Consider the following 288358-nt stretch of genomic DNA (forward strand, 5'->3'; position numbering starts at 1 on the left):
TTTAACTTGTCTTGCCTGCTCCTGCCTAATGCCAGTTTAACCTAAGGAATCTGACACTGAAGGCACTTGCAAGAACAGCTTTGTGGTCTGAACCTGTACTTCTGTTATTCTGTAAGATACTGGAGGATACCTTGTAAATCAAACCAGGAACTTATAGAGGGATATATATATATTCTTTGCTGTGTCCCTACCAAATGCAGACCAGCCAAAAGCTTCCCTCCATAAACCTACATCCAGAACCTATATCCTGAAGATTATTTCCAATATATCCAACACAAACACACCCCCATTGCATAATCCACAGACATTAATGAATATTAATGTAGGTCATATCTTCTGACAGTGGGCTCCAGGCTTCGATCTTAGACATTGGATTCATCCCCAGGCCAAAAGCAATTCCTCCCTGAGTATTTATTTCCTCTCCATCCCCACAACCGACCAACAATGCATGTTTCCTTTCAATTTCTAGGCATCTATCTTTTAATTCCACATTTTTTTAATTGATGGATTTTAAATTCCCCATTTGTGATTTGAACTCATGCCAGCAATCAGTTACCTAAGCTTCTGCAATACATTTTTACTAACCTAATCATGATGACACTATCCAGAACCCCAGGGTCGACTACTGAATCAGAGAACTGTTACACAGCAGCAGATCATGACCATAGAGTTCTATAGCTCACTCACAAAGGCAGATATAGTCTGCTGGTTAATGAGATTAAGGTATTAGAACCTCAAACCCAATTCCAATATGAATTAAGAATGTAAACCATATTTTTGAATGTGTGGATTATTAAACTGTGGATGAGAATCTTAACAGGCAAGTACATCTTTCAATAAATGCTGCAGTTCATACTGATGAGCCTGATGCAGTTAAATGCAACACTTCCATTCTATCTGCAAGCAAGCGCCAAAGCTTCCAACTCTCTCATTCTCCAAAAACCAAACAATATAGATCTCTCTTCAGATAGGACAATACTATCATTCCATGGATTACCTTCATGAAATCTCCTACACATCCTATCTTAACTAAGTGGATGAAACTTGTGCTCAATAACCTAGGTATATCCAGTTCAAACAATGCTGCCCTATTTCAAAATTATGACCCTCTGGTATTAAAGGGTAATATGTACTTGCCTTCCTGACCAGTACCTGCTGAACCTGTGATCTGCTAGGTTCTTCTCCTATATATTTGGTTTAGGGAAACAATTACATTACCTTAAAGAGAATGAGTCTGTTTCCATAAGGTTGTGTAGAAGAAAGGTGTCATAATGATGTGGACAATTTGACTTTGGGTGCTTAGTAGTAACATCTTCTAAGAGTATCCAGGAGGCCACATTTTATTAGTGTCAAAACAGGAGATTTTCATAGTTTCCATAGAAGATCATAACTAGATGAAAGCTGTTGCAAGAAGGTGTACAATTTAATTATGGTCTTTGGTAGTAATATCTTATAAGAATCTTTATATAGCTGTCATACATCAAATATCCATAGGGACCAAATTTTATTTGCATTAGAACTGAAGATTTTCCTGTTTTCTATCGAAGGTCACAATCAGGCAGATTTGCTGATCTTCAGCAGGGTTAAAAATTTGATGTTTATTCTGGCCACTTTGGTTTTATCCAATGCTATTTTCCGGGCTACTTCACTGACACACACAGCCTAAAATATATTTGAGATTGAAGAGGGAATGTTGCACATCATAAACAAATGAGGTTCTGAAAATGCTGGAAATCCAATAACAAACACAAAACACTTTAGGAACTCAGCAGGTCAGATAGCATCTATGGAGAGGAATAAACAGTCAACATCTCAGTCTAGGATGGTCCTGATGAAGGGTCTTAACCCAAAGCATCAATTTCTTATTTCTCTCTTATTTCTGACCTGCTGAGTTCCTCCAGCATTTTATATGTGCTACTGTGGAATATTTCCCAACATCTCTATGGAAACAGATGGAGATGCAAACAGAAAAGTTTTGATGAAGGTCATTGCCTTGAAATGTTAACTTTGGTTCTCTCTCTCTATAAATACTGCTCAACCTTGCAATGATGTAATGGAGCTTTAGATAGGTGAACTCTATCCAATTTAGACAACCTGATAAATGTTATAAATTGACCTGAAATAGTGGGAACTTCTTCAGATCTGTCTGTTCCTCCTCTTAAATGAAGTGTTGAATTCAGATGTCACATTTCCTGCATTACAACAGAGGCCATGATTTAAAGTGCAGCTGTAAGCAGGGCACGTAGTGGTTGTTTATGCAGCCCCATTAGTGACTGATCCAATGCTTCTGAAAGGGAAGTGTTTGCTCAGTTGGTTGCTTTCTTTATCCAAGGTCTATCAATATGACAAGGATTACCAATCCCTGGCTAACTCCCTGGTTTGTGTCTAGTCCAGGGAGTGTTCCCACAGTTTACATTAGCCACCTGAAGTGATTCATCAATTGAACACAGTCTCCTAGGCACAACTGTTCCATTCAACTGCAGAGGTTTTGCGATCAGTTGTAGGAACTTTGAATTGCCGGTGCAATAGCCTCACGCGGTCTCTATGGGTTAAATAGCACATCAGACATAGAAAAGTGTAGCACAGGAATGGGCATCTTAGCCTATGATTTGTGTACAAGAAAGCAGCGTCTATCATCAAGGACGCCCATCATCCAGGACCTGCTCTCTGTATGGATAGAGGTACAGGAACCTCAGACCCCATACAACAAGGTTCAAGAACGGTTATTACCCTTCAACCACCAAACCTCTGAACCAGTGTGGATAGCTTCACTCACCTCAACTCTGAATGGACTCCACAACCCATGGACTCACTTTCAAGTACTCTGCAACTCGTGTTTTCAGTATTATTTATCTATTTGCAGTTTGTCTTCTATTGCACGTTGGTTGTTTGTCAGGCTTTGCGTGTAGTTTTTCATTGATTCTATTATGTTTTACTGCTATCGCAGTGTGGATATACAAAGCTATGCCGTGAGTTAAACACCTTCTCAAAAATCACCTGCGGTGGAAGCATTCTTCAGAATTTTTAATGAGATCTTACTTGTGAAAAGATAACGTTGCTTCAAGGCCAAACAAAATAGGGATGAAGATAGATGTCTTTCCACCGTGTGCTTCGAAATAATATCCAAATTAACCCATGGAGGAAATGATGTTGATACAAAATGTACAATGCCAAAACATTATTTCTCTGTTCTGCTGTGAATATCTGTAAGAAAATGAATCTAGAGGTAATATGTGGTAACATATACATACTTGAATATAAATTTACTTTGAACTTTGCTGTTTGATACCTTTCTAAATAAATCTTATCCTACTGCATAAAGTCCTTATTTCTCTACTCCAGGGCTTCCCAACCTGGGGTCCATGCACCCCCTCAGTTAATGGTAAGAGTCCATGGTATAAAAAAGGTTGGAAACCCTTGCTCTATTCTTTACATATTCATGTGTCTGTCGAACTACTTCTTAACTGTCACCATTATATATGCTTGATCACAGGAAGGGATTATGTAACAACCAACAATCTCCTGGAAGGACTCAGTGGATCAAGCAGTATCTGTGGAAGGAAAGGTTGAAGTTACAGGTTTAGCTTGCACCAAAGGGTTCCAGCATCTGCAAAGTCAGAGAGATCATACAAACTTGAATTGCCCTCTCTTAAACCTAAACAGTCGAGGAAAGATCTGATTGAAGATTTCAATGGAGACCTTCTGAGAGACATTATTCCTGCTGGTAAGCGAGCCTGGAACTGAGAGGCATAGTCACAGATTAGAGCCAGCCTTTGGAGCAGACGGGTTTGGAAACAAGAAAAAGTTTATGGAAGAAATTCTCTTTGAGAAATTGACACTCCCAATTCTTAATTTTAAGTATGAGATTGATAGATTTTCAATAACCTTAAATACTTTGGGACAAGAAGGTAATGTCTCATTGAATAGCAGCAAGGGGAAAGCTTGCTTCTTACTCTTCAATTGCTCTCATGGTCCACTCAGCCTTGTGAGTTCATCCTTCCGATATAAAGGACATGTTCTCAATATTAGGTATGTATTAATTAATTAATTAATACTTTCTTTTCTGTGGTTCCGTAAGGGTGTTATAGCCAGGGTGGTAATGGGGACAAGGTCCCATTACCTATTAAAAGCTCTCAATGACGTGCACCTCAAATAGCCAAGTCCAGCTCCTGGCCTTCACGTGAGGCTTAGCTACTGAGCCCGGTGGAATCATTCCTATTGATAGAAGAAGGGTCAAAGGCAGGTTACTGGCACCTTAAGCCCAGCAGCTTTGGGAAGATGGGGCTCGTCTGTCGTAGTTGGCAGCTCATCTAAAAGAAGGAAAACTCTGATCTCAAACCTCTGCTGCCTTGAGGCTAAACCCATTCATAGGAAAGGTTTCAGGAGTAAAACCAGAGGGAAAAATCCAGAGCTGGAGTCCCTAAGGCAGTCCTAGACTGAGCTCCATGCTGACTGGCAATTCTTGTGACTCTGCTGGTACCGAACAGTATCAATCTCTGCCGTTCCTTTGGGTTCATCAATTACGTGGAGGGGGGAGCTTGTGACAAAGGCAACAGCTTGCTCTCTATATTTCACTGCCCAGACTTGCATATCTAGAGAGCTAGGATGCAATATCCATGGTTAGCTTTGACCAACAGAGGCCTCAGACTCAGAGAGCTTTTTCTGTATTTGCACAGTTTGCACATTGGTTGCTTGGCCATCTTTCATTGATTTTATTGTGCTCCTTTGTATCTATTGTGGATGCCTGCAAGAAAATGAATCTCAGGGTAACATATGGTGCACATACTTTGATAACAAATCTACTTTGAACTTTAAATGAAGTTACCTACAGCAGGGTCAGTGCTGAAGCTTGAAAACAAACTCTTCATCCTCACGGACTTGTTTGAATACCTTCTGTGTCTTTGATTATATTTTAGCTCTGCCTGCTGATGCTAAACTCTTCCATGGAAAGATAAGGTAATGCATCCCAAAAGTGCCAGAAACCCTTTCAAACATTTCTGTCATGGCTACAAACTTTTTGGAGCTGTTTGTATTTTTTGGAAAAGTGGTTTTCAGTAATGGTTTCTATACATCACTACCAAAAATCCTTTAGATTATTTTTCTTGGGAGAACACACAAATTTGATTTCATTTTCTTTTAGTACCTGAGGTATCTCAGTGTTCAGAGAAAGCCAGGGCAATTTCTACACACTGCTGTCAGCACTTGTGGACAAAATGTCAAAACAGTGTGATTACATGTGTAACAATTTGACATTACATATTAATCAGGCTTGCCTGTGGAAACGTCAGGTCCTTGATTAATGGGCTAGCTGCTGAGTACAATTTTGCAGTTGGAGGTTTGTTATTTGAGATAATGACAGAAGCCCTCTCGCCCCTAAATGCAACAAAACGGGCAACTATTCTGACGGTAATTATTACAGGATATTCCTGGCTAGGTGCTTCTCAGAGTGCGGAATCAGAATCAAGCTGACGCCTTGAGAATTATAATCTCAGAGAATCAGGATTGGTGTCAGGTTCAATATCGCTGGCACATGTTGAGAAATTTGTTGTTATGCCGCAGCATAACAACAAATGTATTATTACATTGCAAATAATAATACTAAAACACCTCTTTTTCCCTTATTAGGGAGAGAGAGAGCCTGTGGTATGTCGAATTCCCAGGTGAGCGAGTAGTCTTTGGGTACTGCACGTCTGTGTCTTTATTGATGCTTTGCTGTATGCTTGAGTGAATGGGTGGGGGGGTTCTAACATATAACAGTCATTCATTCTTTAGGGCACTCCTCTGTTTTGTGGATGTTTGCAAGAAAAAGAATTTCAGGATGTATATTGTATATATTTCTCTGTCATTAAATGTACCTTTGAAACCTTTAAAAACTGCAATCTACAGTAAGAAGTATATATATATTAAAAAGTTAAAATAAGCAAGTTTTTTTAAATATATCCTTACCGGACAGATTCACGGCATAGCTAATTTTTATAGGTCCCTTAAGGTCACTTAAATATAAACTATCTTCCACTGTAACAAAGTTCTGGCTGTAACATAGTATCCAGAGAATCTGCATCTACGCCTTATGCAAAATGAATCTCGAGAATACGAAATTGTGATTCAGTGTTTCTGAACCATGTTTTAATCTACTATGGGAGCAGTTTGCTATAATTTCCTTGGTTCTGAGGAACTGGCAATAGGTTGTAAGCAACAGGCAAGGTGGTAACACAGACAAAATGCTGGAGGAACTCAGCAGGCCAGGCAGCATCTATGGAAAATAGTATAGTCGACGTTTCGGACCGAGACCATTTGGCAGGACTGGAGAAAAAAAGCTGATCAGTAGATTAAAAAGGTGGGGGGGGGGGGGGAAGAGAAACACAAGGTGATAGGTGAAACCTGAAGGAGGAGGGATGAAGTAGAGTTGGAAAGTTGATTGCTGAAAAAGATACAGGGCTGGAGAAGAGGGAGTCTGCTAGAAGAGGACAGAAGGCCATGGAAGAAAGAAAAGGGGGAAGGAGCACTAGACAGAAGCAATGGGTGGGCAAGGAGATAAAATGAGAGAGGGAAAAGGGGATGGGGAATGGTGAAGGGGGCCACTACTGAAAATTCGAGAAATCGATGTTCATGCCATCAGGTTGGAAGCTATCCAGACAGAAGATATGGTGTTGTTACTCCAACCTAAGTGTGGCCTCATCACGACAGTGGATGAGGCTATGGATAGACATTTTGGAATGGGAATGGGAAGTGGAATTGAAATGGGTGGCCACTGGGAGATACCTCTTTTTCTGGCGGACAGAGCGTAAGTGATCGGCGAAACGGTCTCCCAATCTACGTCGGGTCTCACTGATATATAGGAGGCCATACCAGGAGTATCAGACACTGCATATGACCCCAACAGACTCATGTGTGAAATGTCGCCTCACCTGGAAGGACTATTTGGGGCCCTGAATGGTAGTGAGGGAGGAGATGTAGGAGCAGGTGCAGCATTTGCTCCGCTAACAAGGATAAGTGCTGAGAGAGATCAGTGGGGAGGGACAAATGGACAAGGTAGTCACATATGGAGCGATCCCTACGGAAAGCAGGAAGTAGTGGGGAGGGAAAGATGAGCTTGGGGGTAGGAACCTGTTGGAGATTCTGAACGAACTCAGCTACTGGTTTCTTGCAGAATCCTGTTCATTGCTCTAGATTCCAGCATCTGCAGACTCTGCTCTCTCTGCATCAATAGGTTATGTCTGACTCCTCTTGCTGGTGGTCTGAGGCCTATTTATGGAGCTGGGGTCCATCAGTGCAAAATATTCTTTGATTGCCTATACAACAGACTCTGGGGTGTGGACAGCAGATTTACCTTTGTGTGAGTGTGGAAGATTGCAGAGTGATCTAATTAAGGTTTTTAAGCTAATTAAAGGAGACGACAATTCTCTTTCCTCCAATTGGGATGACAAGATTAAGGAGGAAATAGTCCTTTAGTCAGAGCATAAATCAGGAAATAGTTGGGGCTTGTAATAAGGGAACAGCTATAATTATGGGGGATTTTAGCTTTCATATTGACTGGACTAATCAAGTCGGACACGGCAGCCTTGAAGAAGAGTTTATTGAGTGTATTCGGGATGGGTTCCTTGAACAATACGTTACTGAGCCGACAAGGGGGCAAGCAGTCTTAGATCTGGTCCTGTGTAATGAGACAGGACTAATAAAAAATGTCCTAGTAAAGGATCCCCTTGGAATGAGTGACCATAACATGGTCGAATTCCATATTCAATTAGAGGATGAGAGGGTTGGATCTCAAACAAGTGTACTGAGCTTAAATAAAGGAGACTATGATGGTATGAGAGCGTAATTGCTTAAGACGGATTGGGAAAATAGATTAAAGGGTAGATCGGTACTTGATCAGTGGTGTATATTTAAGGAGTTATTTTACAACTATCAAGAAAAATATATTCCACTGAAGAAAAAAGGGTGTAAAAGAAAAAATAGTTATCCGTGGCTAAGTAAAGAAATAAAGCAAAGTATACGACTAAAAAGAAAGTTATATAAGGTAGCTAAATCTAGTGGGAAGATTGAAGATCGAGAAGCTTTTAAAGATCAGCAGCAAATAACAAAAAGATTGATTAAGAAGGGGAAGATAGATTATGAAAGTAAATTGGCGAAAAACATAAAAGCAGATAGTAAGAGTTTTTATAGTTACATAAAGAGAAAAAGGGTGGCTAAAGTAAATGTTGGTCCCCTAGAAGATGAGAGCGGGAAATTAATGGTAGGGGACATGGAGATGGCGGAAACGCTGAACAAATATTTTGTATCAGTTTTTACAGTAGAGGACACTCAAAATATCCCAACACTGGATAAACACTGGATAGGCGGAGAGAAGCTAACTACAATTCAAATCACCAAGGAAATGGTACTTGATAAATTAATGGGACTGAAGGTGGATAAATCCCCTGGACCGGATGGCTTGCATCCTAGGGTCTTAAGAGAAGTGGCGGTCGGGATTGTGGATGCATTAGTGATAATTTTTCAAAACTTGCTGGACTCGGCAATGGTCCCGGCAGATTGGAAAAATGCTAATGTAACTCCTTTATTTAAAAAGGGCAATAGACAGAAGGCTGGGAATTATAGGCCAGTTAGCCTAACATCTGTGGTTGGCAAAATGTTGGAATCGATAATTAAGGAAACAGTAACAGGGCATTTGGATAAACATAGCTTAATAGGACAAAGTCAGCAAGGCTTTACAAAAGGGAAGTCATGTTTGACAAATTTGTTGGAGTTCTTTGAGGACATAACATATAGGGTAGATAAAGGGGAACCAGTGGATGTGGTGTATTTGGACTTCCAAAAGGCATTTGACAAGGTGCCACACCAAAGATTATTACTTAAAGTAAAAAATCATGGGATTGGGGATAATATTCTGGCATGGGTGGAGGATTGGCTTTCTAACAGAAAACAGAGAGTTGGGATAAATGGTTTATTCTCAGACTGGCAGTTGGTGACTAGTGGTGTTCCGCAGGGGTCGGTGTTGGGACTCCAACTCTTTACAATCTATATTAATGATTTGGAGAAAGGGACTAAGTGCAACGTATCGAAGTTTGCTGATGACACAAAGATGGGAGAGAGTGTAATGAGTGCGGAGGACATTGAAACCCTGCAGGGGGACATAGATAGGCTGAGTGATTGGGCAGACATTTGGCAGATGAAATATAATACTGACAAGTGTGAGGTCTTGCACTTTGGCAGGAAAGATAATAGAGCAAGTTATTATCTAAATGGAGAGAAACTGGAAAGTGCTTCTGTGCAAAGGGATCTGGGGGTCCTGGTGCAGGAAACACAAAAAGTTAGAATGCAAGTGCAGCAGGTGGTCAAGAAGGCCAATGGAATGCTGGCTTTTATTGCTAGGGGGATGGAGTATAAGAACAGTGAGGTCTTACTGCAGTTGTACCGGGTATTGGTGAGACCACACCTGGAGTACTGCATGCAGTTCTGGTGTCCATATTTAAGAAAGGACATACTGGCTCTCGAGGCAGTGCAGAGAAGGTTCACTAGGTTAATTCCGGGGATGGGTGGGTTGATGTATGATGAGAGGTTGAGTAGATTGGGACTCTACTCATTGGAGTTCCGAAGAATGAGAGGTGATCTTATTGAAACATATAAGATTGTGAAGGGGCTTGATCGGGTGGATGCGGGGAGAATGTTCCCAATGATGGGTGAAACTAGGACTAGGGGGCATAATCTTAAAATAAGGGGATGCCATTCCAGGACTGAGATGCGGAGAAATTTCTTCACTCAGAGGGTAGTGGGGCTGTGGAATTTACTGCCCCAGAGAGCTGTGGAAGCTACTACACTCAATAAATTCAAAACGGAGATAGACATTTTCCTGGATAAAAATGGCATTAGGGGATACGGTGAGCGAGCAGGTAAGTGGACATGAGGCTAGATTTAGATCAGCCATGTGATCTCCTGGACCAGTTTTCGATAGCCTGGATGGGTCAGAGAGGAATTTTCCAGATTTTTTCTCCTCAATTGGCAACTCGGTTTTTTTCCCCCGGGTGATCACATGGGTTTGGGCGGGATGAATAATAAAATAAAATGGGAGGCATGGTGCCCTGTTGGTTGGCACTGTTGCCTTGTGGGATTCGGTGAAAACTAGAGTTAAGATTGGATCAGCCATGATCTTGTTGAATGGCGGAGCAGGCTTGAGGGGCCGATTGGCCTACTCCTGCTCCTATCTCTTATGTTCTTATGTTATGTTCTATGAATGACTTTAAGTTAGGCCATACAGGCACAGTGGTTAAGTTACTGAATCAATATAGACAAGATATTCTGCAGATACCAAAAATCCAGAGTCTGTTTCTCTCTCTCTCTCTCTCTCTCTTTCTCTCTCTCTCTCACACACACACACACACACACACACACACACACACACACACACACACACACACACACACACACACACACACACACACACACACACACACACACACACACACACACACACACACACACGCACACAGTAGAGGGAAACAGAAGTTCACATTTGAGGTAGAGATTCTTCATCAAGTCTCATATCCTGATGAAGGGTCTCGGTCCAAAACGCTGACTGTTTATTGCCCTCTATAAATGCTGCCTGGTCTGCTGAGTTCGTCCAGCACTTTGTGTGCATTACTCTGAACCAATATACATTAACTTGGTCTGTTGATCCAGAGACATACGTAAGTTTGAATTTTACATTAGCAGCTGGGGAATTAAAATTTAAATAAATAAATGTTGAATGAAAAGCTAACATCAGTATCGGTGACCATGAACTGACTGGACTGTTGTTAAAACAATCAGTCTGGTTCATTAATACCCTTCAGGAAAGGGAACTTGCCATGCTTCCCTGCCCAGATTTGTGTGTCCAAGCCATTCAGTTCAGATGATAGGCTAATGTCACAGTGATTAAGTTACCAGATCAGTAATTCAAACATCCGAGTTTAAATTTTTATTTCGTTAATAATCGGTATCTTGTTAAAAACGTCTTTTAATGGCATTACCCTGGTAGTTTCTGAAGGCATAAGACCATAAAACACAGGAGCAGAGTTAAGCCATTCAGCCCATTGAGTCTGGTCCACCAATCCAACATGGCTGATTTATTATCCCTCTCAACGCCATTCTCCTGGCTTGTTCCCGTAATCTTGATGTGCTGACTAATCAAGAACCTATCAAACTCTGCTTTAAATTTACCCAATGATTTGGCCTCCACAGCCACTTGTGGCAAAGAATTCCACAGATTCTCTACCATCTGGCTAAAAAATAATTCTCCTCTTTTCTGTTCTAACAGGGCGTCCTCATATTCTGAGGCTGTGCCCTCTGGTTCTAGACTCCTGAACTATAGGAAACATCTTCTCCACATCCACTGTATCTAGACCTTTCAGTATTTAGTAGGTTACAGTGAGATCCCCCTCTGCCATTCTTTTAAACAGGTCCAGAGCCAACACTCCAAATTCCAGTTTACTAGCAGAATTCAAGTTCCACGACTAACACGGTTTGATATAAATTGGGATTTTACTCCAGACCTCCGGATTACTAATCAGTTAATGTAATCACTGCATCGCCACCATACCTGAGAGGGGTTAAGGAAGGACATTGCAGCTATGGGCATCAATGATCTCTCTCCAGCTGCTCCTGGGAAAACAAGTGGAAGCACTGAGGAGGAAATAGAGACAGATATTTTGTTTCACCTCCTTGAGAACCATGTGTGTGAGGAATGGAAGAAGCTCAAGAGCTCAGCACTGTGTGACTGGTTATTCCAAGGACCTCTTCAAACTGGTTCAGAAAACATCTGCAGGCAACCGGTACAACATGGGAAAAGTTGATCATCTAACAGAGTATTTAACAAGAGAGCAGTCTTAGAATCACAGTCATCCTTTTACACTCTAACACAGGAAGTTCAAAGATCAGTAGAAAGTTGGGAATAAGAAGTACAGGGAAGTTCACAGGCTAACAAATACAGTGGAAAACAGGGACATCTGAGCAAACATCTATGATCATAATGGAAATTGTGGAAATTAACTTCATCAAAAAAGAAAGGGGTGCAAACGTGCGCATGCGCGCACGCACACATGCACACACACACAGATATTAGAATAGAAGGATTTTATCATTACTGACAATTTTCACAACTTTTAGAGACCATAAAGTGTTTTCTGTTAGCTTAGGCAAAGAAACAATGGACAGAAGGAAGTCTAAAATGACAGAGGGCAAGAGAGATTGATAAAGAAATTATATGTGATATGAAATGAAAGTCATCAAGATAAAGATATCAGATAGAGATGAAAGAATTACAATATACACTCAATGGCCACATTATTAGGTACAGGAGTAGAACACGGTGTGGTCCTCCACTGCTGTAGCCCATCCACTTTAAGGTTCGACATGTTGTGCATTCAGAGATACTCACCACCGCTGTAACGTGGTTATCTGAATCACTGCCACCTTCCTGTCAGCTTGAACCAGTTTGATCATTTTCCTCCGAACTCTTTCATTAACAAAGCAGTTTTGCCCACAGAACTGCCAAGCACTAAATGTTGTTTTGTTTTTCGCACCATTCTTGGTAAACTCTAGGGACTGCTGTGCGTAAAAATCTCATGAGTTCAGCAGCTTCTAAGATATCCAAGCCACCCCGTATGCCACCAACCACCATTCACAGCCAAAGTCACTTAGATCACATTTTTTTCCCCATTCTGATGTTTGGTCTGAACAACAACTGACCATGTCTGCATTATTTTTATGCATTGAGTTTCTGCCATGTGATTGGCTGAATAGGTAATTGCATTAATGAGCTGGTGTACAGGTATACCTAATAAAGAGGTCACTGAGTGAACAAATGAACTAAGAATAGGAGAAGTCTTCTATTCAACCTCTCAAATCTGCTCTGCCATTCAATAACATTCTGGCTGATCTGACTACAACCTCTGCATTTCTGCCTGCTAGAAATGGCTGTTCATCCGCTTACTTTCAGAGAACCTAGACATCATTGTTATGAAGACATTCAAATACTCTGATTCCACCGCTCTTTGGTGAATGGTTACAAAGATCCACGACAGTCTAAAAAAAAGGTCTCATTCCATCAGAAATGGATGATTCCTCATTGTTTATGAGCAGTGACCACAAGTTCTAGGTTCTTCCACAACGGGGAACATCTCCTCAACACCTACTCTGCCAAACCCCTCGTTTGAATTGAATTTGAATTTGAATTGACTTTAGTTCTTACATCCTTCGCATACATGAGGAGTAAAATTCTTTACATTAGGTCGCCGTCTGAATGTGCAATTAATAATAATTTGTAATAAATAGTATGTACAACAGAAGAGACAATATAGCATAGAAATATAATAGAATTAATCAGTCTTAATCAACTTAAAGGTGTTCACCCTCTCTACCCCAGATCCATTGATGTCAATAGGGGTTAGCCTCTCTCCATTCCTTCTGTAGTCCACAACCAGCTCCTTTGTTTTTGTGACATTGAAGGAGAGGTTGTTTTTTTGACACCACTGTGTCAGGGTGATGACTTCTTCTCTGTAGACTGCCTCATTATTATTTGAGATAAGGCCAATCAATGTAGTATTGTCAGCAAATTTAATTAGCAGATTGGAGCTGTGGGTGGCGACTTAGTCATGGGTATACAGAGAGTAAAGGAGGGGGCTTAGGACACAGCCTGATGGGCTTCTGTGTCGAGGGTCAGAGGAGCAGATGTGAGGGAGCCCACTCTTACCACCTGCCGGCGATCTGACAGGAAGTCCAGGATCCAGCTGCAGAAGCCAGGGTGAAGGCCGAGGTCTCTGAGCTTCTTGTTAAGACTGGAGGGAATTAAGGTGTTGAATGCTAAACTGTAGTCCAAGAACAGCATTCTCACATAAGCATCCCTCTTATCCAGGTGTGTAAGGACGATGTGTAGATCTGTGGCTTTTGCGTCATCTGTCGATCAGTTGTGTCGGTCGGCGAATTGCAGGGGGTCCAGTATGGATGGTAGATGTAGTCCTTGACCAGTCTCTCAAAGCATTTGCTTATTATTGAGGTGAGTGTGACAGGACACCAGTTGTTCAGACATGTTCCCTTGGTCTATTTAGGTACAGGGACAATGGTGGATGCTTTGAAGCAGGAGGGCACTCTACACTGGGAGAGGGAGAGATTAAAAATGTCTGTAAACGCATCTGCCAGTTGGGCCGTGCGCATCCTGAATACTCGCCGTGGGATGCCATCTGGTCCTGCAGCCTTGCTACTGTCCACTCCTTGGAAACGCCTACGTACTTCAGCCTGAGAGATGACCAAGGTGCAGGTCATTTTGGCAGCTCTCCTCAAGGGCTCAGAGTTGGCGACATTGATCTTATATGTTTCAATGAACTTTCTCTCTTTGTGTATTGTACGTTTTCCAATTTTACATACACAGGCAAACGGGAGATTGAGCAGTGGCTTAGACCAATTTCAGTGAGCCCATTGTTCTTTGGCAGTTTGATATGACCCAGAATTCTTGGCAGGGAATAAATGTACTGGGAACTCAGGAGGCTTAAGTCGGTCAGTCACTCAGCCTTGGGAATGGCAGGGAATAAAAATTTACGAGACGAGAAGAAGTGGTGGGTTTCCTTCCTTATATCTGGTGTCATTTTATAAATTCAGCTTCTAACCCAACATTCAAGTAAAAACAAATATGACAAAGTCTACTTTGGCGGAAAACAGTTAGATTATTCATTAAAATGGACAAAAAGGAATTGTGGTAGGTTTTAGACATTATAGTTTTAGAATGTGTCATCACGTAGGAAGAATGCAGAAAGGAAAATCTGATGGTGAGGACCACTTGCCCTTCAAAAAGCCATTGGATTCTTCTCTTTGTGATTTGTCATTGTACTGATTGATACAGCAATCCACAGAAATTTATCTCTGTCTGACACCTGCTCTCAGAAGTGTGGAAACAGTGAGATTAAGCAACAGGTCTACAACAGAAGAGACTGCATCAGTGCCTCTGTCTTTTTGACTGCAATGTTGCATCTCCCCTCTCACAAACTTCCCGCAGAAATGGGGATAACCTTCAGAACTAATGGAAAGCTGTTCATCCTCCTGCGACTACACTCCAGAAACCAGATTACACAAATCTGAGCAGTAGAGTTGCAGTACAGATAAAATACTAGCATTTGTGTAGTCTCAGAGCTTGATTTCCAAGCCATTTCACAAAAGCACACAAAGCATGGGCCCTATGTCCACTATATGGAAGACAATGGCCCCTGACCAACATGTCTTCAATAATAAAGATTCAAATGATGAAAGCCGAGGCTACTTCCCATGTGTTGAGAGACAGCTCACTGTGAAGACAGACATCAATTAAAAAGACAAGAAATTCTGCAAATGCTGGAAATTTTGAGCAACATAGATAAAATAAAATAAAAAGAAGGGCCTCGGCCAGAAACGTTGACTGTTAATTTGTTTCCGTAGATGCTAACTGACCCGTTGATATTTTCCAGCATTTTGTGTCTGTTACTCAGCAGATCAGAAAGCATCTATGAAGAGAAATGAGTTGTCGGTATTTCAGGACAAGGCCTGGATCTTGGCCCAAAATATCAACTGTTCAATTTTCTTTGTAGCTGCTGTCTGACCTGTCAACTTCCTCCAGCATTTTGTGTGTGCTTATGAATAATGAAGTTCGTTAACTGTTTACACAGCCTTTGATCAGTTGAGAAGTGTATTGAAGATCAAGATAATAGACTTGACCCAAACCTCAGCCTACTAGACAGTAGTGTTCCCTGTTCCACATCCCCACCCTCCTTCAATATGTCTCTGAAAACTGGACTACATACAACATGCTTCCCATGGTACTGAAGACCATCATCACTGCTTCTCTAGAAAATCCTCCAAATTCACTAGAAGAACAAATGAACCAAAGCCACAGTCTTCTCTTGGACCAACATTTCCAGCATTGAAGTGCTAGATGCCTAGATGACTCCATTGGGCATGCCAATCAATGCCCAACACCTGATTCAATTCTGAATCATGAGAAAGATTACCAGGGTACAAAGAAATGGGTTCAAAAATGTAATCGAGGCATTTTTGAAGAAATGCAATGACCCCACTGATTCCTTAGAATATCTCGCCTGTGACCACTGAAAGTAGGGAAAGAGTATTCAGGAGTGCTGAGAAACTGAAGTTCAAGGTACAATAATATTATATGGTTATAATGCAAAGAGAGTCTATGTAAGCAGTAGAAGGAATGGACTACCTTAAAAACGAACTACTCAGTCAATAATGAACCTCAAACTCTCCGATATTGGAAGTTTCAGTGCTTCTTACATTGGCTCCATAAGCTGCCTCAGAACCTAGGGTTTTTCTCTTTGGGGTGAAGGAGAATGAAGATTGATGAGAGGCATAGATAAAGTGGACAGCCAGAGACTTATTCCCAGGCTGGAAAATTATAGGGATCATAAGGATCGGAGGAAAGTATAAGGGGGATGTCAAAGGTAAGTTTTTTTTACAAAAATGGTGATAGGTACATGGAATATTTTTCCAGGGGTGGTGGTAGAGGCAAATATATTAAGGACATTTAAGAATCTCTTAGATAGGAACATGTATAATAGGAAAATGCAAGAGTATCGAAAAGGGAAGAGTTAGACTGATCTTAGATTAAGTTAAAACTATCATGGGACAAAGTAATGTAATATTCTATGTTCTGTGTTCTAGGATCAATAAAACTGAGCGAAGGTAAGTAATCCTTAATCAGAGAAGCTGAATAAGAAAAAGAATAGTGTTTAGAATATCACAGCATAGATGCAGCCCTTGACCTAACACGTCCTTAGTACTATTTATGCCCCAGCCAAGCTTCCTCTCGCTGTATTTTACCACTCCCATCCACCACATCACTTACAGATGCTGTCATTGGCAGTGATACCAACATCCTATAAACAAATAAAACAGAATTTCTTTCTTACTCCTTTGAGCTCTGTAGCTGGCCCTCAAACATATTTATGTTATTCGAGGTCATCACTGCGGGTGGTACAATGTTCCTGCCGCTGGTGAAATATACATCGATCTATGCAGAAGGTCGCTCTTCAGCAGGCGTCATTTGAATCTAAGCAACTGTCATATTGTTTTGGAAGTCAGGGTGCCATGGTAACATAGCGTTAGAGCAATCACTTTATAGTGTCAGTGATCACCGACTGAGGTTTGATTCCCACCACCTGAAAGAAATTATGTTATCCCTGTGATTGTATGGGTTTCATTCCAGTTCTTTGCTTTCCTTCCACATTCCAGAGATGTACGGGATAGGGCTATTGAATTGTGAGCAAGCTATATTGGTGCTGAAAGCTTAGCAATACTTGCTGGCTGCCCCCAGCACAATTATTGGACTATGCTGGTTGTTGATGCCAAACATAGCATTTCACCGTATGTTTTGATGTTCTAATGCACGTGTGACAATTAAATTTCATCTTTCCCTCTACTTCTGTTATGCTAATATTGATCAGTTTGACACTAATGCTAAATTCGCATGTGACATCAAGCATCTGTAGTAAAAGTAACAGCTGTGGGAGCCAGAGGATAGACATTCAAAGGAAAGTGGCTGCATTTGAAAAAGATCTACAATCTCTGCCCTAGGTTATTGCTTCAAGAGTTTTTCATGGTGATGTCCAATGATTGTCAGGTGCATGGTCACCTGCTCACCCTCAAGAGATCAAAAATACAGAAGCACCCTTGTATTTTCATCTTGTATTCAAGATGCCCTCTTTTCATTGCAGCTCCTTATATTATCTTCCAAGAGGACCACAACCTTGTTTTGACTTGGAGGTTTGTGTGCTCAATAACCCAGAGAGCTATGCTGGCAGGAGTCAGTGCCTTATGCTTTGGCTCTTGGTAGGGCCACCATGCTGAAGAGGTCAAAGGGTAGAAACCAGACTGAGTGGTCTGCCAGTCAACTGGTTTTGGGGGTTCAACTCAGGGCTAATGACCCTGACTGGTCAAACAAAACTGTAACAAAAACAGCAAAGATCCTTCCACATCTGAGTGCAATGGCATCCCTGAGTCTCCACATGGGACTTGCATGGCTAACAGGAGTGAAATCCAAGAGGAAGCTACTGTCACGTTGAAGGAAGACCTGAAATCTGATGTGATGAGAAGAAGGGCCAACTCCATCATCAAGACAGTATATTACTGGACCCCTGAAGGCAGAGCAAACGTGGGAGATCAAATACAACTTGGCACCATAGTGTAGCAACATAATGGGCAGCAAGAAAGTAAGGTAATCCTTAGATAGTGAAGCCAAGTGATGGATGCATAGAAATTGACCCAAAAAATTTAGATAAATTCTGATATATGCCAAATAATATTCATGTCACGTAAGTACCAGGCAAAAGCCTTTTCCATTATCAGATAATCTACCCATGGATGTTCAAGGGTATTACCACAGCTCGAATGCTAACCTTAAATATCCAGCAGATTACCAAAGGATCAATTGGACCAGCTACTGAACTCCTGTAGCACAAGAGCAAGTCATAGTTTGGGTACGTTCCTGTAGTCTCAATGCCTAATATGCCAAAGCTTTTCACTCTCTCCAAGGCAAAAGTCAGCTGTGTGAATGAACATTCTCCACTGACATGGAGGAATGCATCTTTAAAGGTAGTCATGAAGTTCAACCATCAGCTTGATTGGCATTCCAGCTAAACTGTCTTCTCCTTGCTCCAGCAGTGTGTTGCACTTGCTAAACACACTGTACCAACTAACCAGCGCCTCTTTGATAACACTGCTTAGAAGCACAAGATCGAGAACCCTGATGACCCAAGCCACCCCTCGACCAAGACTGCAACCACTCGTAAGCCCTTCACCCTCGTGGAGAAGCAGAGCATTTTGTCAGAGTTGCCCTCACTTAGTGTCACATATGAGAATTCAAAATTCAGGTGCAAGATTGAGGAGATGGTAGGAATTCACCAGATGCACCCCCAAGATATACACGTGTTGGTAAAAGCAAAGTGAATGTATAGAACAGGAAGCCCAGGGAGTATAGGGTGGTATGTGGGCTTCTACCGGGAATGCCAGCAATGAAGAGAGAGATGGCTTTTTTAAAGGAGAAGTGAGGCAGTGACAGGAGGAGGGAGGTGAGAGTAACTGGGGAACAATAATGGCAGTGATTCCAAGAGCTGATGGGCCAGTAATGGATTATGCAGAATATATGAGGAGTATTCAAGGATGGATAATCCAGGGAGGAATAACCCAGTCTTACTGAAAATGCTGAAGGAAGTTTTAGATGTGGGGATAAGGTTGGAATAAATCTACTGCTCAATGAGATAGACCACAGGAGGAGGAAGAAAAGTTGTTAAGTAGCCGTCGTGATCATAGGCCATGATGTCACAGACAATTTGCATTCTTTGCCTGCAGCTGGGGTAGCAAGGCCCTGCTGGAATAGATGAGGGATGCTAAAGGAGATGAGTTGTTACAGCTGTGGTTTCTCTGGCCATGGGTGCAGGCAGTGTCCTAAGATCAGAGGGAAGTGTGAAAATCACTCACCAAAGCAGGCAGAATCCACAGTGGCACCCTTTCTTTCGGATTTGGCTGCTGACCAGATTATAGAGCTGGTGAGGGCAGATTAACGGCTGAAGGCTGCCTCTGTTGCCAGTGGGGGGGTCATCCACAGATGTACACAAGAGGTTTATTAGAGGGACAGTGAAATGTGAGTGCACACGGGATCATCAGGATCATAAACTGATTTACCCTTGCCCATGACTGGAAAGATGATTTACATTACCCTTGCAAGAGGTGAGACAATGAGACCGGAGAGAAGTCGGGCCCAGGTACTTGAGATGGAGGGAGCGCTGCTTCCTGTAGATTTTTGGGTGTGCCCAAACAATGAAGGTGCTATCCTGGGAACAGATGTACTCAGTAAGGCAGGTATGACCATAAATTCAGGAAAAGGAGAAATAAGGACAAGACAGGAACAGCAAAGGTGTGTCACTCACGGAGCAGCTAACATGGTCACAGAAAGACAGCATCCCCAAGCAGGGAGGAGAAAAGAGGCGATGTATGGGAATCATGCCAGGAGGTCCCAAAGAAAGGAGCCAAATGCAGTCAGGAGCTGTTAGAAGTTTTGCAGTTGCTCATGGATGTAACAGTGACTAAAGTAAAGGCTCACCAGAAAGGGGATAGTAAGTGGCAGATGTCCATGCAAGGAGGGCAGTGGAAGAACAAGCAGCAACAGGAATTACAAGTGTATAGGAAGAAATTACGAGATTACATGGAGATGTGTAGGACCACTGTAACCAGGGTAACACATTGAGCGATTGAGCAAAGCAGCAACGACACATTGCTGATCAGAGAGAGCCGAAGGGAAAAGAGATAATCCTCCCACAGCTGGGTGACCAAGTCAAGGTCATGGGTGTTGTCTGGAAAGGCGGCGTTTGCTCCCAGATGGATGGGAGCACAGATGGACCACAGACCACACATGGTAATTTTTGACTCATGACACATAGTGTCTGTGTGCAGACACAGCGAGACTGCCAGTGGAAACACTGGACTCAGGTTAAACCGTGTGAATCATTTCTTGTTGTCCTCACAGACAGAGCGGAACATCAAGTGTGCCCAGTAAGAGTGTCATTGCAGAGAACCCAAGTGATGAACACCAGTTGGCTGACTACACCTGACGGAAGCAGACGCACAGCAAACGTGAAGGCAGAGAACACGGTAGCAAGCCGTGACAAGCACGTTAAAGAATAAATAATAACAGTACTCCATAACAAAAGGCTGGTTGTTGTGGCAGATGATCAGTTCAGCAGTGTAGAACAGAAAAAAAGTGTTGGGGGAAATAGATGGGAAGGGATCTGTGTTACAGCAGAGACATCCGGTTCCACAACTTCAATTGCATGACAGACTGAGAAAGAGAAGAAATTGCACACGGCATCTGAAAGTAGTCATGGCAGCCTGAATAGAGAATGAATACAAATGAGCTATGCCCTTTCAGTGGTTGGGCCAGCAATCGAACGGACAGTCCAGAATGGGTACCACTTGGGTGAGGTCTTTGCAGTCATTCAAATAGAGACCACTCAAACCTCTCCTGTATATCATTGAGAGGGCCTGTGAGCCTAATACATTCACCTTGCTGGTGTCCCTGGAGAGAGAGTGATTAAACTACAACTGGGCAGCAGAAAAGGAGGCAACCAGCATACGAATGTCAAAACTGCATTTTAAAAACTTTTGGTCAAATTGCTGGAACAACTCTCTGCTTAGCATCTTGAAGGTAGCCATTAGGGACAATAGTGTAGATGTACTGTAGATGTACATCGAGTAATTAGGAAGGTTCCAAAGCAGGCCATTCCTGCTCCCCTATTTGAGTAGATCCTCGTTAAGGGTGGCCTTTCCTGGAGCAAATTTATTTTTGACCAGGATGTCCAAGAAGAAGGACTGTTAGAGAACATTCTGGAGTTAGGTTATAAAGGAAAATATTAACTTAGCAACTAATTTCAGTACCCAACCTCAAGACGTGAAAATGGACTGTAGATTAAATTTAAAATGCAACTCTGAACAGTGAACTGTAGTTAACTGAAAAGCAAGGCAATGTTGATTAACATTCACTTTGGGTGTCTGGAGTGTGGGTGCAAAGAAGGAGGTGTGAAAGTTATATGTAACTCAAAGGAAGCATTGTAGATATGTTGTAAATATAGAATTGTCCTATGATCTTTTGCATATAAAGCGTCATTTTGAGTCAAACAGGCGTCTTCCTCCAAAAGGGTCTCAGTAAGATGCCTGCTGTGTCTCATTTTGTCAAATAAAAGACCGGTTCATATCTACCAGCCGCATCTCTCTAGTGACTTTGTTCACATTACAACAGGGGAATGACAATGCACACTCAATTTTTTGTATGATTTCTTCCCCTCTGCCATCAGATTTCTGAACAGACAATGAACCCATGAGCACAATCTCACCATTTTTGCTCTGTCCCTTTTATACACAGTTTAATATTACATTTCTAATGCGATTGATTGCCTACTTCATGCATTGCTGCCACAAAACTACACATTTCATAACATATGGCAGTGATAATAAATTTAATTCTGATTCTGAAGTTGCACGTAATCTTTGAAGTATCTTCAGGGCTAGTATCTTGTCACTCCTTCATCACCATTGGATCGAAATCCTGAACTCTCTTCTCCAACAGCTCTATCCCTTCACCATAAGCCCACAGCAGCTTCAGAAAAGGGATCAGCTTTCAGCTTCTGGAGAGTAAGCAGGGGTGGACAATCAATGCTGACCCGCATGCCAAGGGTTAATTAGAAGTAACTATCCTTCCAGTTAACCACAGCCACGGCTCTGGTTTTTATTACTTCAAGCTACTTTTAGAAATAGATTTATTCCAGTGAAAGAGTTAATGGAGAAAGTGGCTGTGAACTGCGGAGAGTTAAAATGGCTCAGATGAAACTGAGGGAATTAGGTAAACTTAGTAAGACGATGACAAGTAGGCAGTGAAAACCTGCACTGTTCTTAGCAACAGAACCCCCTCTTTCCCTCCCTTGTGTAGGAGGAAAGCTGGACTCCTGTTATCTCAAGACGCCACATATCACCTAGCCTGCTCCAAATCCGACACATCCAAGCTCACTTTGATTATGTGCCAACGAAAACAGAGACAAGGCGTCAACAGTTTGGTCACCATAGAGATCAAGTAGCCAATGATGCTGTGCTCACAGATTGGGATCAGCAGAGCCAACAAAGCCTGATTCACTGGAGCTCTTCTGGATATAAAATTGACTCTGACAGGATGAGGAGAGAAAATACACAAACCAAATTATGGCAGCTATAATCTCCCACAATCATTGAGTGATATTAACATGCTCCCTCAATGCAAATGGGAACAAAGGACGTTTCAACAGGAGACTTGCATTTACATCATTTCTTATTCAAAGTTCTCGAGTTTGCTTTCCAGCTGGATTGATTCCTTCAATCCAAAATTAAAAGTGACATCACGATGAAATTATTAAATAGATTTCCTAAATTGAAACAAAACTTTAGGTTATTGACAGAGGAGAGAGAATCAGGCATTGGGTCTTGAAGTCTGGGCAGTAGAGTGTTAGTCTCAGTGCTGTTTTTAACCTGAATGGCTCCTTAAGTATTAAAACTGAAGAGAAAAAATATTAGAATCCTCATTGTTTATGGAAAGGGTAGAATGGGGTGAATGAGGAGGGTGATAGGGAGTTACAAAACTAAACTGTTAACAACTCCCAAAACTGTTTAGTTACTTGTAATCAATTTGAATGCAATCAGTGACTTATATTCAATCAATCTGAATGCATTCAATGTTCTTGATAAAAATTGAACACAGAGGGTGAACATTATCATAGAAATACTGATAATCTTGTCATTATTAGACTCCTACCTGTGTCACCTTGCTGAATATTAATTAGCTGTATAGTTAGGCTGCTGAATAAATCTCCAGTAGCATTTCATTAGTTGCAGAATGCATTCGGACGACCTGAAGTTTTGAAAGCTGCTTTCCAAACACGCATTCTTTCTTTAGTTCTCTTTTTATTAACGTAACTTGATTGGCATTTGAAGAATGATAACTTAGCACAGATTTTCTCTTTAAGTCACATTAAGTTGTTTCCCAAATCCGTACCCCTTGTCTCTGGAACTCTGTGCTTCAATCATTCAGTACATCCCATGCATTTTACTGGATAAGCAGAAACTTTCTCCGATGAAATATTGGGAAGTTTGAAGGTAATTGCTTTGAGTCCTTGTCACTTACTTCCCAGTCATTGGTTAACCTCCTTTCTCTGCTGACTGTAGAAAAAGAAGAAGATTAGCTTACTTTGTCACATGTACATTGAAGCATTGAATCACACAGTGGAATATGTTATTTGCATCAACGAATAACACAGTCCGAGTGTGCTATGGGCAGTCCACAAGAGTTGTTATGTCTCTGACACCAACATAGCATGTTCACAACTTACTACCCCTAGTAGTAGTAGTACTTGCCTCCGTTAGTCTCGATAGACCATGGATTTACGCCTTGGAAAGTTTCCAGGGCGCAACCCTGGGCAAGGTTCTTTTTTTATATGGAAGACCAGCAGTTGCCCAAGCTGCAAGTCCCACCTCTCCACGCCACCAATGTTGTCCAAGGGAAGGGCATTAGGACCCATACAGCCTGGCACCAGTGTCGTCGACTACCCCTAACCTGTACACCTTTAGAATGTGAAGGAAACAGGAGCACTTGGAGGAAACCCATGCGGTCATGGGGAGGATGCACAACCTTCACACAGACAGCAGAAAGAATTTGTTCTCTTTTGTAACTTCAAAACTTTAAATTAATTCAAGGAAAGATGTGGGGAGTTTGAAGAATGCAGGTGTAATTACGAGTTTACTTTAAATGAGACGCTCATGTATCACATGGTAGCGTGATGACATATGGAATTAATGTATTTTTGCATATAACCTGTAATTAACGATTTACATGAACAAGAATACTTGACCCTGGGGGGATGTCCAACCACCTGACTGTGTCCTGTGCCATTTCATACCTTGCTATTTGCACATCTATAACATTGCTGGTTCTGCCGGAGCCTCAGCAGACACACTAAGGAGCAAATCAACTATTCCCTGGTTACCAGATGGCTTGAATGTTACATTGTACTGTCAGTCAGTCTCTCTTGTTTCACTATCTGTAGGCATAAGATCATCTAAATCTCTGTCTTCAATATCCTCGCTCACCAAGCACTATCATGTTTCCTGCCTCCCAGCTTCAGGGACCAAGTGAGCGTGACCTCAGAGAGAGTCTCTGTAGAGTTTGTGACAGCTCGGCTTTCCTCAGAGTGCTCTGATTCCTTCTCACATCCCAATTCCTCATGGTTGACCATGGACATGGTGTCCTAGCTGTCTAGGAATGTAAGCCTGTGCAGTACAATATGGAGTGCAAGCTGTTGCCCCCCACCCCCCCCCCCAATGCATTTGATGAACCCAAAGAAACAACACAGACAGATACAGTTTGGTAGGAGTTGCCAGTCAGCGTTGAAATCGATGTAGGACTGCCTTAGAGTTTCCAGCTCCAGACTTTTCCCTTCGGGTTTACTCCTGAAGCCTTCCCCATGAGTGGTTATAGTCATGAGGCAGTAGAGGTTTGAGATCAGAGTTTTCTTTCTCCTAGATGAGCTGCCGACCATGGCTGATGAGCCCCATCTGTCCAAAGCAACATTACAATTATGTTCTTATATATCTGCTGTAGATTGTCCTACTGCATGAACTAATGGAAAGAAGAATCAAAGAAGATCCAATGAGCATGTTACAGGGGATGAGGAGGCTTTGAAGAAGATTCAGAAGAGAAGTATCAGGATGCTGCCTGGTTTAGAGGGTATTACCTATAATGGAGACATTGATTGTGCAAACTTGGATTGTTCCCTCTGGAGCATCGGAGGCTGAGGGGAGATCTGATAGTTTATAAAATTATAAGAGGCTTAGATATAGTAGGCAATCAAAACCTTTCCCAGGATAGAACTGTTGAATACTAGAAAGCTTTGAGGAATTACATTTGAAGGTGAAAGTTTAAAGGGAATGTGCCATGCAAGATTTTTTACACAGTGTGTGGAAAGGGTCTAGAATGCCCTGTGGTGAGTGATAGTGGAAGTAGATGTGATAGTGGTATTGAAGGAGCTTTTAGATAGGCAATGACTATGTGAGGAATGGAGGGGTGTGTATCATGCGGAAGCAGAAGAGAAATATTTCAAATTGGCATCATGCTTGGGTCAGACATTCTGAGCAGGAGGGCCTGTTTCTGCACAGTACTGTCTATGTTCTATGCTCTGTGTGAGCGAGAATAAGATAGAAGGGTATCACCGAGTAAAGAAAGCGGGAGAGAAATGAATGGTATAGCTCCCCTGGAAGCTGGCAGGGATGGGAATGGCCAAGTACCCTTTCATATGTCATTATAAATTGTTTGGTTAAGATGGGGCAAAACATTTCTTTTGCAAAAAATGTAACAGCTTGCAATCATATTATGTTCAGATGTTCAATCTAAATCAATAGGAAATGTGTGGCTAAAGAAAATACAAAAACAATAATCATCTTTTCATGTTAATGTGCAGAAGGCACAAAAACGTGAGAGCCTTTCCATGAACAAGTGATAATATTCAAGTGAATGAAGTGAATAAAATTTTCTCTAAAGAACCCAAGAACATTACCTTGATAATCAACATTTTCACAATTTATTTATTTAGTAAAACTTTGATTTTTTTTGTATTTCACTGTACTGCTGCCTCAAAAGCAACACATTTCATGACTTATGTCAGAAATAAGAGCAATCAAATTTCAACGTTGCTTAATTTATACATTCTTTGATAATAAATTTACTTGACTTGATAATACAGCTAATTCTGAGATGTGTAACTGTTTGGCAGTGGAATTATACAAACTTGTAGGGAGGATGTTTCTATTATTTTTTTAATAATCCAGCGATGACACAATGGCAGAGAAGAAGGCTGAAGGGAGTGGGTTCTGAGGTAAATGTTTACCCTCAGTTCCATGCCTTCATTATGCGTATATAGCTGCAAATTTATACCATACTCTGGTTTGAAGATTCAGTTTCACTAATTCAATATTATGTCTTCAGAAAGGATTTGTAAGGCAAAGCATGAAGAGTGTTTGTGGTTAAGATATACACAGACAATGGAAATAACAAATAGTGAGCAGTGTTGGCTGATATACCTACAAGTTCCATATTATCTCTTAAAATTAAAATAGTCCTCCCTTCCCCAACCCCTGGCCCCATCCAAAGAGTTTAATTTAGCTTCATGACTGCAAGATGTCTGTTTTTATTAACGTCTCCCTGGTAGTTAGAGCTTTTTATTATCAAGTCATTGGCACCTAGACCAGTAGTATGCGGCTGGAGACAGGCAACGTCAGGACCCCTTCCTGCAGGCAAAACACTCAGATACACAGCAGCCCAGCTGAGAACTGACAAAACACATCACCCGTTCAGCTGTGATGCAGCATTGGGACTCGAGCCTGTGATTACAGGAGTGTTAAGTGAGTGTCTTAAATGCTACATGGCCAGACTGCACTCTGTTCCACACTCAATTATTCCTTGAAATGAAACTTGACCCTATGCAGTTATGTACATCAACTTCTATCTGCAACAGTACTTGTCTGTCACTACTTGTCAGCTGTACATTTCATTTACAATTTGTTGATCTTTCTCTTATTGACCCAGAAGTCACATTAGAAATCCCCCTCTTAGGGATTTCTGTTGGCATGGACCTTGTCTGGCCTAAGGGTAGCGTAACCAGTGGCTGTAAAACTCACTATACTGCTTGAATTTATTTGACTTCCTTCATCACGTAAACTGCATTTTGTTAAGTTGTGTCCTAATTGTTCCTGAGATTAGGCTGAGGTTTCAGGCTGAGATCCTTTATCAGAAACCTTCTTTTTGATGGTAAGTTTGAGAAGGATTTTTACATCTGATGTTTAGACTGTAATTCTTCCTTGGAATATCAGAATATAGATGTCACCCTCTCATCTCTCTATTAAAATGTTGCCGTACTTAATTTCACACTGAAGTCTTGATCATGTAATTCTGGTTTGGACTCCAGTACTTTCAGAATGCTCTACTGTCAGACAACATAATAAACCCAAGCCCAATTTCTCCCTTGGGTGGAAGCAGAAGATCAAGTTGCATTATTTTAACTGAAGAAGGCATATTATTCCTACTGCTGGACTTAGGCTCAGGGAAGAGCGTGTTTTATAAGCAATTGCTTCAAATCTCTAAATCAGCATATGGCCTTATCTTAATTGTAAACATGAGAGATTCTGCAGATGCTGTAAATCCAGTGCAACACACGCATAGAAAATGTTGGAGGAACAGCAGGACAGGTAGCATCTATGGAGAGGAATAAACAGTCAATATTTCAAGCTGAGAGCCTTCGACAGGACAGGAAGGGGAAGAAGGCAGGAATGAAGGTGGGAGGAGCTTGTATTCTTTCCCCTTCCTCCCACCTTTTTTCCTCACTTCTTCTTCCTGCCCTTCTAATCTCAGTCCAAACCAGCGGCTATTTGTTCCACTCCATAGATGTTGCCTGACCTGCTGAGTTCCTGCAGCATTTTGTGTGTGTTTCTCTGGTCTTAAATTCCACCACCATAGGAAACATCCTTTCCACTGTTTGTTATTATTCTATAGATCTACTGAGCATGGCTGAAGATAAATGAATTTCAGGGTGGTATATGGTGACATATATATACTTTGATAATAACCTTACCTTCAACTCTCTCGCTTTCTCTCCCACTCTCTCTCTTTCTGTCTCTCTCTTTCCCTCCCTCAATCAATATTTATTTCAGATTTACAGCTTTGCTATTTTTCATTTCCTGAGGTGTCAAAGAATATTGTGGAGCCTCAATATCAGTTAATGCCTTAATACTTGTAAATGGGAGGTGTGTGATGTACAGGATGATGAATGGTTGAATGTCACGCCGCAGTTGGACTGAGGTTAGAGGTATGTCTGAATGAATAAGGTTGAGGTAAAGTATATACATTCAACGGCCATTTTATTAGGTTCACCTGTACACCTGCTTGTTAATGCAAATATCTTATCAGCCAATCATGTGGCAGCAGACCAATGCACAAAAGCAAACTCATGGTCAGGAGGTTCAGTTGTTGTTCAGACCAAACATCAGAATGGGGAAAAAATGTGATCTAAATGACTTTGACCATGGAATGATTGTTGGTACAGATGGGGTGGTTTGACTATATCAGAAACTACTGATCTCCTGGCATCTTCACACACTACAGTCTCTGAAGTTTACAGAGACTGGTGAAAAAAAGAAACAAACATCTAGTCAGCACTTTGTGAGGTCAGAAGAGAATGACCAGAATGGTTCAAGCTGATGGGAGGGGAATAGTTACACAAATAACCCTACATTACAACAGTGGTTTGCAGAAGAGCATCTCTGAATGTACAGCACATTGAACCTTGAACTGGATGGGCTACAGCAGCAGAAGATCACCTACGTCCCTCTCCTGCACCTAATAAGGGTATGTCCTTAATAACAGATGTTAGAGAGAGATGAATGATAAGGGGTAGACTGCAAAGACCACGGTGCAAGTGAGTATTGAAGGAGGACAAATACCATTTGATGGTGGATTGGTTGAACTCTTAGTGTTTATTTGAAGTGCAACTTCTCTCAGCTATTCATGACATTAAAAGGCAATGGAAGTGATTTTCCAGAAGTGAGAACAACCTGCATGGCTGCATGAGACCAAGGCCAATTTTTATGCTAGTTTTTCCAGTACTTTGGCTCATCAGAATACATTCACACAGGCTTATTCACAAACATATATATTCATGCACACGTGCATGCTCTAATAAATAGATATAAATGCCAATGAGCAGACTAAATTATGCTTGCTGACATCGTGATAATTTTTCTCTGTGTTGCTGGTGGTCTTGTTAAAATACTTCTAGATTTGTTTGTTCTATTTTCAATAAATCAGAATGCCAGTCCATCTGGTTTCCAATTGCCATCCCGTGAAAGTGGACTGTTCCTATAATTTTAGGTGATTCCTCTGTGCAATCATAAACACAAGGGATTCTTCAGATGCTGGAAATCCAGAGTAACACACACAAAATGCTGGAGGAACTCAGCAGGTCAGGCAGCATCCATGGAAAGGAATAAAGAGTCAACGTTTCTGGCTGAGACTCTTCATCAGGAATGGAAAGGAAGTGGGAAGAAGCCAGAATAAGAAGATAAGGGAGTGGAAGGAGTACAGTCTGGCAGGTGTGGGGGAAGGTGGGTGGGGGAAGAGGGGAAGAATTAAGAAGCGGGGAGGAGGTAGGTGGAAAAGGTAAAGGGCTGAAGAAGAAGGAATTTGATGGGAGAGGACAGAGGATTGTGGGAGAAAGGGAAGGAGGAGGGGCACCAGAGGGAAGTCATAGGCAGGTAAGAAGAAAAGAAGAGATACGAGGGAGTCAGAATTGTGAAGAGAAATGAGAGAAGGGGGAGAGGGGGAGAAATTGCTGGCAGTTAGAGAAATCAATGTTCTTGCCATCAGTTTGGAGATTACCCTGATGGAATATGAGGTGTTGCTCCTCCAACCTGAGAGTGGCTTCATCGTGGCATTAGAAGAGGCCATGGACTGACGTGTCGGAATGGGAATGGGAAGTTGAATTGAAATAGGTGGCCAACGGGAAATCCAGCGAGGTGCTCGATGAAATGCCCCCCTGCCCCCAATCCACCCTAGAGTCCCTTACAACAGCACTGCTGACTAAATCACAACACATAAAGTGGGTGAGTGTCAGCTGACCAGATCCAATAGAACGTCCAGCTCTGTACTTGGCTAACTAGAATGCTATTGTTTGGCTGGGAAAAATCAAATCAAATTATGAAAAACATCTTAACAAATGTGTTTTTCTCAGTTATGTTTATGGTTTCACTCACTGGCGGATGACTTTTCAACATTTGATTCTAATGTTCAGACTCATAGTAAGCAGAGAAAATGATCCCCACAGATTTCTTGGCAGTGCTGTGTGGCTTCTCCACCCATCAGCAGTGCCATTAATTGTTTAAGCTTTCAAACCAGGTTGTCTGGAGTTGAGATGGGCCAGAACCAATCTAATCCAAATTTTCTTTTCTGCACCAGGCTGAAATCTTAATTATAATGAACTCAAATTACTACAAGCTCCATGCTGACACTAAATTCTGGTGTTTAGATTAAGCATTATCAATCAATTTCCTGTTCTGCATCAGGGTTTGATACTGATAGATCAGTGACATCAGCCTTACTGTGTTATCTGCACTCCCACGTGCACTGTTGCCGATATGACTCAGTGACATCACTGTTTGCCAACAAGTGACATCATTGCATGGCAGAACTTTCAGTTGCGAATCGCAGTGGTTCAGTGACATCACCTTCCTGCCACTACAATGTCTATCTAACAGATGTTTTCTTTATTTAGGGCAAATTAGCAGCCATTATTCATGTCCTTGTTGTCAGTGCCATCATTCTGTTTCGAACCAGGCCAGCAGACTTGGAGCTTACTCAAAGAGACTTTCTTGGCCAGCAAATGCCTTTTTTTTTCCTTTAAAAAAACATTAATCTTTCTTTTTCACTTAAAGCTTTGACAAAATACACATTTCATGTTGAAAAATGTATATGCCATGATCAAAATACATTTTTTTGGAGCCAGATGGAGAGATCCAAGGTGCTGTCATAATTATTCACAAAATCCCTGGATTCAGAGCGATCTGTTAGTTCGAAATGGGAGGGAATGTGATTTTTAAAATCCATTAAAGTGATAATTCACACCAGCGAGAAGATAAATTGACAGGACACACACATGAGTTATTACTGAATGATTGGAGGCTACCAGCAGTGATCTGGAGTTAATTTTAAAGCCATTCATAAGATGAGTGATTGCTAAAGGCTGACTAAACAGATGACAAAGCTGTAAACCTGATATGAGATTATTGGATTTATCTTGTCTTTTTTTTCATGCCCATCAGATGCACTTTATTTTACAAAATTTATTTTATTTAGATATGCAGAGTGGAATAGCCCCTTCTGGTCTTTCAAGCTGCACTTGTCCAGCAACCACTGACAACCCCAATTTAACCCTAACCTAATCACAGGACAATTTACAATGACTAATTAACCTACCCGGTATGTTTTTGGATTGCTGGTGGAAACCAGAGCACCTGCAGAAAAGCCATGCATGCCACAGAGGATGCTGGGAATAAGCTCCAAATCCCGATATCCTGAGCTGTAATAGAACCGCGCTAACTGCTATGCTACCATGGTGTCCCAATTTGGTTGCTGTGTTTCTGCAAATAACATTTACAGAAAGCAACGTTATATATTCGCACTATATTTTTGCGTGCTATGTCCATTTCTCCAGTCTGTCTGCTGGGGAGTCCAAGTCCAATCTCAGTATTTGCCCGTATCCATACTTGACCATCTATGTCCAGTCCCCCTTCCCCTCACCTGGTCTCACCAGTCCGTATTCCTTCCCCTCCCACCACCTTCTTCTGGCTTCTTTCCCCTTCCCTTCCAGTCTTGATGAAGGGTCTCGACCCGAAATGTTGACTGCTTATTCCCCTCCATAGGTGCTGCCAGACCTACTGAGTTCCTCCAACATTATGTGTGTGTTGCTTTGGATTTCCAGCTTCTGCAGAATCTCTTCTGCTTATAAGACTGTGAGAAATAGGAACAGAATTAGTCCATTCAGCCATCGAGTCTACACCACCATTCAATCATGGATGAGTTATTATCCCTCTCAACCCTTTTCTACTGTCTTCTTCCCATAACCATTATAACTATCTATGTGTTGCTTCATGTTAGTGCTAACTTTAAGGAACAGTCCTATTTAGATAGTATAAAGTAAAATAAAATATAGACACTGGAAATCTGAAATAAAAAATATTATATACTAGACATGTACTACAGGTTAGGCACCATTATTAGAAAGAGAAACAATTAGCTATTCATCAGAACTGTTTTTATTTCACTGAGGTAGCACCTTTTGGAATACTTTAACCTCTTTTGTTGCCAATGAGATGTTTTTGAATTGTAGTCACTCTTCATCGCAGCTTAAAATTGATCCTTTGTGTCAGCCCCTGTTCACACTGTGGTTTAATCCAGCAATTTTCCTTTCTCCTTTATAGGGAAGGATAGGTTGACATTTAAGAGGTCTTTGACTGCTTTGGATAGGAAATCTGGCTGTGGGTACAAATGGTGGCCAACACGTATTTAGAGTTGGCAGCCAAAGATTAATTTCTCCCATTTCTGCCCACTGATCCATTTACCATTCAATAAATCTGCACTGCCTTTACACCGAGTATTAAGTGTTAACGCGGTTGCCTTCCAAACTCTGGAAAGTTGACCTAAACACAGGTGATTGGACTTGTTACAGCTGGTCAAATTACTTGGCAGGTATTGAATTAAAGTGGAAGCATTCTCTATAAGAATTGCAGGAAACATTGAAATTAGGAAGAGCTAAAGCCTAAAAAATGTAACAGGAGTTGAAAATGTGTTGCAACTTCTTCAAAATATTTATCACTTTTGGATTATTATTCATTTATTCCTTTTCTTAAAATTGAAAACAAAACAAGCTTCAGATGCAGTAAATCTGAAATAAACATTCAAAATGCTGGAGACATCCAACAGATTAGGCAATATCTGTGGCAAGGGACAATTAATGATTCAGGGCTTCTATTTATATATTTTATATTCATTTTGTTCCATGTTGGTCAATGTTGGCTTCGCCAACAGTTATTGCTCACACCCCCAATACCTTTGGGAAGCTATGGAGAATGGCTTTCTTGGACTGTCATGGTCTTTCTGGTGTGTAATGCCCCCACAGTGCTGGTTGTGAGGGAATTCCAACATTTCAACCCAGTGATGGTAAAAGAACAGAAATTCATACAACTCCATGATGATGTATCAATTTTAAAGGTGGTTGCTCCCCCCACCCCTCCAGTCCCGTGTAATTAAAAGCCTAGTGAAATGTATAGATATAGCTGTACAAACACTTTTAGGATGGTCCTCAGCTTTTAGATTTTTTCCTGGATAGTGGATACTGAGAAAAAAAGGAAAAGAAGACATGAAGTTTGTTCAGTAACTTAATGAAACTGCTGAAAGCAACAAAGGAAGTGGGAGGCTGTGGGTTCCAAGTAAGAAACTAACAGACAGCAACATAACAGGTCTGAAAGGGTCACTGCTATTGAAGCAGAGGAGGGCAGGAATGTGCAGGTAACTGGTGTGGGAGCTACTCCATTCACACAAGCAGGGTATGTACAGCTGCTTGACTGAGGTGAGAAACTATGCTGAACATGGTATCCTTCCAGGTTGCTTATTTGAGACAATGTAGAACAGTTCTATATTGGTTGAGGTTGGTTAATCAAATCAAAGATTAATGGAACAACAAAAAATGTTGGAAATACTCAACAACTCAGGCAGCATTTATGGAAAGCAGAAAAGAGTAAACATTTCATGTTGAATATCCTTTGTCAGAACTGGGAAAATATGTCTGAGTTGCAGAGAAGGTGGGGAAAGGGGTCGATACTGTAAAGAAGAATACTGTATCGCTGATAGGGTGTGGCCACCAAGGTTGCCATGATGATAAATTGTAGGGATCATCTGATTGAAGAATTAATGGGAGAAGTTAACGGTTGGAGTTACGGATCCCACAGGTCTCCTGGGTCACGGAACACTGTACAGATGAATGCTGCCCCCACTGTCTCATCTCTCATGGTTGTGGGAGAATGCTTGGGTGGCAACAAAGCTCTCTCCAGTCCACTCTGCGATGTTGTCTGCACATATCTTCCTCTGTCTGCCCCTTTTTCTTTTCCCCTGCACCGTTCCCTGAAGAGTGGTCTTTGAGAGTCCACTCGATCCTGTCCTGAGGAGAAGATACCACCTCAGTTTCCTCTTCTTTACTGCAGACAGTAGATCTTTGTAGTATCTCATGAGAAGTTGGCTAGAGAGAGTAATAAATATTAAAATTATGTAGATAGGGCAGTTAGAAAATGAGAAGAAAAACAAAGGGCTGTTAAAAATTGTTCGACAGCTCTGCATTTTATATTCCTAGCAGGTCAGGTTGGCTGAAGAAGAGAGAAAAATTAGTTAATATCGTAGGTGGATAACTAAAAGGAAAATTGGCCCAGTTCTGAAACAGACAGTGGAAGAGAGTTACATGAAACTGTAGAATTGAATATGAGTTGATAGTGTTAGAGCGCATCTGATGTAAATATATGCTAATATTTCTGCTGAAGCTTTTAATGAGCCTCATTATCAATCTGCAGACCAATAGATTAGAGTAGCATAGTTATGGAAAATTAAAAAGACAGGAATCCAGGGTTACCCTCTGGATAAAACATGGAGGGCAGCACAGTGAATGCATTATGCTAGATTGGAGGAAGTACAGGTAAATTGTTGCTTGATTTGAAAAGTCTGTTTACATGATGGTAAAGGAAACACATGTTATATAGGGAAGTGTTATAAAATGGGGGAATGGCTGGTGGGACCACTCCCTTCACGATTCTGTGGAACAGTGGACCACAGATACACAAGAGGTATCATCTTTGAAATGATGAAAGGGGAGGGGATGACATGTCCAGTGGCAGAAGCTGTCTGAAATTGAAAAGAATGATCCAATGAATGTGGTGGTTGGTGAAGACCATAAGACACAGGAACAGAATTAAGCCATTCGGCCCATCAAGTCTGTTTTCCCATTCAATCATGGCTGATTCATTATCCCTCTCAACTCCATTCTCCTGCCTTTACTCTGTAGCCTTTGACACCCTGACTAATCAAGAACCGATCAACCTCCACATTAAATATTCTCAATTACATGGCCTCCACATCAGTCTGTGGCACTGAGTTCCATGGATTCACTGCGCTCTAGCTAAAGAAATTCCTCTGCATCTCGTTTCTAACTGGACGTACTTCTATTTTGAGGCTGTGCACTCTGGTCTTGACTCACCCACTATAGGAAACATCCTCTCCACATCCACTCTATCTAGGTCTTTCGATATTTGATAGGTTTCAATGAGATCTTCCCTCGCTCATCTAAACTCTAGCGAGTACAGGTCCAAACCTATCAAATGCGCTTCATACTTTAACTCTTTCATTCCCAAAATCATTCTTGTGAATCCCCTCTGGACCCTCTCTATTGCCAGGACATATTTTCTTAGATAAGGGCCCAAAACTGCTCACAATATTCAAGTGTGGTCTGACCAATACCTTACAAAGCCTCAGCATTGCATCCTTGCTGTTATAATACAGTCCTTTGAAAATGAACGTTAACGTTGAGTTGACTTCCTTGCCACCAACTCAACCTGAAAGTTAACCTGTAGGGAATCCTGCACAAAAACTCCCACGTCCCTTTTACCTATGATTTTTGAATTTTCTTCACACACTTGGAAACTAGTCTATGCCTTTATTCCTTTTACCAAAATACATGAACTATATTCCATCTGCCATATCATTGCCCATACTCCCTGTCTATCTAAGTCCTTCTGCAGATTCCCACTTTTCTCAACTCTACCTACCATCTACCTATCTTCGTATCATCCACAAACTGTTCCATAAAGTTTCTGTCATCCAAATCATAGACACATAATGAGAAAAGAAGTGGTCCCAATATCAACCCCTGTGGAATACTACTAGTCATGGGCAGCCAGTCAGAAAAGGCTCCCTATATTCCCACTCTTTACCTCCTGGCAGTCACCAATCTCCTATATCCATGCTAGTATCTTTCCTGTGTTAACATGCTCTCTTATCTTGTTTAGCAGCCTCAAGTATAGCACCTTGTCAAAGGCATTCTGAAAATCAAAGTAAACAACATCCATGAACTCTTCTTTGTCTATCCTGCTTGTTGCTTCTCAAAGAATTCCAACAGATTTATCAGGCAAAATTTTCCCTTTGGAAAACCATGCTGGCATTGGCCTATTTTATCATGTGCCTCCAAGAACCCTGAAACCTCATCCTTAATTAAGGAATCCAACAAATTTCCAACCACTGAAATCAGGCCTATAATTTCCTTTCTTATGCCTCCCTCACTTCTTAAAGAGTGGAGTCAGGTATTTACCATTCCTCTGGAACCATTCCAGAGGCTGGTGATTCTTGAAAGATCATTACAACTGCCTCCATAATCTCTTCAGCTACCTCTTTCAGAACCACAGGGTTTAAACTATCTGGTCCAGGTGACTTATTTATCTTCCATCCTTTCAGCTTCCGAAGTACCTTTCCCTTAGTAAAAGCAATTACACTTTTGCCTCCTGACACTCTTGAATTTGTGCCTTACTGCTGATGTCTTCCACAGTGAAGAACGACACGATATAATTATTAAGTTGGTTTGCAGTTTCTTTATCCCCTATTACACCCACTCCAGCATCATTATGTAATGTCCAGGGTAAGATTTCTACTGATAACCTGTATGGTATTTTTATTTTAGCATGTTGCCCAACTTAGGAATGTTGTATCAGCCAATCAGGACTGTCCATGTACGTGTTGTAACTTTCTGCCCAGTAGACTGCCAGACACAGTTCTAGAGAGCTGGGTGGGAAGAGATTTCTGAAGGATAGTAGCCTGGTTTGGAGTCTTTTGGAGAGAGGTGCAGAGACAAGAACATCAGGGAAGACACCTGGAGGATCCCATCTGGAGGGGAGGCCCTAATGCAAGGAGTGCTTTGTGAGATGAAGGATTCCAAATAAGGGAAGTTTTACCTGTGGCTTACAGCACCGTGAGTAAAGCGATACACCAGGCTGTTACAGAAACGAGCTCCAATGTTTATGTGCACATTTAGACTGGTTAACTGTAATGGGCATTTTAATTTTTTTGTTTCTTTTCCTATTAATTGTTTGATAAAGTTGAAAATTGGCAAATATACTCTCTTAGTAATCTTATACTGGTGTATGATCTGTCATTTCTTGGCAACCAATAACTTTGTATGGGCTGTATTTACACAGCAGTTGTTACAATCAACTTTCCTTAATTGGAACATCCCAAACTTTGGGTTTTGTTGAACCCCGAATCATACCAACACTAGACATATTTTGCTCATTTAAGGTGGCCTTCTTAAAGCTGGGTCATGTGGCTGTCAGTGGAGTTAGATAATGAGCCTAATTTGTATACGAGCCCTGGTGAGAGGGCTTCAATTATCTAGCAGTCTGATGTCCACACTCACCTTTCATTTACTCTTTATATATCTGAAAAAAAACTTTTACTATCCTCTTTTATATTATTGGCTAGCTTACCTTCATATTTCAATGTCTGAATGGACATTGTAGCCATGAACAGTATCTCACTATTTTTTTCTCTTTTAGCACTACTTAGTTAATTCAAATTTTAAATATCTATATAAACTTCTAACGTAATTTACCACTTTTATTATTATGTATTGCAATGTACTCCTGCCAATTAGCAACAAATTTCAGGATATATGCCAATGATATTAAACCTGATTTTGATTCTGATTCACCTCCTAATGGCTTTTTTTTTGCCTTCTTTGGTTTTTGAAAGCTTCCCTGTCCTCTAACTTCCCACTAATTTTTGATATATTTTCTGGCCTTTCTTTTCCTTTTTTTGCTGTCGTTGTCTTCCCTTGCCAGTCACAGTTGCCTCATCCTCCCTTTAGAATACTTCATCTTTGAGAACCATCTATCCTGTAGCTTCTGAATTTCCCCCAGATACTCCAGCCATTTGTGTTCTGCCATCATCCCTGCTCGTGTCCCCTTCCCATCAACTTTGGAAGCTCCTCTCTCTTGTCTGTGTAATTCCCTTTATTTCACCGTAATACTGATACATCTGACATTTTCTTCTCTCTCTAAAACTGCAAGGTGAATTCTATCATATTATGATCACTGTCTCCTCAGGGTTCTTTTATTTGAAGCTCCCTAATAAACCTGGGTCATTACACAACACCCAGTCCAGAATTGCCTTTTCCCTAGTGGGCTCAACCACAATCTGCTATATAAAGCCATCACGTAGGTATTCTATGAATTCCTTCTCTTGGAATCCAGTATTAACCTAATTTTCTGAATATTGAAATCCCCCATGACTATTGTAACACTACCCTTGTTACATGCTCTTTCTATCCTCCATTGTAATTCATATCCCACACACTGACTACTATTCTGAAGCCTGTATATAATTCCCATCAGGGTCTTTCTACCTTTGCAGTTTCTTAACTCTAACCACAAGGACCCCAACGTAGACTGAGAGACCCCTTTGCCGAGCACCTACGCTCCATCTGCCAGAAGATGCGGGATCTCCCAGTGACCACCCATTTTAATTCCACTTCCCATTCTCATTCTAATATGTTCATTATTCTGGTCACCTCCACAGGAAGGATATGGATACTATAGAGAGATTTACAAGAATGTTGCCCGGATTGGGGAGCGTGCCTTATGAGGATAGGTTGAGTGAACTTGGCCTTTTCTCCTTGGAGTGACAGAGGATGAGAGGTGACTTGATAGAGGTATATAAGATAATGAGAGGCATTGATCATGTGGATGGTCAGAGGCTTTTTCCTCCAGCAATTTTTGTGTGTTACTTGGATTTCCAGCATCTGCAGATTCTCTCTTGTTTGTGATAGGATTCTACATCTTCTTTCCTCTATGTAACCTCTTTCTAAAGATATTATTTCATGTTTTTACAACAGAACCACCCCCTCTGCCTACCAGCATGTCCTTTCGGTACAATGTGTATCCTTGGATGTTAATCTTCCAGCTAAGACCTTCTTTCAGCCAGGACTCAGTGATGCCCACATCGTATCTGCCAATCTCTAACTCCACTGCAAGATGACCTACCTTATTTCATATATTGTGTACATTCAAATATAACACCTTCAGTCTTATCTTCGTCACCCTTTTCAATTCTGCCTCCATATTACACTGACTTGCAAATCTGCCTGATAATCTGCCTGCCCTTCCTCACAGTCTCATTACACACTGCATTTACTTGTATACTGACTGCCCCACATTCAGCCCTATTATTCTCACATCCATCCCCCTGCCAAATGTATTTAAACCTTCTCCACAAGCTCTAGCAAACTTGCTGACAAAGGTTTTGTTCACCCTCAGGTTCAGATATAACCTGTCTTTTTTTGTCCAGGTCATCCCATTGATCCAGTGGGATTCTGAAACCCTGCCCCATTGCACCAATTCTTCAGCCACTCATGTATCTGTACTATCATCCTGTTCCTGCCCTGACTACCATGTGGCCCTAGAAGTAATCCAAGGATTATGACCATGGTGGTCCTGCTCTTCAGCCTCTTCCCTAAATCCCTATACTGACTGCACAAGGCCCCTTCCCCTTTTCTATCTATATCTTTGGTAGCAATGTGCAAAATGACTTCTGGCTGCTCACCTTCCCTTTCAAAAATATTCTGCAGCCTCTCTGAGACACCCTTGATGCAGGGAGGCAACTCACCATTCTGGTGACATTTTTGCGGCCACAGAATCCCCTGTCTGTTCCCTTAAATATTGAGTCGCCTACCACTGCTGCTCTGCCGGACTTTACCCTTTTCAGAATTGAACTCTGAACTCCAGTGCCAAGCTGTAGTAGTGCCATGCTAACTGCTATGCTACAGTAGCTCCAAAGCACAATTCACATTGCATTTTCAGCAGTTGCCTTGCTGTTTGAAAGATCTACAAGTTATGCTGTACGAGCAGGAGGCATACTTCATCTGCGGAAAATAACCGCAGGAGCATGTGGAAACGTTCGTCAAACGTGAGATCTGAGCATCTTAATTCTGAACCGATGACAGAGCTAATTGATCATGTGATGAGCTAATGCCTGTCACCACTGCATCTTAAAGGATCAGAGAACGTCTGGTGAGTTTTCACAGGCTAAAGATTATCTCGAGTGTTTATGCAGGACCTTGGGGCCCAAGTTCTTCTGTCCATCTGAGAAAAGAAAGTGCAGTTATGGAATTTTGGGAGGTGTCCTTCATTGAGACTATCAAACTCCCTTTCTGTTATAACATGCCATTGCCTTAGCCTCCCTGATAAACTTGCAATCCTCACCTTCTTTCATCATAGGTTTATAATGCAGCAGTCTGACCTTCAATAGCAACTCAAGCAATGGAAGTGAAATAAATAAAGGAAAATAAATTTTGGGAGGAAGGACAGTGGTGGGGGGGGCGGAAGAAAGAAACAAAGAAAGATAGGGAGACAGATAGATATACAGAGAGAGAGAGAGCGAAGAAGGAAAAGGGGCAGAGAAAGAAAGCGGGAGTAGAAAAAGATAGCGAGCTAGGGAGAGAAAGGAAGAAAGGCATTCAGAAAGAGAGAGGGAGACAGAAAGAGAGAGAGGAGGAGAGTGAGAAAGGAAGAACAACAAACTTAAAGAGAGGGGAGACAGAGAAAGAGAGATAGTGAGAGTAGACAGGTAGATAGATAAATAGATGGATACAGAGTGGGAGAGTACTTTAAATTATGCATCTTCTTATATATCCAACAAAAAGTAAATTACTATCTGAATAAGTGATGCAAAAGGCATCAATGGCAATAATTAATAATCAAAGTATTTACAGCATCTGCAGAATCCCAGGTTTCTATGACCTCTGTGCCCATTCTGAGGAGAAGTTTCAATGCATCTAGTGTAATTTTAGAGATGTCCCTGATCCCTGATCTGGAAATTGGATGCTGGTGTTGAACGAGGTGCTTCATGTTGTGCTTCAGTTTTGCATGACCTTCAGCTTTCTTCCTGGTGCATCTCGTACAGTTCCATTTGTTTGAATGTGGTTGCTGACCCAAATGGCAAATGCAATTGAAGGTGAGTGAACACTGATACTTATTTATTTTCCATCAGGGCCTGTTTTAAAATAAATTTACGATTATTTATCATGTTTAGATAACCTGTAATTTTAAAAAAAGTATATTTATAATATTTATCAGTGATGCACCATCAATAACTCTCAGAGACGAGAGGCGAACGATAGGCTTTTATTAGCAGCAAACGAGACCACTACATCCTGGAGACTGAAGGAGGATCAGTGCCTCCAATCGCCTTTATACAGGGGTCTGTGGGAGGAGCCACAGGAGCAGTCAGCAGAGGAGCATGTCCAGACAGGTACACATAGTTTGCCACAATCAGAGATCCTTGGAATTAATTAATAAGACAGCACAAGCTGTCTAAAAGCCATCAGGACAACTGGGGGCAAGGCCTCAGGTTGTATCATCTGAGGCCTAGTTGTCCCTCGCTGACAGCTCCCTCTCATGGACAGCGTTGGCACTGACAGCCTGAGTTCAAGCTACCAGCCAACGAAAAATGCAGCTGCAGGGATGACATGCGGAGACTACCACAAGGCACGGGGCAGGTCAAGCACTGCTTGGCCCTCCATATTGCTCCTCACTGCAGACTTTGGTTACATGGTTAGATGAACTCAGTTTCTTTAGACAAGGAAAACGAGTTTAGAACATAGAACAGTAAAACACTGGAACAGGTCATTTGGTCCATGATGTTGTGAGGAACTAATTAAGCTAATAACATGTAATAAAATTCATCCTTTCTGCCTGCACATGGTTGATATCCCTTCATTCTCTGCTTATTCATGAGCCCACCTAAGTGCCTCTTAAATGTCTTTCTTGTACCTGCTTCTCCCACCACCCCTGGCAGTGAATTCCAGTCTGTGGGGGACTAAAAAGAGGGATGAAGTGTTTCTCACTCTAGTCTCATTCCCAAAGTATTAGGAAGGTGACTGATAACATATAATTCATTAAGACAGAGGCCTTTGGAGAAAATAAACAGATTTAATTAGCTTCCTTTGTGGAAATATTTCACCCAATTGCTTTAGTATATAGAAGCAAGATATTCTGCAGATGTTGGAAATTTCGAGCAACGTACACAAAATGCTGAAGAATTTCAGCAGGTAAATTAGCATCTGTGGAGAGAAGTGAACAGTTCACAGTTTGGTCAGGACCATTCATTCTGACTGGAAAGGAAGGGGTAAGGGGAGGGGGGAGGAGCACAAGTTGTCGGGTAATAAGGTCAATACACGTAAAGGGGAAGGGAGCTCGCTTAAATATCTATCCTTACTCTATTCCATTAACATTCTGTCTGGTTAAGAATTAGCAAAACAATTTTAGTCAGATTGCCTCTCTTCCAAAATTTTTCAAACATGGGAAAATCTCCTCAGTTTAGCCAGGGACTATGAAATTCTGGAGTATTGTTCCACCCCTATGCCGCTTGAGCTCCAAGAATCAGGTTAGAACAATTCATTCATATTTTAAAGTCACTAAAATATATGATGGATACAAAAATAGCAACCTACACTATTTTTCCCTTCTTTACAACCTGCCCTCAGTACAATCAGGGAGGATATGTCCCCATAATATTAAAATTTCAAGGACCCGACAACTCATGCTCTCAGTATTATTTATTTACTTGGGTTTTTATTATTATTTGTACTATTTATCTTCTTTTGCTCATTGGTTGTTCATCAGTTTCTGCTTATGTATAGCTTTTCATAAATTCTATTGCATTTCTTTTCCTGAAAACACCTGCAAGAAAATTAATCTCGAGGTGGTATATGATGACATACACATACTTTGATAATAAATTTGCTTTGACTTTGATTAGTTTTGATGAACGATCCTGGATCTGAAATACTAAACGTTTCTCTTTCAACAGATGACGCCTGATGTGCTGGGTGCTTCCAGCACTTTTTGCATTGTGCCTCTCATCAGATTGCAGCTAAACTTTTCTTAAAGACTTGCAATTTTTATTTTTCATTAACAATTCATAAGGAGTTCAAGAACTCCATCCAAAGGAGACAGGAAGAAGAGCCTAGTCTTCCCAGTCATTGCTCGGTTTATATGGTTTCAGACATATAGTATACAGGATGCAGCACATTTTGTTTGATTCGGAGTTGTGAGAATTCATGTTCCTCCATTCAGCACAAAGACACTCACTTATTCAATCACATTTCAAGCATTTTTTCAGATACCGGACCAGCTACTAAGAGTCTATCACCTTCCACATCACCCTGCCCCCACCTCTCACCATCTCATCCATTCCACCACAGACACATCCCACTGAAAATTTCGGAGATCTACTCTCTGAGTGCTGAATAAATACTGATGTCACAGCGCCATCTACATGGACATGTTAATTGTTCCTTTTTTTTGCCAATTTTCTTTGCTTTTCTTCCACATCACCTACCCATTCCTAACCCTCTAAAATCACTTCCGTACCCGTTCAATAGCATCTGTTAGGAAGCGTAAGATCCCCACCATTGGGGAAAGCTAGCTGCAGGCCACTGAAGAGTGAGCTGATATTATATTCAAACATGATTCTTATTGATTGGTTAATAAAACGGATTACTAAAATATTTGACTTATTCTCTTTAACTACATTTATTGAACAGATTTTGCTCATGGCTGATTAATACTACTTTTAGTTAATTATTTTATTTAGAGATACAGCACAGTAATGGGCCCTTCTCAGTCAATGAGCCCGTGCCACCCAATTACACCCATGTGACCACTTACCCTATGTCTTTGGATTGCAAGAGGAAACTGGCGCACTCAGATGAAATCCACGTGGTCCTGGGAGAACGTACAAAGTACGTACAGATAGTGGCGGGATTCTAGGTTACTGTTGTTATAAAACGTTCTGCTACTGTACTGCTCCCGTCAGATTACCCTATTTTCAATCTCACTTTTATTTGCCCCTTATTCTAAAGCATTATTCTTTAATAACCCTTAACTACACATGGCTTGTTGAATTGAAATTGTGGCAATGGCACCAAAGGACATTGAAACATCTTTCACATCTGTTCAAGTCATCAACTTTCAGCTCTTTGACATTTGCCATGGTCTGAAATCAGTTGTGTATAGTATAGTTGATGCCAGCCATACTATACACAACTCAGACAGAACCATCCTGGTGGTCCTGCTGATTCTCGTTTCCCAATCAGTGCCAATCAGGCTTAAATTAAGCAGAGTGCTCTCAGTTCCTGCTGACTTGGTAGCTCTAATTCCAAAAACGATTCACACTGATTGTGCAAAACTCCACCCTTCTGAAATTTGACAAGAGCAACAAGGCTGATCTGTTTTGTCAAGAGGCTTGAGTTATGAGGAATGACGGAAAGAAATGCTGAGCTTTTCAGGCAATTAGGAACTGAAGCTCGCAGCTTCCAGGAGTAAAAGATACGGAAAAGTTGGGTTAACAACGATGATTCCAGTTAAAATGTGATACATCTGCAGCTAAGGAGAAATGCAGTGGATGAATGCAAGGATGAATGTTATCCACAAGACCAAAAGAATCAAAAATCATGAAGTTACTGACTAAATGTAGTTGTATATTATAAAAAAGCAGTACATAATTGTAATGGCTGTAATGTTAAACAGTGTGATTCTTTAACAGAGCAAATTTTCCTTCCATCCTTAGGATCTTCAAATACTTTACACTTTCTCTGTAGCTGTTGGACTTCATTATGCATTTTCTCATTGATTTATATTTTACCACTTCGATATACTACATAATGAATTGGTTGATAGGTAGAGTATATATGACATACATTTCACTGTACATGTGACAATAATAAACCAACTCCAATTTCAAATCCCCCCAAAAAAGCATGGTATGTTATCCTAACAACAACACACACAAAATGCTGGTAGAACACAACAGGCCAGGCAGCATCTATAGGGAGAAGCGCTGTCGACGTTTCGGGCCGAGACCCTTCGTCAGGACTAACTGAAAGGAAAGATAGTAAGAGATTTGAAAGTAGTGGGGGGAGGGGGAAATGCGAAATGATAGGAGAAGACCGGAGGGGGTGGGATGAAGCTAAGAGCTGGAAAGGTGATTGGCGAAAGTGATACAGAGCTGGAGAAGGGAAAGGATCATGGGGCGGGAGGCCTCAGGAGAAAGAAAAGGGGGGGGGAGCACCAGAGGGAGATGGAGAACAGGCAAACAACTAAATATGTCAGGGATGGGGTAAGAAGGGGAGGAGGGGCATTAACGGAAGTTAGAGAAGTCAATGTTCATGTCATCAGGTTGGAGGCTACCCAGCCGGTATATAAGGTGTTGTTCCTCCAACCTGAGTTTGGATTCATTTTGACAATAGAGGAGGCCATGGATAGACATATCAGAATGGGAATGGGATGTGGAATTAAAATGTGTGGCCACTGGGAGATCTTGCTTTTTCTGGCGGACCGAGCGCAGGTGTTCCGCGAAACGGTCTCCCAGTCTGTGTCGGGTCTCACCATCAGCATATTATCCTATACTGATTCATTTTAATTCCTTCAGAAACAGCTGTGGATTGTAGTTAATTTAAATTTGACCAACCACACCCCCCCATAATAGCCATTATATTTCACATCTTAAGGCTTGAGTCAGTCTTCTTGGAGGCAATTGTTGATATTGACAGCAATAATCTGCAATTATCATAGAGTCATAAAGCAGGCCCTTTGTTCCATCTAGTCTGTTCCTAGTCCCATTGACCTGCACCTGAACTATAGCCTTCCATACACCTTCTGTCCATATACCTATCCAAATTTCTCTTAAAATTTGCAATCAACTCTGCATCCACCAGTTCAACAAACAGCTCATTCCACACTTTCACCATCCTCTGAGAGAAGTTCCCCCTCACGTTTCCCTTAAACATTTTACCTTTCACCTTTTCATCTTTAATCCATGACCTCTAGTTGTACTCTCACCCAATCTAGGTGGAAAAAAGACTGCTTGCTATTACCCTATCTATTACTCTTATAATTTTGTATACCTCTATCAAATTTCCTCAATCTTCTATATTCTAGGGAATGAAGTCCTAACCTATTCAACCCTTCCTTATTACTCGAATGCTCAAGTCCCAGCAACATGCTTTAGAATTTTTTCCCTGCATGTTACTTACATCTTTCATTTAAGTAGGTGACCAAAACTGCACACAATACACCAGATTAGGCCTCACCAACACCTCATACAACTTCAACATAACCTCACAACTCAATAGATTGACTTATGAAAGCCAATGTGTAAAAAGCTTTCTTTGCAACCCTATATACCTGTGATGCTACTTTCAAGAAATTATGAATCTGTATTCCCAGATCCCTCTGCTCTACAAAACTCCTCAGTGCCCTGCTGCTCAAAGTCTAAGACCCAACTTGGGTGGTCCTCTCAAAGTGCAACAGCTCACACTTGTCTGCATTAAATTCCATCAGCTATTTTACAACCCATTTTTCCAGCTTGCCAGATCCCACTGCAAGCTTTGATGGTATTCCTTGTTGTCCACTACACTCCCAATCTTGCTGTCATCCACAGTTCACTGATAGTGTTCACTACATTATCATTCAGATCATTGTACTAGATGATAAACAGCAGCAGGCCCAGCACTGCTCCCAGTGATACTTCACTAGTCTCCGACCTCCAGTCAGAGGGGTAACAATCTACAACCACTCTGGCTTCTTCCACAAGGTCAATATGCAATCCAATTTACTATCTCATCTTGAATGCCAAGCAACTGAACTTTCTTAACTCACCTTCCATAGGGGACTTTGCCATAGGCTTTGCTGAAGTCCATGTACCCAACATTCACCGCCTTGCCTTCATGTTCTTTCCTGGTAACTTACTCGAAAAACTCTGGTTATACCATACACCAAGTCAGGTTGACTAGCCGTAATCAGTCCCTGTCTATCCAAATACTTACATAGCTGTTCCCTTAGAATACCTTCCCATAACTTACGTACAATTGATGTCAGGCTCACTGGCCTGCAACTTTTTCTTAGAGCGTTTCTTAAACTACAGAGCAACATTAGCTAATCTCCAACCCCCCAGCAACTCACCCGTAGCTAAGGATGTTTTAAATATCTCTGCTAGGGCCCCTGCAATTTCTGCACTAGAGTCCCACAAGGTCTGAGGGAAGACATTGTCAGGCCCTGAAGATTTATCTACCCTAATTTGCCTCTAGGGAGCAAACACTTCCTCCTCTGTAATCTGTATAGAGTCACTGTTGTTTTGCCTCACATCCATAGCCTCAATATCTCTGAAAACCAAGGTTCTCTAAACCTGTTATCCTTGCCTTTTATTCTGACAGGAACATACAAACTCTACTCTCAAAATTTCACTTTTGTAGGCCTCACATTTATCAAGTACACCTTTGCCAGAAAACAAACTGTTCTTATCCACATTTGCCATATCCTTTCTGATACCATTAAAATTGGCCTTTCTCTAATTTAAAATCTCAGCCTGAGGGCGAGACCTATCCTTTTCCGTAATTACCTTGAAATTCATGACATTATGATCACTAGATGTAAAGAGTCCCCCTACACAAACTTCTGTCCCCTGCCCTATCTCATTCCCCACTGGGAGATCTAGTACCTCTAGTTGGGAATTCCGTGTACTGATGAAGGAAACTTTCCTGAATGCATTTGACCAACTCCTTCCCATCCAGCCCTTTTACAGTATGGGAGTCCCAGTCAATATGTGAACAGTTAAAATTACCTACTATCACAACCTTATGCATCTTGCAACAGTCTGTGATCTCTCAAAAAATTTGCTCCTCTAAATCTCACAGTCTGTTGGGTGGTCTATAATATAAACCCATTAACATGGTCATACCTTATCTCGGGTATCAGCCGGCCTGAATATAATCTATAGCAGAGTCATTCACTTTGATTTCCTTACATTAATGCTATGGTGGCTTATACAGTTTCCAAAGGCATGGAGGCACCTTGACTATTTCAGATATTTTAGATTTTAATTTGGTCCATTAAAGGAACTGTGGCCATTTGTAAAACCGATATTCACTCTCTTTGGCCTTATTTTTTTGCAGTTTGGAGACTGAGTCACTGATCTAGGAGATTCTGCAGATACTGGACATCTTGAGCAACACCCAGAGGAATTCGACAGCTCAGGCAACGTGTATGTTGATGTTTTGAGCCGAGACCCTTCAGCAGGAGAGGAAAGTAAGGGAACAGAAGCCAGAATTTTTTTTTAAAAAAAGGTGGTTCGAGGAGGTACACAGGCTGACAAGTGACGGGTGAGTCCAGATGAGGGTGGCTGACTGATGCCACCAGTAAAGTACTCTCCTGGGTTCAAAGCTAACCTCTGGCGCTGCATGTGTGGCGTTTGCGTGTCCTCCCTCTGACCATGCCCATGTACATAAATGGTGAACTGTAGGTTGCCCCAGATATATAAAGGAGGGGAGAATCACGGGGAATTGAAAATAATGTGCAAAGAATAGGTCAGCGGGAAACTAACACAAGTGTGGGACTGCTCTGTGAGCTGGCAAGGACTGGATGGGCCAAAAATTGAAAAGAAATGTGAAATCAATGGCCATTTCAGATACTCCTTGTGACACAATCAAAATATATCATGTCAGTCATTATTTTCCATTCATGTTGGAAGAAGTCAACTACGACCCAGAAAAGTCTGTGCATTTAGAGTTGAACATACATCTATTTTAAAGCTAAGTGCTCCCTTACGTTTTCTTATTTATGCCTTTCTGTTCAGCACCAATTAAATCATTGGAATTTGAAGAGAGGGTTAAGGAACATAGAAACGGGTAGGAAAACAGAAAGTCCAATGCAACTGTAGTGATAGAGTAGGGCAAAACGATTTAGTTCAAGAGAGATAAAAAGAGAAGATTGGTAAACTTGATTTATAAAACTGGGGATTGTAAAGCATTGAAGAATAACGTACCAAAGAAGCAACTTCAGGCACTGGTGTTGAAGGTTTATTCTTGCTGACTATTGGAGCCGTGATTTTTGAATCCGACCCTTGAGTTGGATACAGTGTTCTATTACTGTACAAAGGCAGCTGGGTGATTGTGATTTATGATGATTAGGAAGTGTGGCCTTTAAAGTACTCCAGCCCAAGTAAACAACTCACACTTTGGCAACCACATCGGGCAAAGGATGTGTTCACTGGGCGGTTTCAAGACCAGAACATTAAATAACTACTGATTAGAGTGGCTATTGGGACGTAATTTAAATTATTTTGCTGACTAGAGTTTCAAATTAAATATTGGTCAAGAGAACGCTTCAATAAATACCATGGGGTTAAACTGAAATCTTGAGCTGAACTCACTCACCTTGACTCATTGTGCTACAGACAGTGATGCATAATTATCTCACACTTCTTCTCTGTGCTTGTTGGCATCATATTAAAATTAAGCTCTTTATATGAACTTCTGAGTGGTGACAATGCTACCCATCCTGTTTATTGACAACACACATTGGCGAGGTTCACTGAACCATTAATGCCTCAGGCTCTTAAAGGCAGCCTGCTCCAATTAAAGGGAAGGTGCATTGTGAGTGCAGGAAATAGGAAGGATGTTTTTGAAAATCTGTCTGATTCGTGATGCATCAAGGAATAACAAAAAATGCATGGTGCATTTGAGAGTTAAATATAAGAAGTTGAAAGAAGGGATATTCGTTATCCACAGAGGGTCACAATTCATGATATAAGTGTTGCAATTAAAGCAACTAATAGTGGGTAGAGTGAATCCTGAGTGTTTTGTTACAAAAACATGGACTTAGTGCAAGGTGCACGCACAAAATGCTGGTGGAACGCAGCAGGCCAGGCAACATCCATAGGAAGAAGTACAGTCAACATTTCCGGCCGAGACCCTTCGTCAGGACTAACTGAAAGAAGAGATAGTAAGAGATTTGAAAGTGGGAGGGGGAGGGGGAGATCTGAAATGATAGGAGAAGACAGGAGGAGGAGAGATGAGGCTAAGAGCTGGAAAGGCGATTGGCAAAAGGGATACACAGCTGGAGAAGGGAAAGGATCATGGGACGGGAGGTCTAGGGAGAAAGGAAGGGGGAGGGGAGCACCAGAGGGAGATGGAGAGCAGGCAAGGAGTGATTGTGAGAGGGATAGTGAGAGAAAAAAGAGAGAGAAAAGAGAAAAAAAGGGAAATAAATAAATACATGCATACATACGTAAATAAATAAATAAGGGATGGGGTAAGAAGGGGAGGGAGGGCATTAACGGAAGTTAGAGAAATCAATGTTCATGCTATCAGGTTGGAGGCTATCTAGATGGAATATAAGGTGTTGTTCCTCCAACCTGAGTGTGGCTTCATCTTGGCAGTAGAGGAGGCCATGGATAGACATATCAGAATGGGAATGGGACGTGGAATTAAAATGTGTGACCACTGGGAGATCTTGCTTTCTCTGGCGGACAGAGCGTAGGTGTGCAAGGTGAATGAGTTTGGCTTGAGGTATCACATCTGGATGAGTAGGCCTTATCCTTTGACTCGGGTTCAACCTACTCATAACCTTCATCAATCAATGTTCATTTCTGCTTTCTGCATGCTTTATTCTACCCAATACTCTGACAAATCCTGCACCCTTCGGGGCAGCGCAGTAGCATGGTGAATAGTGCAATCGCTTTACACAACAGCTGTAAGATCGGGGTTTGTACGTTCTCCCTGTGATTGCATGGTTTTCCTCTGGGGGCTCCAGCTTCCTGCCACATTCCAAAGGTGTACGGTTAGGGTTAGTGAGTTGTGAGCACTGGAATCTGCCCAGCACAATCCTCACTGATTTGATTTTACTCAAAAGACACATTTCACTGTGTACTTTGATGTTTCAATGTACAGTTGACAAATAAAACTAATATTTATTCTTTTCACACACAGGTACTCAATTGTGACAACTACATACAAGTCAATCCTGGGAGACCTGTTCTTTTGTGGAAAAAGCTGGCCCATAGCTGGAGGCAAAAAAGATAAAACTGAACTCTCGCCACAGAGTCAAATATTTGGGAAGTCACTGACACAGTCACTGTATTACCGTACTATGTTTTCAGATGCCCTGCTGCTACTTGCCAAAAGTCACTTTGTCACTTTATCATTTTGAGTCAGTCACCTATCTTCAGATCCTTTATGTACGTACAATCTGCCTAGTAGAGCCACACTCAACAGCTACTTGTACATTGTATGTTATAGCATTGGTTTTATATTTGTATTTATTGTGTTTTCTAATGCTGCATCAGATCTATTTTGCTCTCTTTTATGCCTGTGTACTGAAGAACGGCAATAAGCAGTTGTGAACCTTAAACCTTGAATTTGTGACCACAAGAGGTGCTGGAAGGTACCTGGAACCCCAGTACTTCTGCCGTCCACCTTTCATTCACCCTGCAATCTCTTCTTTTTCATGAGTTGGTGTTAGCCAGCACTGCCTGTTATGCAGAGTGTGCAGAATCCCAGAGGAAGGCCTACTAGGCTACACATGTCTGAAAGCAACTTAATTCAGCTTGAGCTTTGAAACGAACAGGAAAATACTTCAGCGCCAGTCTGACCAATCCCCGTAGATGAGTCAAACTTCAGCCAAGCGTTGCTAAGGTCCAAAAACACACACAGTTGCATCAGCAGCCAGAAGAAATATTCCAGCAACAAACCTATGCACAACAAGATCACATTAAATGGAGTTGGCAGGGAGTTCTTCAGTTTGAACACCCTAGCATTCAGTTGTCCAGTGTTAAACAAGGCCATTGGCTGGTCTGCAGGGTCTGCATGCTATGATGAATGCCATTGGTCGCTTGTACTACATGCTGCAGCCAGCTGTTCACTGACCCCACACAGGTCCCTTTACTAAGATGGTATCTCACACACTTCCCACTAGACTTGTCTGCACCCAGTGCAGATCCAGTTTGGATAGACAGCTACATGAGGCCCAACAGTATTTAAATCCTGCTGACTGTAAATCACACAAGCCTGATTTTTGTTCCAGAGCACCTGCGATAGTCTGATTTGCAAAGTACATTTTGAAAGTAGTTTGCGCAAAGGAATAACAATAAAAATTACAGCGCTATAAATTAATGATGGATGAGAATTCAGATGTTATCAGCAATCTCTGATTAGCAGATTTGCTATTCCTTCAGATTTTTGCAATTGCCTGGATCATTAGCGAATTCTTATCAATGCAAACCAAAAATCTGTTTGTAACTTGTAATCTGGGTAGCATAGCAATGTTCTGCATGTTAGCAGAACTGACAAGCTATTACATTGTTCACTGGTAATGCATAATGACGGCTATTAAAACTGTCAGAGTCCATTTCAGAGATTATTAAACAACATAGGGATTAATTTCCCTCTGGTAACATATCTTTGTGAAAAATTCTTTTGTGTGCTATGTTAGCCTTGGATACATGAACCACAGCCAGCATCCTCTTCCAAGCCAACACCCCCAGCACTGGCTGTGAGCTCAGTCAACATCCCAGGTGGGTGAACCACAATCGCCTGTGTGCCTGACACCGCACTCCCAAAACAAGCTCCGTCAGCACAAGAGAAGTTTCACAAGAGAAATTTCTTGGGCTGTGAAAACTTTTCAGGGACATTGTCAGAACCCCTGTGAAAAGAAAACTTCCTCGCAATTTATTAGGACCCCTGATCCAACATGTACTTACAATATTCAGGTTGGTGAAGGATTAAACCAGTACACAAACTGTGGTCAGGAAGTAGTGTCAGACAGCTGAGTTTTGGGGAGGGTCGCGTACCCTTATGAAAGTGTGGACTTTAGAAATCAGACTGCAGGCTACAATAGCACATTCAGTGCAAAGTTGATTATTGTTTGTCAGATAGGGAACATTTTTAGGAGAAAAAGTGCAAAAAATATTTACAGTGCAAAACAAAATGGTAAAATAGCAAAAATGACAAAAACAGGAAATGCAGGTGTATGCCATCAGACCTTTAGGACTACAGCTCCAAAACATCAGTCTGAAGTAATACACTTCACTTTACCACATTCCCTCTCCCTTCCCCGCTTACATCAAAATAAACCTTTAAGTAAGGATCTCCTTACTCGAGGAAAAAAGGGAGAAAAGTCGAGGATGGGGGGTGGGATTGTTACCATGAACCTGAACAATTACGTAAAGCCAAAACACATTCTTTACAATCGCAAATGTCCACAAATAGATTCAGCACAGTAAGGTCACAATGATATTATGCAACAAGCTCAGTCAACAACTAACCATTTTCCAGGGGCCGTCACTTTGTCCCATCCCCCAAAATGATCTCTTCTCGTGAGCCCACACCTAGTATGTGCCACCACAAATAGACGCCTTTGTTAAGACACCCCACCCATCGGTCAGGTCTCCTCCCTGAAACTGGGTGATACACCATCAATAACTCTCCGAGACGTGAGGCGAGATATTGGCTTTTATTGACTGGAAGAAAGAACAAGCAGCAATTGACCACCATGCTACATCCTGGAGACTGAGAGGCAGAGCTCAGGCCCCAATCGCCTTTATACCGGGGTCTGTGGGAGGAGCCACCGTCAGTGGGAGGAGCCACAGGAGCAGTCAGCAGGGGGGGGGGGGGGGGGGCGTGTCCAGACAGGTATATGTAGATCTCCACACTAGGAGCAAAGACAAACAGGACATGTCAAAGAATTCCACTGTCCCGGAGTGTCCAGCTACAAACAAGAGTGGCCGTGCTGTGTGTTAGCCTCGCGTGTGCACTCTGTAGGCATAACGTCAGCACTGCCAGGCAGGGATAATGAAAATTACGGGACTACTGGGGCGGGAAGAAATTAACTGTAGCAGAACTGCATGGTCATGAGTAGATTAAGACTAGAAACAGTGAAACATCAGGATACTGCAATGTTTCAACATATCAGTTGAAAGATGACACCTTTTGAAAACCTCACTGATACGTAACGTCGGTTCAAAACCCAATAGAATCATGCCCTTTAGACTTCAGATTCTTGATCAAATACATAAGGTGTGGAGAGTTAATCACTAGCCCAAAGTCTTTTCACCTCAGGTATAAAAACATGATAATGTCCTAATCTCACTGATATGCCCTTCTCTCTGTGCCCCAAAGCAGTTCCAGCTATTCTCAATATCAGTACATGTTCTACTCACTACAATATTTGTGAACTGATTCAAATGCACTTCATGCATATTTATGTGTGGTGAATCAGAACTCTGGAGCCTGGTCGGGAAATGGTCTTTAGTAACTCAGATTTGATGATGTATCTATTTCCTCCTTGGGATAGAAGCAATGTTTCTCAGTAATTAAATTCAAATGTTGCTCCCAGCTGAGCTTATCCAATCAGTGGCTGGGCCACTGCATGGAGTCATGGAGCAGAAACAGGCCCTTCAGTCAATAGACAATAGACAATAGACAGTAGGTGCAGGAGTAGGCCATTTGGCCCTTCTAGCCAGCACCGCCATTCACTGTGATCATGGCTGATCATACACAATCAGTACCCCGTTCCTGCCCTCTCCCCATATCCCTTGACTCAGCTATCTATAAGAGCTTTATCTAACTCTCTCTTGAATGCATCCAGAGACTTGGCCTCCACTGCCTTCTGGGGCAGAGCACTCCACATATCCACCACACTCTGGGTGAAAAAGTTTTTCCGCATCTCTGTTCTAAATGGCCTACCCCTTATTCTTAAACTGTGGCCTCTAGTTCTGGACTCACCCCTCAGCGGGAACATGCTTCCTGCCTCCAGCGTGTCCAATCCCTTAATAATCTTATATGTTTCAATCAGATCCCCTCTCATCCTTCTAAATTCCAGTGTATACAAGCCCAGGTGCTCCAATCTTTCAACATATGACAGTCCCACCATTCCGGGAATTAACCTTGTTAACCTACGCTGCACTCCCTCAATAGCAAGAATGTCCTTCCTCAAATTTGGAGACCAAAACTGCACACAATACTCCAGTTGGGGTCTCACCAGGGCCCTGTACAGCTGCAAAAGGACCTCTTTACTCCTATACTCAATTCCTCTTGTTATAAAAGCCAGCATGCCATTAGCTTTCTTCACTGCCTGCTGTACCTGCATGCTTGCTTTCATTGAATGATGTACAAGAACACCTAGATCTCGTTGTACTTCCCCTTTTCCTAACTTGACTCCATTTAGATAGTAATCTGCCTTCCTGTTCTTGCCACCAAAGTGGATAACCTCACATTTATCCACATTTAACTGCATCTGCCATACATTTGCCCACTCACCCAACCTGTCCACATCACCCTGCATTCTCATAACATCCTCCTGACATTTCACACTGCCACCCAGCTTTGTGTCATCAGCAAATTTTCTAATGTTACTTTTAATCCCTTCATCTAAATCATTAATGTATATTGTAAACAGCTGCAGTCCCAGCACCGAACCTTGGTCACAGCCTGCCATTCCGAAAGGGACCCGTTAATCGCTACTCTTTGTTTCCTGTCAGCCAGCCAATTTTCAATCCATATCAGTACTCTGCCCCCAATACCATGTGCCCTAATTTTGCCCACTAATCTCCTATGTGGGACTTTATCAAAAGCTTTCTGGAAGTCCAGGTACACTACATCCACTGGCTCTCCCTTGTCCATTTTCATAGTTACATACTCAAAAAACTCCAGAAGATTAGTCAAGCATGATTGTCCCTTCATAAATCCATGCTGACTCGTTCTGATCCTTCTACTGCTATCCAAATGTGTCGTAATTTCCTCTTTTATAATTGACTCCAGCATCTTTCCCACCACTGACGTCAGACTAACCGGTCTATAATTCCCTGTTTTCTCTCTCCCGCCTTTCTTGAAAATTGAGACAACATTAGCCACCCTCCAATCAGCAGGAACTGTTCCTGAATCTATAGAACATTGGAAAATGATTACCAATGCTTCCACAATTTCTAGAGCCATCTCTTTAAGTACCCTGGGATGCAGACCATCAGGTCCCGGGGACTTATCAGCCTTCAGACTCAACAGTCTATCCAACACCGTTTCTTGCCTAATATAAATTTCCTTCAGTTCATCCTTTACCCTAGTTCCTTTGGCCACTATTACATCTGGGAGATTGTTTGTGTCTTCCCTAGTGAAGACAGATCCAAAGTACCTGTTCAACTCATCCGCCATTTCCTTGCTCCCCATAATAAATTCACCCGTTTCTGTCTTCAATGGCCCAATTTTGGTCTTAACTATTTTTTTTCTATTCACATACCTAAAGAAGCTTTTACTATCCTCCTTTATATTCTTGGCTAGTTTACCTTCGTACCTCATTTTTTCTTGGCGTATTGCCTTTTTTGTTATCTTCTGTTGTTCTTTAAAAGCTTCCCAGTCCTCCGGTTTCTGGCTCATCTTTGCTATGTTATACTTCTTCTCTTTTATTTTTATACTGCCCCTTACTCCCCTTAGGATCTTTCTTCCTCTTTGGAATGAACCGATCCTGCACATTCTGCATTATTCCCAGAAATACCTGCCATTTTTGTTCCACTGTCTTCCCTGCTAGGGTATTGTTCCATTCAACTTTGGCCAGCTCCTCCCTCATAGCTCCATAGTTCCCTTTGTTCAACTGTAATACTGACACATCTGAATTTCCCTTCTCCTTCTCAAATTGTAGGTTAAAACATATCTTATTATGGTCACTACCTCTTAATGGTTCCTTTACCTCGAGGTCCCTGATCAAATCCGGTTCATTGCACAACACTAAATCTAGAATTGTCTTCTCCCTGGTAGGCTCCAGTACAAGCTGTTCTAAGTCTCCCTGGTAGGGTCCAGTACAAGCTGTTCTAAGTCTCCCTGGTAGAGTCCAGTACAAGCTGTTCTAAGTCTCCCTGGTAGGGTCCAGTACAAGCTGTTCTAAGTCTCCCTGGTAGGCTCCAGTACAAGCTGTTCTAAGTCTCCCTGGTAGGCTCCAGTATAAGCTGTTCTAAGTCTCCCTGGTAGGGTCCAGTACAAGCTGTTCTAAGTCTCCCTGGTAGGGCCCAGTACAAGCTGTTCTAAGCTGTTCCAACTAGTCTGAGCTGAATTGTTATTCTGCACTGTTCTGTTGGCTTGCACCTGGAACATGGCTCTCCATACCCTTCTCATCAGGAAATTCTTATATTCAGTCTCAGGTCTGCTGCAATCCCTTGGCACTGCCTTGGAAAAACACTCCGGGAGAGCTGATCCATTCTCACTGATTCCTTCAGACCAACATTATACCAGCACTGAGGCTCTCATTACACTGACCTATCTCGATCTGCTCATCATCCCCCTTCCTACTCGGTTTCGCCTATCACTTTGTCACACCACTCCCTTTCACCTCTTATATTGACTATCTCGCAGATTAAGAAGTGAGAGATCACTCCGCCATCCAGAAATGCAGACAAAACGGAACAACCTTAGATGAGCACCTTGGGTGGCGTGGACAGTTGGGCTGAAGAGCTGTTTCCATGCTGTACCACTCTGTTATTGACTATGCTCAAGCAATGGATACTTTGGCAAGAGTGGTAAGGGTGAGAAAGAAGGTGGCTGCCATCTATCTCCTGGAACAAAGCCGTATTCGTAATCCTTCACTCTGTGGGACTCAGATAGATAGATAGATAGATAGATAGATAGATAGATAGATACTTTATTCATCCCCATGGGGAAATTCAACTTTTTTCCAATGTCCCATACACTTGTTGTAGCAAAACTAATTACATACAATACTTAACTCAGTAAAAAATATGATATGCATCTAAATCACTATCTCAAAAAGCATTAATAATAGCTTTTAAAAAGTTCTTAAGTCCTGGCGGTAGAATTGTAAAGCCTAATGGCATTGGGGAGTATTGACCTCTTCATCCTGTCTTAGGAGCATTGCATCGATAGTAACCTGTCGCTGAAACTGCTTCTCTGTCTCTGGATGGTGCTATGTAGAGGATGTTCAGAGTTATCCATAATTGACCGTAGCCTACTCAGCACCCTTCGCTCAGCTACCGATGTTAAACTCTCCAGTACTTTGCCCACGACAGAGCCCGCCTTCCTTACCAGCTTATTAAGACGTGAGGCGTCCCTCTTCTTAATGCTTCCTCCCCAACATGCCACCACAAAGAAGAGGGCGCTCTCCACAACTGACCTATAGAACATCTTCAGCATCTCACTACAGACATTGAATGACGCCAACCTTCTTAGGAAGTACAGTCAACTCTGTGCCTTCCTGCACAAGGCATCTGTGTTGGCAGTCCAGTCTAGCTTCTCATCTAACTGTACTCCCAGATACTTGTAGGTCTTAACCTGCTCCACACATTCTCCATTAATGATCACTGGCTCCATATGAGGCCTAGATCTCCTAAAGTCCACCACCATCTCCTTGGTCTTGGTGATATTGAGACGCAGGTAGTTTGAGTTGCACCATATCACAAAGTCCTGTATCAGTTTCCTATACTCCTCCTCCTGTCCATTCCTGACACACCCCACTATGGCCGTGTCATCAGCGAACTTCTGCACATGGCAGGACTCCGAGTTATATTGGAAGTCTGATGTGTACAGGGTGAACAGGACCGGAGAGAGTACGGTTCCCTGTGGCGCCCCTGTGCTGCTGACCACCGTGTCAGACCTACAGTCTCCCAACCGCACATACTGAGGTCTATCTGTCAAGTAGTCCACTATCCAATCCACCATGTGAGAGTCTACTCCCATCTCCGTTAGTTTGTGCCTTAAGATCTTGGGCTGGATGGTGTTAAAGGCACTAGAGAAGTCAAGGAATGTAATCCTCACAGCACAACTGACCCCCTCTAGGTGAGAGAGTGATTTGTGCACCAAATACGTGATAGCATCCTCCACTCCCACCTTCTCCTTATACGCAAACTGAAGAGGATCCTGGGCGTGCCTGGTTTGTGGCCTCAGATTCTGTATTATCAGCCGCTCCATGGTCTTCATCACGTGCAACGTCAAGGCAACAGGTCTGAAGTAATTCAACTCCTTTGGTTGTGGTTTCTTCGGTACCGGGACAATACAGGATGTCTTCCACTGTCTGGGTACTCTTCTCTGCTCCAGGCTCATGTTGAAGATGCGCTGTAGTGGTTCTCCCAGCTCAGTCGCACAGGCCCTCAGTAATCGTGGGGAAACTCCATCCGGTCCAGCCGCCTTGCTGGTACAGATCTTCCTCAGTTGACCTTCCACCTGTGCAGCCGTAATCCTGGGCGTGGGCAAGGTCTCCTGTGAGTGGCTATTTTCCTGTGAGGGAAGTAAGCCTGGTGTGGATTTCTGCGGTGAGGATGAGATTGAGCTGTCGAACCTGTTGAAGAAGTTGTTCAGCTGGTTCGCTTTCTCCACATCTCCACTTATGTGGAGTACCTTTACTTCTTCTGGTCCCAATAAAAAAGAAAACCAGAGTGACAGTCAGAAAATAAGGAGCAGCTGTTAGCTCTGAGATAAGGAGAAATATATTCACTCCAAGGATAATGACTCTTCCAAAGAGGACCTTGTAGATTCAGTCATGTGCTTTCAAAACAAAGGCCAATAGTTTTCTGTACATTAAGGAACAGAGGGCTTATGCAAAAATGTTAAGGGCAACCATTATTTTAACAAGTGATGGAGCAGGCTCAAAGGGTTGGATGGACATCCTTTGATTCCAGTTCTTACATTCTTTCATGAACCACTTAAGTCCCTGGTACAATCCGACAAAGTAAGCAGGAAACAAATGCTAGCAGAGATGGACAGTGTTTGCCTAATTTAGGACTCAAGTATGAAGTAAGATCACCGGGCAATATTCAGAAATACAATGAGTACGTTCATTCTGAGGTCTGATCGATTTTGGGTCAAGATGTTGCTCCCACATATGGTCAAGCTTGAGTTACATAGAGCAAAAAACATAGAACATTACCTTCAGCTCATGATGATGTGCCATCCTTTTAACCTATTCTCAGATCAATCTAGGCCTTCATTGTACATAACCCTCCTTTTTAACTGAAGCAGGAATTAATAACCAACATTGAAAGTAGCAGTTCATTCGGGGTTGTATTTATACAGGCATACTAGGACATAAAGCAGCCACTTTTCACAGTAACATACTTCCCTGGAATAATACAAGTAATGATCCCGTCATGACTCAGTTGTTATACTGATACACTGAACCAATAAACTGACCTTAAAACTGGAATCGCATATCAGCTGAGAAATTTAACTATGCTGTACCTAGGACTTCGTTTGGCATATAGTGTGCATGCCTAGAGAAATACTGTAGGACCGAACATCACTAACAGGCAGCATATTATTGAGGAGGAAGAGGAGACATAGTTGGATCCTCGATGGATTCTGCTAGTAGTGGTGCAGGACAGGAAGAAATGTCACACAAGAAATCCTACTGATTAGTACGACAGAGGAGAAACTTTGTAGAAGATAGGTGCAGTTAAGAATGTCAGAAGTGTTGGTATGGATGACAGATGCATTCAACATCAGAATCAGAAATGGAATCAGAAGTTCTTTATTGCCAGTATGTGAAACATACCAGAAATGATTGTTGTTCAGTGCCAAGCATAAAGCACAGGACAATTCCATAACAAACAACACTATAGCAACCAACAAGTTACAAGACAATAATGCACAACATGCTGGAGGAACTCAGCAGGTCGGGCAGCATCCGTGGAAACGAACAGTCAATGTTTCGGGCCGAGACCCTTCATCAGGTCTTGACCTGAAACGTTAACTGTTCATTTCCACAGATGCTGCCTGACCTGCTGAGTTTCTCCAGCGTGTTGTACGTGTCGCTTTCACCCCAGCATCTGCAGAGTATTTTGTGTTTACAAGACAATAATGTTAGGAGCCACTTCATTGAGAGGTAGTGTCACAACCATGGATTCTGCTGTGGAGTCTGGGTTCCCAAGCAGACAGGCAGCCGATGGAGGTTGGCAATTGTGCTCACGAATATGTACGTTACAGACAATTAATGATTAATTGTGGTTGAAATGAATTACCTTTCTTTTATTTCAGTTTTGTTGAGTCTTAACTAAAGCAACGGTAATGCTCCCTGCTTACCTTAGCCTTACTGTGGGAAAGAAGACTACGGTTTAGATTGACGCTGTAAAAGGAGTGGTATTTATTTAGTATTGTTAGTTCTTCTGAGCCGCAGTGTCAGCGTTAGCTTTCAGTTTGAGAGCTTTAGTTAGTGGCCCTGTTGGGATAGCATTTATTATTTTTGTTTTGTTCTGCACAGTTCTTAATATTCTGTGAACTGTTCAATCACTTCAGTCTCTCTCTCCCCCCACCTCCCCCCCCCCCGCCACTTGGAACATAACTGCACATGCTTGTCAGCAAGATTCAACTGACCAAAATGGACCCAGTGGAGAGAGTACAGCTGGCCATGGCCCTAACATTCATTGGTCAGGTAGGAGAAAAGTTAAAGTCACTGGAGGCTGCATTGGCAGAGGTGGCTCACACAGTGCGGCAGCCACTCTCAGAATGACAAGCCCAGCCCAAACCAAAATTCGTGGAGAGGTTAAAGTCAGTAGAGACTGGGTTGGCAGAAGTATCCTACACTGTGTGGCAAGCCCAGTCTAAGCAGGGAGAACAAGTCTCAACTCTTGCAGCAACAGTTCAGCAAAGCTCCACAGACAGCCAGAATCAAGCCGTAGCTATTACTGCTCCCACTGCCATAGTTCAGCATCTCACTACCAACAGCCAGAATTAGGTGGCAGCTATTCCTGCCCTCACCTCTGCAATTCAGTCGTCTTCAGGCAGGGCAGTCCCATTCCCAGCATCTCCCACGCTCTCCTCTTTAACAGTCATATCAGCTTCTGCCACTAATGCCTCAATTCCCATGTCAGCGTCCAGACCAGAGCCGAGTATTCCTCCACCAGCCAGGTAGTCCAGTGATGGTGACGGCTGCAGAAACCTATTACCCTGTGTGAACTGGTTTTCTAAGCCGTGCCAGATCAGTTTGGTGATGATCCGTGTAAACTGGTCTACATGGTGACTATCTTAGATGGACCCCCATTCAGCCTGTTTAATGCACTATGAGAAGAAGCCCAGTCTTTCCAGCGACTTGCAGTTGACTTCAAGGGAGTATTTGATTTTCCAGTATGGGGTCAGGAGGCTGCCCATCAACTTCTGGACCTGCGCCAAGGGAAGGAGATGGAGAAAGACTATGCAGTAAAGTTCATGGCATTTGCAAACTCTTTTTGCTGTTTCATTAGGGTTTTTCGTAAATTTTATTGTGTCTGTTTTGGGGTTGCCTGCAAGAAGATGAATCTCAAGGTTGTATATCGTATACGTATTTTGATAATAAATGTGCTTTCAGTTTTGAATTCCAACCTGGAGCCCATCCTTCCTCACTCGTGCATTGCTCTCCGGTGATTTGGGGTATTGAGTCAGAGGTGAAGGCCGCCCAGTGGTCTGATCCAGCCCCAGGTGGGGTACCTCCCAACTAACTGTTTGTCCCCAGCGCTGTATGCCCCAAAATGTTGGAGTAGGGTCACTCTTCCCATCTGATTGGACCTCCAGGACCACAATGGACCATGCAACTTATAAAGCGATAATTTTTGTGACTATCTATGTCCCAGGATGCTCACGACTTCATCTCTGCTTGTCCTCCTTGTGCCAAGAACAAGATTTGTGTCAGAGCCCTGCTGCCTGTGCCTCATCGCATCTGGTCCCACCTCTCGGTGGATTTCTTCACTGCTCTGCTTCATTCCCTCAGCGTTGGCTCCTGAGACTACCACCTTCATGGTTCAGTATGTGTTCCGGCTGAACGGCTTCCTTCAGGATATAATCAAGATCAAGATCCACAGTTCATGTCCCATTTTCGGAAGGCTTTCTGTTCTCTTTTGAGAACCATCGCCAGCATCTCATCAGGTTTCCACCCCCAATCTAATGGCCAGACTGAGAGTGAATCACGAGCTGGAGAAAATCCTGCTCTACTTTGTATCTTCCAACCCCACAACCTGGAGCTTCCCAACTAATTTGGGCAGAGATGCCCACAATAACTTCCAATCATTCTGCACTGGCATGACCCCCTTTGAATGCCAAAAGGGTTTGCAGACAACAGACTTCCCTGTCCAAAAGTTTAACATGGGAGTTCTTGGTCCAAAACTACAAGCACACATGGAGATGGCCAGGGCTTCTCTGTTGCTCACTCAGAAACGTTATGCTCCACTGACAGGTGAGGCCACTCGGGCCAGGGGAAATAATCTGATTGGCATCTTGAGAACTTCCTTTGAAAGTGGAGAGCACTGACATGATGTCTTGTTCTGGGATAGAAGATACAATGCACTACAGAGTTGTCACCAGCTCCTGAGTTACTCTTTCATCTATGGGGGGACATTTGTAGCGGAGACAGCTATTAAAAAGGTCCCATGTAAATTATGCCTAACATTATCAATGAAGATTCACCCAGTGTTCTATGTTTCCCAACTCAAGCCAGTGACTTCCTCTACCCTTGCTCCAGTCCCCAGTCCCCCTCCTCCTCGCTTGACATTTGGGTCCTGGTCTATTTTATGTGGTGCCTCCTGGCATCTCACCAGATGTAGGGCAGGGTCCAATATATCCTGGATTGGGCAGGGTTTTATCCTGAAGAATAATCTTGTGTTCCGGCTTATAAAAAACTGGACAAGTTTCTCATCTGGGACTCCCAAGCAGACACAGGTCTCCGGCTCTTCAGGGGCTGCACTAGGGAGGGGAGGGGGAGGGGTCATATCACAATCACAGACTCGGCCACGGATTCTGGGCACTCTTGCAGGCAGACATCTGAACAGGGTCATAATCACGCTCTTGAGTATGTACGTTCCAGCCAACTAGTGTTTCCTCGTGGTTGTATTTAATTAATTTCCTTCCTTTTATTTCAATCTTATTGAGTCTTGACCAAGCACAGCAATGGCAGTGTTCCCTGCTTATACTTGTCCTCATTCCGGGAAAGAAGATTGTAAAGAAGTGGAATTTATTTAGTATTAAATTACTGCTTTCAGTTTGAGAATTTTAATTAACCGCCCTTTAGAGTAGCACTTATTATTTTCCATTTGTACTGCACTGATCTTAAGAACCAGGACTTGACAGGGTGGATGTGGAGAGGATGTTTCCTGTGGTGGGGAGATCCAGAACTAGAGGGAGCAGTCTAAAAATTGAGGGGTGACCCTTTGGAACAGAGGCAAGGTGGATTTTTTTTAGCCAGAGAGTAATATATCTGTGGAATGCTCTGCCTCAAAATGCAGTAAAGGCCAAGTCTGTGCATATATTTAAGGTGAAAGTTGATCTTTTCCTGATCTGTCAGACCGTCAAAGGACATGGCGAGAAGACAGGTGTATAGGGTTGAGTGGAATCCGGGATCAATCATGATGAGATGGTAGAGCAGACTCAATAGGCTGAATGGTCTAATTCTGCTCCTATGTCTTATGATCTTATAAAATTCAGTAAACTGTTCAATCTGCTTCAGTGTCTCTCTCTCTGCACTTGGGCCATAACCGCACATCCTTGTCAGGTAGCATCTTTTAAAATAATGCAGGAGGCAGAACTCAGGCATCTGAATTAAGTTCTTTCCCCCAACCTCATGCCTTTGTGCAGTGCAGAAATACATCCAGAACGATTGTTATCGACGGGATAATACATCAAAATGAATCTTCTGTGATAAGATGCAGTCTCCGGCCCCAAATCATTCCCAGGACTTACAGTAACAGTAAAAAGGAGTGAAGAGGAATTTCAAGTATTCTCAACTAAATTCACAATATAATTTCCACACGCGTGGGAAGATGATTGCTTTCGAATTACAGAGCTGTACAGCCAGAACTGTCATTCCACAACTGGTTATCTGACCACTTTTATCAGCTTAGAGTTTAGGCAGCAAATGATGTAGAATAAAACAGACAACAAAGATTAGAAAACTAGAGGAGTGCCAGATAAGAATTGTCCTCCAGTTAATTTTTAGACTATGTGTCTACTTCTAAATCTGTTTTTTTTTAATCTTATATGATTTGATAAGTGTACCAGTGGATGTCCAAGAATGTATATCCCTCAGTATTTCACAGACATTTCCTTCGTTCATTCGAAATGGTTGGGTCCAAAACAATATCTCATAGCTTGATTCTCACATAATAATGCTGAATGGGTGTTGGAAGTCTTATATGGAACAAGCCAAGCATATTCACAAGTAAGACCAAGTTACCTATGCCCTGATATGAACTCAATCTTACCTGCAGGGATAAATGCAGGCATAAGTGTTACACCTGTCCCTACACCGCCTCTCTTACTACCACTTGGGGCTCCAAACAGTCCTTCCAGGTGAGGCAGCACTTCACTTGTGAGTCTGTTGGGGTCATCTATTGCATCCGGTGCTCCCAGTGCCGCCTCCTCTACATCAGCGAGACCCGACGCAGATTGGGGGACCGCTTCGTCGAGCACCTCCGCTCCGTCTGCCACAACAGACAGGATCTCCCGATTGCAACTCACTTTAACTCTGCTTCACATTCCCATTCGGATATGTCCATACATGGCCTCCTCTGCTATGATGAGGCCAAACTCAGGTTGGAGGAACAACACCTCATATACCGTTTGGGTAATCTCCAGCCCTTTGGTATGAACATCGAATTCTCTAACTTCCGGTAATTCCCTCCCTCTCCCTTCCCCCATCCCACTTTCACTCTGTCTCCTCTTCTAGCTGCCTATAACCCCTCTCATGATTCTGCCTTCCTCTACTACCCATAGTGCTTTCCCCTTAGATTCCTTCTTCACCTCTCCTGCCTATCCCCTCCCTGCTTCCCCTCCCCCACCCCTTGATCTTTCCTCTTATTGGTTTTCCACCCTCCCCCCACCATCTTTATGGGGTCCCTGCCCCCTCTTTCTTCAGTCCTGACGAAGGGTCTCAGCCCGAAACGTTGACTGCTCGTTTCTACGGATGCTGCCCGACCTGCTGAGTTCATCCAGCTTGTTTGTATGTGTTGAAGATCCTAACTATAATCTTCTTTCAGCCATGATTCAGTGATGCCTGCAACTTTGTACCCGCCAATCTGAAACTGTGCTGCAAACTCATCTAGCTTATTTCATATACTGTGCACATTCAAATATAACACCTTCAGTCCTGTATTCACCCTTTTCGATGGAACTCATCCTGTTGACTGTAATTTTGCCCTATCAACAGCCTTTCCTCACTACACATTGCCTCTGTTTGTAAACCAGCTACCTCATTTTCAGCACTATCATCCGTCTTTCCCATGATTCTTCTTGCATTGAAATAGATGCGACTCAGGATACTAGTCACACCTGCTCAACCTTTTATTTCTAACTTTGTCCGAGGTCTTACCAATATCTGCCTCCACAACCTCTCCCCTAATTGTTCTGTCACTCTGGTTCCCATTCCCCTGCAACTCTAGTTTAAACCCTGCCATGCAACGTTAACAAACATTAGTCCCCTTCCAATTCAGGTGTAAACCGTCCTTTCTCTACAGGTCCCATCTTCCCTGGAAGAAAGCCCAATGACCCAATCATCTTATGCCTTCCCTCCTACACCAACTTCTTAGCCATGTATTAAACTGCATAATCCTCCTGGTTCTGGCCTCATTAACATGAGGCACAGGTAGCAATCCTGAGATCACAACCCTGGAGGTTCTGCCCTTTAACTTCGCACCTATCTCCCTGAACTCCCTATACAGAACCTCATCACTCACTCTACCCATGTCATTAGGTACATATATGGACCACGACTTCTGGCTGTTCACCCTCCCACTGAAGAATGCTGAGGACTGGATCCAAGATATCCCAGATCGGGGCACCTGGGAGGCAACATTCTATCTGGGAATCTCGTTTTTGCCTATGGAACCTCCTGTCCATTCCCCTAACTAACAAATCCCCTAGTGCCACAACATGCCTCTTCTCCTCCCTTCCTTTCTGAGTCACAGAGGCTGACTCGGTGCCAGAGATCTGACCACTGTGACTTTTCTTGATTAGGTCATCCCGTTGACCACATCCAAAGTGGTATACCTGTTGTTGAGTGGGACGGCCACAGCTTTCCCCTTACCGACTGATAGCTAGTCTCCTGCGTCCTGCGCCTTGGGTGTAACTACCTCTCTGTATGTTATATCTATCGCCCCATTAGCACCCCAAATGATCCAGAATTTATCCAGTTCTGGCTCTAACTCCTTAACACAGATTGTTAGAAGCTGCAGTTCTCACATTTGTAGTCATCAGGGGCACTGGAGGTCTCCCTGCCTTCCCACATCCCGCAAGAGGAGCTCTCAGCTATCCTACCTGGCATCTCTACTGTCCTAGCTGAGCAGATATAAAGAAAGGAAGAAAGAGAAAACTTAACCTAGAGGTTGTCTTTCCTTTGCTTTCTCTGACTGAAGCCTCTCTTCACAGAAGCCTCGAACAGATAAAGCCTCAAGATCACCACTCTGAATCCATCTGCTGTGATAGTCCCTGTCTTCTTTCAATTTCCTCTTGCTAATCATTCCCAAACACCACCTGGTTGCTGGTCATCGCTCTTTGTCACAATAGCGTCCTGCCTTTTGTACTCAGGCAGTGGACCTGATTGAAGTCCTCCCCTCTCAAAATTTCCGATGTCTGGATTGGCCTCTGGTGAAAGGGACAAAATGGTATAAAGTATGCAACTATATCAGTAACCAGGCTAATAACAATCACCATAAAGACTGAATAACAAAATGTGAAGTTCCAGTCAAGACACTCAGCAGGTTACTGAAGCTCAACGTCTGGTGAACAAAAATTCATACACTTTCGATGACTATAGAGAATTCAGAATTGGTAACAGAGGCAAGACACATGTCCAAGAAGGCTTTTTGTCTGTGTTGGGTATAGAAAAGCTGACTAAAGTAAATGAAATTTCTCCATTCAGAATTAGAATCAGGTTTAATATCATCACCACATGTGGTGAAATTTGTTGTTATACAGCAGTATACGTAATAATAAAAACCCTAATTTACAATAAGTATATATAAATATGTTTTTAAAAGTTAAATTAAATATGTAGTGCAAAAAGAGAAAAAGAAGTCGTGAGGTGGTGTTCATGGGCTCAATGTCCATTCATTGATCTGATGCAGAAAGGAAGAAGCTATTCCTGAATTGTTAAGTGTGTGCCTCCAGGCCCCTGTAACTCCTCTCTGATGGTAGCAATGAGAAGAGAGCACGTCCTCGATGATGTGGTCCTTAATGTTAGAAGCCACCTTTTCGAGGCATTGCTCCTCGAAGATGTCCTGTATGCTGGGGAGGCTCATCCTCGAGATTCCTTAGTATTACTTGAAGCTTGTGCTGAGTTTGGACATACTGCATCTCCTTCTTTCATTATTGCACAATTGGAAGCCCAGGGACTGAGGTGAGGGGAGGCAGTGTGGCGTGGTGGGCCAAATTACCTATGTAGAGCAAACCTTAATTGTAAATCTTCCCTTTATCTTTTAAGTTTTGGAAGCCATTATAGCTGTTGTGTGATGCCACAGTATGGGGAGAGTAAATTATAACCCATACAATGGAATCAGAATATGATCTTCCATTTGCATACAATCAAATTGATGACTGTACACACCCAACAGGAATCAGAAATACACATCAGAAATACAGACACACATAGATTGAGTGGACAGCCAGCATTCTTAGATAGCATATCAATGAAAGAAACATGGAGGGCTATATGGGAGGGAGGAGTTAGATATTGGAGTATGTTAAAGGGTGGGCACAACACCATGGGCAGAAGGGCCAGTTCTGTGTTGTGTTGTTCTACAGTCTGTTCTATCAATTACTATTGTATTCTTTAATATAATATTGAATTGAACTGAATAGACTTTATTTCTTACATCCTTCATATACACGAGGAGTAAAAATCTTTATGCTGCATCTCCATCTAAACGTGCTATGTGCAATCATAGTAATTTATAATAATTTATAATAAATAGAGCAGTCAAGGTAATATAGAGTGCACTCAAATCAGCATGAGTTCATCAGTCTGATGGCCTGGTGGAAGAAGCTGTCCAGGAGTCTGTTGGTCCTGGCTTTTATGCTCCGGTACCACTTCCTGGATGGTAGCAGCTGGAATAAATTGTGGTTGGGATGACTTGGATCCTCAATGAACCTACAGGCCCTTTTTACACACCTGTCCTTGTAAATGTCCTGAATCATGGGAAGTTCACAACTACAGATGCACCGGGCTGTCAGCACCACTCTCTGCAGAGTCCTGCGATTAAGGGAGGTACAGTTCCCATACCAGGCAGTGATGCAGCCAGTCAGGATGCTCTCAACTGTGCATAAATGAATAGATATGCTTTGTATGATAATGTATATACGGTAATATTATCTTTAAGAACTGAGTTACCACATAGTACAATGTTGACACATTGCACCACTATACACTGCTGTTAGATAAAGAGTTCACCATGTTCAATAAAATTCTACTTATGTTTTTATGCTTTGCAAACAGTAACACAGAAGAGCCTCTGGGCAATGCAGGGACTTAAAACTGAAAACCACATCTTCCAAGAATGACTTTAGGAAACACTTCTATATAGGGAGCATGGAGGAAATTTGGAGTGAACTTCCACAAGTCACAGGATTGGGCTAGTTGTTAATCATGAACGAGTCATCGGAAGATTTTTGCTGAAACATCATTGGACATCATGGCGTAAGGATTGGTGTATAAAGAGGACGCATGATCTCACAGAATGGCAGAATAGTCATAAAGGTTGCTCGTACATCCACAGTCTTTTGTCACTTGCCTTCAATCCTCTCTAAACTTATTCTCATGAAGCTCAATCTGTTATTTCTATTGGTTATGTCCTGCCCTGCATCACCTTAGCTCAGTCTGCTGTATTTGCTGTTCTCTTCTGTTAATGTTAACCCATGCCCTGCATCAGCCCAGGATGCCAATGGACGCATTCCTTTATTAAATGCAATCCTGACGTAGTACCTGGCTTTGGTGTCATAAGAAAACAGTAAAGCTGAGTTTATATAACTAGTAAGAAAATACTACAAAAACAGCCAGCTAGACGCCTTCAAATAAAGAGCTAACCAGTGTTTTTAAAGTAGTATTTGTTTTTGTTTTGTAATTAAATTTAATTATTGCCATGTGTGCACCTGGTCTTTCCTCAAACTCCATTCAAGGTATTTTACGTAATACTGATTCATTAGAAATGTAGAGTCATTTTGCAGATTTCTTGACAGAATACCTCTGATTAAACAATTATCTTAATTTGCTGTTATAACAGGTTCCTATTTTTGTTCATTAAGCCCACTGCAGTGTTCATTGGGCATGTTTGGAAAGTTTCTTGGAGTGATCGGGAAGAATATACTTAAATTTGAAATTGTAATTAGTTTATTATTGTCACAAGTGCCGAGTTACAGTGCAAAACTTTATTTTGCCTGCTATTTAGATTATCTACAGTATTAGGTTGTGAATAAATCACACTTGGCTGCAGAGGGTGCCTCTATCTTCAACAGCGCTGAGTTGCAGTGATATAGCAGGAGGAAACAATGCAACAGTGTGTTACAGTGGGGAATAAGAGTGAATGAGAGGAAATAGGAAATGAGGGTGGGGTGAAAGCATAGTCAAGAAGAAAAGTATAGAGTCATTTAAAAGCAGGAAAATAAGTGGTAAGATGAAGAGACTTTGAAAGGAAACAAAGTTTTCTTGGACACATTTTATAAATCAGATTTGTATAAAATAGTACTGAGATAATATCTATCTTCTTACACACAGAGGTCATAAAAGAACATGCATTGACTAATAATCTCAACATCTTTTAGAATTGAAATGCTAAAATAATGACTTACAACCAACTGGAAATCTACGTCTAGCATCTACATATATAATAGCTTGGGAAGTTTAAATGTAACTTGAGTGAATGAAATGAATTAATGTTTTCATAGTAAAGACTCCAGGCAAGTCCATCTCTATAGCTCAGAAGTTGTCAGAAAAAGCACAGAAAATAGCACAGAGTAAGCTGTTGTACTTTTTCTTTCCATTGCAATGCAAACAAGTCTGTGTAGTTATTGTGCATAACTATCAACAGTAATTGAGTTCAAAGTTCAAAGTAAATTTATTAACGAAGTACATTAATGGCACCATATACAACCCTGAGATACATTTTCTTTCAGGCATTAACAGTAAATCCAAGAAGCACAACAGAATTAAAGAATGACTGCACTCAACAGTACGGACAAACAACCTGTGACATAGAGGCATAGAAAAATGGAGCACAGAAACAGGCTGTTCAGCCCATTTTAGTCCATGCCAAAACCATTTAAACTGCCTAGTCCCATCAACCTCCACCCCTGCCATCAAGGTACCTATCCAAACATCTCTCCATACTCCTGCCATCAATGTACCTATCCAAATTTCTTTTACACACTGAAACTGAGCTTGCATGCGCCACTTGCACTGACAGCTCTTTCCACACTCTCACAACCCTCTGATGAAGTTTCCCCTCCTTTTGCCCTTAAACTTTTCACCTTTCACCCTTAACCCATGACCTCTAGTTGCTATCCCACCCAACTTCAGTAGAGAAGCCTACTTGCATTTATCCTATATATACCACTCATAATTCTGTATACCTCTATCAAAAATCTCCACTCAATCTTCTATGTTACAAGGAATAAAATCCTAACCTATTCAATCTTTCCTTATAATCAGGTCCTCCATTCCCGGCAATATCCTTGTAGAATTTCTTGGTACACTTTTAAACATATTTATATCTTTTCTGTAGGTAGTTGACCAAAATTGCAAACAATACTCCAATCAGGCCTCACCAACATCTTATACATAATTCAACATAACATGAACTCCAATGTGCCAAAAGCTTTCTTTACAAAGCTATCTGTGTATGCCACAACTTTCAATGAATTATAGACCTGTATTCTCAGATCCCTTTCTTCTCCCACACTCCTCGCTACCCTACCGTTCACTGGGTACTACCTAAGCTGATTGTTCCTACAAGTGCAACACTTTGCATTTGTCTGCATTAAATTCCATCTGACATTTTTCAATCCATTTTTCCAGCGAGTCCAGATCCTAGCTGGAAATTATAGTCTTCTTCAATGTCCTTTACACCCCCAATCTTAGTGTTATCCACAAATTTGCTGATCAAGTCAACCACATTATCATCCAGATCTTTGATATAGATGACAAACAACAACAGACCCAGCATTGATCCCCGTGGCACCCTACTAGTCACAGGCCTCCAGTCAGAGAGGGAAACATCGGCTACAACCCTCTGGTTTCTCCCACAAAGCCAATGTCTGATGCAATTTACTACTTCATCTTGAATGTCAAGCAAAAGAAATTTCTTGACCAATTTCCCATGTGGAAGTTTGTCAAATGCTTTGCTAAAGTCCATGCAGACAGCACCCACTGCGTTGCCTTCAACCCTCCTGGTAAATTCCTCGAAAAACTTTGGTTAGACATGACCTACCATGCACAAAGCCATGCTGACTATCCCTAATCAGACCCTGTCTTTTGAAATATTCATATATCGGTCTCTTAGAATATCTTCTATTAAGTTTCCTACTACTGATGTCAGGCTCACCGGCCTATAATTTCTTGTGTTCTTTTTTAGAGCCTTTCTTAAACGGAAGAACACCATTGGGAATCCTCCAACTTTCCTGCACCTCACCTTTTGATAACGATGATTTAAAAATCTCTGCTAGGGTCCCTGCAATTTCTGCATTTGCCTCCCATAGGGTCCAAGGCAACTCCTTGTCAGGCTCTAGGGATGTATCCATGCTACGTTGCCCCAAGACAGCATTGTCCTCTGTAATCTGTATAGGGACCATGACCTTACTGCCACTTTGCCTCACTTCTATAGATTGTGTCCATCTCCTGAGTAAATACAGATGCAAAAAATCAGCTTAAGATCTTCCCCATCTCCTTTGGCTCCATGCATAGATTACCATACTGATTTCCAGAAGACCTATTTTGTACCTTGTAATCCCCTTGATCTTAAAATATCAGCAGAAATCCTTAGGATTCTCCTTCACCTTGTCTGCTGGGGAGCTTCATGCCTTCTTTCAGCCCTCCTGATTTCTTTCTTAAGCATTCTCTTGCATTTCTTATACTCCATAAGCACCTCATTTGTTCCTACCTGCCTATACCTGCAATGCAGCTCCTTTTATTTCTTATTCGGGGCCTCAAGATCTCTTGAAAGTCAAGATTCCCTAAACTTGTTATCTTTACTTTTTATTCTGACAGGCACTTACAAGCTTCATGCTCTCAAAATTTCACTTTTGAAGGCCTCCCACTTACCAAGTACACCTTTGCCAGATCCTGTCACAATCCACAATCGCTAGATCCTTTCTGATACCATCAAAATTGGCATTTCTCCAGTTTAGAATCTCTACCCACCAAAGAGACCTATATTTTTCCATGTTTACTTTGAAACTAATGCTTCAGATTGCTGACCACCTCCCCCCTCCCATGCACAATCAGCAGCAAGGCAACAAACCATCCCCCCCCAACGCCCGCCCCAGCAAAAGCATCAGCGCTCCCCACCAAGTACTCACATGCGCAGCACAGCATTAGTAAAGACACTGACTTGCAATACCCCGAAGACTACTCATTCTCCCAGTAATTCAACATACCACAGACTCTCCCTCTCCCTATTAAGGGAAAAGAGAGGTGTCCCCCTTTCACAGTGACTGGGGAATCATAACAAATAACTCGCTGATTTATGATGTTAAGATGTTTATGATGCATCACTTCTTCTGAGCCCTGCACCCAGAGAATCCGCCCCCAAGGCTCAGGTCTCTGGACACACTGCCGGCTGCTACCCCATAGCTCCCCGATGTTCCGTGTTCTCCTGCGACGCTTCAGTCAGGGGCACCGGCCTTGAATCAACCTGTCTCCAGAGCCACAAAGATCTGTCACTCTGGAGGCATGGTCACCTTCCAGGCCACGTCCTTGGGGTATCAAACAGCGGCCGGTTGTGAGGCCCTGAGAGCAGGTCCCATTCCTGCAGAGAACCAAAGTCGGAGAGTAACTCCAGGTCAGGGTCTTTCAAAGAACCCAGAAAAGGAAAAAAAAAAGAGATATCAAAGATAGAAAAAGAGCTGTTTCCAAAGATGCAAACAAAGGAGTCACCGTTTAGCGGCATCTCGACTTTGCCCTGCCCTCCAACCAGTCTACTATCTCTCTCTATGAATTTGATCCTCTAAATCATTCGGACTGTTGGGTGGTCTATCAAGTTGCCCCATTAACATGGTCATACCTTTCCATTCCAAACAACCTCTTTAGACGAGTTCCCCAGTTTGTCCTCACTGAGCACAAACTGAGCAGGGGTACAGTTCCCCTGAATAGTACCTCTACCTCTCCCCCTTTAATCCGTCCCATCGTATCATATCTAAAACAATGGAACCGCAGAATATTGAGCTCCCAGTCCTTCCCCTCCTGCAACTATATGTTCTGAGCTCATCTGCCTTTCCAAAGTTACTTCTTGCATTGAAATACACACAGTTCAGGACATTAGTTGCATTATGCTCGACCTTTTGACTCCTGACTTTGTCTGAGGTCTTAACATGTTTCCATAACCTCTCCAATATCTGCTCTGGCACTCTGGTTCCCATCCCCTCCACCACGACAGCACTAGTAAACTTTTGTGCAGGGATATTATTCCCTCTCCTGTTTAAGTTCAAACCATCTCTTCTGTACAGGTCCCATCTTCATGGATGAGAGCCCAATGATCTGAAATTCTGATGCCCTCTCTCCTTCTCCAACTCCTTAGCCACGTGATAAACTGTATGATCTTCTTCTTTCTGACATCACTACCAGCACATAGCATGGATAACAATTCTGTGATCACAACCCTGGAGGTCTCGTCCTTTAACTTAGCATCTAACTCCCTGAACTCAGTTTGTAGAACCTCATCACCCTTCCTACCTATGTCATTGGTGACTTCATGGACCACGACATCTGTCTGCTCACCCTCCCACTTAAGAATGCTGAGGACTTGATCTGAGATGTCCCAGACTCTTGCACCTGGGAGACAATGTACCATCCAGGAATCTCACTCTTATCCACAGAATCTCCTTTCTGTTCCCCTAACTAATGAATCTCTTATAACCATAGCTTGCCTCTTCTCCCCCCTTCCATTCTGAGCCACAGAGCAGGACTCAGTCACCTGATCACTCTGACTTTCCTCTGCTATGTCATCCCCTCAACGGTATCCAAAGTGGTATACCTGTTGTTGAGGGTGATAACCACAGGGTACTCTGCACTGGCTGTTTAACTCCTTTCCTCTTCCTGACCGTCACCCTGTGTCCTGCACATTGGGTATGACTATCTTTTTATTTGTCCTATATACCACGCCCTCAGCCTCCCAAAATGATCTGGAGTTCATCCAATTCCAGCTCCAACTCTTTAACACGGAGTGTTAGAAGTTGCAACCGGATGCACTTCTTGCAGGTGAAGTCGTCAGGGACACTGGAGGTCTCCCCTGCTTTCCCAAATAATGCAGGAGGAGCATTCAACTATCCTGCCTGACATCCCTACTGTTCTAACTGTGCAATTATAAAGAAGGAAACAATAACCAAACTTGAAAAATAATCTACCTACAGCTCTTTCATTGTATCTTACTCAATCATCTCCTTGCTGAGCCCTTGAAGAGCTAAAGCCTTAAATAACCACTCTTACTCTATCCACTCCAACAAAGGCCTCTCCAGCAGTACCACTCAAATTACCCCTGCCTTATTTCTATCTGTTCTTGCCAATTGCTTCCAGTCACTGATTAAAATGCCGTGAATCGATGTGTTGATAGGGAATTCATTAGTTAGGGGAATGGACCAGAGGTTCTGTAGGTGAGAAAGAGATTCCCAGATGGTACGTTGTCTCTTGGGTGCCAGAGTCTGGGATATCTCGGATCGAATTCTCAGCATTCCTGAGCGGGAGGGTGAACAGCCAGAGGTTGTGTTCCATGTAGGTACCAAAGACATGGTTAGGATGAGTGACAAGGTTTTGCATAAGGAGTTCAGGGAGTTAGCTGCTAAGTTAAAGGGCAGGACCTCCAGGGTTGTGACTTCAGAATTGCTACCCATGCCACATGCTAGTAATGCCAGAACTAGGAAGACTAAACTGTTGAATATGTGGCTAAGGAGTTGTTGTAAGAGGGAGGACTTAAGATTTGTGAATCATTGGGTTCTCTTCCAGGGAAGATGGACCCTGTACAGAAGGGAGGAGAACTATTATTCCAGCGGGAATGTTTGTTAATTCTACACGGAGGGGTTTAAGGTGGAGTTGCAGGGGCTAGGGAATCAGAGTGCAGAACAGTTAGTAGAGAGGTTGTGGAGGCAGATCTTGGTAAGATGTTAGACAAAGTTAGGAATTAAAAGGTTAAGTGTGGTGCAACTAAGATCCCGAGCTGCGTAATTTCAATGCAAGAGGTATCATAGGAAAAGCTGATAATAGTGTTGAAGATGAAGTAGCAAAAAGCACCAATGTGTCATGAGGAGAGGCCATTTAAAGGGCAAAATTGCAGTCAACAGGATGAGTTACAACATAAAAGGTGGAAAAAATTGAAAAGGGTGAATACAGGACTGAAGGTGTATTTGAATGCGCGTAGTATATGGAATAAGGTAGATGAACTTGCAGCACAGATGCAGATTGGTAAGTGTGATGTTGTGGGCATCACTGAATCATGGCTGATAGCTGGGAGCTCCATGTCCAAGGATACACATTGTACCAAAAGGACAAACCATTAGTTGGAGGGGGTGGTGTGGTTCTGTTGATAAAAAAATTAAATCAAACCATGAGAAAAAGGTAACATAGGGTTGGAAGATGTTGAATCATTGTGGTAGAGCTAAGGAGCAAAGGTAAAAAGACCCTGATGGGAATTGTATAGAGATCCCCAAAGGATCCCAAAGGTAGCAAGGATGTGGTATATAAATTACAATGGGAGATGGAAAATGCATGCCAAAAGGGCAATATTACAATAGTCATGGGGATTTCAATATGCAGGTAGATTGGGAAAATCAGGATGGTGCTGGATTCCAGAAGAGGGAGTTTCCAGAGTGCCTATGAGATGACTTTTTAAGAGCAGCTCATGGTTGGGCCCACTGGAGGAGGAGCTATTCTGGATTGGGTGTTGTACAATGAACCACAATTGATTGGAAAGCTTAAGGTAAAAGAACCCTTAGGGGAATTGATCATAATAAAATCAAATTCATCCTGAAATTTGAGAAGTTAAAGTCAGATGTATCAGTATTACAATGGAGAAAAGGGAATAACAGAGACATGAGAAAAGAGTTGGCCAGAACTAATTGGAAAAGAATACTGGCAGGGATGATGGCAGAGCAGCAACAGCTGGAATTCCTGGAAGCCATTTGGATGGCACAGGATATATGTCTCGAATAGGAAGAAGTTTTCTAAAGGAAAGATGACACAATCATGGCTAACAAGAGAAGTCAAAGCCAACATAAATGCCAAAAAAAGACCAAAAATTAGTGGGAAGGCTTTTGACAAAGTGCCACACATTAGGCTGCTTAATAAGCTATGAGCCCATGGCATTAAAGGAAAGATTCTAGCATGGTAAAGCAGTGGCTGAATGGTAGGAGGCAAAGAGTGGGAATAAAGGGAGCCTTTTCTGGTTGGCTGTCAGTGACTAGTGGTGTTCCACAGGGGTCTGTGCTGGGACTGATTCTTTTGAAGTTATATGTCAATGATTTGGATGATGGCTTTGAAGCAGGTGAATACCTCAGACTGCTGAAGTGAAATATTAAAGATATCGGAAATTACTTGATTTCACACCATTTTGTTGACCAGAATTTGCATTCAGCAGCAAAGGAACAAAGCTGGTGATCTGATAAGATGCAGTCAAATAATTATTGATTAATCTGTGGCATTCTTCTTCCTTATATGTGGGACCCTTGGCATTCTATATCTGTGCAATTTAACTTATTAACAAATGATCTGAGACAGTTGGTAAGGAGCAAGTAAACAATTCATTTTTGACCCAGCTCCAAATATTTTGCACAGAATGATGAAGATAAATGGAAAGTTAAATATCTAAATAGAATAAATACATGAACGAAGATAAATAGAAATTAGATCAGTAAGTAAAAGAATTTTCATTATTTCAAAAAGGCATAGATTTTGAATTATTTGTTGGCAATGGCACTTTGCACATAGATACTCTCAGTCACCACTTTATTAGGTATCTCCTGTACCTAATAAAGTGGCCATTGAGTTTATGTCTATAGTCTCCTTGTCTGCTTCCATAGCCTATACACTGCAAGGTTCAATGTGTTGTGCATTCAGGGATGCTCTTCCACCCATCACTGGAACAACACACACAAGATGCTGCACAAACTCAGAAGGTCAGGCAGCATCTATAGTGGGGAATAAGCAGTCAATATTTCAGGCCTAGACCATTCAATCAGGGCTGTAAACAAATGGAGAAAAATTCAGAATAAGTTGGTGCGGGGAGAGGAATCGGTATAACTAGCAGTTCAGAGGTGGAAACAGTCTTATTCCAGTTTGAAACAATGGCCTGGAACTTGCAGTGCATTTTTAGAGAAACAATAGCCACTCAGCCATTGGCACCATCTGCCAGGTGTCTGTGTTAGGCTAAATGACCCCAAAGTAGAAGTGATAGAGATTTCTAAAAGCAAAGAATATTGAATCATCTGCTGAAACAGAAATACAATTAAAAACAGCAGTTAGTTGGGAGAATGGCTGCCTCACAGCACCTGAGAACTGAGTTCAATCCTGAACTTGTGTTTTGGCTACTTGGAGTTTCTTCAGGGTGTTTCCTCCCACAGCCCAAAGGCTTATGGGTTGGTAGGTTAATTGGCAGCTGCAAATTGCCACTCGTGTGCAGATGAGAGGTAAATTCTCAGCAGAGTTGATGGCAATGTAGGATTAATTAAGGATTTGTTTTTGAAGGCTGGCACTGGCTCGGGAGTCTGAAAGGCCAGATCCTGTGCTGTAACACCATGCACTTAAGCTGTGTGTTTGGTGTGGTATGTTAGCAGACCTTAACACTATCAGTAATGTGTCTGTCAATACATTACAGGAACAATGTCAATGCAAGTGGAAAACGTGAAGAGCAGGTTTGTGAGGAAGTTGTCAGGACAGGAAAATTGTAGCTTTGAGGAAAGATTGGATAAGCTATGGTTGTTTTCTTTAGAACAGAGGAAATTGACGGGAGACATATTTGAAATGTATAAAATGATGAGGAGCCTCAATGGAATAAAATGAAAGAAACTGTTTCCCTTAGTGGAGGGGTCAAAAACCAAGGGGCACAAAATTAGTATAATTGGCAAAAGGGTTAGAGGGGAGCTGAGGAAAACACTTCTACTCACAGGGTGGTTGGGGTCTGGGAGCTCACAGCTTGAAAGGGTGGTGAAGACAGGACCCTCAGCGTGTTTAAACAGTCTTCAGATGTATACTTGAAGGATGCAGAGGGGAATTTGTTAATATTTGTGACATCATTGTCACTTATAGACTTGGTGTCATTAGCCCTACCACCCTCTGTGGCTTGGCATTGGGCTTCTGGGTTCTCAAACACCTGTATTTATTCATTGTTAGAGCTGCTAAACCCAGGTGCTTTCGGTTTATCTTGTCAAGTTCATTGTCACTGGCATGCGTTTCCTGCTCTCCATGATTATTTAAAGGGGACTCTCATTGTGCTCTGTTAGCAGAGTTCTGCTACCTGTTGGAGAATGATTTGTGTCATGGTGTCACTCGATCCTGCCTCCAATGCTCTGTTGGTATTTCTATGTCGAGCCTCTTGTTTCCGTCTCTTCAAGGGGAGCCTTCATTCCTCTACCCCTTGGTAGAGTCAGTACCTGTGACCACTGTGGCATTGAGAGTCTGCCATTCTTCCAAACTTGGGTCCAGTCCTGCGAGCGTGCATCATGATATTTGGTGTTGGAAGATGACATTAAACTGGGTGACGGATACTTCAGGACAAATTGCCTCCTCCACATTATAAATTTTCTATGATTCAATATTTATAATGTTATTGATTTTTTTTTAAAATGTCATCAGTTATCTAGCACTTGTGTGCCATTAAAGGAGCTACTACCTTTGGTACTAAACTTGTCCAATGAATAGTAGCTGACCCAGAGCAGTTGTCACATCCCCCCACCTGACCACTTCTTTCTTGTCTCTTTTCCCTTAGTGAAGAAGTTCAGATAATTGTTCAGGTCAAATATTGAAGAGAAGTAAAAGCTAAAATTAAATACTGTAGTGTCAAGAAACAGCAGCAGTCTCCATAGTGCATCCAGCACACATTCAAAGCAATAACTGGTACCTCTTCCCTTTACTGCATGAAATTATAGTCATGGAGCCACTGAAATGTACAACAGTAAAACAGGTTCATTGGTTAACAGAGTACAACCAGCTATTAAACACTGATTTACACTCATCCTTCCCTCATCCCAATTTCCCCACACTAATACCCATGAATGGATAAATCTATGAAAGGTATTGTATACAGTCCAGTCCATCACAGGAAAAGCCCTTCCCATCATTGGGCACAACTACAAGGGACGCTGTTGCAGGAAAACAGCATCAAAGACCACACCATCCACGCTATGCTGTCTTCTCAATGCTGCATTCAGGAAGGAGGTATAGGAGCCTTAGGTCCCACGCCACCAACTTCAGGAATAGTTATTGCCCTTCAACTATCAGGCTCCTGAACCAGCATGAATAACTTCAACACTGAATTATTCCACAAACTATGGACTCAATTTCAAGGTCTCTGCAACTTAAGCTACATTTCACATGCTTAATATTTATTTATTTTGTCATTGCACAGATTGTCTTATGCACCTTAGGTGCTTGTCTGCCTTTGTTTGCTTGTAGTTTTTTATTGACTTCATTGTGTTTCTTTGCTTCTGCTGTGAATGTCTGCAAGGAAGTGAATCGCAGGCTAATATTGTATATAGTGACATATAATATAGGGCATCGATAATAAATTTACTTTGAAGTTTGAACTTTTATTCTGTACACATTTCTGTTAACTCTCTTTGGTTCTGTCTTTGATACACTAGAGCAGGGGTTCCCAGCCTGGGGTCCAAAGGACCCCTCAGTTAATGGTAGGGGTTCATGGCATTAAAAAGTTTGGGAATCCTTGCATTCCACAATGGTCAATTAACCTACCTACCAAAATGTCTTTGGGATCCAGAGAACCTGGAGGAAACACACTGGGGCCACAGGAAGCCATGCAAACTCCATATAGAGTCATTCAGAATGGCAAGTGAACAGGCAGGGAATAGAATGATATCCCATGCACAGGCCAATGGGATGTTAGATTGGCATCATGATTGGCACAGACTTGGTGGACTTATTGCCATACTGTTCAATGTTCTGTATTCAGATAGCATTAGAGTTCAGGGCTGAATCCTGGTCACTGGAGCTGTGAGTAACAACAATTTTCTACTATCTCCTCTTTGGAAGACAACAGGTCATATCACTAACATCCTCCACACTCCACCTGAGTGGACATACTGTACATAAAGCTTGGACTCTGAACAGTTGCAGGTTATTGAAACCCAGAGTGACAACAACCAACACTGAGTGGATAGATTTCCTATTACTTCAACATGGAACCTAGAAAGTGAGTCCTTTCCCCAGATAAATGCTGCTCGACCCGTTGGAATTCCTCAGGGAGATGGTTGCTTCCTATATTTGTTTATTTATCAAATTAATAAATTAAGAATAGAAGTGTTTTAAAGAAGTACAGGGGCAGGATTAGGACAGACACTCTCTCCAGCTTATAAGATCTTGGCTATTCTGATCTTGGCCACATTCCTACATGTTTCCAACCACTGCTGACTCCCATATAGTCCAAAAATCTGTCTACCTTAGCCCTGAATGAATACCATGACTCAGTCTCCACTGGTTTCTAAGGCAGGATTCAGAAATTCACGGCCCATTTGAGTGAAGAAAAGCCCTCTTACCTCTATCGTAAATGAACGGTTCCTTATGTTGAAATCATGCCTCTCTGTTCTAGATTCTCTCAAAAGAGGAACATCTTCAAAGCATTTATCTGCTCAAGCTCCCTCAGAAACTTCTGTTTTTCAATCAGCATCCCTTTCGTTCTTTCCATTTCCAATAGCTATTGGCACAATAGGCTCATGTTCTCCGAAACTGTACATTATCAAAGCGGGATTTCCGAATGGTCCATGAACCCATAAACACTACCTCAATATTTCACTCTCTTTTTGAACTACTTGTTATTTATGTATATATTTCTTATTATTTATTGTGTGTTTTATGCATTGCACTGTGCTGCTTCCACGAATCAATATGTTTCATGACATGTGTCTGTGATAATAAAATCGATTCTCGTTTTGATGAGGTATGTTCCTGGAGTTTTCTTTTGGTGCCATAGGCAGAATCCTTACAGGAAATTTTTCCCCAATGTTTGGCTTCATATTGCTCTGTGTTGCCTATCATAATAACCAGCCGATTCCTGTTCCTGTTCCTATGTCTGGACGCAATGAGTCATCTGAGGATAGCGTATACAGGAAATGTGGGTGGGAATGAGAGTGCAGCCTCAGGGGAGTCTCCTCATCTGCAGTCAAACACAAAGAAGGGAACGTCGACCTCTTAATCTAATACAAGTCCAATCCTGTATAAGAAATTAGCACTCGTGATCGGTATACCAAAAAGTTTCAAAACCAACTGTGTGTGAAATATGTGGGCTTCTGTTAGTTCTAGTGGCGGTGCTCTGTAGAATAACGAAACTGTGGTGGACAGGGAAGGGTGGGCTTGCTTCATGACATGCCCACCAGATGGCTGTGGTGTTTTTCATGGCAGTGCTCTCCACACATATGGTGAGAGAGACTCAACAACTGCCAGGTGGGAAGTGAGGTATGTGTGCTCAGCTGGGCAGCGCCAGCCCTGAGGTTTTATCTGTTTACTGTTGGCTCACCGGTGCTCTGCAGAAACGATTACTACCCGAGAGAGCAGATGCTGTGAGCGAGTGTGCCTGTCGATGGGCGTGGACGTGCATGCTGTGTGCGTGCGGGTGCGTATGCGCTTGTGTGTGTGTGTACTTCTCGGAGAGGCTCAAGATTGCTATTCGAGATCAGATATCCAGGTCTTTGATACCATTTCAACCTTCACTCATTCGTAACAGTTGTACAAAATATTAAGTATGAAGAGGGAATGCATCTTAAATGGCCACATTCTGCATCCATTTCTGTGCCTGCATGCATCGTTCGTCTACTCACGAGCTCATGCAGAATATTGTAAGTTTTTAATGTAACCCACTGTGCCAGTTACAGATCATTTAATGTGAAGGATCATTTTTTTCAAACAATCTTCTTGGTATTTTTATGGGATCTGTATGCAGGCAAAATCAAACAATCCATGTAGTGTCCATGATTGGACCAAAATATGAACAACAGTAATCCATTTTAAACAAAAGCATACAGAACTCTGGTAGACTTGGGGCATAATTTCATCCCCAAACAAAGGTATTAAACACACTATACAGTAGTTTCAGGGTATTGCTATCCAGATCTGATATGCAGTTCGAGAGCAAACTGGAATTGCAGCGGCAGGGGCAAATGTGGTACTGCTGCCATTTAATACCTCTGACAACAAATGATTTTCCAAATAAGTATATCTTTATTTGCTTGCTACTTTGTTGTTTTATAATTCAAACACAGGAACAAAGTCTCTGCCCTTCAGTAGGATAACGTATTGCTAAAGTTCTTAATGACCATACAACACAGTGAGACCATCAGATCATTAAATCTGGATTGATATTTTCTGAAAACATAAGATATAGCAACAGGAGTCGGCCATCCGGCCCATCGAGCCTGCTCTGCCATTTAATAAGATCATGGTTGATCTGGAAATGGACTCAGCTCCAACAACCTGCCTTTTCCCCATTAACACTTAATTCTCCTACTATGCTACAGTCTGTCTAATTGTGTCTCAAATATATTTAATAAGGTACACTCCACTGCTGTTCTGAGCGGTGAATTCCATAAATTCATTACTTTTTGGGAAAAACATCTCCTCCTCATCTCCATCCTAAACCTAGCCCCCCAAAACCTATGTCCCTAGTTCCAGTCTCGCCTACCAGTGGAAACTACTTCCTCTCTTATCTACACCGTTCATAATTTTATATGTTTCCATAAGATCCTGTCTCATTCTTCTGAATTCCAATGAGTACAGACCCACGCATCACAGTCCCTTCTCATAGGCTAACCCCCTCTTCTCTGAATTAGTCTGGTAAATCTCTTCACCGCTTCCAAAACCAGTATATCTTTTCTCAGATAAAGGAACTACAACTGCACCCAGTACTTCAGGTGCAGTCTTACCAGTACTCTGTACAGTTGAAGCATAACCTCCCTGCTCTTAAATTAATCCCTCTGGCAGCAAAGGCCAACATTCCATTTACTTCCTTGATAGCCTGTTACACCTGCAAATCAAGCTTCTACAATTCATTCTCAGGCACTCTCAAGTCCCTCTGCACAACAGCACGTTGTAATATTTAACTATTTACATAGCAACCTGACCTTCTGTTTTTCCTTCCAGATTAGATGACCTTGCATTTAGCAATATTGTACTCCATCTGCCAGACTCTTCCCCATTCAGTTACCCTATTAATATCTCGCTCCAGACTCTCCTCTGCATAATTGCTTTCCTACTTCATTTAGCATCATCAGTAAACTTAGGTACACTATAATTTGTCCCTTCTGAATCACTAACATACCTTGTGAAAAGTGTGGGCCCAGCGCTAACACCAGCAGCACTCTGCTCTAAATTGATTGCCAACCAGAGAAGATGGAACCGAGGTGCTCGACAGAGTAGTACCCCAATGCAGGTTGGGTCTCACCAATAGAGAGGATACAGTAGATGACCCTAACAGATTCACAGGTGAAGTGTTGCCTCACCTAGAAGGACAGTTTGGGGCTCTGAATGGAGGTGAAGAAGAAACGGAATGGGAAAGTGTAGCGCTGCTTGTAGGAATAAGTGTCAGGAGGGAGATTAGTGGGAATGGACTCTGCAGACAAATCTTATTCTCGTTACAGCTCTACCTGAGTGAGAATTAAGTACAAAATAAAATTTCCAGAGTGATTTTAATTCAGCTTTGGAAACGAAGGTATAGAAAACGTGGAAGCGTGGAAGTGAAGACTTGGGTTTCTCGAAATTTGCAAATAGACTTCCATTATACTTCTGGTAAAGGAATTCTAGAAAAACCCAGTAGTGCAGCTGATGACCTCAGTTCTATTCAGTACTATCCATGTGGAGTTTGCAAATTCTCCCTTTGACTGTGTGGATTTCCTCCTGGTGCTCTGGTTTCCTCCCACATCCCAAAACCATGAGGATGGAGGGTTAGTTGGCCACTGCAGATTCCTTCTAGTCTGTAAATATGTTTTAAAATCTGGGGAAGGGAACCTAATGTGCATGCAGGGAGAATAAAATGAGTTTAATTTGTGAATTATTGCCAGTGGGTTCTTGACGGACATAATGGACTCAGTGGCCAAAAGTCCTATTTGAATGTTGCATCATGACTCCATGTCTCCAAGGAAATTTCTGGAATTTTGTCAGCTGAAGTCATGAGTTCTTGAAACATTAATGACCCGTGCTGCTTTAAAGGATTTCAGCTATTTGACCTATGGAAATCCAAACATTCACCTAATTTCACATATTAAAACAGGCACCACAGATAAAATAATAGGCTTCATTATGTCTGTACTTTCCTGAGGCTGTGAATTGTGCTGTATCAATATTAGTCATTTTTTTCATCTTTCTAAGCCCAAAAATGTGCAAGATTGGAAAGTCTAAGCGAATACTATGTAGCATGTACCTTTTATTTTCAAGAGATCTGTAAAAAAAAATGACAATATTAAGTTGAAGCTTGTTGAAATATGAACTGGACAGAGAAAAGAAATATGGAAGTGTAGGTATGTGATTCTGCACAATTTCTTCAACTGCATTCTGCTTCTGGATAGCTAAATCTAAATACCACGTGTGCCATGGTAGTGTAGCAGTTAATACAGCGCAATTACAGCTCAGGCCGTTGGAGTTTGGAGTTCAATCCCGGTGTTCCCTGTGCATTCTCCCTTTGGAATGCGTGGGTTTTCGACAGGTGGTCCGGTTTCCTTCCCATACCAGTTAGTAGGTTAGTTGGTCACTGAAAATTATTCCATGATTAGACTAGGGTTAAATCAGGGGTTGTCGGGGATGGCTGACCAGTGTGGCTCAAAGGGCCAGAATGGCCTATTCTGCACTGTATCACTAAATAAATAAGTAAATAAATACCATATCAATTCTCTCTTTCTTTGCCTTTTCCAAACCACAGGTTAACAATCAGCACATTCTTTCATAAGTGTTTTGATTAACAAGAAGAATTACATCATAAGTTCCTTTTAAAGTCATCCACAAGCAACTTCAAGCCAAAGCCAAGGAGTCTGTACATTTTTTGCACATTTTCTGCTCTGGACTAATTGGAAAACTTCATTTCTTTAATCCCACTAATGATGCTGGCAGTTCATCTGTTGTCCGATGCAAATACTTACAATGTATCCTGGATAAAGAACTGGTGGGAGAGTTCAAGAACATCTTCAATCTCTCACTGCTGGAATCAGAGCTTCCCAGCTGCTTCAAAGGGGTGACAATCATATTAGCGCCCATGAAGAGCAGGGTGAGCTGCCTCAATGATTTTTGTCCAGTTGTACTCACATCAACTGTGATGAAGTGCTTTGAGAGGTTGGTCATGGCCAGAATCAACTGCTGTCTCAGCAAAATTTATGATGTGGAGGAGGCAATTTGTCCCGGAGTATCTGTCACCCAGTTTAATGTCATCTTCCAACACCAAATATCGGCCCAAAACGTTGACAGTGCTTCTTCTTACAGATGCTGCCTGGCCTGCTGCGTTCCACCAGCATTTTGTGTGTGTTATCAGAAGCAGAATCAGGTTTATTATCATTGGTGTCTGTTATGGAATTTGTTGTATTGCGGCAGCAGTACATTGCGATTACAGTGAGAAATATAAAAAGATTAAATAAGTAGTGCAGAAAAACAGTAAGAAGAGGGGAAAAAATGTGAAATCGTGTACACAGGTTCACTGTCCATGCAGAAATGTGATAGCAGAGGGGAAGAAGTTATTTATAGAACGTTGAGTCTGTGTCTTCAGGCTCCTGTACATCTTCCTTGATAGGAGCAATGAGTAGAGAACACGCTGCCTGGCTTGCTGCGTTCCACCAGCATTTTGTGTGTGTTGCTTGAATTTCCAGCATCTGCAGATTTCCTCGTGTTTCTGATTCTGATATTGTGGAGATCAAAGTACCAAAATATTTTCAAAAACACTAAGCTAAGCTTTGCACTGATATATTAAACATTGTAGTTGCAATGTGAAAAAGATAATCTTATAAACAGTGATTTAATGAATCGAGACAAGATACTTATGCTAAAAATACTTCACATTTCCCAGATGGCCACATGGACTGCAAATATAACTGTAGGAAGAGTTGTTTAAACCATGTGTTTGAATCAGACAGATTGTTAAAAATGAGAATATGATGGTATTAGTATTTAGGAAGGTTAGAAGCAAATGGGATAAAAGGCCTTCCTGAGTCAAAAACGTCTTTTTATTCTGTGTTTATTTCAATGTCTTCCCTTTTCTCTCTTTGAAGCTCCCCCACAAACTCCATTTGCAATCTGCAGATGGCATTTCTCTGCCCTGTGCTATTAACATATTGTGCCTTAAATTAATCTCTTAAATGTGGCAAATTAATCTATTGCAATCACTTGAAGTAATTTGTAAATGTACTTTGAGTACAGTATCTCAACAAATTTATGACAGATCGCTGGTTTAGTTCTTCTATGTTTCTGAGTACATTATGCTTCCATTTTTGTAGTCACTTCACTGAAGCTTAAATTAAAATTAATGCCTTGAATAGGGAGCAAATTAAAACTAATGTGGTTCAAGTGCACTGCCTAACATGGCATTAGTGTTTTTCATGAGGAAACAACAGCATGAAATCAGGCAACAAATCAAATAATGTAATTTCTCCCACAGAGCAGCAAGAATGCGTGGAATTTATCCCCAAGACCACAGTGACGAATGATTCAAAGAACATACAGACTACTAGGTCAAAGGCCTGTAAGGAAGAACTTTTCCTTTTGGGTTACACTGCAGGCTATAGCACTGCGAAGGGATTTCAAACTTAGGGTGAGTCCTTGAGGACTGAGTAGAAATGAATTATGAAACCTCGCTGGATTGTATGTTAGCTCGTGTGAGCAGCATTAATACACCCACCTGTTAAATTCAACATATGCAATACTAATATGCACCCTGCTCAGAGGAATAGTATCCGAACTTGTCTCTACAGGACTAATACCAGGTAATACATGATCGCAGTGATTGATTGGAATCCTACTGTTTTAAATGGAATGTGCTGGGGACAGGTGCCTCCTAATACATCTTCCTTATATCCTCTGGTGGTGGAAGAGCCACCAGGGTACTCCTCGTGTAGACAGCTCTGACAAGATAGATTAGTAGTAGGATTGTTTGCTGATACAAAATCTAACTAGCAGGACACTTCCATCAAAAATATTAGATTATGAGAAAACGAAAAATGGAAGTTATCAGCCTGGTAAAGCCATGAAGCTGAGAGGATTGTCTCTCCAAACAAAAGTTATAATTGACCGCAATACATAGTTCAATGTTCAAAATACATTTTAATCAAAGTGTGTATACATTACACAACCTTCAGATTCGTCTCCTTACAGACAGCCACACAAAGCAAGAAACTCTAAAAAACCCATTAGGGAAAAATCCAACAAACTCCAATGTGCAAGAGAGAGAGAAAAATCATGCAAACTACATTCAGAGTGAAAGTGAGTCCTCAGACACGAAGTCTGGTTCAGCCAGAGCAGGCCCACCGTCTCAGCCTCAGTTCATCACACTGTGGAGCAAAGCATCACAGAGCCCTCAGACATGAAGCCTGGAGCAGCCAGAGTAGGCCCAAAGCCTCAGCCTCAGAGCAATGGAGTTCGGAGCCAACATCACAGAGCACTAAGCAGAACTGGCCCAACCCTTGCTTTCGGTCCTGACACCCTGCCTTTTCAATCCATCCGACCTGTCGTTTAAATTATCCAAACTCTGGGTCACACCTCACTCTAGGGCCTGGGCCCTGTCGCATTGACATGCTCTGGGCTTGGATCCTGCCAGCACATTCTGGCTCGTACCTGACTTTTCCAAATCGGCTCGATGCTGAGATCGATCAATCTTCGCTCTCGGTTTAGGTGGTCAGCTCCAAAACTCCGCTCTAACTTTCCTCCGCTCTACTTGCTCCGACTCTGACTTCTCATTGAACATGCCTTGACCTCGCATCGAACCCACACGCCTCAACCCTCAAGTCAGCCGTGTCTTCGCTCATCTCTTCATTATTCATTGTGTGTTTGCCTGCCTTCAGCGGTGCCATCTTAAACTGGAACGAACTGGGTGAAGCATTCCCATTGTGAGCTGAGACTGGGAAGCTGGAGTTACTCTCCAAAGGACAAAGAAGGCTGAGAGCTGATTGGACAGCTCTTTTTGTACAGGATCATGAAAATCAGTAAAAGGTGCAGATGATGATAATCTGAAATAAAAACAGAAATTGTTAGAGATACATAGTAGATTTGGGAGCATTGCATTGAATATTGAACACGACACCACAATTCAGGATATTGCCCCAAGGTGTTGTGCCAACTTTATAAATTACTCCAAGATCAAACTGACCCTTTCCTCCTACATAGCCCTCCATTGTTGTATCATCCATGTGCCTATCTTGTTGGCTGTCCGTTGTTTCCAACGATGACGTTTGACGTTTTTCTGTGCAGCTTATCAATCGTGCATTCTGCGGTGGCTCTGCCATCCAATTCTAGAAAGACGTGGAACATTGAAAAAGCAGGTAAACCAACTGGCCCCTGTGGGAGCAACTGAAGTGGCCATTTTTCTCCTCTCTCAGGCATCGACCAGATCTGCACGGTGACTATTCTCGAAGTTGTCGGAGGCCCGCCTCTCTAGGGCACACCATCCAGTCCGGTCCTGAGCACTCCGCCTGAGCTGCTTAGGTGCAGTGTCAGCATGTGCAAGGTTGGCTTTCACACCTTCCTTAATCCTCTTACGAGGATGCCCCCTCCCTGTATAGCAATTGTTTGGGTATTCGGGAATCCTCTACGCGTATAACAGCAAAGATGAGCTTGCAGGATCATTGCTTCAAAGCTTGTGCTCTCTGCTCTTTCGAGGACTTCTAGGTTTCAGGGATTCACCGTCAGCTGATAAGATGGGTGCGTGATTCAGTGCACGGTTCATAGACTGCTTCGGTGGCCCTGAAGAACATCTTCCAGCTTTTTTATCAGCCTAGCACTGAACTTCTGCTTTTCGCTCCCACCATGCATCCTGCATTCTGCACAGTACTCTCTATGCTTGCCTCCGAGGTGCTTAAACTGATCAAGCTTCGAAACACAGGACAAGTCATTCTGCCATACAATTAATACTTCCTGCTTTTGTTGCAAGATCTTGGTGATGCTTTCATCATTTTCATCAAACCAGTCTTGGTGGTTCAGCTTTCTAGACCGCAGAACAGATGTAGCTGACTCTGTTGCCAGGGCTTTGTAGTCCTCCCATTTCTCTGTGCGATTTTCAGTGAGGGAGCTGTGTAATATCAACTTGTCATCCAGATTGTCTGCGAATTGCTCCCGATGCCAGGGGTGGTTCAGCTTCCTGATATTGAATGACTGCCAAATGGCCTTTGGTTTCTTGAGATGTTTAGGAGCAAGGCGTATCATAAGAAATGATCTAAGCAGCCGATGATGAGCCCAATACAGTGCTGATCCTGAGTCAACTGGGACATGGCGATCTACCCCATTGCCCCAGGGTCAGAGAGGGACGATCCAAGTACCCAGACAGCATGAAGCCACGAGTGCCAGCAGTTACCTCCACCTCTCATTCCGCCTCTCCCCCATCGCTGCAGGACTTGTACTGGGTAAAGAGCTGCCCAGAGAAAAACCTGTGTGGGAGGAGTTTTATAGTGAAAAAGCCAATGCACTGGGGCAGTTTCATTCAACTGGCCTCAAAAACCTTGGTCCAATGATAGGAAAAATTGTCACGACTGAAGACTGTGGTGGATAGCCATGAAGTCTTCCTTCCCTTGTCATGTCCTTCACTCTCCCCAAAGCCTTGCAGTACTGACGTCCGGCTGTTGGATCTTGTATTTGATCTCATTCTCCCGGTCAGCTGTAGCTGGCTCCACATGCTGTGGTAGGCATATCCCTATCTCACTGGGGTTGGAGGTTCCTGGCTATCCTCACCTGACTTAGCCCACCTGTCAAAGCAGTGTACTGGGGTACGGCCTCTGTCCCCTGAAGGCAGTTGCCTATCTAAGAGTTTCTTAAATGCCTCTAATATATCTCACTCTACCACCACCCCTGGCAGGCACTCATCACTCTCTGTGTAAAGAAACTTGTCCCCAACATTTCCTCTACTTTCTTCTATTCTCCTTAAAATTATACCCCCCCATGAAAAGAGAAATAGAGTTAACGCTTCTGGTCAAAAATCTGTCATTAGAAATAGAATGGGGAAATGAATTGGTTTTGAGTGTTTCCAGAGTTGTCCCTCTCTTTTTCAGGTTTTCAGCATGAGTGCATTTGGTCTGGCTGTGCAAAATAGAAAAAAAAGATAAATCAGGTTCAGTATGGGAAGAAGAGAAAAAAAAAGAGGAAAAAGAAATAAGGGGAAAACATACAGAAGTGATAGAATTCAAATTGCATCAACTCACTTATGTTGCTTGATCTTCTACTGGTGTGTGCAGAAGCAAAGTATAAATAAATGGCTTGCGGTCTATGGGAAATGCGTTTCCTTTAGGGGAGGCAGGCTCGTTCCCATGCTGTTATTGTAAGCTGGTACCATACGCCACTGAAAGGTCAGCGACTGTGAAATGGTTCATTGAGTGAGAGGGAAAAAATACCAGTCACAGATGTGGAGAAGATTTCAGACCTTTGCTATGACCTCCAATTAGTCAACAGATTTTTTTACACTCTGCAATCATTACAAAAATGTATCATTTATTTATTTATATTGTGTGCGGTGTGACATGGGAACAAAAAGCGAATAAAGAGTCAAGTGGATTGCCTGCAATTTTTAGTTAAAACTGAAATCTATTAGATACCATTTATTAAGGTAGTTAATGTTGTTTGGAAGCAGAGCTTTACAAGGGGGATTATGCACTTTGAGAAATGGAAAACTCATTGAAGCTCTGAACGAATGGCATTTGATTCACTGCACGCTTCAATCTGATACACACCAGTGGATCTCCGAGTACTCGGGCATATGTTGCATCACTGACAATCTGATATTATTTAGTGTAGTCCCTTAGGTTAACAGTGTGAATGGATAAGCAGATGGCCTCTGCCCATATAAACTACTTCTTGTTGTCTCATAAACTCATGCATTATATACTTCGCTATTATTACATTCTGCATGTTGTCGTGTTTAGTTAATTTGATGTCAGGGAGTATTAAAGTCTTGTAAATGAGTACATGGATTGCACAAGCAACAAAAAAAAAGCTGCTTGTGAAGAAATAAAATGAGGGCAGAGGCATAAATCTGTTCTGCTGTTTTCACTTGGGTATAACGGACTTGATTGCCTAAATACTCTACCTTGTTTCAAGGAAAAATACCATCTTGTTAAATGAATGAGTGAATTATGCAATGAATAAATTATACTCTGTCAGCCTTTGTGATTTACAGAGCCGTGCAGAATGTAGGTTTCAGTGCAGACTATGAGCAGGGATCAGTGACAGTGGGGATGTTTTCTTTCTCCACGTATTGGGGAGGTTAACAGATCGAGAGCACAAGCTGCAATTTTGTTTGTCCAATTTGTGCATAGAACCTCAGAATCTGAGCTCCCCTTGGGTCACTGACACTCCTAAATGAAGCTCCAGGCATTCCACAGCTTTACTTTCTACTGGCTAACCCTAACCCATCATCAGATATATTCAGATACATGTTCTTTTTATATATATATATATGTATCTGAACCAAACCATTCCTCTCAGATTTTTTGCTCTCTTTTTGCACTACTTAATTTATATATGTAATATACCATTACATAAATGAAGAATATAAATTATATTATTTATTTATTTTAATTAAGATGCAGTGCAAAATAGGCCCTTTGAGTTGCTCCACCTAGCAATCACCCGATTTAATTCTAGCCTAATCACAGGATAATTTACAATGACCAATTAACCTACCAACCGATATGTCTTTAGACTGTGGTAGGAAACTGAAGCACCCAGAGGAAACCCATGTGGTCACGGAGAAAACGTGCAAACTCCTGGCAGACATCAGTGAGAGTTGAACCCAGGTCACTGGTTCTGTAAAGCGTTGTGCTCACCACTATCCGATGGTACTGGATGGAAGCATTGTGGGGCGGCAAGGTAGCATAGCGGTTAGTGTAATGCTATTACAACCCCTGAGTTCAATTTCTGTTGCTGCCTGCGTGGAATTTGCATGTTCTCCCCATGACCGTGTGTGGTTGCCTCCGTCTGCTCTTGTTTCCTCCCACATTCCAAAGTTGAACAGATTATCAGGTTAATTGTTCACATAGGTGCAATTGAATAGCATTGGCTCGTTAGTCGGGAAGATTCTGTTACCATTCTGTACATCGAAATAAATAAAATTGTTGGAAAGACCAACATTTACTGCCCATGCCAAATTGCCCTTGGTAAGCCTTGTTAAATTGCTGCAGCTTTTTTGCTGGATTGTCTCCCAAAGGGTGTTGAGGAGAATGTTACAAGATTCAGACCCAGTGATGATGAAAGAATACCAATGTAATTCAATACTGGAATGAGGTACCATTTAGGGGAAAATGTACAGGTGATGTACTCTCGTTCTTCCTTATTGTTAAGATCATAAGCTGATAGAGAGATCATTGGTCCTCACCTATTCCAAATGTAGTGGATGTGAGATTTTCAACACAAATTTTTTCTATCATCCAATGATAGGTAATAGTATAAAAAGAATAAGTTGGATTTGAGGTACGTCTCAATTCTATGTTGGGGCAACTTAAGAGGCTGAATAAGCTGCTTCTTATCCTGACATGTTCCTGATTAATACTGGTCTCTGAACTTGCATAAAGCTGTAGCACACACAAAATGCTGGAAGAACTCAGCAAGCCAGACTGCACCTATGAAAAAAGTACAGTCGACGTTTTGGGCCTAAACCCTTCAGCAAGACTGGAGCAAAAAAGGTGAGGAATAGATTTAAAAGGTGAGAGAAACACCAGGAGATAGGTGAAAACTGGGCAGGAGGGGATAAAGTAAAGAGCTGGGAAGTTGATTCGTGAAAGAGACAGAAGGCCGTGAAGAAAGAAGAAGGGGGAAGGAGCACTAGAGAGGCAATGGGCAGGCAGGGAGACAAGGTGGGAGAGGGAAAGGGGGATGGGGAATGATGAAGGAGGGCTGGGCATTTTTGGAAGTTCGAGAACTCGATGTTCATGCCATCAGGCTGGAGACTGCCCAGAAGGAACATAAGGTGTTGTTCCTCCAACATGAATGTGTCCTCATCGTGACAGCAGAGGAGGAGACCATGGATAGACATATCAGAATGGGAGTGGGAAGTGGAATTAAAATGAGTGGAATCATTTTCATGAACCTCCTTTGAACCTTCTCCAATGTCAGCACATCCTTTCTAGGACAGTGAAACAAAATTGCTCACAGTCCTCCAAGTAAAGTCTCACCAGTGCTTAAAGTTTCAACATTACATCCTTCCTTTTATATTCTAGCCCTAACATCACATTTGCCTCCCTCACCACAGACTCAACCAGCAAATCAATGTTCCCTCTAAGGTATGTGCATACACTCATCTATTGCTACTAGCACGCAAAGGAATTTAAATCTGTGCACAAAAGGTCATCACATTTCCTTTTCTGGTTTCTGATGTGGATGGTGTTGACAACATGGACTTTGCAATGACTTGCCTGCAGATTTTAGAACTGGCTTATTTCTACTGTTTTTATTGAAAAAAATTATTCACTGTGCACTGTTGTTGTCGCTGGATAAAATAATTGCACAACACAAGATTATTGTGCACACTGGCCATTAGAAATTAGATGGAACATTACTGGAAATTATTTTTTAGTGAATCCCCGCAACAAGGATTCTGAAGTCCCTTTGCACCTGTATTTTGTATTTTCTCTCCATTTAGAAAATAGTCAAACTTTTCATTTCTTCCACTAAAATGCATAACCATTCACTTCCCAACAATGTATTCCATCTGCCATTTCTTTGCCCATTCCTCTAATCTGTCCAAGTCCCTCTGTAGCCTCTCAACTTCCTCAAAACTACTTGCCCCTCCACCTATCTTCATATTGTCTGCAAACTTTGCAACAAATCCATCAATTCCAACATCCAAGCCATGGACATATAACGTAAAAAGAATCGGCCCCAACACAGACCCCTGTGAAAGTTTACTAGTCATTGGTAGCCAACCAGAAAAGGCTCCTTTTATTCTCACTCTTTGCCTCCTGCCTATCAGCCACTGCTTTATCTATGCTAGAATCTTTCTGTAATATCTTGGGTTCGTAGCTTGTTAAGCAGCCTCATGTGTGGCACCTTATCAAGGGTCTTCTGAAAACCCAAGTACACAGCATCAACTGATTCTCCTTTGTCTATCCTGTTTGTTATGTCTTCAAAAAAAATTGAACAGATTTGTCAGGCAAGATTTTCCCTTGAGGAAACCTTGCTGACTACAGTCTATTTTATCAGGTGCCTCCAACTACCCTGAGACCTTATCTTTTGTAATCAAATCCTACACCTTCCTAACCACTGATGTCAGACTAATTGGCCTATTGATTCCTTTATTCTGCCTCTCTCCCTTCTTGAAGAGTAGAGTGGCCTTTGCAATTTTGCAGTCTTCCAAAACTATTGCAGAATCTAGTGATTCTTGAAATATCATTACTAATGCCTCCACAATCTCTTCAGCCACTTATTTTAGAACCCAGGGTTGTGCACTGTGTGGTCCAGATGACTTATCTACCTTCAGACCTTTCATTTTCCCAAGAACCTTCTCTCTAATAATGGTAACTTCACACACTTCATGACTCTGGCATCTGGAACTTTCACCATCTGCTAGTGTCTTCCACAGTGAAGACTAATGGAAAATACTTATTCACCTTGTCTGCCATTTCCTTGCCACCCCACCCCCCTCCCATTACTACCTCTCCTGCACCATTTTCTAGTGGTCTGATATTGACTCACTTCTCTTTTACACTTTATGTATCTGAAGAAACTTCTGGTATCCTCTTTTAATATTATTCGCTAGCTTACTTTCGTATTCCATCTTTATGTTCTTGCTGACTTTTTAGTTGCCTTTTGTTGGTATTTAAAAGCTTCTCAATCCCTTAACTTCTCAGTAATTTTTGCTCTATTGTATGCCTTCTTTTTAGCCTTTATGTTGGCTTTGATTTCTCTTGTTATCTACAAAGAGTCATCTTGCCTTTAGAATGTTTATTCCTCTTTGGGATGTATCTATTCTCTGATTTCCAAATTGCTTCCAGAAATTCCAGCCCTTGCTCTTCTGGTGTCATCCCTGCCTGTGTCCCTTACCAACCTTAGCTTCTCCTTCTCAAATTTCAGGGGTGAATTTGATCATATTATAATCTCTTTCCCCTAAAGTGTTCTTTTACCTTCAGCTCTCTAATCAATTCTGGTTCATTGAACTACACACAATTTAGAATAGCTGATTCCCTACTGGGTCATCCACAAACTGTTCTAAAAAGTCATCTCATAGGCACTCTAGAAATTCCCCCTCCTGGAATTCAGCACCAGACTGATATTCCCAATTTACCAGCATATTAAAATCCCCCATGTAATTTGTAGACCAATCCTCACTACTGTTTGGGGGCCTGTATATAATATCCATCAGAGTCTTATACTCTTGCAGTTCCTTGGCTTTATACACTATGATTCAACACCATCCAACACTGTGTCACTTCTTTCTAATGGTCTGATTTCAATTTTTATCAATGGAGCAATGCAGCCCCCTCTACCTTCCTGTCTGTCTTTTCAATACAATATGTATCCTTGGATATTAAGTTGACAGCTATAATCTTCTTTCAGCTGTGATTCAGTGATGCCTACACCAATATACATGGCAATCTGTAACTGTGCTACAAGTTCATCTATCTTATTCCATATACTGCGTGCATTTAAATATAACACCTTCACTCCTGTATTCATGCTTTTTCAGTTTGTCTGGTTTTTATGCTGGAACTCGTCCTGTTGACTACAATTTTGCCCTATCAACAGCCTCTCCTCGCTGCACATTGGCTCTGTTTGTAAACCAGCTTCCTCATCTTCAGCACTATCTTTGGCCTTTCCTATGAAAGTTCTTGCTTTGAAATATACGCAGCTTAGGATACTAGTCACACCATGCTTAACCTTTTGATTCCTAACTTTGTCTGAGGTCTTACCAACATCTGCCTCCACAACTTCACCACTAATTGTTCTGGCACTCTTGTTCTCGTCCCCCTGCAACTCTAGCTTAAACCCCACTGTGAAGCATTAAAAAACCTTCCCACTCAGATTTCTGTTGTGGACTGAGTGAGGATAGGGGCCAGGAAGAGGGGAATCATGGTTAGGAAAATGGGAAAGCACAAGAGACACATTCTGTAATGATCATTAAACCAATTGTTTGGAATCAAATGCCCTTGCCTGGTGTCTCAGGGGGCTAGTTGTGTCTACACCCAAGTCACCCCCACTCCCGCACCTTGTACTCCTTCCTGCTACCTTTCCCACACCCCTCCCATGGCCCTCCACTCTCAGCATTCCCAACATCTTTTGCTCCCACTAGACTTACAAACTCTCTCTCCACTCCATGTTGACACATACAATACTGTGCACAAGTCTTAGGCACCTAGCAATGTACATATGTGTTTAAGACTTCTGCACAGTTGTTCTTGTTCAGCAATCTGTTTCTGTGAAATATGATTCCTACAGGGGTACAATGCAATCCAGTAGTTTCGATGCAATGCTAGGTTTTTCAAATAATCCTAATCGATTTCTTACCTGAACATTATGCTCTGGAATTTCTTAATAAACGGATTTGGATGAACAGTTATTTATTCCAATACTTAGTGAATCTGGAGTCAGAGTTAAATAGCAGGAAAGTAGACTAAACAATGGTTGTGAAGCACTGCCGTGCTTTGTCCAATGATAGAAACAGATGATTTGGATCACCTTTTGCTGGAAGCTTCCAAAAAATCATGACCATTTCATCCACTGCCTCGATTAAAAAGGAGATTGCACTGACTGTATAATCACATCTACTGTAATGAAGAGCTTTGAGAGGTTGGTCGTGGTCAGAATCAGCTCCTGCCTAAGCAAGGACCTGAACCTGCTGCAATTTGCTGATCGTCACAATAGGTCTAGTGTGAATGCAATCTCATTGGCTTTCCACTTGGTCTTGGACCGCCTGGACAAAGTAGCAATGCCTAAGTCCAGCTGCTTTTTATTGATTTCAGCTCAGTGTTCAGCACCATCATACCCTCAGTATTTATCAACAAACTCCAAAACTTGGGCCTCTGTACCTCCCTCTGCAACTGGATCCTTGACTTGCTCACTGGGAGACCAGAATCAGTGTGGATTGGAAATAACATCTCCTCCATGGTGAAAATCAACACAGGGACAGCTCAAAGATGCATGTTTAGCCCACTCTGTACTATTTCTACACCCACAATTGTGTACCTAGGCACAACTCAAATGTTATATATAAATTTGCCGCCTACACAACTATTGTTGGTGATGAGGAGGCATACAGCAATAAAATCGATCAGCTGGTTGAGTGGTGTGGCAAGAACAACCTTGCACTCAATGTTATTATGACTAAAGAACTGTTTGTAGACTTCAGGAAGGGAAACTCAAGGGAACACACACCAATCCTTATTAAGGGATCAGCAGTGGAAAGAGTGAGCAGTTCCAAGTTCCTGTGTGTCAAAAATGACATGACTGTTGTTGGTAAAATCTCAGGGGAAGTCAAGAGAAAACACACCCACCCTCAAGTCCTCATTGAGGAGGCAGTGGTGGAAAAGGGGAAGCGGCTTCAACAGTTCAAAGGATCGATCCTGGGCCCAACATGTTGATGGAATCATGATGAGAGCGCACAAGCAGCTCCACTCCATTAGGAGCTTGAAGAGATTTGGTATGTCAACAAATACTCTTGCAAATTTCTATAGATACGGTATATGGTGGAGAGCATTTTGACTGGTTGCATCACAGGCTGGTGTGGAGGGTCCAATGCACATGACCACAAGAAGCTGCAGAGAGTGGTAGACTCAGCCATTTCCATCATGGGTACAACCCTTATTACCATTGAGGACATCATCAGGAGGTGATACTTCAAGAAGACAACATCTATTACTAAGGCATCTCACTATCCAGGGTACACCCTCTTCTTGTTACCACCTTTGGGGAGAAGGTACAGGAGTGTGAAGGCACACACTTGATGATTTACGAACAGCTTCTTTTCTGCCATCAGATTTCTGAATGGTCCATGAGCCAATGAAGATGATCTTACTAGTCCTTTTCTCATATTATTTCATTGTGTCATTTATAGCAATTTTTTCTGATTTTACACCCCATTGCTGCCACATAGCAACAAATTTCACCTCATATAAAGCAGTGAAAAAATACTAATTTTGAAAGAACTGAAGATTTGACTGCAAATTTTCTTCATATAAGCTGAAGTCAAGAGAACTTATGAAAAGGCAAAACCTCTGCCCTTTCGACTGCATTTTGCAGCAATGCATGAACATCTGATATAACTCGTGATGCACAAAATCAGAAATAAACACAAAAACTGCTGGAAACATTCTGCAGGTCACTCAGCATCTGTTAATGTTTCAGGTCTGGGGCTCTTCATAGGAAGTGAGGAACCAGAACAAATTATGTGCATGAGTATCCCAGGAAGAAAATGCAAGAAATATGAACTCAGAATGATAAATTAACACAAATATATCCATCAGTGTGTTAAAAAAATAGGTAAAAATTGGCTGTAGCAATTCATGGGGAAATTCTATTGATAAGTAGGTCCTGTTCTGTTGAAATCTTACATCAAGAGCAATGTGTCACCCTTCCCTACCACATGCTAATAATCCGATATTATTTCCAACACTTATTGTTTTAAGGTCAAATTGAATATTAGTTGCCTTAATTGCCACCTTTAAGTAACAGAAGTCCTTGATCCAGTCCTGACAAATTAGCTGAAGTGTAAGGAAAACATTTGGTGGTTGAAATCTGTCTCTAATATTAGTAGCAAATATATTGTGACATTCCATGAAGTTCATTTAATGTAAATTATTAACACTCATTAAATAGGTTAACATTTTCTTGACAAAATGGGACATTATAGTGGCATTTGAACATGTTAACACATTTGATGCTAATACTCAGTATAAACCCCCATCTGAATGCATTATGCCTCTAATCTTTTTCATTTGAATCAAAGTGGATAATGAATGGTGATCAGGGGTTGTACTCACTAAGGGATTATAATGTTTCCTATTTGTAATACCTAATTGGGTTACAAAAAAGACCAGCTATTTCAACCACCTTAAATATGATGGTGTCTATTTTCCACTCTTTCCACTTATCTCAATAATTATCCATGCTCTTTTCATGCAACAGATAATTCCCTAATTGGCTAATGGACAATAAGGTAATGTTTGTCCAACAAAGGTAAAAGAGCTATAATTCAGCCTATTATGCAGGGAATAATAATGTTGGGGGCAATGAATTATTATGATTCCTAACTCCATCATTATGTCCCAGATAAAATATCGTGAGAACGTCAATGAGACTACAGGTAGAATATTGATAATAGTATATCATGGGGAAAATATTTTTTATTTTGTTAGCATGTGCAATCCAGCCAACAATATTCTGTAAAGGACCCATCCCTGGAAGAGAGGAAATAAAGTTTAGGTCAGCTCATTTGGTATGAAGCACCTCTGGTGACGCTGCTGAAAAAATATTACAACACAAAATATCTTAAGAAATTGCTCTAGTACTGGAAGAGCAAGAAAAGGGTTCACAAGATTGTCACGGGTTAATACTTGGCATATTCGGTGATCTCTATTCCAGCCTGTAATAATGTATAATTATTAGATAGATTAGGTACATAGGATTTTAAAGAAAGCTTTTTACACATTGGCCTTCATAAATCAATGTACTGAGTACAGGCGGTGGGGTGTTATTTTGAAATTGCAGAAGACATTGATGAGGCCTAATGTGGAGTTTGTGTGTAGTTCTAGTCATGTCATTTACCTACGAGAAAGATATGAATAATATTGAAAGAGTACAGAGAAAATGTACAAGGATATTGTTGGGACCTGAGAACCTGAGATATAGGAAAAGGATCTATCGGTTAGAACTTCATTCCCTGAAGTGTAGGAGGATATATGGAGATTTGATAGAGGTATACAAAATTATGAGAGATACAGATAGGGTAAATGCAAGCAGGCTTTTTCCACGAAGGTTGATTGAGACTAGAACTAGAGGTTAAGGGTGAAAGATGAAATATTTTGGGGTATCATGAGGGGGGCTTCTTCTCTCAGATTTTGGTGAGAGTGTGGAGTGAGCTTCCAGCGGAAGTGGTGGATATGGGTTCAATATCAACAACTAAGAGAAGTTTGGATTAGTACATGGATGGAGGGGGTTTAGAACGCTATGGTCCAGCTGTAAGTCGATGGGACGAGGCAGAATAATAGTTAGGCATGGACTGGATGGGCTGAAGAGCCTCTTTCTATGCTTTCGTGCTCTATCACTCTACAATCATCTTGCTTGCCATTTAGCTGCAATGGGCAGCAGTCAATATCCAGCTGGATCAAATCAGCCGCTGACAGCATCCTGGCCTACCATAGGTCTTGGCTTTTTACAATCAATGTCAATAACTTATATAACTAGAAGTTTCCTGATAACTGATGGTTATATAGAAAATTAATATTATGGAGGATATAAACAGCTTGTTAAACATCATAGGTAAGTCATTGGGCAAGAAGTAGCAGTTGAAATATAATGTGGAGGAATATGAATCCATACTGTTTAATATAAAGAAAGAGAAAACAGAATAGTCTTAAAGGCAAATAACCAGCATATGTTGATATGCAAAGGGATTTGAGTGCCCATGTGCAGATATCACCAAAAATAAATATGCAAATACAGAAAGCAACTTTGGAAGTAAAACTCATGTTACCTTTAGTGCTTGCAATACATGGTTCAGGAAAAGTAATTACAATTATTATTGAGAAACATTTTGGACAGTAAGTACAGAGGAGATGTCAGGGGTAAGCTTTTTATGCAGAGAGTGGTGAATGTGTGGAATGGGCTGCCGGTGATGGCGGATACGATAGGGTCTTTTAAGAGACTCCTGGATTGATGCATGGAGCTTTAGAAAAATAGAGGGCAATGGGTAAGCCTAGGTAGTTCTAAGGTAAGGTCATGTTCGGCACAGCTTTGTGGGCCGAAGGGCCTGTATTGTGCTGTAGGTTTTCTATGTTTCTATGTTTCTACACCATCTGCAGAGTTATCTAAAAAATCATATTGAGGCTTGCTATGAAAATTGGCTACATTTATTCCTGAGAAGAGAGGGTTTCTCTTAGAGACAGAATGAATGGAATGTGGCAATTTTGGCTGGAGTTTCAGAGGCTGAAAGGAGAACTCACTGAAAGATATGAAGTCCTTTGAGTTCATGATAGGGTAGGTATTAAGACACTGTTGCAGTTGTACTGAAAGTGTAGAAACAGGGTCTATATTTTTCAGATGATAGGAGGGTTTAGGTCTAAAATAGAGACATTTCAAGGATCATAGAATCTTTGGAATTCTTTATCTCAGCTCAATCACAGAGTAGGCTCAAGATTGAGATCAATGGTTTTCTGAACACCCAAGGAAAACCTTCCTCACAGGAACGCATTGGCCCTGGATTCTCCCCAGCTGGCCTTTAAGCAATTACTGCACTAAAGCCATGTACTAACGCCCCATGCAACAGTGACCTAATGCATTTGTTGTTACTGGACTTACATTCAAGCATCCATGTGTATATTGGATTAGTTTCTAGTTAAATGTTTTATGCTTTTGTTAAAACGAGTGCTAGGTTCTTTTCAAATAAACCGGCAAGGAAACTGTTTTACATGAACAGGTGATTAGGAACAATTATTTGCTGCATGCCAAAAACTATTGGGCAACCTAGGTATTTTCATAGGAGTTTTAAAAAATATATTGGAAACAAGATCTAAAAGACATACTGCACATAACATAATAAGACAGTGAATCTATCCATAGTGCATGATCTTAACATTGCAGTAGGGTTTAGATCTTGCATTGGTGATGAGATACACATATTGTTGCTTCTTTATTCCCATGCAGTCAACTGCAAGAGCTTATAGCTATACGCTGCATTATTAAAAGGAAAAGTGTCCTTAAGTACAATAACATAACGGCTCTGCAAATTTCATTCCTTATTTCCTGTACTGTTGAGTTCTTAATTAGGTTTTGATTGAAATAGTGATGAGAATCTCAATTTCATCTTCATTCAGTGTAGATAGTATTTTGCAACTCCATCAGTTATCATAACATTAAGAGACGATGATGCACCGAGACCAGCCAAAACGCCAGAGAATCATTGAGGATAAATTGTAGTTGAGCCAACACCAGTTTTAAAAAGTTTATATGTAAAACTTGTCATAATTCAGAAGCACAGTATTCATTCACATTGCTCTATGCAAAGCATGGCAGTGTGGTTACTATAGTTCAGTTTCAATGAGTTTTAAAAAGAAAATGGTACAGTATAGGATTGCATTAGTACCTCTTGACCTTTGAGAGAACACAGAACATGATAGCTTTGCACGTGAGCAGCTGTTCATTGGGTTGGTGACACATTGAATAACAAGTAGGTAATGAGAGGTGTTAGAGGTTCATTTGGATTGAACTGGCCACTGCTTTTTTGGCCAAACTGATTAGGAAACGGAAACTTTCATAAGAAAAACGGAAGCCTGCTAGACAAAGGCAAGCAAGAGCCACATGGTGCATGAGCTTCAGAAAACACTGTTCTTCCTCTGTTGTTTCCTAAGCTATACTAGATCTCCAGCCTTGTTTTCCTAAGGAAATAATTAAAGATGTGGACAAAAATGTTCCAACAAAAGCTTATTACACTCAGGAAATCATTGAGATATTTCCCCACAGACAAAAAACCTGGGTTACTGCTTTTGGTTTGTTTTATGTTCTTTAGCAAGCAATCAAGGAAGCATTTGGCAGCAATATATATATCATTGAAGGGTGTTTTATGATGAAGCCTACTTTAGGCCACAATTGTTCAAACAAACATGTCTCTGGCTGGTTTAATAAATGGCTTGTGCTTGAAGTGAGAAGTGCCCTCCACACCATTCCCTCCAGTTTAAATTATTTTTAGCTTCACAAAGATTTTCATTGACAGCCTTCACTTTTACGTACAGTAGGTCAGATGATCAGAATTAAAAATAATACTCTATGTATGGAATTAAATGCTGTAATCCAAAATGACAGACTAATTTGCTTTTTCTTTAAAATGTTTGCTGAGTAGCTTTCCTCGTGCTGTTCTAACTGACCTATCATTAGACTTTGCCCTGGGTGAAATGTATCTGAACCAACATTCGTATAAAATGGATGACTTGAAGATTAATCAGATGAGTTTAAGATCAAGAAGTTACAGCATTCCATTTATCAATGACATCACTACATCTGCCACGCTAGAAATTCCATTCTTTGTGTAGCAAATGAACAAAACTACAACAAAAAAACACAAAAAAATCAAATAGAATTGATTTATTTTGACACTATGGTGTCTGGCACAAAATGTACAGTTTTTTTCCAGGAAACATTATGGGAAATAGATGTTACTTCAATTATTTTAAGACCGTAAGACCATAAGGTATAGGAGCAGAACTAGGCCATTTTGCACATTGAGCCTGCTTCGTCATTTCATCATGACTGATCCATTTTCCCTCCCAGCCCCAATTTCCTGCCTCCTCCCCGTATCCCTTCATGCCCTGACCAATCAAGAATCTATCAACCTCTGCCTTAAATATAACCAATTTAAGGCTCAGAAAGCTACAGTCTTAATGCAGGCAAATACAATTAGTGTAGATAGGTATGTATATGGTAAGCTGACGGTCTGGTTTCTGTGCTGTACAGGTCTATGACTCATATATAATCATTCTAATATTCTTATTTGTAAGCTGTCAGGGATGACTTGCTTCCACTCCAAACCAGCCAAAGACACGGCTTGCTGGTTCGGAGTGGGATCAAAGATTCTACACAAGCTCTGTAGACACCACCACAGCAGGCAGAGCCTCCACATGCTCCTGTCATGGAGACTTCTCGGATGCTCCTTTTTTTCCATTCTGAGTGGTCACTGTACTGACCTGTAAAGGGAGGAGCACTTATCCTAAATATTTCCATGCGCAGTGTCAATTGATGCTCTCCACTGATACACCAATATACACTTTGATCTTGTATGGATCAAGCATCTCGATTTGATGAAAGGTTGCTGGCCAAAAATTTCACTTTTATTCCCCCCCCCACCTCACCCCCCCATGAATATGGGTGATGCCTGACCTACTGAAAATCTCCTGCATGTTATGCCTTTAATATCTTGATGAAAGGATATGACTCATTTCTATCATCCCTTGCTTGACCAAATGAGAGAGTGTTTAATTGCTGACAGGCAGCAGTCTAAACTGGGAATGTGCAGTCTATTTTCTGTTATGCCATTCAGTTTGTAGAGAGGGGCAAGTAGTTTCTTCTATCCTAGTCAACCAATGGCAATATTATCTTCCAGAAAGTTAGTGGTTGGAAATTATCTCACATGAATTCCTCAAGAACAGTATATCTCTGATTTGAAATGAACATGGGCAGCCCCCAATCTTGGGTCATCAGGACTTTCAAACCATTTGGATTTCATAAGTGCAATATGGTCCATTTTTAATTAAAGGGCCTAATTCTTATTTGAATTTCTGTGCCAGACTGGTTTACCCTATAAGTTTATTAATAATTTCAAGTACATATCTTAAAGTACTTTGGTGGCCTATATTGGCTAAACCTCAGGAATTTGTCTCCTTCCTGCCATAAGTTCTCCTGGCTAAAATATGGTAAAAGTGCTAAGGGCAGCATGGTGGTGTAGTGGCTTGAGAAATGCTTTACAGTGCCAACTGGAAGATTGGGGTTCAATTCCCAGTTGTCTGTAAGGAATTTGTACGTACTCCCCATGACTGCATAGGTTTCCTCCCACATTCCAAAGACATGCGTGTTATGTTTAGTAAATTGTGGGCATATTATCTTGGCTGAAAGTGAGAACTTTGTTACTCAGAGCGTGTTATGAGTGTGGAACAAGCTGCCAGCGGAAGTGATATAGGCTTGATTTCAACATTGAAGAGATACTTGGATCAATACATGGATGGGAGGGCTATGGAAGTCTATGGTCCCTGGCGCAGGTCAATGAGACTAGGGAGAATAATAGTTTGGCACAAGCTAGATGGGCTGAAGGGCCTGTTTCTATGCTGTCGTGTTGCAAGCATACACTTGTCAAGTCAAATCAAGTCACTTTTTATTGTCATTTCGACCATAACTGCTGGTACAGTACACAGTAAAAATGAAACAACTTGTCTTATCAATGCTTATAGTCATAGCGTTGTAGGGCACCACAGCACATCCTTGACACAAATGACCCATTTCACTATACCTTTCGATATTTTGATGCACAAATGACAAACAAAGCATCTTGTGCTTCTTCCTCACCTCCCCTCACCTTCTTAATCTGACTTTTCATCTTTCTTTCCAGGCCTGATGAAGGGTCTCGACCCGAAACGTCAGCTGTTTGCCCTTTTCCATAGATGCTGCCTGGCCTGCTGAGTTCGTCCAGCACATTTTGTGTGTGTGTCCCTGGATTTCTCATGTTTGTAATATTTATCTTTATTCTATCAACGGTGATGAGACACAGCCGTAAAAAAAATTGGTGCCACAGTAGTGCAATGGTTGGGACAATGCTATTACAGCTCTGGGAATTGGAGTTCAATCCTAGCGTGCTCTGTACTCCCTGGGGAATGCGTGGGTTTTCCCTGGAACCTCCAGCTTCTGGAGCATAGCGGGTTGGTTAATTGGTCATTGTAAATTTTCCCATGATTAGGTTAGGGTTAAATCAGCATTGTTGTGGATTGCTGTGGTGGAGCCAGAGGGGCCCACTCCATGCCATTTCACCAAATAAAAACAAAATTCTTGTTGTAGAAAGCATACAATTTGGAGTGCTTTACCATGAGGAAATGATAGGACTGTCCCTACACCTTTTAAAGGAAATGGTAGGTTGCTATTAAAAAATTAGGGAGCTATAGAATCATGAGGAGACAGAAGTGAGTGACATTGGTTTTGGATATGCCCAGCAAAGACTTGATTTGTTAGTACTGTAAATCATGGCTCCACATTTTCATGGGAGACAGAGAACAAAGCACAAGGAATTGCATAAACATTTGGAAGAAACAAGATACGTACAGTATGAATGGGGGGGAGGAGGATTTAACTCGGTGATGCAATGTGCAGCTCATTCCAACATAGACAGAATGGGCCACCTTCCTTGCTGAGATCTCTGTAATCACAGGGATCTAGGTTAAGTAAGTGCAGGAGCTGCTATGTAATATAATAACAATTCTTTCAATAAGAAGACTTACGGAGAAATTCCATCAGGCTGATATCTTGAGCTGGAGACAGTTTTATTAAACTTTATAATAGGAAATGAAGATGTTTGAATTTTGCTTTGCAAATTAATTATGTCATCCTCTCTATATGATGCCTTTGCTCTGAAGTTACATTTATATCCAAGTAACCACTTTAGCTGCTCGTAAGCACGGTTGGAGATTGATCCCAGATGGATGCCACAATTTCAGATATCATCACCTTTCAATTTCTGAATGGAGTTTTAGAATGTACTGGCTGTTATACCATTACAGAGACAGTCTAAATACCAGCAAATAATTGTATGATTAATTTGATAATCATTAATCATCACTATCATTTGTTTATGATAGTTTGATATAATTCACCATCCAGACCATGCTCTCTTCTCATTTCTGCCATCGAGAAGGAGATACAGGAACCTTAGGTCCCACACCATTAGGTTCAGGAACAGATATTACCCTAGAGCCATTAGGATTCTGAACCAACATGGAGGACTTCACTCACCTCAACACTGAACTGATTCCACAACCTATGGACTCACTTTCAAGGATTCTACAACTCATGCTCTCGGTATTATTTTTTTATATTTATTATTATTTGTTTTGTTTTGCATTTGCACAGTTTGAATTCCTTTCTTCACAATGATTGTTCAGCACTCTTTGAATTCATTGATTCCGTTGTATTTCTTTGTTCTACTGTGAATGCCTGCAAGAAAATGAAACTCAGGGTAGTGTATGGCGTCATATACGAACTTTGATAAACTTAACTTGAACTTTGATCCTGAATAGTGTATTCTTAGTGGCTGGTAAAGAGCTTCTTGCTAACTCAGCCAGGTATCATTTAGACTCATAAAATTTATTTTTTACGCTGTTAAACAGCCCCTGAATGTTCTACGTTTCAGATGATAGTGCAGCTCTGTGCATTACAGATAATCTTATCCAAGATTTCCTGACATTTATATATTTGTTATCTTCAGGGAAACGCACATAAATGCACTGTGGAGTTCCAGAGGAAATATTTGAGGAAATCAGGAGACACTTACCATGTATCAAGGATGATTAAGACTCTGCTGCAGCTGGACAACATTTACAGATGTGAGAAGCAGCGCAGTCAAGGCTGATAAATGTTGAACACCTGGCGGAGTCAGAAATGATGTTCTCTGGGAAGGAGTTGGAGGTTACAGTAACTCTTCATTATGATGAGACTCATGGGATAGCTGAGCTCACAGAACTGGCTAGATACCCACAGTTGTTCAGCATTATAAAAACTTAATAATCTGTGGTGGAACCCAGCAAAGATCTTGGACTGTACTTTAGTAATATCTTGCCGCCAAGAATGGTTTAATTGAAGCTGAACCAATAGACGGTGGGGATTACTACAGTGGTCGCACTGTACCATCGAATAATTACTGTAAAAACAGCTCGGCATCATTTCCAGTTGGTGAAGTCTACCCATATTTCTGGAATCCTTTGCTTTTTATTGGCAAAATGGAACAAGCATCGCTGGAATCTGCAACCACAAATCGCCATAAATCACTTGGCATTCCGGTAAAACCAGCAAAGAATAATAAGGCTTCTTATGAATTGAAATTGGAAAGCCTTTTCTGTCTGTGGAGTGGCTGGTACAAATAACCTCTCTTTATGCAATGAGGTCAAATAACACAAGGTCTTCTCTTGAATAATATATTGGCGCATCCAAAGGGACCATGTATGATATTTTTGGATCTCTGGTGTGTAAATTAATTCCTTTCCCCTACAGCATTGTCAATAAGCACAAGAGTACATGTGATTAAGAGTAATTGCCATATATTCCTGTGCTTCCTTGTATTATCTTTTTGAGCCTTTCCTCTTATACTGCTTGCCTTAGAATGAACTACATGAACTGTCTTCAGAATGGCATTGGGATCCTAATTATCTCATCAAACCTAGATCTGTGTTGATAAGCAAGGCTCGTGTATTAAACTTCAAAGTTCAATGTATTATCAAAGTGTGCATATGTCACCATATACTATCCTGAGATTAATTTTCTTGCGGGCACTCACAGTAGAACAAAGAAATACAGTAAAATCAATGAAAACCTACACACAAACAAAGACTGATAAACAACCAATGTGCAAAAAAATTGAAAAGACTAAATAAATAACTAGCTGAATAAATAAATAATACTGAGACCGTGACTTGTAGCATACTTGAAAGTGAGTCTGTAGGTTGTTGAATCACTTCAGTGTGAGATGAGTGAAGTTATCCATGCTAGTTCAGGAGCCTGAAGGTTGAAGTGTATTAGCTGTTCCTGAACATAGAAACATAGAAAACCTACAGCACAATACAGGCCCTTTGGCCCACAAAGTTGTGTGGAACATGTCCCTACCTTAGAAATTTCTAGGCTTACCTTTAACCCTCTATTTTACTAACCTCCTGTACCTATCTAAATGCCTCTTAAAAGAACCTATCGTATCCGCCTCCACCAACATTGCTGGCAGCCCATTCCACGTGCTCACCACTCTCTGAGTAAAAAACTTACCCCTGACATCTCCTGTGTGCCTACTCCCCAGCACCTTAAACCCATGTCCTCTTGTGGCAACCATTTCAGCCCTGGGAAAAAGCCTCTGACTATCCACATGATCACTGCCTCTCATTTTCTTATGCATCTCTATCAGGTCACCTCTCATCCTCCTTCACTCCAAGGAGGAAAGGTCGAGTTCACTCAACCTATTCGCATAGGGTATACTCCCCAATCCAGGAAACATCCTTGTAAATCTCCTCTGCACCTTTTCTATGGCTTCCACATCCTTAGTGGGTGTGGAATCTAAGGCTCCTGTACCTCCTTCCCAATGGCAACAGGAGATACCAGCTGGGGATCCTTGTTGATGGATGCTGCTTTCTTGTGGCAGCGTTCCATCTAGATGTGCTCAGTGTTGGGGAGAGCTTTTCCTCTATTGGACTGGGCTGTATCCATCACTTACTGTAGTTTTTTCTCTTCCTGGGAATTGGTGTTTCCATACCAGGCTGTGAAGCATCCAGTGAGGATATTCTTCATTGTGCATCAATAGAAGTTTTTCATTACACATACAAATGGCATTTCAGCTCATGGGAAGCTGTGTTAAAATGGGGATTGAGTCTCTACCTGAACTAAATGGCTGGAAGCACAGTTAAACTAGGGATATTCACATTCCTGATCCACTGGGCCTTTTCCTTGGCAGTCTGAGGATGCATAATAGGTAAGGCAGTCTTAATGAAGAATGGAATGAAAGGAACATATATTAAAAATGCAGGACGTAACAAGCTGTGACTTAAGTGGCCTGTTAAATCAGAGCTTAATTGCTGCCTATACTTCATCATTCGGATACAGTAATGCTGGTGTCACATGGAGACAATTAGCCCCCGTGCTGTTCCCTGAACTGTTCACACCCATCAACATCCCGAACCCAAACCAGCTTCCCTTTAAGGAGCCAGCAGCGTAAATTTTGACAGGATTGAAGGAGATGAGGTATGAGAAAGCTGGTGAGCTGTTTGGTGAATAACTATGCCATACAGCAAAGCATTCTGCCTGCCTTGGGAACAATCCTTCAACGAATAAACTGAAAAGTTGGCCGGACACCCAAAAATACTGTTCCTAAAAATAAAACATGTCCCCAAACTCCGCGGAAAATGAGGCAATGTTCACTTATTACGGGAATGTTAACCGGTCCCTCACCACGGGGCAAACCTCGCTCTCTCGGTTAATTGCGGCAAGAGAGAAATACACTCACTTGTAAATAAAATATTTACATTAATCTTGATTGCTGGGGTTCTGACTACCACACTTTAAAAAATAGACGATTGAAATGATTTCTGCTGACTGCACGTTATTGCGCATCGCACTTTCTGTTCTGCAGTGCGTGCGGCAGGGAAGGACGCTGCGTGATGTGAATGGTCAGGCAGACAGATTGGAGAGGTGGAAGCATTGTTGAGTGCACCACTGCTTTTTCCTGCTGAGTCAATGTCTGGGGTACTTTAAATGCAGAACAATAAAGGCCTATGAGGCTGCTGCAAACCCTACAAGTCTCGTGGGTTTTCATAGCAAGTCACAGGTAATTAGAATCCATCTTTATTCTTACAGATCATTGGAGTTACTTCATAATTATGTTTCAAGGTAGCAAATAAAATTAGGAACTTGAAGGATTAGCTGCTTCAACCAGTCAGTCCGCTCTGCTGTTTTTTTTTAACAATCGACCAATTTATCATTTGTCCGGAATGAAATTAGAATGATATATGCGAGTCACTCAGGGCTTACATAAATTTAAACAGCTGTAGAAGTATAGTTCCTCATTGACGTAGTTACTTGGACCTCCTGTTGCTAAATCTAAGTGACTGAGCATGAGGGTCCTTAAATTTAAAGAGGAAGGTTTCAAACATATTTCTCTGTAATAACAACTGAACAGACTTTAGTAATTTATACCCTTTATATTTTCATTACTGTTGGATGTCTAAATCACCTGTGGCCTGTTTTTAAATTATAATGTGCCACTTTCTGTTTTTGCTGTGGTATTTATTCTTACGGTTATTGGCTGCTTAGGCTCATATTTTCATTATTTGAATGTTTTCTGAGTTTAGACTTTAAACTTTTCTAATTTTAGTTTATGTCCTTTACCTCCCACTTGAAAATCCCTTTTGATATATAGCTAAAAGATGTTCTGGCAAAGCTGAGAGTTGTTAAGTTGTACGAGATGTCAAGAGTTTGTTAAACCATTAGATGGGTTAGAACAACTTCTTCCTTAAGTTCAGCTATTTCCAACTATTCTCAGTTCTGGTAAAAGCTTAGAAATCTGGAATATTAACACAAGAGATTCTGCAGATGCTGGAAATCCAGAGTAATACACACATAAAATGCTGGAGGGAACTCAGTAGGTCAGACAATATCTATGCAGAGGTATAAAGAGTCAACATTTCTGGTTGAGACCCTTTATCAAGTCCTGATGAAGGGTCTCAGCTTGAAAAGTTTACTATTCCTTTTCATAGATGCTGCCTGACCTTTTGAGTTCCTCCAGCATTTTGTGTGTGTCTATCTGAAACATTAACTCTGCTTCTCTCTCCATTGATACTGTCTGGTCTGCTGAGTATCTCCAGCATTCTCTATTTTAATTCCTTAGATTTATTCTTATACGGTACTTTCAAATGGGTGTATACGATAAGGCACAAAGAGGATACAATAAGGGGATGCACAAGAAAATGGAGGTGGTGAAGGCAGGAGGAGGTTACTGATATGGGAACAGGTGAGTTCATGGACAGTTGTGACAGCTTGGATGAGAATTCTGAATCTGAGGTGTTGACAGAACAGGATTCAGAGTACAGTGATGTTAGGAGTTTGAGGCATTGCAGGTCAGGAATCAGGCAAAATTTTAAAGGAGAAATAAGACCTAAATCCAGAAAGAGATTGTGTGTGCTGCAGTAAACTTGGAGTAAGTAACAGTAGCTGATGCTATGTTCACAGCAAGCTCATTCGTTACATGATAGGGTCTAACAGGACGTTGGTTTGTAGACAATCTCTCATAACAATGAGAATGATGTTTTGAGAAGATGGCCCTAAAATCTCCTCTAAAGGTCAGCCTTGCGCTCTGTAATAACACTGATCATGGGAGCCATGTACTTCTGCATGGTTGATTATGTGGGATTTGCTGGAGTGCAGCAGCGAAGTACAGAGCTGATAGAGATCCCGGTCCTCATGTCAGTAATTGGCCCGTTGAACTTGCCCCAGGTTAGACCTGGCTCAGAAACAGCAGGCCTATTCATTGGGATGGAGACAAGAAGCTGCAAGTAGGAAGGGAAAGAATAAGGCAATTTACTAATATTAATTTAATAGAGTTAACTTAAATGCATTTTATTGATTCTAAGTGCTTTAATTTTCTTTTAATGTTTTTATATTGTTCCAAATATTCCTTAATTTCTTATTTGCCCTTGAATGGTTTTGAGCATTTGTGAATGGTAAGGAGGTTCAGGCTCTTTGAAGGTGTTGGCAATCAGTACTGCCTAAGGGCGTGGCTTAACCACTTCTCACAAGAGTCTCAGCTGGCGAGGCACCGTGCTGCTCACAATCTTGCTAATCAGCTCTGACAGGTCCCACCTTAGGACCTGCTTTAGGTCAGTGCTGGTTTAACAGAGGAGCAACCACAGAAGACGAAAAGCTCAGAGGACATTTTGGACCTGTGGCTTCGAGTCAATTTTGGGTCAAGATGGAGCCTGCATATAACACTCCCACTGTCGACATCTTCAGGATAGACCATGAAACCATCTATTTTACTTCTTTTGTGTCTTTTATGTCTGTTTTTCTTGCAGAATGTGACTCTGGACAGTTGGAGCCTGTGATTTTCAGTTTGGAGATTGTTCGGGTGTTCGGGTAGCCTCCGAGAGGATTTCGGGAGGTTGAAGTAGTGAGTGCAAACTTTGTGGCGAGAAGGCTGTGGGATGGGGCGTGAGCCAATGTTCGACTCCCCTTCGCCAATCAAAGCTTCCATTGTTCACTGATTAAAGCCACGAGCGAGTTTGAAACATGGAAGCGAATGTGAAGGATCAGTGCTGGCTGCCTGCCTTTTGATCACTGGTGGGATCACTCTGCTACCAGAGAGGGGAAACTGCCTTTAATTGCTGGTGGGATTGCTCTGCTGCTGGACAGCAAAGCCCTTGTGGCCTTCCACTGTGCCTGGAGAATGTTACCCAGGTTTTCTGCATTTTGGGTATGGACTTGGACTATGGACTTTTTTCAGTCTTATAGTTTTTTATATTCTATGTTTTTGCACCTCATATTTCTCTTTTTTTGTTGGTGGAGGTAGGTGTTTTGATTTGGGGATCTATGTCCCTGTTCCATTTTTGATTATTTTTTGTGCAGGGAGTGGGGATTTGGGGCTTGATGATCATGCTACTGTTCTTTTCTTTCTTTGTTTTGTGGCTATCTGGAGAAGAAGAATTTCAGAGTTATATAATTCGATAATAAATGAACCTTTAAACTTTTAAACCTTTGAGAATCGGAGGGATCTGATGTAGTATTTCACATGGATATGCTCCTGACCTCAACAGATTGCTCCCTCCATAATTAGGGTAATAGATAATTTCAAAGGGCTAGATTTTCCAATGAAATTAGCCCTGAATAATGGAGGGAATTGCAAAGATTGAACATCTTTTCCTGCTTGTTATGAGATCTTCAGTTAATGACTGCACAGTTCCTACAGTTTAGCTCAGACCAATATTGCCAGCTGGTAGTTATAGCCTGACTATATGACCTGTTGAAAGATTAAAGGTAAGCTTTATTTGTCACATGTGTCATGTATGTCAGCAACCAATGGAGTCCAAGGATGTGCTGGTGGCAGCCCACAAGTGTCACCACACTTCCAGTTCCAAATTAGAATGTCCACAACTTATTAACCCTAACTTGTACATCTTTGGCATGTGAAAGGGAACTGGAGCACCCAGAGAAATCCCACATGGTTATGGCAAAAACATGCAAACTCCTTACAGACAATAGCAGAATTGAACTTGGGTGACAGATACATGGCACTATAAAGTGTTGTGCTAACTGCTGATAATTGAGAAATACTGTCTGCTATATAAACTTAAGCATGTTTTATAAAATAGACAATTTTGTTAATGTGTAATAGAATTCCTTGAAAGTTCAAGGAACATTCTCAAACTTTTGTGTTATCTAAATACTACATTACAGTTGAAGCCGGTTGATGGGAAAAATAAAGAATGACGTTCTAAAGTACGCAGTCCACTTGCTCTGCTGCATGCAAGATCTTCCAACTATGATAATGCACATGATACTGTAAACCTACACGATACCCTTATTTGCTGAAATAGAAATTTTATCTCTATTTTTGTTTTCAGAATTCTGTGTGACAACAAAATTAACTTAAAATACTCAGTATTGCCTCTTGAAGTCCACCCCAATGACCCCGTTGTGAGATGTAGAAATGAGTAAGGCCAGCCAACAGGGCTCTGATGAAACTTTATAGGCCAATCCCCTGTACAGTGGATACAATGGATTACTGAAACATCGGTGAACTCCAACCATCCCATTGACTTTGGACAATGGAGATGGGAGGTCATCAACCACCCCATCGACTTTGGACAATGGAGATGGGAGGTCATCAACCATCCCATCGACTTTGGACAATGGAGATGGGAGGTCATCAACCACCCCATCGACTTTGGACAATGGAGATGGGAAGTTATCAATAGCTGATGCTCAGTGGGAGCTAAGGGCCCAAGAAGACTCAGTATTACAGTGGGTTAGTAACTAAAGCAGTGAATGATTAACAAAACTTCAACAATGATGCACATGACCGTGGTGTACCCGGTGCTCAGGGCATAGATTATTGAATATATAAGAAGATTCTGGAACTGGTTAAAGAGTACCTTAAGTCTGCAGGGAGAGGTCAAGGAGTGTAGAGAAATAACTGAACAGTATGAGGTCTGAAGACTGAAAGAATGGCTGGCAATAGTGAAGCAAGAGCTGGAAGGATGTAATTCTAGAGTGTTGCAGGGCCAGAGGAGGTTGCATTGACAACTTGGAGGTGAGGTGAAGGAGCTTCCAAGGAAACAAAAGATATATAATCAAGAATAAAATGTTAGAACTTTAACAGAAAGCATGATAAAATAATCCAATGTGTACAGCAGCAAAGAGGTTAGGATATTGAACTGCCATCTCGAGGTCTCTACCACTGCTTCAAAGACATTCAGCCATGATTGAATGGCGGAGCAGACTCGATGGGCTAAATGGCCTAATTCTGCTCCTCTGTCTCCTATGTTCAATCTCCACCATGGTGGCCAGTGAATTTAAGAATGACTAAATAGTTGTGGAAATAAGTAAACATGGAATAAATCACAAATATCAATAAAGGTGACTATGAAATTACTGAGTAGTCATAAAATAAAAAAACATCTGGTGCTTTTATGTCCTGGAGACCCATAGGTGTCTCCAGTCTCATCAATGCCCGTACCATGCTGCTTGTTACATCGCTGGTGTTTAGGGCAGCAATGAAGGTCCTCCATCTCTGGTGGTGTTCATGGCTTCCTTCATCTTAGCGATAGGTTCCACTTGGTGTTCACTACTATTAGTCATGCAAAGCCCAGGAACACTGTTGCAGTCAGATGTAGAATGATTCGTTATTGCTGGTTCCATAACAATTTTGTTTGATTAATCAGGGTTGTTAGCCTTGAGCTGAACTGCTGAGCCTGGAGGACTGGTGGACCACTCTTAGTCTATCCTATACTCTTTGACCTGTTTGGCATGGATGACCCCACCAAGAGCCAAAGCATTATGTCCCGACTCCAGCCAACATATCTCTGTGGGTCATTCAGGCATGAAAGCTTCCAAATTACAAGGTTGTGGTCTTCTTGGAAGAATTATCAATAATGGTGACTATGAAATTACTGAATAGTCATAAAATAAAAACAGCTGGTGCATTCATGCCCTGAAGGCCCATAGGTGACCCAAGACTCAATAATGTGATTGTCTTCTAAAAGCCTCCTCAGTTAGGAGAAAAATTAAAGATAGACAACATATGTTGACACAGCTCACATCTCATGACTGGATTAATTTCAGCATTTTTCACTCTCAAAATGAAAACTTCTGATGGGCCCTCAAATTATATCATATTGTCACACATTTTTCCACTGTTGAACTAACCAAGCCATTTATAATAAATTGCTGAAAACAGTTGCAAGGAAGTTAGCCCCAGGGACATGTGACTTCACCCCACTTAAAAGTTATTTGACTCTTTGGGAACAGATTTTTCTATTAGCAAGGGAGATATTTTCATCAACAGTCCTCTGGCGAGATTGTTGAGAAAATTAATAGTTTCTTTACACGTCGGTTGTAGGTCAGGGGAGAACAATTAAAAACTAAATATCACCATCAGGGCTCACAAATGGAACAGTGTGATTTTTCCAGAAAGTGCAGAGGCTCTCTATGTTTCACTCTGCGTAAGGTAATTACGTATATTCCGATTCCATTGTGCACCTCTGAGGGTTGTCCCCTTTCTCGTGGGCTCCTAGTGGTAAGAATTATAGAAACTGGTAACTCTTTAGTGTGCTTGTGTGGAGCTGTGCAGCAAAGATTTATGAGTGTTCCATATACAGGTATGAATTAGGTGCTGAAGTAGGTCGCTTGGTCCCTCAAGACTCTTCTACCATTTCAGGAGATTATGGTTGCTATGGTAAACTGAGCACTGCTTTCACATTTATAGGGTTTGGCATTTCAACGCCTTGCTTTTCTATCTCTGCCTTAAGAATACTGGAAAGTTCTACTTCCACTACTCCTTAAGTTAAAGAGTTCCGCAGATTCACGATCTTCTTCGAGAGAAAGAAAAATCACCTCCTCACTGTCTTAAAAGGGCAACCTTTTATCTTTAAATAGTGACTTCAGTTTTAGTTTCTACCTCAGCAGAGACATCCTTGCCACATCCATCCAGTCAAAAATCCTCAGGATCTTGGATGTTATAGTCAAATTTCCTCTCATGATTTTGTACTTCTTTGTAAGGAAGCCTCGCCATCCCAGTTATTGGTCCAGTAACTCTGAATTATTGCAAGCAAACTGAAAGGAACGAGAGAAGCCAACTGCCTGTGTGTGTGGTTTCTTTTTCTCTCAGTCCTTTGCCTGTTCCTGAATAATTTGGGTTTAACATGTCTTTTATATATGCTTTTGAATGTTTGTGGAAATCAATAATTCAATTGCAGCTTTGCATCTAGGACTTCGCGAGCCATGGAAGCACTTCTGTCAAAGCAGCAGATTAATTAGTCAGGTACGGGCTCTGCCAATGAGTGAAAGTCTTCCAGCAGAAGAATGAGCTGGGATTGTGCTGGAAGGAATGGCATGTTCCAGGGACCAGGCCACCAATAAAGCTGGTCTCACTTTCAGCCAAACCCAAATGCAACTAACTTCTAAAGCTGTGAAATTTCTGGTTGATCAGCAGAGCTATTATTAACTAGGCTGCTCGCAGAAATATCCTGCACTGAAGCACATGAGACGATATTAAAAAGTAAAACTTGGTCAAAGGAATAGGTATTTTAGAACAGCCTAAAGAATCAGATAGGGTGGAATTGCAAATCTTAAAGCCTTAGGTGGAGAAATTGCATTCTAAAATGACCAAGATGCTAGAGGTTGGATATCTTTCAGACAGATGTGCGGCTGGAGGAGATGCAGGGGCAGAGAAATAGGAGTCCATAGATGGTTTTGTAAACAATGGTAAGAAATCTAAAATAAAAATTTGAAGTATTTTAGAAACAAGAACCTTGGTGTTTTTATTGTATCTGATAAAGTTCATAGCATCTGAATATTCTGTAGAGAAACCAAACTTTATATAGCCAAGATGAAATGCTTTCATTTTTATGGCACTACAGCACCAGGCAAGGGTCCCAAAAGAGAAATGTATACAATACATTTGGGAACAATGCCACAAATTCTAGAATTCCTTTTGACATTAGATATAAAATAGTCTGTGTGTGGTATGGAAAGTCTGATCTTGACGTTTCCACCTAGTTTATTTTGAAGGTTGTGGTTATCCTGTCTGGGCTGTGTCGACATATTTTTGACAAACTCCACAAAATTCTTTTCCATCAATGTTATCTCTTTAATCCACAGGCACTCCTTGGCATGCCTTACAACCAAAGTGGTATTCCCATTGTATCTTGGGGCTCATTTGCAGTAGTGAAAGCTCCATTTCTAATACACTAGCTAAAAAATTGTCAATGAAGAAAACGTGACAATGTAACACAGTGAACCTTCTCCCAAAGTGATGAAACTACATTTTTGATATGATTAGTGAATGCAAATGCCTGAAATTGTTTCATCTTTTTATCCAAAATCAAGTTTCAACAGGAATCATGCAGAACAATAATAAGGACCATCAAATATATATTAGCAAGATATAAAGTACCTAAAACCAAAATGTTCATTATTGTTCTGAGGTAGAATTGGATGATTTTTGTGCTGTAAGTACCTTAACATTTCCTTAACTAACCACTGTACCTACCTCTAATGAGCTGAGAATGAATTTGGAAGCTCTCAAATAAAATATGAAATCCTCACTGGGATTGTGATCCAGTAGAAAGAGTTGTGATCTTATTTACTGTGTCTATTTATTGGGTGTCTAGAGGCCCACAACCTTATTGTTGTATTTGGAGGCTTGCGTGCCTCAATGACCTGGAGAGCTATGTTGGCTGGAGTCAAGGCTTTATGCTTTGGCTCTTGGTAGGGTCACCCATGCTAAACAGGTCAAAGGGTAGAGGCCAGACTAAGAGTGGTCCACTGGTCCTCCAGGTTCAGGAGTTCAGCTCAGGGATAACAACCCTGACTGTTAAAACAAAATTGGTATGGAAACAGCAATGAAGCATCCTTCTATTTCTGAGTGTGACGGTATTCCTGAGTCTCCACCTGGGACATGCATGACTGACAGTAGTGAAAACTGAGAGGAAGCTACTGACACGACAAAGGAAGCCCTGAAAACCACCAGAGATGGAGAACCTTCATTGCTGCCCTGAACACCAGTGGTGTAATGAGCAGTAAGTATGTTAGTGCACCACTACAATACCAAGTATAACCTGTTATTTAAAAAAAAACTGAAAAATGAGTAATGATCATCACCCTTGTTGTCAAAAAAAAATCATCTGCTTTATTATGGGCTTCAGGGACCCTGTCCACTTTGTCTGTGTTCGCTCAAGACCAACCGGTATGGTTGACTATTAAAAGCTCTCTGAAATAGCCTAGTGAACCTTCTCAAGGGCAATAAGGTGTGGGCTATAAATGCTGACAAACTCCTAAAAATTGATTCAATCAATAAAAACGTTATTACTGTTTATCAGCATGGATTGATAGCACTACTTGAGAAAAGTGAAATGGTCCAAAGTGGCCGTGATGGCATTGCATCTAATGATGTTTTCCAGTCAATCTTCAGGACAAGTTTAATGATCTCTCCTTCTCTCTAGGAAATCACAGTAACCCTAAGTCTCCAGTGCATATCAAGTAGGTATTATGTAAGAACAGTGAATTTCAGTCAGAGGCAGTTAGCTCCAAATTAAATACCTAAATCCTCTTCAGAAGATTTGACTACAGATTGCATGTGCATGCCCAATGCCCAGCACATCTTATGGTAGGACAATGCCATGGTAGTGCAGTTGTTAGCACGATACTATTACAGCTCGGGGCATCAAAGTTCAGAGTTCAATTCCAACACCCAATGTAAAAAGTCTCTAGATATCCTCCTCGTTGAATGCATAGGATTACTCTGAGTGCTCTGGTTTCCTCCTACAGTCCAAAGACATACAGTACCAGGTAGGTTGATCAATCATTATAAATTGTCTCAAGATTAGATTAGGGTTAAATCTGGGTTGCTAGGGGTTACTGGGGTGGTATGGATCAAAGAGCCAGAAGAACATACCCTGCACTGTATCTCTAATTAAAATAAAATAAAGTTCACCAATGAACTTCCAGACCATTTTCAGAGGGATACAGAGGGTGTCTCTTCCCCCAAAGCAGACACTGCAATAACTTTCCACCAATCCCTGTCCAAACCTGGAGAAGATGTAAAAGGTCCAATTTTGCATCAATGTTGGCACCATAAGGTACAAGTAGTGATTTGCAGAATAAAGGCATTTCCCTCTTAAGCTGTCAAATGTCTGCACTAATAATTGTATACAATTTAATAGCCCAGTCAAAAAACAATCAGCTGATGTTTCAACTACCTGCGTGAATCTCCCTACTTCATCATATCCTTCCCTTCTCTTCTTCCCTCTTCACCTCAAACAACTACATCACCTTAAACTCTAGTCTAATTAATCAGACATTTCCTATGAATTGCATATTGGATTTATTAGTGTCTATATTGTATTTCCTGCACCTGGATTTGAGTTATCCTAAAAATTGATATATCTTCTATACCCTGCCAAATATTCCTTAATAAGTTTAAATAGTTGTGCAGTCCTGGACCAAAGATCCCTAACACTGTTCAGTCTCCTTTTGTAATTGAAGCCACATAGTTCGGGTATAAATTTTATAACTCATTTTCATGCAAATTCTGCTCTACCTCCCAATCCATTTAACAAAAGGAAGGATAATGTTGTGTGGATCTCTCAGTGCAGTCTGATCAAAGTTGTGAAAAATAAATGCTTTTAAAGATCAGCAACCATCTGCAAGTTCTTGTGTCCCATCTGCCAGTGTCAAAGCCATGCCATGAATAGTACTCAATGCTATTTGAGCCTGGAATATAGAAACACTCCATAAAAGTCCAGTTATCAATAATGCATGTCCACTTTATGCTGGGCTCTTGGCAGGAATAAAACTGCTCTCAAAAAAGTCAACATTTAGGGCTGAGAATCTTCATCAGGACTGATGAAGGGTTTCAGTCTAAAATGTCGACTGTTTACTCTTTTCCATGAATGCTGCCTGGCCTGCTAAGTTCATCCAGCATTTTATGTGTGCAGCTTTGGATTTCCAGCATCTTCAGATTTTCTCATGCTACGGTATATCAATAAATTACTGAATAAAAAAATTAATACAAAGATTCTGCTATCATTTCAAACTGTATAGCAGGAGTTCCCAACCTTTCTTATGCCATGGGCCCCTACCATTAACCACGGAGTCCATGGACCTCTAGTTGGGAACTTCTGCTCTATAGGAAACACTATAATTAATACACTAATTGAGCTACATCTCAAATTGGATGGTAAACACTCAACAAACACTGTGTAAAAACAGCAGCTTGATAATTATTTGACTAAAACATGCCTACTCACACTAAGGTTCTGTGAGTGTTAGATTGCCAAGTTAAGCGGAACACTAATCTTCTGAGGGCTATAAATCTGAGTACGCATCCATCTTATTTTGCTTCAGGACCCCTATTAAATTGCACACTGATGGGAAAAAGAAACAAAATTAGTCTCAGATCACCTACGCTTTCCCATAAAGTGAATTTACATCTGCCTTAAAAAATCGGCAAGTTTTAAAATTATCCATTGTGTGTGATTAACCAAAAACGAGAGGGGAAACCTTTCGTCCAAGGTATGCTGGGGTTACCAGATGAGTGATTGTAACCTGAAGTGACAACAAAACAGTCCAACAGTGTAAACTGTGAAGCAAGGTTGTGTTAATAATGAATATCGGGAGATTGCACAATGAACTATAAACAAAAGAGGTAGCCCATTTCTCCTCTAAATTCTTTACCCATTCATGACTGATAAGAGTCTAACTCTTTATTTATCTCAGGAGGACTGAATTAATAATTTGAAACACATGAGAAATACAAGACCAGGCTTCTTGAGAGATCCTCACGGCTGTCAATCTGATAGAGTCATAGAAAAACACTGCACAGAAGCAGGCCCTTTGGCCCATCCAGTCCGGGCCGAAACATTTCAACTGCCTACTCCCTTCCACCTGCACCTGGGAGGTCTAGCGTTACTGGATTGCTCGGGAAGGCCAGTGGCAGAGGATCAGCTTCCTGACGTTTTTCCAGGAAATTTGGTGCTGAGCCAAGATCAGGATTTGGACACACTCGTGTGACCCTTTTATTTCAGTGAAGAGGTATGACTCTGAGGGAGAGAGGAAAGTTTCAGGTAATGCATGATTTTTAAATTTCAAAGTCAATTTATTATCAAAATATATATATGTCACCATATAGAGCCCTGAGATTCATTTTCTTGTGGCCATTCTCAATAAATCCATAACAGAGTACTGACCATAATAGATTTATTGGAAGACTGCATCAACTTGGGTGTTCAACTAGTGTGAAAAAGACAACAAACTGTGCAAATACAAAAAGAAGGAAATAATTATAATGAATAAATAACCAATAAATATAGAGAACATAAGATGAAGAGTCCTTGAAAGTGAGTCCATAGATTGTGGGAACATGTGAAATTATCCCTTCTGGTTCAAGACCTTGATGGTTGAGTGGTCAGAACTGTTTCTGAACCTGGTGGTGTGAGTCCTGAGGCTCCTGAACCTTCCTTTTGATAGCAGTGGTGAGAAGAGTGTATGTACTGGGTGGTGGGGTTCCCTGATGATGGATGCTACTTTCCTTTGACAACATCTCATGTAGATGTGTGTAATAATGGGGAGGGCTTTGCCTGTGATGAACTGGGCTGTATCCACTATTTGTTGGAGGATTTTCTATTCAAGGGCTTTGGTGCTTCCATACCACTACACATCTATACACGTTATCAACTTTTTAGATGTTATACAAAATCTTTGCAAACTCCTAAAGAAGTCGAGACACAGCCATTATTTCTTCATAATTACAGGTCATCTGAACTAATAACACTGAGGAATTTAAAGTTGCTGACCCATCCCACCTCTGACTTCCAATCAAGACTAGCTCATGAACCTCTGGGGTCCTGCTCTTCAAGTCAATGATTAGCTCCTTGGTCTTGCTGATATTAAGTAGGAGGTTGTTGTTATGGCACCACTCAGCCAGATTTTAAGCTTCCTTCTATATGTTGATTTATCACTACCTTTGACTTTACCTATGACAGTGGTGTCATCAGCAAACTTAAATTTGGCATTAGAGTTGTGCTTAGCCACACAGTCATAAGTGTAAAGCAAGTAGAACAGGTGGTTAATCACCCAGCCTTGTGGTGTTCCTATGCTGAAGGAGATTGTGGAGGAGATGTTGTTGCCAATCTGAACTGACTGGGGTCTGCAGGTGAGAAAAACTGAAGTTCCAATTGCACAAGGAGATATTCAGGCCAAAGTCTTGAAGCTTATTGATTAGTTCCATTATGAACCTTTCATCTTCCATTTTATTCATTCAATCTCTCTTAGTTTCCACCCTATTACAAAATTTCCCTTTTTATTAATCTTTTATTCTTCATTTCCCCACATTTGAAAAATTCTGCGGTATACTTGTTTGAATGCAAGATCACTGACTCGAAGTTTATCTCTGAATTGTCGAGTAATTCCAGCTTATTTTTGTTTGTGTTACATTGCTAGCCTCTATTGTATTATGTTTTTATATCAGAAACAAACTCTGCTTACAAATATGACTATTTTGTACAAAATCTATTGTATACATACAGTATACAAAAGTCTATTTTTCTACTGTTGTGTATTTAATATTTCAGTAAAATTTGTGTAATACTGTAAATATATTGTTTAATTAAGCAGTCTTTGTTCATTTAAGTAATTCATTAAGGTTATATGTAAAGTAATTAAATAGCATGCATCATTATGCCAACACGTCATATGTGCATGCCTCGCTTAATGTAAAAATGAAACATTCTGCTGAGACTTTTTGTTTTCAATTAATTTTATGTTTTGGAGTTACAAAGCCTAACGGTGGTGATGAGGAAGTTTTAAAAGAGCCCCAGATGACTACCTAGCAAGACATTCAAGTTTTTAAAAAGCAGTACGTCACCTGTTCTTCAAAACAAGAGACATCAAGTTAAAAAAATTCAGAAAACAGACTAAATTCACGGGTTCATAAACAGTGAATGCCAGGTGATAATAATCATAAATTTAAAAAAGCTGAAATGGCTTGCTACATCAGAAAGATAGATGTATTTGACTGCACAAGAGATAACTAGATACTGTACACTGAGCAAATTGAACTATTTTAAAGCAAATGAAATAACCATTGATAAAGAGTGCTAATTTTGCTGAGTTCAATGTGTTTAAAAGGTATTCAGCTTGCTTAGAAGCTTAACTTCTCCAACCAAACAGCTAAAATAAGATTTTCTGATATTGTGAAAGCAATGCAGGAACATTTAGAACCAAAACCATTCTTGATTGCATAAAGTTTTAGGTTTCATAAGCAGAATTACAAGAAAGAGCAGTCAATTGCAGCTTATGTGGCCGAACTGAAGAAATTGTCTGAGCATTCTCAGTTCAGTGATGCACTGAGAGACCGCTCAGTTTGTGGAATCTTTCAAAAAAGCATTCAGAAATGTCTCCTAAATGAAGCACAACTTACATCTAAAAGAGTAGTTAAAAAGCTGTATCAATAGAAACAGAAGGCAGAGATACATCTGAGTTTAGGTCAGAAATGAAAGTGAGAGTGAATGAAATTGCAACATCTAAACACCTGCCAGGCCCCACTAATTATGTTACCATTCTGGCATGGGCTCATATATGCAGGTTTAAGGGCAAAACTTGCAGAAAATGCAACAAACCAGGATGCTGTGGATGTCAATTTAGTAGTTTTATTATATAGTGTACTGAGTATATAGTTGAGATGCATTCTATATTGAGTTGGAGTTTATAGCTAAACAGGGACAATTATTGCATATTTAATACTTCAGCAATATTTAAGTAATGTAAATATACTATTTGATTAAGCATTCTTTGTTGTTTACATAATTCATTATGGGTTATATGTTAAGTATGTGGAGCCATATGTATTATATCACCATGTCATACGTGCATGTCTCACTTAAGTAAAAAGGAAAGCATAACAAATTGTCCTAGGATCCCCTCGTTTTGATTTCAATTAGTTTTATGTTTTGGAGTTACAAAACAACAACTACAAAAGATAAAATAGGAATAAATTAGTTGTTTCAAGATTCAACCTTATTTATTGCGTGTACATTGAAGCATACAGTGAAATGTGCTGTTAGTGTTTGACCCCAACCAAATGTAAAGTTTTGCACCTTGGGAGGTCAAATGTAAAGAGACAGTATACTGTTGAGGGGAAGGCCCTTAACAGAGTTCATGAGCAAAGAGTTAGAGTCATTGAGTCATATAGAAGTACAGCCCTGAAACAGGCCCATCTAGACCCACCAGGCCTATTGTTGTTGTTACTCCCTGTGCCTTGTGGTAGAGGCAGATACATTTGGGACTTTTAAGAAATGTTTAGATAGGCACATGAATGTGAGGAAAATGGAATGATGTGGATGACTTTGTGTGGGCAGAAGATATTAGTTTATTTGGCCATTTGATTGCTATTTTACAACCACAAACATGAGGAAATCTGCAGATGCTGGAAATTCAAGCAACACACACAAAATGCTGGTGGAACGCAGCAGGTCAGGCAGCATCTATAGGAAGAAGCACTGTTGACATTTCGGGCCAAGACCGTTCGTCATTTTGTGTGTGTTGCTTGATTGCTATTTTAATTGGTTTGTCTCAACATAGTGAACTATATAGGGTCTGATCCTGCACTATACTGCTCTACTGTATGTTCTAGGTGACAAGCATCCAGTAAGTCCCTCCATATTACAGGAAATCCCGCTCGATGTTGTATTTATCCTGCTCAGGTGCTGTATCACATGGTAAAGTGTGCTTCCAGTGAATATGCGTTTTTGAAAGTGAGAGATTCAGAACTTAGTTTGCACAGACCAATGATAAGGCACTAATCATCAACTGCTAAGTCCGAAAGGATTATTACTGGTGGGAATTTCCTATACTGTTTTGAGTATTAAAATGTTTCTGTCTAATCATACAACTATCTGTCCCAGTAGGCTGTTTGTTGTACATTCATTGTGGCATGTTCAGGAACAAATAATGTTCTTCATGTCTATAGGCGCAGAAGTACAGGAGATTAGCTGACACTGTCTATGCATCAGCACCAATGCATTTGCCAGAGGGAGAAAAAAAAAGAGTAAAATCAAAGATTTTTGTGAAATATTTCCATTGACTGAAAGTAAAAAGCCACTTTGAAGGAAAATAGAACACATTTAGAATTATTCCTAATCATTTCTGATGGAAAGGGAGCTATAAAATTGTGAAACTTGTGGTGGTGAATAAGTTAGCTGTTCCCCACAATGATTTATATATCTACCGGTTCCTGGGATAAAGGGAAAAAATAATTCCATGAGTATTGCATATGGAATATTGGTTATGCAGTCTTGTCATCACCTAGCAAGTCTTTATTAGCAAGTCTCTATTTTTATTTACATTTCATCTGAACACAGACAGCTAACTATCAGCGCTGAAAGTTTCGAAAATGGGACTCGTGCCCAGAAAGTCAGAACCCTATATGTCCCTTCGAAATGTTTCCTTTTCTGATTTATGTGCAAGTCCATGGATGTCGTTTAGGGTAGGACCAGCATTAAGTGGAATATAGTGAATGCCTGTGTTTAGACTCTGTGTGAGGGGCCTATGGTGATCGAGAGAGGGAATAGCACCTGATCAATCTCCGTTTCTGGGCTTAAGGCCTGTGGTTAGTTTTCACATTACCTCCATTTTGTATTCACAGAGAAGTTACAGCACATGAGGAGAACACATGGCCCTTCAACTTCATTCTGGCTGTTTACAAGAGCAATCAGGATGGTGTCCAATCACACCTTCTCTCTCTACCTCCCACACTGATCATCTCCCATAGCCCTGAAAATTCATGCTGCTCAATTGCCTTTCAAAGTCATAATTGAGCCTTTCTCCATATGATCCAAAGGTTTCCAGATCCTGATGACTTGTGCTAAACTGCTACTTGACATGTCAGTTTGGTTCTCTCACATTATCTCCACTGAGTGTTTGTTCATGGTCTTCCATTGCTGTAGCCCATCCACTTCAAGTTTTGTCGTGTTGTGCGTGCAGAGATGCCCCTTCTGCACACCACTGTTGTAACGTGCAGTTACTTGAGTTACGGTCGTCTTCCTGTCGGCTTGAACAAGTCTGGCCATTCTTCTCTTACCTCTCTCATTAACAAGGTATTTTCACCCACAGAACTGCTGCTCGGTATATGTTTTTTTTTGTTTAATTTTTGCACTAACCTCTGTAAGTTATGGAGACTGATTTGAGTGAAAGTTCCAAGAGATCAGCAGTTTCTTTGATACTCAAATAACCTTGTCTGGCACCAACAATCATTCAAAGGCATTTAGATCACATTTCTTCCTTATTCTGATGTTTAGTCTGAATGACAAGGGAACCTCTTGACCATGTCTGCATGCTGCTATGCATTGAATAGCGACCACATGATTTGCTTATTAGATATTTGCATCAATTAGCAGGTGCACAGTTGTACTTAATACAGTAGCCATTGAGCGTATGTGGTAATATCTTCCCTTAGCTGGCAATATGCAGTATTAACATCACAAGTGCATCATGGAAGCAGGCTTTTTCACCCAAATTATTCGCACCAACAAAACTGCCCACTAAGTTAGTCCAATTGGCCCATGTCCTTCTAAACGCCTTATATCTAGGAATTTATCCAAGTGTCTTTTAAATGCTGTTACTGTATTCACCTCTCAACAACTTCCTAGAACAGGGGTTCCAAACCTGCTGTCCATGGACCCCTTGCTTTATGGTCCACGGCATAAGAAAGGTCGAGAAACCATATGCTCTAGAAGGTCATTCCGTATACTCACCAGCCTATTTGTAAAAAAAAGTTGCCCCTTACATTCCTTTTAAATTTTTGGCCTGTCACGTCAAACATGTGTCCTCAACTTTTTGGAACTCCTTCCCTTGAGAAAATGTCTATGTGTATTCACCCATCATGATTTTATTCACCTCCAAAAGGTCACCCTTCAATATCCTACATTCCAAGCAATGAAGTCCTCGCCTTCATAATCTCACACCACAACTCAAGCCCTTGAGGCCTGGCAGCTGGCAGCATCCTCATAAGTCTTCCCTGCGCTCCTTAATTGGCCTTCTGTACTCATCTCAGATGTACAGACAACATAAATAACAGCCAGCTTACAAAATTTCAAACATTTAAAATCTCCCTAAACTACCAGATATTGTTTGCCGTCAGTCCAAAAGCCAGTCACTACTAGTATTGCATGATAACATAATACAAAGATGTACCAGGTAGGTTAATTGGACATTGGAAGTTGTCCTGTTATTAGATTAGGGTTAATTGGGTTTGTTGGGGGTTGCTGGGGCAGCCTGGCTCGGAGAGCTAGAAGGGCCTACTCCATACTTATTGCTAAATAAATAACGTGAACATACAATCTCTATTAAATTGTGTGTTTAACAGAAGCAAATGACGATAAACATCTACTAATCTCTGAAGCAAATGTGGCAGGACAACTCCTGATCAACAATTCTAGTAATAAAGAATCCTGGATAAGTTTATATCGAATAAGTTCCAATCTATCTGATGGACCACAGCCCAATTAACTCAAGGCAAGTCTCCCTGGTAAGCGGAAACTGGCTCCAGTTTGAACTCTGAATTGAATAATTGTAGGAAAGCCAAGATGAGTTAATATCAGGCAGAATCAAATCTACCAATTTAGTGAAAGGACTAGAAGAGCTGCCTTTAGACTTGCATGAAATATTTGCATCCAAGTTCCGTAGAAGGTCAAGGGTATTATTGGGGCAAGTAAATCTCTTAATCAATACAATAACTATCTAGATTAGAGCTTATTGCACCAATGAGCTGCACTAAAATATTTCACATTAAGACTGAAAATACATCTATACCAAGGTATTAAAGTATGCACTTCCATCATGCAGTACAGCTTGAAGTCCAAAGCAACAGATTTGTTGGTAACTGGCAGTACATACTGAATATATCAAAGAATCACCAACCACCATTGATTTGAGAAAGGCCACAAATTGCTCCAGTTTTCAAAATTACCCAGATGAAGTGGGAGAGCCTAGAACCAGAGGACACAGCTTCGGAATAGAGATGCATCCTTTTAGAATAGAGATGAGGATGAATTTCTTTAGCCAGAGGATGGTGAATCTGTGGAATTCATTGCCACAGGCAGCTTATGTATGCTTAAGGCAGAGGTTGACAGATTCTTGATTGGTCAGGGCATGAAGGGGTACACAGAGAAGGCAGGAGACAGGGGCTGAGAGGAAAATTGGATCAGCCATGATGAAATGATGGAACAGACTCGATATCAGTGGCATGGTGGACAGCGAAGAAGATTACCCAAGATAACAGCAAGATATTAATCAGTAGGGAGAGTGGCCCAATGAATGACAAATGGAACTTAACTCAAACAGTTGAAAGTGGCAACACAGGTAGGCAGGGCAGTGAACAAGGTCTATGCGTGTTTTCATTCATTGGCCAGGGCACTGAACAGAAGACTTGCAAAGTCAGGTTACATTTGTACAAAACGTTTGTTAGATCAGCAGTGGAGTTCAGGTTGGTATACTGGATGAAGAACATGATTAAGCTAAAAAAAAAATGCAGATGATTCATGAGAATGTTACTATGGATTGGGGGGATTGAACTATATGGAGAGATTTGGATAGGATGGGTCATTTTTCCATGGAATAGTGTAGGCTGGGAGGTGATGTGATTGAGGTATATAAAATTATGAGAGGCATACATAAGATAGATAGCCAAGTCTGCTTCTCATACTAGTGGTGTTTAAAACTAGAAGACATAGTTTGAAGGTGAGGCAGAGAAGATTTAAGGGAGTCTGGAAGGCAAGTATTTGGTATCTGGAATAAGTTGCCAGAAGAGGTGGTGGAGGCAGGGACAGTAACAATATGTAAGAGGCACCTAGACAAATATCTGAATGAACAAGGCATTAATGGAAACTGAGTTAATGCAGACAACTGGGGTTAGTATTGATAGAAATGATGGACCAAAGGGACTGGGTCCATGTGATAAAAGTCTCTGATTGTATCTGTGACAGGTTGGAGGACAAGTTGGATTGGATGATGCAAGTGATGAAGTCACCACTTGAAAGAGGAAGTGAATAACAAACAATAACTCTGAGGGTGGTAGGTATTTCTGGCATTTTCTGCAGAATATTATTTATATAAAACTCCAAATACAAACCTGGACTCTGCTTCAGCTAACCAGGATAATGAATAATTATTATATGTGAATTAATGAATAATGAATAGAATAACGTAGCACAGAAATAGAACCTTCAGCCCTACTTGTTCCTGCTGACCAAGATAATTGTTCCATTCAGATGATTTAAATATCATTTATAGTACCTCTTAAACAGTACTGCAATCACTCAAGTCCAATATGATGTCTCCTAAGGACATGCCTATTGATGGGTTAACATGCACAATGTGGACTGAGTACATTATTTGGTAATTCAAGTTTAATATCACTGGCATATGTCGTGAAATTTGTTGTCTTTGTAGCAGCAGTACATTGCAATACATAATAATAGAGAAAAATGTGAATTACAGTAAGTATATATATATATACACATATGAATTAAATAGTTAAATTAAATTAGTACAAAAAATAAAAATAATTAAGTAATGAGGTAGTGTTCATAGGTTCAATGTCCATTCAGATATCGGATGGCAGAGGGGAAGAGGCTGTTCAAGGTTCAAGTTAAAAGTTCACAGCAATATTTATTAACAGAGTATATACATGTCACCACATACAACGCTGAGATTCTTCTTTCTGTGGGTATACTTAGCAAACCTATAGAACAGCACTGTAAACATCAGGAACAGTAAACAGTAAACAAACTGTGCAAATGCAGATAATAAATACATAGCAATAAATAATGCGAGATAAAAGAGTCCTTAAATGAGTGTAGTTACCCCTTTATGTTCAAGAGCCTGATATTTGAGGGCAGAAATAGCATTGTCTGGGTGGTGACGATCTTTGATGATGGATGCTGCTTTTCTACGGCAATGTTTCATGTAAATATGCTCAATGGTTGGGAGGGTTTTACCCATGATGTCCTAGGCCAAATCCATTACCTCTTGTAGGATTTTCAGCTCAAAGGCATTGGTGTTCCCATACCAGGCCATAATGCCGCCAGTCAGCACACTTTCCACTACAGTCTATAGAAGTTTGCAAGGCTTTTGATGACATGCCAGATATCTGCAGTCTGCTGAGGAACCAGAGGCACTATTGTGCTTTCTTCACGATTATATTTATATGATAGATCCAGAACAGGTCCACTGAGATAGCAACACCCAGGAATTTAAAGTTACTGACACTCTCTACTGATCCTCCAATGATTCTTCTTCATTGACCTCTGGTTTCTCTCTCCTGAAGTCTACATCAGTTACTTGGTCTTATTGACATTGAGTGAGAAGTTGTTGTTATTACAACACTCAGCCAAGTTTTCAATCTCCCTCCTGTAGGTTGATTCAGCAGCACCATAGATATAGTGGTGTCATCAGCAAACTTGCATGTGGTGTTGAGGCAGTACTTAGCCACACAGTCATGGGTGTAAAGCAAGTATAGCAGGGGGCTAAGTACACATCTCTGCGGTGCTCCTGTGCTGCTGGAGATTGTGGAGGAGATCTTTCTGCAATTCCAAACTGACTGGAGTCTACAAGTATGGAAATGCAGGATCCAATTGCACAAGGGGGTGTTGAGACCCAGAGCATGGAGTTTACTGATTAGTTCTGAGGGGATGATGGTGTTAAATGCTGAGCTGTAATCGAATAAGAGCATCCTGGTGTATGCATCTTTGCTGTCCAGATGTTCTAGGGTTGTATGAAATGCCAATGAGATAGCATCTGCTGTATATTGCTTCAGTAGCTGAATTGGAGCCAATCAGACAGAAGCTGATAAGTTTAGCACCAGCCTCTCTAAACACATCATCACTGTGGATGCAAGTGCTGCTGGGTGATAGTCATTTAGAAAGGTTACCACTCTCTCCTTGGGCACCGGTACGATTGAAAACCTGCTTGAAGCAGGTGGGTACCCCACACTGCCAGAGCGAGAGGCTGGAGATATCCAGGAATACACCCGCCAGTTGGTTAGCACAGGTCTTCGGTACTTGGCCAGGGATTCCATCCAGACCAGATGCTCTCCTTGGATTCACTCTCTTGAAGCCAGGCCACATGTCATCTTCCAATACTGAGACCAAAGGATCATCGGGAAACATGGGGGCACATGGTGGTTCCTCCCTGTTTTGGTGATCATAGTGAGCAGAAAAAGGCATTGAGCTCGTCTGGAAGCAAAGCCCTGCTGTCCCCTATATCGCAACTTTGTAGAAGGCTATGGCATTCAAACCCTGCCTCAGCTGTCGAGCATCCCTCATTGATTCTAGCCTAGTCTGGAATCACCACTTCGCCTGAGAGATGGCTTTCCAGGGACATACTTGCACCTCAGAGCATTCCTGATTTGGCTCTCAGCAGATTCCAGATTTCATTGTTTATCCAGCCTTCTGATTGGGGAAAACCCCAAACGATTTCATAGGAACACACTCATCCACAGCTTTTTTAATAAAGTCTACAATGGTGTGGTCATTCAGGTCCTCGGATGAGTTCCTGGTCGCTACCCAGTCCACTGACTCAAGGCAATGCTCTAATAGTTCCTCAGCTTTAAGGCAACCACCTCTTAACTGCCTTGACCTCTTGAGCCTTGCTGTTTAGGCTCTCTCTGTACACAGGTAGTAGGAGTACAGCTAAATGATCCAACTTGCCAAAATACGGTCACGGAAAGGAACAATAGGCACTCCTTATCGTAGTGTAGTCTAGTGTGCTAGAACTTCAGGTGCAACAGGTCACATGCTAATGATATCTGGGCAGGTTTTTCATCAAACAGGCCTGGTTAAGGTCACCAGCTGTAACTTGAAATGCATTGGGATGGGCTGTTTCTTGTTTTCAGACAACATTGTGCAGTTTCGTGAGTGCCTGCCTTTAATTGGCCACTGGTGGTATGTAATCAGCAGTCAGGATCACGGATGAAAACTCTCGAGGCAAATAGAGTGGTCTAATTCTGGGGAACAAGAAGTTGACATAACCCCAACGTCCATGCAGCAACGAGAATTGACGATAAAGCATATGCTGCCACCTCTTTCTTTATCAGAGTTTACAGTTCAATACATTCTGAAAATTGTAAAACCTTCCGGTCATATCACTGAATCGAGAGTATCTGCAGTTCACCGAGTTTCAGCGTAACAAACAATGGAGACCTGCCTCACCTGTCTCTGACGCAGCAGCCTTGCCCTGAGATCGTCAGTCTTATTTTCCAGTGACTGTACATTTGCCAACAAGATGTTAGACAAGGGAGATCTCATACCTCAACACTTCAGCCTGGTTTGAATTCTGCCTGCCCTGCTGTGTTTTCAGCCATGGCGCTGACCCTTAAATGTACTGCGCTTAACTGCTCTGTATTTAACCATCAAACTTGAGATCCAAAGATCAGTGATCCAATTTCGTAGTCCATTGTGAAGAGGAGATTTACATGCTGCAGATTACAGCAAAAGTAGCATAGCAAAAGTTTAAGAAGGAAACTGGTACAATTTCCTGCAGCCCACAGAGAGTCGGAGATGTACATCAGCACCATCTTTGGGATATCGAATCGCAGAGGGGACGAAGCTGTTCCTGAATCATTGATTGCGTGCCTTCAGGCTCGTATATCTCTTTCCTGATGATAGCAATGAGAAAAAGGCATATCCTGGGTGATGCGGGCCTTAATGAAGGCTGCCGTCTTTTTGAGGCATCACTACTTGAAGATGCCCTGGATACTACAGAGGCAGGCCCTGCATCTGTATATAAGTGTAAAAACTTCATCAAATACATAAGTGTAGAAACTTCACAGAGTTGTTTTATAAGCTGAAAAACATCAGAATTTTTCAGCAGAACCTGAATAATAATGTTGCAAATTTACATTCATCTATCCAATGTTCATGAAGATATACAGAAGATCATATTCTGATGTTTTTTGTTAAAACACGTAAAGGCCTTCTCATAATTATTGTCAGAACATTGTATCAATGTATTTTTCTTCCTGATGCATCACACACCATCCATGAGAGGGTTTTAGAAGTAAGTTCAAAAGTGCTCAGTTAAATTGCCTTTCCCTAATCTCCTCAGGGGAGTGACCTCAACCCTGAGGTGTGCTAGTGCAAGGTCTGTAAGGGCACCTCCTGTCTAAGCACCTTCAAGTCCAGATCTGTTCAGCTGTACATGAATATGTCTGGGATTGACAGGTAACCATTCTCTCCAATTGTCTGAAATTTTCTTCCTTCAGTCAATCACACATAAGATGATAAAATTAGAGTTCTATATTAAATGCTCCAGAATTGTACTTTGGTTTGAATGGAACTGAAATTCAAATGCAAAGTACAACATGGAGCCAATACCAAAATACAGATTTAGTGCCATCAGCTAAAGATAATTTTCTAGCTATAAAACCCCTCTTGCTTGAAGTATTCAATTAACCTTTTTATTTTGGGTCAGTTTGCACACAATGAAGCATAAATAATCTTCAGGATTAGCTGCAATTCAGGCAAGGGAAAGTGGGTCATTTTAACTAAAATACTTGAATCTTCACAGGCAAGATTATATCAGTGCTGGTGGCATCAGGCACATTTTGACAAACTGCTGTGTTAGTAAGAGATTACTGGGTGAAAAAAATTTGTGGAAATGGGGCGGAGTCAATAGCAGCTGTTCCTGCTTTGGGCTTCAGATATTCATTCCTTGAATTAATCCTGACTGAGTCTTAAAATAGCCAAATTAGTGCTGGATTCTTCAGAACTGTCAAGCATCTTAAGCCAAATGTCTGACAGTGAGTGTCTGAACTCTGAACTTTACCTTAAGATGAGGTCAAAGTGCCTGAGAAGGAGAAGAATGCCTTTGTGCAATCAAGCTAAATGTGGCAATAATCTATAAATGCATGGACAAACAGGGAGAATAATGACTGACACTATTGTAGTAATTCTTTATTCCAGGAAAAGCAATAAATATTATTTTAATTTAAGTTGAACTTAAGGATATCTATTTTTTGTCTAATAGGCAGCATGACTGTTTTATTAAAAGCCGTGAAATAATATGTCTAAGATTGGGTTCAATTGTTTGGTCAAATAATCTCAGCAAGTTTGAAGTGTGTGGGAGTTAAATTGTTGGCAGCACACTGAATAGATTGAAAACAGTGGTTTACTACACATGATTTTAGAATGACTTCCAGCTGCTCACAGCCACTAATTGTCCCTTCATCCCACAGTCACTGCCTCAACAGAAGTCAGCCACCCTTCTCTTGCTGCATCATAAGCCTGCCTGCTCTGCTCTCACACACACCTGCAAATGCTTACTTCCAGGAATGGAGGCTTGCTGATGACGACTATGCACCTGAGTTGGTTGTTAGAACTCAAACTGGTACCAAGACAGGGAAGTGGAAACACAATCGGTGCAAAATCACATTCGACAGAACTGGTCGGTTCTTAAGATTGGTTGGCACAGTTGCATTCAATAATGAGGCACTGATAATTGGTTCTTTCGCTGTTCGATTGCTAAAGAGAGAGCGAACTGGGATTTTGAGGTGTTGTCAGCTTACATTCAGCCAAGAACTGCCATCTCCAGACAGCTGTGGTAACAGCTGTGTCTGCCTCTGCTTCAAAGCTCAGTGAGAAAATTGCGAAGTGTAATCTAAAGGACAAGGTCTGACAGGAAAGTGCGATTACAGAAGTGTGAATTATGGAACATATTCTTAAATATCTGGTTGTTAAGGTTATATTTCTTATGCGAGAGCAATGCTAAAAACAATAAGCAGCTGAACTGAGAATGGGAATATGTTTTCACTGTCGAAAGGTTCATGCCTGATATGTCGGCTGTTTATTCCTTCATAGCATGTGCTACCCTGGCTTCGGCAGTATTTCTTGTGTCTATGTTTTCCTTTTGCACTCAGGCCATCAGTGCATAACCCTTGCCTTAGTGTATGCCTGGTGCTTCTGTGTAACTGCAAAAGTTTGAATACCTTGCAAGGTGACAATAGATTCAAGATTGTTTAATGGTTTTTTTTCCAGTACGCAAGTAAATGTAAAAGAGAATGAAATAATTGTTACTCTCAATCCAATGAAGCACCAGAAAACACAGTTAGATAAAAGTCACAATAAATATATAAATACATAACATAGCTTATATACATTGATTGTATCTACATAAAGTGTAGCTTTGTACAGAAATGTCTGTAATATAAGGTGACCCCAACAGAACATGATAAAGTAGCAGTGGTGGGGTATATGTGGTGGTGTGAGTTAGTGGGTGGAGGTACTAAGCTTCATTATTGCTTGGGGAAAATAACTGCATTTGAGTCTGGTCATCCTGATGTGGATGTTATATGGCCTACTCCCTGATGGGAGTTGGACAATGAGTCCATAAGCAGGGTGGATGGGATCATTCACGAGGCTGTCGCCCTTTTTCTGGTACCTTTCTGTATGTATTCCTTTGTGGGTAGGCTAGTGCCTCCCTAAGATCTCTCTCTCCTTGAGTCTGCCAACTCTCAAATTGATCAGCTCAGTTCAGAATCGACAAGTCATTGCCTCAGTGCAACCCTACATTGATCTTTATTAGTCCTGAAGAAACAATTAGGTTTTCATGCCTTGCTGTGGACCCTGTCAGCACTCGGCTAACTTGCTTCCTGTGGTCAAGGATTGAAGAAGGTACTCAGACAGTTTTGTGGACCAGGGAGTTTCTGATTGTTAGCAGAGAACTGAAGATCTGATTTCACAGATTCATCAGTCTCTGGCTAACAAAATTCCCCCTCATCTCTGTTCCAAAAGGACACCCCTCTATTCTGAGGCTGTATCCTCTGGTCTTAGACACACCCACCATTGAAAACATCCTCTTCACTTCCACGCTATCAAGGCCATACATCATTCAATAGGTTTCAATTAGGTCACCCCTCATTCTTCTGAATTCTAGTGAATACAGGCCTAGAGCCATCAACAGCTATGACAAACCATGCAGTCCTGGAATCATTTTTGTTAATCTCTTTTGAACCCTCTCCAGTTACAGCACATCCTTTCTAAGATAAGGGGCCCAAAACTGCTAACAATACTCCAAGTGAGACCTCACCAAGGCTTTACAGTGTCTCAACATTACATCCTTGCTTTTATATTCTAGTCCTTTTGAAGGAAATGCTAACATCACAGAATCAACCTCCAAATTAACCTTCAGGGAATCTTGCATTTGGACTACCAAGTCCCTTTGCACCTCATGTTTTTGTATTTTCTCTCTATTTAGAAATAGTCAACCCTTTCATTTCTTCTACCAAAGTGCATAAGCTTAAACTTCCTGACACTGTATTCCATCTGCCCCTTTGCCTATTCTCCTAATCTAAGTCCTTCTGCAGCCTCTCTACTTCCTCAAAACTACCCTACCCCTCCAACTATCTGCGAATCATCTGCAAACTTTGCAACAAAGCCATCAATTCCATCATCCAAATCATTGACATATAAAGTAAAAGTATTGGTCCCAACACAGACCCCTGTAGGACCCAAAGATGAGCTAAATCTAGGAAAAGCATGCTAAGCAATTCCTGCTGGAATCAATTCCCTGTTTATCATGCTGTCACTCACTGCCATCTAGAAAATTTGAGTCCCAATTTGGATAAAGTATATGGCAAATCAAAGAACTATGTTCCCCTGGGGGAAATTTTGTAGGCATTGCTGACACTTATACAGAGGGGTCAGGGCAGCCATGGTTAAATCTAACACCAGCCCCTTTTCATGCAAACACTATCTGCAAGCAGGAGCAATGGAGGTAGAGGTGTATGAGCAGGCTGTAGTTCAGGCCTAGTGCCTTGAAGTGCTGTCAGGATATTGGGTGTTTATAATGCAATTGCCAGGCACCTGTTTGACCTTGTCCTATATTTGTTTTTATAACATCACAGCTGATTTGATGAAATTAATGAGAGAGGTTATTGCCAACAGCACCAATTGCACCTTATAGATCTTGATGGTCGATGATAACACATTGTCATCTTTGAGACAGTTTATTGGACTTTTACCTCCCAGTAATGAATGTTCAAGTTCAGAAGAAGATCGTGGTTATATTCCCCAGAGGCCCACTAATATCAACCCATCAATCAATGTCACCAGAATGGGTCGTCTGTCTGTTATCGCATACTTGTGGGAGCTTTTTCTGCACCATCATCTACCTTGGGCTGTAAAATCAAGTCCAATTCAAGTACAAGTTTAATTATCATTCAACTATACACATATATACATCTAAAAAAAACACCTTGGTGCCAAGCTGAAAAACACAGCATATACAGTCACAGACAGTGCATGCATTTACAATAGCGCAAACAGTCAACAGAAAAAAATTGCAAAAGTCTTTGTGTGACGTGGTCTGAAGATTGATGGTGTATGTGTTGTTGTTCTGAAGTCAGGTTTTGCAGGAACAAGCACACAGCAAGTAAAGCATGGGGAAAATGTCTTCAAAGCTGTTATAAGAATATTAAATTAAGGTTGTTTGTAGGGTTGTTCACTTAGTTTGGAGGTTAGGTCAGAAATATTTCATCATCAGTCAAGATGACATCATCATTACACAAATAAATGTTGTTTGCAGAGACAACACTCAATTGCGCACTGCTGATGTCACCTTGACTGGTGACAAAATGGTTGTGACCTAACCTCCAGGCTCAGCTAACAACTCTACAAACAAAAAGCCAACCCAAGCTACCAAACTTCTCTTTCATTTAAGTTGCATGGATATGTTAGGGGCTTGGTTCAGACATAATATTTTCAAAGTAAACTGAAATAAAAGTAAATCATAGGCAAATAAGGGGTGAAGCATGGCACCTATAAGGAAGACCAGATTAAATTGTTTGTGTGATCAGAGTTGTTGCTGTCACCATTACAATTTAGTTGAGAGGGCACCTACTGCATTGTTAGAAGGAGAGTCAAACCATCCCTCCACAAACTCTAGTCATATGCCATGGTTCTGTTTACTCTGCAGGAGCCTTATCGCCCTGGAAACTGGCTGAGTGACCTCATTTTCCCAGGAGGTGACAGTGACATCAGCAGACGCCGTGGTACTTCCTGATAGCACTTAACCCCCTGTCAGTGGGAATTTACAATTCAAATACTAAATGACAGCTTCTGGTTCTTTTTCAAAATTCTGGAAGGGTTTTGACAGCAGCATTTTAGAAATTGCCTTAGCGTGCAAATTAAAAGAAAGCTTTTGCAACAGGAGATGTTTTTTCCTTGTTGATCCCAAATCACCAGTTGTCTTTCACAATGGTGTACGTTACATGCAAGTGGTGATTCAGAACACAAACTCAGTGACCTCGAAGGACAAAGCTTAACGTGACTCGCTTGGCTTTTCTGCACAGTTTCATTAGGCTGCTTCATTTGTGGTCATCCATCAAGTAGATTTGTCTATGAATTAGCCATAAATTAACCAAGGGCTTTATTGTAATTGTAATTTTAGTGAAGCAGGCTTGATTTTTTCATTGGCTCAAACAAATAAGAGAAAGCAGAGAGATTTTTATCAATTTAAATTAAGGCAAAATCTGTCACCAGAAACCTCCCCAAACTTGGTAAAACAGCATTCATCCTGATGTTACTTTTAAAGCTCAAAGTTTAAAGTAAATTTATTATCAATGCGTGTGTGTGTATATTTAAATATATATTTCTTTCTTTCTTTCTTTCTTTCTTTTTAATCATTAGTCATCCTTCCATGGAGCACCGTGGGATTGGCGCATTAAAGGCAGACTTCAGGTTCTTGGGAGTCATAATATTTTAGAAATAAGTGCAATAATTCTCTTGTAATTTGCAAAGGGATAACCAGATAGTTTTCCCATAAAAAGCATTCCCTTCTATGGAGAAATAAACACTTTTTTTTCTCTAGGATTATCCAACTTAAATAGGGGCTCATTCCGGATGCAATCCTACACTGATCTCAGCAGAGAAAAGGGGTCTGGGACTGATGGGTTTTGTCTGCTAGAAACTAGCAAACACTCGAGGCTGAATGGTCTCCTGTGCCAAAACAATCTAAAATTATGTCCCATTAAGTTTACTTTTCAAAGTCTTGATTCTACCTGCATAACATTTCTTCCAGTGTTTTGTAAATAACTTAGATCATAACACGTAAGAGCAGAATTAGGCCTTTCAGTCCATTGAGATTGATCTGCCATTCTACCATGGCTGACTTATTATCCCTCTCAGCCCCATTCTCTTTCCTTCTCGCCACTATCTTTGATGCCCTTAATATTCAATCACCTAGCAACCTCCGCTTTAAATATACCTAATGGCTTGGCCTCCATAGTTCGGCAATGAATTCCACAGATTCACTACCTCTGGCTTGAGAAATTCCTCCTCATCTCTGCTCTAAAGGGATGTCCTTATATCCCGAGTCTGTGCCCTTTAGTCATAGTCTCCCCACAAGAAGCAACATTCTCCCCACATCCGCTCTACTTAGATCTTTCAATATTTGATAGGTTTCAATGAGATCCCCCACCCCTTAATTTACTAAACTCAAACTAATACAGACCAGAGCCAGCAGAGCTCCTTATATGATAACCCTTTCACTCCTGGGATCATTCTCATGAGCCTTCTCTCCAATGTCAGCACATCTTTTCTAGGATAGGGGCCTCAAAACCCTGCTAAAGATTTACGTTCAAAAATTTGTTTTCATTACAGCTGGTACGTTAAAGGGCTCTACATATGAAGAGACAAGTTTTCTTCTAGTTGGCCTGTGGTATTCACAAACAAGCATCCAGTTTGCAATATGCTTCTGCTAATCAATCTATACTTTCCGATTAAGCATTATGTTGACATCATCATCAAAACTTACGGGCCTCCAACTCAATCTCCAGGTTTTCTGCGCAGGATTATATTGTAATGAGGGAACTTAGAAAGATGTCGAGCTCCTTCTGAAATCTTAGCACTTCAGATTCAAATATCCAAAATGCTATTAAGCATTAACAAAATCACAATACTGTTATTCCATTTCTTGACTCTCCCCACCTCCTTTCATATTAATATCACTCTCTCATTGGCAAGGCTATCATGAGTTTTGTCTCTGTTAATAAGGCCCAGCCTTATGCAGAGTTTGAGTCGCTTTGTGGCACTCACTCAAAATAAATCACTGACCTCTTCTGGACTAAAGATATCACGAACGTTAGGAGACTGAGGTGAAAGTATGGCCTTGTTAAATTATTGACCAAGTGGCAACTTAATGGTTAAGGCATTTGTTCCTTTCAGTTTGCCTGTAACCCCACGAGCATTGCAATTTTTCCATTAATCATAAACACCAACAGGGGAGGTGAGGTACATATGGTGTCAATACTCTTTAATTATGTATAATGATCTTCTTTTTCCTGAGCTGGACGTGTTAGAACAGAATTCCCACTGGGGTTTAAAGCCATTGTTGGAAGAAATATGTGCAAGCAGGAATATTGTATTGGATCAGGGTACTCCCACTGCAAGGATATTATGAGGTGTCACTGCCCCCTGCAGGATGCAGGGAGCATAGGGCAAAACAGGAGGTAAGTCTGTCAAGGTGTGAGCCAGGCAGCAGACTGCTTTCAAACAAATGACTTTCCCAGATTATTAGAATTCTTCAGGCTGTGTTTTACTCAATTGTGACCAAGATCCACACTTTCCTAACACCGTGGCAAGCTGCATTTCCATCGCTTGTTTAAATTGAAAATGAAACACTTCCAATCTTCACAAAGGCTGATCCAAAATTCCTGTCTCCTGTGAACATCATTTAGATTTAAATTAGATGTTAATCCTTTGCACGCACCCTCTGCAAAGACACCACATGATTCCAGCACGCAGAGTGGAATGTACTCAAGTGAAGTGGCCAACAGCACGGTTGGAGGGCAGGAAAACTGTGGACAAAAGCTGAACCCAGGGGCAGAAGGATCCACGGAGCACAGAATGTTCAGCTTCCTGCTGGGAGGCTTCGCAATCACTGTAGTCATGCCAGGAGTGTTGCTGAGACATTGTCCACCTCCACTGTTGATACAATTTCCAGTTACCTCCACTGCCATTTCACCACCATCAGTGGTGAATTTAAATCTGAATCTACCATAACCTCACGGCAAACATTTGGGCCCGAGATCACTGTGAGCCACAAAAATGGGTGACATCCAGTGATCGACAGCTTAGTGAACTTTGAAAGATACGATCTTGAATCAGGATATCGATTTGGGTCGGGGGGGGGGAGGGAGATGAGAATTAAACAAAATCATGAATTAAAAACACAAGAGAATATGCAGATGCTGGAAATCTAGAGCAACGCAGACAAAATGCAGGAGGAACTCAGCAGATCAGACAGCCTCTACAGAAAGGAATAAAAAGTCAATATTTTGGGCTGCAGTCCTTCATCAGAAAGCCCGAAGTTATAGATCCTTTCACTTATTAACAAGGGTAACTTTCTTCTCAAAGCAAAAGCTAGAAGAAGTCATATGCATGTGTAAAACTGAGCTATATATCTCTTTCATCAGATCCTCTTCTTCCATTTTTTTGCAAACCTGATCTCCAAGTACATAATAACGTTCTATGATCTATAATGCAAGTACAATTTTGAATCCAAATGAATTATTACTTGGCTGAGACCATCTCAGCTTCCACCTGCTCTGAAAAACATTTCGAAGAATTGTGTCATAAATTGAGCATCGTTCTCTTGTGCTGCAGTCCAAATTCTCTTCTCTCTGTTTGTTTCTTTTTTTTTCAGTTTTGACCATCATTTAGGATAAGAGTAGTCCAGTTTTATAATGAAGTCCACTTAAAGAAAAGAACTTCTTTAACAAAGGTCCTTCTGGGCTTTAGTGCTAGATCAAGTGTACACAGACATGTATGCTTATAAATTTGCTATTATTGCTGGTCCATAAAAGGACCACAATGTTGTCACATGGACCTTGCTATACTCTGCAAGATGCAATTCTTTTCAGTTCATTCCTCTATATTTAACAAAATTAAATTTGTCTAAAATAACACACGTGTACTGCTAAACATATACAGTGATAATGATATGTAAGGTTCAACAGTGGTTAATGCATGTATTAATGGTTTGATTCATTAATGTTTATAATTTTCATCTTTTGAAATCCTGAACATATTTTATATGTGTATTTGAGCAGCAAAGTGGTATCTCTGGTTTTAGAAACAGTCTCCATGATGTCATCAATTGGTACACAGATGATAGTTGATGGATATTTTTAAGATGAATATATTTTCCATTTTGACTCAAAGTAACTGGAGCTTGAAATTCCCTTTATAAAAAATATCCAGTCCTTCTCTGTGATAGGTGACTGGCTAACAAAAGGACTGAACTAACCGCCTGATGGCATGAACATCAAATTCTCCAACTTCTGCTAATTTTTCCCCTTCTCCCTTCCCTCTTTTTCAATTCTCCACTCTGTCCCCTCCCCCGCCTCTTCTCACCTGCCTATCACCTCCCTTAGAGTCCCCTTCTTCCCTTTTTCTCATGGTTCTGTCACCTTTCATATCAGACTCTTTTTCTTCATGTCTTTACATTCTCCACCTATCACCTCTCAGCTTCTTAATTCATCCCTCTCCCCCACCCACCAGCTTCACCTACCATCTACCATCCCCTCCCCTCATCTTTCATATTCTGGAATCTTCCCACTTCTTTTCCATTCCTGGTGAATTGTCTTGGCCCAAAACGTCGACTGATTGTTTCTTTCCATAAATACTATCTGACTTTGAATTATTAAAATTAATCAATACCTCGTGATATTTATCCTAATTCAGCACCACATCAAAAGAAAATCCATAATACTTACTCTATCTCCCTGTGGTCCTTGGCAGAAACCAATTTTGTGTCTTGCATCTGTTGTAACATTCAGAATACACTCAGTGGCCACTTTATTAAGTATACCTCTATACCTGCTTCATCATTATCATCATTATGTGCCATGTCGTATGACATGGATGATCATAGTCTTCCATCTACCTTTAATCTGAGCTTGTTCTTTTCTCTAAATATGACCATGATTGTTCTTGGCAATTTGTCTTTACAGAAGTAGTTTGCCATTGCCTTCTTCTGGGGAGTGTCTTTACAAGGCAGTTGACCCCAGTCATAATACTCCTTGGAAATTGTCAGCCTGGCGTTAGTGGTCACATAACCAGAACTTGTGATATGCACCAGCTGCTCCCACAACCATCCACCACCTGTTCCCAAAGCTTCATGTGACCCTGATCGGGGGTTTAAGCAGATTCTGCTCCTTGTCCTAGGGTGACCAGGAGGCTAGCGGAGTGAAGGAGCACCGTACACCTTCTTTGGTAGAAATCTATCTCCACCCCACACCTGCTTATTAATGTAAATATCCAATCAGCCAATCATGTGGAGGTAACTTGATGCATAAGAGCATGCAGACATGGTCAAGAGGTTCAATTGTTGTTCAGACCAAACATCCGAATGGGAATGAAATGTGATCTGAGTGACTTTGACTGTGGAATGATTGTTGGTGCCAGACAGGATGGTTTGAGTAACTCTGAAACTGTTGATCTCCTGGGATTTTCATACACAACAGGTTTTTAGAGTTTACAAAGAATGGTGCAAAGAACAACAAAAAAAAATCCAGTAAGCAGGAGTCTATGGGCAAAAATGTCTTGTTAATGAGAGAGATCAGAGCAGAATGGCCAGATTGGTTCAAGATGACAAGAAGGTGACAGTAACTCAAATAACTATACCTTACAACAGTGGTGTGCAGAAAAACATTTCTGAATGCACAATATGCCAAACCTAGAAGTCTACAGCAGCAAAAATCCACGAATGTACACTTAGTAGCCACTTTATTAGGTACGGGAGATACCAATGCATAAACGTTTGCAGACCTGATCAAGAGGTTCAGTTGTTGCTTGTTTACCGAAGGTACCTAATAAAGTGGTCACTGAGTGTACGATCATGTTGTATTCTGGTTCATTATCCACTAGATCACCATATCCTCTGACTCCTTAGGGTCCATAAAGTTTTTGGTCTCAGCATTGACTATATTCAACACCCGAGATTCCAGACCTTTCAAGGTAGAGAAATCAGTAATTGTCAACCTTTTGCATGAACAGATTTAGTAATCAGTAATTGGTTTATTAAAGTCACCTGCACCAAGATACAATGAAAAGCTTTAGCTTGCCATCTAGACAGATCACCCCATTCATAGGTACATAGAAGTAAAAACAAAATGCAGAATATGATATTACAATTGCGGCATAGGTAGACAACTGAACTATAGGGGCTATGGCAATGTAGATTAAGAGATCAAGCACTTTTCTTTCTTGTATAAGAGTCCCATTCAAGAGTCTTACTTATAAGAGTGGGATAGAAGTTGTCCTTCAGCCTGGTAGTATATGTTCTAAAGCATTTATATCTTCTGCCCAGTGGCAGAGGGTTAAGAGGGAATGATTTAGGTGTTAGAGATTATTGAATGTGGGCAGCACTTGAGTAAAGCTTTACAGCACCAGTGATAATCAGTCGGGGTTTAATTCCTGCTACCCTCGATGAGTTTGTGCATTTTCCTCGTGCTGCATGGATTTCCTCCAGTACTTCAGTCTTCTCCCACATTCCAAAGATGTACGGGTTAGGGTTTGTAACTTGCGGGTCTGCTACTTTGGCACCAGACGTGCGGCGACCTTCGTGAGCTGCTCCAGCATGTCCTCGAACTAAGTTGGTTCTTGAAGCAAAACAAGGCATTTCACTACATGCTTCAATGTCTATATGACAAATAAAGGTAATCTTGTGTTGGCTGCTTTTCCAAGGCAGTGGGAAATGTCAACACTATGGTCCACTTCTTAGCATGGTAAAATGCCTCCAGATGGGGAAATGTCTCTTGGCACCTACCCTATCAATTTTAAATGTATTAGTGAATTCATCTCTCATTCTTCTAAACTCCACTAATTACAGACAATTACTTTTTTATATATATAGAAACACCCTCTTGACCCAGGGGTCAATCCATCATAGGTGTTTGATTTTCACATTCTCTGGGTATAACTGTATACACATGGGTTTCTGATCAGGGCAAGGTTAGGGTTGGCTGTACAGTCCTAACAAATCAGCCTGTCAGGGTCACCCATCTCTAACAGCACACTGTGAGGGAGCAGTAGATTGAAATCACTGAAAATTATAGCTAACTAAGGAAAATATCCTACAAGAGACGGGGCATAACACTGCCCGGTTAAATAGGAGAAAACAGACTATGATTAGACTATGATGTGCTAACCTCTTAGGCACATATATGCAGTATAGCTAGGTTGTCTAAGATTTTTGCTTGGTACTGTATTTGTCAACGTGGAGCACAGAGTGAGTCTGTAAATCTGGTGGGAGCAAAGGATGTTAAGAATGGCGAGGGTGGAGTGGCATGGAAGGGGTGGCAGAGAAGGGGTGCCAGGGGTGGGTGATGGCACAGGTACAGACACACACGGCACCGAGACACCAGGCAACATCATTTGATTCCAAACAATTGGTTATTTATCATTACAAAATGTCTCTCTGGAGCATCCCACTTCCTCCCTTCTCTTTTCACTTTTCCCAACCATGATTTCCCTCTCCCTGCCCCCTTCCCACTCTCAGTCACAATAGAGTCACAATCAGAGCTAGGTTTATCATCACTCACATATCTCATGAAATTTGATTTTTGCAGCAGCAATACAGTGCAATATAAAATTACAACAGTACTGTGCAAACAACTTAGACACCCTGGCTATATACATGTGCCTAAGACTATTGCATAGTACTGTAACTGGAGCAAAACTAAACATGGGAAGTATACGGAAAGACTTCTTACGTGGAGCTTATTCAGGATTTGCCTTCAAACTAACCTGGCACTAGTTAACTTAAAATGAAGGCATTGTGCCCATTGCCTGGGGATTAGATATTTGCATTCACTGGTAACATATAAGACAGAAGAGTGTCCAGTTCTGCTTTAAGGAGCTAAGCACTCTTCTGTCTTATAGCCCTTGCTTTGTACAAAGAAGCTATCAGCAATACCCCATAGACTGAGGAAATTCCGGTCGAGTGGCAAACTGGGTTAGTCCTGCCATGCTACTGCCTCCATTCCAGGAAGAGGAGATCAAAAATTGGCCCAACTAATCAACATCTCAGTCAATGGAGCGTTATGCTTTTGGACAGAATTTTGGCTGGTGCTTCAGGAATTCTCTGTTGTAGGCTGGAAGGAACAGTAGGCTCACTTATTGACGATAAAACTTATTGCCCAGCCCTGGAGATTAGAACACTGAGTTTTTGCGAGTTATTTTGGCTTTAAACAAGAGTGCAAACAGGGGACATTGATTCAACTATCCATTAAGTCTCATTTTCATTTCCACTGAAGTTATTGAAACCAAAAGTGGAGAGAGATGTCCAGAAAACAGCTAAATCAATTCCATCTTTTTTACGCTAAAGACAGAATTTGCCTTATAGTCTCTGATTCATGGATTCCATCTTCAGAAGCAATCTGACAGTTCACCACTGACCTAGCCAACTTAACTTCCTCACATCCACTTCAAGAACTTCCCGGACAAAGCTGACTCCAGCCTCAGTGGCTGGAGCCCATGTAGGTAGACATAGAGGAGATAAAGTAAATCTTGTGCACAAAACTACTGGGAAAGCCATGACAGAGGGTGAAAGCAACTCCGCTTACCCAGCTGTCAAAGATGGGAAGTTATTTTGAATGGTGCTAACTGTTTCTAATGTTTATAAACATTCAACATATTCCAAACCTATTAAAATTTTATCAAACTGTTAGAGAATTAAAATATTATTAAAAAGCAAAACACTTTAAAACACCGAAGACCATTCAGTCATAATACTACTAGACACAGGAGTAGAATTAAGCCATTACTGCTTTATTATCCCTCTTAACCTCATTCTCCTGCCTACGGTCCATAATATTTGATGCACTTACTAATCAAGAACCTATCCACCTCCACTTAATATACAGTGCCTAGAAAATGTATTCACACCCTTTGGAAGTTTTCATGTTTTATTGTTTTACAATATTGAATCACAGTGGATTTAATCTGGCTTTTCTAACATTTTTCAATAGCAAAAAGGCTCTTTTATGGCAAAGTGAAAACAGATCTCTACAAAGTGATGTAAATTAATTACAAATATAAAACACAAAATAATTGATTGCATAAGTATTCACTCTCTTCGAGCCAGTTTTTAATAGATGCACCTTTGGCAACAATTACAGCCTTGAGTCTGTGTGGAAAGGTCTCTATCAGCTTTGCACATCTGGACACTGCAATTTTCCCCATTATTCTTTACAAACCTACTCAAGCTCTGAGCTCTGTCAGATTGCATGGGGATCATGAGTAAACAGCCCTTTTCAAGTCCAGCCACAAATTTTTTATTGGATTGAGGTCTGGACTCTGACTTGGCCACTCCAGTACATTAACTTTGTTGTTTTTAAGCCATCCCTGTGTAGCTTTGGCTTTATGCTTGGGATCATTGTCTTGCTGGAAAACAAATCTTCTCCCAAGTCACAGTTCTCTTGCAGACTGCATCAGGTTTTCCTCCAAAATTTCCCTACATTTTGCTGCATTAATTTTACCCTTTACCTTCACAAGCCTTCCAGGACCTGCTGCTGTGAATCAACCCCACAGCATTGATGCAGCCACTACCATGCTTCATGGTAGAGATGGTGTGTTTTTGATGATGTGCGGTGCTCGGCTTATGCCAAACATAGCATTTAGTCTGATTGCCAAAAAGCTCAATTCCAGCTGACTTCAGAGTCCCCTACTTGCCTTCTGGCAAACTCGAGCAGAGATTTCATTTGAGTTTTTTTTCAACAGTAGCTTCCTCTTTGCCACTCTTCCATAAAACTTCTTGTATCCATCTCCTGACATGCTTTTCAATAACCTTTTTGTGGAGGTGATTGGAGTGTTCTTTTGTCTTCGTGGTGTAGTTTCTGCCAGGATACTGACTCACCAGCAGTTGGACCTTCCAGATACAGGTGTATTTTTACTATAATCAATTGAAACACCTTGTGCACAAAGGTCTCCAAAAACAGATGTCCATTTAACTAATTATGTGACTTTTAAAACCAGTTGGCTACATCATTATTTTGTGTTTTATATTTGTCAATAATTTAGATCACTTTATCCCTTACATACTGTTTGGGTCAAATTTGACCTGTTTTGACACTTGACAGCAGTAAAAACACCCTAAATGCCATTTTTTAGCTGAAATTTGATGACTTTTCCTAAAGTGATCCAAAATGCACAAACATGAAAATATTTAAAATGTTTATACTTTTGTACAGGTGCTACAAATTTTTGTACATTGAGGCTGTTCTGGGTCAAATTTGACCTGTATCTATTGAAATGGATTTTAGATCTCTGAAACATTAATTAAGGATTAATATACATTGAGGCTGTTCTGGGTCAAATTTGACCCATATCTATTGAAATGGATTTTAGATCTCTGAAACATTAATTAAGGATTAATCATCTATTTATTAATGTCAGATAGGCTATATATACATTCTAAATAGATCTGTGGTTCAAATTTGGTATAGACACTTGTTATGAGGGGATTCTTGGGCCAAGTCAAAGTTGACCCATATCATACTGTGAACGTATAGAATATGAACAGATTGCCTGGGTTATGGAGATCTGTTTTCACTTTCACGTGAAACAGTCTTTTTCTGTTGATCAGTATCAAAAAAAGCCAAATAAAATCCACTATGATTCAATGTTGTAAACTAATAAAACATGAAAACTGCCAAGGGGATGAATACTTTATATGGGCATTGCATAAAGGTACATCCCTTGTCTATTCATCCCTCCCCATTAATCTCCCTCCCAGCACTTATCCCTGCAAGTGGACAAAGTGCTACACCTGCCCATTCACCTCCTCCCTCGCCTCCAGTCAGGCCCCTAGCAGTCCTTCCAGTTGAGGAATCACTTCAAATGTGAATCTGCTGGGGTCATCCATTGCGTCCAGTGTTCCCAGTGTGGCATGCTCTACCTTGGAGAGACCTGTCATAGATTGGGGGACCATTTCATCAAGCTCCTCTGCTCAAACCTCCAAAAGCAGAATTTCCCAGTGACCAAACATTTTAATTCCAATTGCCATTCCTGTTCCGACATGTTGGTCCATGGTCTCCTTTTTGTGCCACGATGAGGTCACCTTCAGGCAGGACAAGCAACACCTTATATGCCTTCTGGATAGTCTCCAAGCTGATGGCATGAATATCAATTTATTTTCCCAGCTAAAAAAATTCCCCCGCTCTCCCTTCCTCTACTCCCCACTCTAGCCTCTTACTCCTTCTCATCTGCCTGTCACCACTCCTCCCCACCTCCCCCCATCCATAGCTGCTTTGCTACTTCCCTTTCTCCTTTGGTCCACACTCCTCTCACTCTCCTGTCCTATCAGATTCCCTCCTCTCCAGCCCTTTACTTTTCCTGTCTGCCTAACTTCACCTATCACCTTCCAGTAATCCTCCTTTCCTCCCCCCTCCCCTTTATTCTGGAGTCTTCCCTTTCCTTACCAATCCTGAGGAAGGTTCTCAGACCAAAAGATCAACTGTTTATTCATAACCATAGATATGCATGACCTGCTGAGTTCCTCCAGCAATTTGTGTGTGTTTCTATACCTTTGTCCTCAAAACCATACTTCTCCACTGAAGCCACTGAAAAAAAAACTCTCTGCTGTTGACCTAACTTTGCTCCCCAGTTCCAATGCTGTTGTAGTTTTAGGTACTATTGCTTGAGGGAGTGGTGAAAATGTTAGCAAACCGCTGCTAGCTAATTCAAGGCTTCTGCATGCTCATATGATTTTTCCCAAATTGAAGAAATGTCTCTACAGTTTCACACAGAAAAGGGGATTACTAATAATTCACTTAATGCCTGGATGTTCTGAGAAAGAAGAGGATATCTGCGTAATAATTTCTGGTTGTTTTTTACATGTTAGAAAGGGATGAAGAAAGACTTGTGCACAGTGTTATTTTACAGCTTACTTTTGAAAATGCTGGCATTTATATAGGCTCCTGTTTGCTTACCTTGGTCCTGATTGGCTTAGGATGGTGGTGGTGACTGTTTGTAGCTTGGTTGAGGCAGTCAATGTTGCCAATCAAGGTCGAGGCAAGCAGTCAGGGGCCCATATAAATGCAAACAGTCCCAGAGAGAAATACCACCAACTGCACACTGAGGATGTCACATTGACTGGTGATAAAACATCTGCAAGCTAATTCCCAAGCTCCGCAAACACCCCAACATCAAATGAACCATTATGCCTAGCTTAAACAAAATCAAAGCTAGTAAACAGACTTTGTATTGGATAAACTATAATGTAATGACAGTTGTAAAGCCAATTTTACTTCACTGTGCTATCTCATGTGATATGGTTACTCGGGTAGTTTAGGAACCAGAATGAAATATTATAAGTCATTGTTGACACCCTCATTCCCAGCGGATAGAAAGTATAGTGGCAGGCAAAAGGCAAGGAACTGCTATTCTGATCTTTTGAAGAGTCCTCACAACATTATCGGGAGAAAATTTTGCAAGTGTATCTTGATAGCTTTGCTTCCTAATTATTATGTGTTCTTTTGAAGTACATTGCTTTATGTGTGTCATGTAGCACTGTGTAAACCATCAAGTAAATTATTTGATGGAACTAACATTGCTCCTTTAAAATGCATTGAAATACTATAAATCTTTGAAATCCGTAGTGGGAGCAATAAAAATAGACAGCAAGATTAACCTTCATTGTAGTTGGATCTTTGCACGTTTTTCCCACTCTACATTTTTTTTTGTTTTCAAAATCTTTGTAACCTTCTGTCTGAGGAACTTAAGAGAAATAATAATGCCAATGCCTTCCCAAGGCCAATTCATCAGCAGTGTACATCGAGTGTTGAAACAATTCCAGCAATTAGAACTTACGTTGAAGTGTCTAATACTGCACAGAAAATTGAGGAAGACACATATTAGAGGCTGGCATCAGCACATGTGGTATTATTTTTACAGTCATTTCTGTCTGTTGATCTAAAGTATTACATTCAAGTCAAACATCATCTGTGTAAGCAGTTAAAGTGAAAACTGATCTGTCTTTGTATTGAGGCTCAAATGGCTGTCCAATTAGTTAAATGATTAGCCAGTCTAATATCAACAGAAATGTTCCTGTGTTGATTTGACAGTTACATCACCACACAAGCATAGGGCATTTCCTGTGGGCTTCTGTATGAACTGTGGTTCTTAAGAGGTTTAAAGCACTGTGCTTCTGGCCTGCAAAGCTCGAAGAAGCAACATTAAAATTCATTTGACACAAATGTCTCACAGACACCGAACCTAAACAAAAGTGTGACAGTGACTTTTGACACCTGGTCAATATGTACCCTGGGCAAATTAAGATCTTTAATGGCTATCAAAACAGAGGAGAGCCAAGGAATAGTTTGGCAGAATAAGCCTGACAGATGTTGCAGTAAGTGATTTGCAGATTCCAGTTGCCCATGGGAATGATGTATATTTCAGAAAAGGTATCTTCATATAAAAAAAAGTTGTCTAATGAAGCCAAGTGGTAGATAACCTCCAATCAGGCATGAACCTGTTGCATTTTTTCCATCGTACTCATTGTTGTGAATTGTGTGGACAATAGATGAGTGATACTCATTTGTTATTTTTTGCCCCTCAGAGTTCAAATCTCGTGAATTCTTCCCTTGACAATTGGTCTGTTTCAACATTGGGAACATTGACCTTTCACCAAAGTCAGAGTTCTTTTATGGTGTCCTCAGGCATCTGCAAGAGTTATATTTAAAAATCAATGAAACACTACCGTTGCCAGACACATAACTTTATAATTATGCTGATCTGCCTAAAGCAAATTTGTTGGTACAAATCCAAGTACAGATGCTTCATTGCAATATTTATATGTAATCCTAAACTTGTTCCCAAAAAAGATCCACTAAATACATCAGAGAATTTCAAATTTTAAAACTGTGCAGACTATTATGGTTGCCAGCTAGAAATGAAGGTTTGCTGAATGATATTATGAGTTCACTTTGCAAACTCAAACATCCATAAGGAAACAATAAATCCAGTGGAGTGGGACATATCATTTGAAACTATTCCAAGAGCTACCTTATTACTAAAATAGACAACCCTGAAAGATGCCTTGAAGGTAGTAATTAAAGGTAATGAATTTGTGTAATCTAAAGGAACAGAAATAGTAATTTTGCCCATCATGTGTGTTCTGAGGTTCACTAAGGTTATATTTGTGCTTTCGTTACAACGGTTTCCCTCCACTATTCCTTTATACCCGGATTCATGAATATCCAGAAATCTATCAATCTTTGTTTTAAATTTTAAAAAAATCCGAGCCTCCGCAGACCTCCAAATCAGGGCTTTCCAAACCCTCAGTGTAATGAAATATCTCTTCAACTCAGCCTGTCCCTTATTCTGAAATTCTGATTCCTGTTTCTGAGCTCTCCCAACCAGAGGAAACATCTTCCCTACATCCAGCCTGTCGAGCACTGTCAGTGTAGGATACGATTCCATGATATTTTGTCTCTTTTTTTATGAACTCCAGAGAATAAATGAATCTATTCATTCTCTTCTCACATGGCAAACCCCCTGTCCTTGAACCTAGTCTGGAGCATCTTTGCTGTACAACCTCAGCAACAAGTATATGCTTTAGTTTTGGTAAGGAGACCAAAACTGTACACAATGTCCCTGTTAAGGTCTTATAAAGACCCTATATTGTTGCAGTAAGGCATATTCACTCCTTTAGAGATAAAGGCCAAAACACCATTTGACTTCCTAAGTGTTTGCTTCACCTGCATTTTGACCACCGGTCACTAATGTACAAGGACACCCAGGTACCTTTGACATTACACAATAAGAAAGAGTTTGTCAAAAATAGATAACTGAGACCAAATTTAGGCTTACTAAGCTGTATATACAAAACGTTGGAGGATCTCAGTGTTTCGCAACTCAAGTGGTATATTGGGTGTTACTCCTCCATCCTGATGTCATGAATATTGACCCCTCCGTCATCTGGTAATTTTCCCCCTCCCTTCTTCTCTCTTTTCCCATTTCCCATTTTGGTTACCATCTTACCACTTCTCTTCTCAAGTGCTCATAACCTTCCTCTTATTTCGCTCCTCCTTCCCTTTATTCCATGGTACACTGACCTCTCCTATTGGATTCCTTCTTTTTCAGCCTACACCTCCCAGCTTCTTAGTTTATCTCTCCTCCCCCGCCTTCCCTCTCAGCTGATCTCACCCATCGCACCTGCCAGCTTGTACTCCTTCCCTCCCCCACTTCTTTGTCTGGCTCCTACCCCTCGATTTCCAGTCCTAACGAAGGATCTGGCTTGAATCATCACAAGTTTACTCCCCTTCAGAGATGCTGCCTGACTTGCTGAGTTCCTTCAGTGGTTCTAGTGCGTTCCTCAAGATTTCCAGCATCTGCAGAATCTCTTGTTGCTTACTCAGCTACATATTAGTTTTATTCTGAACCAGCAGGGATTGTAGTTAGATGGTTTCCTATGCATTATGAGGCTCAAGGCAGTGTGGCAACAAGCATAACATCAGCGATAGTAATCAGAGTTCAATTCCTGCCAGTGTATGTAAAGAGGTTATATGTTCTCCCCATGACCGTGTGGGTTTCCTCAGGTTTCTTCCTACATTTTAAAGATACATAGGTTAGGGATAGTTGCGTAGGTATACTATATTGGTGCAGGAAGTGTGATGGCACTTACAGGCTGCCCCCAACACAATCCCTGTGTAACCGTCAGGCTCGCCCGTCGCTTTCATCTGGGGAAATCAGCTTTCAGCCCCGCCAAACTGGGTATTCACGTTTGGGTAGATGCTGTGTAATGTATCCCCGATCACAAACCCACAATGCAAAATATCAGACAGTACACCATATGCAATTAAATGATAGACTTCATGAATCTTAATCTGAATATAGGGTTAGTATGAAAATAAACAAGAAAAAGGCCCAAAATTAGAGTCCCAGTATCAGTTGGAGCTCACTCAGCAGGCATTCCTCTGCCATCGATCTCCATAGAACGTCGCCGACCCTCAGATCCTCAGATTCCAGTATACGCCATCCGGTGGTCTACCATTGCTCTCCACACGCGTCCTTCCTCTTCTCCTCTCCTCGACAAAAAACCTGCGAAAAACCCAGCTCCCAGCCACATAAGAAAGAATAACATTTCTCCCATTGGATAGCCGCACATTGTCTCTAGTTATGACCCAAACATTGCTGCTACAGAGAAACCATTACCTCAGCAGTTAACATTACAAAAATGCCATTACATTTGCCTTGGCAGTTAACATTACAGAAAAGCCATTACACTTAGACTGTGTTGGCCATTGCCACAAACAACGCATTTCACTGTATGGTACTGTGCAAAAGTCTTAGAGGTGTATATATATATAGCTGGAATGCCCAAGACTTTTGCACCGTATTGTATATTGGTTAAAATGGGAAGGTGATTGGGAAACAGAAATAAGAGTACTTTGCTTTGCATTAGCTCAGTATTATTAAGTGTTATTTGGTAACTGGGAAGACACAGTACTGTATGTTTTGCTGTTTCGATCTACATGTGAAAAGTGAAGTTAATCTTTGTCTTTAGTTTCTAAAGAGATCCAGAAGCTGTGTCACAGTACCTTAAGTACCAGCTCTGAGACCAAGCAAAAAAGGAAGTTTCAGCTTGTAAATTACAGTCAAAGAACAACAATGAAAAGGTGCCTTTCATAATGCTGGGGTTCTCCAATAAACCTTACAACAAGGGAAGTATTTTGGAAATTAAGTCACCATTGCAGTGTAAGGAAGCAAGATTGCCAACAGTTGACAGCAAGTTCCCAGAAGCCATAATGAACTAAATGATTAAATGATTAATTTTAGTTGTTGAGTGAGGGCTAACTGTTGCCCATGAAACCACAAAAAATTCCTGAATGATATTTTACATTCTTATAGTTGTGGCAGGTAGTCAACATTTCCACCAATGGAGTCCAGTCACTTTCCTTTGATGTTCAACAGCATTACATTCACAAAATTTTGCAACATTAGCACACTCAATGTTTTCAGAACAGCATATTCCCCACCGCCATCAGATTTCTGAACGGTCCATGAGACCCAACCCGTGAACACTTCTGTACTATTTTTGCTCTCTTCGCTTAATTTTTACTACTTACTTAATTAAATAATACATATTATGTAACTATTTAGTCTGGTTTTGATTATACAAAACTTAATTATAGTGTATTTATAAATCCTACAAAGCTTTTGTTATGTTGATTATATCTTATGTGGACCTTACAGTATATTTCCTTAGTTTTTCTCCTAATTTTCTTGCTCGTGTTATCCGTTTTATAGTCCATTAGGCAGGCTCTTTCTGCTCCTCTTAAGGTTTCAATCTCTTCTTCCATTTTGGTGTTCTCATTTCATGACTCACTTTTGGGTTTCCATTCATGCATGCCTCAATTCTGGAGCCATTGGCACTGCACTGCTGTTAATGTGGTTCTTCAAATGTTTCAAATTTCCCTAAATATTGTGGAAATATAATATTGTTGAGGATATTAACAATGTTTGCAAAGTCTGATGATGTGTTTTGTTTTGGTACGTAGGAGCTTTTTTTTGGGTTAGTGCCCATGTACTTTGTTAGTGTAATGTTAACCGTTAGGATAATTTTGTCTGTCAGCTCAGCTTCGTCATTGGCATTCCGCAGAGGCACTTCATCTGTGTTGTCACTACTATCAGCAAGTTGTGAAACACTTGTTGAATTAATTCTATTTTCATCAGCATCTTGGGGTCATGGGGTGGTAACATCTTCATTATTTTCTTCTATAGCATTGTTATGCTTATTAAGTTGGTTTCTTTCTAACCCTTGTGCTTCTTCATGTCTTACTTTGCATAACATGCTTATAGAGATTAAGCTATTTTTTGCTCCCATTCTACGTTGATCTGTTATTCGTTGTGCATTGACTTGCATCAAGGGATATTGTGGCATAAACTGTTGATGAACTTTGTCCCTGTATGCTGTCACGCCAGTCTCAAGTTCTGTTACTCGTTTAATGCACACACATTATGAATGTGCTTTCTTCTAAAGACCAGTTCATTTGGGTCTTCCTTCTCTTGACTGCTTGAGCGGTGTCCGTTGTAAGTAGACTGCTCCCCTGAGAAACACCTGCAGCAGTTGCAGCCTGTGGTGTTGGTGGGCTACTTTGAATGCTGGCAGCATCGTTTACGGGTTTCTCGGTGCTTGCCTGCCTATGCAGCAGTGCAACACCAGCAGTTTGTTTACCAACACACCCAGCGCTAGTTCCAGGAATGCCCTAGTGATCCCCAGGCAGCAACCATGTTATTCTATTCTGTGGACATCTCTCCATTTCTGAGTGGAAAGGGTATAGCTCTTTATACCTACAGCCAGGTTTTGGTCTCAGCCTACTAACATGGAGAACAGACACCGACCAGAGCACCACCTATTCTGGATACGGACATGTCTGGATTTGTCTCAGATTTGGCCCACGGAGGGTATTTTATTTCCCACCTGCCCTGCATGTCTGCAGATCATTCCCTATCTGCCACCTGGGGACACACCTAATGGGGGACAGAAAATCCCCCAGGGGTCATTTATTATTATTATAATTTGTGTGTTTTTGTATTTGCACAATTTGTCTTCTTTTACACATTGTTTGCTTGTCAGTCTTTGTATTTATTTTTTATTGATTTTATTGTATTTCGTTGCTCTACTGTGAATGCCTGCAAGAAAGTGAATCTCAGGTTTGTATATGGTGACGTATATGTACTTTGATACGATATTTACCTTTGAACTTTGAACTTCTCTCCATCACAGCCCCCACCCTCCACAGGTGCTGCTTGACCTACTCAGTTCCTCTAACAATTTGTTTTTTCTCTCTCCAGATTCCAGCATCTGCAGTACCTCTCGCCTGTTATCGCTTCATATTTTTATTGCAGAATTATGACATGCCATTTATCAGCCCTTTCTGCCATGTTAACTTTGACCTGCTCTATCTAAGTATGGACTAGTTATCTGGAAGTTACAAAGGGATAGAAAACAATGCAATTATCAGCAAATATTCCCACTTTTGACCTACTGAGTTCCTTCAGCAGATGTCTGTTGCATTAGATTGCTGTACCTGCAGTCTTTTGTCTCTCTAAGGATGAGAGAACATAACACAAATTGAGTCAAGGAGCTGCAGTCCCCTTACTCTGCAGTGCTCAACACCAACAATAATACTGCTTGTGATGGAAGTGGTAATAAAATCCCAGTGGGGCTGCATAATTAGCACAGCATTAGGTAATCAAAACGTTCGAAGTAAGTTTTTTATTGAAGTAAATATATGTCACCATGTACAACCCTGAGATTCACTTTCTTGTGGGCATACTCAATAAATCTATAGAATAATAACCATAACAGAATCAATGAAATGCCACACCAACTTGGGCATTCAAACAGTGTGCTAAAGACAACAAACTGAAAAAATATAAAAATAAAATACTACCACTACTACTAATAATATTAAATAAGCAATAAATATCAAGAATATGAAGAGTCCTTGAAAGTGAATCCATAGATTGTGGGAACATTTCAATAATGGGGCAGGTGAAGTTGAGTGAAATGATCTCCTTTGGTTCCAGAGCCTGGTAGTAGAGGGGTAGTAACTGTTCCTGAACAAGGTGGTTGAATTCTGAGGCTCCTGTACTTTCTTCTTGCTGGCAGCAGTGAGAATAGAGCATGTCCTGGATGGTGGGGGTCCATTGTGATGGATTTTAAAACTCCTGATGATGGACTTCGGAATCAAAAAGCATAATTAGTAAAATTCTGATTGTAAAGCAACAATCTGTGCTCTGAGGTGTAATCTCTTGCCAAATCTGAGGACGGAGTCAGCATTCAGTCCTATAGCTACAGGGGAGATGTCAGAGGTGAGCCTTTTACACATAGAGTGGTGGGTATGTGGAACGCACTACCATGTTTGGTGGTAGAGGCAGACATTGTTGGAAACATTTAAGAGACTTTTAGATAGGCAGATGGATAATAGAAAAAAAGTGGGAGAGAGCTATGAGGTAGGGTAATGTATACTGTTCTTGGATCTGGGGTCTCATTTCCGTTAAGCCAGTGAGACAGTAGGCTACTCATCGCAAAGTCCGGTTGAAGTTTGTGTCGCAGGTGCTACCAGTAAACTGGGCAAATAGCAAGCGTGAAGAAATGAAGTGTTGACTTGGACGGATGTTAGTAAAGGAAAATAGCAGGCAGAAGCCTGTAATGTTTGATTTTGGAATCAGAACAACCCTCTCTCTTCAAAGTTCAAGTAAATTTATTATCAAAGTACATATATGTCACCATCCCCGAGATTTGTTTTCCTGCGGGCATACTCAGTAAGTCGAGAAACCGTATTAGAATCAGTGGGTCGGCTAACAGCCAATGTGCAAAAGACAACAAACTGCAAATACGAAAGAGAAAAAAGTAAATACATAAGCAATAAATATTGAGAATATGAGATGAAGAGTCTTTGAAACTGAATCCATAGGTTGTGGGAACGGTTCGGTGATGGGGCAAGTGAAGTTGGATGAGGTTTTCCCCATAGGTTCAAGGGCCTGATGGTTAAGGGCTAATAACTGTTCTTGAACCTATTAGAGTGAGTCCTGAGGTCCCTGTACCTTCTTCCTGATAGCAGCAGTGAGAAGAGAGCATGACCTGGGTGGTGAGATCCCTGATGATGGATATTACTTCTCTCCACATTGAGGTGAATTGATTTAAGGCACTCAACCATATTGACATCAGCAAAGCACTGGCCCCTTGGAGGTCACATGTGGTGTTGAAAGGATATCTAGTTTTCCTCAAGGCACATCAAACTGGGATTTTGGGGCCTCATGCAGATGCCATGCCCTTTGTATATCCAATGCATAGTCTCAGGGGCAGATTGTGCTCACAATTTTTTGGCGATTAGCAAAATGGCTGTAGTGGAGCACCATTGTTCGCTCTAGCCAAATTGGGCCCTTAAGAAGTTGTTCTGTGCCTGTATAATGTACCATTGTTCCAGATTACAGAGTTTGACTGGAGATACACAACAGAACGTAGCATTGACACTTCTTGAATACAGATCAAGTTCAGTTTTATTCCCTGTGTTGTGGTTTTATGAAGACCACGGACAACCACTGATAGCCTGATTCAGGGTATTGTTCTCAGGATACAGATTATCACATAATGCAATCACAAACTCCACTTCCACAGACTCCAGAGGAAAAGATTCACAGTTCCAGGAGATTGAAAGAAGTTTTCCTTTTTCCAGAAAAGAAAAGGGAAGTTTTAAAAAAAAACCCTAAATACCTGTACCCTCAATCATAAACTAATGGACTTGGCTGCACAACAGTGGTTTTTAGACAGAAACGTCTTTGTATTGCCCCTTGACTTGAATCCGCAGACTAACACAGATTTTGGCTCAGTTCTCAGATCTTTTTACAGATAAAAGAATAAAAAAATACATAAAACAAAGGGGCTGATTTTCAGACTGTTTGCTACCCCGCCAACCTATTTGCAGTTTCCAATTAAGCTGAAAATTGTTCCTACTACACTTCTTGGAGCCTGCGACCAATTTTCAGCATATGTGTGTCTAGAGACAGGTTCTCAAGGGGCTTAGGGGGTATACTGCAGTCAATGTAGGAATGAGTGGAAGTTTCCTATATTCAAGCCCGTCCCAGGCCTTGGCTTTGTGACAAGTCCTTTCTGACTGTCTTAATCTATCATCATGGCTCTGGTGTGTCAGAACACATTTCCATGGTCTGCCCCTAAAATGTATTATATCTCTGATGCTGGTGCCCATTAAGCTTCACAAAGCACCCAGAGTCTGCGTCAACATTTGAAGGAGTTTAATCCTATCCCGTTCCAACTTATTCTGTATGTGACTTTAGTCCCGGCTTTCTGCAACTTGCCCATGAGAGGGGAAAATACTGCAGATGCTAATTAAGAGTATAACAAAAAGATTCCCCAAAATTTGCAGCTAACAGTTTCTGTCGCTAGTTAGAAATCCACCCTTCCCTGAGCCCTTTAGTTCAAAACGTATTTTACCCACTAGCTTATGGAAAGTGCAGGCTGGTTAAGATGTAGTGAGGGAGACAGCCCAGGGTTCTGATAGACACAAGCATCCCCTTATGAATTGAGAAATAGATGGCAGCATAAAGAAAACAATTTTTTTTAATTATACGAGTTAACAATTCCACATTAGGTTCAAGAAGAAACAAAATAATTGGATTAAAAGCAGGTAAAGAAGAGAAATATAATTAAATTCAGAATCTGACATCCTTAAAAAATCACCAGAAAATATTCACAATCTGATGGAATGAGGTTATATATTTTTATGTTTTTCTTGGTGCTGGAGAGGTTAATTGGTAGTAATTAACCTTTATCATGAGGTCAATTGGATATGTATTAATTACTAACAGTAATCTGTTGGCACCAGAGACAGATTTTGACATTACTACCATACAAGTTCATGGTCAAGGGTTTCAGTCAGTTTCAATATACAAGACAACCAATGCACCTTGCTGAATTAGTTGTGGGAGGAAGAAGGTCAGTAAGCAGCCAACATCCTCCACTGGGGTCTTTGTGTCAAACCAAGCTACAGGACTGGAAAAATACAATGTCACATGGATTGAAACAAACCCCATATGGCTCCTGAGAATACTAGTGAATGGTTTGGCTATTTTATTCAGAGTAAATAACTGTCCACAATTAGCTTAGTTTGTTCCTACTGCAGGAAGTATGTAGGATGGTTCGATAGCACAACAGTTAGCGCAATGCTATGTAGCGCCAGTGACTGGGGTTCAACTCTCACTACTGTGAATTTCCTCTGGGTGCTCTGATTTTCTCCCACATTCCAAAAAGATGTACTGCTTAGTCAGCAGAGGTCTCTCTGAATGAATTTTATGTTCTTTCTTTGCTTCATGGCTATCTGGAAAAGACAAGTTTCAGAATTATATATGAGTAGGTGCTTTGATGATAAATGAACCGTTGACCTTTGAACATGGAATGTTGGTCTGGAGGCTTGGCAACTCTTGTGGCTGTCCCTAGCACATCCTCAGACTGTGGTGGTCAATGACGCAAAACAACGCATTTTGCTGTATGTTTTGATATACATGCGACAAATAAAGCTAATAATTAATCTTTAAAGTAGGATTCGATGGATTCTTGATTAGTAAGGGTGTCAAGGGTCGTGGGGAAGAAGGTAGGAGAATGGGGGTAATAGAGGAGACTTGATGATCCAAACAGTGTGATTTTACACCTCTGCATTATGGCCTTATGTTTTAAATATTCATTTGTTAGAGATAGGTTTAGATGCATGGATAAGCATACCCAAACATCCATCTCTGTGTTTATATGGCATTGGGTCCATTTTGTGCAGCACTGCTAATGACACAGGTAGTCTAGCTCTATGCTAGCCTGTGCGGAGGAGGAAGGAAACATGACTATGGTCACTTGGAAACAGTTATTGATGTTCAGCACCATTGTTGCTCGCATCCTTGCCACTCTAAAGCAGATATCAGGTTATGAATTTGATCCATAATTATTCCACACTTCAGCTCATTGGAATTTATTGCACTCACCAAAAGTTCAGTTCATATCCCCTCAGCACTCAATATGCTTCACCCATTTCAAATCCATTGACTGTGCTGTCCATACTCAGTGAAGAATAACCAGCCTGCCTACCAGACCATCTCTGATCCTACTCTGTCAGCTCAGAATTAAATGGGCCATTTCAAGAACACAAGAAAGTAGGAGCAGGATTCAGCCATCTAACTCCTCAAGCCTGTCCTGCCATTTGATATGATCAGGACTGTATTATCCCAGGCCTCAAATGTTTCTCCCTGCCAGATCCCATAGCCCTTAATCCCCAAACCTACAAAAATGTAAGCATGAAAAGAATCACTGTTCCTACATGTCTTTCGCAACCACAACTGCCATTATAGATTCATACAAACCATGTTCCATGCTTTGAAATCATGTCCGTTCACCTTTCTATCTGGTGGCCAAGCTCTTGTTATTGGAAATGCTATCACTTTAAGATAGTTGAAAAACTACACAGTGAAGCCAAATTCATTAAATCAATCTGAACAATCGCTGATTATCCAGTATAGAAGATATCAGTAGGCTTCATGATTATATTTCTACCATAGAAACTTGGATAAAGCATGACTGAAAACAAAAATCCCACAGGAGAAAAGGTTCTCTGACTGCCATTAAGAGCAATACCATGAAACTATTGGAACGATTTCAAAGCAAGCTGCTTGAGATTAATTGGAATTGACCACTGAAAGAACAGTTACAGTTCCACTAGAAATAGCCACATAAAATTTTTGTTTCTCTATTTACAATGTCATAACATACAGTAACTTTTGGACTATATTCTTCATTCAGTTCAAGACAGGTTGACCTTTTGTAAAGAGTACATTAGATGTGCTGCAGTTTTGAGTTAAACTGTGCATTTAACATTTGGCTGTTTAATAAAGAGCTTCCTTTGCAAGTAACAATAACATGGCACAGGTTTCAACAAAAGTATAAGAATGCAGAGGAGACTCAACAGAATAATATCAGGGATAAGGAACTTTAGCTGTGTTGAAAAATTGAATCAGAATCAGATTTAATATCACCGGCATATGTCGTGAAATTTGTTAACTTCACAGGCAGCAGTACAATGAAATGCATGAGAAATGGATATGAAGAAAAAGCTTTATTACATTAAGTTACATTAAGTAAATATATATATATATAAAATAGTTCAGTTAAAATATGTAGTGCAAAATAATAGAAATAAAAACGAAGTGAGGGTGTGCTCATGGGTTCAATGTCCATTTAGAAATCAGATTGCAGAGGGGAAGAAGCTGTTCCTGAATCATTGCATGTGTGCCTTCAGGCTTCTATACCTCCTTCCTGATAGTAACAATGTGAAGAGGGCATGTCCTGGGTGGTGGGATCCTTAATGATGGAGGCTACCTTCCTACGCACTGTGCCTTGAAGATGTCTTGGATACTACAGAGGGTGGTACCCATGATAGAGCTGACTAATTTTACCAGTTTTTGCAACTTGTTGGGATTGTTCTCCATAACACAGAGAAGGTTAAGAGGAGTTTCATGTGGTGTGCTTAAAAATAAAGATTTTCCAGTGGCCAAAGGGTGAGCATTCAGAAGCCCAAGATCTAAAATAACTGTCAATCGTGCCAGATGGAAGATAAGAATTAAGGTAATTATCAATTATGCCAGTGATTTCAAACAGACATAGCATGTACAGGCACAACCTCAATGGATGCCACCAGTGGATTTAATTGTAACTTTAAGAAATGAATTTGTAGGATTTCTCAAAAGAAAAATTTGCAAGGTAACGATAAAAGTAGGGTGAGTGGCACCAATCAAATACCTTGACAAGGGGTTTCTTCTGTGCAATATAATTCAATAAATGTTTTAATGAAACCTTCTATACTTCATCCAAACTGTCATGTAATCTTCATGAGCATAATTTTGGCACAAAGTTTCTCCTACCATTAGATATTTTCTTGCCTTTACAATCCTATTGTTGTAGAAATTGACTAATCCTAGATGCAAATGACCTCTGATTTACTCTCAGTGGTGACTTTATTAGGCACACCTGTATGCCTGCTCATTAATACAAATAGCTACCGTAATCATGACAGCAACTCAATGTATACAGGCATGCAGACATGGACAAGAGGTTCAGTTGTCAATCTGATCAAACATCGGAATGTAGACGGATTAGAATCAGAATCAATATGGCAGGCCTATATCATGAAATCTGTTCTTTGGCAGCAGCAGTACATTGCAATAGATAATTATTTTTAAAAATCTATAAACTACAAAATTATTTTATACCCACACCCATAGAAACATAGAAAACCTACAGCACAATACAGGCCCTTCGCCCCAAACATGACCTTACCTTAGAACTACCTAGGTTTACCCATAGCCCTCTATTTTTCTAAGCTCCATGTAGCCATCCAGGAGTCTCTTAAAAGACCCTATCACATCTGCCTCCACCACTGCCACCAACAGCCCATTCCATGCGCTCACCACTCTGCATAAAAAACTTACCCCTGACATCTCCTCTGTATCTACTTCCAAGCACCTTAAAACTGTGCCCTCTTGTGCTAGCCATTTCAGCCCTGGGGAAAAGCCTCTGACTATCCACACGATCAGTGCCTCTCATTGTCTTGTACACCTCTATCAGGTCACCTCTCATCCTCCGCCACTCCAAGGAGAAAAGGCTAAGTTCACTCAAACTATTCTCATAAGGCATACTTCCCAATCCAGGCAACCATACAATTAAATAAGCAGTGTAGGAGGAAAAAAAAGAAGAAAAAAATGAGCTAGTGTACATGGGTTCATTGTCCATTCAGAAATCTGATGGTGGAGGGGAAGAATCTGTTCCTAAAATGTTAATTGTGTATCTTCAGGCTCCTCTACCTCCTCCTTGATGTTAGAAAGTAGAAGAGGGCATATCCTGGGTGATGGAGACCCTCATGTGATGGATGCTGCTATTTTGAGGCATTGTCTTTCGAAGGTTTCCTGGAGGCAGGTGCTCATGATGGAGCTGGCTGAGTTTTCTGATCTTTTCCGATCCTGTGCAGTGGTCCCTCTATACCAGATGGTGTGGAACCAGTTAGAATTCTCTCCACAGTACACCTGCAGTAAAGGCCTTACACTATGGAACTGCCGTTGTTGGGCCATCACTCCGCAACTTTGTTTTTACAATTTATGTGCCTTTAGTAATGAAATGTGTGCTAAGATGCAAGCGGTAAAGGTTTGACCATTTTCATTTGATGCTTGACATCATCTACCATTTATAGTTTAGTCATTTCAGGTAGATAGCTGTGGTTGGCAACTCATCTAGAAGGAAAACTCTGATCTCAAACCTCCACTGTCTTGTGGCTATCTCACTCATGGGGAAGGCTTTGGGAGTAAAATTTGGAGCTGGAGTCCTTAAGGCAGTCCTACATTTATTTCAACGCGGACTGGCAACTCCTGCGATGATGCGGATGCCAAACTGCATCAGTCTCTACCATTCCTTTGGATTCATCAGACGTGTGGAGAGGGATAGCTTGCTACATGGGCAACAGATTGTTCTTCATATTGTTCTGCCCTGGCTTGCATATCTAGAGAGCTAGGATGCAACATCCATGGTTGATCCTGATCTTTGAGGCTTACTATGCTTCCATAAACACTAATCGATGGAAAGGTGGAACTTGGCCCTAATACCAATCAGCCTTATTTGAAATATTCTCCCTTTGCCAGTTCTAAACCACGCAAGTTCAAGCTGGGGTTTGCCTGGTGCCCGGCCATTCATCATTTTGTTGCACTGTCTCCAGTGCAATATTAGCTAGCATTACCTGAAAACCTTGTTTTCTCTGCATTATTCACAGAATGGAAAGCGTGACAGAGCACATCTGAAACTGCAAGTGATTATATGGCTGTCCTTTAGTCAATGGCACCTCACTGATCGACTCTGCCAAGCAGGATGTCTCCACATGAGTTTTGTCTTTGCAGCAGGAGACTATAACAATGAGGAGTGACAGCCACTCGACATTAAATCAAACCGATCCATCACACTACCCAGTGATGCACCATCAATAACTCTCGGAGACATGGGGCGAGATATAGGCTGGAAGAAAGAACAAGCAGCAAGTGACCACCACACTACATCCTGGAGACTGAGGCCGGGGCTGTGTCTCCAATCGCCTTTATACCGGGGTCCGTGGGAGGAGCCACAGGAGCAGTCAGCAGGGGGGGCATGTCCAGACAGGTATATGTAGTTCACCACACCCAGATGGCAAGACTAACACAATAGCTCAGTGCACACTGTTTTTGTAAGATCAGGTTGAGAACAGATAGCATTACAGCACAGTACAGACCCTTCAGACCACAATGTCATGCCAATCTTTCAACCTACTCTAGGATAAATCTAACCCTTAGATCTCAAACAGACCACCATTTTACTATCATCCATATTAGATAGGAAACCCTGAGATAGAAGATTTCCTAAATGTTCCTAATATATCTGTCTCTACCACCACTCCTGGCAGGTGTTACATTCACCACTCTTTGTAAAAATATTTGACATCCTCCCCACCATAATTTCTTCCAATCACCTTAAAATTATGCTCCCTCATACTAGCCATTTCCATCTTGGTCTGGGAAAAAGCCTTTGTCTATCCATTATCACCTTGTACAGCTCTATCAAGTCACTTTTCATCTTCATTCTCTTCAGAGTTAAAGTGTTTGCTTGTTCAACATATTCTCATACAACATGCTTTCTAATCCAGGTAGCATCCTAGTAGTTCTCCTCTGCACGCTTTCTATTGCTTCCAAATCCTTCCTATAATGAGACAGCCAGAAGACAATATTCCAAATGTGGTCTAAACAGGGTTTTATAGAGCTGCAACTTTACCTCGTGACTCTTGGACTTAATCCCTCAAGTGATGGAGGCCAACAAATAGCGTGGGTTCTTAACTATTTTATCAACTTGTAACATAAGAATCCTAAAGGTAATGCAAGTGAACAAGAGAAACCTTCTTCCATAGAACTCTGGAATATTGCAACACAAGAAAAAGCACTTGGTTCATCACCCCCATTCAAGCCCAAAAGATCACCTATTCCCACATGGTTTGTTATCTTGCAGGTCACAGTGCATCATGTACTGTTCATTTTCTCAATGTGTTCCACATTGGTACCACTCTTTGGCACAAACATTTTATCCCACAGCTTATTTAATATTATATTCCAGTTCTCCTCTTCACTGACAGAAAATTATTCCAGTTCACTTAGGCAAAGCCTAAATTTAGAAAAAAAAAACATGCAGATAAAAAAACAAATCATGCAAATAATAAAAGTAAGCCACTAGCATTCAGAACTGAAGTTCAGGAAATTAAGTTCACAGACACAAAGCCAGGCATCACTATGACTGATTCAGGAGCATGCCACAGTGTCTGTTCAGTGTGGAGACGAGTAAACCTCACAGAGCAGCAAGCTGAACTGGCCCATCCCCAACACCCAGACTTTTCCAATCTGACCTCAGAAAGGAAACATATTCCTTTAGAACAAAGATGAGCAATTTCTTTAACCAAAGGGTGTTGAATTCATTGCTACAGATGGCTGTGGAGGACAAGTTATTGGGTACTTTTAAAGCAGAGGTTGATAAGTACCTATTTAGTGTTAATTAGTACTTTAATAAGGTGTCAAAGCTTATGGGGAGAATGCAGGAGAATGGGTTGAGAGGGAAACCAGCTGCTATTGAGTAGCAGAGCCGACTCAATGAGCTGAATGGCCTAATTCTGTTTTGATGTTTCATAGTCTTACTATCAAATGTGCAAATGACAGTTTGGTTACACATGATTACAGCAGCTTTCAAACCATCATTGGCTGCTCAAATCATCGAACTGGCTTCACGCTTGGATTTCTCAATAAATGGCTTAATTGTTCAAAGTACTTGACTATCCCTCAACCTCAAATAGTCCATAATGCCACAGAGGGGACTACTGATGCCAAGCACTGTGCCAGTAAAGTCGATTGGCTCAGACAGACAACTCCATCTCAGACAGGGGACTGGTCGATGCAACACTGCTTACTCACTCTCGTGTTACCAGGCTGGCACCCATCATCACCCAATGCCCATTCATTGGCCGTACGCCTCACAGGGATAGGATGAAGATTGATTTAACAAAAGCTCCAGCTTCAGTTACAGTATATCAGGGCCCAAGAGGTAAGAAGACAGCGTGCATTCAAAGAGAGAGGAGGTAAGTTCAAAGGAGATGTGCAGGGCAAGTTTATTTTACGCAGAGAGTAGTGGGTGTTGGAAGGTGCTGGTGGTGGTGGTGACAGAGGGTGACACAATAGGGCCACTTAGGAGATCTTTAGCTATGCACATGGATGTAAGAAGAATGGAGGATTATGGGCTGTTTAGGAAGAAAGGATTAGATTGATCATGGTGTAGGTTTATAAAGGCTGGTGCAATATCATGGGCTAAAGGGCTGATATTGCTCTATGTTTAATGCTTGAACAGACTAGAATTAAGGAGAAATATAATCAGGACAAGATGTGTTCTCCACAAGACAATATTAAGGGTTTATTTGTTACTGTTGTTCTATAGCAGCACAGTGTAGGGTGGCACGATAGTGTGGTGGTTAGCTACATTTTACAGTACAGGTGACATGGGTCCCTCCACACACCGACCCCCCCCTCCCCCGTGGCCTATAAGGAGTTTATACATGCCCCCCCCCCCCACCCTGGAGACTGGATGGGTTTCCTCCGGATGCTCCTGTTTTCACCCACAGTCCAAAACATACCAGTTAGTAAGCTAATTGTCCATTGTAAAATGTCCCATGATTAGACTAGGGTTCAACAGGGAGGTTGCTGAGAGGTGTGGCTCAAAGAGCCTTTCCACACTGCATCTCAATAAATAAATAAATATAGCTGAAAGGTTCAATCATGTGAAACTACCAGAGTCTAGAAGAAGCAATAACGGCTTAAAAAAGATAGATGGCAGAATTTCATACGAACACGCTTATATACCCTCAGCTTCATTTGGTAATGTACCAGGTTCCCACGAGTCAACTTACTAAATTCCATGATCTTCCGGGTTCCTTTGAAACACTATCAATTCCTGGCTGGTACATCTAATTTATTTGTAGATTAATACCCAAAAGATTTTATAGAAAAATCTTATTACACAGAATCTCTAAAACAAGTTGTAAGTCATTAAGCGTTTGAAGAAAGAGGATAAACTATAAAAGTCTGTGCATATCCTAAACTCAGATAAGATCTCAATTAGTGTTCCCTTGATTGTTAAATTTATTCTGAATTTCTGATCAGCTCCTGCAAATTTGGAAGTTGCTCCAAAAAGATTGCTGTTTAATAATTTATCCTAGGTTACTGAGACACTTGGTAAATAGCTTGAACCCAATGATAGAATTTCTGGAGAGCTTACAGCCACCCTTGTATATCAACTGTTTTTGATTAAAAAAATATATTATTCAGACTATTTAAACTTATTTAGGCTTGTGAGCATTTTTATTGCAACTCAACATAGATCCTATTAAGACTTTAACAGACAAGTTTCAAATCCTTAGTGTCGTTGGCTTTAAGACAGTTCAATGTAACAAAGTACTGGTTTGACATCAGGTTACCTTGGAGCAGAGTTATTTATTGTGTAGATGCAGTGCATTGCAAGCGCTTTTTACAGGTCAGGGTCTGACCATCTAGGAGTGAAACAAACCAACTGGATGCAGTGAATATTACCTTTTTAATTTTTTTTTGCTGTTACTTCTTAGCAATAACTTACTTGGTTGGAATAAAGAATAGACTATTAGACTGTTTCTTGGAGCCTGGCTGAAGAGCCTTGTAAGCAATGCCTGCTGGAGGGTGGTAGAGAATGGAACATTTTCCCTTGTTATCAATAATTCAGGTTGTGTTAATTAAATCATTGCTATTTGCATTCTGTCCTACATTTGAAAAATGAGGTACAGCTCAGCACACGAATTTCTGAATTTTGCATGAAATTATTTCCAGCAATTTGCTACTATGGTATAATTACTATAGTCAATGAAAGAAGAAGTACTTTCATGATCTAATTAATCTCACTTAAGAAGGCGCAGTCCCATGTCAGCTTATTTTTAAACAGGAGAAGGATTTCACCAGTTTTTTTTTAAATTTTGTTCCATGGTGTTTTGTTTTCAAAAGCTGTTCAGAAAGTATTCTCTGAACTCATAAATCACATGACATTCCCATTTTGATTCATTAAAATTAGAGTACTGCATGATTATTGCATTTATTTTGTTACCAGTTCTTTATATTTCTTCATTAATCCTCTCACTGGCAGTGGTCTTGTGAAAATGTTTTGTCCTTTGTCATCTCTTAATTACACTTTCCCTATTCTGCTTTCTGACTTCTGGGCCAAGATCAAGCCTCGGTATTGCTCTGACATCATCCGTCATGTTTAGTGTTACACTCTGCACTCCTCCCTAGCCCCTTTTCACCCACTCATTCTTTTCCATTCTGTCAGGTTTTTCTAATCGTGTGAAATAGTTAACCTATTGCTGGATCCTGATGCGTTTGCAATTCAAAGGAACTTTGGAAGTCAAGAAAGAGACATAAAATGTGTTGCTTATTACTAAGTGTTACAAGAGCAAAAGAAGAAGAGAAAAAGAAACATTGGGAAAATAAAGAAAAGACCAAAATAAAAACCAATTGTCTTCTCAGCCCGATTAGCGATAACAGAAATTCTATTGATAACAATTACCCAGTGAAAGAGCCAAATTCAAGTAGTGTGACACTTGCTACTGAAACTAAGAAGTTTCTAGAACAGGGGTTCCCAACTTGGACTCCACAGACCCCTTGCTTAACGGTATTGGTTCATGGCATTAAAAAGGTTGGGAACCCCTGCTCTAGAAGAACACAGAGGTAATTGTACCATAATTACCGGAAAATACATTGAACAATTACATGTACATAAGTAATCATACAAAAATGCAAACAAGCATAGGAAAGTTAAACTACAAGAAAAATAACAATTCAACACATACAGTATGCTGGAAGAACTCAGCAGTTCAGGCAGTATCTACAGAAATGAATAAACAGTTAACATTTTGGGCTGAGACCCTTCATCAAAACTGACGATGGCCTGATGTTAGCAATTCTACACCCCAATCCAACACTATCAAAACCATTTTTTCACCACTTGTACCATTGGTTCATCTACATTATTCTGAAATTTTGTGCATAAAATTAGTTTCATTTAACTTTTCCCTTTTATCTTTGACTTGGTTTACTTATGTCATATTAGCAACCATCTCTGTTCTGTCCTGTTATGCTGCTTGTCATTACACAAGTAGATGCAATAAAACTGCAAAGAGTGTCAGGCTGTGGAACGTACTGTCTGACTGAATGATCGAGACGAAAACAATACTAATACCAAAGATTGCACTTTGATGGTTGGTGATTGAAATGAGGAGGAGGCACATGAGACCATATTGAGATGACCTTGTACGCAAATTATATATGAAGGTAAACACAAAGTACACTGCAGATGCTGGGGTCAAAACAACACATACAACAAGCTGGAGGAACTCAGCAGGTCGGGCAGCAACCGTGGAAACAAGCAGTCAGCAACAGACAGGATCTCCCGGTTGCCACCCACTTCAACTCTGCTTCACATTCCCATTCGGATATGTCCATACACGGCCTCCTCTACTGCCATGATGAGGCCAAACTCAGGTTGAAGGAGCAACACCTTATATACCGTCTGGGTAGTCTCCAGCCCCTTGGCATGAACATTAAATTCTCCAAATTCCGGTAATTCCCTCCCTCTCCCTTCCCCCATCCCAGTTTTACTCTGCCTCCTCCTCCAGCTGCCTATTACATCTCTCATGATTCTGCCTTCTTCCCCTTATATGTGCTTTCCCTTTACATTCCTTCTTCACCTTTCTTGTCTATCCCCTCCCCCACCCCTTGATCTTTCCACTTATTGGTTTTTCACCTGGCACCTACCAGCCTTCTCCTTCCCCCTCTCCCCCCACCTTCTTTATAGGGCTCCTGTCCCCTCCCTCTTCAGTCCTGACGAAGGGTCTCGGCCTGAAACATTGATGCTCGTTTCCACAGATGCTACCCGACCTGCTGAGTTCCTCCAGCTTGTTGTACATGTTGCTATTTATGAAGGTAGATTGTGATTGCATGGGATAAACACCAGCTGTTAGGTTGAGCCATCTGTTTTCATACTGCAACCTCCATGAATGGAAACTCACTGTGTCAGTGAGAATGTTGAGTAAGCAATCTGTACACCAGATAAAATAATTGTGGGCTCAACTGAGCTTCACCCAACTATTGCAGGTAGCTTGTCACTCATAGAAAGTTCAGACCTTTTGATGACATGTACTTTGATGCAGCTTGGGTGGTGTAAAGAAAAGGAGCCTACAATTTTAATTAAGAGAAACACAGCTCTTCATTTTCCATTAACGAGAAACCGAGGATCATATCCAAATGCACTCAATGGCCACTTTATTAAGTGCAGGAGTGTTGCTAATACAATGGCCAAAGTAGTGGAACCCAATATGGTCTTCTGTTGCTGTAGCTCATCCACTTTAGGGTTCAACGTGTTATGCATTCAGGGATGCTCTTCTGCACACCACTGTTGTAGTGCATAGTTATTTTAGTTACTGTCACCTTCCTGTCAGCTTGAACCAGTCTGGCCATTCTCCTTTGGATCTTGATTATGCCTGCATGTTTTTATGATTGGCAGATTAGACATTTGCATTGACAAGCTGGGCTACTGGTGTACATAATAAAGTAGCCACTGAGTAAAGTTAAATGTCAATGTTGTAGATACAACGATGTAAAGTAATCTCCTGTGATTATTTTCAGATACAGCTTGGCTGCATATCTTTCAGACTTTGGTGTTACTTTAAGTAACAAATTCAGAGGAATTAGTTCTGGTGAAATTAATTAAAATATTTACACGGCACACTTTCAGTTTATACCATATGTATTATTGTTTCTGTTGATTCTTTAATAAAATGTAAAGTGAAGGGAATTACAGAGCCATGAGAGAGGAGTTGGCCAGAATTGATTGGAAGAAAACACTAGCAGGGATGACGGCAGAACAGCAATGGCTCAAATTTCTGGAAGCAATTCGGAAGGCACAGGATATATACATCCCAAGGAGGAAGAAGTATTCTCAAGAAAAGATGACATACCTGTGGCTAACAAGAGAAGTCAAGAGCAACATAAAAGCCAAAGAGAGGGCATATCATAGAGCAAAAATTAGTGGGAAGTTAAAGGATTGGGAAGTTTTTAAAAACAAACAGAAGGCAGCTAAAAAAGTAATTAAGAAGGTAAAGATGGAATACTAAAGTAAGCTAGCCAATTATATTAAAGAAGATACCAAACGACTCTTCAGTTACATAAAGTGTAGAAGAGAGGTAAGAGTGAATATCAGACCACTGGAAAACAAGGTAGTAAAGGGGAACAATGAAATAGCAGACAAACAGAATATGTATTTTGCATCAGTCTTCACTGTGGAGGACACTAGCAGTATGGTGGAAGTTCAGCGTATCAGGGGGCATGAAATGGGTGAAGTTACCATAACTAGAGAGAAGGTTCTTGGGAAACTGAAAGGTCTGAAGGTAGATAAGTCACCTGGACCAGATGGTGTACACCCGAGAGTTCTAAAAGTGGTGGCTGAAGAGATTGTGGAGGCATTAATCATGATCTTTCAAGAATCATGAGATTCTGGAATAATTCTGGAAGACTGGAAAATTGCAAATGTCACTCCACTCTTCAAGAAGAGAGAGAAGCAGAAGAAAGAAAACTATAGGCTAGTTAGTCTGAAATCAATAGTTGGGAAGATTTTGGTTGATTATTAAGGACACTTGGAGGCACATGATAAAATAGGCTGTGGTCAAGAGATGGTTTCCTCAAGGGAAAATCTTGCCTGACAAATCTGTTGGAATTCTTTGAAGAAATAACAAGCAGTATAGACAAAGGAGAATCGGTTGATGTTGTATTTCAGAAGACTATTGACAAGGTGCCACACATAAGGCTGCTTAACAAGTTACAAGCCCATGGTATTACAGGAAAGATCCTAGCATGCTTAAAGCAGTGGCTGATTGGCAAGGAGCAAAGATTGGGAATAAAGGGAGCCTTTTCTGACTAGCTATTGGTGACTAGTGGTATTCCACAGTGGTGTGCACTTGGACTGATTCTTTTTATGTTACAGTATTTGTCAGTGATTTGGATGATGGGATTGATGGCTTGGTTGGAGTGTTTGCAGATGATATGAAGATAGGTGGAGGGGCAAGTAGCTTTGAGGAAGTAGAGAGCCTACAATAGGACTTAGATTAAGAGAATGGGTAAATGAATGGTAGATGGAGTACAGTGTCAGGAAGTTTATGGTCATGCACTCTGGTAGAAGAAATGAAAGTGTTGACTATTTTCTAAATGGAGAGAAAATACAAAAAAAACTGAGAAGCAAGGGCACTTGAGAGGCATTGTGCAGGATTCTCTAAAGGTTAATTTGCAGGTTGAGTCTGGGGTGAGGAAGGCAAATGTAATGTTAGCATTCATTTCAAAAGGACTAGAATATAAAATCAAGGATGTAGTGCATTAGATACTTAGATACTTTAGTTTATTGTCACCAAACAATTGATACTAGAGCGTACAATCATCACAGTGATATTTGTTTCTGCGCTTTGCGTTCCCTGAAGTACAAATCAAAATAAATATAATAAAAATTCAAATTAAAAATCATAATTAGAAAATAGAAAAGGGAAAGTAAAGTAGTGCAAGTCAGGTCCGGATATTTGGAAGGTACGGCCCAGATCCGGGTCAGGATCTGTTCAGCAGTCTTATCACAGTTGGAAAGAAGCTGTTCCCAAATCTGGCCGTATGATTCTTCATGGTCCTGTACCTTCTCCCAGAGGGAAGTGGGACAAAAAGTGTGTTGGCTGGGTGGGTCTTGTCCTTGATTATCCTGTCAGCACTGCTCCGACAGCGTGTGGTGTAAAGTGAGTCCAAAGATGGAAGATTGGTTTGTGTGATGTGCTGGGCTATGTTCACTGTCTTCTGCAGCTTCTTCCAGTCTTGGACAGGACAACTTCCATACCAGGTTGTGATGCATCCTAGAAGAATGCTTTCTACGGTACACCTATAAAAATTAGTGAGGGTTTTAGGGGACAGGCCAAATTTCTTCAGCTTTCTCAGGAAGTAAAGGCGCTGGTGGGCCTTCTTGGCAGTGGACTCTGCCTGGTTAGACCAAGTCAGGTCATTTGTGATATTCGCCCCCAGGAACTTAAAGCTTTTGACCTGTTCCACCTGCGCACCACCGATATAGATGGGGTTGTGTGGTCCGCTATTCCTTCTGAAGTCAACAACCAATTCTTTCGTCTTGCTGACATTGAGGGATAGGTTATTGTCTTTGCACCATGCCACCAAGTTCTTAATTTCCTCTCTGTACTCAGACTCATCATTACCCAAGATATGGCCTACAATTGTGGTGTCATCAGCAAACTTATATATTGAGTTTGATGGAAACTTGGCTACACAATCATGGATGTACAGTGAGTACAGCAGGGGGCTGAGTACACAGCCTTGTGGGGCACCGGTGCTCAGAGTGATTGTAGAGGAGAGCTTGTCCCCTATTTTTACAGCCTGGGTCCTGTCTGTGAGGAAGTTGAAGATCCAGCTGCAGGTCTGAGTGCTAAGACCCAGGTTCCAGAGCTTAGGAGAAGTGTTAGCTTAGTGTTGAGATTATATAAAGCATTTGTGAAGCCTCACTTGGAGTATCATGAGTAGTTTTGGGCCCCTTATCTTAGAAAGGGAGTGCTGAAACTGGAGAGGGTTCAAAGGAGGTTCACGAAAATGAGTCCAGGATTGAATGCATTACATATGAAGAGCATTTGAAGGCTCTGGGCCTGAAAGAATGAGGGATGACCTCATTGAAACCTATTGAACGGTGAAAGGCTTTCATAGAGTGGATGTGAAGAGGATGTTTCCTATGATAGGAGAACCTAAGACCAGAGGACACAGCCTCAGAATAGAGGGGCATTCTTTTAGAATGGGGAAGAGGAGGAGTTTCTTTGGACAGATGGTGGTGAATCTATGGAATTCTTTGCTACAGGCAGCTGTGGAGGCCAAGTCTTTATGTATATTTAAGTCAGAGGCTGATGGGTTTTTGATTCATCAGGGCATGAAGTGCCAAGGAGAGAAGGCAGGAGATCAGCTGAGAAGAAAATTGGATCAGCCATGATGACATGGTGGAACAGAATTGATGGGCCAGTTGGTCTAATCCTGATCCTATATCTTATGGTCTTATAGTCGTATAATGCTTGCAAATATTGTGCATTCATAGCTGAATAGATTATTTATGTTCCAGAAATTCCAAGTCACTTTCTTTCATACTCAACAGAGTATACATGGGAAGTGATATAATTAAGAACAAAGATCAACTTCACTACAAGAGTCTCAGGAATCATCCCATAGTCTTTAGATGTTTTACTCTCAAGAGAAAGATTAGATAGACAAAGAGATCAAAATGTGCAGGTAAAATATTGTTAAGCAAGAAAGACTGCAGAGATTTATGAGGATGTTGCCAGGACTTGAGGGACTAATTATGGGGAAAGAGATTGAGATCTTCATTGCAGCATTGAAGAAGGAGTGGAAATGTTATAAAGGTGTATAAAATCATAAAGGATGTACTTAGGGTAAATGCATATTTTTCTCCCAGGTTTGGTGAGTCAAGAACGAAAGGGCATACTTTTAAGGTGAGAGAGGAGAGGCTTAATAGGAATCTGAGGGGCAATTTTTTCATGCTTGGTCAGTAGATGGTATATGTTGCTAGATAAATTGGCTGAGTCAGATACATTAATAACATTTAGCCAATTACATAGATACAGAAGGTTCAGAGGGGTATAAGTAAATAGGACTAGCTTGGATTCAAATCTTGGTTGGCAAAGATAGGTTGAAGGGTATGCTTCAAGCCTGCTGAGTTCCTCCAGCATTTTGTGTGTGTTGCTATGTTTCAAGTGGATAGGTTTTGATAGAGCAGAAATGGCAATCGTGGAGGGCCATAATTTTAAGGTAATTGCAGGAAATTATAGAGATGTTAGATGTAAATTTTTGCACAGAGAATAGTGGGTCATGGCAGGTGTGGTGGTAGAAGCAGATATATTGTGGCATTTAAGAGACTTTTAGATAAATACATGGATGATAGAAAAATGGGGAGGGGGGGGTGGTAGTGATCTATATAGGAGAGAAGGGTTAGCTTGATCTTAGAGCAGGTTAAAAGGTTGAAGCAACAATGTGGACCAAAGGTTCTGTAATGTGCTGTAATGTTCTATGTTCTATGTTCTGTAGTATGTTTTTGTGTTGTATGGTTTTATGAGCGTTGTTTATGATGATAATCGATATTAAATCCTTTTCTTTTTCTCTACATCTATTTGCATGTTCTACTTGCCTCTTAAGAATTTTGACCAGTTTGAAAGCTGATTATTTTTATGGCCAAATTTCTTCTGTTATTTTTGGGAAATTGCTAATGAAGAAATTGGGAAATACTGGACTCAGAAGCTACACAGGGTATGTCACAATTTTGCTAGACAAATAAAAAAAATCAAAAAATGGACAAACTGCAAAAGGGAAGAAAGGCAATATTAACCTCTTCCAACAAGTGGCCTTGGTCAATTTCACATCACTCCTTGTGGGAGCTTACAATGCACAAATTCAGGGTAATGTTGATGTTTTGTAACAGCATGAAAGAAGCCACACAAATATAAGCTTTTCTTTTAGTTTAAGCCCACGTTTCTTTCAGGGCCAATAATTTTAATGTTTGTATTTCAGATGGATTTAAACTGTATTCATTTTGTGCAAGTGTCAATCAATACTACCCAAAAATATTTTAGTAAATGTTAGGAAATTGTTTCAAAAACAACATTACAATCAGTTATACAGCTCCTTGTCAACAACATATACATACTGTCAAGTTTCCTTTCAACACCAGCAAGTAACTTCTGCCAGTCACTGAGGTACGCACTTACCATAATCTTTTATTAGATCAATTGAACAACTATCATTATCTTGCAAAATATTAAAAGAAAAGTTTTAATGCTATTCTGTGGTATCCATATTCACTGTAAAAACCTGGTCACTGTTGTACAGTTCTTGTCAGTAAGTATTTAGATAATTGACTGGAGTCTCTCTCTGTACAAGTGCTTTGTAGGATTCTGTTATTGTTACGTATTCAGGCAACAATAAATATATATGAGTTAGGCAAGGGATTTTATAACAAATAACACGTTTATTAAATACTGAAAACAAACCCCACAAAAGTAAACAAACACTAGTGTAACCGGTAATCAGCTGCTGTGCGGCAGATTCACAGTTCTTAATAGCTTTGCAGTTCAAACAGTTCTTAAAGCGGTATTGAAAAAAAACAGTTCTTTAAAGCGGTATGCCGAAAGTTCAAAAGCTCACAGTCCATTTAAAAGGAGAGACTTTTTAAGGCGATTTAAATTCTCTTCCACGTCGTTGTCCTTCTATCCCCGGCGTCGAACTCTTCCCATGTCTAATTTTTATGTAACGTAATGGTTTAATGGCACTAACCTCTTCTTCCACACTCTGTCCTCAATCTCCCGCTATCCCAGCGGAGATTAACACGAGAACAGTCAACGAAATCCTTCCGAATGAGGATCAAATAAGGTCGAAACCAATCCACCGTCGAAAATCGATTCTCCTCGATCTTTATCTTCCAAATTCTTGTCTTCACTCTCCACCAGCAAAGAAACTGCTGGCAATGACCTTTTAAACTTTAGGCATTACATAAAACTTCATTTTTCAACTAAACTGCGTCATCACATTAAATCACGCAGTGACATGAAGTCAGCCTGGCAAATCCAGCCACGAACTGCCCCACCTGACAGGGTGGGTCTTCCTTTTATACCCTGTAAAAAAAACCTGTCACATGACCTCTACTGGCGGGAAAATGACATCACTCCACCATCACAAGACCATTACCTCAAGTCCAGTATAACTTCAACCCCAGTCACGTGACAAGGGTACCACTGTCACGTGTCACGGGTACGTAACATTATCAATGGCTCTTTGCCACATTTATTTATTTGTTTGTTTGTTTAGCAGCACAGTGCAGAGTAAGCCTTTCTAGCCTTCAAACCACGCTACCTCAGCACCCCCCAACAACCCTGAGTTTACCCTAAACTTATCATAGGGCAACTTACAATGACCCATTAACCTGACCGATACATCCTTGGGCTGTGGGAGGAAACCGGAGCACCTGGAGAAAACGCACACGTTCCACAGGGAGGACATACAGAGACTGTTTAGAGAAATGGTGCCTGAATTGAACTCTACTCCGGAACGCCCCAAGCAGTAATAGCATCTTGCTAGCTGATATGATACCTTTGTGCCCATTTAACAATCGACATGAAGGTTAAAATCTATCCACTTAATGTGTTATGAAACACCCTGGCAAATCTGAAATCAACGGCAATCCCTAGTGATGTAGCATAAAACCTGCAACCGTGGGAGACTGATCGTCTTTGCCACAGGGCATGGCTTCAGGAGTCCCATGGTGCCCATGACCCAAAAATCTTCAAATATTTCATCAGTGATTTCACTTCCCCCTCCATACCAAAGCTCAAAGTATCAGAATGGGAAAGAGGTTTAATATTACTGGCATATGTTATGGAATCTGTTGTTTTGCGGCAGCAGTACATTACAATATATAATAAAAAATTGTTAATTATAGTGTAAATATATAGAGAGAGTGAGAAAATTGAATGAAGTAAGCAGTGTAAAAAGTCAAAAAAAAAGTAGTGGGGTAGTGTTCATGGGTACAATGTCCATTCTGATGGCAGAGGAGAAGACATACACTCAATGATTCAGGAATAGCTTCTTCAGAAATTCAGGTTTCAGGAAAAGTAGGAGCATTTACTGACAATAATACATCATTCAGTTCTAGTCATGACTCCTTCGTTAATAAGGCAGGTTGCGCTTACATGCCTGGATCACGTTAAACTTCAGGTGATGAGTGACGCTAAAGTGAAACTTAAGCCCAATAGTAATGTTTGAATGCTAAAGATGAAAAACCTCTCAGTTCATTAAACCTGCTTCTAATGACAGAAGGCTACCTACCAACTGTTTACTTAATTTAATTGTATATACGATTGCTCAATATATCCTAACCTGTAAGAGAGCATTCAGATAATTCAAATTCTCGTGTAAACATGTATTTATAGCCTTAGATTCCCTCATGCCTATTATTTTAGCCTCAAGCGCTCCCCTGCCTATATACCATATGTGTTTGATGACAAACTGCTACCAAGCCTCCAACAATGCCATTTTAAATGTTTTTAAAAAGAATGATTGGGGCATAAATGTTACACTGAAAATCCATACATATTCAGCATAGTGTTTCAAATAATGATGTGAAATGTGGAGATGCGGAGGTGAAGGGCTAATGTTTCCTTCAGCTGGAAATTACCTCTTTCACTTTTCTTGTGACCAGCCTAGCTTTTATATCACCTGAGCACTGAAAATTATAGCAACACACACGAAATGTTGGTGGAACGCAGCAGGTCAGGCAGCATCTATAGGGAGAAGCGCTGTCGACGAAAAATTATATTTGTTTTTGTCTCTTTTAGAATTATGACAAAATGTTCAAGAATTCCACAATATTTAAGAATAACGCTTTTCAAAAGCTTATGGTAAGACCCAGTTTATTTATTCCAAACTGAAAAGAGTCAGTAACATTTTCATCATGAGCAAAAATGTTGTGGTGCTGCACTTGCTTACGCTTTCACTCTAGGGTATCCCTGTTAATATGGGTTTGAGGTGATTTGGCATGTTGCCAAAGACTCCAGCAAATTCCGACAGATGCACTGTGGACAACATACTAACAGGTTGCATCACCGCCTGCTATGGAGGTGCCACTGCACATGTTTGGAAAAAAGCTGCAGAAAGTTGTAAACCCAGCCAGCTCCGTCATAGGCACTGGCCTCCCTGCCATCGAGGATATCTTCAAATGGCGATGCCTCAGAAAGGCAACATCCATTATTAAGGACCCACCATCACCCAGGATGTGCCCCCTTATAATTGCTGCCATCAGGGATGAGGTACAGAAGCCTGAAGACACACACCCTACATTTTAAGAACAGCTTCTTCCCTTCTGCCAAAATATTTCTGAACGGCCCATAAGTCCATGAACACAACCTCAATATTTTGCTCTCGTTTTGCACTACATATTTATTTCAAGGATAAATATTTCTTATTGTAACTTACAGTATTTTTTATGACTGGACTGTACTGCTGCTTCAAAAAAACACGTGATATGTCAGTGATAATAAATCTTATTCTGATATGGTAAGCTTGAAAGCTATAAAGTTCTTGATGCACAGGCATTTAGTCTGTGGGAAATTAAACATTTTTACTTCTTTACTTATGGATACTCAGTGATTGAGATGACATTTGAATTTTAAAAATCATTCTCTTTTTCGAAGGATGTCTGATGTGTCTAAATGCATCTCCATTTGCATTTGCTCACATTAGTGATCATCTGATACCTGACTTCAGTGGGGCTTTGGGATTCAATAAATCTGTTACCACCTTTCTCCAATAATATATTTTCCAGAGCCTTTGGTGCTACAGTACAGTAGAAGGAAGTGATGGTCGTAAATGGCAAAGTAAATATTTGCATCAATTGATTTTATGTGTGCATCATGAAAATTCATTCAGCTGTTCAAAGGATGGGGTTCACTGCGTTTAAAATGAGTAAGGTTCTGCTGGCTGCCACAGCACAAATCTGGCTTTCTTTAGAGAGGACATGATTGCATTCCCATTTACCAATAAGAGGAAAGCAATGCTCCTCCCATACACCTCATTTCTTGATGTCTAGTTAGCAGTATGGAGGAAGGGAACATGAACAATCTGTGGATCCTCAATCTCACTGGCATATATGTGTAAACGCAAGAGATTCTGCTGATATGGGAAATGCAGAGTAACTCAGCAGGTAAGGCATTGTCTATGAAGAGGAATAAACAGTCAACATTTTGGGACGAGACCTATCATCAGATAAACAGTTTATGCTTCAGGCTGAGACCGTTCTTCGGAACATCACACGAAAGACTGTAAGACATCAGACCATAAGCTATTGGAGCAGAATTAGGCCATTTGGTCCATCAGCCTGCTCCACCATTTCATCATGGCTGATCCAATTTTTCTCAAGCCTCATTCTCCTGCCTTCTCCCCATATCCCTTCATGCCGTGACCAATCAAGAATCTATCAACAACTTCCTTAAATATATATGAAGACTTGGCCTCCACAGCTGCCTTTGGCAACAAATTCCACAGATTCACTACTCTCTGGTTAAAGAAGTTCCTCCTCATCTCCATTCTAAAAGGATGCCCCTCTATTGTGAGGCTATATCCTCTGGTCTTAGACACTCCCACCACAGGAAACATCCTCTTCACATCTACTCTATCAAGGCCATTCACCATTCAATAGGTTTCAATGAGATCACCCTTCACCCTTCTGAATTCCACTGAATAGAGGCCCAGGGCCATCAAATGCTCTTCATATGACAATCCTAGAATTGTTTTCATGAAACTCCTTTGAACCCTCTCCAGTTTCTGCATATTCTTTCTGCTCATGATACTCCAAGTAAGGCCTCAACCGGGGCTTTATAAAGTCTCAACATTACATCCTCACTTTTATATTCTAGTCCTCTTGAAAGGAATGCTAACATTGCATTTACCTTCCTCACCCCAGACTCAACCTGCAAATTAACGTTCAGGGAATCCTGCACAAGGATTCCCAAATCCTTCTGAGCCTCAATTTTTTTGTATTTTCTCTCCATTTAGAAAATAGTCTACCCTTTCATTTCTTCTACCAAAGTGCATGGCCATAAACTTTCCAACAAAGCCACCAATTCCATCATTCAAATCATTGAGATATAATCTAAAAAGAATTGGTCCCAGCACAGACCCCTGTGGAACTCACCAGCAGCCATTCAGAAAAGGCTCCCTTTGTTCCCACTCTTTGCCTCCTACTAGTCACCCACTATTTTATCCATGCTAGAATCTTTCCTGTAATACCATGGGTTTGTAGCTTGTTAAGCAGCCTCATGTGTGGCTCCTTGTCAAAGGCCTTCTGAAAATCCAAGTACAGAACATTGAAGTTATTTCTTCAAAAAATTTCAACAGATTTGTCAAGCAAGATTTTTCCAGAGGAAACCACGCTAACTACAGCCTATTTTATCATGTGTCTCCAAGTATCGCAAAACCATATCCTTAACAATCCCTCCAACATCTTCCCAACCACTGAGATCAGAGTAACTGACCTATAATTTCCTTTCTTCTGCCTCCCTCCCTTCTTGAAGAGTTGAAGAGTAGAATGACATTTGCAATTTTGCAGTCTTCCAGAACCATTCCAGAATCTAGTGATTCTTGAAAGATTATTAGTAATGCTTCTAGAACCACTTCAGCCACTTCTTTCAGAACTCTGGGGTGTACACCATCTGGTCCAGGTGATTTATCTACCTTCAGACCTTTTTAGTTTCCCAAGAATCTTCTCCCTAGTAATGGTAATTTCACATATTTCATGACCCCTGTCACATGGAACTTCCACCCTACTGCTAGTGTCTTCCACAGTGAAGACTGATGCAAAATATTTATTCCGTTCATCCACCATTACTACCTCTCATGGATTGTTTTCCAGTGGCCCAATATCGACTCTCACCTTTTTTCTACACTTAAAGATCTGAATAAAGTTTTGGCGTGCTTTTCAGTATTATTGGCTAGCTTACTTTCATATTCCATTTTTACCTTCTTAATGACTTTTCATCTGCCTTCCTTTGGCATTTAATAGCTTCACAATCCATTATCTTCCCACTACTTATTGCTCTATTATATGTCCTCTCTTTGGCTTTTATGTTGGCTTTGAATTCTCTTGTTAGCTATGATTGTGTCATCTTGCCTTTAGAATATTTCTTCCTCTTTGGGAGGTATATATCCTGTGTCTTCTGAATTGCTTCCAGAAATTCCAGCCATTGCTGCGCTGTTGTCATCAATGCCAGTGTTCTTTTCCAATCAATTCTAGCTAACTTCTCTCTCATGCCTCTGTAATTTCCTTTACTCCACTGTAATACCAATACAAATTATGTTAGCTTCTTTTTCTCAAATTTTAGGGTGAATTTGATCATATTATGATTTCTTACCCCTCATAGTTTTTTTACTTTAAGCCCTCCAATCAATTCCAGTTCATTGCATAACACCTAATCCTGAATAACTGATCATAGTTGAACCATGAACTGCTCTAAAAAGCCATCCTATAGGCATTCTAGAAATTCCCCCTCTTGGATTCCCGTACCAACCTGATTTTCCCAATCTATCTGCATATTGAAGTCCCCCATGACTTTTCTAATATTGCCCTTTTGGTATGCATTTGCTTTCTCCCATTGTAACTTGTAGACCACATCCTTACTAGTGTTTGGTGGTCTGTATATAAGTCCCATCTGGATCTTTTTATCCTTGTAGTTCCTTAGCTCTATCCACAATGTTTTAATGCCTTCCAATCCTATGTCACCTCTTTCTAATGATTTAATTTCATTTTTTACCAACAGAGTTACCCCCCTCCCCTTCACCTTCCTGCCTATCCTATCCTTTCAGTACAATGTATATCCTTGGACATTAAGCTCCCAGCTATAATCTTCTTTCAGGCCACGATTCAGAAATGCCTACTTGCCAATCTGTAGCTGTGCTGCAAGTTCATTGACTTTATTTCCATTAACCGTGTGCGTTCAAATATAACACCTTTAGTCCTATAATCACCATTTTCAATTTTGTCACCTTTTACGTTGCAACTTATCCTGTTGACTCCAATTTTGCCCTATCAACAGCCTCTCCTTGCTAGGAGTCTCACTGCACATTGCCCTCTTTGTAAATCAACTACCTCATCTTCCGCACTATCACTCCAGTTTCCATGCCCCTGGTAAATTAGTTAAACCCACCCAAACAACTCTAGCCATCCCGCAAACTGACCAAAAGATCTGGGCCTGAAACGTCAACTGCTTATTCCCTTCCATAGATGCTGCCTGACTTGTTAATTTCCTTCAGCATTTTATATGTGTTATACTAGTGCATACTTGTGAAGTGAGTGACAGCTTGTTTAAATCAAAATCACTCATAAGAGGCAAATGAAAACAAATTGCCTTATGATATTTGAAACAAGATTGTAACTAGATTAGTAATCTATTAAAATAATGTTGTGATGCTGTAATGGAAATATGTGCAAGTCCAGTATTTTGTGATTACGTAAAAATGTCCTTTTCAATTAACTTTATTTTGTGACAAAAGTCATCTACTCAATTCTGATTGCAAAAAAAGAGGTCAAGTGAGGGTAAATCTCATCAGAATGGAATTTAATTTTGATGTATTTTTATTTTATTTAGAGATATTGTGCGGAACAGACCCTTTTGGTTCTTCAAACCACACCACCCAGCAACCCATTGATTTCACCATAGCCCAATCATGGGACAACTTACCATGGCCAATTAGCCTACAAACTGATATGTCTTTGGACTGTGGGAGGAAACCAGACCACCCGGAAGAAACCCACACACTGACGAAAAGGAATGTACAAATTCGCTTACAGGGAATAACACCAAGAAAGCTACTGATGCTGGAAATCCAAAGCAGCACATAGAAAATGATGGAGGAACTCAGCAGGTGAGGCAGCAGCCATGGAAGTGAATAGATAGTCAATGTTCTGGGCCCTCTATAGCCCTTTATTCTGCCCAATGTAGCAAATCTGTTAACTTCTTTCACATATTTTGGTTCTATATATTCATACCTAACAAAACAATCTTGTGTCAAACCAATTTTAAGTCAGGAGTTCACAACCTGATGTCCATGGTTCCTTTGCTTAATGACATTGGTCTATGGCCTAAGAAAGATTGGAGCCCCCTGCTTCTTAAGTATTTTGGGCTAAGATCCTTCTTCAGGACCGAGAACAGAATAAAGCAGAGGATGCAACAGCTCCAGACTATAAAGATGAAACTTCACACGTCATCAAAAAGTTAATTATTAGAATCACTAAACTTTAAAAGGTGCAATCAGAATGCTAATATGGCAGCACTCATTTGGACTGCCTTGTAAAGTCATAATTGGGCATGGAGAGACTACAATGTTTCCCTTCCCCTTCGTTCAACACTAACATAAAAATTGACTATCTTCATTGAAGGCTATCTCGTTCCTACTCATGGGAGATATTGAAAGGTACATAGGAAAAGACTATTCAAATTTATTCTGCCCATTATAGCAAATCTATTAACTTCTTTCACATATTTTGGTTCTATATATTCATACCTAACAAAACAATCTTGTGTTAAACCAATTTTAAGTCAGGAGTTCACAACCTGATGTCCATGGTTCCTTTGCTTAATGACATTGGTCCATGGCCTAAGAAAGATTGGGGCCCCCTGCTTCTTAAGTTTTTTGGTGCTGCGATTAATTGATCTAAGCCAGGTGTTCCCAACATTTATTATGCCTTGGACTCCTACCATTAACCGAGGGGTCAGTGGACCCCAGGTTGGAAACCCCTGCTCTAATCATTTGCTATTTTATGGTATGAAGTATTAAGCAAACAACTCTAATATGTTTCTAAAAAATTAGTCTTCTGTTTGTGGAGCAAAATGGCAAATTACAAAGAAAATCCTGCGTCAGGAAGTGATCTACCAAGAAACAAGGAAGCCTTCAGTTAGCCAGGAGTTCAACTTGAACACAATCTCATATCAATTACATAAAGTAACATATTACTTTTCTCTTCACAATCAGATGGACTGAATTTGAAATAATTACAGGTCAACTAGCAACAACAATGGACTGAAGTAGGTTCTTTTGTGTCCTCAGCTAAATGTTCATCTTAAATCAGAAGAGACAGTACAGTCGTCAAGATCCCACATAGCGCAGACAGTCCTTTCTATGAGGGCTCGCAGAGATGATCAATCATGAGCACTAGACGCTTGCGAAAGTAAATCTCATTCTGCTTTGTATGTTTTTCCTGACACATAAATCCAGAGAAGGATGAGTAAGCACGAGAAATGTCGGCATGGGATCCCCTGGGTAAAAGGTCTGTCATTTAGAGTGGATTGATGGTCTGTGTTAATGGGACATGCCATTTCCCTCAGTGTCAGGAATTCCACGGTCCCACGGGCTTGACCGTCAGGCTTTACTCAGCGTGGGGAATGACAAGTGCAAAGTGTCTCTCACCTGCTCCAATGAAATGCCACCCGGCAGGTTTTGGATAGGAACACGGATCGTTGCTACTTCCAATCAAGCTCATTACTAATTCATGAACTATAACCAGCACTGGTGAAGTTATACCAGGAATTTCACAATATTATGGCACTGACATAAAGAATGAGATTAAGTGACCCATGTCTCCCCTAATTTGAAAAAGTAAAGTAAAAGGCAAGTAGCACATGTAAGCTTTCAGGCAAAAGGAGACACAATTTTTCTGTCTGATTATAGTGTTCTCTTGCGATGCAGAGCTACGATATCTAAAGCAAGGTTCTAATGCTTTTCATACAAATAGTACTCCGATTACATTTTGTTTTCATTCATAATTCTCAGTTTGAAACAAGGTGAGTGAAGCAAATGGAAGCTGCAATGTGATTTCTGGAATGTTATAAATCCAGGTTCAGTTCAGTAAAGTTCAGCCTGAATAAAGTCTAGTGTCAGACTTCCTGTGGGAAACCTGTGATTGGTTACGTTGTTTGGAATTAAATGGCCAAAAGGACCCGCAACAGAATGATAACCACTTCTGGGATGCAAAAGAAAGCATGATAGGAGATAGCTGTAGCCCTGATGGAGATTTTGTATCTTTGTCACCTTGAGTAAGGTACTGGAAGACTGCAAAAGAGCTAGTGTTGTTCCCCTGTTTAAAGGGGACAGTAGAATAAGCCTGGAAATGTCAGACCAGTGAGCCTTACATCAGTGGTAAGAAAGTTGTTGGTGAAGATTCATAGTACACAATTTATATTTACTTGGAGAGGCAGTCAGACCATGAAGTTTAAGTATGTTTTTTTTTGCAGGGCAGATCATGTCTCTCTGAACGAGTTCTTTTTAAGGAGGCAACTAAGAAGATAAAGTCAGAGTAATAGATATGGTTTATGTGGACTTTAGAAAGGTTTCTGACAAGGTCCCGTGGGGTAAGTTGGTCCAGAAGTTCAAAGCACAAGGGATCCAAGGCATGTTGCCAACTGGATTCAAAATTGTTAGGGTGAGAAAGGACAGAGAGAAGAGTGGATGGGTGTTTTACCGACTGGAAATCAATAACAAGTAAAGTACAATAGGAGTTGGTGCTGGGGCCTTTGATGTGAATGTGGATAAAACGATTAATTATTTTGCAGACAACACAAAAATTAATGGAATTATAGATAGTGAAAAAGGTTGTTTCATGATAAAATGGGATGAAAATCAACTGGAACATTTAGCAGAGCATGGCAGATGGAATTTATTTCAGGGAAGTGCACAATACTACACTTTGGGAAACCAAATTCTTGTAAGACAAGTACAGAAAATAGTAGACATTTTAGGACTTTTGATGTACAGATAGGCTTTAGAAGGATGCCTGAAGCTTCCTAAAAGGTGCAGGCTCCACAGCTAGGGGAGTGAAGAGACATTTAGTTCACTTGTCTTCATAGGCAAGACATTGAATACAACAGTTGGGTCGCTCTGGCATGTAAAGCAGATATTGTCACCCTATCTCAATGTGTGTGGCAATAATAACCCAACTACCAATGTAAAGAAAGATGTTGCTTGGAACAGAGGACTGTAGTTATAAGGAAATATTGGCTAGGATGAGTTTATTCTCACTGCAACATAGGAGGCTGAAGGATTCATTTGAATTTGAATTTATTTAAATCTTACATCCATCCCGCAACGTGAGGGAGTAAAAACCTTTGCATTATGACTCCATCGCAATGTACAGACATGTGAATTTATAAGTCTAATGCCTTGTAGAAAGAAGCTGTCCCATTGCCCATGCGTCCTGGCTTTAATGCTGCGGTATTGTTTGCCAGATGGAAGCTGCTGAAACAGTTTATGATCGGGGTGACTGGTGTCCCCTATGATCTTCCAGGCATTCTTTCTGCACCTGCTGCTATAAATGTCCTCACTGGAGGGATGTTCACGTCCACAGATCTGCTGGGCTGTCCGTACCACTTTCTGCAATGCCCAGCAGTCAAAGTTGGTGCAGTTCCTGTACCAGGTGGTGATAAATCCATTCAAGATGCTCTCAGTTGTGCCCCTGTAGAAGGTCTTGAGGATATGGGGGCTTATCCCGAACTTCTTCAGTTGCCTGAGGTGGAAGAGACGCTGTTGTGCTTTATTAGCCACATAGCCAGTGTGTACGGTCCAGGTGAGATCTTATTGAGGCTCATAAAACTATAAGGGGAGGGTAGTCTATAACTAGAGGGCACATATTTAAGGTGCGAATGGAGCAATTTGAAGGATAAGTTTTTCACACAGAGGATGGTGAATATTTGGAATGAGCAGCCAGAGGGGGTGGCAGAGGCAGATACTATTACAGTATTTAAAAGGCATTTGCAAGGAACTTGGAGAGGAATGACACAGAATGATATGGACCTAATGCAGGCCAATGGGATTAGCTTAGATTGTCATCACAGTTGGCATAAACGAGGTCAAGCAAAAGGGCTTGCTTCTGTGTTGTTTCTACGACTGTAATTCTATATTTGCCATTCAGATTCACGTTCATTCATTTATCACATCCACATTGAAACATACAGTGAAATGCGTACTTGCGTTAACAACCAACTCAACCTAGGGATGTGCTGGGGGCAGCACAAGCAATAACAACAACATAGGAATTGGTTTTATCCCATCTGAACAGGTATAGATCCCGGCTGTTCCCAAACTCAGACATTTTCCTCATGCAATGAAATGCACAGTGGACTTGCGTCCGAGAAACCAAGATCCAATCATCACTATAAACACCTAGGCTTTCCCTTAAGATTTATTGACTGCCCTGATGCTTGCCCTATGCACTGACACACAGTTGACATAAAATATGCTGGTAAGATGTTGGGCATTGATTAAGCATGAAGAGTATAATTCATTTGGATGCAGGAAGGGAGAAGTAACTATGGTTCTTCTCACCATCCAATGACTTGTCCTGCATTCATGTGTTTCACTGTAGTGGATACACAAGCATCGAGGATCCAGAATTGGCGTGAGGGTTGTCAGTGATCAGTGTAAGGGGTGGGCTGAGCTCTGCACAGCACAGAGGAACAGGAAGGATGTATCAAGATGGATGTGAGATCTTTGAGGATTGTGGAGGAGAGGGAGAAATTCTGGCCATGGTGGTACAGAGAGTTAGTGGAAGGAGGTTTCAATGGTTGCAAATGTTGAGGAGGAGACTGTGGGGTCAGGTCAGAGATTCATGCCGTGCAAGTTTAAAACTCAAGTTTCAAAGTATATTATCAAAGTACCTACAGTATATGTCATGATATACTACCCAAAGATTAATCTTTCCTGCAGGCATTCACAGTAGAACAAAGAAATACAACAGAATCAATGAAAAACTACACACAAAGACTGACAACCAATCAATATGAAAAAGAAGAGAAACTGTGCAAAAACAAAAATAAATAAATAAATAAATAAATAGATGCTAAATAAATAAATAAATGGATGAATGAATGAATGAATGAGTAGATAGATAGATAAATAAATAAATAACACTAAGAACATGAGTTGTAGGGTCTTTGAAAGTGAGTCCACTTTGGTGGTGAAATTAGTTCAGTGTTGAGGTGAGTGAAACAACTGGACAAGTGGAAGGTACTCCCTTCTTTGTATACCAGAAGAAACATCTAAGTTACTTGTAACACGCTCCCAATGGTTTCCAAGTCACGGCCACCATGAAGGAGAATTTTGCAATCCCGACTGAATGACCCAGATTCAATCCTGATACAGCAGAGATCAGAGCTGTATCTGGGCTACTGATGCTATGAGGCAGCAGCCTCCACCAGAGACACCACTGTACTCTCTAATTCACATTGTTCCATTCTCATTATGACCAGAAAACATCATGCATTATTAAGTATCCTTACGATCCAGGACATGCTCTCTTCTTATTATTACAATCAGGGAGGAGGTACAGGAGCCTGCGGACACTCACTGAAAGTTTCAGGAACAGCTTCTTCCCTTCTGCCATCAGATTTCTAAATGATCCACGAACTCATGAACATTACCTCACTAATTGTGTTTCACACTATTTATCTATTTGTCTATTTATTAATCTATTTATTTATCTATTTGTTTGTCTATTTATTTACTTACAGCAAATTTTTATGTCTTGCACTTTCTTGTTGCCACAACACAAAACATTTCACAACATATTTCAGTGATAATAAAGCTGATTCTGATTCTGACTCTGACATGAATCGCCTTCCTTTTCTTTGAATTAACCCTTCACATGGCCTACGGATATCATGGGTTATTGTACATAAACTGAGGGAGTGCAGCATTGTCTGTGGTGCTGAATTGAGATCATGAGTCATCATTTGTCTTAGTATCTTAGATTCTACGGTGGTTTAAAAACAAAAGTTCTCTAAAAATATACCCCTGAACAGTCAAAAACAGGTCAACTGGTCATTCAGTCCACTCCTATTCATGTATCCTGTCTTCTTACTTATCTACTGGATGAAGGCAGCATTTATTATCCACACACATCTCTCCAAGAGAAGCTGAGATCCAGGTCCCTACCTTCCTGAAATGGCCACACAAGTCTATAGGATGGTAAAGAAGACCAATGTCATTCTTGCCTTAAGCTTTTACAAAACCTTGGTTAGGCACATTCATTTCTGGTCACTCCGTTATAGGGAGGAGGTGGGAGCTTTGTAGATGGTGCAGTAGAGGTTTACCAAGATGCTCCCTGGATTAGATGACATTTGCAATTAAGAAGAGGATGGACAAACTAAGGCTGTTTTCTCTGGAGCTACAGAGGTTGAGAGGAGACCAGACAGAAGTCCATGAAATTATGGGAAGCATAGAGCCCTGGGATTAACACAGCTAGTATCTTTCTCCCAGAACTGAAATGTTTTATACTAGAGGGAATGCATTTAAGATGAAAGGGGGAAAGTTCAAAGGAGATGTGTGGGGCAAGTGTTTTTATTGTACATGAACATTAGCTGCCAGGAATGCATTGTTGGGGTGGTAGTGCAGGCAGATATGAGAGACATTTATAAGGCTCATATAGGCATGTGAATGAATGAATGTGGACCATGTGCAGGTAGAAGAGATTAATTTAATGAAGTGTCATTTGATTAATTATTTCATTCGCTTAATTGTGCAGTAAAGGGCATGATTCTGTGCTGTACTTTTCTATGTGCTATGTTCTAAGACAATCTTTGGGGGGGCTACACATTGAAGTGAAAGTCATCCTATAGTGTACTGTTTCTCTTGGAGTCTCGGGATTTTAGAGTGCTCACAGGGCTCTAAAGTACAGTGCACTTCAAAACACTCTGTGGGTGCATGCAGTAATATTTAAGTTGTTTATGGTGATTATATCTGCATTAAAAACAATCGTATCTTAATTGCAGGAAATTCAGATTTCCCATTGGAAGTTAAACTTCCACTCCCATAAATTATACCAAGCATAGTTACTAACAAAAGGATACCTGTAGCCAGCTTGCTTATTGAACCAGGATTAGTATAAACAAAAACGGCAAGTCAATCACATGTGGCCAGCATCAACCACGTTTTCCTAAGTCACTGACTTGTGGCTTAAGACTCTGAGAGTCATATTGAGAGTAGTGTTGAACAGAACCCAAGAGTAGTGAGAGCCCATCCTGGGATGGATCCCACAGGGTGCATGTTGACATTGCACAGTGACGCTATATTTGTTAGTTGTCAGGTTACATTGTGTCAGGAGATTCTCCAAGTAGCAGAAATTGGTATCTGTGACACGATGGTTTACCATTTGAGTGATGGCTTACCATCAGTCAGTGAAGTACTGATTTTCCATTGTTGAATGACTGACCAAATAGTGAACTCATTGCAAACATACCAGGCAATTTTAAAACACAATTCACTCTCACACTCTTCCTCCATATCTCGGCAGTGTTTCTGCTTCCGTTTCTATACTAGTAAATTTGAAAGTTGCAATAGCAATGCAAAAATATAGTGAGGTAATGTTCATAGGTTGGTTTATCATCTATTCAGAGATATGATAGTGGAGAGAAAGAAGTTGTTCCATAAACATTGAGTGCATATCTTCAGGCTCCGGTACCTTCTCCAGGAACTGGTGTGGATAACTTCACTCACTACTACTCTTGAACCGATTCTACAACCTACAGCCTCACTTTCAAGGACTCGTTAAAAATCTTGTCCTCGGTATTTTTTTATTTGCAGTTTGTCTTTTGTACAATGGTTGTTGTTTGACCTACAATCAATATGCAAAAGAGGACAAACTGTACAAATAAAAATAATACTTACTGCTGTGACTAAGTCATTGGAGAAGAAGTTATGGGTATGAACGTCTTTATTCATCCTGATGGACATTCTATTGGTGATCATCTCAATAGATCCCCTAAACTCAGAAGTACATCACATTTTATACCCCTACAATCAAATTAAACAGCTGGTGATACAATACAATTTCAATAGTTACAATAATATCATTTATTTCAATACCTTAGAATGCTAATACATTTGAGCAGTGGGAGACAACTTTAAATATTCAAATACCTTTGCTGGAAGAAACTAATTAAAACAGATATTGTAAAAACCCTCTGAGGACAGAGAGCCAGACAACAACTATTGATAAATCAGCTCTTTGATGTGCTAAGTGATGGTATCAATCTGGTCTGCAAACTTCCTTCAACGTGCTTACAATGATGCAAATTACTTAACTTACAAAACCCATAGTTGCCTGCAGTGATGCAGGCCAATTGACATAACCCCATTGTCTTAACGTTTGGCTGATGCATATGCAAAAGTCTCATGGTCACCATTTTGCATAATATATCTCTTATGCTACGTCCACACTAGACCGGATAAATCTGTAACCAAAGTTTTTTTCTCTTCGTTTTGACCCTCCATCCACACTAAAATGGTGTTTTCCTCCCCTGAGAAAGGAGATTTTCTAAAACGCCCTCCAGAGCGTGTAAATTTGAAAACGCCGCTTGGGCAGAGTAATGTGGACGAGGTAACCAGAGATTTCTAGAAACGCTGTCATGACGTGCCGGAACAGATTGTGGCGGCAGTGCGACATTTCATTGTTTTCTTGAATGCAACCCCCACACAACCTAACAATTTCAGAAGAGACGGCAACGAGACTGAAGCCAGAATAGTTAGAAATGTACTCACCAAATACTTTGACTCATAACTTACTGAATAAATAAGTATACTCACTTTGCCCTGTTTTCTGGCCTTACTTGTATGAAGATCGTTTACCTTTTTACACAGGTACTTCTCTGACAATAGATGTGTAACAGCCTACTGTAACAGTGCATGGAAATACAAAATAACACTGATGCAGACATGTTTTATACATTTAACAAGCTGCTTTATTAATGCAACAGAGTTAATCAGTTTTTCAATGCTCGTCGACAGCCGAGTCATACTGTCCGTGAACTCCCTGTCAGTTGCCTCCATATGCTCCAGTATTTGTTTCTTTTAGTTTTAAGTCCTCCTGCGCGACAGCCAACAACTATCCATCGTTTGGCAATTTCCTTTTAAGTTTTCCTAGTCTGTAACTGCACAAACGCGCACTTTCACTGCGAGATTCGACACCAAACATGTCGCTTGTGTCCTGCACATGCCCAGTAGGAGAATATTCACCTAAATACCCATTTTAATGTGGACGGAGGTACTTTCAAAAACGCTTGGTGTCGATGCCTATCGTTTTTACGTGAAACCAGCATTTTCAAAATTATCCGATCTAGTGTGGACGTAACCTTAGACTACGGGTTCCCCTGTGCTCCACACACAGTGTTGTTTCTTTTTACAAAGGTGTGCTTTTAACTTCAACTTACTACTTGCAATTTACAATTAACTTCAAGAATTTAAGACTGGTTCGTGTGTGAATTAATATCTGCTTTATTCACATAATGCCAGAACACTCCCTAGCACTGACAACAAACTGTTTATGTATAGTTTTTCTTAAAATTTTGTTGTATTTCTTTTATTCCTGTAAATATCTGCTAGAAAAAAGAATCTCAGGGTAGTATATGGTAACATACAGTACTGTGCAAAAGCCTTAGGCACATATATGCAGCTAGGGTGCCAAGGACTTTTACACAATATATTATATCCTTCCTGTTACCAAATAACACTTAATACGACTGAGCTTAATATTACAAAGCTAAGTGCTCTTATTTCTGTTTCCCTACCACCTTCCTATTTTAACCAATATAAAGTACTATGCAAAAGTCTTAGGTATTCTAGCTATATAAATAAGCCTAAAACTTTTGCACAGTACCGTATGGATATTTTGATAATAAATTTAATTTGAACTTTGAGTTTAATGATGCTGAATGGATTTAACATACAGCATTGTATTGATTTTGGATTCATGAAGACTATTTGGGAATCGTTTTGCCTTTGTTAAAGCTCTACAGGATGGAAGTAGGCCTTTCGACCCAACTTTTTCATGCTGACAAGATGCCCTTTCACACTAATGCTATTTGCCTCCATTTGGTTCAGAAACCTCCAAATAGTTCCTGTCCATCTACCTGTCCAAATATATTTAAAACATTATAATTGTACCTGTGTTGAACACTTCCTTTGGCAGCCAATTCCACATACCCATCACAAGCTATGTAAAAAACTTGCCTCTCAGGTCCCCTTTAAATCTTTTCCTTCTCAACTTAAACTATGCTCCCGAGTTTCAGACCCCCTTACTCTGGGCTAAAAAACTGCGACTACCAAGGATCTCTGGGCCCGTCATAATTTATAAACGTCTATAAGGTCATGCATAAGCCTCCTTCTCTCCAGAGAAAGCAGTACAAGTCATTCCAATCTCTCTTTATCACTTAAATCCTCCAATCCCAGCAACATTCCTGTGAATCTCTTCCACATCCTCTCGAGCTTAATCACACCCTGCAATAGTGTGGTGATAAGAACTGCACAAAATATTCCAAGTACAACTTATCAGCAGTTTAGACAAGTATAAAATGATGTCCTAGCCTGGTTTAACTTCTCAAAATGCATTACATTACAGAGTTAAATTCCATTTGCCAGATAAACATGAAAGATTCTCAGATGCGACAAATCAAGAGTAAAACATACAAAACAAAGGAGGAACTCAAAAGGTCAAGCGGCATCTAAGGAGAGGAATAACCAGTCAACATCTCAGGCCAAGATACTTCAAGATGACTAGAAAGGAATGGGGAAGAAGCCAGAATAAGAAGGTGGTAGGAAGATGGAAAGGAGTACAAGTTGGCAGGTGATAGGAGAAGCCAGTTAAGGGGGAAGGTAGGTGGGTGGGGAAAGGGGGGGGGGGGTGGTGGGAGTGAACTGATAAGCTGGGAGGTGAAGGATGGAAATGTAAAGGGCTGAAGAAGAAGGAATCTGATGGGAGAGGAAAGTGGACTGTTGGAGAAAAGGAAGCAGAAGAGGCACCAGGGAATGTAATAGGCAGCTGAGGAGAAGAGAAGAGGTAAGAGGCCAGCGGTAGTGGGGAATGGAAGAAGAAGGAAGGGAAAAAATTACTGGAAATTAGAGAAATCAATCTTCATACCATCAGGTTGAAGGCTAGCCAGATGAAATTTGAGGTGTTTTTCTGCCAACCTGAAAGTGGCCTCTTCGTGGCAGTACAGGAGGCCATGGACCGACATATCGGAATGGGAATGGGAATTGGAATTAAAATGGTTGGCCACAAGGAAATCCTGCTTGTTATGGATGGAGCTGGGGTCCTCCTTTGCCCACTTCTTCAGTTGATCTAAGTCATCTTCATAGACAGCAATCTTCATTGGACACCATACCACAAGATTTGGTGTCACCTTACACAGAAATCTGAGCTGCATTGTGAAAGTATGAGAAAGTAAGCTGGTGGCAATTCTATGAGTGTCAAACTCAGCACATCAATGTCACCAGTAATGTATTCTGCTCCAGCTGTCAACAAGCTGTGGGAGAAGATGAAGCTCTTGTAAATTGTGCAAAGAGCTAAGAGGTTGATGTCTAGTATGAAAGAAACTTGAGATAGAAGATCCACGAGAATTTGGAGAAATGGAGGAACAGAATATCCAAGTTAGGACAAAAAACATTACATGTCAGCATTTAATATTGTTGAGGCTTTTAGCGAAATTGTTAATAAGTTGCTGGCCTTTGCTGAGGTGTCCAGAATCCCAAAAAGAGAGCTGATGGGTTAACTGGACACTACAAATTGCCTGAAGTGTTCAGTTAAGGACGGAATCTCTGGGTAAGTTGATAGGAATGTGGGTAGCATAAACTGAGATTGGTGCAAATTTGTGTAAATGAGCAACACGGTAGGTAAGCGGTTAGCACAATCACTGCTAAATGTCAATGATCATGGTTTAGGGTTTGATTCCCACTTCTGTTTGTAAGGAGTTTGCATGTTCTCCCTATGACTGTGTGGGTTTCCTCTGGGTGCTCCAGTTTCCTCCCCTTATGTTAAAGACATATTGTTAGGGTTAGTGAGTAGTGGGCATTGGGCATTGTGCACTGTGGGCATCTTGGCACCAGAAGCATGGTGACACTTGCGGGCTGCCCCCAGCAAAGCATTAGGCATTTGGCTGTAGATGCAAAATGATGCATTTCCCTGGATGTTTCAATGTACTTGTGACAAATAAAGCTAACCTTTAAATCTTTATTTTCTCTGATGGTCACTATGGACTCATTGTCTGAAGGGTCATCTCCTAATTGGTGACATGAATCTCAAGATAAACTGTCAACTACGCGCAATCAAGATGGAAAGGATTTATTTTTTTTCTCAGTTGATTGTGATTTATTGCTATGCCCTGCTGAAGTTGTTTGGATGTTCAGCATTGTCATGACTGACAGTTTATTGTTAAAGAAGGGATCAAATAGATATGGTACAATTATCACTTCTAAAAAATATATTTGGATAGCTACATGGTAGAAAAGATTTAGAGGTGTATGAGCCAAGTCTAGGCAAATGGGATTAGTAGAAATAGGCATCTTTGTCGGCATGAATGAGTTGGGCCAAAGGGTCTATTTCCATGCTGTACAAATTTTGAATCTAAGAAAGGCAAAATGATTCCCAAATGGACTTCATTAGCCCAAAGCACAAAGTCTTAATGCTGTGTGTTAAATCCATTCACCAGGGTCAGTTCAGATGTAAGAAAGGGTTCTAAGAGTAAACCTAGCAATTATAGGCCTGTAAGTTTGACGGCAGTGGTGGGTACATTAATGGAAAGTATTCTTAGAGATGGTATATATAATTATCTGGATAGACAGGGTCTGATTAGGAACAGTCAGCATGGATTTGTGCGTGGAAGGTCATGTTTGTACTGGACTGGGTCCAATGTTGTTTGTCATATACATTAATGATCTGGATGATGGGGTGGTAAATTGGATTAGTAAGTATGCAGATGATACTAAGATAGGTGCCATTGTGGATAATGAAGTAGGTTTTCAAAGCTTGCAGAGAGATTTAGGCCAGTTAGAAGTGTGGGCTGAAAGATGGCAGATGGAGTTTAATGCTGATAAGTGAGAGGTGCTACATTTTGGTAGGACTAATCAAAATAGGACATACATGGTAAATGGTAGGGCATTGAGGAATGCAGTAGAACAGAGTGACCTAGGAATAATGGTGCATAGTTCCCTGAAGGCGGAATCTCATGTGGATAGGGTGGTGAAGAAAGCTTTTGGTATGCTGGCCTTTATAAATCAGAGCATTGAGTATAGGAGTTGGGATGTAATGTTACAATTGTACAAGGCATTGTTGAGGCCAAATTTGGAATATTGTGTACTGTTTGTTACAAACCCCGTAACTGGGTCACTTACCAGCAAAGAGAGAGAGGTCTGCTGAAATCTGATGGTACTATTTTTAAACGTTTTTATTTATAAAGGGGCACAAAAGTAAGGTTAATACAAACATTCAGATAATATACGTCGTCAATACTCAATCTAAAGCGCGGGTATAGTAATAATCAACAATAAGAAGTAGCTCTATCGTTTGTCTAGGGGTAAAACTATTGTCCGATGGAAATATCAAAGTCTCGGAAGTTCATACAGGCTTTTAGCCTTTTCAGGGACCGCTGGGGTCTCACATGTTGGAGAGAGAAAATAAACTTGCCAGCCTTTTGGACTCAACTCGTTGAATCGGGAACGTGGGTTCCCCGTTGTCATTTTGAAGTCTTTTTTGGGGTTATCAGCCACTCGTTCCCCAAGCTAGGGGAACCGAATCACACATAGCTCCCGAACAGCTTCCCGTCCTCACGGGAGCGATGAGCGATGGTCTCTCCTTCTGGTGCGTCGCTGGGGTACTGCCTCCTGCAGTCTCCTTTTTATCATGACTGGCAGATTTGTAAATGTCAATCAAGGTAGGGTGATACAATCCCCACCCCACATTGCCCGAGGGTGTCCATGTCCCTGATAGCTGTCACGTACTATAGAGTTGCAATTCACACAGGTGTCTCTAAGAACAATGGCCAAATCCGTTGCATTGTCTCTCATTTCCTGGGTCCAAGACCCGAATTAATAGCGATCTTGCGATTCTCCGGAAGGAGGGGGCTGGTCCCGCACCCTTCAGCCCCTCAGAGCTGTGGTACATTCATAACATGTTCCAGTCACCAAATTATAGGAAAGATGTCAACAAAATAGAGAGAGTACAGAGGAGATTTACTAGAATGTTACCTGGGTTTCAGCACCTAAGTTACAGAGAAAGGTTGAACAAGTTAGGTCTTTATTCTTTGGAGCGTAGAAGGTTGAGGGGGGACTTGATAGAGGTATTTAAAATTATGAGGGGGATAGATAGAGTTGACATGGATAGGCTTTTTCCATGGAGAGTAGGGGAGATTCAAACAAGAGGACATGAGTTGAGAGTTAAGGGGCAAAAGTTTAGGGGTAACACAAGGGGGAACTTCTTTACTCAGAGAGTGGTAGCTGTGTAGAACAAGCTTCCAGTAGAAGTGGTAGAGGCAGGGTCGATTTTGTCATTTAAAAAAAAATTGGATAGGTATATGGACAGGAAAGGAATGGAGGGTTATGTGCTGAGTGCTAGTTGGTGGGACTAGGTGAAAGTAAGCATTTGGCATGGACTAGAAGGGCCAAGATAGCCTGTTTCCGTGCTGTAATTGTTATATGGTTATATGTGGAGATGCCCCATGGGGCCACATCCTACTTCTATTTTCTCTGTTTTTTAGGACAAGGGACATGATCTACTAAGAGTCTAATTTAGGACAGTCATCACTCATTAAATGTCTGTCCTGGTTTTGTCAGGAACTGTACAGGAGGATTAACCCAAATGCAGAGCAACAGAGATGATTTAGCAGTAATCAATATTTTACTAATAAAATGAAAAACAACAAACTGGGGCACAAAATAAGATAAAACTGACATGTAGCACAATAAGCCAGCAAGATAATCAAAGGCTAGGAGCAATTGGCTGAGGCTGGCTGGTTTGATGAGTGAACAAGGACATGGATGAGAGATGGGTTTAAATAGGTGATGAGTTGGAGCAAGTGGCAGGAGATGCCTGTTAGCTGTGTGGGCACTTGGAGGTAGCTGCCTGTGGAGACCTGATTGGACTCCATCTTCAACACCCTGCATCCGACAGCCCAGGACAAGCCAGATGGGTCCAGTAGAAATCCTTGATGAGTGATGAATCCAAAATAAGATTGGACGGCGGTCAAGACCTCTCTTATGGGTCATACCTATCCCAGTCAACCAGGTACTACATATTCCAATAAAGACAATGTGAATCCATCAACTTATTAGCTGTATACAATGGGTCACCTTCAGCCATCCAGGCTCAGTTGAGTTGAGTGGTCCATGCACAACAAGCTTGAGGCAAGACATGTAGAAGGTGGGTGTGATCCTGAATGATGATGATGGTGGTAGATAGAGGTGGTAAGTGACTGGGTTGATGTGATGGGTAATCTTAAAGGGAACAATGAACTGGGTTGAGAGCTTCCGGGAATCAGTGTGCAGGATCAGATCTTGGGTAGACAGACAGATATGATCCACAGGCCTGTGTAGTCTAGTAGTTGTAGGCATGGTTGGCATCTAGGATGGCCCTCTGTGTCCTCATCCAAGCATTTCCGGCTTCAGTAAACCAGGGGTCTGGAAGATGGCATCTCCACCGCTGGCTTCTCTGTAGCGAACAACGGATGTTGATTGTCATGAAACAGTTCTAAGGGTGACATACCTGTGGCAGAGGAAGCGTGTAAATTGTGGGCTAGTTTGGCCCAAAGTGGAAACTTCTTCCATGTGGAAGGGATAGAGGCTGTGATGCATTCAACTTCTCCATGTGCTGATTGGCTCTTTTGTATTGACCATTGGTCTATGGATGATAGCCAGAGGACAAACCCACTGAGGAGTAGAGGAGGGAGCATAAGGCTCACCAGACGTAGGAGACAAATTGTGGGTCTCAATCCAACAGAACATCCTGAGGGAAACCGTGGAGGAGACCTACATGTTGAAGAACCACGTTCTCTGTCTCAGCAGCTGAAGGAACTTTGCGGAGGGCAATGAAGTGTGTCACTTCTGAGAACCAGTTCAACAGAGTCATGATCACAGTGGCACCATCCAAAGGTGGCAAACCCATGATGAAACCACAGGCATCAGGGGACTGGTAGGGGTGACAGGTGCCCAGAGGGCCATTGGTTGTGAGAATTGGACTGAGCACATTGAGAGCTGGCAGTCATGAACTGATATACATCTGCAATTATAATGAGCCACCAGAAATGGTGTTGCAGAAAATTCTTAGTCCATCATGTACCTGGATGGCCAGAGTGGGGTAAGGAGTGGGCCCAATGGAGTTTCTCAGAACTCACGGCTAGGGGCCCACACATGCAGTTGTTAGGTGTGTTGGCAGGAGCAGGCTCGTGCTGTAGGGCTTGGCAGATCTGTTTCTTAAGATCCCAGACAGTCAGAGACAAGGATGCAATGATGGGTTGAGGGTCGATCTCTGCTTCATCTGGGTCAAACTGTCATGATAGAGCATCAAGATTATTAAAGGCTAGGAGCAACTGATTGAGGCTAGGTGGTTCAATGGGTGAATAAAAGACTGCGTATGACAGCTGGGTTTAAATAGGCTGCAGGTGATGATTTGGAATGAGTGGCAGGTGACTCCTATCAGCTGGGTGTAGACTGGGCGGTGTCTGTCAGTGCAGGCCTGACAGGATTTTCATAGTTGCTTTAATAAAAAGATGAAAGGTTGGAGGGTAGCAAGCAGTTCAGTCAATACAGCTTTGGTTAGATAGATAAATTAAGTTTAACCAAATATATTTCCTTACCTGTGACTTCTTTTAAGTCCTTTGTTGGAGATAAGGCTTTTGAATAATTTGATGATTTAGCGGCTGGCTAAGCTCATCAGTGGAAAGCAAAGAGTGAATTTATTCTTTGTTCATTAACTCCTAGCTCCAAATAAATCCATAAACTGGACCAGATGAGCAAGAGAAATTTCACCTCAGGTCCACGCTGGTAGGCTAGAAAACTTCAAATAGTTAAACTAACCAGTAGCCCTGCATTAAATGAAAGCTCCTTATGCTTTGGCCTGAACTCCCGAGGTGACCCAGTGTTGAATGGAGAGGAAGACATGCACTCAACATTATGCATAGATTTTCAGATGCTCAGAACTAGAAACACACTGGTGGGTGCATATCCTTGACAACTGTCTGAGTCGAAAGAAAGGACTTGTCAGCACTGCAGAAACCTAATCCACATGTTAGCTACTGCTGACAATAGCAACTCAAAGTGTCACGGCAGCATTAATGGAAAGTGGATCTGTCAGAGGCTGTTAACGTCTGAACTCTCTCTCTTTAAAAGATGATTTCACAACCTTAACCTCTATATAAAATAAGTAAATGCGGCTCAGGACTTTGATGACAAACAACAAAGGAAGCATGTTAGAGAAAAGGTAGGGGAAGGCAGGGAGTATTGTGGGAGAATGCATTTCCTGAGGTAAAATGATTGCTGAGGACTACCGTTACCGAGGTAATCCTAATAATCAGGAGAGGTCATTGCTTAAATCAAAAGCAACACAAATACCAGACGTCTGCTGCATTCTCATCATCAGCTGCTGGGAAGGGCTAAATTGGCCAGCAGTTTAGAGTCATACAAACTGTCAGCATTCAATGGCTGCAAACCAGAACACTTGGGGCAGGACATTAGATGATCAGGAATGGAAAATTCTGACGTTCAAAGCAAGAAAACAAATGCTCCCACAAATAAAAACACTGTAACCATGCAACATTCTTTACATAAGCCCAAAGTCCACAAAGTCCACAAAGAGGGACTTCTGAACAGTAAAAATTCTGCACTTTCTAATAGAGAGAAAATCACTGGGATCACGAAACTCCAAGTGCCAAAAGCATGCCTGACAAAGGTATATCACACAATGGTTGTTGTGAAGAAATTCATTCCTTGCAGAAAAAAAAATTCAATAAATCAAGTCCGAAGATTCTATTCACTGCCACGAAGTATTGTCAAATAAAACTCACTGCGCACTTCAAATCACCTTTGCAATCCCATTGTGACCCATGCATTGGTTCCTAGGACCTGCAATGAAATTTGCTATACTGTGACTATTGTTCGTGTGTGAATGGTATGAATCAAAAAGAGATGCTGGCCTGAATTCAACTAACTTGGTGGAAAATGTGGGAATGGCATTACTGATGGAAAAAGGGGTTTGCTAGTCATGTAGTGGTCCCAAATGACCTGTAAATGAATATGTGCTTCGGATGTTTTCCAGAAGGTGACATCATGTCGGAGGGTACTTATGACATCAATTAAAACAAGCGCTGTAACAATGTCATGATTAGATCTTTAAAATGTGGCACTGCTAACAATACATATATTTTCCAATCTGCATCAGTGATGACAGGGCTCCCTTCTCTGAAATACAGAAAGATTTTTATAAAACCTTAAAATGATTAAAATTACCACCAATTATACCAGTTTGATCGATGCCTTTGCTTTTGTTAGTAATTGTAATATTATAACACTAAACCAATGAAAAAGATATAAATCAAGAAAGTTAATCACTATTAAAATGAGAACTAACTAGAACATATAACGAGAACAATAAAAGCACATCTCAAAAATTATGCCTCATTGTTGCACATGTGTTTTCATTTTATGAATGTATTGATTCAATATTTAGTCCAGTTGATTTTTATTAATTCCATCCCAGTTGAGCTCCATTAGAAGACAATTCATTTGGAGTCCATTATAGAGCACAGATTTTGACCTTAGCTATGTTCACCTTTTTCTTGTGACTATTTTCTACGTGGCACCTCAGCACGGATTTTTGACAATCTATACAAAAATGTACTCCCAATTCTTATCTACGTTCCTTCTAAGGCTTCTTCTATTTATTCTCTGATTTCTTTGAAGGCTGATGCTGACTGTCACATCTTCCTTAATCTGTAACTTCCTTTGAGAGCAATAAAGTATTTATCTATACACACAAAATGTTGGTGGAACGCAGCAGGCCAGGCAGCATCTATAGGAAGAAGTACAGTTGATGTTTCGGGTCCAGACCCTCCTTCAGGCCCACATTAGGGTTAGGGTCTCGACCCGAAACGTCGACAGTGCTTCTCCCTATAGATGCTGCCTGGCCTGATGCGTTCCACCAGCATTTTGAGTGTGTTGCTTGAATTTCCAGCATCTGCAGATTTTCTCGTGTTTGCATATCTATCTATCTGATCTATTATTCTTGTGCCTCTCATTACAAAGAGAAAGACTTTTTATTGTTAAATATCTCTATTATGACTTCACTCTCAAGGATAAGCCTCCTTCAATTCTTGATATTTTAAACCCTTCTCTTAGCTTTTTCTTGCCTATTCTGAATATACAAAATTCTTCAATATTATGTTAATTACCAATCTTGATTGGAGTTCTCCCATTACTCCAAACTATATTTTATATTAATCTGCTTCTGAATTTTATCACTTACACGGGATCTATTCTGTAACCTAAGAACAAATTTAGGGTTGAAACATACCATCTCCAACAATGTAACACTTTAATACAACAAAGGGCTAGATACTTAAGTCTCTGGAGCAAGGCTTAAAACTTATGTTTCTTTTAACAGATGTATCATAGAAGGCATCCTAATTGGATGCATCATAGCTTGGTACGGCAATTATCTTGTCCAAGACAGCAAGAAATTGTAGAGAGTTACTTTTTATTGTCATTTCGACCATAACTGCTGGTACAGTACACAGTAAAAATGAGACAACGTTTTTCAGGACCTTGGTGCTACATGAAACAATGCAAAAACTAGACTGAACTACATAAAACAACACAAAAAAAACTACACTAGACTACAGAGCTACCCAGGACTGCATAAAGTGCACAAAACAGTGCAGGCATTTCAGTAAATAATAAACAAGACAATAGGCACAGTAGAGGGCAGTAAATTGGTGTCAGTCCAGACTCTGGGTATTGAGGAGTCTGATAGCTTGGGAGAAGAAACTGTTACATAGTCTGGTCGTGAGAGCCCAAATGCTTCGGTGCCCTTTCCCAGACGGCAGGAGGGAGAAGAGTTTGTCTGAGGGGTGCGTGGGGTCCTTCATAATAATGTTTGCTTTGCAGTTGCAGCGTGGGGAGTAAATGTCTGTAACGGCGGGAAGAGAGACCCCAATGATCTTCTCAGCCGGCCTCACTATTCGCTGCAGGGTCTTGCAATTGGAAATGGTGCAATTTCCGAACCAGGCAGTGATGCAGCTGCTCAGGATGCTCTCAATACAATGAATGTAGAATGTGGTGAGGATGGGGGGTGGGAGATGGACTTTCCTCAGCCTACGCAGACAGTAGAGACGCTGCTGGGCTTTCTTTGCTATGGAGCTGGTGTTGAGGGACCAGCTGAGAATCTCCGCCAGGTGAACACCAAGAAATTTGGTGCTCTTAACGATCTCTACCGAGGAGCCGTCGATGTTCAGCGGAGAGTGGTGGCTCCGTGCACCTCCTCTAGCCTTCCCTTCATTGTCTCCACCTACATATTCTACTGTCTCAAAAAACAACCAACATAATCAATGGCCCTTCCCGCCCTGGAAATACTTTCTTCTACTTCATCCATAGATGAAGGTTCAAAAGATTGAGAATGTGTACCTCCGGGGACAAGGACAGATTCTACCCAGCTGTTATAAGACTCTTGATAGGATCTCTCATACGATAAAGATGAACTCTTGATCTCTCGAGCTACTTCATCATTGTTCTGTTTTGTAACTCAAAACATTAAGCTCAAAGGACAGGCAAGAAAGTAGAGAGACATTCTTTACTTTAAGTGAGTCATGCACGTATCACGTGGTAGCATGAAGATGTGTCCAATTCATGTATTTTTACATATAACCTGTAATAAATTATTTAAAAAGGACAAGAACGCTTAATCAAATGTAAAGGGGGTTTCTTCTTTTTCTTTGTTACTGTGTATGTTAATCAAAATCGTTTCTTTGTTTTGTTAAAAGTAGGAATGCTTCTTTTTTGCGAGAGAGTGCTGGAAGCTTGTTTGGGTTAAAATTTACTGATAACGAGAATTGTATTCCTTTGTTAACCAATTGGGATTAATGTTGTTCTTTCTTCTGAGTCTGTAAGCTATTGTTGGCGGGCTTTTGGGGAGATCGGCGCAAGGGGGTGAGAGAGGATGTGATGCTGTAAACTGAGCGAGGAATGGACCCCAAGCGGGGATCCAAGGCCAGGAAGTACCCCGAGGAGAGGAGACAACGATAGATGTGCTTGGTTGACCACTTCAGGTGGTCCCGAGCTGCGAGTCGAGGAGTTCGGAGGGGATCGAATGGTGGCCAGAAGACTTCAGTAATTGAGCTCCAACGGTTGTGCACGAAGTGGTTTGGACTTTGATAAGTTTGACGCCTTTTCTTTATTTTCTTTTCCTTCATGTATACTGTATCGTTATTAATCACTTAGTTATAGTAATCTTTATAAATTGTAATTATTTAATCGCATATGGTGTCCTGTTTGTTCTTTGGCGAGGCGGGGACATCACACAGCATCCACACCAGCTGATTACCCAGTTTGGCAGGGCCGAAGGCTGCTCCCCCAGACGAGAACGAGCTGAGCGAGCCTGAGGCGATCCAGGGGGTTACACAAACAATACATATTCAAGATTATTCAAATATTACTGAAATGTTAAATACATGACAGTCATGGATGGCCCTCACATTTTGCTTGCCTATCTGCACTGCACTCCTCTGTGTCTGAAGCATTCTGTTGATTTTTCCCTTTCCACAACCTTAAACATGAAATAATCTATCCGGATGGCATACAAGCAAAAGCTTTTCACTATATATATCTTGGTCCATGTGTCAATCAGGAACCTCTTACTAATTCTGACTCAGAAAATGGAACATTTATATTCCTCAGATTTCCCTTCTACATTCTCCTCCTATTAGCTTCAGGCCCATTGCTCCAAAGCTCCATTAGGTTAGTAGTTACTGTTGTGTTGCCCTTTCATTTCATTAACCCTGAATCTTCCATATAATTTAAGAAAAAAAAATTTCCCCTGGGTGAAATTTTAAAAGCAGGGCTAAAAAGGGGACAAGTGATATTTCATGCATGATGAATACGAAGCCAGCTCCTTCGGGAGAGTTGTAGCAACAGCCTGCGCTATATTATGGCGGAACAAAGTCAGCAGCAAGCTCTTCTGGGTCAGAAGGCATTGCAAAATTGAAGCAGGTCTGTTTGGCAACTCAAGTTAAGACAAGCTTAGCTTCATTTGGCACGTGCATGTTGAAATACTGAAATGTCTGGTGAAATGCTCCATTTGCATCAATGGCCAATGGAGAATGAGGACGTGCTGGAGACATCTGTAAGTGTTGCCACGCACCCAGCACCAACATAGCATGCCCGCACTTATTAATCTTAACCCCTAGGGTCTTTGGGATGTGGGAGAAAACCAGTGCACTCAGAGGAAGCCCACACAGCCATGGGGAAAATTTACAAAAACCTTACAGACTGTGGCGGGAATTGAGCCCAGGTCACTGCTGCTGTAAAGTGCTACACTAACCATTGCTCTGCCACGCAAATTTTGTGAATAGCTCAGAAATATTCTTATAGCATTGACTCAACAAAAGATCCAAGAATGTGGTAAACAATGATACTACTTAAAGCAAAAACAATCATTAGAAATAGCACAAGGTGAGAAAATGGTTTGAGTTTGTTAGGGCAGCACACAAAAAGCTGGAGAAACTCAACCGGCAAGAAGCAGCAATGGGAAGAAATGGACCGTCAACATTTCAGATCAAGACCCTGGTGGCTTTAACTGAAATTTAAGTAAACTGACTTACTTTTAATTAAAATGCTAAATAGATCACAGTGGGAGAAAGCAGGTGAAGTGTTGAAGGTTAAAAGAACATACCTTGGATGCACTTGCTAGAATGCTTTTGACAACCACATAACTGGATGTGAGATAGATAGACAGTATATAATACTGTTGACACAGTACAAGGTAGGATTTGACTAGTTTTCTTACATTTACCCCAGTTTTCTGGGTGGTGGGGTGGAGGTATGTCTCTACTAAAGGAGGTGTAAGGTGCTCCTTTCCTCCGCTAGTCTGCAGCTCACCTTTGGGTAAGGTGTAGCAGCTGCTTACTCCCACCCTGCAATGATCAGGGTCACATGAAGCCAGGGGAGCAGGTAGCAGATGGTCATACGAGCAGCTGGTGCTTATCACCTGGTTGTGCAACCACTGACGCCAGGCAGACAATCTCTGAAGAGTATTAACAATGGATGGGTTCACCCATCTTGTAAAGACACTGCCCAGAAGAAGAAAAAGGCAAACCACTTCTGTAGAAAATATTTGCCAAGAACAATCATGGCCATGAGACCATGATCGCCTATGTCATACAACATGACACATAGTGATGATGACGATCCCAGGTTTGGAGGACAAAGTTGATAAAGGTGTCTCAGCAATTGGATTTGAGGCATTCAACTTTCCTAATAAGCAACTGCCGTGGAAAAAGAGTTTTTTTCTTTCTTTATCAAGAAGATAACAGCTCTAAAAAAGGAAAACCTGAAGTGAAGTCGTCATTTTATCTCCTTGCCAGCAATTCTACAGAAGATTTAAACATTTATACCCATCATTGGTATGCTGGAAGAGTTACTGAGAGACTTTGAGAATGACTGCAACTTTCCATCCAGTATGTTGGAGGACAAGTCCAAGTGCTTTGAAGAATTCAGGAGAACTGGGAGGTTATTTGACACATACTTGATTGAAGACACTGGCACTAAGTTGTAATTGCAGAGGTTTCAGGGGCTCGTTGATTTGCCGCAGGATTGTATGCAGAATCTGAGGTGTTTGCTTGAGCGACCGCCTTTTGAGAAAACAAACTGAGTCCTGGAAAATGTGTCAAATTCTAAACGGTCTCCGAGCTGTCAGTAGTCAAAGTTAATGAGTTGACTAGCAGACAGCACAATTCAGTCCATGCAGTCAGGCAAAAGGAGAAGTGCCAAGCTTATGGGAAGAAATGACACACATGGCAAATTCAGAATCACTTTTCATTCCAGTGCAGAGGGGGAAGGCTGAAAACGAGCAGAGGGCACCAGTAAAGGGAAAAGCCCATTTCCAAATCTCACGCAAGCAGACACCAGTTCTGATGTCCGAGGGAGAGTATGATGATAACTGAGCCCTGCACTAGACCCAGACGAAGGGGAAGAAGAAAAGTGAATGCTTGAAAAGATCTGCCCAAAACAAAGCCACGTGATGAAGAAGCCACAGAAAATAACAGTGCAGGAAGGATTGCAGGCAGTTATTAGGAATGGATTCCTGGAGAAGCAAGACCTCCCACTCTAACTTTCTACATCCTCCATCTTCATAATACATTCTGACTGCGAAATACTTGGTGTCTTTAATACCTTGTCAGTTTCTCAGTTTGTCCAACTACTCTGGGTGGCAGGGAGGAGCAGCATAGGCTCGCTCCAGCATAGGAAGGTGCTCCTTCCCTCCTCTAGCCTGTAAGTCACATTTGGGCAAGATATAACATCTGTTTGACCTACCAGTCAAGATCATGCGAAGTCATGGGAGCAGGTAGATGGCTGATTGAGCATTTGGAGCATATCACAAGTCCTGGTTATGTGACCACTGATGCCAGGCAGACAATCTCTGAAGAGTATTGATAATGGCTGGGGTCACTCATCTTATAAAGTGTGAGTGAGCGAGGTCTGCATCAGTCAGAGTCAATCATGGATGTTTTGTCTTTGTTGTGTAGATATGCAAGCCTGGGCAGTACAATAAGGAGAAGCTGTTGTCCACGTAGCAAGCTTCTCCTCACCACACATCTGATGAACCCAAAAGAATGTGAGAGACTGATACAGTTTGGTACCAACGGCATCTCAGGAGTTTCCAGTCAGCATTGAACTCAATGTAGATCTGCCTTAGGCACTCCAGCTCTGGAACTTTCCCTCAGGGTTCACTCCCGAAGCCTTTCCCATGAGTGAGTATAGGCACAAGGCAGTGGAGGTTTGAGATCAGAGTTTTCCTACTCCTTGATGAGCTGCCAACCATGGCTAACAAAGCATCTGCCCGAAGCAACTGATTATAAGGAACCAGGAATCTGCCTTTGTTGCTTTTCCTGTCAGTAGAAATGTTTCCACTGGGCTTAGTAGCTAAGCCACATGTAAAGGCCAGGAGCTGGACTTGGTTGTCAGAGGCTGTTAGAGCCACACACCATCTACTTGTCCCCATTAGCACCCCTGGCTATAACGACCTTAAGAAACCCATCTTGTAAAGCCATTGCTGAGAAAGGCAACGGTAAACCACTTCTGTAGAAATATTTGCCAAGAACAACCATGGTCATTGACTATGATTGCCTACATCAAACAGCACAGCACATAATGATGACAATGATATCCAGATACTTCTTAAAAGCTTTTGGACGTGTCTGTTTCCCTCACACATTCAAGATGTATCTGGTTGCATCTTTATAATTCCATGTAATTATGCTCTACATAAATAAATCTCAGCTTTGTTTGAATACAATCGTTAGAAATTCCGATATGAATTGGCATTGGGGCGGAAGATCATGGGAAGCTTTCCAAAGTTCAAAGTACATTTATTATCAGAGTACATATACTGTATGTCACAAATGCTACCCTGAGATTCAGTTCTTGCAGGCATCCACAGTAGAACAATGAAACGCAATAACTACACACAAAGACTGATAAGAAAAAGAAGACAAACTTGCAAATAAATAATTTTACATAAATAAACAAATAAGCAAACAAATAAAACTGAGAATATGAGTAGTAGGTTCTTTGAAAGTGAATTCATAGGGTGTATTCTGTGATCTGTATAGTGTGGTGGAGAGTGAAGTTATCCATGTAGGTTCAGGAGCCTGATGGTTGAATGATAATAGCTGTGTTGAAGGGTAATAACTGGGCATTCTATGGGATCTCACTTATCTCTATCACATCATGAAGTCAATTTAAGTCTCTGGGGAAGATTGAGTAATGGATGGCTGGAGATCACTGCTCCAACTGCTTAATCTCCTCTACAGGAACCTCAAACACTTCCAGTTGCTGGTGTCATCAGAACAGGTGAAATGCTACAGAATTTCCCAGACTGATTTTATTGTGCTTCCATGACTTTCTCAGCCCACGCACAGCTGTGTTCTCCATCAGCTATCTGGGTTTAGTCATGTGGAGGCATGTTACATCACTTTCTATTTCTGTGAACTATCTTCTACAAAATAAACCACATGCCCAGTAAATGCTGCAAATGTAATTGTTCATAAACAAGACAATGGTGACAACTTTCTGTCATATTGAAAACATTGAGAGCAATATATTTTCACAACTGACTTGTGTATATACAATTATCCTTTAAGAGCAACAAAAATCAGAGGTATATTGCCAGAGTCATACGTAAATTGCTTGCATTGTCAATAAAATTGGCTAAAATACCTGTTGAAAATTGTCTAAATCATATTATGTGTCATCTGCTGGAAGCAAGTCAATTAAATAGAAAGTCTGCAGAATTGAACCAGCTTTCCTGTTGCCAAAACAGGAAATAACAGCAATTTGAGTAGCTCTACTTCAGACTTCCACACACCATTAGATTAAAAACTGGTGCTGAGGAGAATATTAATGGCTGTCAGTCAGTCAAGAGATATATGGAGAACTGTTAAGTAACTGCTAATGGAATCCTACCTATGCTTTTACAAAGGCTGGAAGGATAGGCTTCTCAATATTCTTCTCCCTTTCCATAAAATAAAATTGCATTCCTGTCGCCAGTGGTCCCACATTTCAGTCTACACGTTCAACTTTAAAACAAATCCTGTCTATTCCATTGGGTAAAGACTTTATCCTGCAGTTTTTTAATTGGCTGGCTACCTTGAGCACCAAAAAGGGATCTTTGTTGCATCAAAGTGACCAAGAGGCCTACATTTAGGCCTACAAGGCCTTTTTTTTTTTGCCCTTTAAGCAGATAATATTTCACATACAGTAACTGTGCCAATGCTTTGCCTCAAACCCATTCTTCTTCCATGCAGCTAACACTATAATTTTTCACCTTGGTGATTGCCTTGTTTCACTCTGAAGTACTTGGCGCAGCGCGACCTCCAATCTGCCAGGCCAATATTTGCTTTCATCTGAAAATTCACTTCTTATGCTTTCTCCAGCCAGGCTAACTCTCTAGACTGCTCATTACATCAGCCAACGACATCTGTTTTTGGGATAAAAGATATCACTCTGCCTAATCCACCCTGAAACACCAAGAGATGCAGGAAAACCTACGCATTACTGCACCACCAGAACCTTTGAAACTGAAGTAAAATGGCCAATGTTGATTTACAGATGCTGGTTGCATGTCAATTATTTATATATTTTATCATTGTTCTCTCCTTATATGGAGTAATTGCTGACTATTACTTTAACAGCGATTAAAATTTATGGCTGATATTCACTTTTCGTCAAAGGCCTCACCCATTGGCGCATTAATGCTGACGATAATTCAACTTTTATTACTTCCTGGATAAATGAGTGGGAATGAGTTGCTCTCCAGAGGACCTGAGAAACTCATTGAAATGATGAAACCAGATCCTATTCATCAATTATATGAGTAAACTGAATGGATTTTAACTTCTACGTTTTGTTTTTGTAGTAAAAATAACAGTAATATTATTCGTTAGCTGCTGAAAGGACTTCTGTTCAGTCACATTGTATGAGGTCTAAAGACCAAACTTTGGAATATTGACTTACAAAATTCAATGTATAACTGAGATCATAAAATAAATTCTATTAATTAGAGATCACCTGCAAAACGCTATAGACTGAAAGCCATATAACAAACCATAAAGACTGGAGATAATAAATTTTATCTTACTGCCTAGAGGTCAAACGCCAAGCCCTGTAGCCAAATAAATGAGATAATGTATCAAACCCTATCAATTACAGATCATATTTCAAATCCAGAAGATTAAAACATATTCCAAATCCTAATCAGAGATCTTATGCTTATCCTACAAATCAGGTGTTCCCAACCTTTTTGATGCCATGGACCCCTACCATTTACTGAGGGGTCCATGGATCCTAGATTGGAAACCCAAGATCATATGTAAATTAAATAATATATACCCCAGTACCAACAATAGGAGATCATATATCAAACCCTATAGACTTGAGATTATACCATGAGGATATCTAATGGACTCAAGGTCATACACAAAAGTTTACGAACTTCAAATAATATATTAAAGTTTATCGGCTGGATGACATCTTAAAAAACCAAGCTCTCCACACTAAGTCACATACATCACACCCTGAGGTTTAAACTATATTCCATAGACCAGACATAATTTAACAAATTCTACACATCAGGAATCACAAACTATACATGACAGACCAGTTGCTATAGGCTGGGTTATTTTCACAATTTTCAGAGTAGAAATCTTGGGTAAAATGCTCAAAGGCTGGACCTCATTCTTTGAACAAGAGATTGCATACTATACACTATTGAAATTACACTTAGTGGCCACTTTATTAGGTACACCTATACGCATGCTCATCAATGCAAATATCAAATCAGCCAATCATGTTGCAGCAACTCAATGCACAAAAGTATGCAGACATAGTCAAGAGGTTCAGTGGTTGTTTAGACCAAACATCAGAATGATGAAGAAGTTTAATCCAAGTGATATTGACCATGGAATAATTGTTGGTGTCAGATGGGGCGGTTTGAATATCTCAGAAACTGCTCATCTCCTAAGATTTTCACACACGACACTCTCTAGAATTTAGAGAGAATGGTGCAAAAAACAAAAAAAAATCCAGTGAGCGGCAGTTCTGTGGGTGAAAATGCCTTGTTTTTTAGGTCAACGGAGTGACAGTAACTCAGATAACCATGCATTACAACCATAGTGTGCAGAAGAGCATTTCTGAATGCACAACACTTTGACCCTTGAAGAGGTGTACTACAGCAGCAGAAGACCATGAACATACATTCAGTTGCCATGTCATTAGGTACAGGAGGTATCTAATAAAGTGGCCACTGAGTGTGTATACTAAATACTATAGACTGAAAGGTCACTTCTCAAGCCCTGCAGGATTGTTGGGGTGAAGAATATGGTCCTCAATTTTTTTAATGACTTTTTTTTATTAAGTGCAATCGTGAACAATAGCCAGATCAGAAATGCTGATCAAGTCAACTAGTTCCCAAAGATAACTCTGATAGGCCAATCAGATGGTTCACTGCTGCTCAGCAACAGAACATTAAAAAAATCATATGTACAATTAAGAAACATTAAAAAATAGTAGAAATATTGGAGTCATGCTGATTATGATGAAGTTTGCTGGAGAGAGCTATTTATCCACATTCTGTCCTCTATAATTCAGAGGGGTTGAAGGATAAGGTTACAGGGTGACAAAACGTGACAGGAGCACTTGGAACTAAAAACTAATCCCTACCAGGAGAAAACAGCACCTGTTCTTTCCGCACTGTTCTCCAGCAGTTTAAGGACTAAGTCCAGCTGGAACATAACTCACAGGTGCTCTTGAAAGTCAGGTATTAACCTTACCTGCCAACGACCAAGTATTGCCATCCTGGTCCCCCTCATGATAGTTTATGAAGGGCATGTGACTTCTCTCCCAGAGATGATAGATGTTTGTGCATTCGACTCTTGAAGGCTTGGACCCCATCATCGCAGATGTTTCCAACCACAGCAATGGAAGGCTGTTCCAAATTCTGATAGCGCAGTGAAGGAAGCTTCTATCTAATAATAATATATATAAGGAAGAATTCTCCTCATATTCCCAATGAGTCTTTCCCCTACGACTTTGATCTTGTGATCCTCAACCTCAAAACAACTAGCAATGAGCATAATTTCACTTTAGTTATGATAATGTGTCCACATCAGTAAATCAAGAGGGATAAGATTCAAACAAAATTCAGAAATTCTTAAGGAAATCAGTCTGTCACTCCATTGTTACGGCAATCTTCGTGGATGATACAGAATGGACCAAAGTTAAAATCTGATTGGGCCTTACAGTGATATGACTAACATGGTCTAAGAAATGCCACAAGCACAGTGCAGCACTGTAGAGTAGTAATGTATAATGCAGATACAAGGGTTTAAATCATTTGAATAGACTTTTGTCAGGTTACATGAAATATAGTGATTAATTGTCCACACAATTGCCCAACCTTCTCATGGACTTATTGTCAAATTTGTATTTGTGAACATTCAGATCCAAGGAACATAAATGATGGCCATCAGTGAATTTAACATTTCGACAGAACACTGCAGAGCCACACAGTTTAATAATGGAAAATACCATAAAGGCCAAGAGGGAAATTTTGATCAGCAAAGTCTGTGTTCTATTCTGGTGCAGAAAGTGAAGTTAAAAAGCAAGTATAATTAATGAATAATATCCAATTTCATCATCTCAATGAGTTTCTCTGTTACTCTGGAGAGCAATTCGTTCTCATTCACTTAAAGAGGAAATAATGCAATTCCGGACTTTTGTCAGCATTAATGCCCCAAAGGACGCTGCTTTCGATGACAATCAAGCTTTAATCTTTTAATCATTGCTAATGTAATATTCAATAGTCATCCTATATTAAGCATCGGGCACGAAGACAATATTGTTAGTAGCTATGCCTTTGAAAGAATGTCAAAGCATTTAACTTCAAGAATGAATTTTAAGGGAATTGTGCATTTCCAACTAAATATTTTAAAAAAAGAGAAAATCTGCAGATGCTGGAAATCAAAATAATATACACAAAATTCTGGAGGAACTCAGCAGGCTAGGCAGAACCTACAGAAAAGAGTGAATATTCGATGTTTCGAACAGAAACCCTTCATCAGGACCTGATGAAGGGTTTCATCCTGAAATGTCGACTGTGTATTCTTTTCCATAGATGCTGCCTAGTCTGCTAAGTTCCTCCAGCATTTGTGTGTGTTGCAAAGTATGCTTAAATATTGATTTGGCTTTTTTTTTAAGCTTGAAAGCAAAAAAAATCCTGAGAGACATTTTACCTGAGATGACCTTCTGAACAAAGCCGTCAGACACAAAACAGGATATGCACAATAGGTGCATTGGCATCTGGATATTGTGTCTTCTTTCTCATGTCCTTTTCCACTTTGACCCTGCATTTCTCCAGGTATTTACAGCTGTTTGCAATGTCAGTACCCTTGGAGCAAAGAACGTATCAAGAAAAACAAAAAGAGTCATGATCTTCACAATAATACAAATGCATTTGAGTAGAACTCAAATTCACTTTGTAATCCATTACAGTTTTAAGCCTAGTTTTGATGCTATCAGTCATCCAAGCAAACACTGGACCAAAAATAGGGCAGGTTTATAAGATTAACTTCTTTGTTGAAGATTCCTCTCCTATTTACTTGCCTGAAACATAAAATCTTCCAACATTTCAGAATGTATTTATTTACTTATCAGCTCCATTTTAAAAAAATCCTTCATGCATTTAGAAGTGATAACTTAGAACAGCTTTATTAACATACAAACGTAGTTGTAAATGAGCCTTTTGAAAAAAAAACTTAGATAGAAGTGTCCAATGCACTACAGTGAGCAATCTGATTTTTAAATCACTGGAAAGGACTTGACTATAGCGTTTAGTAGTCTCATTGGAATTCACCATCCAGTTTTTTTTAAACAACGTAAATATTTCTAATATTTAGAAAACTTCTTAATAGGGGTGAGAATGAAAATTTAGGAAGCCTCCTCAAGGGCTCTCAACATTTTTTTAAACCATATTTTTATCCATCAAATGTTATTTTCACTGCAAAACACAGACTTTATTGGTCTGTGCAAATTCTCCATGATTTAGGTGTATTGTTAAACCATTTCAGAGTCAACTACACAGGGGCCAATCCACATTAGGACAACAGACTTCCTTCCCTTTTCGGCCTAACTAAAACAGATGTAGAAACAAGAGTTCAAATGCTGGAATCTGGAATAAAAAAAACAAACTGCTGGAGGAATGCAGTGTGTCAAGCAGCTTCCTGTAAGATGGTGGCATGTTTCATTGCTGTGGTTTCTACAGGGTCAACCAAGAAGTTACTGTTCTTTTGAAACGCATTTTTTTACAATTGCAAAACCCTGCTGGACATTAAGAACTTAAAGTACTGCAGGTCTAACCTATCAGTGAGGAAGCTGAAGGAGCTGGATGGGTGAGGATCGTGCTGCTGTCTGAATCCGAGAGGTGGCATTACGATAAGGGGGTATGCAGTTGAACAGCAAGTGTTCGTCTGAGTCTACAAAGACAAGTGTGAAATAAGTGCCTGAAAGATCATTGGGGATCCGTCACCCCAACCACAATCTATTCCTTGCTACCATTGGGAAAACAGTACGGCAGCATAAAAACCAGGACTAACAGGCTCCAGGACAGCTTCTTCCACCAGGCCATCAGACAGATTAACTCACACTGATTTGAGTGTATTTCTATGTTACATTGACTGTTCTATTTATTATAAATTACTATGATTGCACATTTAGATGGAGATGTAACATAAAGATATTTACTTCTCATGTATGTGAAGGATATAAGAAATAAAGTCAATTCAATTTAATTAGTCGCTTTGCTTGTGATCGCAAGCCCCTGTTGAACATTGTTAATGTGGAGTGCTGTAAGTCCGACTTATTGGGAGGCAGCAGAGGCAGACGGCGGAGGAACTGCGTGGCTTTGGTCGTAGTGAGGATTAGGCCTCAAGCCGCGGTGTTGCCTGTTTACAGACACCCGAGAGAGGAATCAGATTTGGTGAGCTCCATCGGAGGCAGTGTGACGTGGCATCCCAGCTGGAGTCTGTGCTGCATCCCATTTTTCACTCTGCAGAAGACAAGCCATATTATGTTTGACTGCAGATTTCTGCAACATTCATGGACTTAGGGTTTTGGACTATATTTTTTGTGTGATTGTATTTTACTGGTGTTTTATAGGTGTTTGCTATCTTATATGCGCTTTATGTGCCTTGTACAGTGTGTAACTGTTAGTACTATGTTTTGCAACCTGGCCTTGGAGTAACACTTCAATCATGTTTGGATGATTGACAATTAAACATGAACTATGAACTATCTGTGGAGGCATAGGCATAGTCAAATCCTGATGCAGGGTTTCAGCACAAAACATCGACCTCTGCTTCTGTAGATAGTGCTTGTCCTACTGATTTCCTCCAGCAATATATTTTTTTAACCAGATGGATTTTCTTACATCACATTTACCATTATTGGATTTAGATTTTTAATTGCAGGTTTATTTAAATAACTGAATTTAAACTTCCCAGATGTCACATAAGGATTTGAAACCAGGTCTCTAGATTGTTATACCAGGCTTCTGGATTATTAGTCCAGTAACATAACTGCTATACCACCATATTGCTTCTTAAAGAACACTCAGTGACAATTGGCATGATGATTAGTTTGATCCAGGAGCATGCCCAGTTTATGAATGGAGTTCTTTTCTGACAGATCTGAAGCTGCTGCTTGAGTTGTCAATCTGAGGACATATGCTTTACACCAATGACTGTGTGGCTAAGTACAGCTCCAACACTATATACAAGCTTACTGATGACTCCACTGTTGCAGGCCATATCAAAGGTGGTGATGAATCAGCATACAGGAGAGAGATTGAACATTTGGCTGAGTGGTGTAACAGCAACAACCTCTCACTCAATGTCAGTAAGACCAAGGAACTGATTGCAAATTTGAGGAGACGGAAACCAGAGGTCCATAAGCCAGCAATCACCGGAGGATCAGAGTTGGAGAGAGTCGGTAACTTTAAAGTCCTGGCTGTCACTATCTCAGACAACCTGTCTTGGACCCATCATATAAATATAATCGCAAAGAAAGAAAAACAGGACTTCTACTTCCTCAGGAGTCTGCGGAGATTCAGCGTGTCATCGAAAACCTTGCCAGACTTTTATAGATGTGTGGCAGAAAATGTATTGACTGGCTGCACTGTGTCCTGGTACAGGAACACCATGGAAAATCATACAAAAGGTAGTGGATTTGGCCCAGCACATCATGAGTAAAACTCTCCCAACCTCTGACCATATCTCCATGAAACATTGTCATAGAAATGCATCATCAAAGATCTTTATGACCCAGGCCATGCTCCTTACTGATTCAGAATCAGAATCAGGTTTAATATCACTGATGTATATCATTATATTTGTTGTTTTCTGGCATCAGTAGTTCAAGTTTCAGCTCAAATTCAAGATTATTGTCATCTGATCCTACATATATACAACTAAGTAAAACAACATTCCTCTCAGCCAAGGTGCACCAACAAAACATATGTCACACAGCACATAAAACAAAATATTACCACAAGTAAGTTAATAAAGTATAATTCAAAGTACATGTATTGCTTGTAAGCAGTGAACAGTAAACAGCTCAGTGTCCTAGTGACAAGATCTCAAAGATGGCGGGGTAGTCATTGATCTCACAACCTGAGGGAAGAAGCTGTTACCCAGTCTGGCAGTCCTAGTCTTGATGTTCCTTACTGATGGTAGTCGGTCAAAGAGATTGTGGGATTGGTGATGGAGATCCTCAACAATGCTTTGAGCCCTTTGCATACAATGCCGCTGATAAATGTCACAACCAGTGGGGACGGAAACACCAGTGATCTCACTGGTTTTTACTATCCTCTGTACAAACTTGTTGTCCAATGCCTTGCAGCTTCCGTACCACATAATGATTTAGCTAGACAGTGCATTGCAATACACAAAAAAAACTATAAGTTACAATAAGAAGTATATAAACAAGAAGTATGTGTAAGTAGTGGAAAAGAGAGCAAAATAGTGAGATTGTGCTCACAAGTTTATGGACTGTTCAGAAATCTGATAGTGGAGGGAAAGAAGGTGTTCCTGAAACATTGAGTGTACATTTCAGGCTCCTGTACATTTTCCTTGAAGGTAATTAGAACAGAGCCTATTCTGGCTGGTGGAGGTCCTATATCACATGTAAGAACATGTTCCTACATAGAATCACATTCAAGCAACACAATGTGCAGAACCATTGAACATTGCAATTCTAAATAGATTTGCAGATGCTGAAAATGATTAAACATTAAGATATCCAGCAGTTTTTCTTTGAGTGGTGAAATAATGACTTAGATTTGCCAAGTTTCCATGCAGGTCTGATGGAATTTTTCACTGGAAGTGCTGCTAAGCTTCTCACACAACTGTGGATATCCCAAACTCAGTGGCAAAGTTAATGCTGGCCACTTCTTGGCTGCGTTTCACACCTGGTATACAGTGGCACAGCCTAGTTCAAAGTTCAAAGTAAATTCATTACCAAAGTATGTGTAAGTCACCACACACTGGCCTGAGAATCATTTTCTTTCAGGCATTCACATTAGAACAAAGAAATACAATAGAATTAATAAAAAAAACTACACAGAAATAAAGATTGCAAGCAACCAATATGCAAGAGAAGGCAAACTGCACAAATACAAAGAAAAACAAATAATAATGATAATAAATAGTAAATAAATAATACAGAGAGCATGAGTTGTAGATGCTTGAAAGTGAGTCCATAGATTGTGGAATCAGTTCAGTGTTGAGGTGAGTGAAGTTAGCCACGCTTATTCAGGAGCCTGATGGTTGAATGGTAATAACTGTTCTTGAGCCTGGTGGTCTGGGACCTAAGGTTCCTGTACCTCCTTCCCAATGGCAGCAGCAAGAAGAGAGCATGGCCTGGATGGTGAGGGATCTTTATGCTACCTTCTTATGGCAACACTCCTTGTAGATGTGCTCAATGCTGAGATTCTCAAGCACCTACACTGGGTAAGCCGCCCCAGGTCCGAGGTTTAACTTGGGATTTTATTTATATGAACTGACATTGTAAAGAAGCTGAGAGGAAAGGAAAGGATAAGCATGCTGCACTTTTTAATTACCTCTGTTTTTAATATTTTCAATTATTGAAATTATACTTTGTGGTTAAAATTGAGATTTTAATATTTTTATAAAACTTCTATTATCAAAATTATTACATTGATAACAGTTAACATACAGAAACATATAATAACTTTTGTAGCTGCCAAAACTGCCTAAATCCTAAAGCTTCCAAAAGACTTATTTTAGAACAGGGTTTAAACCGGTCTGGCCACATCTCTGCATCATTTTGTTTGAAGCTCTTCTAGAACCACTGGGATCATACAATTAATCTTCTGGATCTAAAAGAGGAATGAACAATGTAGGTGATGAGCACAGGTAGCAAACTCAGGGCAATCAGGCGAGTAAATCAAGGATCTAAGATCAATGATTGACTTTATTCGCATGGCACGTATCATGTACTGGAATTTGTAATGTTATGTTGGCCAGGTTATGACATGCAAAAAAATCAACATTCAACAATCATAAAGAATAAAGAATTATATATACAATAAAGTTGAAGTATGGAACCAGAATAACGTTTAATATCACCAGCATATGTTGTGAAATTTACTGACTTTGCAGCAACTGTACAGTGCAATACTTGATAATAAAGAACAAAAATTGGAATTACAATATGTATATATATATAAGTATATATATATATAGATAGATAGATAGATAGATAGATAGATAGATAGATGGATATATTAGTTAAGTTGAATAAGCAGTGCAAAAAAATAGAAATGAAAATATAGTGAGGTAGTGTTCATGGATTCAATGTCCCTTCAGAAAACAGATGGCAGTGGGGAAGAAGCTGTATCTGAATCATTGAGTGTTTGTCTTCCTGCTTCTGTACCTCCTTCCTGATCAGGGTGATTGGGGTCCTTGATGATGGACACCGCCTCTTTGAAGATGTGCTGGATACTCCGGACGGTAGTGCCCATGATGGAGCTGACTAAATATTCAAATCTCTGCAGCTTACTGTTATCCTGTTCAGTAGCCCCCCCCCCCCCACCCTTACCCATACTTGATGGTGATGCAGCCAGTTAGAATGAAACCAGTTAACCAGTTAGATATGGAATACAATGTGCATAACAACATAAATACCAGCATATATTTCACAGTGCAAACAGCATTATAAAAAAGTTTAAAGATCTTACAATGCAATGCAGTGACGGGGTAATAGATAGAGTGGGTGAGGGTATAACTAGAATGGTTAGCCCCCCCCCCACCACTGAACCCCATCAGATCTAATGTCAGTCTAGATTCATTCTCCACTGTGCTTCTTGTCCGACACCAAATACTGATTAAGCGACAATTAGATATTACAACTTTCATCTTCATTTTCAGTTCCATACTTGGTAGTCTTCCATTCATTTCCAAAGGATTTCCCAACTCTGTAACACCCAAATATGTGCAAATTCTATCTATCCCTCCAATGATTGAGGCCCAAGGGTTGAACTGGAAGTCCAATAGTTGAAACTTGTTGCCTGGAGCTATGGGTCTGTGTACCCCTGTTACTCACTGATGTAGATGAAGGATCAATGCATGAACTCCAGGATACATCCATTATCTGCCCTTTCTTTAACTGACCGTCTCGCTGCACTTCAACAGCTGGGTATTTGTCTCAGGTTCATTTAAAACTTCCTCATGATATAACCATATAACAATTACAGCACGGAAACAGGCCATCTCGGCCCTTCTAGTCCGTGCCGAGATCATCACAGTTATGTTTTGTAACTCCAAAATATAAATCTAATTGAAAGAAAAACATGCGGAGACAGAGAGAAATGTATACTCTTCACTTCTACTTTTAGCAAGGCATGCACATGTGACTTGGTGGTGTTATAACGTATGCCATTCACGTACTTTTACATATAACCCATAATGAATTGTGTAAACAACAAAGAATGCTCAATCAAACTATATATTTATAATATTACTCAAATATCACTGAAATATCTTGGGGTTGGAGGACTGTATATGTGCGTGGTTGGAGGGAGGAATAGGGGCTTGTTTTGCTGTTTTTGCATTTGATGCTTGTTGTGATGTGTGTTGTTTTGCTGTGCGTTGTGAGTATCTTGTCTGGTGCCAGAATGTGTGGTGACACTTGTGGGTTGTCCCCAACATGTACACATAATAAATAAACATGAATCTAGAAACTTGAAATTGCTGATTCCCAAATTTTGGAGTTCCTAAACTTCTCTGCCTCTTATTCTTTCTCCCTTTAATATTTTCTTTAAACTTTAAGCCACGTTGACAATTTCTTCAGATCAATAATTCCTTACATAGCTCAGCAAAAATTTTCTCTTAAAAAACTCTTTGGAAATGCCTTCAATCATGACTACTGCTTTAAAAGCGGCGCAAAAATAAAAGTTGTGATGCTTTCCTTCGTATAGCCTGACTTACATCATGGTCTTCATTTGCACTGCACAGGCCTTGAGTAAAAACATAACAAACATTAGATTTGCGGTCTCATTTGTCTAGCATCAAAGCAGTTACTTAAAACTGTTGTACAGAGGAAGTGCAAGGACGGAAGTCATCAAGGCAACTTCATCTAATTCTACTTCTTATTTCAGTATCAGCCACAAAACTCAGGAAAACAGTATATTTTTTGATCATTTTATTGAAATATCATCAAATGTAGATAGAATATTTAAAACGGAAGGAGAAAAGCACAATGGAGAAGTTTTCTGTGACAAAATATGAAGGTTTAGATTTAGATGTGTTGATGATTAAAAGGCAGAGTGCGGTTTTATATGCATCCCTGGCTTCATATAAAAGTGTCAGATGTTAAAATGCTTCAGTTAAATTACTGTTGCACACAGTTCCAGATGGTTGGACTTGGTTCAGTAGCGAATACTTGGACTGATTACACCTAGTTCTACCTCAATAGCACGTAAGCTTCATTACGGTCACTCGGTGAATTGTGATTCATGACAGACTTGCATAGGTAAACATTGTATGCCAGAAAGGAGGAGCATTTGATGGCTTTGGGTCTGTACTCACTGAAGGTGAATAGAACTCTCATTGAATCCTATTGAATATTGAAAGACCTACAGAGTGGACTTCAAAAGGATGTTTCTTAGAGTGGAGGAGCTTAGGATCAGAGGCCACAGCCTCAGAATAGAAGGATGTCCCTTTAGATCAGAAGTTATGAGGAAGTTCTTTAGCCAGAGGGTGGTGAATCTGTGGAATTCATTGTCACATACAGCTTTGGAGGCCAAATCACTGGGATTATTTAAGGTGAGGTTGATGGGTCATTAATGGTTTCTTTATCCTATGGTCTAAAGATGCAATTTTGAATGCACACCTTAACAGAATGTTGGAAACAAATTAGCTGTAATCTTTAAAGGGAAGCAGGATTAATACTGGCAATGGGACATTCGCAGGATTATGGGGAGGAGTGGGTTAAAGGTCTTGCTCTTTCATTAGCTAAGCATGGCGCCAAGTGTTGAGTAATATCCTCCCATGTTGTTTGGCTTCCTAACCCTATGAAAAGCAAAGCAGGGGCGTACACAAATGGAGGGAGAGGAGTGTGGTGGGACAACCACCTGGGTCAAACCATCCCCATTGGCTATTGATCCCTTTACGAACATGCAGATATCACATAAGTGTTTAACAGACTCCTGCGAAAAGCAGTAAGGATTGAAATCGCTTGCCAGTTCATGAGTGATGGAAAGCTAAGGATCATAGTTAATCACCCAGAATCTGTACCTCCATATATAGAAGGTAACAGTACTGTGCAAAAGTCTCAGGCAGAGAAGGAGTACCAGAGTCAGGAGGGTGGAGGGGAAGAGGGGGGTGGTGCGTATGCAGACACACCCAGCCCTGAGACACCAATCGAGGTCATTTGAGTCCAAACAATTGGTTTATTGATCATTACAGAATGTCTCTCTGGTTCTTCCCACTCCCTCACCTCTCCCTTCATTTCCCCAACCACGATTCCTCTCTCCCTGCCCCCCTTCTCACTCTCAGTCCATAATAGAGACCCATATCAGAATCAGGTTTATCATCACTCACATATGACGTCATGATTTTTTGCAGCAGCTGTATTATGTAATATATGAAATTATTACAGCACTGTGCAAAAAGTCTTAGCCACCCTTGCTATATTTGTGCCTAAGACATAAACCTAATTCTGATCTGAAAAGTAATTAAATATCAATTTACCTGGAAATATTTGCCAGATACATAATACGCACATCTTTTAAACTTTGAAAAATGTATCTTTCAATTCTGGTCCAGAAGTATTTCATGCTGTTGATTAATAATCTCACTCCAAGTTATTAGTAACAAGATCCTTCCCAAGAACAATCAGGTCAGTTCTATCATTGTAACTTTTCACCCACAGTGAATAAACATCACTCCCCTCTCCAAGAATTATTTGATGAATGAACAGTTTGCCAGTAATTACTGTTTTTGAAATTCCACGTAAATACATACTTGCAGTGCCACATTTCTTTAAAAAGGCAGAACAATAAGTTTGATTCTGAAAAGCATTTCCTGTACAAAAGAGCATGATTTACACAGCATGTGTTTCCCTGTCTTATTGGACAGAAAGAGAGTGAGACACAAGGAAACTCAAAGATCATAATGAGGAGGTGGGAGAGAGCATTTATAAATGATCAGGAAGTCTTTGCTTATATTTTTGAAAGGATTGGCATTTTAGAGTGATGCTTTATGACAAATCTGGAATTAGAATTGTAATTTTTCATGTGATTAAATGATGTGGGATTTGTGCTATTGGTTTTTTTTGAAAAATTAGGGTAACTGGGAATTGTTTATGTGACTTGTGCTAAAACCATCAGAATATGATATCAGAGGTAGCCACTTAGTTCATTCATGTCTAAGAAAAGCAAATCAAGTATTTATGTTACCATGTGCCCCAGCTCACTAACGTTAAATAAAGGTTACTCACAGGTTAAAAAAGTCTTCATCATTCAACTACCCTGAACATGGACTTTACAGCCTGGAAAGGAAAAAGAACATTGGAGACTTATAGCAGGGAAGGGTCGAAGGGATATGTTCTTAAAAACCACAGATGAAGAATAGATGCTGCTTCTGCCAGGGAAGTAGATTGGCAAAGTTGATGAACCTGGGGGCAATAGGTTTGGATTAAAAAAGTGGCTCAGTAAAACTATTCAAGTTGGATTTCCCAATCTTAACACCATGCAACACCCTTGCATTCACCCACTCCATCTTCATCTGAATGTTTAAAGCTGGACCCCTGCTCTTCCCATAGAATTCTGTACAAAAACAATTAAAGATTTTAATGTGCAAGTTCCAAGTAGGCCCTTCAGGAAACAAGTTCGAAAACACATGCAAGAGGTGGGAGAAATTTGGAATTCTGGTTTGCAAAAGCTAACTGAAATGAAGTTTAACAATAAAATTGCTTATTTAGTCAGCAAACAGGGACTGAGGAAAATTTCAAGGTTGGTCAAAGAGCAGTCATCATTCAATGAGAAAGATGACAGCCTCACTGGACTGAATAGTATAAAGATTAAAGATTAGCTTTATTCGTCACATTTACATCAAAACATCGAAGCATGCAGTGAAATGCAATGTTTTTAAAAACGCAAACACGAGGAAATCTGCAGATGCTGGAAATTCAAGCAACACACACAAAATGCTGGTGGAACGCAACAGGCCAGGCAGCATCTATAGGAAGAAATACAGTCGATGCTTCGGGCCAAGACCCTTCATCAGGACACTTATTTATCCGCCTGAAATTTATCGGCCCAAAACGTCGACTGTACTTCTTCCAATAGGTGCTGCCTGGCTTGCTGCATTCCAAATGCAATGTTTTACAATGTTTCTATGACAATAACAATGACCATGCCAACCAGGCCAGCTTGAAGAAGTCTCTGAACAACTACAACCAACACATTACCTGTGGAACCAGAGAAACCAACACATTTGCCTGGCTGGCTTGGTACAGGAAAGCTTCATCCCATCCACCATCAGAGTTATGAATGGACAGTGAACCCATGTACACTATCTCATTATTGCTTCTTTATTTTTGTTCTTTTTTTGCAGTGCTTATTATTACAACTTCACTCAACTTCACTTATCCCATCACTGAACAGTTCCCACAAACCTTAGATTAATTTCAAGGACTCTTCATCTCACGTTCTCAATATTTATAGCTTATTTATTTATTAATATTATTGTTGTTTTTTGTTTTCTTTCTTTTTTGCATTTGCAGAGCTGGTGGTCTTTCATCACTGGTTGTCCGTCCTGTTGGTGCTGTTTTTCAATGATTCTATTACGGTTATTGGAATTATTGAGTATGTCCTCAAGAAAATGAATCTCAGGATTGTATATGGTGACATATCTGTAGATAAATAATCAATATACTTTAATCTTTTGTACTTTGTACTTATTTAATCTACTTAAAATATTTTTCTTATTTTAATTTATACTTTTTTATTATCATTCATTGCAGTGTCCTGCTGCCGCAAAACAACAAATTTCACAACATATGCCAGTGGTATTGAACTTGATTCTGATTCTAATAGAATCAGAGTTCGGATTATTGTCATGGACATTAGTTGTGAAATTTGTTGTTTTGTGGCAGCAGTACAGTGTTGACGTAACAAATTACAGTTCAGTAATTTGCAATACTAAGTAGATAAATAGATAGATAGACAGGTAGATCAATAATGCAAAAGAGGAATATCAAGGCGGTGTTCAGGAACCATTCAGAAATCTGATGGCAGAGGAGACGAAACTGTTCCTAAAACTCCGAGTGTGTGCTTTCAGGTTCCCGTACCTCCTCCCTGATGGTAGTAATGAGAAGAGCTCATGCCCTAGGTAGTGAGGGTCCTTAACGATGGATGCCGCCTTCTTGAGGCACTGCCTTTTAAAGATGTCCTCAATAGTGGGAAGGCTTGTGCCTACGATGGGTCTGGCTGAGCCTACAACCTGGTGAAGTCTTTTCCGACCCTATGCTCTGGTGCCTCGATACCAGACATTGATGCAACCAGTCAGAATGCTCTCCATGGTGCATCTGTAGAAATTTTAAAGGGTCTTTGATGACATTGCAAATATCCACAAGCACCTAATAAAGTATAGCCTCTGGCATGCCTTTATCCATTATGGTGAAATCAGAGATCCTTAGAGATTTTGACGCCCAGGAATTTAAAACTGCACACTGCAGACTTATCAATGAGGACTGGTGTGTTTTCTCCTGACGTCCCCTCCCTGAAAGCCACAATTAACTTTTCAATCTTTATAGCACCAAAGTGTAAGTGTCAACACAACCTGTTTAACTGCATAGACTCCTTTCGCCAGCTGCCTCATCCCACCATACACTCATAAATATGACATAATAACTTGCTTCTACAACCTACTTAGAAGTAGTATCACATTTACCAAGAGAAATGTTCTCCAGAGAATAAAAAAATATGTTCTCTCTGTATTCTCCAAACACTAAGAGGTGCCATGGGGTTCCAGGATCTTGCCTATAGTAATAATGATAATTTGCCATTGAAGCATGAAGTTTGAAGAAACAGTCACTCTGGGATGAGGAGCAAGGAGTCACAGTGATAGGGACACAAGCTCAGATCACCCTTCGTGTGCATGTGTAGTGATAGCTTCCTCTCAGAAGGTGAGAAGTTTTCTCTTTGGTTTGCAAAGCTCTCTGGAGTCTCGAACAAGTGGGGAGATCTCCATAGGAACAAGCTTTCTGGTGACATTGTTGAGCATTTTGGCAAAAGAATAGCATTTACCATTAAAACTTTGAGAAGAATATTATGATTGCACTTCAATGACGGTGTGAATTGAACTAGCATGAACAAATCACTACTTTAGATCTTTTCACATACTGAGATGTTTTAACAGTAATGTTCTGCCACCTCCACACCCATTTTTGACAGAGTTTCAGGCACAAGAGGTCCTTTTACTAGAAATGTGGCAGTATCAGGCTGAAATCATTCCATGGGAATGCATTCAAATAAAGACTGCACATCATGAATAATTAATGCTAAATTGAGAATTAGATTACAGAAAGTTTATGGGCATTGGGACAGGAAAAGCTATATTAGCCGTAAATTTTAATTTACATTTAAATAGGATTTCTTCAAATATTTAACTAATATGGCATTCTAGAGTAACCCAGCGCTGCAGTGGATAACTCATTTCAGTGTGTGTGTGTAATAGTTCCTTCAAGGAGAAATTCAGTTAGTACAACTCCCCTGTCATTTCTCCTTCATTGGATTCCTTTAGAAGATTCTGAGAATCTAAGATATATCTACTGAAGGAAAAAAAGCTATCTTCTTCTTCGGTTGTCCATCGGAATCCGATGACGACGTCCACTCCTTTAACGGTGAGATCTTTGATGACAATACAGTCCTATCCTGGACCCACAAGTTCTATTGCAGGTGGGACATGTATATGTGGTAGAGGTGCTGGTAGTGATGGCAACCATGGCTGCATTTCTCCTGGCTCTCTTCTGCTGTCTTCTGGTTGTACTTTCCACCTCCAGAATACGAACCGAACACAGCTGTCGCCAAGTGTTATGGTCAGCAGCAACATCCTCCAGGTCCTCAGGTCTGATCTTACACTTCCTTAAAGCGTTCTTCATCTGATCCTAAAAGTGCTTCTTCGGTCCTCCAGCCGAGCGTCAACCATGATGTAGCTGGCCGTATAACACTCTGCGGGGTAGCCGACATGGGGGCATCCTTATCACGTGCCCCAACCACTGCAACTGACGCTGGGTAATCATGGCCTCAATACTTCTGCAGCTGGTCTTTACAAGTATTTCTGTGTGAGGCACAAGCTCACGCCAGGTAATTCCCAGGATGTGCTGAAGGCAGCTTATGTGGAAGCGCTCCAAGGACTTGATGTGACGAGTGTAGGTTAACCATAGAACCATAGAACACTACAGCACAGTACAGGCCCTTCAGCCCTCCATGTTGTGCTGACCCATATAATCCTTAAAAAAAGTACTAAACCCGGACCCCATAACACTCCATTTGCCTGTCCAAGAGGCTTTTAAATACCCCTTCAAGTCCAAGCTTCACAGCTATAAAAGAGGGAGGTGACACAGAGTGCTTGACACCCACATGCATATTTTTTACAATGCTGTCAAAATCATCTATGGCCCAATAAATCGATGCGTTACTCCCCTGAAAACAGCAGATGGTCAAACATTTCTGAAGAATAAGAATACCATTCTGCTGAGGTGGGATGAGCATTTTAACACCCTGCTTAATCAGGATTATGATGCAGACCCCACCATCCTGGACAAACTGCCCGAACTTCCTCCTATCCACGACCTCAGTCTACTACAACCTTCCAGGAGGTTCTATCAGCTGTCCATTCCCTTAAGAACAATAAGTCCCCCAGCACTGACAATATCCCTGCTGAGTTACTGAAGAACGGAGGGTACATGTGTATGCACACCTTCTACCAGTACATCACCAAGGCCTGGACTGATGAGAACATCCCACAGCAATGGAGAAATGCAAACATCGTTGTCATTTATAAGAACAAGGGTGACAAGGCCATCTGTGGCAATAGCAGGGGCAAAAAAGCTATATTTGTAGAATGTCTAATGTCTACAGTTCGTTTTAGGATGCTGTGTTATACACTCAGGTACCTAATAAAGGAGCCACTGAGTGTATGTTCATGGTCTTCTGCTACTGTAGCCCATCCTTTACAAGGTTCATTGTGTTGTGTAACACACACAAAATGCTGGAGGAACTTAGCAGGTCAGGCAGCATCTATGGAAATGAATAGATGGTCGGCCTAAACATCGGCTGTTTATTCCTTTCCGGAGATACTGCCCGACCTGTTAAGTTCCTCCAGTATTGTATACGTGTTACTCTAGGTCTATCATTGAGTTGAGTGTTCTAAATGTTATTACCTGTATGGCAATGCTTGCAGAACAGCACCGGTCATAGACCTCCAGACAAAATTTGCATTCCACCCCAATTCTCTGTCTACCATGGGCAAACCAGTTCTGAATCCAAAATTGCATTTAATATTTGATCCCATGCATCTTTATCTTCTGTGTTAACCTACCATGAGGGACCTTATCAAATACTGCCTGAAGAAAGCAGAATGCATCATCAAGGACCCTCACTATCCAGGCCACGCTGTATCCTTGCTACTGCTATCGGGCAGGAGTTACAGAGCCTTAGGTCGCATGCCACCAGGTTCAGGAACAGTTATTACCCTTCATTCATCAGGTTTCTAAACCAAATCTCCACAACACTGAAACTGACTACACAACCTACAGACTCATTTTCAAGGACTCTGCAATTCATGTTATCAACATAGAACATAGACAACCACAGCACATTACAGGCCCTTCGGCCCACAATGTTTTGCTGACCAGGTAACCTACTCTAGAAACTGCCTAGAATTTCCCTAGCACATAGCCCTCTATTTTTTCTAAGCACCCACCACTCTCTGTGTGGAAAAACTTACCCCTGACATCCCCTCAGTACCTATTTCCAAGCACCTAATAACTATCCTCACCACATTCTGCAGAGGATGTATCAAGAGCATCCTAAACAGCTGCATCACTGCCTGGTTCAGGAATTGCACCGTCTCAGATCGCAAGACCCTGCAGTGGATAGTGAGGTCAGCTGAGAAGATCATCAGGGTCTCTCTTCCCGCCGTTACAGACATTTACACCACACGCTGCACCTGCAAAGCTAGATCCAAGATGGCAGCATGACGCAGCTTGCAGCGGCCACTCCGGAACTGATTATCTGTTATTTGTGAAGTGGGGTGCCGTGCGCAATCATAATCGATTGAAAACGGACGTGGAAGCACGGAGAAACATCAGGAAATTCCAGGAAGACCTTCTTCGTTGCTGCTGCTGCTGCTGTGAGGTCCGGGACTCTGCTGGGAAGAACAGGCCCCCAGTCCTCGGGGTCGCATTGCTGATGGCCATTGGCGGGGCCATCTTAATCTGCTCGGCAGAGGATGGTGCTCTGAGAAGCTGTGCTGGAGGGGATGCTCGTCGGCTCGGAGGTTCGACGGACTCAGGTCGCTTTCAGTGTGTGCTGCGTGTGAGGCTGGTTTCAACGGAGCTTTCACTGTGTACTGCGTCTGCGAGGCTGAGTCGGGCGGCGCCGTGAAAGTCCATAGCGGGGGTATTCCCTTCTGCTACCGGCGTGGGGTGGCGAGTCTGTCGGGACCCTGGGCACTTGTGGAAACTGTGGTGATTTCTTTTGAACTTACAGTCCTTTAACATCTTGGACTATTTTTACTGTGCTCATAGTCTGTTTTTTATCACTTATGCTAGTGTTTGCACTGTTGTAATTATATGTTGTAATTACGTGGTTTTGTGCAGGTCTTGTAGCTTTAGTTTTTGGTCTTGTTTTGTCTGGTGGATTTGGAGCTCCTTTCCGTGGAACGCGCTAGACGGTAGTGCGATATTAATACGCAGCAGCCTCTCTGGACTCCGGATTGGGGATTGCCAAATGTTACGTGGATTTTCTGGTGTAGTCTGTTTTGTCATTTGATTTTGTGATATCATTCTGGGGGAACGTTGTCTCATTTTTTAACTGCATTGCATTTGTGGTTTCTAAATGACAATAAACTGAATCTGAATCTGAATCTGAAGTATTGTGAAGGACCCCACGCACCCCTCACACAAACTCTTCTCCCTCCTGCCATCTGGCAAAGGTACTGAAGCATTTGGGCTCTCACTACCAGACTGTGCAACAGGCCATCAGACTCCTCAATTCTCAGAGTCTAGACTGACATCTATATCATTTATTATTATATTGTAATTTATCCTCCACTGTGCCTATTGTCTTGTTTATTAATTATTGTACTGCTCTGCACTGTTTTGTGCACTTTATGTAGTCCTGTGCAGGTCTGTAGTCTGGTGCAGTTTTTATGTTGTTTTACGTAGTCTAGCATAGCCTTGTCTCACATAGTCTAGTGTAGTTTTGTGTTGTTTCATGTAGCACCAGGGTCCTAGAGGAATGTTGTTTCATTTTTACAGTGAACTGTACCAGCAGTTTATGGTCGAAATGACAATAAACTTGACTTGACTTGACTTGACTATACCCCTTCGTGTTAGCCATTTCAGCCCTGGGAGAAAACCTTTGACTATCCACGTGATCGATGCCCCTCATCATCTTATACATGTCTATCAGGTCACCTCTCATCCTCTGTCGCTCCAAGGAGAAAAGGCCAAGTTCACTCAATCAATTCTCATAAGTTACGCCCTCCAATTAAGGCAATATCCTTGTAAATCTCCTCTGCAATCTCTCTATAGTTTCCACATCCTTCCTGTAGTGAGCTGACCAGAACTGAACACAGTACTCCAAATGGGGTCTGACCAGGGTCCTATATAGCTGTAACATTACCTCACAGCTCTTGAACTCAATCCCATGGCTGATGAATGCCAACACATCATATGCCTTCTTAACAACACTGTCAACTTGATTCATAGTCTATTTATTTACTTTTTTAAAAATTGCATAATTTGTCTTCTTTTGCACAATGATTTTTTGTCGGTGTTTGTTTATGAATAGTTTTTTATGATAGGCATTGAGGTGTGGTAAACTATGTATACATGTCTGGACACCCCCCCCCCCCCCCCCGCTGACTGCTCCTGTGGCTCCTCCCACAGACCCCTGTATAAAGGCGATTGGGGGCATTGCTTCTCCCTCAGTCTCAACATGGTTGTGGTCCCTTTTTCGCTGTTAATAAAAGCCTATCGTTCACTTCCAGTCTCTTAGAGTTATTGATGGTGCATCAATTTTATTAACAGCAAACTTAAACATGGAACAAATTTTACGACCCGACAGATTGGATATTGACCCTCAATCTCCCGAAGCCGGCATCGTTTTTGAACTCTGGCTTGCATGCTTCGAATCGTACCTGAAGGAGATTTGAGTGACCGAGGCTGCCACGATGCACAGAGTTCTCCTTTCCAGGGTCAGTCCGCGGGTCTACTCCCTGATCAGGGATCTGCCGACCTACCAAGGGGCACTGGATGCCCTCAAAACACAATACCTGCGGCCGGTAAAACACCGTCTACGCAAGACATCGCTTAGCAACACGGCAGCAGCGGGCCGGAGAGTCAGGCACTGAGTTTGTCTGGGTCCTACAGACACTCGTGCGGGCCTGTGACTGCAGGGGGCTGACGGCGGAACAGCATGCGGAGCTCCTGGTACGAGACGCCCTCGTTACAGGGATCAGGTCAGTGTACATGCACCAGCGGCTGTTGGAACACGCCGATCTTACCTTACATTCGGCGATCGAGCTGGCCGACACGCTGGAAGCCGCTCTGCACAACGCTGATGCTGTCCAGGCGCGCGATCTCCCGCTGGCCCCGTGGATGTTGCAGACCCCGCAACCCACCGGCGAATCGACCTCAGCTGCTGCCAGTCGCGAGTCCGTGAAGTTCCCGCAACCCGCCGGCGAATCGACCTCGGCTGCTGCCAGTCGTAAGTCCGCACAGTGTTACTTCTGCGGACTCAAAAAGCCCCCCCGAAAACGCTGCCCAGCCTGAGAAGCTACCTGCTCCAGCTGCGGAAAGAAGGGCCACTTCACCAAGGCCTGTAAGTCCAAACCAAAAGCGGGGTCGAGCAGCGTCGCGTGCGAGGCATGGGGGTCGCCATCTTGGTCACCGCCATCTTGCCTGCCTGCCACATGCTAGGCATGGGGGCGGCCATCTTGGCCGGCGCCACTTCGCCCTGCCTCCGACCCACAGGTGCTTTCCAGGCACCAAGACGGTGATGCAACTCTGGCCTCCGTGACCCTCGACCAAAGCGCTCCCCACCAGCTCGCAAGGTCAATGATGGACATCCTGGTGAAGGGGCGCAGGACTAGCTGCCTGTTTGACACAGGCAGCACTGAGAGTTTTATTCACCCGGACACGGTGCAACGCTGCGGACTCGTGACACAGCCGGTAAGCCAGAAGGTCACCATGGCTTCTGGATCGCATTCCACAGACATCCGGGGGGGGGGGGTTGTGTAGCAACACTGGTGGTGCAGGGCACAGAATATCGGGACTTTACATTACTGGTCATGCCTCAACTATGTGCCCCTGTGCTACTGGGGCTCGACTTCCAGAGCCACCTGAAAAGCGTGACAATGGAGTATGACGGGCCTCTCCCACCAATCACTGTCAGAAATCTTCAGTTCTGTGGGACTTCGTCACATACCCCGCTACTGACCACACACACACACACCGACCCGTACATCCCACCCAACACCATGCCAACGGCTGCGCTACTGACACCACTTGCAGCCTCTCCACCCTCAAGATCCCTCCCTCACCACTATTCGCCAACCTGACCCCCGACTGTAAACCTGTGACAACTAAAAGCAGGAGGTACAGCACGGGGGACCGAACTTTCATTAAGTTGGAGGTGCAGCGGCTGCTCAGGGAGGGGATCATTGAGCCAAGCACAAGCCCTTAGAGGGCCCAGGTGGTTGTTGTTCGGAACGGATAGAAAAATATGATGGTCGTGGACTATAGCCAGACCATCAATTGGTTCATGCATCTTGACGCGTACCCCCTACCCTGCATCGCGGATATGGTCAACCAGATAGCTCAGTACAAGGTGTACTCGACCATAGACCTAAAATCCGCTTACCATCAGCTCCCCATCCGCCTGGAGGACCGCCCCTACACTGCCTTCGAGGCAGACGGCAGACTTTATCACTTACTGCGCATCCCCTTCGGTGTCACGAATGGTGTCTCTGTCTTCCAGCAGGAAATGGACCAGATGGTGGACCAGTGCCAACTGAAGGCCACATTCCCATATCTGAATAACATCACCATTTGCGTCACAACCGGCAGGATCACGACACCAACTTCTAACAATTTTTCCAAGCAGCCAAAGTTTTTAACCTTACCTATAACAGGGACAAGTGTGTGTTCGGAACCACCCGACTTGCTATCCTTGGGTATGTCGTGGAGTACGGAGTCGTTGGCCCTGACCCCGATCCCTGTTGGAACTCCCTCTTCCCAACACCCTCAGAGCCCTCAAAAGGTGCCTGGGCTTCTTTTCCTATTACGCCCAGTGGGTCCCTTACTACATAGACAAGGCCCGCCCCCTGGTCAAGTCCACCACATTTCCCCTCTCAGCCGAGGCCCGCGCGGTCTTCAGCCGCATTAAAGGGGACATTGCCAAAGCAGCAATGCATGCGGTGGACGAGACCATTCCCTTCCAGGTAGAGAGTGACACCTCTGACTTTGCGCTGGCTGCTACCCTCAATCAGGCAGGAAGGCTGGTAGCATTCTTCTCTCGTATCCTTCAAGGCCCTGAAATTCGGCACTCCGCGGTGGAGAAAGAAGCCCAGGCCATAGTGGAAGCTATTAGGCACTGGAGGCACTATCTCGCCGGCAAAAGGTTCAACTTGCTGACCGACCAGCGCTCAGTGGCATTCATGGTTAGCAACCAACAGCGGGGCAAAATCAAAAATGATAAAATTTTGAGGTGGAGAATCGAACTCTCCGCCTACAACTATGACATCCTGTACCGGCCTGGACGGCTCAATGAGCCCCCTGATGCCGTATCCTGGGGAACGTGTGCCAGCGCGCAGCTCGACCGGCTATATGCCCTCCATGCGGATCTTTGCCACCCAGGGGTCACCCGGCTTTTCCACTTCGTGAAAGCCCAGAACCTGCCTTACTCGCTCTTGGAGATCAGGACGATGATCAGGGACTGCTAAGTCTGCGCTGAGTGCAAACCGCACTTCTACCGTCCAACAAAGGCACAACTTATCAAGGCCACCCGCCCCTTTGAGCAACTGAGTGTCGACTTTAAGGGCCCCCTACCCTCCACCAACTGCAATTGTACTTTCTTAACATAATCGACGAGTACTCGCAGTTTCCCTTTGCCATCCCCTGCCCCGATACCACCGCCATGTCCATCATAAAAGCCCTGCGCCAGCTCTTCACTCTGTTCGGGTATCCCTGCTATATCCACAGTGATAGAGGGTCCTCCTTTATGAGTGATGAGCTGCGCCAGTACCTGCTGGCTAGGGGCATTGCTACTAGTAGTACCACGAGCTATAATCCCCAGGGGAATGGACAGGTGGAGAGGGAGAATGCCACGGTGTGGAAGGCCACACTCTTAGCCCTTCGGTCAAAGGGACTGCCGGTCTCTCGCTGGCAGGAGGTTCTCCCCAAGGAACTCCACTCCATCCGCTCCCTGTTATGCACGCCCACCATAGCCACCCCTCATGAGCGACTCTTTTCTTTTCCCAGGAAGTCGAGCACTAGGACCACCCTACCAGCTTGGCTGACGTCCCCAGGGCCAGTGCTGCTCCAGAAACATGGGAGGAGCAATAAATACTCCCCGATGGTCGAAAGGGTTCACCTACTTCATGCGAACCCCCAGTATGCCTACGTGATCTTACCTGATGGGCGGGAGGACACGGTCTCCATCCATGACCTGGCACCCCCAGAAGCACCAGACCCCTACCCTGAACAGTCCATGGTGACTATGGACCCCGTACCCACCAATGTATATGCCCACGAAACACCTACCCATGAGACACCACGCACGCCCAGCCCTACACCGACTCCTCCCGACACTCCCATACCGGGTGCCACGCACACACTTGAGGGGTTACTGATGTTTAACAGGCTGGCACCTCCAGCACAACCACCATCTCCGATGCAATCACCACCGGTGCTACGTAGATCGTAGTGACGGACTTGGCCGCCTAATAGACTCGACCTGTGAAAATACTTGTCAGAAACTTCGGTAAATATACTTGTCAGAAACTTCGCCCCGTGGGGACTCTCTTTTAAAACAAAGGAGGGGTGAATGTGGTAAACTATGTATACCTGTCTGGACACGCCCCCCGCCTCTGCTGACTGCTCCTGTGGCTCCTCCCACAGACCCCTGTATAAAGGCAATTGGGGGCACTGCTCCTCCCTTAGTCTCGACATGGTCGTGGTCCCTTGTTCACTGTTAATAAAAGCCTATCGTTCACTTCCAGTCTCCTAGAGTTATTGATGGTGCATCATGAGGGATAAATATTGATCAGGATATGGAAAAGAATTCATCTTTAAAGTAGCACCAGAACATCTTTTGTTTCCACCTGAGAAAGCACTTGGGAGTCCATCTGACATCTCATCTGAAAGATAGATATACTTAGGCTGATTTCCAGGTCGTTGAAATGAGTGCAGTACATACTGAAATTATGGGTGAAAGAAAGGTGCTTCAATAATTTTCACGGCCTACTGGGCCTTATAACACTGTATATCATCAAGCAAGAATAATTGGTGAGCTCAGTTACAATCCACAGTCCCGGCAAATGTTCTGTCGAGCTACAGCTGGAGGAATAGTTGCAGGGATGACTTTTATCCAGAGGAGTAAAATATTAAATCATTTCAAGCACCATGTTGTATTTCTCTCTCTCTCTCGCTTCACTGAGGCCACTAAATTTAATCTCTAACTAAGGCACTTCAAGTGGAAGATCCAGCCACTGGTCCTCCCAGTGTGCTTGAACAGCGTGTGAAAGTGGTGAGGGCCATTGTGTACTTGGAATGAGAGGCATGTCCAAGAGTCCTTGAGGTGACAAGAGAATAGATAACGTTCTGCTTGTCTGAAGTTAGATCTAGGACGGGCTACTTACTCAGCTGAAGGGTACTTCATTAATGGGGTGCCAGGTTGTTGTCACAGGCCTCAAATTATTTGAAGTCTATTTGCAGAATTAAGGAGAAAGTTGATGGCTCCAGTAGAGAGAAAAAAAGGCATTCATCAAACCCTAGATTAGACAAACACCTTGAGTAAAAGAAAGCCTGTGTGTTTGGCAAGGAATAAAACATTGCAGACATCCTGTAAGAAAGCAAGTTCACATAGAAAATCCTTGCCTCTCATTTCCCAGGAGCTTAATGTGGGTCAATGTTCAATTTCTCAGGTTCAACATTGAAAGTAATTGCCCTATTAATTCCAAAATAAATTGAAAATATTATTTGTTTTCACTCATACTTGAATCTGCCTCTGATGGATAAAAGATAAATTACATTATCTGCAGAAAAAAATGTGACTCAGAATGAAGAATAGAAGCAATTAGTGGCTCAGCAAGCATTTTAGTGCAGCTGCTGAAGGATACCACAGGGCAAGCAAATAAATCCAACCGTAAGGACCTGCAACATTGCTATTCCATAAATTCACCTCCTCTCAGACTCCAACAACATTAATAATAAGTAAAGTTAACAGCAGCCAGTGAGAGGGCTACAAATTGGGCATTCCAACCTTTATAAGTGATGACCCGATCAGGTCTTTAATTGAAGGAGACCTCATTTAGTAATATGCTCTATGCTGCCTTTCTTCTTTATCATCTTCTTAGTAATAATTACTGCGTGCTTGCAGTGTTCTTTTAAGGTGAGTGGCGGTAAGGTTAGGGGACTTGTCAGAGGTAGGAACACCAATACCTTTGAAAGGAAAATCCTACAAATGGTAGTAGGTACTGCCCAGTCCATCACGGGTAAATCCCTCCAAACCATTGAGCACATCTACATGAAACACTATCATAGGAATGCAGTATCCATCATCAAAGATCCTCAACACCCAGGCCATGCTCTTTTCTCACTGTTGCCATCAAGTAGGAGGTACACATGCTTCAGGACTCACACAACCAGGTTCAAGAACAATTAATACCCCTCAACCATCAGGCTCTTGAACAAAAACTACACTCATCTATTGAGATGTTCCCACAACAAATGATCTCACTTTAAGGACTCTTTATTTTGTTATTTCCCGCTCTTGTTATTTGTTGCTATTTAATTATATTTGCATTTGCACAGTTTGTTGTCTTCTACAAAGTATGTTCTACTTGCTCTTTCATTGATCCTGTTTGTAGTTACTATTCTGTAGATTTGCTGATTATGCCCGCAGGGAAATGAATCTCAGGGCTGTATGTGGAGACGCGTATGTACTCTAATAATAAATTTTACTTTGAACTTTGAACTTTCTTTTACACATAGTGTTAAGTGCCTGGAATGCCTTTCCAGAGGTTGTGGTAGAGGTTGATACATTCAGGACACTTAAGAGACTCTTAGATAGGCACATTGACGAGAGATAAATGAAGACTTATGAGCTATGTAAGAGAGAAGAATTAGCATGATCGTGGAGTAGGTTAACAGGTTGGCATAACATTGTGGGCTGAAGGTGTGATGAGTGTATGTTCCCTGTTCTATATCAATATTACGGTTCAGATCAGCACAGAGAACTTGTTCAGTCCATGTAGAATAGTCTTATTTGACCCATGGTCAGCCACCTTATTCCAAAAGTGATTCACTTCAAAGCAAATTGAACTCCCACAATCCCTTGCACTAAGCAATGCTACTATGACGTCAGTTTGTGAGACATGTCAAATCGATGGCTGGAATTGCCAGGCCTAGTTGTGAGAGACAGGGCATAATGAAGGGAATATAATGGTGGCTCCAGATCTTCTGTAGTCCAGATAATGTAGTGATGTTTTGTTATGTTATTGTTCTGCTACATCAGTATATTTTCTTTTTAAGACCACTTATCTATCAATACATGTTGAACATATTGTTTCTGATGCCAATCAATATTCAACATGCACTGATAGACAGGTGTCCTGGAGACACAGGTCAGGACAATCTTATAATGAGAAAGGAGGAACAACAATTTGAGTTAACACTGGTGCAGAATTAGACATAACGTTTTCAATGGCTTTTTCACACTCTTCAGCTAAGTAGGCATTTGTCCCAACATCTTTAGCAGTTCAGGCTCACACTAACTCCAAAAGTGCTCAGGAATCTCTAGGGCTGCAGGACAACGAGTACATCAGCAAAGCTAATGTATGTATCACCATGCTTGGTTGCTGCTTGGACTCAGGCCAGTTTCGTAGATGATGCATGGCACCTGAATCCAAACATGCAATATCTTATTCAGAGTTTAAAGAGGCTTGGTATAGCATATTCCTACAGGTGTACTGTGGAGAGCATTCTAACTGGTTGCATCACCATCTGGTATGGAGTCACCACAGATTGGAAAAAGCTGCAGAAGGTTGTAAACTCAGCCAGTTCGATCATTGTCACCAGCCTCCCCACCATCCAGAACATCTTCAAAAGGCAATGCCTCAAAAAGGTGACATCCATCATTAATGAACCCCCACCACTCAGGACATGCCCTTTTCTCATTACTACCACCAGAGAGGAGATACAGGAACCTGAAGACACACACTCAATATTTTAGGAACAGCTTCTTCCCTTCCACCATCAGATATCTGAACAGGCAATAAACCATGAGCTCTATCTTACCATTTTGTTCTCTTTTTGCATTGCTTATTTATTTATTAATAAATTGCTAATTATAACCTATATTGAAACAAATATCAGTGATAATAAACCCCATTCTGATTATGATTATGATTCCAATTCTGAGCTAGTTAGCTGGAGCTAGTCGTCAAAGTGTAACTTCACCTTCTGTGTGGCCCATCATTAAACAGTGGTTTTTGCTTTAAGGCAACACTTTATTAATTGTTGACTTCATGCCATGTCTGGAATGAAATATTGTTCATGTGAAATCAGAAAGTAATGAATGCATGCAGCAGACAGTCCTGTTCAACGTGCATTCTGAACTATGTTGGCCCGCCAACTTTATGGAATTCTTTAAAGCTATGCTCCCCAGTCCAACACCCCCACACACATCCACATTGACAATGCATCATAAATAGCACCATACTGCAAACACAGTTGTTAAACTGATGGATTGTGCATTTCCCGTTAATAAGCCAATAATGTTTTAATAGCTCATTCCCCTGTGGTCAAATTAATGTCATTATAAAAACCACCTTCTCTGACATTTTTGCAACATTTGCTGCCAATTGTGATGTAATAAAAGGTAGTAAATTTTAAAGTTACATTACCTGACAAAATGTGACTGATTAAATTTATAAACTGTTTCACTAGGTGCCCACAAGTCAGGTAAGTATGAATTATTTTGACTGAACAGGAAAGTAACATTGTTTTTAGACATTGATGAAGAGAGTCTACACAGATATCGGAATAGCTAGCTACAGGAGCTTTCATTTATGAGCTGTTTAACATTTAAAATGCTTGTATAGAAATTCATCCCTTACATGCAATATAGTGACATCAGTATGATAATTCTGCCTCCAAAATTCTTTCTGTTCACTCCTATACTTTGAATGACAAGAGGGGAGGTAGACCACACTGACAGGTCGAAATAATAATATGTTTAGTGCTACCATATAGGGACGATTTGCGAGACAACTCTGCAAAAAAAATACTGGTTAATGCAAGAAAAAGAAATAAGGATTAGGATATGTGAAATAGAGAAGGATAAGTATTATTGCATTTAATATTGTGAAATACTGTATAAACTTAAAATGTTAACTAATTTCTGTTTGTTTAGAATACAAGAACAAAATAATTTAAGCTAGAGAGAGATGAAAATGTTTACGAACTATTTTAGCTCTTTAAATCCACTACAACACACACAAAATGGAGGAACTCAGCAGGCCAAACAACATCTATGGAAAAGAGTAAACAGTCGACATTTCGGGCTTAGACTTTTCTTCTGGAAATCTAATTTCGACGTGGCATAGTGCATGCAATCTTCTGGATAGGATAATCAAGATAATACTAAGGCATGAGACTATAAGTACCAAGTAACATTCAAGACATGACTGTGTCAGAAGTTAATATAAATACAGATTACACAACACCAATCATAGTTACGAGAAATTCTGAGGATGTTGGAAAACCAAAGCCAGCCATACACAGAAATTTGCTGGAGGAATTCATCAAGTCAGGCAGTATCTATAATAAATTATGTTAATAAATATAAATAAATTAATAAATATATTAATAAACCGTTGACATTTCGGACAGTGACTCTTCGTCCAGACTGGAAAGAAAGGGGGAAGATGCCCCAATAAAAAGTTGGGAGGAGGGGAAGAAGGATAGCTAGAAGGTGATAGGTGGAGCCAGGTAGGTGAGAAAGTTAAAAGGCTGGAGAGGAGAGTTGATAACAGGAGAAAGGGTCCTACCACCTAGGGTGACAGGAGGCCAGAGTGCAGAAAAGAAGAAGAGGGGAGAGGGAAGGTATTTTTTTTATCGGAAGGAGAAATCAATATTCATGCCATCAAGTTGGAAGCTACCTGGATGGAATATAAGGTGTTGCTCCTCCACCCCAAGGGTGGCCTCATCATGGCACAAGAGAAGACCATGGACCAACAGGTCGTAATGGGAATGGGGATATGAATTAAAATGTTTTGTCACCGGGGAGTTCCGCTTTTGGCAGATGGAGAGGAAGAGCTCAATGAAGTGGACACCCCAATTTACCAAAGGTCTCACTAATGTAGATCATGCTGCATCAGGAGCATGGAACACAATAGATGGCCCTAGCAGAGTCACAGTTAAAGTGATGATTTCTTAACTCCCTAGATGTGGTATGAGTTTTACCTATTTCTGACAGTATTCATTCAAAGTCAGGGTAGGTCATTTAAGACTTGGCTGAAGAGGGGCTTCTTTGACCTGAAATCTTTAGAATTCCCTATTCTGTAGAGCTGTGAATGCTGAGTCATTAAGGATATTAAATGTCGGACCTCAAGGCATCAAGTCACAGCATGGAAACAGGCCCTTTGGCCCAACTTACCCATGTCAACCAAGATGCACATCAGAGCTAGTCCCTTTTGCCTGTTTATGACCCATATTCATGTACCTTCCCTAGAGTTTTTAAAAATATCCTTAATGGAGCTGGCTCAACTACTTCCTCCGGCAGTTCATTCCATATACAGACTATGTTCTGTGTGAAAGCTACCCCTCACAGTCCTTTGAAAAGGGGCCTTAAACCTGTGCCCTTGAGTTCTTGATTCCTCAGTTCTGGGGGGAGAAAACTGGTTGTATGGTTATAGGTCTCAGGCAAGAATGTGGAGTTGAGATAATGATCAAAGCAGAGATGATTTGATCTTTTTAACATCAACACAACAAAATTGTTCAACCCCTTTAGTTTCAATGGAACTAAAAATTCTAGCTCAGGAATAATCACCAATTTTGCATGTTAATTCACCTCCTTCTATTTCAATAAAAGGCAACAACCATAACAAAATTAAGTCCTGTGTTATTTCAAAAGACTCTACTGGTGGGAAGTAGAAATTGCTTTGAAATAAAAGATTATTGTAAACTCACAGTGCATTGCCATCATACAAATTGACATTGGAGTCTTCCATGCAAAAACAGAAAACACATTGAGGAACCTGCAACATTCCTTTGCACATTGCCACATTCATGAGCAAAATTTCTCTTCTATCAATCAGACTGAAGATCATTTGTTGTGTCACATGGTGGTTAAACCTGGAAATATAAATCAGAATATTTAATTTAATGTAGAAACCATGTGCAAAATGAAAAATGAAAGTTAGAGGGAAGCAAAAAGAAAAAAAAGGTAAATGTTAAAGAGCAGTGTTTTGTAAATATCCAGAAATAGCAAAATTTCAAAGGAGTTGGAAATTACAAAATCTGCAATGTAAATTAATATTTTCTGGGTTGGACAGGTTACCCAAAAATAATTAAGATTTTTATCACCTGTATCTGAATAGACGAGACCTAACTTTTCCTATCATACTTATTGAGGAATTATTGGCAAAGGTCCATAATTTCATAAGCTTTTATGGATGTTAGTACTGAATTTTTCACCAAGATATTGTTGTAGAACAACTTGTGTTGGAAAAAATTGGACAAAGGTCTCTGGGTTGGACATTTCATCGCACAATGTGCAGAGACTGAAAGTGTCATAAAGTAACTTTATGTTATATTGATTACCATTACTATGATTGCAATATTGAGTTTGCTGTTCTATAAATCATTTTATATGCTTTCATTTAATGTAATCAAAGGTAAAGCAATCAGACAATGTTTTATTTTCTTGAAGCAGTTCTGTACAATAAAAGAGTAATAATATTAGAGTTAATTTAACTTATGGGTATACTGCCAAAAGTTATTAAGTGCAGAATGAAATTAACCTGTCTAAATAACATAGCAACCTAACAATCCTATTATTAGCTTCCCTTTATTTCATTTTTTTGATTGGAAAGCAAATATGCTTAACCGTGAGACTTACAGAAAGAGGTTTCCTTCTTGGCATTGCTGTCTTATGCACCTCCATCTTCAGGATCATCAGCCAGGGACCACTGCTCACTGATGTTTCAGTCCCTTAGCCCTGATTCATCTTCTGGTTGTAGTGTAGTGGTAGGGACATCTCCCTGCTAACCCCTGCAGCTTTCAATGGGGTTAGTCAGTCCCCCAATATCTGACCTTCCTGACCCAAAAGCTACCCTTTTCTGCCTCTTCAGCCAACTCTCTGGTGGCCCTCCTGAGCCTTGCTCCAGTCACTGCCATGTCCTGAAGTGACTGTGTCGTTGAAGCACCGACGATGCCTTGGATTCCTACCTCCATAGTCAGAATAGAAGGACATTCAGCTTCTTCCGCTCGTGGGCAGCCTCCACTCCTTCCTCAATGGGCTGGTTCATGTCCCATGGACATTAAGTTACTGCTATTAGGGGAAATAATTTTAGCACAACGAGAACGTTCCTTGTTTAACTAAATAACTCAAAGTTCCAAGTAAAGTAAAAGTTCAAGTAAATTTTATTATTAGAGTACATATACTGTCTGACACCATATATACCCCTGAGATTCATTTTCCTGCAGGCATGCTCAGCAAATCTATAAAACAGTAAATAGTACCAATGAAAGATCAAGTAGAATGCAGTCTTTGTAAATGCAACTATAGATAAATATCAAATAACAAGAACATGAAATAACAAGATAAAGTGAGATAATTGGATGTGGAAACATTTGAATAGATGGGCAAGTGAATGTAGTTATCCCCTTTTGTTCAAGAGCCTGATGGTTGAAGGGGTAGTAACTGTTCTTGAACCTGGTGGTGCGAATCCTGAGGCGCTTGTACCTTCTACCTGATCTCTGATGATGGATGCTACTTTTCTATGGCAAAATTTCATGAGTGTTTTATTTTTCAGTGAATAGAAAATAAAATGTAAAAGTGGCAGAATGGTGCAGCTAGAAGAACTGCTGCCTGACAGCAGCTCCAGTGATCCAGGTTCAAATACGACCTGCGATGCTACCCGTGTGAAGTCTGAATGTGTTCTTGTGACCACGTCGGTTTCCTCCGGGTGCTCTGATTTCTCCCATGTTCAAAACATATGTGGGCTCTTTGGTTAAATAAGAACATAAGAAAATAAGAAATCGAAGCAGGAGTAGGCCATCTGGCCCATCAAGACTGCCCCGCCATTCAATAATATCATGGCTGATCTGGTCATGGATTCATCTCCACCTACCTGCCTTTTCCCCATAACCCTTAATTTCCACTACTATGCAAAAATCTATCCAACCTTGTGTTAAATATATTTACTGATGTGGCCTCCACTGTTTAGTTGAGCAGAGAATTCACAGATTCACTACTCTATGGGAAAAGCATTTCATCTTCATCTCTGTCCTAAATCTGAATCTTGAGGCTATGTCCCCTAGCTGTAGTCTTACCTACCAGTGGAAACAACTTTTCTGCCTCTACCTTATCTATCCCTTTCATAATTTTATATGCTTCTAGTGTGCACAGTCGGAGGTGACTCAATTTCTCTTCAATTTCTTGCAGGAAATGGCCACTGTCAATTGTCCCTCATAAGAGAGGTGAAGCCTGGGGGGGTGCTGATGGGAATGTGGCAAAAATTGGTTAGCAATCAATTAGTGTAAAAATGGGTAGTTGCTTATCAGCATAGTCTCAGTGGCCCGAAGGGCCTGTTGACCATGGTGCATCTCTCTATGGCTCTAAATATGTTATTGTAATTTATATGCAGATTAAAAAGAGGATTTCAGTTTGGAACACATTAAGTTCATTTTGTGATCCACTTACATTCAGTAACATAAGCGGCTATGGTGTACATGGAAAGTATCAGCAGATGCAACAGGTCTACTGTAGGGAGGAGGTGTCAGGAGATACTAATAGTTATACTGCACAGAAAATGCTCTGGGAGTTGCAGCACAGGAAAAGACTTGGAAAATGCAACTGCCGTATTTTTTAGGTAAGCCTCTGTAAGACCAAAAGAGATAGGAACAGAACCAGGTCATTCCTCTGGTTTGCTCCACCATTATATCATGGCTGTTTTATTATCTATCCCAACCCTATTCTCCTGCCTTCTCCCCATAACCTTTGATACTACTAATTAAGAACTTATCAATCTCCTCTTTATACCCAATGACTTGGCCCCCACATCCGTCTGTGGCAATGAATTCCACAAGTTGACCACCTTCTGGCTAATGAAATTCCTCCTCATAACTGTTCTAAAGGGATGTCCTTCTATTCTGAGGCTGTGCTGTCTGGTCCTAGACTCCCCCACGAAAGGAAACGTCTGCTCCACATCCACTCTCTCTAGGCCTATCAACATTCAGTAGGTTTCAATGTGATTTCCCCCTAATTCTAGTTTGAATATATATATATATATATATATATATATATTTAAAAAGTTAAATTAAATAAGTTGTGCAAAAAATGAAAAAAAGCAGTGAGGTTGTGTTCATAGTTTCAATATCCATTCAGAAATCTGATGGCAGAGGGGAAGAAGCAATTCTTAAATTGTTGAGTGTGTGTCTTCAAGCTCCTTTACCTTCTCCCTGATGGTAGCAATGAGAACAAAGCATGACCTGGGTGATGAGGGTCCTTAATGACAGATTCCACCTTCCTGAGGCATCGCTTCTTGAAGATGCCCTGGATATGGGGAAGGCTCGTGCCCGGGATGGAACTGACTGACTTTACATTTTTCTGCCGCTTATTCCGATCCTGTGCAGAAGCACAGTGATCCTGTGCTTGTTTCTAAACTTCAGAAAATTTACTTGTGTTTTAGCCGCAAAGGTTTTTATGTTTCCTAAATATATACACTCGTTTAATCATCGGGTGTCAATCGCATTCTCAAGTAGACTAAAACCAGAACTTCAGCCCTCAAGATTTGAAACAGGCAGTGTTTATATTACTAAGTTTATTGGTTTTAAAATCCTATCTATAGTGCTGGCATGAATTATGCTGATGTCAGTCAGGAGTTTTTAAGATCTAACACCACTTGTGTAGGCCAACCAGTTAAACCTAACAAAATACTTGACCTTACTATGAAGCTGCATTAAATGTACTTTGAGCTGTTTATTTAAACTGTCTGAATTATGCTGAAATGGTGACAGCTTCATACTCTCCCAGCTTGGACTGGACTTTAAATTCTTCCAGCTCTTATCAGCTGTACTGTTTGTTATTTTATTGGGTTATTCAATCAAACTTTATGCTGCCTGGGACCCTGTGAGACCGATGGGTCTGCTGATAAAAACTGAGCTGGATCTTTGCATTTGATCTTCAGGACAACGCACTGAAGACTTGCAAGGGAACATCGGAACACTTTGAAGAGCACTGAAACCTTCGACATGCAGAAATCAAAAATTTGTTTTGAAAATTTCGTTCAAAGTTTATAACAAGAAAAACATGTTGTCACTTGATTACAAAAACTTTGACGAGCACTGAATCCTTCTACATGCAGAAATCCAAGTTAGTATTTTGAAAGTTCTTTCAACATATTCAAGAAGAAAACGCCACTTGAGTACAAATATGGAAGACTATCATCATGTGAGATACAATTTCTTGTGCAACTTAGAACTTTAATATGTTAAGATACTTATACAAATGTGAAGCACACTCAAAGAGCCAAACGATCTTCTTTTTGCTAACAATAAATAAATATATATATACATACACATAAAATATAGGTACAAAGTTGAAATGGAATGTGTTACATTTCAGAACGTCCCTTTCTGCTCAAGTGGGGCTATCTTTAGGAATAGTATGTTTACTTTCCACTGTCAGTGGTTTTCAAATTTTTCCTTAGACTTATTTTACCCAAATGACTCATCCACATGCCCCAATAATTTCTTCTTCAGTCTATGGACTGCTTGCTATCAAAGTAACATAGTGGAAATTGTGACGCATTCTCGTAACATCTTGGAACCATCTGTGTGTCATGGACGCTGCTTTGTAAACTAATGATAATTCGACCTATATATCCACCTTAGTCATTTAGTTGGTGAATTCTGTAGCATAATGAGAAGCCTTTCCATGAGTCAAATTCGACTGGCAAAAGTATATTTTGAAAGAACTGTGCTCTCTCTGAATCAGTAAAAATCCATTCCATTATTCCATAGGTAACTATCAGGTGCATGGGTGGGTGGGAGGGAGGTATGGGACTTGTTTTGCTGTTGTTGTTGTGCTATGTTTTGTTATGTTCTGTGTTGTTCCGCCTAGCGTTGTGGGGAGGCTATATTGGCGGCAGAATATGTGGCAACACTTCTGGACTGCCTCCAGCACATCCTTGGGTGTGTCGGTTGCTAATACATTTCACTGTATGTTTGATGTGCTTGTGATAAACATATCTGTATATGAAATTTGTATCTGGATCTGGAAATCACAAATAAATTTAGTTTGTGACACCCAATATTAACAGTGTCCCAAGAAATGGAATAATATCAAAATGACAGAAATGAATAAATAATTCAAAAAGTATCCTGCCATTGCCTGTAAGGAGTTTGTAAGTTCTCCCTGTGATTGCATGGGTTGTCTCCCACAGATCTAAGGCGTACTAGCTGGTAAGTTAATTAGTCATTGTAAGTTGTTCTGTGATTAGGCTAGGGTTAAATTGGGGATTGCTGGGCGGCATGGCTTAAAGAGTCAGAAGGACCTAGTCCATACTATACCTCAATAAATAAATAAAATAATAAAAAATATGTCAAGAAACTTTACTCCTGTAAAGGAGGATTTAGTGAGTCGAGTCTGTTTGAAGTATGTCACATCAGCAGCACATAATGAGAAAAATGACCGAGAAATTATTTGGAATCTGTTATTCTCTATATAAAATTACCATCAAGTTTCCAATGGGGGTATGCCCCTTTGATGTGCTTAATATTCTTACTTTCAATTTCAGCTGCCAATTGTGCAACATTCTTAAGGCAGAAATTGTAAGATTTTTGGACACATGGGGAATCAATGGATATGGCCATTGGAAGACAAAATTGACCAGAGGCACAAGCTCAGATATGATCTTGTGGAGTGGCGCAGCAGGCTCAAGGAATTATATTACTGTCTCTCCAACACTTAAATATTAAATAACAAATAGACTAATGGAATTAAAAGACAAACTATCTTGTTTGTAATATATCTTCACATTATTTTTCAGGTTATTTGTATCTTGGGCTTCAAAAAGAATTAAAGCAGAAATGTCAGCAATTTTATTTATTTTTTAAAAGCAGTAACAACGAACCTGCAGGTCAGAAACATAAGTTTGGGGTTGCATTGGGTTGATTAAATTTAAGCCAAATTTTTTACAAACGTTGTACCACAATGCTATTTCAGGCATTTGTTAGTGGTCCAGTGGGAAGTTGAATACTTACTTCAGGATGAACAGAGTACACTCAAGGTATGAAAGGAAAGATGAAATTTCATCTGTGAGAGCTAGGCTTGTCAGTATGACAACTAGCGCATTCAAAAATATCTTTCCTCTGCAAAATACTTAAAATAGGTAACAGAAGTACTAGGAGAGCAAAAACTGTCATTGAATTGGTAAATTGGTTTATTATCGGCGCCCCATGAGCCTCCGCATCCAATACATCATCCTCTGCAACTTCTGCCATCTTCATTGGATCCTCCCACCAAACACATTTTTACCACCTACTCCCACTCTCCACTTTCTGCAGGGATAACTCGCTCCATTACACAGCTGTCCATTCATCTCTCTACACATAGAAATGCTACACCTGCCCATTCCCCTCCTCCCTTACCTCCGTTCAGGGCACCAAAAGGTCCTTCTAGGTGAGGCAGCATTTCACCTGAGAATCTGTTGGGGTCGGTCGTCTATTATATGTGGTGCCCCTCATGCAACCTCCTCTACATCAGTCAAGAACCATTGTAAATTAGGGGACTACCTTGTTGAGTGCCTTTGCTCTATCTGCCAAAAGCAGAATTTCCCAGTGGCCAGCTATATTAATTCCTATCCCTATTCCCATTCCGATATGTTGGTCTGTGGTTTTCTCTTTTGCCATGATGAGGATGCTCTCAATGTGGAGAAGCAACACTTCATATTCCATCTAGGTGGCCTCCAACCTGAAGGCATCAATGAATTCCTGTAATTTTTTTCCCTTCTATTCCTCTCCCTGACCTCTTACTTCTTCTTCTCATTTGTTTGTCACCTCCCCTGGTGCCCCACCTTTTGCCCTTTCTCCTATGGTCCACTCTCCTTTCCTATCAAATTCCTTCTTCTCCAGCCTTTTATAGAAAATAGAACATGGAAAAACTATAGCACGTTACAGGCCCTTCAGCCCACAATGTTGTGCCAACCATATAACCTGCTCTAGAAGCTGCCTAGAATTTCCCTACCACATATCCCTCTATTTTTCTAAACTCCATATACCTACCTAAGAGACTCTTAAGAGACCCTATTGTATCTGCCTCTATCACCTTCGCTGGCAGTGCATTCCATGCAACACCCACTCTCTGTGTGAAAAACTTACCTCTGACAACTCCTTTGTATCTACTTCAAAGCACCTTAAAACTATGCCCCCTTGTGTTAGCCATAAAATCTTCTATGTGGTGGTGTGCTGGGGGCAATGTCATCAACACGGGTGATGCCAACAGGTTCAATAAACTGATTAGAGAGGCTGGCTCTGTTATAGGAGTCAAACTGGACACACTGGTTGTGGTAGAACAAAGTACCCTACAGAAAATTTTGGCAATTCTGGACGTTTCTCACACTACGCAGGCCACGTTGGTTGCACAGAGGAGCACTTTTAGTAATAGACAAAGACAACAGTGCTCTCCAAAGAGCATGATATGAGGTCATTCTTACTCTTGGCCATTAAGCCCTATAATGAGTCAACCTATAGCCGAGGAAGTGATGACATCCTCCTGTTAGACTGTTTGAAGTAACTTATTTTTTATTCTTTCTTACTTATCTTCTAATATTTGCATATGTGTATATCTGTGCACTTGTAATGCTACTGTGACACTGTAATTTCCACTGAGATCAATGAAGTATCTGTCTATCTTTCCCACCCACCTGGCTTCACCTGTCACTTTCCAGTTTGTCTTCCTTCTTCTTCCCCCCTCCTTTTTATTCTGAGGTTTCCCCCTTTCTTTCCAGTCTTGAGGCAGGGAGTCAGCCCAAAATGTTGACCGTTTATTCATTTCTATAGATGCTACCTGACCTATTGAGTTTTTCCAGCAAGTTGTGTATGCCTTGCTCTGGATTTCGAGCATCCGCAGAACCTCTTGTGTTTTTGATTTATTTTTGTCATATGAACTGTGGTGTGGTGAGAAAGTTTGATTTGTATTGGTACATTGACATAGTACAAGAAAAAAAAATTTTAGAATTTAGATTTAAAAGACTAGAATATAATAAAAGCAATGGAAGTAATGAATAGGTTTGCAGATATCAGCTTGCAATGACTCACTGCCATCTTGAAAGACAGATGGTATGCTAGATAATAGGAAATGTGATCTTGATCTAAACAGTAAGTTCTCAACAATGATCAAATGGTAGATAGATCTAGTAGGGAATTCTGTAGCCTGCCTCCTGGACTCCTGATGGAATGCTTCCCGGTGCTGAACAGCAGCAAGCCGAGAGTGTTTATTTTGACAATGTGTCAGAACTGGAGGAGTGCAGACACCTCAGAGTTGTAGGAGATTCAGAAGAAATAGAGAAGTAACAATCCATTGTGGGGGCTATTTTCATACCTGTGCCAGGGGATTTTTTTGTCATTCTTTAGAATGAGAATGCAACCTTTAGATAAAATCACCAAACTTTGGGTGATCTATCTTTTATAAAGTATAGCACCACTTTTTCTAATTTGCATACACATTAGATTAACAAATCTCTAAGGTGTATAATTACTATTGCAAGATGCAAATATCTTTGGTACTGTTTTGTATATTCTCCCATCTACAAATCAATATCCCACTGAGGAGCAATTTAAAAACAATTATGTGTCAGATTCTCTCCTAATGTCAGCTCATGCGGGGAGTGAATTGATGAGCGGTTATGGGCTGTAGAGTGTCAGTGAGGTTGCAGATGACAGCATCAGCACTCACCATAAATTCAGGAAGTCATTGCCAGCTGACAGATTTATGACAGAGCCAATGAGTATCTGTCTTTGGATACGTCCACTAATCATGTGCATACTCTGGGGAATTTAATGCACCAAAATCTGTTATTTGTCCAAATCCTCTATGGTTGTTAAAGGTTTAGATAAATAAATGGACAGTACCATGCTGATGGTTAATATTCAGGGGCCACGCTCCCCCAGGCACATGAAACTCCACAGCTGGTACATCAGGCTCCCAGCCAAGGAGATCATCAATGACTAGACTATGAGGTAGATGGATTGGCAGATTGTCAGCTGCCAGTACTGGTAACATGAGATCTTCACTCCTAGATGGTGCTGTTAACACATTAACTCAAAGCCTATACATTAAGGCTACATCCACACTAGACCGGATAATTTTGAAAACACCGGTTTCGTGTAAAAACAATAGGCGTCCACACTATGCATTTTTTAAAATATCTCTGTCCACATTGAAATGGAGATTTTGGCGAATCTCCTCCTACCGCACATGTGCAGGACACATCTACCAAAAACAAGCAACATGTTTGGTGTTGAATCTCGCTGTGAAAGACAGTGCGTGCTTGTTCAGTTACAGACTAGAAAAACTTAAATGACGGGCAGCTGTTGGCTCTTGCGCAGGTAGATTTAAAAGTAAAAAAAACAAATACTGAAGTGTATGGAGGCAACCGACAGGGAGTTCACGGACAGATTGACCCGGCTGACGACGAACATTGAAAAACTGACTAACTCTGTTGCATTAATAAAGCACCTTGTTAAATGTATAAAACATGTCTGCATCAGTGCTATCTTGTATTTCCATACAATGTTACATTAGGCTGTTAGACAGCTATTGTCAGAGAAGTACTTGCATAAATAGGTAAACCACCTTCATTTGAGCAAGGACAGAAAACAGGGCAAAGTGCGTATACCTATTTATTCAGTAAGTTATGGGTCAAAGTATTTGGTGAGTACATTTCTAACTCTTCTGGCTTCAGTCTCATTGCCGTCTGTTCTGAAATTGTTAGGTTGCATTCAAGAAAACAATGAAATGGCGTGCTGCCGTCTAACAGCGTTTTCAGATTTCTCCGGTTACCCCGTCCACACTGATCTGCCCGAGCAGCGTTTTTAAAAAAAACATACCCTAGAAAACGTTTCTGAAAAGCTCTGGTTTCGGGGGACGAAAATGCTGTTCTAGTGTGGACGGAGGGTAAAAACGAAGAGAAAAAGCTTTGGTTACGGATTTATCCGGTGTAGTGTGGATGTAGCCTAACTCTCTGTGAAGAGAAATGGAGTTTTCAAGATCAGGGTCAGTGGATCGTCAGCACAAACCTGGAATAAACAGTTGAGATACAGATAAGCTTTCAAAATTCAAAGTTCAAAGCAAACTTATTATCAAAGTATGTGTGTGCCACCATACTGTGAGATTCATTTTCTTCCAATCATTCACAGTAGAACAACGGCATACAATAGAATCAACGAAAAACTACACACAAAGACTGGCAAACAACCAATGCTGAAAAGGAGACAGACTGTGCAAATACAAAAAAAATCAAATAATATTAACAATAATAATAAATAAGTAAATAAATAATACTGAGAGCATGAGTTGTAGAGTCCTTAAAAGTGAGTCCAAGTGGGATCAGTTCGGTGTTGAGGTGAGTGAAGTAGACCATACTGGTTCAGAAGTCTGATGGTTGTAGGGTAATAACTGTTCCTGAACCTGGAGGTATGGGATCTAAGGCTCCTGTACCTCCTTCCTAATGGCAGCAGGGAGAAGAGAGCAAGGCCTGGATGGTGGTGAATGCTGATTTCATGTGCCAGTGCTCCACGTAGACATGCTCAAACGTGGAGAGGGCTTTTCCTGTGATGGACTGATCTAAGCAGTAAAACCCTGGAGAAGTTCGATGGCTTTAGTCTGGCTCCAAAACTCAAAACACGAAATACCTCATAAACATGAGAGATTCTGCAGATGCTGGCAATCAATGCACACAAAATACTGGTGGAACTTAGCAGGACGGGCACCGTCTATGGAAATGAATAAGGAGTAAACATTTTGGGCTGAGACCCTTCCCCAGGACGGTGCAAGTCCTGAGATACCTCAGATACTGAGGTCAGGCAATATCTGTGTGGAGAGAACCAACAGTAACTTTTTGGATAAATAACCCTTCGCAGGAACCAGGAAATTAAACAAGTTCAAGTAGCAGAAAAAGAGTGGGGAGCCGAGGGATCAAAAGGGAGAGATTCCAAAATCCTTTTTCACCCTTGGCTATTATGTGCTAATTAAAGCAGATGGAAATTTAAATATCATTAAATAGTATTGAATATTATAGAATAGAAGAGATTTTTGCAAGAATATAATAATCTGAATATATAAATGCTTTCAAGAAGCTCTTAGAAGGGTATGTGGATATGCAGAGAATGGAAAAATATGGATCACATGTAGGCAGAAGGGATTAGGTGCCATCTTAATTAGTTCAGTGCAACATCATGGTCTGTTTCTGTGTTGACTTGTTGTATACAGTATGACCAATTGTTAGGGCCAATCCTTCCCTGAATCACTGAAATAGTTTTTCTCCTGCATGTATTCACCATATCCTCTTTCGAAGATTATGATTGTATCTATATCCATTGTGTAACAAATCTTCACCACTCATTGAGGAAATAGATTTTTACCTTCACTTCACCACCACCACTTCCTTCCTGTTTTCTTTCACTCATGCGATGCGGCCGTCGGTGGTAAGCTCGGCACTTATCCTAATTGCCCTTGTTAAGCCATCTTAATGAGGTATTGTAGTCTTTCCAATGAACATACTAGTGGGTAGGGAATTCAGGATTGTAGACCCAGTGGCAGTAAAGGAATGCGAATGGTATTTTCCTCTCATATAATTTGCTGCCTTACAATTATTCATAATTCCTTGAAAGATGGTTTACAGGTAGAGAGGGCTGGAAAGAGCCCATTTGCACATTGAACTTCATACATCAAAGTATTGAGTACAGGAGTTGGGATGTTATGTTGAATTTGTATGGCCTAACTGACATGGCCTAATTTTGAATATTTTATGCAGTTCTGTTCACCTACCTACAGGAAAGTTATCGACAAGATTGAAAGCGTACAAATGAAAATTACAAAGACAAAGCTGGGACTTGAGAACCTGAGATAATGGGAAAGGTTGAATAGGTTAGGGCTTTATTCCCTGTAGTGTAGAAGAATGAGGGGAGATTTTATAAAAGTATATAAAATTGTGAGGGGTATAGATAGGGTAAATGCAAGTAAACTTTTTCCCGTGAGATTGGGTGAGACTAGAATGAGAGGTCATAGGTTGAGAGTGAAGTGTAAAATACTTAAGGGAACTTCTTCACTCAGTGTGGAAAAAGCTGCCAGCAGACATGGTCGTTTCTTGCAGCTAATAAAATTGATGCACCATCAATAACTCTCGGAGACAGGAGGCAAAAGATAGGCTTTTATTAGCTGCAAGAAATGACCACACAACATCCTGGAGACTGAGGGGGGAGCAGTGCCTCCAACCGCCTTTATACAGGGGTCTGTAGGAGGAGCCACAGGAGCAGACAGCAGAGGGGCGTGTCCAGACAGGTATATGTAGTTCACCACATTGATATTGGTTCAATTTCAATATTTAAGAGAAATTTGGATAAGTGCATGGATGGGAGGAGGTTGGGGGCCAGGTGTATACTGATGGGACTAGGCTAGGAGGCCTGATTCAGTGCTGTAGTGCTCTATGACTCCAGAAGAGCAATCACTCCACTATTCTAGAGAAGTGATACGCCAAAACTAGACAGTTGCATGTCTCTCACTTGAAGCTCATGAATTTCAGCAGAATGTAAAAGCTTCGGGCATAGTGCCTAACCAAAGGCATTATCCTAAAGAACCATCTGCTAATTGTGGAATAATACTAACCGATCTTATCTTCATCCCCTACTGCTTAAATTTTCGCAACCTCAATCAAGTCATCGTGGATACAGAAACCACTTTATGCATAATGATTGGACATAGCATTTAACATTAAGGTATAATTTTGGATAGAGTTCTCTAAACTCAAGAGGAACTGATTATAAATTTAAAACATTTAATGGACATCTCTGAAAGATCATCTGTATCTTTATCAATAAAAATATTTTCCCTAATCATGCTTTCACGTCATGTATCCTAAACCTACTCATAACAAAGTTCTTCCTAAGAAGCATAACATTGCAGCCTGATAGTAAGAGGATTTGGCCCATTGTCTTTATACAAACACCTAAAAGAGCAATCTAGTCAATCCTATGTTTATCTTCCTTTTTTGTGGCCTTGTAAATTATTTTCCCTCTAATCTTTATTCAGAATCTAGTGCTTTCCTGGTGTATATGATGAATAAACTTTCCTCAGACCTCCAGCTGGGTTTGGGTATCAATTATAACCAATGTTTCGATGGCAAACTCTGGCAGCTTCTTCAGGAAAGATGCCTGAACTTGTTTAGTACAGTGGTATTTATGCCCCCATAGTCCATCCCTCCTGATTGGTTAGTCCTCATCCAATCAGGTGTCCACTTTCCCAATGTGTTTACAATGGAATTCCAGTCCTTAATTAGAGCGAGACCGTCATCTTTGTTAAAATTCTTTCCCTCCAGTTTTATTTCAAAGACTTCCTTTGCCAGGTGGTCCCAAAACCCACATTAAAGAGCACAGGAAGTGCATTGATTTGGGTTACCTGGAGAAATTGGTGGTAGCCACACACTGCATTCACAATGGCCATAGGATAGACTTCGATGGCACAAAACTATTGTGCCGCACCAATGGCTTTTGGGACCACCTGATAAAGGAAGGCATTGAAATATAACTGGAGGGAAAGAATTTTAACAAAGATGAAGGTCTCACTCTAAGTAAGAACTGGAACTCCATTGTAAACAAGGTGGGAAAGCAGAATCCTGATTGGATGAGGACTAACCATTCAGGAGGGATGGACTATTGGAGTATAAATACCATCCGACCAGACATGCCCAGGAATCATCCCTGAAGGAGATGGCAGAGTTCGTCATCGAAAATTCAGTTATAATCAATACTTGTACCCGGTGGGAAGCCTGAGAAAAGTTTATTTGTCTTTATCTTATTCCTTTTGAAAGTTGATTTCACTGACTCCTTCAGGAAAAGAGTTGGAAAACATTGTCAGTCTCTGCATAAAGTAGTCTTTTTCCTTGCATCACTGGCTTTGGAAAGGATCCAAAGGAGGTTCACAAGAATGATCCCAGAAACAAAAGGATTAACATATCAGGAGTGTTTGATAGTCCGGACCTGGAGTTCAGAAGAATAAATGGAGATCTCATTGAAGCCTATTGAATATTGAAAGGACTGGATAGAATAGATAGGGAGAGGATATTTCCTACAGTGGAAGAGTCTAGGACCAGAGTGCACAGCCTCAGAATAGAAGCATGTCACTTTAGAGCAGTGATGAGTAGGCATTTCTTTACATAGAGGGTGGAGAATCTGTGGAATTTATTGCCACAGGCGGCTGGTGAGGCCAGGTCACTCGGTATATTTGAGGCAAGGATTAATAGGTTCTTGATTAGTAAGGGGAGAAGGCAGGAGAATGGGGTTGAGAGGTATAATTAGTCAGCCATGGTAGAACAGCAGACAGACTTGATGGGCTGAATGGCCTAATTCTGCTCCTATGTCTTATGTCTTTGTGGTTTATCTCTCTTGAAGATTTGTTTTCCTTCACTTTTCCCCCAAGTCACTTTGTCCTTGACTCATTTGTTAATAGAAGCAGGTTCTCTGTCTGCCCTACCAAAGAATTTTACCAAACAAGCTGTGTCCGTACAAAATGAATAAACGGAATAAGTGTTTACTTACACACCCCATGGAATGAGATACAGGGCTGCTAAGTGAATGGTGACAGTGTGGCAAAATCCGGAGCAGAGGCGTTGAGGGGAGGATGACAAAAAGAAGAATCAAGCTATATTGTGAAGCTTTTCAGTAGGGTTGAGATCAATCAAATATTTGGCCAATGTGACAGAGCCACGACCTGCACTTGCACACAGCACCAAGTTCTGTCCAATTTGTACTGGATAGCTTATCGTTCTGATTTTCATTGCTTGCTTTACCAGTCGTTATGTCCCGTTACCAACCTTTCTGTGCAGTTCTCCACACATTCAAGTCCTCCTGTGACTCAAAATTGAAAGTCTCCTCTTGCTTCCTGTTTACCCAGAGCCTTTCTAATTTCTTGTTTCCATGGACTCCACTAAATATTTCTGCCTTCGTACATTTTTGTACAGCTGACCTTCCTCTCTCTCCCACTTGTCTTGCAGTCTTGCTCAACTTGGCAGCTCTGTCACTCTGATCTCCTTTCCTTTTTATCTTAGTTTTTTTTTCCATGCTTTGCCATCCCTTGAGCCCTGACTTCCCATCCCCACTCCCCTCTGTTCCTGTCCTCCAGACTTTTAATCATCCCTGGCAGGATTTTGCTAGCATCTGATTTTCTGTGGGTGAGAGTTACTGCTGATCACAAAAACAGATAATGGGCCCTGGAGGAATCTTTTTCAAATATCAAAGGTTTGCCTTCGACAATGTTTAATAACAGATAAGTATACAGTATAATTTGTGGTTATGCTTCTGATATGCAGCGGAAATTCATAAATGTTTGAAGATACAACCCAAGCTTCTACTGGAAATTTAAAATAGTTACAGAGACAGCGACAGAGATTTATCCAGAGGGCTGATACAACTAAGGACATGTGTAAAGGCTGTTTTCCAAAGAAACATTTTCATGTGGGGATTAAGGGTTCAGAACAGTGGACTTTGAATGTGTAAGTGCTTAGCAAAGAGAAAAAAACACACTGTTAGGTCCAAGATAGCAACAGACAGAGTGTGAACTGCTCTCCTCCATTAACTAATAGTCTGGGGAATGGCGGTTCATCTCCCAGAACAGGGTCAGTAACAGAGTACTCAGCCAGCTCATGGACTGGGGAAGTGGGAGTAACAGAGTGCATTCTTCCATTTCAATTCTATAGCATTTGAATCTGTAAGAAATTCGTGAGAGAGAGTTGCGGGACATCATTCTGAGACGCGTAGCGGTATCATAATGCTTTACACTGCCAACAATCAGGAAATGAGGGCGCCACAGTAGCATAGCAGTTAACACAACACTTTTCCAGCTCAGGGTGTTGGAGTCTGGAGTTCAATCCTTGTGTCCTCTGTAAGGAGTTTGTATCTCCTACCTGTGGAATGTAAGGGGACATCCCCAGGTTCTCCAGTTTCCTCCTACGGGCCAAAGATGTATCAATTAGTAGGTTAATTGGTCACTGTAAATTATCCCGCGATTAGGTTAGGGTTATATCGGGGTTGTCGGCGGCTGCTATGTGGTACAGCTCAAAGAGCGGGAAGGGCCTATTCCACACGGTATCTCTAAATAAATTAATTCCTGCTGCTGCTGTCTGTAAGGAGTTTGTACGTTCTCCCCATGACTCTGCGGGTTTTCCCCTGGATGCTTTGGTTTCCCCTCACATTCCAAACATTTGCGGGATAGGGTTAGTAAGTGGTGGAGATGCTATGTGCCCCCAGCACATCCTCAGACTGTGTAGGTCATTGGCGCAAACAGCGTAATTCACTGTATGGTGCAGTGTTTCAATGTGCCTGCGACAAATAAAACTGAACTCTAATTATAATCTATCTTTGAACACAGGCCAGTCTATTGTGCAAAACAGCCTCCCCTCCATTGACTCACTGCTGCCTCAGGAAAGCAGACAACATAATCTCATATCCTGGTCACTTTCTCTACTCCCTCCCATCGGGCAGAAGATACAGAAGCTTGCGGACATGCACCACCGGACTCAAGGACAGTTTCAACCCCACTGTTAGAGAACTCTTGAACAGACTTCTTCTATGATAAAGATGAACTCTTGATTTCTCAGTTGATCTTGCCCTTGAAGTTTAATTGTTTACCTGCACTACACTTTTTTTGTAACTATAACACTACTGTACATTCTGTATTCTCTTTTCATTTTGCTCCATTGTGTTGTATTTTGGTATAGAATCATCTGTTTGGATGGAAAGCTAACAAAGGCTTTTCACTGTATCTCAGTACAGATGACAATAATAAATCAATTAGTAATTTTCACAATGATTTACCACTTCAAGGACAGACTTAAATAGTAGAGTGTCAATTTATAGCAGAAGTTCCCAACCTTTCTTACACCATGGACCAATACCTGGTTTACAGGGACATTAATTTACCATCAGGTATAAAGATTACCACTGGTCATGAGTGTAACTTAGAGACATAGACCGTACAGTATGACTGAATACATTAGAATCCAGGATACATCCTTTATCAATGTTATGTCAGAGTAGACTCAATTTCCATTTGGTAATAAAAATAACTGCCTCTTGACCCAGCCAAATGGACAATGGTGTTTTGCTAAAATCATTGCTGCTCTCAATAAAATAATCCGAAGTAAACTCTCATTTTTGAATTCATTCACCTGGCACTGCTAGTGGATAATTACGAATGATGACTGATTTCTTATTGTTTTAGTTATAAATTAAAATTATTAAATGGCTTCTGGTTTCCTGCATAGGAGTTTATATAACAAATATTAGACTCAGCCACGCAGCCCTCTGCAATGTGCTCTCACCACCAGTCGCATTTTTTCTCGCCTCTCCCTCATTTCTGACCTCAGGAATCGTTCTCCTCCCTCATCCCTCTGACTCCCTGGCACTTTCCCCTATAGCTGAAGGAAGTGTAACACTTATGTCTTCACCTTGTCCCTCGTCACCATCCAGAGTCCTCACCAGCCCTTCTGGGGGAGGCAAAGGTTTACCTCCACCTCTTCCGATCCCTGGTCCACTCCATGTGATACATGTGATGTCATTGTCTATACTGGTGAAACTAACTCTAGACTAAGCAGGTGTTTTGTTGAGGAACTGTGCTCTGAGCACAAATATCTCTCTTGAGCTTGTGGTTGTGTGTCACTTTAACTCTCCTTCCTAATCCCTATCCATCAGTTCTTGCCCTTCTCATTTCAACAACGCTAAACATATATACATACTGTTAAGGTTTGTCCATCGTCATCGATGAAGACCTCGACACCATTGGTGTCAAGATTAATGCTGATTTGGATTTAAGTGAGGGAGAGTTGTGCAGCGTCAGCCTCATTTTCTCTTCCCAATCCCCATCTGGATCCAGTGGCAAGACTAAAGTCGAGATGGCTGGAGATGGGACTAGGCGCAGCGGATGACCAGGACATCTTCTGTGTCTTGCCGTCCTCTACGCATTCCACGACGCTTGCAGAGACCACCTTCTCGACCGTTGGTCTCATCCGCTCAATCCGCCTGCATCAGTCTTCACATGCTGGGATAGACAATTCCCTAAGACCCGTCGGCTACCCTCATCTGGTTTAGCCGGCCTGTCGAAGCCTTTGCCCGGGGTGTGGTTGCTGTCACATGCAAACGGCTACAGGGAGCTACAGGTGAGAGCTGAGTGCCAGGTGGGGACCAAAGGTAGACAAACCGCCTGAGAAGGATGCAACATGTTCCCCCGCCAGAGGTGTTACCCCTCTCTGACACACCATACACCCTTTTTATGTATATATATATAAACTCATGCCCTGTTTGAGGAGCTTACACCCAATGATATAACCACTGAATTTACCAATTTCAGGTAACACACATCTCTAGTGCTTTCCTTCCACACATACTTACTTGTCTACCTAGTTTTCTTCTCCCCTCCCCTCCTCTCCTCCCCAATCTGATTCTAGCTACCAATTATACCCTTGCCCAACTGGCTCCACGTATCACGAACCAGCCTCTCTCCCATCCCTTTCATACTGCTGTATGCTGGCAGCCGTCCCTGTACTTGCTCAGTCCTGGTGCTGGGTCTCAACTTGAAACATGGACTTTCACCTTTTGCCTCCACAGCTGCTGCTTGACGCATTCTGATCTTCTGGCATCCTGATAGTTATTCCAGATTCCAGGATCTATAGTCTCTTTTGTTTTCATACTGAGTTTTAACCCTTCAGCTGCAATCTTTGTTCCTAATTCCATACTTACGTAGGAAAAGATGTCCATAATCCTAAAATGTCAATGGATACAGGATGCACCAATCAGAGCCTTCAAAGCAACCTTTAATTTGTCAAGGACCAATACCATTAAGCAAGGGTCTGTGGATCCCAGGTTGGGAAACCCTGTTTTAGAGACATTTCCTGCAATGGTTCAGCTAATAACTTTCTCATTATTTTTCTTGCCTTTCAGTATTGTACAAACAAGCCACTAGCCCAGCCCCAGTAGGGAGATGAGCAGCTCTCTTCCCATATGAATGTGAGATCAGAAGCTTGACCCACAGCTGCCCAAGTAATTACTGCCAGTAGGCACTAAGGTCGGAGCAATGGTGGACAGCAGGAGAGGGAGGAAGCGACTGCTGAGCCCTCAACATGTCTCTGTGGCTGCTCAGTTGCTGAGTGTATTTTAATTAGTGCCTTCAAGACTCTGTGTCCCACAGGGCAGCTGAGTAACACCAGAGGCTCGTTTTCTTCTCATGATGTAACCAGGCCTACAGGTGCTTGGCAGAAGGAAAGTTTTCATCGTGGATTCCAAACTATGATAAAGGAGGTTCCAGTTGTTTATTCCTTTCAGTCTCCGACAGCTGCTGAACAAGATTCACGCATGCTCCGATGCTCACGAGCTACACTCTTGAGCACAGTTCTCTTGTTTCTCTACAGGGCACCTAGTGTTCTTACAAAAACATGGCTTTGAGCATGCTCAGAAATCCCCATGAGTACAACCACTTATGGTGGTGATGAAAAAGGCTATGTAAACCATTCCAAAGTAAATCTATTGTTGAGTAAACTCAGAAGGTGAAAGTTGTACTGAAGCAAAGGATTCAGTTTCAAGTATACTCCAGTTACACCCAATTCCTTTAAAAATACTTTCAATTTTAATTCCTAATCCTCATTATTTTCAAACACAAGAGATTCTGCAGATGCTGGCGATCTAGAATAACACACACAAAATGCGTAAGGAATTCAGCAGGTCAGTCAACCTCTATGGAAAGGAATAAACAGCTGACCTTTTGGACTGAGAGCCTTCATCAGGACTTCCATAATTTTTGATAGATCGAATTTTAAAGTTTATAAATTATATAACGTTTAATAAAGAGTTCATTTTTCTACCTGCCCTTTCCACTCATAACCCTTCATGAGGTACATTTTGCCAAATGAATATAAATGTCTTTAAACGTTGCTTTGATTCTTAAAATCTGGAAAGAAAAACAAACTTGAGAATCAATACTTTCCCACAGGTTACTACCTTCAAGGGAAGTGACTCCCCGTTATGTCCCTTTTGGCCACAGTGTTGAACAGGGATTTCCAATCTGGAGTCGACAAACCCCTTGCTTAATAGTGTTGGTCCAGGGCATAAAAAGGTTGGGAATCCCTGGAGTGATAGAAAAAAGTGTTTTGTCAATGGTACGAGATTTGGTCCATTGTACTTGAAGTAGAATCAGTGCATTATTGAGATAGGCACCCAAATAAAGAGGTAACTAGCCAGGAAAGTAGGGCTGGGAAGTTTGTTACTTCTTAGCAACCCACCTTCAAGCTGCAAAAGACCTTCGCAAAACGATTAGTAAGAACCCAACGTGACATTGCAGTACTGAATTTTAAATGATTGTGAATTAGTGCATATCAAGCAGCAGAAGTTTAATGGGGATTCCATCATTCAAAGCAAAGGTTATTTTAATGCACAACTGCTCTGTGGTTGAAACTAGACTGAAATATATTCCAGAAAACACAATAAATACTTCACCCCATCGTCCTCCCCCCACCCCTAATGTCATATTGGGATTTATATTAGCACAAGCCATTTAACCTGCAACTCGTTCCAACTTTTTTTCATTAAACTGTTTTTTCTAGTCTGCTTTATCTCAAACTATGTTTATTTTCATGGTTAGAACAGTTGGCTGGTCATTCCAGAACATATCTCAGGCATGACCAACAACACAGCCTCTTAAGCACAGTAGACAAGTATCTTGGGGCCGCTTTCCTAACTTTTAAATTCAAAGCAGCCAATCAGTTTATAAAACCAATTAAAGCTAATTAGTCTGCTTCATATTTAAAGGCATGGGTCCTGTTGTTTTTAAAACTCTAATTATGCACTCACTCACTAATTTTAATATTATTGCTCTCATTGTCGGTTGCAAGGTGGTGGCAAATTATTTTTGCCACAATCCTTAAAGATGTGCATACGATCACAATGTTGTTCCATTGTTGTTAAACTGAAGACCAAATCATAGCATTAAAAAATCCAGCATATGGAAATTGTGTAAATCATGTTTTATAAGGCTTCTGTTCAGATCATCCAACAATCTGCTAGGGGAACTCAACAGGTCAAACAGCACCTGAAGGGGAGGAAAAGGAATTGTCGCAGTTTCATATTGAAACACTGCATCCTGAGTTTCAACATGAAATTGATATTCAAGGACTTCCACCATCCAGGCCATGCTTTCTTCTCACTGCTGCCATCAAGGGAGAACAGGAGGCTTAAGTCCTACAACACCAGTTTCAGGAACAGATATTACCCTTCAACCATCAGGGTCCTGAACTAGCTTGGATAACTTCACTCACCTCAACTATAAACTGATTCCACAACCTATTGACTCACTTTTAAGGATTCTGTAACTCATATTCTCAGTAATATTTATTTACTGGTGTTGTGTATTTTATACTGAAGTTATATTTGAATAATCTTGTGTATATATATATATTTTTTTTTCGGGGGCTCCACACCGGCCACGGCACTTGACATCCACCGAACCTTGACACCCACGACTACGTCTGATCTTAGTCCCGAGGGTGCTTGTCCATAACTGCACCCCCTTGATATATAGCCGAGGGAAAACACGGTCAGGGAACTCAATATATCGATATATAGATATATCTATATATATATAGATATATCTATAGGTTGATTAAGCATTCTTGCTTGTTTAAGTAATTCATTACCAGTATAAATGCGTGAATTGCCTATGTCATGAACAATGTTCCCTCCAAGGTGCGTACGTATGCGCGCATACACGTTTTTGCTACTAAAGGTTGTCACGCTCTACCTCGTGGGCATGTTAAGTATATTTCACAATCGTACACAATGACATTTCGTTTCCGGTTTCTGATGCGGACAGTGTTGATGACGGGGAGTTTGTGCTGATTTGTCTGCAGATTTTAGAACTGGCTTATTTATACTGTTTTAACGATGAAATGATTCAGTGCACACATGCTGTTGCCACTGCACAAAAAAAATTGCATAGCTCAAGATTTTGTTGCAGACTGGTCATTACAAATTAGAGGGAACATTAGTCATGATGCTGCCACGTGATACATGCGCACTTCGCTTAAAATGAAACGCAAAGTTAGACTCACGTTTCAAATCCCCATGTCTTCCTTTGAAGTTACTAAACATAAAAAATTATTTATTTATTTTTAATTTGCACCATTTGTCTTCTTTTGCACATTGGTTGTTTGTCTGTCTTAGTTTGTGTGTAGTTTTTCATTGATTCTATTCTATTTCTTTATTTTGCTATGAATGCTTGCAAGAAAATGAACCTCAAGCTAGTGTATGGGGACATATACATACTTCAAAAAGAATTTAGTTTGAACTTTGACGTTTGGTTCCAACCTGAAATGTTGATAATTCCTCTTCCCCCTCAGTCAGCTGAGTTCCTCCAGCAGACTAGTGTTGCTCCACTTTCCAACATCTACAGTATCTTGTGTCTCCATTGATGATCAGATGTTTGATATACCAACCTGAACTGTGGACATCAAATGTAAGTTTCCTTTACCAGAATGCATAAGGACACCATCTAGATTTTTGGTATGCCCCACTTACATGGCTACATTTAAGATCTTTAGTATAACATTCTGTGCATGATTTCATTCCAGAGGTCCATATGCTACCTGGCTATGGGACTTATCACCCCTCTGGTCACTAGGGTTAATTCACAACTAATCTGGCTGACTTATCCTCTTTCCTACCACTGCTCCATGGACGTTCCATATTTCAAAATATTTATGAAATATATTGTATACACAAGGTACTGTATACACACAATCCATCATACACTTATTATTACACAGCAAGTCTGCCCTTCACTCCTGCAGGAACGTTTTTCTAAGCTTCCATACCTGTGCACACTCCTCCTGTCTTCTGTACAAGTGGTCAATGCAGAAGTGGAGATGTCTTCATCCTTAACGTGTGGAATTAATGGACAGTTTTGTAGCTGTTTTCTGTCCCAACTCCTAATTTTGTTTTTCATTGCAGTAGTCGTATCCATCAAGAAACTCAAAATGAAGAGTTAATCCATGCTATACCTTCAGATTCCTGCCCCACTCAAACGCAGAATAAAAGTTGACCTATAAATCAGTAAATTGTTTTATTATTGCCTCGTGTACAGTGAAAAATTGTGTTCTGCACACCATCCATTCAGATTATTTTGATACAACTGTGCACTTAGCACATGGGATAATATAATGCAGAATATTTGTTATATTTACAGAGACAGTGAAGTGTAGAAAGACCATAGAATGTGAGGCTATAATGTAGTAGATTGTGAGGTCAAGTGTCCAACTTATCTTTCAAGGGGACCGTTCAGTAGATGCAAACTGCCCTTGAGCTTGGAAATATGTTCTTTCAGGTTTTGTATCTTTTTCCTGATGGGTGGGGGCAGAAGAGAGAATATCCATGGTGGGTGGTGTCTTTGATTACATTGACTGCTTCACTGAGGCAGCAAGTAAGTGCAGACCAAGTCTATGGAGGGGTGGCTAGTTTCTGTGATGTCCCAAGATGTGGCCACAACTCTCTGTAGTTTCTTGTGGTCACAGTTGCCATTCAAAGATTTAATTCATCCAGATAGAGTACTTTCTATGGTGCATTGGCGAGGGTTAATGGCGACCCACCAAATTTCTTTATCCTCCTGAGGAAGCTAAGGTGCTGGTGCATTTTCTTGGCAATGGTTAGACCAGGACAGGCTACTAATGATGTTCACTCCTCGGAAACTGAAACTCTCAAACCTCTCGACCTCATTATCAGTGATGTCAATAGCAGTGCTCCTGAATCCAATGACCTGCTCTTTTGTTTTGCTGACAGTAAGGGAGAGACTGTTGCCATGTCACCAAGACCTCTTCTCCCTGTACTCTGAATCGTTGTCGTTTCAGATTTAGCCCATGTTGATAGGGTCATCTGCAAACTTGTAGAAGGAGTTAGAGCAGAACCTGGCCACCCAGTTGAGTGTACAGGGCATCATGCAGAATGCTAAGGACACAACTTTATGGGGACCCAGTGTTGAGGGCAATTTTAACAATGGTGTTGCTGCCTGTACCTACTGATTGTGGTTTGCTGGTCAGGAAGTCAATGATTGAGTTGTAAACGGAGTTGTTGAGTCCCAGGTCTAGAGTAACAGCAGAACATCTAGCATCTTCCTCTTTGTTCTGTGAACAGAATTACATAGGGGTTACTTCCAATTATTAATATATAATACAGGTATAAAAAGTATTCTTTTGCATATTGGTTGTTTGTCAGTCTTTGTTTATATATGCATTTTTGTATATTATAATGTATATCTTTATTTTTCCTGTAAATGCCTGCAAAAATGAATCCCATGATAGTATACATTAAGATTATATGTACTTTGATAATAAATTTATCTTGACCTTTGAACTTTGAATGATCTTCACTCTCTTGACTCAGCTAGTTCTTTGTTACATGTGTTCAATCAACAGCTGGGAAATATTCACACCATTGGAGAAGATGTCAGATAATTTTTTTATATAGAGAGAGGTGGGTGCATGGAACGTTCTGCCTGAGACAAATACATTAGGACCATTTGAGAAACTCTTAGATAGGCACATGCATGATAGAAAAATAGTGAGATATATAGGAGGGAGGGGCTAGATTGGTCTTAGTGTAGGTTAAAAGGTAGGCACAAGATTGTGGGCTGAAGGGTCTGTACTGTGCTGTAATGTTCTATGATTCACAGGCTGGACAGGAGGGAGTGGGTTGGGGTGAGGGGTGGAAAGAGTGGAGGCAGAGAGTGTGGGTGGTTCAAACTCATCGTGGCAAGTAATGTGGTTCCACCCTTCATCCATCGAGCAGAACCTGACCCAGGCATTCATCCACAAGTGATTTGCAGCGTGAGTCAGGGAATAATAATCAGGAATGGGAAAGCTGCCTATATTTTTTCTCCTCTTTAGACTGGCTACAGTGAAGCCAACTGTAGTGGTTTCAATGCTCCACCCACATCCTGAGATTTATTAACTAATCAACACAGAGCAGGGATCAAACTTGGCACCCAGTATGAACAGCCAGGCACCAGCGCTCCTGCTGTGTTCACCCAACGAAGCACAGGGGATCCAGAAGCCTTTGTTGCTCAACAAAAAAAAACTTGTTTTGTATTGCCACCTCATTCCTGACTAGTCAAACAACCAAAAGTGTCCTTCAGTGAAATGTAGTTTTAAATATTACTGCGATAATCCAGAAATCACATTTTAGTGATTAATTCTAATGTGTTCTGCTGAATAAGGTTGTGAGCCACATCATTCATAAAAGTCAAAGCATTTAATCCTAGTTTAGTAATCTGTAGAACTAGATTTATGATTCAGTGGTTCAAATCCATCATGCCAGCTGAGGCATTTAAATTTGTGAAATAAATAAATTTGATGAAAATAAACTGGAATTGGTGATAGTGACCTTGAAACTGATCTTTGTAAAAAGAGATGTCTCTTCTAAGTACCTTAAGGAAGAAATCCGATATTACAGCTCTTTCTGGTCTCTCTGTGATTGGAGACCCAAGGCAATGACTCTTATCTGCCTCTGAAATGACCTTGCAAGCCATTTATTTCAGGGGCTATTACTGGTAGTTTAACAAATCCTACCTTGGTCACTGATGCCCTCCTCTCATCAACATTTATAAAAAGCTTCACGATAGAAGCAGCCTGCAGAAATTGTACCTGATTAAAATTTTATTTAAGAGTATCCTGGTGTCCGATGATAAGAAAACCATTATGATTTAGGAGCCTACTATGAACCTCACAATACATACATTCCTCAGTATGCCTAACCTTCACGATACCCCAGACAGCACAAAGCTCATAGATGCAAGTATTTAATGTAAAGACACTTCAAAAGGAGGTAGATATGTTAGAAATTCCTGTAATGTTAGCATGCATGTATAAAATTGTAACTTGTATTTTTAGGTATTTTATGAAGACAGATGCTCAAGCTATTTTTTTTATTTTTCTTTACACGCCCATCCAAATTACCCTGCTGTGTTTTTATGGCTTTATTTAAATAGGAACCAGACAGCGTTATTTTTAAACTGGCTTTTCCAGCCACACTTTAATGAACCTTTCTGAAGACCTATTATTTCCAAACATAATAATCAACCTGAATCCATTAATTCTTCATTTCATTTACCCTTGGGGTTGGGGAGGGTGGAGCATGAATGGGTGATGACAATTTTTAAATATAGTTTTCACAAGAATATAAAAAGAGCATTTTTTTTTACTGACCACCAGCTAATAAACCCATGCACTCCTTTCAATGTAAAACTGAGTTCTAGATTAACATGGTGAAGAGGGGTTTGCTGAATAACTTGAACAAGACTCCAAACACTTCTTCCACAGTTACCTCAATCTGTTGTTGCAAAATCATCAAAGGATTTTGTAATCATGATTTTGCTGCACCTTGCGACGGGGGGGGGGGGGGGGTAAGAAGCCAGGATCTTTCCAATTCTGATGAAATGCCTCAGCTCAAAATGTTGACTGTTTATTCCTTTCCACAGATGCTGCCTGACTTGTTGAGCTCCCCCAGCATTTTTGTGTGTTACCTTGTGTTTTATATTGGTTCACGTTTATCTCTCTGCTTTCCTATACATTCCCCATGTATACATCTCAAAATATCATATGCATTGCTTACCCTTCATTCTCTTAGCACACTCTTCCACTTATAAGGTTTTGTGAACATCTATACCCAGGCCCACTCTTTCTCCACACCACAAAACGATGGCTCTTAAATGTATATAATTGCTCCTTGTTCTGTTTGCCAAGGTGTACCTATGCTTAGTGTTCATCCTTACCTAATTTTCCATTCACTCTGAAAGCTTTCTGGTGATTCCTGTTGTCTTCCCCTAAAAAATTTGTCAGAAAGCTGGTAAAACCTCCAGGAAAGATGTTGGTTAGGCCAACCCACCAATTAGGGAGAATACAAATCTTTGGAGTCACTTGTATCATCAGGCACTCGTGAGTAAAAGGCAAGATTGGAATTACATTGAATGGACAGCTCAACAAAATCATCTTCAGCACAACGGCCCTTACTGGAAGTGGAGAGCAGCTTAACACTAAAACACGTCATACAAAAACTTGTCCTGTCAATGAAACCCTCCCTAAAATGCAGCTCATTCATCAAGCCTTTGGTCATTCTATCTTTAAAGTGTTTAAGCAAGTATTGAGTTATTGCCTCTCAGTAATTCATCCTGATCAGCAGCTCAATGTATTTTGTGCGGTTATTGCAATGGAACAAATGTTCAGTGGCAGAGAACATTTTGCTTTCATTGCTGTATTGTGTATATAGTGCTACTAACCAGGAAGGGCGTTCTATGTGTATTAGAGTCAAAAAACAGGAGATAAGATGCATTAGGGTTTGAGTAAGAGAAGAGTAAGACAAGGGTGGAGTTCAGTATATGTAGCAGAAAGGGCCAGCTGAGTTTAACATCCTGTTCCTCTACTGTAATCCAACACTATTCCTGTGACTTGCTTTCTTTGTAACTTGGCTGCATTTGGAGGGACACATAATGCAGCCAAAATCAGCAGACACTTCATCCATGGCATCACTTGCAAAATGCAAAGATCAGCTCATTGACTCTGGTCGTGCTGGTTGATGAAGTGTTTGTCTGTTGGATGCTCTGTCTTTAATGATGAATGCAATTTGTTCTTTAGGGCCAAGTTTAAATCTTAGAGGCAATTGACAGGAAAGGGGTTTAGCATTTCATCCAAAAAATAAATTTTTGAACGTGTTCTCTTCAAAAGTGAGAAGGTGTAGAAACTAAGATCAAACTTAGAGGTGTAAATGTAATATACATCAGTTGTAATTAGTAGTCAGCTCCAAACTGTAACCATACCAACACTGCTCTGATTTCTCACTTCAAAACTGTAAGTTTTCACATTAAGATAGATGGATTTTGGTCTCTGGTGAATTGAGGTTTATGGGAATTGGGCAGGAAATTGAGGTTGAGGCCAAATTCACATCAGCCCTGATCTTGTTGCATTCTGGAGTAGGCTTCAAAGTCAAAGTCAAAGTAAATTTATTATCAAAGTACAGACATGACACCATATAAGACATTGAGATTCATTTTCTTGCAGGCATTTACAGGAAATTAAAGAAATATAATGTATAAAAATATATAAAACAAAGACTTACGGGCAACCAATGTGCAGAAGAATACAATTTGTGCAAAAAATAACCTTAAATAAAAAAAAGTCTGTAAAAGTGAGTTAATAGGCACGGCTGAGAATTACCCTTGCTGATTCAGGAGCCTGATGGTCATCAGGTAATAACTGTTCTTGAAGAGTCATTTGTCCTATTATTGCCTGTATTTCCTGTTGTAAACATGAGCAGCATCTCTACTTGGTTTTAGAAGTCAATTGGACCACTTGGCCCAACAATTTGAAGAGACTGAGAATATTATTTTTTGGTATTGTGAAGACTCTAATGACATAGAGTGGAAAACCAAATGTTTTAGTTTGTATCAAAGAGTAACTCAGTAAGAAGGGGAAGGAATGAAGAGAACTTATAACGGCTCTCCAACACAATGGTCTTTCAAGCAAACGGCATGTGTCCACTGTAGTTTCTCATCATTCCAATGAATACAATAGCCTGTAGCTGATCCAATACCAAAGGTGGCCCTATTAACTTCATAATTTGTCTTGCTATCTTGTATTATTCAAAGTGGAATGGAAGAATAAACAACACTAAAACCTAATAATGTTGAGGGCATTGAAACTTCATCTCAGCTATGACAATTCTCAGCCCGGCTCATTTAATGTCTCAGGGAGAAGTTTTGTAAGGCTAGCAGAACTGAAGTACAAGCAGAAGTCAGTGAGAATGCCTCTCAAGCCAACTCTACTAGTAGAGTCATAGAATCATAGAGAAGTACAGCACAGAAACAGGTCCTTCATTCCATCTAGTCCATGCTGAAACCATTTAAACTGCCTACTTCCATTACCTATCCATGAGAATATAGTTGATTTCCTTTTTGACTTCAGCTTCTATTTCCTGCCTTAATAATCCTTAACCCTTACAAGTCTGGTATGAAAAATCCATCTCAACTCTGTATACTCCAAATGAATTACCATCAGAGGCCCTCTGGAGTAAAGACAAAGATTCAGTTTCCAAATAGATGACTTTCTTTTACTCATTTCTGTCTTCATGAGCTATCCCTTACTATGAGATTATGCTCCTAATTCTAGATTCCTCACAGCATCTATCCTGTCAGGACCCCTCAGAATTATAGGTATTTCAATAATGTCACCACAAATTCTTCTAACCTCCAGAGAGTATTCACCCAATCCCTTTTTTGAAAGGAAGAACCTTCAGCATCTTTAGTCATCTTTGGTTCTTTGATCCATGTAATATAGTCATTATTGTGATTAAAGATTAAACGTTAGCTTTATCTGTCGCACACTCACCAAAACAGACAGTGCGATGTGTCATTTGTGACAAATCAAATCAGCAAGGATTCTGCTAGGCAACCAGCAAGTGTCGCCATGCCTCCAGCACCAAAGTAGTGTGCCCAGAACTCACTAACCCTAACCCCTATGATTTTGGAATGTGGGAGGAAACTGGAGCACCTGGAGGAAACCTATGTGGTTATGGGGAGAATACACAGACACCTTGCAGACAGTGGCAGGAATTGAACCTTGATCTTACAGCTAGCCCTGTAATAGTATTACACTAACTGCTACATGTTGTTTGTCTATTAACTTCCAGAGAAAATGCTTGTGCATTACAACCAGCTTGTCATGTTGTTTTATCTCTTTATGTTATTGTTGCAAGATTGCAGTTCAGTTGAAAACCAACTGCCACCATTTAATATTGTGCTCCTCATCTTGGTGTGCGAATACGTATCGATGATATTCTCCACCAGAAACAAGTTCAGAAGAACCCACAGCACATTCTTGAAATGGAATCAAACTATCAATCTTCATATTTGGATCCACTGCCTAAGAGAAGTTCTTTCAACATTCAAGATCTTCTGCAACTTGGATACTCTTAGTATTCCTCTCAGCCAACTGATTTGTGGGAAAAGGTTACCAGTTTCTACAGCCATAACGTTGAAATAAATTCCCTCAGCTACAGACATGTCACCACTGAAGTGATTAAAATTTAGCTGCAATACGCACAAGTCATAAGTACATTTATATTTCATGACCAAACATAAACATCCCACATTTTTTATTTAAACCTAACTTTGGGAGCTGTAAATTTATACCTTGAGTATAAATCTCCATCAACCTTGAGTAACTTCCTCGCCTCTTCATTCCCTTCTGGGAACCAACCTTGCTAAAAGGCTTTGGGGTTTGGAGGAGTTGGATGGGTGGTTAATGAATAGCAATGTTCAACCAGGTCCACCAGACAATCCTACTGGGGCCCCTTTCATTACCACCAAGTTGTTGTGGTCTTGCCACCAGGAGGTGCAAGTGAGTCCTTCATATCCACTTATTTTACTGTGATTGATGACTAACAGCTCCGCCCATAGCAACCAGTCTGTAGACTCGCTGGTCTGCCAAGGGCTGTTTTTACAATTGCTCGCTTTAAGTTCAGAGAGAAACCTGATTATTTGGAACTTCAGTCCTGGTAGAAAACTGAAATTGTATTCCCAGAGAGGTCAGAATCAATTAGATTCCATTTTTTTAATTTAAAGAACTGATACAGTGATTGCGCATTCAGTTCAGCTACTGTCTAGATCTTCTGAGTCAATGCAGCAAATAGTTAATTATTTCTTCTTGCTAAAATTTACCATTTGCACCCTTGATTGATACAAATTTTATAAATGAGAATTCCTCTATGTTTTTGGTTAATCTGAGCAGGGTGTGTGAGTATTACACTGTTTCTGTCTTGTTTTCAGTTTGCTTTAGCCAATCCACACACACACACACAATGAGTAATGGCTAAAGTAGGGCAGGAAATTGCTACTCAGCTTCATTTATTCTCTTCCTTATTTTAACTGACTGCAAGTCAGATTTTTCAGAAATGGTAATTTGTCTTTTCCCTTGTACAAATAAACACTATGATAAACCAGAGGAAACGTGATTCATTGAAAACCCAGACACTCATTTTGAAGTGGAGGACAAGGTGAGATCAGAATTAGCTATGGAAAATGAACAGAATGTGTTCTATTTTCTCCAAGTACAAGAGTTTTAATGGCTTTAGCTCATCACATACTTGTTTGGGGATTGAGTTTTCCATGTTCAAGCACTGCAAAACCCCTCCCAACATTCAAGTTTGATGTTAGAAAGGGGCTGCCAGATGGAATAAACAGTGGTGTTTGCACTATGGATTTCTGTGCATCATATCCCAGAATATCACAGATTTTGGCTATAATGCTCAAGGTATCACTCTTGTATTCAAGTCAGGAGGATGAGCTATGAGCTATAGGTCCAGCGAGGCTCCTATCAGAACTCTGTAGCAAAGGAGTTCATGTTTAAGTAAATTTGTGATCAAGGTACATGTATGCCAAGGTGAGATTCATTTTCTTGCAGACATTCACTGTATGAAAGAGAAATACATAGAATCAATGAAAAACTACACACAAAGACTAACAAACAACCAACGTGCAAAAGAAAATGAATTGTGCAAATAATTATTGAAATGAAGGAGTAAATAATACTGAGAAGATGAGTTGAAGAGTCCTTGAAAATGAGTCTTTAGGTTGTGGAATCAGTTCAGAGTTGAGGTGAGTGAAGTTAACCACACTGGTTCAGGAGTCTGATGGTTAATGTGCAGTGACTGTTCCTGAATCTGGTGGTGTAGACCTTAGTATTCCTGTAGCTTCTTCACAATCACAGCAGTGAGAAGAGACCATGGATAGGATGGAGTGGTCCTTGATGATGAATGCTGCTTTCTTGTGGCAACAACTGTAGTAAGTATTCTCAATGGAGAGAAGGGCTCTGCTGGTGAAGGACTGGGCTGTATCCACCTCTTCTTGTTGGCTTCTCCATTCTTGGATATTGATGCTTCCACACCAGGTTATATTTCAACCAGTCAAGATATTCTCCACTGTGTATCTATAGAAGTTTGTCAGGGTTTTAGTGGACATGCCAAATCTGTGCACAATTCTAAGAAGCAAAACTCAATAGTATAAATGGCAGCAATACTTCACCACCAGATGAACTCAACACCTTCTATGCCCGCTTTGAAAGGGAGAACATAACTACAGCTGTGAAGATCCCTGCTGCACCTGACGACCCTGTGATCATTGTCTCAGAGGCCGCTGTTAGGCTATCTTTCAAGAGAGTGAACCCTCGCAAGGCGGAAGGTCCTGATGGAGTACCTGGTAAGGCTTTGAAAACCTATGCCAACCAACTAGCGGGAGTACTCAAGGACATTTTCAACCTCTCACCACTATGGGTCGAAGTTCCCACTTGCTTGAAAAAGGCAATAATTATAGCACTGCATAAGAGGAATAATGTGGGCTGCCTAAATGACAATCACCTGGTAGCACTCACATCGACAGTGATGAAGTGCTTTGAGAGGTAGATTGTGACTAGACTGAACTCCTGCCTCAGCAAGGACCTGGACCAATTGAAATTTGCCTATCACCACAATAGGTCACCAGCAAACGCAATCTCAAAGGCTCTCCACATGACTTTAGACCACCTGGACGACACAAACACCTATGTCAGGATGCTGTTCATTGACTGTAGCTCAACATTTAATACCATCATTCCCATAATCCTGACTGAGAAGTTGCAGAACCTGGGCCTCTGTACCTCCCTCTGCAATTGGGTCCTCGACTCCCTAACCAGAAGACCACAACCTGTGCGGATTGGTGATAATCTATCCTCCTCACTGACAATCAACACTGGCGCACCTCAGGGATGTGTGCTTAGCCCACTGCTCAATTCTCTATATACACATGACTGTGTGGCAAGGCATAGCTCAAATACCATCTATAAATTTGTTGACGATGCAATCATTGTTGGTAGAATCTCAGGTGGTGATGAGAGGGTGTACATGAATGAGATATGCCAACTAGTGGAGTGGTGCCACAGCAACAACTTGGCACTCAATGTCAGTAAGATGATAGAGCTGATTGTGGACTTCAGGAAGGGTAAGACGAAGGAACACATAGCAATCCTCATAGAGGGATCAGAAGTGGAGAGAATGAGCAGCTTCAAGCTCCTTGGTGTCAAGATCTCCGAGGATCTACCCTGGTCCCAACGTATCAATGTAGTTATAAAAAAGGCAAGACAGTGGCTATACTTCATTAGGAGTTTGAAGAAATTTGGCATGTCAACAAATGCACTCAAAAACTTCTATAATTGGACCGTGGAGAACATTCTGACAGGGTGCATCACTGTCTGGTATGGGGTGGGGGGGGGGGGGAGTTACTGCACAGGACCGAAAGAAGTTGTAGAGGGTTGTAAATTTTGTTGGCTCCATCTTGGGTACTAGCCTACAAAGTACCCAGGACATCTTCAAGGAGCGGTGTCTCAGAGAGGTAGCATCCATTATTAAGGACCTCCAGCACCCAGGGCATGCCCTTTTCTCACTGTTACCATCAGGTAGGAGATTCAGAAGCCTAAAGGCACACACTCAGCAATTCAGGAACAGCTTCTTTTCCTCTGCCATCTGATTCCAAAATGGGCATTGAACCCTTGGACACTACCTCACTTTTTTTAATATACCATATTTCTGTTTTTTGCACATTTTTAATCTATTCAATATACCTATACTATAATTGATTTACTTGCTTATTTATTATTATTATTATTTCAATTTTATTTATTTTTTTCTCTTATAGATTATGTACTGTATTGAACTGCTGCTGCTAAGTTAACAAATTTCACGTCACATGTCGGTGATAATAAACCTGATTCTGATTCTGATTCTGAAAATGTAGATGCTGCTGTGTCCTCTTTGTGATGGCACTTACATGCCGGACCAAAGAGGGAACACCTGAAATGATCACACTATTTTTTAATTACTGATGCTCTCCAGCTCTGTTGAGGACTGGATCATGAACCTCCAATTTCCTCCTCCTGTAGTCAATAATCAGCTCTTTGGTTCTACTGACACTGAGCAAGAGTTTGTTGTTGTGTCACCATTAAGCTAGATTTTTAGTCTGCCAAGTAGATGCTGATTCAGCCAATAGTGCTGTCAGCAAACTTAAATATGGCTTTTGAGCCGTACCTAGCCTCAAAGTCATAGAAGTATACAAAATTATGAGAGGTGTAGATCAATATGAATGCAGGCTCCATCCCCCCCCCCCCCCATGTTGGGTGAAACTAGAACTAAAGGTCACAGGTTTAGAGTAAAAGGTGAAATATTTAAGAGAAATCTGAGGGGGAACTTATTCATTCTGATGCTGATGCAAGTGTGGAACGAGATGCCAGCAGAAGTGATGCATGTGGGTTCAGTTGTTACATTTAAGAGAAATTTGGATAGGTACCTAGATGGGAAGGGTATGTGGGCCTATTGTCCAGGTGCAGCCCAATGGACTAGGCAGATTAACAGTTCAGCAAGGATTAGATGGTCCAAAGGAATTATTTCTATTACTCTATAGAGATTTGACAAGGATATTTAGAACATAAAATATAGAAAATAGAACATTGCAGCACAGTATAGGCTAATGTGCCAATCTTTTTTAACCCACTCCAAGATCAATCTAATGCTTTCCTCCCACAGAGCCTTTCACTTTTTCTATCATCCATGTCCTTATTTAAGAGTCTCTTAAATGTCCCTAATGTACTCTGCTGTATCTGCCTCTACCAGCAGACCTGGCAGCTGGTTTCATGCACCCACCATTTTCCAATTAAAATATACCCCTGACATCCCCCTATACTTTCCCCCAATCACCTATAGATTATACCCTCTCATATTAACCATTTCTCCACTGGGGAAAATAAAACAGACATGGGTTATCCAGTCTGTCTATGCCCATTTTCATCTTATACACTTCCATCAAGCCACATCTCATCCTCCTTCACATCGTAAAGAAAAGCCATAGCTTTCTCCACTTTTCTTCCTGACGAAGAGTCTCGGCCCGAAACATTGACTGCTCATTTCCACGGATGCTGTCCGACCTGCTGAGTTCCTCCAGCTTGTTGTACGTGTCAACTTTTCTTCGTAAGGCATGCTCTTTAATCCTGGCATTATCTTCATAAATCTCCTTTACACCCTGTCTAAAGTCTCTACGTTCTTTCAACTATGAGGTACCACAACTGAACTCATTACTCCAAGTCTGGTCTGACCATTGTGGAGAATAAAATTACCAAAGCTCAGTAATGATCACATTTTGGTGCCAGTGCTCTTCTTTGCAAATGTAGGCACCACTATTCACACCCCACCACACCCCAGCCCACATCAGAAAATCCTCTTTTATGCAAACTTGCAATGGACATTGGCTTTGAAACGTTAGGTTTCTTCCCTTTTCCTATAACTGGTTACCTTGCAGCTCTTGAACTCACTCCTCTGACTAATGAAAGCCAACAAACTACACACCTTCTTAACCATAAACTGTAAATGAATAGAATTTTATACTGTTGTAGGATTGTTGAAATATACAGAGGAGGACAGTTATAAGGAAGCAGGTTCATGGGTTTAGTAAGTGAGACAAAAGATGCTGATTGTGAATAAGCACATTAGCCATTTATTTACAGACAAACATTCAACCAAGCATCTAAGCCACACTATGTTACACGAGCTAAGATTCTAAACATTCAGTAACACTTCAAGCTCAAGAGTTACCTCATTAAGTCTCCCCAAGTTATACAACTACAAGACTAAATATTCAATCAAAAGATACTTAGCTACATGTGCACGTGGTTCCTCCTATAACTGCAGCATACTTTCCCAATAGTTCTTCAGCACTAGTTGTAACTTCAGTGTGCAGATGCGTGCCTGTAGGCAAAGGAAAGCCCATGAGGTGCTTGAAACTGGATTCCGGTGCCTTGGCGCACAAGGCAACCAATGAAAAACAACTGCTTCATCCTTCAAATGGGCCAAATCATAACTGGCATCGCAAAAGCCGCTTGTGACTAACAAGTAAACTAATGCTTCACATTTCAAGGACAATTAGCCCATCATGTGTATTCTTGTAAAAATGGCAATTTGGTTACTTCTACTTCACACCTCTTGGTATCTAGGGCTGTATGTCCTCACTTCTTAAATATAGCACACATTACTTTTGCCGAAAACCATTCAAACACTATCTTTACTTCCACTGCTACTCACTGTGTGAAGTAACTTTCTCTCAAATCTCCTCAAAATGTAATGGTAAGCACAACACTTTACAGTACCAGCAAACCCAGGTTCAATTCCTGCTGCTGTCTATAAGGAGTTAGTACCCATGACTGTGTGAGTTTCTTCCACATGCTCCAGCTTCCTCCCACAGTCCAAAGGCGTACAGGATGGTAGGTTAATCAGTCACGGTGAACTGTCCCGTGATTAGACTAGGGTTAAATCAGGGATTGCTGGGCAGTATGCATTGAAGGGCAATTTCACACTATATCTCAATAAATAACTAATTAAACGAACAAATAGAGAATTTCTGCCAATTAACTTAAATTTATGTGGCCAATTTATGGAAATCAAATGATCTCCACTGCCAAGCCAAGTGCACTTCCTGTTCACCCTGGCTTGGCCTTTAATAAATTTAAAATTAAATCTTCCCTCAGTCTCCTCTGTTCCAAAGAAAACAGCCCCAGCCTAACCAGTCTCTGCTTATAACTATAATCCTCAATGCTGGCAGCTTCTCTGTAAATCTCCTCGGCAGCCTTTCCAGTGCCCTTTACCAAAACTATTAGAAAATGTCACGTTTTTGAAAAGCTGATGAAGTCATGTAGAAATTTCATCCAGTTAATTATATTGTACAACGTAGTCAAGATTTAAAGGTGGACTACAGTTGTGACAAAATCACAAATAAGTTACCAGTAAGTAAAAATAACTGGAAATTGTTTGCCGAATCAGTAGGAAATTGTGGAGAATAAAATTACCAACATTCAGTATTGATAAGATTGAGATGCCAGTACTCCTTGCAAAAGTAGACACCGCTATTCACACCCCACATCAGAAAATCTTCTTTTCGCAGCCTTTGCAATGGCCACTGACTTTGAAACATTAGTATTCGTTCTTTCGCTATAAATGGTACCTGACTTGAGCATGTGCAATAATTTGTGCTTTGCATTATGCTTTAAAGATGTGTTGATCCCAATGTCATGTGACATCTGGTACATTACATGTTCAAGATGTTTTATTCCACAAATGCCACCTTGCCTGCTGAGCATTGCCAATGTGTGCAAAGTGGCAGGATGAACGCAAGAGGGGGAAGGAGGGGCTGCTTAAACTTGAAACGATGGAAATAGGTGGTAGAATGTTCAAGTGGATTCAAGATTCTTTATGTGACAGGCAGAAACAAGTTAGGGAGGGAACAACATTCTCTAGGGCGTACAAGATAACAAGATAAAGAATGGAAGAGGCAGGAATATAAATTATAGTTAGGTAAATGCAAGCAGCTATTTATGAAGTAGAGGAATGGGGATATCAGTGTAGTTTTAGATTTTCTGTTGCAAAGAGAGAAAAGGAATCACCCCTACAATTGATCTCAGGTTATATGGTAAATCTCTTAAACAGGAGTCAGTGGTAAAGTTCCTAGGTATGTGGATGGAAGGTGCATGTGAATAAAATTCGAGAAGCATAAAAAAGCTCTTCTTGTGCCCAAGTGCTCAGTTGAGTGTGATTGAGCTGCAAGTTAGGAGGTCACTTAAACAAATGTATATTTCTTTAACAGATCTGTCTTTATTATGCAGCTGTTACTTACAGGTCACCAATGGTCTTAAAGCCCAGAGATAAAGTTCAAGCTCAAGCATTGAGATTATGTTGTGGTGCTATTAAATCATCCCCAATTTCAGCATTACTGGTAGAAATAGGTGAAGTACCCTTGCATCTGCACAGCTTATAGTTAGCTTTGGTTTATTGAGTTAACGTTAAAGTTGGTCATCCAATATTTGCAACCTCACTAGAGTGTTGGGAACACTGTATCCATAATGTCTGCATTTTTGGGTGGATGGCAAATGAATGGGCACAGCATCTTGGAAAGGTAAATGTGGTATAGGGTCCCAGTGCACCCCTTTCAGTCACTCCTCCTCTATGGTGTGTGCCTTCGCCTGTGGTTGATTTGGGCCTTCAGGAAAAGACCAAGATGAAGAATGATTGCATATCAGTGGTACAGGTAATTCAGCAATATATGCAGGACAGATATTATGGCTTCTTCATATCTATACAGATGGTACAAAAGGTCCAGTGACAAGTCATTCAGGTTTATGTTCCAAAGTTTCAGGTGACTATTAAGAAAAGACAATTAGACAAAGTATCAGTATTCACTTCTGAGATATGGTTATATGGTTATATCAGCTTTTCAAAAATGTGACATTTTCTAATAGTTTTGGTAAAGGAATCTGGAAAGGATCTAGGAATAATGGTGCATAGTTCCCTGAAGGCGGAATCTCATGTGGATAGGGTGGTGAAGAAAGCTTTTGGTATGCTGGCCTTTATAAATCTGAGCATTGAGTATAGGAGTTGGGATGTAATGCTAAAATTGTACAAGGCATTGGTGAGGCCAAATCTGGAGTATTGTGTACAGTTCTGGTCACCGAATTACAGGAAAGATGTCAACAAAATAGAGAGAGTACAGAGGAGATTTACTAGAATATTACGTGGGTTTCAGCACCTAAGTTACAGAGAAAGGTTGAACAAGTTAGGTCTTTATTCTTTGGAGCATAAAAGGTTGAAGGGGGAATTGATAGAGGTATTTAAAATTATGAGGGGGATAGGTAGAGTTGACGTGGATAGGCTTTTTCCATTGAGAGTAGGGGAGATTCATACAAGAGGACATGAGTTGAGAGTTAAGGGACAAAAGTTTAGGGGTAACACGAGGGGGAACTTCTGTACTCAGAGAATGGTAGCTGTGTGGAACGAGCTTCCAGTAGAAGTGGTAGAGGCAGGTTCGTTATTGTCATTTTTAAAAAATTGGATAGGTTTATGGACAGGAAAGGAATGGAGGGTTATGGGCTGAGTGCAGGCAAGTGGGACTAGGTGTGAGTAAGCATTTGGCATGGACTAGAAGAGCCAAGATAGCCTGTTTCTGTGCTGTAATTGTTATATGGTTATATAGTTATAGTTGCTATCATTTTAGTTTTTGAATGGGTCAAAAAAGTATGTCCTGATTGTGCACTTCAGTGCAATGATTCATTCAAGGTTTTGACATCCATTGAAATAGATATTTCAAATTGTAGACCAGACATTCATCCTGAGATTGGACAACATCTGTTGAGGCTTTGGGAAGAGGGAATTTAATGGGTATACTTCCTGCCTCTCTGCTCTACACTCTAACTCAGTTGGTGGCAATAATGTAGCTTATGTTGGTCTGCCAACTTCCATTAAACTTTACAAGAAGAAGAACAAGGAAGCAAAACTGCAAAATAAGGAGCTGGTTATTTAAAACTGAGCTGCACAGAAATTTATTGAGTCTTGATGAAGGTTCTTCATCTAAAATGTCACTTGTCCACTTCCCTCCATAGATGCTGCTTGACCTGTTGAGTTGCTCCCTCATTTTGCATGTTGCTCCAGATTTCCAGCAGTCTTTCTTGTGTCTAGAAATTTACTCTCTCAGAGGTGATTGAGTGTCCTGGATTCTCTGCCTTGAGAGTGATGGAGGACAGACAAGGTGAGATGGATAAATATTTGAAAGACTGAGGAATGAAGGGTCGGGAGGAACTGTTACAGAGGAGGAATTGAGGCCAGCATATATCAGCCATGACCATGTTATATGATAGAGTAGGTTTGAGGATCTGCTGGCCTACTTCTGCTCCTGTTTTCTTGTGTTCTTCTATTGTAAAGGTGCTTTTGAATCAGTCAAGGTGAGCAACCTGTTTTTTTTTCCAAGTTTACATACATAAATTATACATCAATCTCTTAATTCAGCAATTTTATCTTCTAAAATTACAAAGCTGGTTAACCTGATTACATTCAGCATATTTCACTGAGTCACTCAGCAAAGCATGTCACTGAACGCAATTTTCCTGCCCTATCCCGCAGTACTTTTCAATTATTTCTCTTTTACAATTGCCCTGTTGATGCTTCCTTCCCAAGCATATAAATTTGGAATTTGTTCGTGAATCTATTCCCACCTTTCTCTCAGTCACGAACTTATTCCCAGAATCTGGCCATCGATAACAAAGTCAACCTCCAATGTCCATTTTCATCTCTCCCCTTTCTCACTGGGCAGAAAGCTCAAAGTAAGTATATTATCGAAGTACATATACGTCACCACATGCACTCCTGAGATTTGTTTTCTTGAGGGAAATCTCTGTAAATACAAGAGACACAATGAAAGACTTCACCCAACAGGACAGAAAACAACCAACTTGCAATAAGACAAAAACAACAAACTGTGCAAAGACAAAAAGAAAGAGAAAAAAGTAGTAATAATAATAATAATAAAAATAAATAAGCAATAAATATTGAGAACATGAGACGAAGAATCTTTGAAATTAAGTCCATAGTTGTGGGAACTGTTTAGTGTTGGGGTGAGCGAAGTTATCCTCTTTGGTTCAGGAGCCTGATGGCTGAGGGATAATAACTGTTATTGAACCTGATGGTGCAGGCCCTGAGACTCTTGTACTTTCTTCCTGATTGCAGCACTGAAAAGAGAGTGTGACGTGAGTGGTGGGGTCCCTGATGATGGATGCTGCTTTCCTGCCACAGTGCTCCACATGGATGTACTCAATGGTGGGAAGAACTTTATTTGTGATGGTCTGGGCCGAATTCATTACTTTTTGGAGGATTTTCCATTCAAGGGCATTAGTGTTTCCATACCAGGCCAGGATGCAGTCAGTCAATATACTCTCCACCACACACCTATAGAAGTTAGTCACCGTTTTAGATGTCATGCTGAATCTTCACGAACTCCTAAGGAAATAGGAGCTGCCATGTTTTCTTCATAATTGCACTTACATGATGGGCCCAGGAAAGGTCCTGTGAAATGATAACAATGACAAAGTTAAAGTTGCTCTATGTTTCCGACCACACCCTCCCCTCCCCAACCACCTTCAGGCCCTTGACCATAAAGCAGATTGACCCAGATTCATGCCAGTGTTTGAGCTCCACATGAGGCCTTCCCACTTTAGTTTATTTTTCCCTTTAATTTATAACTGATGAACCACAGTTTGGTGTCCTTGGTGTGGTCCCAGCTAACCTGTCTGAGAGAAGACCTCTGCCTGGGTGTACCCATGCAGGACCTGCTCCATTGTTCGCCATATCACAGTGTGTGATACATCTCTTCTTCTTCTTCTTCTTCTTCTTCTTCTTCTTTTTTTTATTATTATTAAGCCCATTACCCTTACTGGGGCATAGGCCATGAGTCTTGGGCCTTCAGTCCTTCAGTCCTGGGCCAAAGGTTGATCGGCCCTGTGGCCTCCAATTTTGTTATGTTTTGCAACTTCAAAACATTAAACTAATTCAAAGGAAGACACAGGGGTCTGAAATGTGGGTCTAAATTGTGAGTTTACATTAATCAAGGTGCACACAGATCATGTGATAGCGTGATGACATATGTAATTAACATATTTTTATATATAACTGGCGATTAATTATTTAAACGAACA

Source organism: Hemitrygon akajei, chromosome 22, assembly GCF_048418815.1.
Source record: "Hemitrygon akajei chromosome 22, sHemAka1.3, whole genome shotgun sequence".
In the NCBI taxonomy this organism is placed as follows: domain Eukaryota; kingdom Metazoa; phylum Chordata; class Chondrichthyes; order Myliobatiformes; family Dasyatidae; genus Hemitrygon; species Hemitrygon akajei.